Source organism: Triturus cristatus, chromosome 2_1 (genome assembly GCF_964204655.1).
Source record: "Triturus cristatus chromosome 2_1, aTriCri1.1, whole genome shotgun sequence".
Taxonomy (NCBI): domain Eukaryota; kingdom Metazoa; phylum Chordata; class Amphibia; order Caudata; family Salamandridae; genus Triturus; species Triturus cristatus.
In genome coordinates this window covers 25,175,526-25,463,883 of record NC_140581.1, presented here as the reverse complement: position 1 = coordinate 25,463,883, position 288,358 = coordinate 25,175,526, and the positions used below count along the sequence as shown (strand labels likewise).

Genomic DNA, 288,358 nt, shown 5'->3' with positions numbered 1-288,358 from the left:
ACGCTATTAATAAATTGCATAAAATCGCAGCTGTGATTCATACAGAAAATGGCACCTGGACCTTTTCTGGATGGTTTTGGGCATTGATTACTACATGGGGATGGAAAGTTTTAACTGGTCTCTGTATTATTGTAGCAGTTCTGTTTTCCTGTTGCATCTGTGTTCAGTGTGGTCCTTTAATCTGTTCTTTATGTGTGTCATTCTGTATTCCTGATAAGAAAGCTATTGAAAGCTATCAGAAACATTTAAACAAAGAGGTGGAAGAGATGATGAAAATTGACATATATGATGATTATCCTAACAAGCCGAATGTCTTCAGTAAATGCTGAAAGGGTCGTCTGTTGAAAATTAAAACAGCGATATGATTAAGCATTCACTAAAGACATAGATTCTCTTCAGTTAAAATGTGTTCCTTGTCTTATGTTAACTAATGTCCGGACTCCATTTTGTATTGTCATGTCTCCACGTGCTTTGTACGAGAAGAGTCCTACCTTCTCGCTAGTTGCTCTTGTAATCTGCCTAGTAACAGTCTATAAATAGCTCCTTTGTCCGTCTGGCGCATGTCCAGACTTGACCACATCTGTTATCAGTTAGTTCTTGTTTGACCACGTTTTCGCGGGCTCAGGAAATTGTTAACTCCGCCCACATATTGATCCTGTATCGAAAATGTCCATAAATGGTAATGAATTTTGCTCTATGTTGTATCCACCCACTTATGAGCCCCTCTGTTGTGTATAAAAGGGGACCACGTACGCAAGTTCTGTGTGCTACTCTATGCAATACTGAAGAGTGTTGTGTAGGTTGTAGGACCACCCTTAAGGGTTATTAAACTCTGTCTTTGTATTTGCAGTTTCCGTGCCAACTTCCTTCTAACATTTGTTACAGGAGAGCGAACCCTTGTATTCTGCGGGCCTAGCTGGGGACTGTACTCATCAACCCCAAATAATTTTGCCATACCTCTACTGACGAGGGATAACAATCCTGAAACACGTGTATAGAGATGGCCGATACAACTATGTATTTAATCAAGACTATCCTGCAAGCATCTTCGCTTGATGAACTGCATTGCCCATGATGCACAGGGGCGACCCGCTGAAAAGTGTTAGAAGTGTGATCCCTCTTTGGTTTCCCTTAAGAGGCTCCCTCGAGCCGTTCGAACTGACGAGTTCATGGAGAAGCAGCAGCGCGCCTGGAGTGGTACCGTTACCTGATAATATTTTGGCAACCTTCTCAGCAACCCCAAATAATTTTGCCTAAGCTCTACTGACGAGGGATAAAAATCCCAAAACACGTGTATAGAGTTGGCCGATACAACTATGTATTTAATAAAGACTATCCTGCAAGCATCTTCGCTTGCTGAACTGCATTGCCCATGATGCACAGGGCCGTCCCGCTGAAAAGTGTTAGAAGTGTGATCCCTCTTTGGTTTCCCTTAAGAGGCTCCCTCGAGCCGTTCGAACTGACGAGTTCATGGAGAAGCAGCAGCGCGCCTGGAGTGGTACCGTTACCTGATAATATTTTGGCAACCTTCTCAGCAACCCCAAATAATTTTGCCTAAGCTCTACTGACGAGGGATAACAATCCTGAAACACGTGTATAGAGATGGCCGATACAACTATGTATTTAATCAAGACTATCCTGCAAGCATCTTCGCTTGATTAACTGCATTGCCCATGATGCACAGGGGCGACCCACTGAAAAGTGTTAGCAGCGTGATCCCACTTTGGTTTCCCTTAAGAGGCTCCCTCGAGCCGTTCGAACTGACGAGTTCATGGAGAAGCACCTGCGCGCCTGGAGTGGTACCATTACCTGATAATATTTTGGCAACCTTCTCAGCAACCCCAAATAATTTTGCCTAAGCTCTACTGACAAGGGATAACAATCCCGAAACACGTGTATAGAGATGGCCGACACAACTATGTATTTAATCAAGACTATCCTGCAAGCAGCTTCGCTTGATGAACTGCATTGCCCATGATGCACAGGGGGGACCCGCTGAAAAGTGTTAGCAGTGTGATCCCACTTTGGTTTCCCTAAAGAGGCTCCCTCGAGCCGTTCGAACTGACGAGTTCATGGAGAAGCACCTGCGCGCCTGGAGTGGTACCGTTACCTGATAATATTTTGGCAACCTTCTCAGCAACCCCAAATAATTTTGCCTAAGCTCTACTGACGAGGGATAACAATCCCGAAACACGTGTATAGAGATGGCCGATACAACTATGTATTTAATCAAGACTATCCTGCAAGCATCTTCGCTTGATGAACTGCATTGCCCATGATGCATAGGGGCGACCCGCTGAAAAGTGTTAGCAGTGTGATCCCACTTTGGTTTCCCTTAAGAGGCTCCCTCGAGCCGTTCGAACTGACGAGTTCATGGAGAAGCACCTGCGCGCCTGGAGTGGTACCGTTACCTGATAATATTTTGGCAACCTTCTCAGCAACCTCAAATAATTTTGCCTAAGCTCTACTGACGAGGGATAACAATCCCGAAACACGTGTATAGAGATGGCCGATACAACAATGTATTTAATCAAGACTATCCTGCAAGCATCTTCGCTTGATGAACTGCATTGCCCATGATGCATAGGGGCGACCCGCTGAAAAGTGTTAGCAGTGTGATCCCACTTTGGTTTCCCTTAAGAGGCTCCCTCAAGCCGTTCAAACTGACGAGTTCATGGAGAAGCACCTGCGCGCCTGGAGTGGTATCGTTACCTGATAATATTTTGGCAACCTTCTCAGCAACCCCAAATGATTTTGCCTAAGCTCTACTGACGAGGGATAACAATCCTGAAACACGTGTATAGAGATGGCCGATACAACTAGGTATTTAATCAAGACTATCCTGCAAGCATCTTCGCTTGACGAACTGCATTGCCCATGATGCACAGGGGCAACCCGCTGAAAAGTGTTAGCAGTGTGATCCCACTTTGGTTTCCCTTAAGAGGCCCTCTCGAGCCATTCGAACTGACGAGTTCATGGAGAAGCACCTGCGCGCCTGGAGTGGTACCGTTACCTGATAATATTTTGGCAACCTTCTCAGCAACCCCAAATAATTTTTCCTAAGCTCTACTGACTAGGGATAACAATCCCGAAACACGTGTATAGAGATGGCGGATACAACTATGTATTTGATAAAGACTTTCCTGCAAGCATCTTCGCTTGATGAACTGCATTGCCCATGATGCACAGGGGCGACCCGCTGAAAAGTGTTAGCAGTGTGATCCCACTTTGGTTTCCCTTAAGAGGCCCCCTCGAGCCGTTCGAACTGACGAGATCATGGAGAAGCACCTGCGCGCCTGGAGTGGTACCGTTACCTGATAATATTTTGGCAACCTTCTCAGCAACCTCAAATAATTTTGCCTAAGCTCTACTGACGAGGGATAACAATCCCGAAACACGTGTATAGAGATGGCCGATACAACAATGTATTTAATCAAGACTATCCTGCAAGCATCTTCGCTTGATGAACTGCATTGCCCATGATGCATAGGGGCGACCCGCTGAAAAGTGTTAGCAGTGTGATCCCACTTTGGTTTCCCTTAAGAGGCTCCCTCAAGCCGTTCAAACTGACGAGTTCATGGAGAAGCACCTGCGCGCCTGGAGTGGTATCGTTACCTGATAATATTTTGGCAACCTTCTCAGCAACCCCAAATGATTTTGCCTAAGCTCTACTGACGAGGGATAACAATCCTGAAACACGTGTATAGAGATGGCCGATACAACTAGGTATTTAATCAAGACTATCCTGCAAGCATCTTCGCTTGACGAACTGCATTGCCCATGATGCACAGGGGCAACCCGCTGAAAAGTGTTAGCAGTGTGATCCCACTTTGGTTTCCCTTAAGAGGCCCTCTCGAGCCATTCGAACTGACGAGTTCATGGAGAAGCACCTGCGCGCCTGGAGTGGTACTGTTACCTGATAATATTTTGGCAACCTTCTCAGCAACCCCAAATAATTTTGCCTAAGCTCTACTGACGAGAGATAACAATCCCGAAACACGTGTATAGAGATGGCTGATACAACTATGTATTTAATCAAGACTATCCTGCAAGCATATTCCCTTGATGAACTGCATTGTCTATGATGCACAGGGGCGACCCGCTAAAAAGTGTTAGCAGTGTGATCCCACTTTGGTTTCCCTTAAGAGGCTCCCTCGAGGCGTTCGAACTGACGAGTTCATGGAGAAGCACCTGCGCACCTGGAGTGGTACCGTTACCTGATAATATTTTGGAAACTTTCTCAGCAACCTCAAATAATTTTGCCTAAGCTCTACTGACGAGGGATAACAATCCCGAAACACGTGTATAGAGATGGCCGATACAACTATGTATTTAATCAAGACTATCCTGCAAGCATCTTCGCTTGATGAACTGCATTGCCCATGATGCACAGGGGCGACCCGCTGAAAAGTGTTAGCAGTGTGATCCCACTTTGGTTTCCCTTAAGAGGCTCCCTCAAGCCATTCAAACTGACGAGTTCATGGAGAAGCACCTGCGCGCCTGGAGTGGCATCGTTACCTGATAATATTTTGGCAACCTTCTCAGCAACCCCAAATAATTTTGCCTAAGCTCTACTGACGAGGGATAACAATCCCGAAACACGTGTATAGAGATGGCCGATACAACGATGTATTTAATCAAGACTATCCTGCAAGCATCTTCGCTTGATGAACTGCATTGCCCATGATGCACAGGGGCGACCCACTGAAAGGTGTTAGCAGTGTGATCCCACTTTGGTTTCCCTTAAGAGGCTCCCTCAAGCCGTTCGAACTGACGAGTTCATGGAGAAGCACCTGCGCGCCTGGAGTGGTATCATTACCTGATAATATTTTGGCAACCTTCTCAGCAACCCCAAATAATTTTGCCTAAGCTCTACTGACGAGGGATAACAATCCTGAAACACGTGTATAGAGATAGCCGATACAACTAGGTATTTAATCAAGACTATCCTGCAAGCATCTTCGCTTGACGAACTGCATTGCCCATGATGCACAGGGGGAACCCGCTGAAAAGTGTTAGCAGTGTGATCCTACTTTGGTTTCCCTTAAGAGGCCCCCTCGAGCCACTCGAACTGACGAGTTCATGGAGAAGCACCTGCGCGCCTGGAGTGGTACCGTTACCTGATAATATTTTGGCAACCTTCTCAGCAACCCCAAATAATTTTGCCTAAGCTCTACTGACTAGGGATAACAATTCCGAAACACGTGTATAGAGATGGCCGATACAACTATGTATTTAATCAAGACTATCCTGCAAGCATCTTCGCTTGATTAACTGCATTGCCCATGATGCACAGGGGCGACCCACTGAAAAGTGTTAGCAGCGTGATCCCACTTTGGTTTCCCTTAAGAGGCTCCCTCGAGCCGTTCGAACTGACGAGTTCATGGAGAAGCACCTGCGCGCCTGGAGTGGTACCATTACCTGATAATATTTTGGCAACCTTATCAGCAACCCCAAATAATTTTGCCTAAGCTCTACTGACAAGGGATAACAATCCCGAAACACGTGTATAGAGATGGCCGACACAACTATGTATTTAATCAAGACTATCCTGCAAGCAACTTCGCTTGATGAACTGCATTGCCCATGATGCACAGGGGGGACCCGCTGAAAAGTGTTAGCAGTGTGATCCCACTTTGGTTTCCCTAAAGAGGCTCCCTCGAGCCGTTCGAACTGACGAGTTCATGGAGAAGCACCTGCGCGCCTGGAGTGGTACCGTTACCTGATAATATTTTGGCAACCTTCTCAGCAACCCCAAATAATTTTGCCTAAGCTCTACTGACGAGGGATAACAATCCCGAAACACGTGTATAGAGATGGCCGATACAACTATGTATTTATTCAAGACTATCCTGCAAGCATCTTCGCTTGATGAACTGCATTGCCCATGATGCATAGGGGCGACCCGCTGAAAAGTGTTAGCAGTGTGATCCCACTTTGGTTTCCCTTAAGAGGCTCCCTCGAGCCGTTCGAACTGAGGAGTTCATGGAGAAGCACCTGCGCGCCTGGAGTGGTACCGTTACCTGATAATATTTTGGCAACCTTCTCAGCAACCTCAAATAATTTTGCCTAAGCTCTACTGACGAGGGATAACAATCCCGAAACACGTGTATAGAGATGGCCGACACAACTATGTATTTAATCAAGACTATCCTGCAAGCATCTTCGCTTGATGAACTGCATTGCCCATGATGCACAGGGGCGACCCGCTGAAAAGTGTTAGCTGTGTGATCCCACTTTGGTTTCCCTTAAGAGGCTCCCTCGAGCCGTTCGAACTGACGAGTTCATGGAGAAGCACCTGCGCGCCTGGAGTGGTACCGTTACCTGATAATATTTTGGCAACCTTCTCAGCAACCTCAAATAATTTTGCCTAAGCTCTACTGACGAGGGATAACAATCCCGAAACACGTGTATAGAGATGGCCGACACAACTATGTATTTAATCAAGACTATCCTGCAAGCATCTTCGCTTGATGAACTGCATTACCCATGATGCACAGGGACGACCCGCTGAAAAGTGTTAGCAGTGTGATCCCACTTTGGTTTCCCTTAAGAGGCTCCCTCGAGCCGTTCGAACTGACGAGTTCATGGAGAAGCACCTGCGCGCCTGGAGTGGTACCGTTACCTGATAATATTTTGGCAACCTTCTCAGCAACCCCAAATAATTTTGCCTAAGCTCTACTGACGAGGGATAACAATCCCGAAACACGTGTATAGAGATGGCCGATACAACTATGTATTTAATCAAGACTATCCTGCAAGCATCTTCGCTTGATGAACTGCATTGCCCATGATGCATAGGGGCGACCCGCTGAAAAGTGTTAGCAGTGTGATCCCACTTTGGTTTCCCTTAAGAGGCTTCCTCGAGCCGTTCGAACGGACGAGTTCATGGAGAAGCACCTGCGTGCCTGGAGTGGTACCGTTACCTGATAATATTTTGGCAACCTTCTCAGCAACCCCAAATAATTTTGCCTAAGCTCTACTGACGAGGGATAACAATCCCGAAACACGTGTATAGAGATGGCCGATACAACAATGTATTTAATCAAGACTATCCTGCAAGCATCTTCGCTTGATGAACTGCATTGCCCATGATGCATAGGGGCGACCCGCTGAAAAGTGTTAGCAGTGTGATCCCACTTTGGTTTCCCTTAAGAGGCTCCCTCAAGCCGTTCGAACTGACGAGTTCATGGAGAAGCACCTGCGCGCCTGGAGTGGTACCGTTACCTGATAATATTTTGACAACCTTCTCAGCAACCTCAAATAATTTTGCCTAAGCTCTACTGACGAGGGATAACAATCCCGAAACACGTGTATAGAGATGGCCGACACAACTATGTATTTAATCAAGACTATCCTGCAAGCATCTTCGCTTGATGAACTGCATTGCCCATGATGCACAGGGGCGACCCGCTGAAAAGTGTTAGCAGTGTGGTCCCACTTTGGTTTCCCTTAAGAGGCTCCCTCGAGCCGTTCGAACTGATGAGTTCATGGAGAAGCACCTGCGCGCCTGGAGTGGTACCGTTACCTGATAATATTTTGGCAACCTTCTCAGCAACCTCAAATAATTTTGCCTAAGCTCTACTGACGAGGGATAACAATCCCGAAACACGTGTATAGAGATGGCCGATACAACTATGTATTTAATCAAGACTATCCTGCAAGCATATTCGCTTGATGAACTGCATTGTCCATGATGCACAGGGGCGACCCGCTAAAAAGTGTTAGCAGTGTGATCCCACTTTGGTTTCCCTTAAGAGGCTCCCTCGAGGCGTTCGAACTGACGAGTTCATGGAGAAGCACCTGCGCACCTGGAGTGGTACCGTTACCTGATAATATTTTGGAAACTTTCTCAGCAACCTCAAATAATTTTGCCTAAGCTCTACTGACGAGGGATAACAATCCCGAAACACGTGTATAGAGATGGCCGATACAACTATGTATTTAATCAAGACTATCCTGCAAGCATCTTCGCTTGATGAACTGCATTGCCCATGATGCACAGGGGCGACCCGCTGAAAAGTGTTAGCAGTGTGATCCCACTTTGGTTTCCCTTAAGAGGCTCCCTCAAGCCGTTCAAACTGACGAGTTCATGGAGAAGCACCTGCGCGCCTGGAGTGGCATCGTTACCTGATAATATTTTGGCAACCTTCTCAGCAACCCCAAATAATTTTGCCTAAGCTCTACTGACGAGGGATAACAATCCCGAAACACGTGTATAGAGATGGCCGATACAACGATGTATTTAATCAAGACTATCCTGCAAGCATCTTCGCTTGATGAACTGCATTGCCCATGATGCACAGGGGCGACCCACTGAAAAGTGTTAGCAGTGTGATCCCACTTTGGTTTCCCTTAAGAGGCTCCCTCAAGCCGTTCGAACTGACGAATTCATGGAGAAGCACCTGCGCGCCTGGAGTGGTATCACTACCTGATAATATTTTGGCAACCTTCTCAGCAACCCCAAATAATTTTGCCTAAGCTCTACTGACGAGGGATAACAATCCTGAAACACGTGTATAGAGATGGCCGATACAACTAGGTATTTAATCAAGACTATCCTGCAAGCATCTTCGCTTGACGAACTGCATTGCCCATGATGCACAGGGGCAACCCGCTGAAAAGTGTTAGCAGTGTGATCCCACTTTGGTTTCCCTTAAGAGGCCCCCTCGAGCCACTCGAACTGACGAGTTCATGGAGAAGCACCTGCGCGCCTGGAGTGGTACCGTTACCTGATAATATTTTGGCAACCTTCTCAGCAACCCCAAATAATTTTGCCTAAGCTCTACTGACGAGGGATAACAATCCCGAAACACGTGTATAGAGATGGCCGACACAACTATGTATTTAATCAAGACTATCCTGCAAGCATCTAAGCTTGATGAACTGCATTGCCCATGATGCACAGGGGCGACCCGCTGAAAAGTGTTAGCAGTGTGGTCCCACTTTGGTTTCCCTTAAGAGGCTCCCTCGAGCCGTTCGAACTGATGAGTTCATGGAGAAGCACCTGCGCGCCTGGAGTGGTACCGTTACCTGATAATATTTTGGCAACCTTCTCAGCAACCTCAAATAATTTTGCCTAAGCTCTACTGATGAGGGATAACAATCCCGAAACACGTGTATAGAGATGGCCGATACAACTATGTATTTAATCAAGACTATCCTGCAAGCATCTTCGCTTGATGAACTGCATTGCCCATGATGCACAGGGGCGACCCGCTGAAAAGTGTTAGCAGTGTGATCCCACTTTGGTTTCCCTAAAGAGGCTCCCTCGAGCCGTTCGAACTGACGAGTTCATGGAGAAGCACCTGCGCGCCTGGAGTGGTACCGTTACCTGATAATATTTTGGCAACCTTCTCAGCAACCCCAAATAATTTTGCCTAAGCTCTACTGACGAGGGATAACAATCCCGAAACACGTGTATAGAGATGGCCGATACAACTATGTATTTAATCAAGACTATCCTGCAAGCATCTTCGCTTGATGAACTGCATTGCCCATGATGCATAGGGGCGACCCGCTGAAAAGTGTTAGCAGTGTGATCCCACTTTGGTTTTCCTTAAGAGGCTCCCTCGAGCCGTTCGAACTGACGAGTTCATGGAGAAGCACCTGCGCGCCTGGAGTGGTACCGTTACCTGATAATATTTTGGCAACCTTCTCAGCAACCTCAAATAATTTTGCCTAAGCTCTACTGACGAGGGATAACAATCCCGAAACACGTGTATAGAGATGGCCGACACAACTATGTATTTAATCAAGACTATCCTGCAAGCATCTTCGCTTGATGAACTGCATTGCCCATGATGCACAGGGGCGACCCGCTGAAAAGTGTTAGCTGTGTGATCCCACTTTGGTTTCCCTTAAGAGGCTCCCTCGAGCCGTTCGAACTGACGAGTTCATGGAAAAGCACCTGCGCGCCTGGAGTGGTACCGTTATCTGATAATATTTTGGCAACCTTCTCAGCAACCCCAAATAATTTTGCCTAAGCTCTACTGACGAGGGATAACAATCCCGAAACACGTGTATAGAGATGGCCGATACAACAATGTATTTAATCAAGACTATCCTGCAAGCATCTTCGCTTGATGAACTGCATTGCCCATGATGCATAGGGGCGACCCGCTGAAAAGTGTTAGCAGTGTGATCCCACTTTGGTTTCCCTTAAGAGGCTCCCTCAAGCCGTTCGAACTGACGAGTTCATGGAGAAGCACCTGCGCGCCTGGAGTGGTACCGTTACCTGATAATATTTTGGCAACCTTCTCAGCAACCTCAAATAATTTTGCCTAAGCTCTACTGACGAGGGATAACAATCCCGAAACACGTGTATAGAGATGGCCGACAAAACTATGTATTTAATCAAGACTATCCTGCAAGCATCTTCGCTTGATGAACTGCATTGCCCATGATGCACAGGCGCGACCCGCTGAAAAGTGTTAGCAGTGTGGTCCCACTTTGGTTTCCCTTAAGAGGCTCCCTCGAGCCGTTCGAACTGATGAGTTCATGGAGAAGCACCTGCGCGCCTGGAGTGGTACCGTTACCTGATAATATTTTGGCAACCTTCTCAGCAACCTCAAATAATTTTGCCTAAGCTCTACTGATGAGGGATAACAATCCCGAAACACGTGTATAGAGATGGCCGATACAACTATGTATTTAATCAAGACTATCCTGCAAGCATCTTCGCTTGATGAACTGCATTGCCCATGATGCACAGGGGCGACCCGCTGAAAAGTGTTAGCAGTGTGATCCCACTTTGGTTTCCCTTAAGAGGCTCCCTCAAGCCGTTCAAACTGACGAGTTCATGGAGAAGCACCTGCGCGCCTGGAGTGGCATCGTTACCTGATAATATTTTGGCAACCTTCTCAGCAACCCCAAATAATTTTGCCTAAGCTCTACTGACGAGGGATAACAATCCCGAAACACGTGTATAGAGATGGCCGATACAACGATGTATTTAATCAAGACTATCCTGCAAGCATCTTCGCTTGATGAACTGCATTGCCCATGATGCACAGGGGCGACCCACTGAAAAGTGTTAGCAGTGTGATCCCACTTTGGTTTCCCTTAAGAGGCCCCCTCGAGCCACTCGAACTGACGAGTTCATGGAGAAGCACCTGCGCGCCTGGAGTGGTACCGTTACCTGATAATATTTTGGCAACCTTCTCAGCAACCCCAAATAATTTTGCCTAAGCTCTATTGACTAGGGATAACAATCCCGAAACACGTGTATAGAGATGGCCGATACAACTATGTATTTAATCAAGACTATCCTGCAAGCATCTTCGCTTGATTAACTGCATTGCCCATGATGCACAGGGGCGACCCACTGAAAATTGATAGCAGCGTGATCCCACTTTGGTTTCCCTTAAGAGGCTCCCTCGAGCCGTTCCAACTGACGAGTTCATGGAGAAGCACCTGCGCGCCTGGAGTGGTACCATTACCTGATAATATTTTGGCAACCTTCTCAGCAACCCCAAATAATTTTGCCTAAGCTCTACTGACAAGGGATAACAATCCCGAAACACGTGTATAGAGATGGCCGACACAACTATGAATTTAATCAAGACTATCCTGCAAGCAACTTCGCTTGATGAACTGCATTGCCCATGATGGACAGGGGGGACCCGCTGAAAAGTGTTAGCAGTGTGATCCCACTTTGGTTTCCCTAAAGAGGCTCCCTCGAGCCGTTCGAACTGACGAGTTCATGGAGAAGCACCTGCGCGCCTGGAGTGGTACCGTTACCTGATAATATTTTGGCAACCTTCTCAGCAACCCCAAATAATTTTGCCTAAGCTCTACTGACGAGGGATAACAATCCCGAAACACGTGTATAGAGATGGCCGATACAACTATGTATTTAATCAAGACTATCCTGCAAGCATCTTCGCTTGATGAACTGCATTGCCCATGATGCATAGGGGCGACCTGCTGAAAAGTGTTAGCAGTGTGATCCCACTTTGGTTTCCCTTAAGAGGCTCCCTCGAGCCGTTCGAACTGACGAGTTCATGGAGAAGCACCTGCGCGCCTGGAGTGGTACCGTTACCTGATAATATTTTGGCAACCTTCTCAGCAACCTCAAATAATTTTGCCTAAGCTCTACTGACGAGGGATAACAATCCCGAAACACGTGTATAGAGATGGCCGACACAACTATGTATTTAATCAAGACTATCCTGCAAGCATCTTCGCTTGATGAACTGCATTGCCCATGATGCACAGGGGCGACCCGCTGAAAAGTGTTAGCTGTGTGATCCCACTTTGGTTTCCCTTAAGAGGCTCCCTCGAGCCGTTCGAACTGACGAGTTCATGGAGAAGCACCTGCGCGCCTGGAGTGGTACCGTTACCTGATAATATTTTGGCAACCTTCTCAGCAACCTCAAATAATTTTGCCTAAGCTCTACTGACGAGGGATAACAATCCCGAAACACGTGTATAGAGATGGCCGACACAACTATGTATTTAATCAAGACTATCCTGCAAGCATCTTCGCTTGATGAACTGCATTACCCATGATGCACAGGGACGACCCGCTGAAAAGTGTTAGCAGTGTGATCCCACTTTGGTTTCCCTTAAGAGGCTCCCTCGAGCCGTTCGAACTGACGAGTTCATGGAGAAGCACCTGCGCGCCTGGAGTGGTACCGTTACCTGATAATATTTTGGCAACCTTCTCAGCAACCCCAAATAATTTTGCCTAAGCTCTACTGACGAGGGATAACAATCCCGAAACACGTGTATAGAGATGGCCGATACAACTATGTATTTAATCAAGACTATCCTGCAAGCATCTTCGCTTGATGAACTGCATTGCCCATGATGCATAGGGGCGACCCGCTGAAAAGTGTTAGCAGTGTGATCCCACTTTGGTTTCCCTTAAGAGGCTTCCTCGAGCCGTTCGAACTGACGAGTTCATGGAGAAGCACCTGCGCGCCTGGAGTGGTACCGTTACCTGATAATATTTTGGCAACCTTCTCAGCAACCTCAAATAATTTTGCCTAAGCTCTACTGACGAGGGATAACAATCCCGAAACACGTGTATAGAGATGGCCGACACAACTATGTATTTAATCAAGACTATCCTGCAAGCATCTTCGCTTGATGAACTGCATTGCCCATGATGCACAGGGGCGACCCGCTGAAAAGTGTTAGCAGTGTGGTCCCACTTTGGTTTCCCTTAAGAGGCTCCCTCGAGCCGTTCGAACTGATGAGTTCATGGAGAAGCACCTGCGCGCCTGGAGTGGTACCGTTACCTGATAATATTTTGGCAACCTTCTCAGCAACCTCAAATAATTTTGCCTAAGCTCTACTGACGAGGGATAACAATCCCGAAACACGTGTATAGAGATGGCCGATACAACTATGTATTTAATCAAGACTATCCTGCAAGCATCTTCGCTTGATGAACTGCATTGCCCATGATGCACAGGGGCGACCCGCTGAAAAGTGTTAGCAGTGTGATCCCACTTTGGTTTCCCTTAAGAGGCTCCCTCAAGCCGTTCAAACTGACGAGTTCATGGAGAAGCACCTGCGCGCCTGGAGTGGCATCGTTACCTGATAATATTTTGGCAACCTTCTCAGCAACCCCAAATAATTTTGCCTAAGCTCTACTGACGAGGGATAACAATCCCGAAACACGTGTATAGAGATGGCCGATACAACGATGTATTTAATCAAGACTATCCTGCAAGCATCTTCGCTTGATGAACTGCATTGCCCATGATGCACAGGGGCGACCCACTGAAAAGTGTTAGCAGTGTGATCCCACTTTGGTTTCCCTTAAGAGGCTCCCTCAAGCCGTTCGAACTGACGAGTTCATGGAGAAGCACCTGCGCGCCTGGAGTGGTATCACTACCTGATAATATTTTGGCAACCTTCTCAGCAACCCCAAATAATTTTGCCTAAGCTCTACTGACGAGGGATAACAATCCTGAAACACGTGTATAGAGATGGCCGATACAACTAGGTATTTAATCAAGACTATCCTGCAAGCATCTTCGCTTGACGAACTGCATTGCCCATGATGCACAGGGGCAACCCGCTGAAAAGTGTTAGCAGTGTGATCCCACTTTGGTTTCCCTTAAGAGGCCCCCTCGAGCCACTCGAACTGACGAGTTCATGGAGACGCACCTGCGCGCCTGGTTTGGTACCGTTACCTGATAATATTTTGGCAACCTTCTCAGCAACCCCAAATAATTTTGCCTAAGCTCTACTGACGAGGGATAACAATCCCGAAACACCTGTATAGAGATGGCCGACACAACTATGTATTTAATCAAGACTATCCTGCAAGCATCTTCGCTTGATGAACTGCATTGCCCATGATGCACAGGGGCGACCCGCTGAAAAGTGTTAGCAGTGTGGTCCCACTTTGGTTTCCCTTAAGAGGCTCCCTCGAGCCGTTCGAACTGATGAGTTCATGGAGAAGCACCTGCGCGCCTGGAGTGGTACCGTTACCTGATAATATTTTGGCAACCTTCTCAGCAACCTCAAATAATTTTGCCTAAGCTCTACTGACGAGGGATAACAATCCCGAAACACGTGTATAGAGATGGCCGATACAACTATGTATTTAATCAAGACTATCCTGCAAGCATCTTCGCTTGATGAACTGCATTGCCCATGATGCACAGGGGCGACCCGCTGAAAAGTGTTAGCAGTGTGATCCCACTTTGGTTTCCCTTAAGAGGCTCCCTCAAGCCGTTCAAACTGACGAGTTCATGGAGAAGCACCTGCGCGCCTGGAGTGGCATCGTTACCTGATAATATTTTGGCAACCTTCTCAGCAACCCCAAATAATTTTGCCTAAGCTCTACTGACGAGGGATAACAATCCCGAAACACGTGTATAGAGATGGCCGATACAACGATGTATTTAATCAAGACTATCCTGCAAGCATCTTCGCTTGATGAACTGCATTGCCCATGTTGCACAGGGGCGACCCACTGAAAAGTGTTAGCAGTGTGATCCCACTTTGGTTTCCCTTAAGAGGCTCCCTCAAGCCGTTCGAACTGACGAGTTCATGGAGAAGCACCTGCGCGCCTGGAGTGGTATCATTACCTGATAATATTTTGGCAACCTTCTCAGCAACCCCAAATAATTTTGCCTAAGCTCTACTGACGAGGGATAACAATCCTGAAACACGTGTATAGAGATAGCCGATACAACTAGGTATTTAATCAAGACTATCCTGCAAGCATCTTCGCTTGACGAACTGCATTGCCCATGATGCACAGGGGCAACCCGCTGAAAAGTGTTAGCAGTGTGATCCCACTTTGGTTTCCCTTAAGAGGCCCCCTCGAGCCACTCGAACTGATGAGTTCATGGAGAAGCACCTGCGCGCCTGGAGTGGTACCGTTACCTGATAATATTTTGGCAACCTTCTCAGCAACCCCAAATAATTTTGCCTAAGCTCTACTGACTAGGGATAACAATCCCGAAACACGTGTATAGAGATGGCCGATACAACTATGTATTTAATCAAGACTATCCTGCAAGCATCTTCGCTTGATTAACTGCATTGCCCATGATGCACAGGGGCGACCCACTGAAAAGTGTTAGCAGCGTGATCCCACTTTGGTTTCCCTTAAGAGGCTCCCTCGAGCCGTTCGAACTGACGAGTTCATGGAGAAGCACCTGCGCGCCTGGAGTGGTACCATTACCTGATAATATTTTGGCAACCTTCTCAGCAACCCCAAATAATTTTGCCTAAGCTCTACTGACAAGGGATAACAATCCCGAAACACGTGTATAGAGATGGCCGACACAACTATGTATTTAATCAAGACTATCCTGCAAGCAACTTCGCTTGATGAACTGCATTGCCCATGATGCACAGGGGGGACCCGCTGAAAAGTGTTAGCAGTGTGATCCCACTTTGGTTTCCCTAAAGAGGCTCCCTCGAGCCGTTCGAACTGACGAGTTCATGGAGAAGCACCTGCGCGCCTGGAGTGGTACCGTTACCTGATAATATTTTGGCAACCTTCTCAGCAACCCCAAATAATTTTGCCTAAGCTCTACTGACGAGGGATAACAATCCCGAAACACGTGTATAGAGATGGCCGATACAACTATGTATTTAATCAAGACTATCCTGCAAGCATCTTCGCTTGATGAACTGCATTGCCCATGATGCATAGGGGCGACCCGCTGAAAAGTGTTAGCAGTGTGATCCCACTTTGGTTTCCCTTAAGAGGCTCCCTCGAGCCGTTCGAACTGACGATTTCATGGAGAAGCACCTGCGCGCCTGGAGTGGTACCGTTACCTGATAATATTTTGGCAACCTTCTCAGCAACCTCAAATAATTTTGCCTAAGCTCTACTGACGAGGGATAACAATCCCGAAACACGTGTATAGAGATGGCCGACACAACTATGTATTTAATCAAGACTATCCTGCAAGCATCTTCGCTTGATGAACTGCATTGCCCATGATGCACAGGGGCGACCCGCTGAAAAGTGTTAGCTGTGTGATCCCACTTTGGTTTCCCTTAAGAGGCTCCCTCGAGCCGTTCGAACTGACGAGTTCATGGAAAAGCACCTGCGCGCCTGGAGTGGTACCGTTATCTGATAATATTTTGGCAACCTTCTCAGCAACCCCAAATAATTTTGCCTAAGCTCTACTGACGAGGGATAACAATCCCGAAACACGTGTATAGAGATGGCCGATACAACAATGTATTTAATCAAGACTATCCTGCAAGCATCTTCGCTTGATGAACTGCATTGCCCATGATGCATAGGGGCGACCCGCTGAAAAGTGTTAGCAGTGTGATCCCACTTTGGTTTCCCTTAAGAGGCTCCCTCAAGCCGTTCGAACTGACGAGTTCATGGAGAAGCACCTGCGCGCCTGGAGTGGTATCGTTACCTGATAATATTTTGGCAACCTTCTCAGCAACCCCAAATAATTTTGCCTAAGCTCTACTGACGAGGGATAACAATCCTGAAACACGTGTATAGAGATGGCCGATACAACTAGGAATTTAATCAAGACTATCCTGCAAGCATCTTCGCTTGACGAACTGCATTGCCCATGATGCACAGGGGCAACCCGCTGAAAAGTGTTAGCAGTGTGATCCCACTTTGGTTTCCCTTAAGAGGCCCCCTCGAGCCATTCGAACTGACGAGTTCATGGAGAAGCACCTGCGCGCCTGGAGTGGTACTGTTACCTGACAATATTTTGGCAACCTTCTCAGCAACCCCAAATAATTTTGCCTAAGCTCTACTGACTAGGGATAACAATCCCGAAACACGTGTATAGAGATGGCGGATACAACTATGTATTTGATCAAGACTTTCCTGCAAGCATCTTCGCTTGATGAACTGCATTGCCCATGATGCACAGGGGCGACCCGCTGAAAAGTGTTAGCAGTGTGATCCCACTTTGGTTTCCCTTAAGAGGCTCCCTCGAGCCGTTCGAACTGACGAGTTCATGGAGAAGCAACTGCGCGCCTGGAGTGGTACTGTTACCTGATAATATTTTGGCAACCTTCTCAGCAACCCCAAATAATTTTGCCTAAGCTCTACTGACGAGAGATAACAATCCCGAAACACGTGTATAGAGATGGCCGATACAAGTATGTATTTAATCAAGACTATCCTGCAAGCATCTTCGCTTGATGAACTGCATTACCCATGATGCACAGGGGCGACCCGCTGAAAACTGTTAGCAGTGTGATCCCACTTTGGTTTCCCTTAAGAGGCTCCCTCGAGCCGTTCGAACTGACGAGTTCATGGAGAAGCACCTGCGCGCCTGGAGTGGTACCGTTACCTGATAATATTTTGGCAACCTTCTCAGCAACCCCAAATAATTTTGCCTAAGCTCTACTGACGAGGGATAACAATCCCGAAACACGTGTATAGAGATGGCCGATACAACTAGGTATTTAATCAAGACTATCCTGCAAGCATCTTCGCTTGACGAACTGCATTGCCCATGATGCACAGTGGCAACCCGCTGAAAAGTGTTAGCAGTGTGATCCCACTTTGGTTTCCCTTAAAAGGCCCCCTGGAGCCGTTCGAACTGACGAGATCATGGAGAAGCACCTGCGCGCCTGGAGTGGTACCGTTACCTGATAATATTTTGGCAACCTTCTCAGCAACCCCAAATAATTTTGCCTAAGCTCTACTGACTAGGGATAACAATCCTGAAACACGTGTATAGAGATGGCGGATACAACTATGTATTTGATCAAGACTTTCCTGCAAGCATCTTCGCTTGATGAACTGCATTGCCCATGATGCACAGGGGCGACCCGCTGAAAAGTGTTAGCAGTGTGATCCCACTTTGGTTTCCCTTAAGAGGCTCCCTTGAGCCGTTCGAACTGACGAGTTCATGGAGAAGCACCTGCGCGCCTGGAGTGGTACTGTTACCTGATAATATTTTGGCAACCTTCTCAGCAACCCCAAATAATTTTGCCTAAGCTCTACTGACGAGAGATAACAATCCCGAAACACGTGTATAGAGATGGCTGATACAACTATGTATTTAATCAAGACTATCCTGCAAGCATATTCGCTTGATGAACTGCATTGTCCATGATGCACAGGGGCGACCCGCTAAAAAGTGTTAGCAGTGTGATCCCACTTTGGTTTCCCTTAAGAGGCTCCCTCGAGGCGTTCGAACTGACGAGTTCATGGAGAAGCACCTGCGCACCTGGAGTGGTACCGTTACCTGATAATATTTTGGAAACTTTCTCAGCAACCCCAAATAATTTTGCCTAAGCTCTACTGACGAGGTATAACAATCCCGAAACACGTGTATAGAGATGGCCGATACAACTATGTATTTAATCAAGACTATCCTGCAAGCATCTTCGCTTGATGAACTGCATTACCCATGATGCACAGGGACGACCCGCTGAAAAGTGTTAGCAGTGTGATCCCACTTTGGTTTCCCTTAAGAGGCTCCCTCGAGCCGTTCGAACTGACGAGTTCATGGAGAAGCACCTGCGCGCCTGGAGTGGTACCGTTACCTGATAATATTTTGGCAACCTTCTCAGCAACCCCAAATAATTTTGCCTAAGCTCTACTGACGAGGGATAACAATCCCGAAACACGTGTATAGAGATGGCCGATACAACTATGTATTTAATCAAGACTATCCTGCAAGCATCTTCGCTTGATGAACTGCATTGCCCATGATGCATAGGGGCGACCCGCTGAAAAGTGTTAGCAGTGTGATCCCACTTTGGTTTCCCTTAAGAGGCTTCCTCGAGCCGTTCTAACTGACGAGTTCATGGAGAAGCACCTGCGCGCCTGGAGTGGTACCGTTACCTGATAATATTTTGGCAACCTTCTCAGCAACCTCAAATAATTTTGCCTAAGCTCTACTGACGAGGGATAACAATCCCGAAACACGTGTATAGAGATAGCCGACACAACTATGTATTTAATCAAGACTATCCTGCAAGCATCTTCGCTTGATGAACTGCATTGCCCATGATGCACAGGGGCTACCCGCTGAAAAGTGTTAGCAGTGTGGTCCCACTTTGGTTTCCCTTAAGAGGCTCCCTCAAGCCGTTCGAACTGATGAGTTCATGGAGAAGCACCTGCGCGCTTGGAGTGGTACCGTTACCTGATAATATTTTGGCAACCTTCTCTGCAACCTCAAATAATTTTGCCTAAGCTCTACTGACGAGGGATAACAATCCCGAAACACGTGTATAGAGATGGCCGATACAACTATGTATTTAATCAAGACTATCCTGCAAGCATCTTCGCTTGATGAACTGCATTGCCCATGATGCACAGGGGCGACCCGCTGAAAAGTGTTAGCAGTGTGATCCCACTTTGGTTTCCCTTAAGAGGCTCCCTCAAGCCGTTCAAACTGACGAGTTCATGGAGAAGCACCTGCGCGCCTGGAGTGGCATCGTTACCTGATAATATTTTGGCAACCTTCTCAGCAACCCCAAATAATTTTGCCTAAGCTCTACTGACGAGGGATAACAATCCCGAAACACGTGTATAGAGATGGCCGATACAACGATGTATTTAATCAAGACTATCCTGCAAGCATCTTCGCTTGATGAACTGCATTGCCCATGTTGCACAGGGGCGACCCACTGAAAAGTGTTAGCAGTGTGATCCCACTTTGGTTTCCCTTAAGAGGCTCCCTCAAGCCGTTCGAACTGACGAGTTCATGGAGAAGCACCTGCGCGCCTGGAGTGGTATCATTACCTGATAATATTTTGGCAACCTTCTCAGCAACCCCAAATAATTTTGCCTAAGCTCTACTGACGAGGGATAACAATCCTGAAACACGTGTATAGAGATAGCCGATACAACTAGGTATTTAATCAAGACTATCCTGCAAGCATCTTCGCTTGACGAACTGCATTGCCCATGATGCACAGGGGCAACCCGCTGAAAAGTGTTAGCAGTGTGATCCCACTTTGGTTTCCCTTAAGAGGCCCCCTCGAGCCACTCGAACTGATGAGTTCATGGAGAAGCACCTGCGCGCCTGGAGTGGTACCGTTACCTGATAATATTTTGGCAACCTTCTCAGCAACCCCAAATAATTTTGCCTAAGCTCTACTGACTAGGGATAACAATCCCGAAACACGTGTATAGAGATGGCCGATACAACTATGTATTTAATCAAGACTATCCTGCAAGCATCTTCGCTTGATTAACTGCATTGCCCATGATGCACAGGGGCGACCCACTGAAAAGTGTTAGCAGCGTGATCCCACTTTGGTTTCCCTTAAGAGGCTCCCTCGAGCCGTTCGAACTGACGAGTTCATGGAGAAGCACCTGCGCGCCTGGAGTGGTACCATTACCTGATAATATTTTGGCAACCTTCTCAGCAACCCCAAATAATTTTGCCTAAGCTCTACTGACAAGGGATAACAATCCCGAAACACGTGTATAGAGATGGCCGACACAACTATGTATTTAATCAAGACTATCCTGCAAGCAACTTCGCTTGATGAACTGCATTGCCCATGATGCACAGGGGGGACCCGCTGAAAAGTGTTAGCAGTGTGATCCCACTTTGGTTTCCCTAAAGAGGCTCCCTCGAGCCGTTCGAACTGACGAGTTCATGGAGAAGCACCTGCGCGCCTGGAGTGGTACCGTTACCTGATAATATTTTGGCAACCTTCTCAGCAACCCCAAATAATTTTGCCTAAGCTCTACTGACGAGGGATAACAATCCCGAAACACGTGTATAGAGATGGCCGATACAACTATGTATTTAATCAAGACTATCCTGCAAGCATCTTCGCTTGATGAACTGCATTGCCCATGATGCATAGGGGCGACCCGCTGAAAAGTGTTAGCAGTGTGATCCCACTTTGGTTTCCCTTAAGAGGCTCCCTCGAGCCGTTCGAACTGACGATTTCATGGAGAAGCACCTGCGCGCCTGGAGTGGTACCGTTACCTGATAATATTTTGGCAACCTTCTCAGCAACCTCAAATAATTTTGCCTAAGCTCTACTGACGAGGGATAACAATCCCGAAACACGTGTATAGAGATGGCCGACACAACTATGTATTTAATCAAGACTATCCTGCAAGCATCTTCGCTTGATGAACTGCATTGCCCATGATGCACAGGGGCGACCCGCTGAAAAGTGTTAGCTGTGTGATCCCACTTTGGTTTCCCTTAAGAGGCTCCCTCGAGCCGTTCGAACTGACGAGTTCATGGAAAAGCACCTGCGCGCCTGGAGTGGTACCGTTATCTGATAATATTTTGGCAACCTTCTCAGCAACCCCAAATAATTTTGCCTAAGCTCTACTGACGAGGGATAACAATCCCGAAACACGTGTATAGAGATGGCCGATACAACAATGTATTTAATCAAGACTATCCTGCAAGCATCTTCGCTTGATGAACTGCATTGCCCATGATGCATAGGGGCGACCCGCTGAAAAGTGTTAGCAGTGTGATCCCACTTTGGTTTCCCTTAAGAGGCTCCCTCAAGCCGTTCGAACTGACGAGTTCATGGAGAAGCACCTGCGCGCCTGGAGTGGTATCGTTACCTGATAATATTTTGGCAACCTTCTCAGCAACCCCAAATAATTTTGCCTAAGCTCTACTGACGAGGGATAACAATCCTGAAACACGTGTATAGAGATGGCCGATACAACTAGGAATTTAATCAAGACTATCCTGCAAGCATCTTCGCTTGACGAACTGCATTGCCCATGATGCACAGGGGCAACCCGCTGAAAAGTGTTAGCAGTGTGATCCCACTTTGGTTTCCCTTAAGAGGCCCCCTCGAGCCATTCGAACTGACGAGTTCATGGAGAAGCACCTGCGCGCCTGGAGTGGTACTGTTACCTGACAATATTTTGGCAACCTTCTCAGCAACCCCAAATAATTTTGCCTAAGCTCTACTGACTAGGGATAACAATCCCGAAACACGTGTATAGAGATGGCGGATACAACTATGTATTTGATCAAGACTTTCCTGCAAGCATCTTCGCTTGATGAACTGCATTGCCCATGATGCACAGGGGCGACCCGCTGAAAAGTGTTAGCAGTGTGATCCCACTTTGGTTTCCCTTAAGAGGCTCCCTCGAGCCGTTCGAACTGACGAGTTCATGGAGAAGCAACTGCGCGCCTGGAGTGGTACTGTTACCTGATAATATTTTGGCAACCTTCTCAGCAACCCCAAATAATTTTGCCTAAGCTCTACTGACGAGAGATAACAATCCCGAAACACGTGTATAGAGATGGCCGATACAAGTATGTATTTAATCAAGACTATCCTGCAAGCATCTTCGCTTGATGAACTGCATTACCCATGATGCACAGGGGCGACCCGCTGAAAACTGTTAGCAGTGTGATCCCACTTTGGTTTCCCTTAAGAGGCTCCCTCGAGCCGTTCGAACTGACGAGTTCATGGAGAAGCACCTGCGCGCCTGGAGTGGTACCGTTACCTGATAATATTTTGGCAACCTTCTCAGCAACCCCAAATAATTTTGCCTAAGCTCTACTGACGAGGGATAACAATCCCGAAACACGTGTATAGAGATGGCCGATACAACTAGGTATTTAATCAAGACTATCCTGCAAGCATCTTCGCTTGACGAACTGCATTGCCCATGATGCACAGTGGCAACCCGCTGAAAAGTGTTAGCAGTGTGATCCCACTTTGGTTTCCCTTAAAAGGCCCCCTGGAGCCGTTCGAACTGACGAGATCATGGAGAAGCACCTGCGCGCCTGGAGTGGTACCGTTACCTGATAATATTTTGGCAACCTTCTCAGCAACCCCAAATAATTTTGCCTAAGCTCTACTGACTAGGGATAACAATCCTGAAACACGTGTATAGAGATGGCGGATACAACTATGTATTTGATCAAGACTTTCCTGCAAGCATCTTCGCTTGATGAACTGCATTGCCCATGATGCACAGGGGCGACCCGCTGAAAAGTGTTAGCAGTGTGATCCCACTTTGGTTTCCCTTAAGAGGCTCCCTTGAGCCGTTCGAACTGACGAGTTCATGGAGAAGCACCTGCGCGCCTGGAGTGGTACTGTTACCTGATAATATTTTGGCAACCTTCTCAGCAACCCCAAATAATTTTGCCTAAGCTCTACTGACGAGAGATAACAATCCCGAAACACGTGTATAGAGATGGCTGATACAACTATGTATTTAATCAAGACTATCCTGCAAGCATATTCGCTTGATGAACTGCATTGTCCATGATGCACAGGGGCGACCCGCTAAAAAGTGTTAGCAGTGTGATCCCACTTTGGTTTCCCTTAAGAGGCTCCCTCGAGGCGTTCGAACTGACGAGTTCATGGAGAAGCACCTGCGCACCTGGAGTGGTACCGTTACCTGATAATATTTTGGAAACTTTCTCAGCAACCCCAAATAATTTTGCCTAAGCTCTACTGACGAGGTATAACAATCCCGAAACACGTGTATAGAGATGGCCGATACAACTATGTATTTAATCAAGACTATCCTGCAAGCATCTTCGCTTGATGAACTGCATTACCCATGATGCACAGGGACGACCCGCTGAAAAGTGTTAGCAGTGTGATCCCACTTTGGTTTCCCTTAAGAGGCTCCCTCGAGCCGTTCGAACTGACGAGTTCATGGAGAAGCACCTGCGCGCCTGGAGTGGTACCGTTACCTGATAATATTTTGGCAACCTTCTCAGCAACCCCAAATAATTTTGCCTAAGCTCTACTGACGAGGGATAACAATCCCGAAACACGTGTATAGAGATGGCCGATACAACTATGTATTTAATCAAGACTATCCTGCAAGCATCTTCGCTTGATGAACTGCATTGCCCATGATGCATAGGGGCGACCCGCTGAAAAGTGTTAGCAGTGTGATCCCACTTTGGTTTCCCTTAAGAGGCTTCCTCGAGCCGTTCTAACTGACGAGTTCATGGAGAAGCACCTGCGCGCCTGGAGTGGTACCGTTACCTGATAATATTTTGGCAACCTTCTCAGCAACCTCAAATAATTTTGCCTAAGCTCTACTGACGAGGGATAACAATCCCGAAACACGTGTATAGAGATAGCCGACACAACTATGTATTTAATCAAGACTATCCTGCAAGCATCTTCGCTTGATGAACTGCATTGCCCATGATGCACAGGGGCTACCCGCTGAAAAGTGTTAGCAGTGTGGTCCCACTTTGGTTTCCCTTAAGAGGCTCCCTCAAGCCGTTCGAACTGATGAGTTCATGGAGAAGCACCTGCGCGCTTGGAGTGGTACCGTTACCTGATAATATTTTGGCAACCTTCTCTGCAACCTCAAATAATTTTGCCTAAGCTCTACTGACGAGGGATAACAATCCCGAAACACGTGTATAGAGATGGCCGATACAACTATGTATTTAATCAAGACTATCCTGCAAGCATCTTCGCTTGATGAACTGCATTGCCCATGATGCACAGGGGCGACCCGCTGAAAAGTGTTAGCAGTGTGATCCCACTTTGGTTTCCCTTAAGAGGCTCCCTCAAGCCGTTCAAACTGACGAGTTCATGGAGAAGCACCTGCGCGCCTGGAGCGGTATCATTACCTGATAATATTTTGGCAACCTTCTCAGCAACCCCAAATAATTTTGCCTAAGCTCTACTGACGAGGGATAACAATCCTGAAACACGTGTATAGAGATGGCCGATACAACTAGGTATTTAATCAAGACTATCCTGCAAGCATCTTCGCTTGACGAACTGCATTGCCCATGATGCACAGGGGCAACCCGCTGAAAAGTGTTAGCAGTGTGATCCCACTTTGGTTTCCCTTAAGAGGCCCCCTCGAGCCACTCGAACTGACGAGTTCATGGAGAAGCACCTGCGCGCCTGGAGTGGTACCGTTACCTGATAATATTTTGGCAACCTTCTCAGCAACCCCAAATAATTTTGCCTAAGCTCTACTGACTAGGGATAACAATCCCGAAACACGTGTATAGAGATGGCGGATACAACTATGTATTTGATCAAGACTTTCCTGCAAGCATCTTCGCTCGATGAACTGCATTGCCCATGATGCACAGGGGCGACCCGCTGAAAAGTGTTAGCAGTGTGATCCCACTTTGGTTTCCCTTAAGAGGCTCCCTCGAGCCGTTCGAACTGACGAGTTCATGGAGAAGCACCTGCGCGCCTGGAGTGGTACTGTTACCTGATAATATTTTGGCAACCTTCTCAGCAACCCCAAATAATTTTGCCTAAGCTCTACTGACGAGAGATAACAATCCCGAAACACGTGTATAGAGATGGCTGATACAACTATGTATTTAATCAAGACTATCCTGCAAGCATATTCGCTTGATGAACTGCATTGTCCATGATGCACAGGGGCGACCCGCTAAAAAGTGTTAGCAGTGTGATCCCACTTTGGTTTCCCTTAAGAGGCTCCCTCGAGGCGTTTGAACTGACGAGTTCATGGAGAAGCACCTGCGCACCTGGAGTGGTACCGTTACCTGATAATATTTTGGAAACTTTCTCAGCAACCCCAAATAATTTTGCCTAAGCTCTACTGACGAGGGATAACAATCCCGAAACACGTGTATAGAGATGGCCGATACAACTATGTATTTAATCAAGACTATCCTGCAAGCATCTTCGCTTGATGAACTGCATTACCCATGATGCACAGGGGCGACCCGCTGAAAAGTGTTAGCAGTGTGATCCCACTTTGGTTTCCCTTAAGAGGCTCCCTCGAGCCGTTCGAACTGACGAGTTCATGGAGAAGCACCTGCGCACCGGGAGTGGTGCCGTTACCTGATAATATTTTGGAAACTTTCTCAGCAACCCCAAATAATTTTGCCTAAGCTCTACTGACGAGGTATAACAATCCCGAAACACGTGTATAGAGATGGCCGATACAACTATGTATTTAATCAAGACTATCCTGCAAGCATCTTCGCTTGATGAACTGCATTACCCATGATGCACAGGGACGACCCGCTGACAAGTGTTAGCAGTGTGATCCCACTTTGGTTTCCCTTAAGGGGCTCCCTCGAGCCGTTCGAACTGACGAGTTCATGGAGAAGCACCTGCGCGCCTGGAGTGGTACCGTTACCTGATAATATTTTGGCAACCTTCTCAGCAACCCCAAATAATTTTGCCTAAGCTCTACTGACGAGGGATAACAATCCCGAAACACGTGTATAGAGATGGCCGATACAACTATGTATTTAATCAAGACTATCCTGCAAGCATCTTCGCTTGATGAACTGCATTGCCCATGATGCATAGGGGCGACCCGCTGAAAAGTGTTAGCAGTGTGATCCCACTTTGGTTTCCCTTAAGAGGCTCCCTCGAGCCGTTCGAACTGACGAGTTCATGGAGAAGCACCTGCGCGCCTGGAGTGGTACCGTTACCTGATAATATTTTGGCAACCTTCTCAGCAACCTCAAATAATTTTGCCTAAGCTCTACTGACGAGGGATAACAATCCCGAAACACGTGTATAGAGATGGCTGACACAACTATGTATTTAATCAAGACTATCCTGCAAGCATCTTCGCTTGATGAACTGCATTGCCCATGATGCACAGGGGCGACCCGCTGAAAAGTGTTAGCAGTGTGGTCCCACTTTGGTTTCCCTTAAGAGGCTCCCTCGAGCCGTTCGAACTGATGAGTTCATGGAGAAGCACCTGCGCGCCTGGAGTGGTACCGTTACCTGATAATATTTTGGCAACCTTCTCAGCAACCTCAAATAATTTTGCCTAAGCTCTACTGACGAGGGATAACAATCCCGAAACACGTGTATAGAGATGGCCGATACAACTATGTATTTAATCAAGACTATCCTGCAAGCATCTTCGCTTGATGAACTGCATTGCCCATGATGCACAGGGGCGACCCGCTGAAAAGTGTTAGCAGTGTGATCCCACTTTGGTTTCCCTTAAGAGGCTCCCTCGAGCCGTTCGAACTGACGAGTTCATGGAAAAGCACCTGCGCGCCTGGAGTGGTACCGTTATCTGATAATATTTTGGCAACCTTCTCAGCAACCCCAAATAATTTTGCCTAAGCTCTACTGACGAGGGATAACAATCCCGAAACACGTGTATAGAGATGGCCGATACAACGATGTATTTAATCAAGACTATCCTGCAAGCATCTTCGCTTGATGAACTGCATTGCTCATGATGCACAGGGGCGACCCGCTGAAAAGTGATAGCAGTGTGATCCCACTTTGGTTTCCCTTAAGAGGCTCCCTCAAGCCGTTCCAACTGACGAGTTCATGGAGAAGCACCTGCGCGCCTGGAGTGGTACCGTTACCTGATAATATTTTGGCAACCTTCTCAGCAACCTCAAATAATTTTGCCTAAGCTCTACTGACGAGGGATAACAATCCCGAAACACGTGTATAGAGATGGCCGACACAACTATGTATTTAATCAAGACTATCCTGTAAGCATCTTCGCTTGATGAACTGCATTGCCCATGATGCACAGGGGCGACCCGCTGAAAAGTGTTAGCAGTGTGGTCCCACTTTGGTTTCCCTTAAGAGGCTCCCTCGAGCCGTTCAAACTGATGAGTTCATGGAGAAGCACCTGCGCGCCTGGAGTTGTACCGTTACCTGATAATATTTTGGCAACCTTCTCAGCAACCTCAAATAATTTTGCCTAAGCTCTACTGACGAGGGATAACAATCCCGAAACACGTGTATAGAGATGGCCGATACAACTATGTATTTAATCAAGACTATCCTGCAAGCATCTTCGCTTGATGAACTGCATTGCCCATGATGCACAGGGGCGACCCGCTGAAAAGTGTTAGCAGTGTGATCCCACTTTGGTTTCCCTTAAGAGGCTCCCTCAAGCCGTTCAAACTGACGAGTTCATGGAGAAGCACCTGCGCGCCTGGAGTGGCATCGTTACCTGATAATATTTTGGCAACCTTCTCAGCAACCCCAAATAATTTTGCCTAAGCTCTACTGACGAGGGATAACAATCCCGAAACACGTGTATAGAGATGGCCGATACAACGATGTATTTAATCAAGACTATCCTGCAAGCATCTTCGCTTGATGAACTGCATTGCCCATGATGCACAGGGGCGACCCACTGAAAAGTGTTAGCAGTGTGATCCCACTTTGGTTTCCCTTAAGAGGCTCCCTCAAGCCGTTCGAACTGACGAGTTCATGGAGAAGCACCTGCGCGCCTGGAGTGGTATCATTACCTGATAATATTTTGGCAACCTTCTCAGCAACCCCAAATAATTTTGCCTAAGCTCTACTGACGAGGGATAACAATCCTGAAACACGTGTATAGAGATAGCCGATACAACTAGGTATTTAATCAAGACTATCCTGCAAGCATCTTCGCTTGACGAACTGCATTGCCCATGATGCACAGGGGCAACCCGCTGAAAAGTGTTAGCAGTGTGATCCCACTTTGGTTTCCCTTAAGAGGCCCCCTCGAGCCACTCGAACTGACGAGTTCATGGAGAAGCACCTGCGCGCCTGGAGTGGTACCGTTACCTGATAATATTTTGGCAACCTTCTCAGCAACCCCAAATAATTTTGCCTAAGCTCTACTGACTAGGGATAACAATCCCGAAACACGTGCATAGAGATGGCCGATACAACTATGTATTTAATCAAGACTATCCTGCAAGCATCTTCGCTTGATTAACTGCATTGCCCATGATGCACAGGGGCGACCCACTGAAAAGTGTTAGCAGCGTGATCCCACTTTGGTTTCCCTTAAGAGGCTCCCTCGAGCCGTTCGAACTGACGAGTTCATGGAGAAGCACCTGCGCGCCTGGAGTGGTACCATTACCTGATAATATTTTGGCAACCTTCTCAGCAACCCCAAATAATTTTGCCTAAGCTCTACTGACAAGGGATAACAATCCCGAAACACGTGTATAGAGATGGCCGACACAACTATGTATTTAATCAAGACTATCCTGCAAGCAACTTCGCTTGATGAACTGCATTGCCCATGATGCACAGGGGGGACCCGCTGAAAAGTGTTAGCAGTGTGATCCCACTTTGGTTTCCCTAAAGAGGCTCCCTCGAGCCGTTCGAACTGACGAGTTCATGGAGAAGCACCTGCGCGCCTGGAGTGGTACCGTTACCTGATAATATTTTGGCAACCTTCTCAGCAACCCCAAATAATTTTGCCTAAGCTCTACTGACGAGGGATAACAATCCCGAAACACGTGTATAGAGATGGCCGATACAACTATGTATTTAATCAAGACTATCCTGCAAGCATCTTCGCTTGATGAACTGCATTGCCCATGATGCATAGGGGCGACCCGCTGAAAAGTGTTAGCAGTGTGATCCCACTTTGGTTTCCCTTAAGAGGCTCCCTCGAGCCGTTCGAACTGACGAGTTCATGGAGAAGCACCTGCGCGCCTGGAGTGGTACCGTTACCTGATAATATTTTGGCAACCTTCTCAGCAACCTCAAATAATTTTGCCTAAGCTCTACTGACGAGGGATAACAATCCCGAAACACGTGTATAGAGATGGCCGACACAACTATGTATTTAATCAAGACTATCCTGCAAGCATCTTCGCTTGATGAACTGCATTGCCCATGATGCACAGGGGCGACCCGCTGAAAAGTGTTAGCTGTGTGATCCCACTTTGGTTTCCCTTAAGAGGCTCCCTCGAGCCGTTCGAACTGACGAGTTCATGGAAAAGCACCTGCGCGCCTGGAGTGGTACCGTTATCTGATAATATTTTGGCAACCTTCTCAGCAACCCCAAATAATTTTGCCTAAGCTCTACTGACGAGGGATAACAATCCCGAAACACGTGTATAGAGATGGCTGATACAACAATGTATTTAATCAAGACTATCCTGCAAGCATCTTCGCTTGATGAACTGCATTGCCCATGATGCATAGGGGCGACCCGCTGAAAAGTGTTAGCAGTGTGATCCCACTTTGGTTTCCCTTAAGAGGCTCCCTCAAGCCGTTCGATCTGACGAGTTCATGGAGAAGCACCTGCGCGCCTGGAGTGGTATCGTTACCTGATAATATTTTGGCAACCTTCTCAGCAACCCCAAATAATTTTGCCTAAGCTCTACTGACGAGGGATAACAATCCTGAAACACGTGTATAGAGATGGCCGATACAACTAGGTATTTAATCAAGACTATCCTGCAAGCATTTTCGCTTGACGAACTGCATTGCCCATGATGCACAGGGGCAACCCGCTGAAAAGTGTTAGCAGTGTGATCCCACTTTGGTTTCCCTTAAGAGGCCCCCTCGAGCCATTCGAACTGACGAGTTCATGGAGAAGCACCTGCGCGCCTGGAGTGGTACTGTTACCTGACAATATTTTGGCAACCTTCTCAGCAACCCCAAATAATTTTGCCTAAGCTCTACTGACTAGGGATAACAATCCCGAAACACGTGTATAGAGATGGCGGATACAACTATGTATTTGATGAAGACTTTCCTGCAAGCATCTTCGCTTGATGAACTGCATTGCCCATGATGCACAGGGGCGACCCGCTGAAAAGTGTTAGCAGTGTGATCCCACTTTGGTTTCCCTTAAGAGGCTCCCTCGAGCCGTTCGAACTGACGAGTTCATGGAGAAGCAACTGCGCGCCTGGAGTGGTACTGTTACCTGATAATATTTTGGCAACCTTCTCAGCAACCCCAAATAATTTTGCCTAAGCTCTACTGACGAGAGATAACAATCCCGAAACACGTGTATAGAGATGGCTGATACAACTATGTATTTAATCAAGACTATCCTGCAAGCATATTCGCTTGATGAACTGCATTGTCCATGATGCACAGGGGCGACCCGCTACAAAGTGTTAGCAGTGTGATCCCACTTTGGTTTCCCTTAAGAGGCTCCCTCGAGGCGTTCGAACTGACGAGTTCATGGAGAAGCACCTGCGCACCTGGAGTGGTACCGTTACCTGATAATATTTTGGAAACTTTCTCAGCAACCCCAAATAATTTTGCCTAAGCTCTACTGACGAGGTATAACAATCCCGAAACACGTGTATAGAGATGGCCGATACAACTATGTATTTAATCAAGACTATCCTGCAAGCATCTTCGCTTGATGAACTGCATTACCCATGATGCACAGGGACGACCCGCTGAAAAGTGTTAGCAGTGTGATCCCACTTTGGTTTCCCTTAAGAGGCTCCCTCGAGCCGTTCGAACTGACGAGTTCATGGAGAAGCACCTGCGCGCCTGGAGTGGTACCGTTACATGATAATATTTTGGCAACCTTCTCAGCAACCCCAAATAATTTTGCCTAAGCTCTACTGACGAGGGATAACAATCCCGAAACACGTGTATAGAGATGGCCGATACAACTATGTATTTAATCAAGACTATCCTGCAAGCATCTTCGCTTGATGAACTGCATTGCCCATGATGCATAGGGGCGACCCGCTGAAAAGTGTTAGCAGTGTGATCCCACTTTGGTTTCCCTTAAGAGGCTTCCTCGAGCCGTTCTAACTGACGAGTTCATGGAGAAGCACCTGCGCGCCTGGAGTGGTACCGTTACCTGATAATATTTTGGCAACCTTCTCAGCAACCTCAAATAATTTTGCCTAAGCTCTACTGACGAGGGATAACAATCCCGAAACACGTGTATAGAGATGGCCGACACAACTATGTATTTAATCAAGACTATCCTGCAAGCATCTTCGCTTGATGAACTGCATTGCCCATGATGCACAGGGGCTACCCGCTGAAAAGTGTTAGCAGTGTGGTCCCACTTTGGTTTCCCTTAAGAGGCTCCCTCGAGCCGTTCGAACTGATGAGTTCATGGAGAAGCACCTGCGCGCTTGGAGTGGTACCGTTACCTGATAATATTTTGGCAACCTTCTCAGCAACCTCAAATAATTTTGCCTAAGCTCTACTGACGAGGGATAACAATCCCGAAACACGTTTATAGAGATGGCCGATACAACTATGTATTTAATCAAGACTATCCTGCAAGCATCTTCGCTTGATGAACTGCATTGCCCATGATGCACAGGGGCGACCCGCTGAAAAGTGTTAGCAGTGTGATCCCACTTTGGTTTCCCTTAAGAGGCTCCCTCAAGCCGTTCAAACTGACGAGTTCATGGAGAAGCACCTGCGCGCCTGGAGCGGTATCATTACCTGATAATATTTTGGCAACCTTCTCAGCAACCCCAAATAATTTTGCCTAAGCTCTACTGACGAGGGATAACAATCCTGAAACACGTGTATAGAGATGGCCGATACAACTAGGTATTTAATCAAGACTATCCTGCAAGCATCTTCGCTTGACGAACTGCATTGCCCATGATGCACAGGGGCAACCCGCTGAAAAGTGTTAGCAGTGTGATCCCACTTTGGTTTCCCTTAAGAGGCCCCCTCGAGCCACTCGAACTGACGAGTTCATGGAGAAGCACCTGCGCGCCTGGAGTGGTACCGTTACCTGATAATATTTTGGCAACCTTCTCAGCAACCCCAAATAATTTTGCCTAAGCTCTACTGACTAGGGATAACAATCCCGAAACACGTGTATAGAGATGGCGGATACAACTATGTATTTGATCAAGACTTTCCTGCAAGCATCTTCGCTTGATGAACTGCATTGCCCATGATGCACAGGGGCGACCCGCTGAAAAGTGTTAGCAGTGTGATCCCACTTTGGTTTCCATTAAGAGGCTCCCTCGAGCCGTTCGAACTGACGAGTTCATGGAGAAGCACCTGCGCGCCTGGAGTGGTACTGTTACCTGATAATATTTTGGCAACCTTCTCAGCAACCCCAAATAATTTTGCCTAAGCTCTACTGACGAGAGATAACAATCCCGAAACACGTGTATAGAGATGGCTGATACAACTATGTATTTAATCAAGACTATCCTGCAAGCATATTCGCTTGATGAACTGCATTGTCCATGATGCACAGGGGCGACCCGCTAAAAAGTGTTAGCAGTGTGATCCCACTTTGGTTTCCCTTAAGAGGCTCCCTCGAGGCGTTTGAACTGACGAGTTCATGGAGAAGCACCTGCGCACCTGGAGTGGTACCGTTACCTGATAATATTTTGGAAACTTTCTCAGCAACCCCAAATAATTTTGCCTAAGCTCTACTGACGAGGGATAACAATCCCGAAACACGTGTATAGAGATGGCCGATACAACTATGTATTTAATCAAGACTATCCTGCAAGCATCTTCGCTTGATGAACTGCATTACCCATGATGCACAGGGGCGACCCGCTGAAAAGTGTTAGCAGTGTGATCCCACTTTGGTTTCCCTTAAGAGGCTCCCTCGAGCCGTTCGAACTGACGAGTTCATGGAGAAGCACCTGCGCACCTGGAGTGGTACCGTTACCTGATAATATTTTGGAAACTTTCTCAGCAACCCCAAATAATTTTGCCTAAGCTCTACTGACGAGGGATAACAATCCCGAAACACGTGTATAGAGATGGCCGATACAACTATGTATTTAATCAAGACTATCCTGCAAGCATCTTCGCTTGATGAACTGCATTACCCATGATGCACAGGGGCGACCCGCTGAAAAGTGTTAGCAGTGTGATCCCACTTTGGTTTCCCTTAAGAGGCTCCCTCGAGCCGTTCGAACTGACGAGTTCATGGAGAAGCACCTGCGCACCTGGAGTGGTACCGTTACCTGATAATATTTTGGAAACTTTCTCAGCAACCCCAAATAATTTTGCCTAAGCTCTACTGACGAGGTATAACAATCCCGAAACACGTGTATAGAGATGGCCGATACAACTATGTATTTAATCAAGACTATCCTGCAAGCATCTTCGCTTGATGAACTGCATTACCCATGATGCACAGGGACGACCCGCTGAAAAGTGTTAGCAGTGTGATCCCACTTTGGTTTCCCTTAAGAGGCTCCCTCGAGCCGTTCGAACTGACGAGTTCATGGAGAAGCACCTGCGCGCCTGGAGTGGTACCGTTACCTGATAATATTTTGGCAACCTTCTCAGCAACCCCAAATAATTTTGCCTAAGCTCTACTGACGAGGGATAACAATCCCGAAACACGTGTATAGAGATGGCCGATACAACTATGTATTTAATCAAGACTATCCTGCAAGCATCTTCGCTTGATGAACTGCATTGCCCATGATGCATAGGGGCGACCCGCTGAAAAGTGTTAGCAGTGTGATCCCACTTTGGTTTCCCTTAAGAGGCTCCCTCGAGCCGTTCAAACTGACGAGTTCATGGAGAAGCACCTGCGCGCCTGGAGTGGTACCGTTACCTGATAATATTTTGGCAACCTTCTCAGCAACCTCAAATAATTTTGCCTAAGCTCTACTGACGAGGGATAACAATCCCGAAACACGTGTATAGAGATGGCCGACACAACTATGTATTTAATCAAGACTATCCTGCAAGCATCTTCGCTTGATGAACTGCATTGCCCATGATGCACAGGGGCGACCCGCTGAAAAGTGTTAGCAGTGTGGTCCCACTTTGGTTTCCCTTAAGAGGCTCCCTCGAGCCGTTCGAACTGATGAGTTCATGGAGAAGCACCTGCGCGCCTGGAGTGGTACCGTTACCTGATAATATTTTGGCAACCTTCTCAGCAACCTCAAATAATTTTGCCTAAGCTCTACTGACGAGGGATAACAATCCCGAAACACGTGTATAGAGATGGCCGATACAACTATGTATTTAATCAAGACTATCCTGCAAGCATCTTCGCTTGATGAACTGCATTGCCCATGATGCACAGGGGCGACCCGCTGAAAAGTGTTAGCAGTGTGATCCCACTTTGGTTTCCCTTAAGAGGCTCCCTCGAGCCGTTCGAACTGACGAGTTCATGGAAAAGCACCTGCGCGCCTGGAGTGGTACCGTTATCTGATAATATTTTGGCAACCTTCTCAGCAACCCCAAATAATTTTGCCTAAGCTCTACTGACGAGGGATAACAATCCCGAAACACGTGTATAGAGATGGCCGATACAACGATGTATTTAATCAAGACTATCCTGCAAGCATCTTCGCTTGATGAACTGCATTGCCCATGATGCACAGGGGCGACCCGCTGAAAAGTGATAGCAGTGTGATCCCACTTTGGTTTCCCTTAAGAGGCTCCCTCAAGCCGTTCAAACTGACGAGTTCATGGAGAAGCACCTGCGCGCCTGGAGTGGTACCGTTACCTGATAATATTTTGGCAACCTTCTCAGCAACCTCAAATAATTTTGCCTAAGCTCTACTGACGAGGGATAACAATCCCGAAACACGTGTATAGAGATGGCCGACACAACTATGTATTTAATCAAGACTATCCTGCAAGCATCTTCGCTTGATGAACTGCATTGCCCATGATGCACAGGGGCGACCCGCTGAAAAGTGTTAGCAGTGTGGTCCCACTTTGGTTTCCCTTAAGAGGCTCCCTCGAGCCGTTCGAACTGATGAGTTCATGGAGAAGCACCTGCGCGCCTGGAGTTGTACCGTTACCTGATAATATTTTGGCAACCTTCTCAGCAACCTCAAATAATTTTGCCTAAGCTCTGCTGACGAGGGATAACAATCCCGAAACACGTGTATAGAGATGGCCGATACAACTATGTATTTAATCAAGACTATCCTGCAAGCATCTTCGCTTGATGAACTGCATTGCCCATGATGCACAGGGGCGACCCGCTGAAAAGTGTTAGCAGTGTGATCCCACTTTGGTTTCCCTTAAGAGGCTCCCTCGAGCCGTTCGAACTGACGAGTTCATGGAAAAGCACCTGCGCGCCTGGAGTGGTACCGTTATCTGATAATATTTTGGCAACCTTCTCAGCAACCCCAAATAATTTTGCCTAAGCTCTACTGACGAGGGATAACAATCCCGAAACACGTGTATAGAGATGGCCGATACAACGATGTATTTAATCAAGACTATCCTGCAAGCATCTTCGCTTGATGAACTGCATTGCCCATGATGCACAGGGGTGACCCGCTGAAAATTGATAGCAGTGTGATCCCACTTTGGTTTCCCTTAAGAGGCTCCCTCAAGCCGTTCAAACTGACGAGTTCATGGAGAAGCACCTGCGCGCCTGGAGTGGCATCGTTACCTGATAATATTTTGGCAACCTTCTCAGCAACCCCAAATAATTTTGCCTAAGCTCTACTGACGAGGGATAACAATCCCGAAACACGTGTATAGAGATGGCCGATACAACTAGGTATTTAATCAAGACTATCCTGCAAGCATCTTCGCTTGACGAACTGCATTGCCCATGATGCACAGGGGCAACCCGCTGAAAAGTGTTAGCAGTGTGATCCCACTTTGGTTTCCCTTAAGAGGCCCCCTCGAGCCGTTCGAACTGACGAGTTCATGGAGAAGCACCTGCGCGCCTGGAGTGGTACCGTTACCTGATAATATTTTGGCAACCTTCTCAGCAACCCCAAATAATTTTGCCTAAGCTCTACTGACTAGGGATAACAATCCCGAAACACGTGTATAGAGATGGCGGATACAACTATGTATTTGATCAAGACTTTCCTGCAAGCATCTTCGCTTGATGAACTGCATTGCCCATGATGCACAGGGGCGACCCGCTGAAAAGTGTTAGCAGTGTGATCCCACTTTGGTTTCCCTTAAGAGGCTCCCTCGAGGCGTTCGAACTGACGAGTTCATGGAGAAGCACCTGCGCACCTGGAGTGGTACCGTTACCTGATAATATTTTGGAAACTTTCTCAGCAACCCCAAATAATTTTCCCTAAGCTCTACTGACGAGGGATAACCATCCCGAAACACGTGTATAGAGATGGCCGATACAACTATGTATTTAATCAAGACTATCCTGCAAGCATCTTCGCTTGATGAACTGCATTACCCATGATGCACAGGGGCGACCCGCTGAAAAGTGTTAGCAGTGTGATCCCACTTTGGTTTCCCTTAAGAGGCTCCCTCGAGCCGTTCGAACTGACGAGTTCATGGAGAAGCACCTGCGCGCCTGGAGTGGTACCGTTACCTGATAATATTTTGGCAACATTCTCAGCAACCCCAAATAATTTTGCCTAAGCTCTACTGACGAGGGATAACAATCCCGAAACACGTGTATAGAGATGGCCGATACAACGATGTATTTAATCAAGACTATCCTGCAAGCATCTTCGCTTGATGAACTGCATTGCCCATGATGCACAGGGGCGACCCGCTGAAAATTGATAGCAGTGTGATCCCACTTTGGTTTCCCTTAAGAGGCTCCCTCAAGCCGTTCAAACTGACGAGTTCATGGAGAAGCACCTGCGCGCCTGGAGTGGCATCGTTACCTGATAATATTTTGGCAACCTTCTCAGCAACCCCAAATAATTTTGCCTAAGCTCTACTGACGAGGGATAACAATCCCGAAACACGTGTATAGAGATGGCCGATACAACTAGGTATTTAATCAAGACTATCGTGCAAGCATCTTCGCTTGACGAACTGCATTGTCCATGATGCACAGGGGCGACCCGCTAAAAAGTGTTAGCAGTGTGATCCCACTTTGGTTTCCCTTAAGAGGCTCCCTCGAGGCGTTCGAACTGACGAGTTCATGGAGAAGCACCTGCGCACCTGGAGTGGTACCGTTACCTGATAATATTTTGGAAACTTTCTCAGCAACCCCAAATAATTTTGCCTTAGCTCTACTGACGAGGGATAACCATCCCGAAACACGTGTATAGAGATGGCCGATACAACTATGTATTTAATCAAGACTATCCTGCAAGCATCTTCGCTTGATGAACTGCATTACCCATGATGCACAGGGGCGACCCGCTGAAAAGTGTTAGCAGTGTGATCCCACTTTGGTTTCCCTTAAGAGGCTCCCTCGAGCCGTTCGAACTGACGAGTTCATGGAGAAGCACCTGCGCGCCTGGAGTGGTACCGTTACCTGATAATATTTTGGCAACCTTCTCAGCAACCCCAAATAATTTTGCCTAAGCTCTACTGACGAGGGATAACAATCCCGAAACACGTGTATAGAGATGGCCGATACAACTATGTATTTAATCAAGACTATCCTGCAAGCATCTTCGCTTGATGAACTGCATTGCCCATGATGCATAGGGGCGACCCGCTGAAAAGTGTTAGCAGTGTGATCCCACTTTGGTTTCCCTTAAGAGGCTTCCTCGAGCCGTTCTAACTGACGAGTTCATGGAGAAGCACCTGCGCGCCTGGAGTGGTACCGTTACCTGATAATATTTTGGCAACCTTCTCAGCAACCTCAAATAATTTTGCCTAAGCTCTACTGACGAGGGATAACAATCCCGAAACACGTGTATAGAGATGGCCGACACAACTATGTATTTAATCAAGACTATCCTGCAAGCATCTTCGCTTGATGAACTGCATTGCCCATGATGCACAGGGGCTACCCGCTGAAAAGTGTTAGCAGTGTGGTCCCACTTTGGTTTCCCTTAAGAGGCTCCCTCGAGCCGTTTGAACTGATGAGTTCATGGAGAAGCACCTGCGCGCTTGGGGTGGTACCGTTACCTGATAATATTTTGGCAACCTTCTCAGCAACCTCAAATAATTTTGCCTAAGCTCTACTGACGAGGGATAACAATCCCGAAACAAGTGTATAGAGATGGCCGATACAACTATGTATTTAATCAAGACTATCCTGCAAGCATCTTCGCTTGATGAACTGCATTGCCCATGATGCACAGGGGCGACCCGCTGAAAAGTGTTAGCAGTGTGATCCCACTTTGGTTTCCCTTAAGAGGCTCCCTCAAGCCGTTCAAACTGACGAGTTCATGGAGAAGCACCTGCGCGCCTGGAGCGGTATCATTACCTGATAATATTTTGGCAACCTTCTCAGCAACCCCAAATAATTTTGCCTAAGCTCTACTGACGAGGGATAACAATCCTGAAACACGTGTATAGAGATGGCCGATACAACTAGGTATTTAATCAAGACTATCCTGCAAGCATCTTCGCTTGACGAACTGCATTGCCCATGATGCACAGGGGCAACCCGCTGAAAAGTGTTAGCAGTGTGATCCCACTTTGGTTTCCCTTAAGAGGCCCCCTCGAGCCACTCGAACTGACGAGTTCATGGAGAAGCACCTGCGCGCCTGGAGTGGTACCGTTACCTGATAATATTTTGGCAACCTTCTCAGCAACCCCAAATAATTTTGCCTAAGCTCTACTGACTAGGGATAACAATCCCGAAACACGTGTATAGAGATGGCGGATACAACTATGTATTTGATCAAGACTTTCCTGCAAGCATCTTCGCTTGATGAACTGCATTGCCCATGATGCACAGGGGCGACCCGCTGAAAAGTGTTAGCAGTGTGATCCCACTTTGGTTTCCCTTAAGAGGCTCCCTCGAGCCGTTCGAACTGACGAGTTCATGGAGAAGCACCTGCGCGCCTGGAGTGGTACTGTTACCTGATAATATTTTGGCAACCTTCTCAGCAACCCCAAATAATTTTGCCTAAGCTCTACTGACGAGAGAAAACAATCCCGAAACACGTGTATAGAGATGGCTGATACAACTATGTATTTAATCAAGACTATCCTGCAAGCATATTCGCTTGATGAACTGCATTGTCCATGATGCACAGGGGCGACCCGCTAAAAAGTGTTAGCAGTGTGATCCCACTTTGGTTTCCCTTAAGAGGCTCCCTCGAGGCGTTTGAACTGACGAGTTCATGGAGAAGCACCTGCGCACCTGGAGTGGTACCGTTACCTGATAATATTTTGGAAACTTTCTCAGCAACCCCAAATAATTTTGCCTAAGCTCTACTGACGAGGGATAACAATCCCGAAACACGTGTATAGAGATGGCCGATACAACTATGTATTTAATCAAGACTATCCTGCAAGCATCTTCGCTTGATGAACTGCATTACCCATGATGCACAGGGGCGACCCGCTGAAAAGTGTTAGCAGTGTGATCCCACTTTGGTTTCCCTTAAGAGGCTCCCTCGAGCCGTTCGAACTGACGAGTTCATGGAGAAGCACCTGCGCACCTGGAGTGGTACCGTTACCTGATAATATTTTGGAAACTTTCTCAGCAACCCCAAATAATTTTGCCTAAGCTCTACTGACGAGGTATAACAATCCCGAAACACGTGTATAGAGATGGCCGATACAACTATGTATTTAATCAAGACTATCCTGCAAGCATCTTCGCTTGATGAACTGCATTACCCATGATGCACAGGGACGACCCGCTGAAAAGTGTTAGCAGTGTGATCCCACTTTGGTTTCCCTTAAGAGGCTCCCTCGAGCCGTTCGAACTGACGAGTTCATGGAGAAGCACCTGCGCGCCTGGAGTGGTACCGTTACCTGATAATATTTTGGCAACTTTCTCAGCAACCCCAAATAATTTTGCCTTAGCTCTACTGACGAGGGATAACCATCCCGAAACACGTGTATAGAGATGGCCGATACAACTATGTATTTAATCAAGACTATCCTGCAAGCATCTTCGCTTGATGAACTGCATTACCCATGATGCACAGGGGCGACCCGCTGAAAAGTGTTAGCAGTGTGATCCCACTTTGGTTTCCCTTAAGAGGCTCCCTCGAGCCGTTCGAACTGACGAGTTCATGGAGAAGCACCTGCGCGCCTGGAGTGGTACCGTTACCTGATAATATTTTGGCAACCTTCTCAGCAACCCCAAATAATTTTGCCTAAGCTCTACTGACGAGGGATAACAATCCCGAAACACGTGTATAGAGATGGCCGATACAACTATGTATTTAATCAAGACTATCCTGCAAGCATCTTCGCTTGATGAACTGCATTGCCCATGATGCATAGGGGCGACCCGCTGAAAAGTGTTAGCAGTGTGATCCCACTTTGGTTTCCCTTAAGAGGCTTCCTCGAGCCGTTCTAACTGACGAGTTCATGGAGAAGCACCTGCGCGCCTGGAGTGGTACCGTTACCTGATAATATTTTGGCAACCTTCTCAGCAACCTCAAATAATTTTGCCTAAGCTCTACTGACGAGGGATAACAATCCCGAAACACGTGTATAGAGATGGCCGACACAACTATGTATTTAATCAAGACTATCCTGCAAGCATCTTCGCTTGATGAACTGCATTGCCCATGATGCACAGGGGCTACCCGCTGAAAAGTGTTAGCAGTGTGGTCCCACTTTGGTTTCCCTTAAGAGGCTCCCTCGAGCCGTTCGAACTGATGAGTTCATGGAGAAGCGCCTGGAGCGGTATCATTACCTGATAATATTTTGGCAACCTTCTCAGCAACCCCAAATAATTTTGCCTAAGCTCTACTGACGAGGGATAACAATCCTGAAACACGTGTATAGAGATGGCCGATACAACTAGGTATTTAATCAAGACTATCCTGCAAGCATCTTCGCTTGACGAACTGCATTGCCCATGATGCACAGGGGCAACCCGCTGAAAAGTGTTAGCAGTGTGATCCCACTTTGGTTTCCCTTAAGAGGCCCCCTCGAGCCACTCGAACTGACGAGTTCATGGAGAAGCACCTGCGCGCCTGGAGTGGTACCGTTACCTGATAATATTTTGGCAACCTTCTCAGCAACCCCAAATAATTTTGCCTAAGCTCTACTGACTAGGGATAACAATCCCGAAACACGTGTATAGAGATGGCGGATACAACTATGTATTTGATCAAGACTTTCCTGCAAGCATCTTCGCTTGATGAACTGCATTGCCCATGATGCACAGGGGCGACCCGCTGAAAAGTGTTAGCAGTGTGATCCCACTTTGGTTTCCCTTAAGAGGCTCCCTCGAGCCGTTCGAACTGACGAGTTCATGGAGAAGCACCTGCGCGCCTGGAGTGGTACTGTTACCTGATAATATTTTGGCAACCTTCTCAGCAACCCCAAATAATTTTGCCTAAGCTCTACTGACGAGAGATAACAATCCCGAAACACGTGTATAGAGATGGCTGATACAACTATGTATTTAATCAAGACGATCCTGCAAGCATATTCGCTTGATGAACTGCATTGTCCATGATGCACAGGGGCGACCCGCTAAAAAGTGTTAGCAGTGTGATCCCACTTTGGTTTCCCTTAAGAGGCTCCCTCGAGGCGTTTGAACTGACGAGTTCATGGAGAAGCACCTGCGCACCTGGAGTGGTACCGTTACCTGATAATATTTTGGAAACTTTCTCAGCAACCCCAAATAATTTTGCCTAAGCTCTACTGACGAGGGATAACAATCCCGAAACACGTGTATAGAGATGGCCGATACAACTATGTATTTAATCAAGACTATCCTGCAAGCATCTTCGCTTGATGAACTGCATTACCCATGATGCACAGGGGCGACCCGCTGAAAAGTGTTAGCAGTGTGATCCCACTTTGGTTTCCCTTAAGAGGCTCCCTCGAGCCGTTCGAACTGACGAGTTCATGGAGAAGCACCTGCGCACCTGGAGTGGTACCGTTACCTGATAATATTTTGGAAACTTTCTCAGCAACCCCAAATAATTTTGCCTAAGCTCTACTGACGAGGTATAACAATCCCGAAACACGTGTATAGAGATGGCCGATACAACTATGTATTTAATCAAGACTATCCTGCAAGCATCTTCGCTTGATGAACTGCATTACCCATGATGCACAGGGACGACCCGCTGAAAAGTGTTAGCAGTGTGATCCCACTTTGGTTTCCCTTAAGAGGCTCCCTCGAGCCGTTCGAACTGACGAGTTCATGGAGAAGCACCTGCGCGCCTGGAGTGGTACCGTTACCTGATAATATTTTGGCAACCTTCTCAGCAACCCCAAATAATTTTGCCTAAGCTCTACTGACGAGGGATAACAATCCCGAAACACGTGTATAGAGATGGCCGATACAACTATGTATTTAATCAAGACTATCCTGCAAGCATCTTCGCTTGATGAACTGCATTGCCCATGATGCATAGGGGCGACCCGCTGAAAAGTGTTAGCAGTGTGATCCCACTTTGGTTTCCCTTAAGAGGCTCCCTCGAGCCGTTCGAACTGACGAGTTCATGGAGAAGCACCTGCGCGCCTGGAGTGGTACCGTTACCTGATAATATTTTGGCAACCTTCTCAGCAACCTCAAATAATTTTGCCTAAGCTCTACTGACGAGGGATAACAATCCCGAAACACGTGTATAGAGATGGCCGACACAACTATGTATTTAATCAAGACTATCCTGCAAGCATCTTCGCTTGATGAACTGCATTGCCCATGATGCACAGGGGCGACCCGCTGAAAAGTGTTAGCAGTGTGGTCCCACTTTGGTTTCCCTTAAGAGGCTCCCTCGAGCCGTTCGAACTGATGAGTTCATGGAAAAGCACCTGCGCGCCTGGAGTGGTACCGTTACCTGATAATATTTTGGCAACCTTCTCAGCAACCTCAAATAATTTTGCCTAAGCTCTACTGACGAGGGATAACAATCCCGAAACACGTGTATAGAGATGGCCGATACAACTATGTATTTAATCAAGACTATCCTGCAAGCATCTTCGCTTGATGAACTGCATTGCCCATGATGCACAGGGGCGACCCGCTGAAAAGTGTTAGCAGTGTGATCCCACTTTGGTTTCCCTTAAGAGGCTCCCTCGAGCCGTTCGAACTGACGAGTTCATGGAAAAGCACCTGCGCGCCTGGAGTGGTACCGTTATCTGATAATATTTTGGCAACCTTCTCAGCAACCCCAAATAATTTTGCCTAAGCTCTACTGACGAGGGATAACAATCCCGAAACACGTGTATAGAGATGGCTGATACAACGATGTATTTAATCAAGACTATCCTGCAAGCATCTTCGCTTGATGAACTGCATTGCCCATGATGCACAGGGGCGACCCGCTGAAAAGTGATAGCAGTGTGATCCCACTTTGGTTTCCCTTAAGAGGCTCCCTCAAGCCGTTCAAACTGACGAGTTCATGGAGAAGCACCTGCGCGCCTGGAGTGGTACCGTTACCTGATAATATTTTGGCAACCTTCTCAGCAACCTCAAATAATTTTGCCTAAGCTCTACTGACGAGGGATAACAATCCCGAAACACGTGTATAGAGATGGCCGACACAACTATGTATTTAATCAAGACTATCCTGCAAGCATCTTCGCTTGATGAACTGCATTGCCCATGATGCACAGGGGCGACCCGCTGAAAAGTGTTAGCAGTGTGGTCCCACTTTGGTTTCCCTTAAGAGGCTCCCTCGAGCCGTTCGAACTGATGAGTTCATGGAGAAGCACCTGCGCGCCTGGAGTTGTAGAGTTACCTGATAATATTTTGGCAACCTTCTCAGCAACCTCAAATAATTTTGCCTAAGCTCTACTGACGAGGGATAACAATCCCGAAACACGTGTATAGAGATGGCCGATACAACTATGTATTTAATCAAGACTATCCTGCAAGCATCTTCGCTTGATGAACTGCATTGCCCATGATGCACAGGGGCGACCCACTGAAAAGTGTTAGCAGTGTGATCCCACTTTGGTTTCCCTTAAGAGGCTCCCTCGAGCCGTTCGAACTGACGAGTTCATGGAAAAGCACCTGCGCGCCTGGAGTGGTACCGTTATCTGATAATATTTTGGCAACCTTCTCAGCAACCCCAAATAATTTTGCCTAAGCTCTACTGACGAGGGATAACAATCCCGAAACACGTGTATAGAGATGGCCGATACAACGATGTATTTAATCAAGACTATCCTGCAAGCATCTTCGCTTGATGAACTGCATTGCCCATGATGCACAGGGGTGACCCGCTGAAAATTGATAGCAGTGTGATCCCACTTTGGTTTCCCTTAAGAGGCTCCCTCAAGCCGTTCAAACTGACGAGTTCATGGAGAAGCACCTGCGCGCCTGGAGTGGCATCGTTACCTGATAATATTTTGGCAACCTTCTCAGCAACCCCAAATAATTTTGCCTAAGCTCTACTGACGAGGGATAACAATCCCGAAACACGTGTATAGAGATGGCCGATACAACTAGGTATTTAATCAAGACTATCCTGCAAGCATCTTCGCTTGACGAACTGCATTGCCCATGATGCACAGGGGCAACCCGCTGAAAAGTGTTAGCAGTGTGATCCCACTTTGGTTTCCCTTAAGAGGCCCCCTCGAGCCGTTCGAACTGACGAGTTCATGGAGAAGCACCTGCGCGCCTGGAGTGGTACCGTTACCTGATAATATTTTGGCAACCTTCTCAGCAACCCCAAATAATTTTGCCTAAGCTCTACTGACTAGGGATAACAATCCCGAAACACGTGTATAGAGATGGCGGATACAACTATGTATTTGATCAAGACTTTCCTGCAAGCATCTTCGCTTGATGAACTGCATTGCCCATGATGCACAGGGGCGACCCGCTGAAAAGTGTTAGCAGTGTGATCCCACTTTGGTTTCCCTTAAGAGGCTCCCTCGAGCCGTTCGAACTGACGAGTTCATGGAGAAGCACCTGCGCGCCTGGAGTGGTACTGTTACCTGATAATATTTTGGCAACCTTTTCAGCAACCCCAAATAATTTTGCCTAAGCTCTACTGACGAGAGATAACAATCCCGAAACACGTGTATAGAGATGGCTGATACAACGATGTATTTAATCAAGACTATCCTGCAAGCATATTCGCTTGATGAACTGCATTGTCCATGATGCACAGGGGCGACCCGCTAAAAAGTGTTAGCAGTGTGATCCCACTTTGGTTTCCCTTAAGAGGCTCCCTCAAGGCGTTCGAACTGACGAGTTCATGGAGAAGCACCTGCGCACCTGGAGTGGTACCGTTACCTGATAATATTTTGGAAACTTTCTCAGCAACCCCAAATAATTTTCCCTAAGCTCTACTGACGAGGGATAACCATCCCGAAACACGTGTATAGAGATGGCCGATACAACTATGTATTTAATCAAGACTATCCTGCAAGCATCTTCGCTTGATGAACTGCATTACCCATGATGCACAGGGGCGACCCGCTGAAAAGTGTTAGCAGTGTGATCCCACTTTGGTTTCCCTTAAGAGGCTCCCTCGAGCCGTTCGAACTGACGAGTTCATGGAGAAGCACCTGCGCGCCTGGAGTGGTACCGTTACCTGATAATATTTTGGCAACATTCTCAGCAACCCCAAATAATTTTGCCTAAGCTCTACTGACGAGGGATAACAATCCCGAAACACGTGTATAGAGATGGCCGATACAACGATGTATTTAATCAAGACTATCCTGCAAGCATCTTCGCTTGATGAACTGCATTGCCCATGATGCACAGGGGCGACCCGCTGAAAATTGATAGCAGTGTGATCCCACTTTGGTTTCCCTTAAGAGGCTCCCTCAAGCCGTTCAAACTGACGAGTTCATGGAGAAGCACCTGCGCGCCTGGAGTGGCATCGTTACCTGATAATATTTTGGCAACCTTCTCAGCAACCCCAAATAATTTTGCCTAAGCTCTACTGACGAGGGATAACAATCCCGAAACACGTGTATAGAGATGGCCGATACAACTAGGTATTTAATCAAGACTATCGTGCAAGCATCTTCGCTTGACGAACTGCATTGCCCATGATGCACAGGGGCAACCCGCTGAAAAGTGTTAGCAGTGTGATCCCACTTTGGTTTCCCTTAAGAGGCCCCCTCGAGCCGTTCGAACTGACGAGTTCATGGAGAAGCACCTGCGCGCCTGGAGTGGTACCGTTACCTGATAATATTTTGGCAACCTTCTCAGCAACCCCAAATAATTTTGCCTAAGCTTTACTGACTAGGGATAACAATCCCGAAACACGTGTATAGAGATGGCGGATACAACTATGTATTTGATCAAGACTTTCCTGCAAGCATCTTCGCTTGATGAACTGCATTGCCCATGATGCACAGGGGCGACCCGCTGAAAAGTGTTAGCAGTGTGATCCCACTTTGGTTTCCCTTAAGAGGCTCCCTCGAGCCGTTCGAACTGACGAGTTCATGGAGAAGCACCTGCGCGCCTGGAGTGGTACTGTTACCTGATAATATTTTGGCAACCTTCTCAGCAACCCCAAATAATTTTGCCTAAGCTCTACTGACGAGAGATAACAATCCCGAAACACGTGTATAGAGATGGCTGATACAACTATGTATTTAATCAAGACTATCCTGCAAGCATATTCGCTTGATGAACTGCATTGTCCATGATGCACAGGGGCGACCCGCTAAAAAGTGTTAGCAGTGTGATCCCACTTTGGTTTCCCTTAAGAGGCTCCCTCGAGGCGTTCGAACTGACGAGTTCATGGAGAAGCACCTGCGCACCTGGAGTGGTACCGTTACCTGATAATATTTTGGAAACTTTCTCAGCAACCCCAAATAATTTTGCCTTAGCTCTACTGACGAGGGATAACCATCCCGAAACACGTGTATAGAGATGGCCGATACAACTATGTATTTAATCAAGACTATCCTGCAAGCATCTTCGCTTGATGAACTGCATTACCCATGATGCACAGGGGCGACCCGCTGAAAAGTGTTAGCAGTGTGATCCCACTTTGGTTTCCCTTAAGAGGCTCCCTCGAGCCGTTCGAACTGACGAGTTCATGGAGAAGCACCTGCGCGCCTGGAGTGGTACCGTTACCTGATAATATTTTGGCAACCTTCTCAGCAACCCCAAATAATTTTGCCTAAGCTCTACTGACGAGGGATAACAATCCCGAAACACGTGTATAGAGATGGCCGATACAACTATGTATTTAATCAAGACTATCCTGCAAGCATCTTCGCTTGATGAACTGCATTGCCCATGATGCACAGGGGCGACCCGCTGAAAAGTGTTAGCAGTGTGATCCCACTTTGGTAACACTAAGAAGTACAGGCAGTGGGTGACCATCAATGGCCATAAAGTGGAGGCTCTGAGAGAAACAGGAGCCAGTGTGACAGCTGTCAAGTGTCACCTGGTGTCTGAAGAGCAGGTGGTTCCCAATGCATTTGTCGCGCCTTCCAAATCCGAGTCCTCAGGGCTTTGTCGATGCTCTATGGGGGCCCACCTCTGAATCGACCCAAGTCTGGCGCATGTAGAAATACACATACTCTTGGGGCAATTGAGCGGGGGAAGGAAAGGATGGGGACTGTGGGGAGGGAGACCTGTGTGGAGAAACAAAGACACAATATAAATACCTGACTGTGGTATCTCTCTTCTTACTCCCCACTCCCTTTTCCCCTACACCTAACCCCTCTATTTCTCCTATCCTACCTGTAAAGAAAAAGAAGGTTGGCTCTGAGTATATTCCGTGAGAAACCAATGGGGTATTGAAGGAGGCAAGCCATGAGTGATCCGGACCGGAAATCGGGGTCACCACTACGCTTCCTCCTCCGGGATGCTTAGGTGTTGGTTCCTGAGGATATACAAAGAGAACGAAAACAAAACTACCGTACAACAAAGCGCTCTACTGTAGCACTTATATCTGGGAACTTTCGTTTTGCCTATAAGGCCACACCTGACGCTTAGTATATAAGGGAGCTTTGAGTTCCAAGCCCCAAGTCACTATTGATGCGTGTTATCCAGCACACACACCTTCTGTCAACTGAACAAAGGTGAAAGTACAGAAACGATAGCCCCTTTACTCATAATTCAATCCATAGATCTGGGGGGGTGTTTTTCCATTGCTCGAAAGTCACATCAAACTCCCACTCTCACTGATGAAGACGTCACTCTGAATACATGTCTTTTCCTCGGTTCGGTAGGCACCGCACACTTCCACGCACACTGATTTATTGCGCAAATGTGAATGCGTATCTTTCCCAAAAGTACGAATAGCGCAGCACACACACCCACGCTCACTGGTTAAGGGCGTATATCCGGATGTGCGTCAATCGCGGGCACTATACCCTCCCTGCATAAATGACCACGTCTGGCCGTTTTCCAACAGGGAGAATGTTGCCCAAGCGCCTCTACGGGCGACAACTCTCCTCTGCATGTAACGGCTTAGTTAAGAAATCGTGTTACCGCCAACAGAGGAGATAGCGTGACCGGAGATGTCCATCACCGGACTTAAGCAAGGATCTGATGGTTCCAGGAGTCTGCACTCCAGAACCGTCTTACCGCGTTTAGTGGAGGAGCCGGAGTTCCAATCTGCGCGGGAACAGGTTACGGGTAGGAATAATCGGCAACGCCGCCCGGGGCTTCAGCCGCTTTGTTCCTGTTTTCGGCTCCGCCCCTGCGTTACGCATGCCACATCCCGCTGAGGAGTCTGGGGAATGAAGTTCCTGGCCGGAAATACGCTTCTACAGCTACCGTTATAACCGGCCAGGGAATCGTGACAGGACGTTCCCCTTTCCAAGGACGCTAGCTGTCATGTGGGGCCTTCGGATGGAGCCTATGAAACCGGGTTATCAACTTGGGTGCATGAACTGCATCCTTGGGTTCCCAAGAGTTCTCTTCCGGGCCATACCCTTTCCATGCGATTAAGTACCATAGCTTGCCTCGCACCCTCTTAGCGTCTCATATGCCTTGTACTACATATTCTGGTTCCCCCTTCACTAGCACCGGACCTGGTCTCTTCTGTATCTTGCCCTGCACAGGTTTCAGGAGGGAGACGTGAAACACGGGATGCAAGCGCATATGCAATGGGAGCTTGAGTTTTACTGCCACAGGGTTTATGTGTTTTATGACCTGATACGGGCCTATGTACTTGGGATGAAACATGCTGTGTTTTTTAAACCTTATGTGTTTTGTGGCCAGCCACACCCACTCCCCACTCTTGTACATTTGATTAGCCCTTCTGTGTTTATCTGCTTGTGTCTTATATCTCTCTTTAGCTTTAATCAAGTTTTCTTGTGTGGCTATGAGCGTCTTACGCATGTGCAACAGTTTAGCACGCACGTTGGGAAAGCAGACCTGGGTGCTAGGAAGGATCAAGGGAGAGAACTGGGGGTGAAACCCGTAGGTGCTATAGAATGGAGAGTGTTTTGTGGAGGAATGTATGGCCCTATTGTATGCTATTTCAGCAATCCATAGCCAATCGACCCATTCGTCGGTGTTTTCCGCAACATAACATCTGAGGTATTGTTTAAGTGTTTAGTTCAGACGTTCCGTTTGGCTGTCCGTCTGTGGATGAAAGCTGGTGGACAGGAAAGAGGATACCCTTAGCTCCGCACACCATGTCTTCCAGAAACCTGCGGTGAATTGGGCTCCTCGGTCCAACACAATGTCCTTGGGCAGGCCGTGTAGCCTTACGACGTTAATCAACAACAGCTTGGCCAATTGGCTGGCGGTGGGCGCTTGTCTGCAGGCGATGAAGTGACCCATCTTAGTCAGGAATTCAACCACTACTATTATGGCCGTGTGGCCCTGATCTACTGGCAATCCCACCACAAAATCCACCGAAATTCCTTCCCACAGGATTGTGGGTGTGGGCATGATTTGCAGCTGTCCTTGCGTTCTCCGATGGTCTGCCTTCATCTGGGCACATTTTGGACATTCACGTACCCAAGCTAGCACGTCGGGGCGCACCAACGGCCACCAGAACTGATGCAGAATCTTCTCCAAGGTTTTCGTGCCTCCTTGATGTCCTGCCCAGGGAAGATCATGACACCATGTGAATGCGGTTTTGCGAACCCTTGTGTAGGAAGCAGTATTTGTCGGGTCTTTATGGGGAGCCCTTGCCTCATTCGCCATTCCGGATGGCCCTTGAGCCAGGTTTTCCACTTAAAGGAACTTACGCCTCGCCGTACCTCTTGCAAAAAATGATCAGTGTGTACAGTACACACCACCCGCCTGGGTTCGATTATGGATTTCTTGCTAGGACATGTATCTGGAAGTGTGGTGTCTTGCCTTGTCAAAGCATCCGCTTTTTTATTCTGGATCCCCTGTCGAAAAGTTACCATGAAATGATACTCAGCAAAAAAGAGCATCCACCGGAGCTGAAGGGGGGTTAGATGTCGAGCCGCCCGCATAAATTGTAAGCTTCGGTGATCCGTGTACACCGTAACTTGATGAATCGCCCCCATCAGCCAATGTCTCCATTCAAGAAACGCATCCTTGATCGCCAAGAGTTCTTTCTCCGCTATGGTGTAGTTCCGCTCCGCGGAATTGAATTTCCGTGATATGAATGCGATAGGATGTAGACAACCTGTCTCTTCGTGTCTTTGTGAGAGTACCGCGCCCACTGCCACTTCCGAGGCGTCGGCTTCCACTATAAACGGCAAAGATGGGTTGGCATGCCTGAGGACTAGAGCTGTAGTGAATGCGGTTTTGAGTCTGTCAAACTCCTCCTGGGTGTCCTCGGTCCACACAAAGGGCACCTGTTTTCTGGTCAGCCGGGTCAGGGGCGGTTACAAGTCAGAAAACTGATGAATAAATCGACGGTAGAAATTGGCAAACCCTAAGAGGCTCTGGATTTCTTTCACTGTGCGAGGGCGGGGCCAATCCGTAATGGCTTTCACCTTTCTTTCCGCCATGAGTTGGCCCGAGAGGGTGAGCATGACCCCTAGGAACTCCACAGTGGTGACATGGAACTCACATTTCGTGATTTTGCAATACAAGGAATGTGCTCAAAGGGATTGTAACACCATGCAAACGTGTTCCGCGTGTTCTTCTTTAGTGTTGGAATATATCAGGATGTCGTCGATATAAACCACGCCAAAACGGTCCAGATACTCCCGCAAGACCTCGTTGAGAAAGAACTGGAACGCAGCGGGGGCGTTACATAACCCGAAGGGCATTACTAGATATTCGTAAAGCCCATACCGAGTCTTAAACGCTGTTTTCCATTCATCCCCTTTCTTTATCCGAACCAAATGGTACGCACCACTGAGATCCAATTTGGTGTTTATGCCTGCCGTCCGTACTTGTTCTAGGAGCACCGGTATCAGGGGGAGAGGATACTGATTTTTCACCGTAATCTCGTTTAGTGCCCTGTAATCGATGCAACAGCGTAAATCTCCGTTAGCCTTCAGAATAAAAAATAAGGGGGATGCTGCAGGGGAACGGGAGGGTCTGATGAAGCCCAGGGCTACGTGTTTGTCCAAATAGGTCCGAAGATATGTAGTTTCGGGTACCGTAAGAGCATAAACCCTTCCGCAGGGAACGACCGTACCGGGTATCAGGTCTATCCGGCAATCGTACTACCTGTGGGGAGGTAACTCTTCTGCCTTGGTATCGCTGAACACATCAACATACTCTGCGTAGCAGGTTGGCAGCTCTACCTCCTTTTCCGCAGCTGTTGCGACGTGATGAATAGCAGACAGGATTTGAGCAGGCTGAGGACTATTCGGGATACAATGGGCTTGACAGTATTCTGAGTCGAATTTCAGCGTCTTGGTGGTCCATTGGATATTCGGATCATGTTGTTGTAGCCATGGTAGCCCTAATATGATCCCATAGTGTGGTGCGTGTATTACTCCAAACGACACTGTTTCTCTGTGTTGTCCTTCGTATACTAATTCGCAATCTGGTGTGTTATGGGTGATGGGGCCAGAGTCTAGTTCTTTGCCTTCCACGGCATACACTGTTTCTGGTTTTGCTTTGTGTACCAAGTGAATTCCTATTCTTTGAGCCTCTCCTTTGTCCATGAAGCAGCCCGTGGCTCCTGAGTCGATCATGGCCATCACAGGAGTGCTTGTGTGGTTTATTTCCAAAATCATCGGGATGAAGAAATGGTCCGTTTTGGTAAAGACTAGGGTGTCCACAGAAGGGATGGACCGACCGCTTGAGACTCTCCCTTCGTGCACCCTCAAGCTTTGAAGTTTCCCTCCTCCTTGTCAGTGGAAAGGGCTACCACCTGTCCTTGTCGGGCTCTACTGGTCTTGGGTTTAACGGGACACTCCCTCAAGAAATGGCCCTTCTTCCCACAGTAGAGACATAGACCTTGCTTCCTGCGATAGTCTCTCTCACTGACGGTCAATGAAGCCCTTACGGTCCCTATTTCCATTGGTTCTGACGTTGTGACCGTCTTCTCCAGGGGGAAGACACGGTCGCCATTGGGATGGTGGCGGTATTTTTTCTTATGGTCTCCTCGTCGTTCTCGCAACCTATGATCCAACCTGAGGGTGAGGTCTATGAGTGCAGAACATGTCCTAGGTTGGGGGTCTATTTGGGCTAACACATCTTTTAGATCGTCAGAGAGACCTTGATAAAATACCGCCGACTGCTTTGCTTCTGGCCAGTCGGTTTCCGCGACCAGTCGTCGAAAGTTGTTCAAATAACTGATCAGCTGGGAGGACCCCTGTCTTAGTCCCAACAAATCTCTATCCGCCGAAAACGTTTCTGCTCTTCTGTCAAATGTTTTTTTAAAACACTTGCGGAATTTGTCCCAATCATACAGCTTCGGGTCGTCTCTTCTTACTATGGGGACCGCCCACTGAGCTGCCTCGCCACCCAGATACGAAATTAGAAACGCCACCGAGCTTGGTTTGTGATAAACATTTTAGGTTTGCAGGAGAAATGCAGGAGCACCTGTGTGAGAAACACTTGGACCTTTTTGATATCCCCGTAGAACCTCTCAGGGGGGACTAATGGGATGTGTGCTGGCATTTCTACTACCACTGATGGTGGGTGCGGGGTACTCCCTATGTCAAAGGGGTTTCTTTGTAACCTGTCTATTTGGGCATGCAGCGTCGCGGTTTCTTGCCGCGAGGTGACCAGTTCCGCTTGGACCAGTGCTAAGGCGGCCACTACGTCTTCTAGAGTGGCCATCCTGACTGTCAACACAACCAGGAGGAGACTAATTCGTGGGCCGATTATTCTGTCGCGCCTTCCAAATCCGAGTCCTCAGGGCTGTGTCGATGCTCTATGGGGGCCCACCTCTGAATCGACCCAAGTCTGGCGCATGTAGAAATACACAGACTCTTGGGGCAATTGAGTGGGGGAAGGAAAGGATGGGGACTGTGGGGAGGGAGACCTGTGTGGAGAAACAAAGACACAATATAAATACCTGACTGTGGTATCTCTCTTCTTACTCCCCACTCCCTTTTCCCCTACACCTAACCCCTCTATTTCTCCTATCCTACCTGTAAAGAAAAAGAAGGGAAAAAGAAGGTTGGCTCTGAGCATATTCCGTGAGAAACCAATGGGATATTGAAGGAGGCAAGCCATGAGTGATCCGGACCGGAAATCGGGGTCACCACTACGCTTCCTACTCCGGGATGCTTAGGTGTTGGTTCCTGAGGATATACAAAGAGAACGAAAACAAAACTACCGTACAACAAAGCTCTCTACTGTAGCACTTATATCTGGGAACTCTCGTTTTGCTTATAAGGCCACACCTGGCGCTTAGTATCTAAGGGAGCTTTGAGTTCCAAGCCCCAAGTCACTATTGATGCGTGTTATCCAGCACACACACCTTCTGTCAACTGAACAAAGATGAAAGTACAGAAACGATAGCCCCTTTACTCATAATTCAATCCATAGATCTGGGGGTGTGTTTTTCCATTGCTCGAAAGTCACATCACACTCCCACTCTCACTGATAAAGACGTCACTCTGAATACATGTCTTTTCCTCGGTTCGGTAGGCACCGCACACTTCCACGCACACTGATTTATTGCGCAAATGTGAATGCGTATCTTTCCCAAAAGTACGAATAGCACAGCACACACACCCACGCTCACTGGCTAAGGGCGTATATCTGGATGTGCGTCAATCGCGGGCACTATACCCTCCCTGCATAAATGACCACGTCTGGCCGTTTTCCAACAGGGAGAATGTTGCCCAAGCGCCTCTACGGGCGACAACTCTCCTCTGCATGTAACGGCTTAGGAAAGTGCGTTACCGCCAACAGAGGAGATAGCGTGACCGGAGATGTCCGTCACCGGACTGAAGCAAGGATCTGGTGGTTTCAGGAGTCTGCACTCCAGAACCGTCTTACCGTGTTTAGTGGAGAAGCCGGAGTTCCAATCTGCGCGGGAACAGGTTACGGGTTGGAATAATCAGCAACGCCACCCGGGGCTTCAGCCGTTTTGTTCCTGTTTTCGGCTCCGCCCCAGCGTTACGCATGCCACGTCCCGCTGAGGAGTCTGGGGATTGAAGTTCCTGGCCGGAAATACGCTTCTACAGCTAGCGTTATAACCGGCCAGGGAATCGTGACAGCATTTTACCCAATTGTTGCCGCTGACAGCACAGAGGGCCACTGCAAGGTGGCTCAGGTTCCCTTTGAGTGGGGGGTCTCTGGTACTCTTTAAGTAGCTGGGAGGCCAGCCATGGCTGTTGACTGTTTGTTAGGGAAGGATTTGGAGAGCTCCCCTTGTGCTAAGGTGGAGCGAAGTGCTCATCTGGAGATGTTGGGTCTGCCTGAGTGTGTGTGTGTGACTACATGGTCCATGGCAACCATTAAGGGTGTTCAAGAGGACCTGGAGCCTAAGACGGAGGCCCAGGTGCCTGCCTTAAAGAGAAGAGGCAGGGGGCACAGGAAACCGGCCCCTGAAGTTCCCATGATCCAGGAGGAGGCAGACCCTGAGGGGGATGCCCTGGAACCTACAGGGGAACAGGTAGCTGAACTGGGGGACCTGCCTGAGCTGACCCATTGGCAGCAGGAGGGAGGACCCTCCAGGGAAGAGTTTTGAGAGGAGCAGAAGAAGCGCCCTTCTCTTGTGGGTCTGCGCCGCTGCAGCAGGCTGCAAACCAGGCAGCAGGTGATCAGTTTGGATCACATTGGATCTACTGGGAGAATGGTCTCCTGTATAGTGAGCCTAAGGTTGCTGAGCCTGGGTCAGCCCATGTGCTGGTGGTACCCCAGCGCTTCAGAGCCTTCCTACTTGGGCTGGTTCATGATGTGCCTTTAGCAGGACATTTGGGGCAGGACAAGACCTTTGAGAGGTTTGTCAACCACTTTTATTGGCCCCAAATGCGCAAGAGTTCAGACATTCATTGCAGCACATGTCAGACTTGCCAGGCAAGTGAAAAGAGTGAGAGGAAGCAAAAGGCTCCTCTCCAGCCATTCCCTGTGGTCAGCAACCCCTTTGAACGGGTGGGTATTGACATTGTGGGGCCACTGGACCCCATGAATGCCATGGGCAACAGGTTCATCCTGGTCTTGGTGGACCATGGCACCCGGTAACCGGAAGCCATACCTGTCAGGACAGTGATGCCCCCGTGGTGGGACGGGGACTGATGGGAATTTCCTCCCGTGTGGGGTTCCCTGGAGAGGTGGTGTCTGACTGAGGTACGAACTTCATTTCCAAGTATATGAAGTCCCTGTGGCAGGAGTGTGGGGTAACTTACAAGTTCACCACTATTTACCACCCCCAAGGAAATGGGTTGGTTGAGAGATTCAACTGGACCCTAAAAGGCATGATTATGGGTCTTAAGGAACCTATGAGGTGTAAGTGGGACGTCCTCTTACCATGCCTGCTCTTTGCATACCGTGAGGTGCCACAGAAATCTCTCGGGTTCAGCCCCTTTGAGCTTCCCTATGGTCACCCAGTGAGAGGACCTCTGAGTCTGGTCAAGGAAGGCTGGGAGCAATCTCCCAGGATACCTCCCCAGGATGTACATAGCTACATGCTGGCCTTCAGGAACCAGACTAGGCGTTTCAGGCAACTCGCTGAGGTGAATCTGGAAGCCAGCCAGGAGGAGATGAAGCGGTGGTACGACCAGAATGCCACTCTGGTTGAGCTTCAGCCTGGTCAGAAAGTATGGGTCATGGCCCCAGTGGAGCCCTGCGCGCTCCGGGATAAGTGGACCGGACCATTTGAGGTGGTGGAGCGCAAAAGTCCTGTTACCTACTTGGTGGACTTGCGGTCTCCCAGGAACCCCACATCCTGCATGTCAACCGCCTGAAGCCCCACTTGGAGAGGTCCGAAGTGGGCGTGCTCTTAGCGTTAGATGCTGGAATGGAGGAGGAGACTGAGCCTCTTCCTGACCTCCTGTCGGCGACAGAGCGAGATGGGTCAGTGGATGGTGTGAACCTCTCTTCCACCCTGAATCCTGAGCAACAGAATTACTGTCGCCAGTTGCTAGGAGAGTTTCTGATCTGTTCTCCCTGGTTCCCAGTATCATTGATTGGTGCATCCATGATGTGGACACTGGAGATAGTCCGCCTGTGAAGCACAAAACTTACAGGGTGACTGACAGGGTGAGAGCTTGCATCAAGGAGGAGGTCTCCAAGATGCTTGTGTTAGGGGTCCTCTAACAGTCCTTGGGCCAGCCCAATGGTCTTGGTCCCAAAGGCTGTCGCACCGGGTGCCACCCCAGAACTCCGGTTCTGTGTGGACTAACGAGGGCCCAATTCAGTCACGAGGTCTGACGCACACCCTATCCTCAGAGCTTATGAGCTCATCGATCGGTTAGGGGCTGCCCGGTACGTCAGCACGTTTGATCCAACATCTGGGTACTGGCAGATCACCTTGACTGATGGGGCAAGAGAGATCTCCGCTTTCTCCACACCAGATGGGCACTACCAGTTCCGGGTTATGCCCTTTGGGATGAAGAAGGCCCCTGCCACCTTTCAGAGGTGTTGGTTGGACTGGAAGAGTTCAACGCCGCCTACCTGGATGACATTGCAGTGTTCAGCACCAGTTGGGAAGAACGTCTGCGCCACCTCTGGGAAGTGTTGATGACGCTGCGGAGGGCAGGCATCACGATCAAGGCAAGTAAGTGCCCGATCGGGCAGGGTTCTGTGGTCTACTTGAGACCCCAGGTTGGGAGCGGCCAGGTGGCACCCCTGCAGCCCAAGATTGAGACCATCCTGGCTTGGGAGCCCCCCAAGACCCAGACAGAGGTGAGAGCCTTTTTAGGACTCACTGGGTATTACAGGAGGTTTGTCAAGGGGTATGGCAGCATTGTTGCGCCCTTGACAGAACTGACTTCCAGGAAGCAGCCCAAAAGAGTGATTTGGACTGACATCTGTCAGAAAGCTTTTGAGGCCCTGAAAACTGCCATGTGCACAGCGCCCGTGCTCCTGGCATCCAACTTCTCCAAAGAGTTTATCGTTCAGATAGACGCTTCAGAGCATGGTGTGGGGGCTGTTTTGTCACAGATAAATGAGGAGGGTCTAGAGCAACCTGTAGCCTTCATCAGTAGAAGGTTACTTCTACGGGAACAGAGGTGGGGTGCGATTGAGTGTGAGGCATTTGCTGTGGCCTGGGTGCTGAAGAAGCTGAAGAACTTGTTTGGGACTCACTTCCCAGTTCAGACGGACCACAGGCCCCTCAGATAGTTGATGCAGATGAGGGGTGAGAATCAAAAGCTGTTGAGGTGGTCCATTTCCCTATAGGGGATGGATTTCACGGTGGAACACTGTCCTGGTACAGAGCATGCCAACTCTGATGGTCTGTCCAGATTTCTCCACCTTAGTGATGAGAACTCCCAGGAGGTAGGGTAGTTCTCTCCACTCTTCAGCTGGAGGGGACACGTGTTAGACCTGGCACCATTGGCATGGGTCTCACTTCCATTTATTGCCGTTGCCTCATGTGTTTTTGCTGGTTATAGATGCTTTGGAAACTGTGCCCCTGCTATCCAGTGCCACAGTGCAAGTGCTCCCTATGGTAAAATTGATGTATGGATTATGGCTGATTTGGTTTACTGATCAGACCTTAGTACAGTGCACTGAGGGTGCCAAGGGCATGTAAATCAAATGCTGCTGGTGGGCTTGCAGCACTGGTTGTGCCACCTGCCAGAGCAGCTTGTAAAGTGTGTCTAAAGCCTGCATTTGCAGAACCTGTGTGCATTCTGGTGCTGCCATGTTGACTGGCAAGTACACCCACTTGCCAGCCCCTAAACCTTCCCTTTTCTTCATATCAGACACCCCTATGGTAGGCCCAAGGGCAGGGTGCTTTGTAAGTATATGGTAGGACATGTCCTGGTGTGTGTGGCATGTCCTGATAGTGAATTACAGCCATTTTCGTTTTTCACTATTGCAAGGCCTACTGTTCCCCATGGGCCAGAATGGGCAGTTTGATTATTACATTTTATAATCCTAACTGACCCAGGGAACATGGTAGAAATTTGAGTTTAGCATGCCTGAACTCAGAATGATAAAATGCATCTTTTAATGAAGTTGGTTTTAACATTCTGTGTTTGAAAATACCACTTTTAGAAAGTAGGTATTTTCTTGCCTAACTATCCAAGCCTTCCTCTACTAGGTTGTGTATTTCTTGTCTGGAGTTTGAGTGACAGGGGCTTGGGGGATTCCAGGAGACAGGGTGAGTCAGCACAGGTGTGAATAGAGAGATCTACATGGAGAGTGAGGGGAGGAGTTGCACCTGGGTCTGAATAGGGCTGTGCCTTCCCTCCACAATTCTGGGTCCACCTCCTGTGGTGTGTCTGATGTCCCTGGCCTACACTGTCAAAGGAAAGAAGGGGTCATGTAAACAAAGTGCTCCAGGTCTGACCAGAACTGGTCTGGACTAGGCAAAGGCCTCTCTGCCTTCAGAGAACAAAGAGAATATGAGTATAAAAAGGGGGACCCAGACCTCAGAACTTTAGATCACTTTTGGGAAACCTTTGCTGAGGAAAGGAACCAGAGAAACTGAAGAGGAGACTATCCCTAAGCTGAGTGCTGTTTGGGGGATTGTCCTGCAGTGGTTGCCTGACTGCCAAAGAAAGGAGAAAGGAACTTTGTGCTACTTTCATCAACTTGTAAAGGCTCTCCAAGGGCTTGAAGATAGAGCTTGCCTCCTGCTGAAGTCTCAGGGACAACAGACTTCACCAGCCAGCTCCCCTGCATTCCCTGGCTGGAAATTTGAAGTGCCTGCTGTTGTGCTGGGCTTTCTGGTAGACTGCTTGTCGCAGGGAGCTGGAAGCGGGACTCACGGAGGAGAAGAGTGTTGCTGCCGCAGCCGCTGTCGTCGCATCACTGAAGAAAGGTGTCGCCGCTGCCCCTGTAGCCTCGCAAACGCCGAAGCACCTCGCATCGCCGGAGGAGAGTGTCGCCATCGCAGCAGACGCCATCGCATCACCGGAGGAGTGTGTCGCCGCCGCAGCCGCCGTCGTCACATCACTGAAGAAGGGTGTCGCCGCTTCTGCTGTCGCATGGCATCACCAAAGCGCCCCCCATCATCAGAGAAGAGTGTTGCCGTCGCAGCAGACGCCATCGCATCACCGAAGAAGAGTGTCACAGTGCCTGTCGCGGCTGAAGAAGATTAGCAGAGACGCCGCACGGCCGTTGGGCGTGCACGCATCACCTCGTAGTCAAGGAGAAGACGCGATTTTTGTTGCATTGCACCGGATTTTCATGCATCACGGCGCTGCTGGTAGCATCGCCAAGGAAGCGCAGTAACAAATCGATGCATCACCTCCCCACGCCGAGAAGAACCGAAGTATCACATTCCCTGCAACACTTTCGTTGTATAGTGTTACACATCCAAAGGTACATTGAGCAATAAGTGTTACATTTACCCTGTAAAGAGAGCTAAGCTATTTCTACCATTTTTGTCATTTGTGGTCTTGTGTTAAGTCTATATAGAAATACTTATTTTTGATATACAGCCTGTGTGGTGTCCATCTGTAGTGTTGTCACTGGATTACTGTATGTGTTCACAAATGCATTACATACTGCCCCTGAGATAAGCCTGCCTGCTCGTGCCAAGGGGGTGAGCAGGGGTATTTTAGGAGTGTACCCCCTTACCCTGACTAGACACAAGGGTCCCTATTTGGTCAAAGGTACCTCTGCCAACTAAAGACCCCCAAATCTAACAATGGTGCTTACCCTGGTCAAGTGCCTCTCTAAGTTGTCGTCTGTTAGATAAATATCATCCACGTAGGACAACGCTTCTTCTTCAAATTTTTAAAGTAAGTCTGTTACCCTTGATGAAAATACCCCGGGGCTGTTCTTATACCCTTGGGGGAGTCCACAAAATTGTCGCTGGGACCCTAACGCTGAGAATCAGGTCAGATACCTGCTTTCAGGTGCTATATTTTGGCAAAAAAATCCATTTGAGATATCAAGTGTTGTTTTGTATTTTTTCCGCACAATGTTATTCATTAATGCGGCACTATGTGCATTTTGGACATCAAATGTCTTTGTGCATGAGTTTAAATGTCTGTAATCTAAAACTAGACAATATGTATTGTCGGGTTTAGAGACGGGAAACAAAGGATTGTTCATTGGAGAGGTACATTTTTGAATGACCCCTTGGTATTCAAGTTGATCTAAGATCTCCCTGACCTGTTTTTTAGCTTCTTGCTTTATTGGGTATTGCCTCTGAACATTATGTGAAACTTTTACCGGGATCACGTGGTAGGTTGAGTTCTCATCCCACCCAGCCTGATTTTTGTACAATGCTGGAGCTTGGGCTACTGTCCACTCCTGTGCATGTGTATGTTTAAGGTGAACAGAAAAATGGTTGGAAAATGCAGGAAAAATTATACTTTCTCCCTTGGGGCACTCCATTACAAATGTTTGCAGCCAATCTTGTTGACTGACAGGATGTCATAACCAGATGATAAGTTCTTCCAAAAGAGACCTTTAACTTTCCTGGGCTTGTCCCCCTCCATCCGGAGTATTATTTCATGTAACTTATGTGGGACGCTCACCCTTTTATCTGGTGTTTCCACCGTGATGTAATCATTCAAGTCCGCTGTCACCAGAAATTCCTTCAGGTTCAGGCGAGGTATTGTTACTGCTGCGGCACTGTCTGCATCGTCAGAGCCCATTCCCCATTCAGAAGTTGTGTCCTCAGAATTCTGGGCATGTCTGATTTTCAGACCAGCAACTTTCTTTTTCTTAAATTGTGGTTTTGATTTCTGCTTATCTTCTTTTTTGGAAGTAAAGCCTTGAGCACGCTGCTTATCTCTGGACTGTCTGTGCTCTTCTCTGTGTTCTGACCGTCCTTCTCTCTTTGAGTTTTTCTTTGAGTCCTGAAAGGAACGAGAGGAACGTGTATCAGTATCCTGATACCTGTCAAGTTTCCTAATATTATCCCTATTCCTAAGGTTATATCTCTTTTCAGATGGCCCATGTGGAGGAGACCTACCTTGGGACTGAGATCTCTTGTCTTTAGAGTTTTCTTTTTTATTATCCCACTTCCTCTTCGATGAATTTGGTGTTTTCTTAAAAGTGTCCTCTTCGGGACTGCCCTGTAGTTGAGGTTTTAAAGCTTATCCCCCCAAACTATCCCTGCCTAATTCTGCATACGCAGTTTCAATTGATTTGGTTGATCTAAAGGATCGAACTCCCATAGGCATTGGTGGATTGCCACTGATGCTGCTTCTCCTTTGATGATAGCTAGTATTATAGGTGATACCTGGTCGTAGTTATTTAATAACTTCATCCCTAAGTTTCGGGCAGGCTCTGCTCCGTCCTCATTTTGTATTTGTCTTAATACATCTCGTCTCACTGCCAATGAAGGAATACCATGAGTTCTGGTATATATGGCAGCAAGGGGGGCATTTTGCGCACATAACCATCACGACAGCCGGAGAGTCAACACGTACCTGGGGTTCCGCCTGCTGTACCTGGGCCACCAACGCTTTGTGTCTCCCTGCCGCCGTTCTGACATCTTCGGCCGCAGTGAAGAGACTACAGCTCCCAGGCTGCAGAGCGCTACTAGGACACTTCCGCCCGCCATCGCGCCCAGAGGCGCTGAAAAACGAGAGGCTCCCTCCGCGTCGCGGGAGAAACCCGGGACAAGGGCGGGGCCGTCTTAGGCCGTCAGGGGCCGGAAGAGGTCGGGCCGGGCCCCCTCTCTTCCATTCATCCAATTTGAAGGTAATCAGTGTGAAAGTCTACATTTGGGGTGCGACATGGCGAAAGGGAAAGGCCCCAAAGTTAAAACACCAATTGGAGCCGGTGCTTCTCTGGATTCATTTCTGATCAGGGCCACGAACTTACTAGCCCACGAAATTGAATTAACAGAAAGGAGTCTTTCTTTGGAACCAGGTTGTGCTCCATTGAGATGTCAAGGTTTCCCTGCCCCCTTAACTCCCCAAATAACTAACCATGTCTCCCCAGGTATTCCACGAGACCTACTTGAAATTGAAGGTTCACCAATACCATTGATTCCAAGTATTGGAGAAGTTAATTTAGCAACCGGCACCCAATCAAGCCCATCACCTATCATTGAGGACATAATATCACCACCCAAGGCTAGAGAGACTAGAGCCAGGAATATGCCGGCTATATATAAACCTACGGCTGCTAAAACGGCTTGTGCCACGAAAAAGGAAGCACCTTTAAAAAAACCTACTAAAAAACTTGTACAGCCCAAAGCAACCCTTGCAACATCTAACCTTGCTGTCCCTCATGTTATTGACCAGGCTTCGATATGGGACAATTTATTAAAGAAACTGGATTCTATTATGGACCCGATAATCGATAAACTGGCCACTATCGAACTAAGGATCACCAAGCTGGAGACTCAATTTGACAATCTTTCTGCCCAGGTCCAGGGCTACCATATATCCGATGGACTTTTACGCTGCTCTCAGCCAACTTTAATCAGAAATTCTCCTATATTAAGGGAACTGGCAGCCCAACCCCTGGCTACAATAGCTCCACCTATAGAGCACTCGGAAACTATGAGGAGACTAGAGCAGTCCAAAGCTTCCTCACATAGAGTAGATGGCCCTTGTGCGCCCGATCAATTGAAGGCACCAAAAATGGTACCTACTACTAACAATCTAGCACAAACGCAATCAAAGTTTCACTTACCTCCTGCAGCGGCTCCCTTGGTGTTGGTTTTGGCACATGTACCTCCGTTAGAAGCTAACCAAAGAGAGCCCACTATCCATCTAATGGACAAATGTGCACCTTGGATCGCTTCGAATGTTAATGCTCCTGACTGGGTATGCGACTCGCTTGTGAATGAGATCATTATGGCCAGAAGAGTTCATTGGGTGGGTACCCAGGAAAAGAAGTTAAAGGGGGACTGTGTGATTGTACACTTTTCTAGTAGTAAAGTTCTGCCTGTTCTCCTTCAAAACTTTTTTCCCCCACAGAGGAGATCTTATGAAATAGTGCCTCTATCACTTGATTATTTTTATAATAATCGTTATTTTAAAAAGACAAGACCAGCTAGGGTAAACAGCACTATAGTACAATCTAGCGCTTTAATAACGGCTAATCCATCCTGTGGTAATCCAATACCGCTCTCCAATAGATTTGAAGTATTTTCAAACCTAGAAGAGTGCGATTGACTAGGGAGACATTTTTTACCTACAAAACAATTCCCTATCCAACAGGAGAAAGAAAATGTTAATGCTAGCGGGTCTTGTTTTAATATAGTTAGCTTAAACCATTTGTCAACTAATCTCGCATTATCCAGCTTGAAAGAACCAGTTCCAAGGGATGAAATTCTAAACGCACCCAATGTAGAGAATCCTCGTATTAAACTCCAAATTATCACTGCCCCTTGCTCAGACCTTAAAATTAGGATCCTATCTTGGAATATTGCTGGTATAAAAACTAAGCTATATAATCCAGAGTGGACAACGTTTATATCAGAGTGCGATGTTGTAATGTTCCAGGAGACTTGGTCAGTCGAGCCCATATTGTCTTTAGGGTTTTCGATTTACAATGTAGCAGCAACCAAGGTAAAGAGGGGCAGACCTTATGGAGGGCTCTCTCTATGGGTTGCGACTTATTTAGAATGCACAATTTCTGAATTAGATTTTTCTTTCTTGGATCGTCAAGGTCTGGTTCTTTCTTGTAAATCTAATTTTAAATTAATTCTTGTCAATGTTTATTCACGCCCAATGAGTCTTTCTCAGGAATCCCCGATCTTTGATTTATTATCTACCTGTATCGAAGATTTACCCAAATATGATAGACTAATAATTGCGGGCGATTTTAACTGTCAATATGAACCGCTTGTTGATTTCCCATATATACTACCTAATGAGGAGGACATTTGTAGTTTAATGCCAGATCCCCAGATTCAGAAGGTAAGGGCCTGGACTCCATTGGTCATGCAAATTAATGCATTTGTTCTCATGCATTCGTTGAGGGCCTGTAATGGCCGTTTAAAATCAGACCAGCCAGGGAAACCCACTTTTAATAGGATTGATTATTCTTCCCTAATAGACTATATTTTGGTGGAAGTATCCTCTTGGCACTACATCGTTGATTTTTCTGTCATTTCTAGATCTGACAGTGATCATGATGCATTGCTTCTCGAAGTTTTAATTCCTGTCCTTCAAGTATCTCCCACTTCAGGCCCAATGGTTGATCAGAACCTCCTATTGGACAATAACAAAAGAAGAATAAGATGGGACACAGTAAAACGTACTCCGGAAAAAATGCTAGAACTTTATGGGTTGATTCTTCCCGCACTTCTAGAAATAGAAAGTCTATTTACCCCACTGTCGAGTGTCTGGGATCTACAAGCGGTAGAATCTATTTATTTCCATCTTACCTTGGCTCTCAAAATCGTTTTTAATCCTGCCTCAAGTAAACTTAAGCCAAAATATTCCTCTAATATGTGGTATACCAAATCATGCAGACAGGCTAAATCTGCTCTTATTGACGCAATTAAAACAAAAAACAGGGCAACATTGAAGTACTCCAGGAGGACCTACAATGATACTATCAAAAAGGCAAAAAAAGCATGGGAAGTAGAAAAATGGGAGGCCCTTAAAATAGCTCTTTCCAATAAGGATATGAGGGGCTTCTGGAAACTTGTTTCTAATACAGGCAACAAGGATGAACGATCCCCGGTTCTCCCAAATATTGCAGCATCTGTCTGGGAAGCCCACTTTAAAACTTTGTACTCTATCGAAGTTGATTCATTAGTTGTGGAGGTTCCCCTCCTATTAGAGCAATCTGTATCCATTGAGGAAATAACAGCTTCAGAAATAGAGGGTGCCATCAAAACTCTTTCTATGTCTAAAGCACCTGGGCTCGACAAGATCCCTGGGGATCTATACAAAGAAGAACCTTCTATATGGGTACCATATCTATGGACCCTATTTAATGCCATTACGAAAGGTATGAGTATCCCAGATACGTGGCTGGGAGCTGAAATATTTCCTATATTTAAAAAAGGATCACCGTTGCTCTCTGTAAATTATAGGCCAATTAGCCTAATAGATGTTGCCCAAAAGTTGTTTGCAAGAATATTACTTAGCCGTTTGCATCTATGGATGGAAAAGATGAATGTCCTGAGTGATCTTCAGGCAGGATTTAGGAAAAGGGTGTCATCTGTGGACCAACTTCTAAGGCTGCAACTATTATTTTGGAAGACAGTCTCAGTGGAGGGTGGCAGTCTCTATCTGATATTTGTCGACCTGAAATCAGCATTTGATATGGTCCCGAGAGCTAAACTTTGGGCTGTACTACACGAGATGGGAGTCCCCATAGAGTTTCTAGCTATGATTATTAGATTGCACACTGGTAACTATGCACAGGTCAGATATGGGAAGACAGGCCATTTAACTGCGCGCTTTCCAGTTGACAGAGAGGTGTCAGACAGGACTGTGTACTAGCTCCTACCCTGTTCTGCCTATATGTTAACGCACTGGTATTCCACATCAACCAGACGGAAAGTGGCGACTCCCCAAAACTCAATGGCAGAAAGGTACCAGTTATGCTCTTTGCAGATGACACTTTATTGCTATCTAAATCCCCGATGGGCATCCAACGTGCTTTAGATAGCTTTTTCGTATTTTGTATAGATCATGGGCTGGAAATAAACATCTCTAAAACCAAATATATGGTTTTTAATCCAGTTAACACAACCCGTCCTAATCCTACACTTAACGGAATAACTCTAGAAAAGGTGTCATTGTTTGAATACCTGGGAATTACACTATCCGAGTCTTTTTCCTGGGCTCCACAACTAGATAAAGCAGCTATGCGGCTTGCCCAACTATCTGGAGCGATTTTAAGAACTTCCAAGTACACTACATATAAGGCTCCTGGCCCTGCTGCAGAAATTTATAAAGTGCAAGTGAGAAACGCAGCTTTGTATGGGGCAGAACTGTGGGGCCACTGCCAGATGAAAAGACTTTCCCTAATTGAGAATATGTTTATTAGACTTCTATTGGGATTATCGCAAAGTACCCCTTTAATCCCATTACGTCTTGACCTGGCAATCCGACCAATAGAAGAAGAAGCTGGCTTACGTCCTTTAACGTATTGGCGAAGAATGTGGCTCACAGAGGAGCTAAGATCTTATTGTCGTGACCTCAGCTCACTACTAGCACTATGCACTTTTAAGAAGTTTCCATGGCTCGTTTATATTGAGGAAATGTGTTTTAAGATTGGCTTGCCTGATCTTTGGACCAGCCCCGAGGCATTCTTCCCCGTGCAAAACTGGTACAGGCATATAGACAGCACAGGCTAAGTGTACTACAAGAAACTAAAACTCTTGGCAGTCTTTCAAGACAATTTTTATTAATTAAAGATCAGTACATCATTGAGCCCTTCCTGAATGAATTGTGCCCACCACTGGTGAGGAAATTGTATATTCAATTTAGGCTGGGCACTTTACCACTCAGGGACTTCACTAAGAACTGGTCAAAACATACGGAAACAACTTGCCCAGCTTGTGGAAGGTCGATTGAGTCAATAATCCATGTTTTGTTCCTTTGTGTTGCATATAGAGCCCCAAGGAAATATTGGCTCATTCCTCTATGTAAAAATTTTGGGTTCACTAGATGTACTGAAGCCTATCGTATTTTAGTTAGCGATACAAGAACTGTCGTAGTCTTTGCTGTCTCACGTTTTTTACATGCAATGTGGATCAAGTGCCTTAGTTTTAAATAATGTTTTGCTGCTATATATACTTCTGTCTTGGCCTTTTTAATATCATCGATTTTAATGTATTGTTTTTTTTTTTTAATGTTTTTAATGTTTTTAACCTATAGTTGTTTAAATGTATTTTTATGCGACTTTTATGATCTTCTTGATAATAAAGTTTACAAATGGAAAAAAAATGGCAGCAAAGACTGTACCCCTAGAGGTACAATCCTCTAACTGTGGTGTAATCCCCATGGGCAAGCAGATTGTTAACATTCTGTGTTTTTCAAATGGTGTTGTATTTGGGAATACTGTTTCTAACCGGGTTATTTTCTGAGCTACCCAGAGAGGAATTTGTTCACGTTTTGTGGGCAATTTACCCATTACCGCACGTAAGGTTTGTGGAGTAATTTTAGTAGCTGTGCTCTGTGTAAGAGCTGCAGTAGGTGTAATTACTGTTGGTTGGACCGCAAGTGTCCTCATGACAAATTGTGTCATGTTTCTGTAAAGTTTTATCAACTCTTTGTGATGAAAAAGCAATTCATTATTTGGCATTGTGTCAATGTCAGGATGTGGTGTATAGGTCGCTAATATCGGCCATGTTGCTCCTGGTCTTCCTAAAGGACAGAGTCTTGCACTTCTTCTTGTGTGGGGTAGGTCTCCATTAAACCAGAAAATATGTTCCTGGTAGGTAAGCGGAATTTCAATCTCCTCAAACGGAGTGTAGACCGCTGGGACTTCTTCATGTGTACAATAATGACAAGTTTTTCTTATAGCATTTGCTGCTGGGAATGTAACCCATGAATAGAACATCTCTGTTTGAAAATCTTTGTGTGCCTCTATCACGAATATTACTATACCTCCTCTGGCTAGTAACCCATGTTTGACGAGTTTAAGTGTGAGTGTGTGTCTTATACCAGCTGCAATATGTATTGCATTGGCATCTTCCTGCTCTGACTGATGTACTTGTGTCAGTGGGTCTAATTCTCCGTTTTCGGTAGTCATTGTGTTAAGAGCACGGAAGAACTGTCCAAGGAAATTAAAATTAGGTGTTTTGCACAATTTTGGGAAAAATGTCCTTCAAGCTTGATTAACCAATAGCCAATAAATAGGATATATCGCCTACTCAGCTGTGGCGGAGTTTTTGTGCCCACCCACTCCAGACGTCTCTGTTTTTTGTGAGTAGGGGTCTCTGAGAATAAGCATGACTGAACTACTCAGACTCCACTGCTAAATAAGTACCAAACCAACGTTGGTGGTGCCATGTAGTGTAGTTCCTATAGTACCCCTGCAGGACCTGCGCTTTTGGATAACATACACTGTGGGCCTGGTGGAAGACTGATTCGGAGCACCCCCACCGTGTATGTTAGCCTGTTTGCATTAGCTAGCTCACAGTGCCACTAGAATCTCCTTGTTATCAGAGAGATTCGTTTTTGGCAACCTCAGAACACAACAACCCTGATTCCTCAGACTCGTAGAAACAATGTACTACTTTTCGCCCAGTCACTCGTGCTTGCTCATTTGGTTTCAGATAGTTACACAGAAGAAACAGTTGAGCGTGTTTACAATAAGAATTTATTGCACAGTTGTTCTTCTAGTGTAAAATATATGTACTGCGACAACTGTTAAACAGTAGCAAAGATATATGATCCGCAGTACAGTGAATAAAAAGTAATAGTACAGTTCTAACATTTTGCAATAGCCATGAACATATACATGAATATAAAATGCATTTATAAAATAAAGTGCATACTCCTACGATGCCTGTCTAGATGTACCTAAGTGTACCAAGCATGTGAGTAGGTGTGAAAGAGCCAAGAATCCAACTAGGATTTAGTCAAACCCCATTACCTGAATAATGAGAGCGTGGGACCTCATCCTGTTCTCGAGTTGGACACCCCGCAAGGGATGGTTAGACCACTGTCAGCTGGAGCGACTGCATGCAGGAGCCTCAGCATCTCTGATCAGTGTGTCGGCCTTGAAGTCTTGGTTCTCTCTAACTACTGATAGCAAGAGGTGCTGTATTTATACAGAAAAGTATAGTGTCCTTTTGTCCCTTGTGTTTTGCGTTAGCCATTGTTGGGTACGAAGATGACGTATGGGATGAACCGTTTACGTAGATGTTTATGCAGGTGGATTCTAGCCCAAGCCTGGTTTCCTAGAACTCTTATGAATATTTAATCATACTGGATGAGCACATCGAAGATGGTATAGTAGGCCATTGTTCGGGAAAAACCCTCCTTCTGTACCCAAACCACAGTCTAGATAAGGTTCAGCCCTCAGCGTCCGTTATTGTGGAGAATAGGGAACTAATGTAGGTGAAAGATTATGCCTCTACTAGGGCATCTCAAACCATGCCCATATTAGGGCATCTATATGAAACATAACAGGAGGTTCCTGAGGGTAGGTGGAGCTTAAGGCAGTGGTTCATGTAGGAGGATCCTTAGTCGTGGAGGGCTTTGTAGGTGTGGCTCAGGAGCTTGAATTGTTAAAGTTAATGTTACTGTGATTTATAAAGCGCACGTATACCCCGAGGTGTCTTGGTGCTGAATTGACATCTTTTCAGGATGTATTTGGCGCTGAATTGACATCTTTTCAGGATTGGGAGCCATTTAAAGTTTTTCAGGTGCTGGGTGTTGTGGGTCCTCTCTGGCAGGTTGAGGCTCAGTCTGGCTGCAGCCTTCTGGATCGTCTGGAGGCTTCTAATGAGTGCGGTGGGGATACCTGCATATAGTGTGTTGCCTTAGTACAGCCGGCTGGTGATGAGGGCCCGCATCACAGATTTCCTGGTGCTGGTGGGGAGCCACTTCAAAACTTTCTGGAACATCTAGAAGCAGGCTGAGGAAACAGCGTGGACCTGACATTTCATAGAGAGTTCACTGTCCAGGATGAAGCCAAGGTTGCGGGTGTGGTATTTTGGAATGTGTGGGTCCGAGTTCCGATTGCCACAAGGAGTCGTTTCAGAGGGAGGTGCAACTGCCGAAGATCAGTACTTCAGGTTTGGCCATGTTGAGCTGCAGGCAGTTGTTCTTCATCCAGGCTGAGACGTTCTTCATACAGTTGTGGGACATTGTTTTTGTCATGGTGGGGTCTGCTGAGAGCGAGAGGATGAACTGGGTGTCGCCGCAAGTGGTGTCATGTAGCTGTTGAAGAGGGTTTGACTGAGGGATGAGTCTTAAAGGACTCCACAGATGATGCGCTTGGGTTGAGAGGTGAAGGGAGGGAGACAGATTCTCTGGGTGCACCCGTGAGAAACGATGCCATCCATTTGAGCGCATTGTCTGTGATTCCGATTTGTCACAGCTGATCAATAAGTGTGTGGTGGGAGACGGTGTCAAAGGCTGCAGAGAGGTTGAGCAGGATCAGGAAGGCTGATTCTCCTCTGTCGATTAAGGTGTCGTCTGTTGAAGTGATTTGTGTTATCTTGTCGCTGTGATTGGCTCTGAATCATGATTGGGAAGAGTCCAGCAGGTGTTCGGTGAGTTGAAGGTTGATGGCCTTCTCAAGGACTTTGGCAGGGAATGGGAGCAGTGAGATGGAACAGTAGTTCTGGAGCTCACTGGGTTCTGCAGAGGATTTCTTCAGGAGGGGACTGACCTCTGCGTGTTTCCAGGTATCGGGAAAGGTGGTTGTGGTGTTGGAGGTGTTGAGGATGGTGTTGAGCTGGTGGCTGATCTTGTCTCTTCCGGGGTTAAAAAGGTCGGTGGGGGCATGGGTTGGTGGGTGATCCCAAGTGGATGGAGTTTATTGGCGTATGTGTGTTTAGTGCACTAAGCTGTTCCCAGGTGGTGAGCGGGTGGTCGGCGGCAGTAGTCAATAGGATGTTGAAGAGGTCAGTGGGTTGGGGATTGAAGTTTCTCTAGACGGTTGCTATCTTGTGAAAGTGGTCGGCAAGGGAGTTGCAAAGTTCTGGTGAGGAGGGGATCAAGTTTTCAGTGGCTGACGGGCAGGTGAACTCTCTGATGATGGTGAGGTGTTCCTTGGTTTGGTTGGTGCTGGTCTTGATCTGGTGGTTTAGGGCTTCCTTTTTCACAGGATTGAGCTGGCGATGGTAGTTGTTGAGGGTCGACTTGAAGGTAGCTCATTTCCTGCTGGTTCACCTTTTTCTTTCCAGTTGTTTGCATCTGCGTTTTCATGTGATGAGCTCCGGGGTGTACCAACTGGCTCATTTGGTGGCTCTTTGCTTTCCGGGCGGTTTGGTGGGAGCGACTTGGTTGGCAGTGCTGCTGATCCAGGCATTAAAGTTCTCTACTTCCTTGTTCAGGTTTGTGGTGGCGTTGGGCTGGGTACTGCTGAGGGTGTCAGTCCATTGGTGCTAAGTGACCTTGGTCCTGCTGTGGAAGGAGGTGCTGTGGTGGTTGGTGGTGGTGTGTAGAGGTACAGCGATGGTGAAGTGTACGATGGAGTGGTCCGACCAGGTAAATTCCATGGTGTGGTTATACCTGATTCTGTTACTGGACATGACGATGGGTTTCAGCATGTGTCCTGCTTTGTGCTTGGGGTCTGTGTTGTCCAGTTGTTCCAGGAGGTCAATGGAGTTGGTGTCTGAGGGGTTGTCCAGGTGGAAGCTGAGGTCTTCCAGGAATACGAAGCATCCTTCCTGAGGGGAGAAGAGACCAAAATAGACCATAGCCTCTAGGGCAGGCCGAAAAGCCATGTCTTTAATGCTCTCCTGAACATGGTTTCCGCATCGATTTTCCTCCGATGGTTAGGCATAGAATTCCATAAGGTAGCAGTTTTCACCGAGAAAGCACGGCCACGATCCTTGCCTTCGCAAAACGAGGAATGACCAAAAGATTCCCACTATTAGATCTGAGTGCCCTGGCTTGGCTATATTTCTGAAGTCTCCGCTTCAGATATTGAGGGCCGATCCCTCTAATTGCTCTATGTACGAGGACCACAGCTTTAAACTCCACTCTTCTCTTAACTGGGAGCCAATATAGGCTATGCAGGTGGGGGGTAATATGATGTCGTAGTGGCACATTCCTGATCAACCTGGCTGCTGCGTTTTGTATAAGCTGTAGTCTCTTAATCAAGTACACCGGAAGACCAAGGTAAAGGCTATTGGCATAGTCAAGTTGTGAAGTGACTAATGCATGCACTATTGACTTCCTGCAATCCATAGGCAGGACGTGGAGAAATCTACGCAAAGCCTTCAGTTTCCAGAAGCACCGAGAAGAGACATGAGCAATTTGTGCCTTGCCAGTAAGTTGGGAGTCAAACTTGAAACCCAAATTCCTGGCAGAGGGAACTGGCAGCGGAGGCGGATTTAACTCAGTTGGCCACCACAACGAAGAGCAGGATGGAGTAGGTTGATTAAAAAATAAGACCTCTGTCTTATCAGTGTTTAATTTTAGGCAGCTGTCCATCATCCATGATGAGATGTTTAAAAGACACTGTCTAAAATTGGCGAAAGGTGACTCGTTGTGTTCTCTAAAAGAGAACACCAATTTGTATCATCTGCATACGAGACAACTTTCACCCCACATTGCTCAACAATTGCCGTGAGGGGAGTCAGGTAAACATTAAAAAGTGTGGGGCTCAAAGCAGAGCCCTGAGGAACACCACATAACATGGGGCAAGAACTGGAAACATGGGGGTGAAAAATCACTTGTTGAGAATGACCCTCAAGAAATGAACGAAACCATACCAAGACAGTTCCTGTTACTCCTAAATAGTGGAGTCTATGCAAGAGGATCCTGTGGGAAACCATGTCAAAGGCTGCGGACAAATCCAACAGCATCAGCATTGCACAGCTTCCCTGGCCTAAGGTTTCACGTATCGACTCGGCCACTTCGAGTAAGGCTGTCTCCGTACTGTTACCTGACCTAAATCCAGACTGAGAATCATGAAGATGGTTATTTGATTCTAGGAAATCTGAGAGTTGTCTCTGGACTTCTTTTTACAGAATTTTGGCCGGGGCTGGGAGAAGAGAAATAGGCCTAACATTTTTTAGCTCTGCTGGGTCAGCATCCTCTTTCTTGAGGATAGGCTGGACATAAAATTTTCCAGCTAGTTGGATAGACCCCAGTCTCAAGTTAGGACTTCCAGATAGGATTCAATATATCATTAAGCCAAGGGGCTAATAGCTTAAAAAATCTGGCCGTGCAGGGGTCCAGTGGTGAATCTGATTTTATTTTATTTAGTTCCCCCAGTGACACCTCCATCTCAAACGGGCAGAAAGCCGACCATATATCTAATGGGGAATGAGTTGCCATATCGGATAATCCCGATAATGGAAAAGAGAATAAATAGTTAAAATTTTATTCTGGAAGAAAGTGGCTAGTTCTTCACAGAGAGCCAGAGATGGGGAGATAGTGCTCTTCAGGGCCTGTGGTTTCATAAAGCCTTGGACTATCTTAAAGACTTCTTTTGTGGAGTTGTCCGAGGCCTTAATCTGCTTTGCAACGTAATCCCTGATGAGTTTAAGCTTCAGACTATGAAATTTCCTCCGTGCTGCCTTATATTCTCATTTAGCTGAAGGGTCATAATTTGTTCGCCAGACACGCTCCAGCCTCTTGCATAGGCTGTTTTCCATACGAAGCTCCATGGTGAACCAGGGAGCCGAAGGTTTATTCCTGGCCAATTGGCATGATGCAATGCAATGGCATTGCTGAGGCCGTTTCGTGGTCTTGGCGGTCCGTAGGCGTGGGTACTTTTGATGGAGGTTTTGTTATCAGTGCGGAGTTGGAAGTTCATGTGTTCCATGATCTGCGTGGTCTCGTCATCGGTGGTGGTGCAGATGATCGATTTTTTGTATACGATGGCAATGCCGCCACTGTGTCTTTTGGCTTGGTCACAGTGTTTCATCTTGTAGCCGATGGGTGCTGTAGTGGCATTGTCTGGGCCAGATGCAGGGGTAGGCCAGGTCTCTGTGATGAAGGTCACATCGGGGGCGAGGGTGGAGATGCTGTTCAAGACTTTGGTGGTGTGCTTACAGAGCGACCTGGAGTTGATCAGGACACAGTTGAGTTGTTCGGGGGGTGGGTCGTCCAGCTGACTGTGATTTTTCTAAAGTTGGATTTAATGTGACAGGCACCCAAGTGGCTACCTTAGAGGTTGCTCAACTGTTTGGTTTGCTCCAGCCTTTCCTGTGCCCTGGTTGACAGACTGCACTTGCTGCTGCCAAGACAGGAATATAACCCGCTGCCAGGAACTGTGAACTATCTCAGAAGGCAGAAACAAAAGGCTGCCTAGGTGAGAGGTGTCATCTCCCTGCCTGACAGGATGGCTAGTGAAGTGGCCCATCAAAGCGGTGAGTTTCAAATCCTTCACCACCTCTGATATGCAACCAGGCTTCCTCTCAGAGAAAAATGCCAAACCCCTGCCCCAGGCACATTTACAACCCGGGCATGCGGAAACATTAGTTAGTTGGTAGGCATACACCCCAGAAGGCTAGACACACCCCTAAGTTGGGCTACCTGATCTGTACATTTTTAAAAGTGGCAGGATGGAGCTTTCTGAGTAGAAAAGGTGCCACACTACACATGAAGCGGTCAATTTAGGGGCAGATTAGATGCTGGGGCTAGTAACCCATTGGCATTAGCTCCCAGACCCCTAACACCTCTCCTAGCACCAGAATCTCAGATCTGCTTGAATTGCACCCAAGTACAAAGAAGAGACTCATGACTGTGACTTCAGGACCTGCACATAGGAAAGGCGCGACTGTCTGCACCTGTGGCAACCTCCCTGCAGCTGCACGATCACGACTCGTCCCTGGCCAGATATTGGCTCCAAAGAAAAAAGAAACCTCTCTGCAAGCCAAAGGCAATTCCAAAACTTACCTGGACTAGAGGTTCTAGTCCCCTACAGCCCTCAAGCAAATTGCACTCCCGAACCAAAGGATCACTGGCCATCTGGTCTGCCGGGGGATCGCCCAATGGTAAATGGTCTAGTGCATCATGGGAAATGTAGTCCTGACCTCCAGCAAGTTTCAGGCAGCTACTGTTTTTCCCCAGAAGCCAAGCGCCGAAGTAACCGAAAGCTGTGTTTGGTACTACCAAGGCTTGCTGGTGGCCAGTCAGGCTACCACCACCTTTGTTCGATGCCGTGCCTCAGGGATTCCCGCAGCATCTTCAACCCGCCATCTCAGTGGCCCCGTTGATGAGATCTTGCACCCCTTTCCTCGCCAGCACCGTCCAAGCAGCAAAACCACCCCTACTCTCCACCCGAACCCCACGAGCCAGGTAAAATGCAGCTGACTGTCAGAGCCTGTTCTGGGACCCTCATCACTTTACCCCCCCAGTGGTCAGTTGTGTGTTCCTCCCCATTGACCACAACATTAGCGTTTTGCAAGAGTTAAATGTACTGATTTGTTTTCCCTTTAAAAATTCTTAACTCTGGTTATACTCATCCAATTGCCTTCGTTTTGGTGTCTAAATATAAATAAACATCTGCTTTATGTTTATAAATTGGTGTTGGATTACTTTTGAGTAGTGTCAACTACTTATCGTTCATGTTGATACTTGCACTACTGTTACCTGCACTGAAAAGCCTCTTCAAGTGATGATTCTGACAGTGGCCCATGTGGCCCTGTCATGTGTAAATAATCCCCTGTAAATATTGCCCAGTGCCAGTTGGCACAGTGTATATTGTGTGATTACCATCTAATGTGTTTTATGATAATACAAAGACTATTTTTATATATAACCTTGTGTGGAGTTCTTTTGTGGTGTGCCTAGTATGCTGTTGCTGTGTGTGTTGAGCAAATGCTTTACACATCGCCACCGGGATAAGCCTGACTGCTCGTGCCAAGCTACCAAGGGGGTGAGCAGGGGCTATCTTTGGCATGTAACTCCCAAGCCCTTACTAGAGTGGTGGTCTCTGCCTGGCTTCAGCGCAAGCCTTAGCCAACCAGAGATCCCATTTCTAACAAGCTTAGATATGCATAATCAGACATGGGTACTTGGCTATCCTAATAGCGACCGCTGATATCTCAGGTTTTTTTTCTCACTGTAGGAGACGGCTATCACCTGCACTAGTTATAGCTAAGATATGTGTTGGAGCCGGCCTCGTGGCGTGGTCCTGTTCCCCCTCGCTAAGCCGCACGAGGTCCCATGCACCTCGGGGCTCCTCCATTTTGGATTATACGTCACTCCACGTGACCACCGACGTGACCCCGCTCCACCCGGCCTCGGTCCCAGCGAAGCCCGACATCGAGGCGCCAACCCCTGGCCCGGGGGATACCACGTGAACCCTTCCCACTCCCGGCGGAGGGCAGTATCGATGGGACCCCCAACCGTCCTTCCACACCTAGGTGCGAGCGCCCCACAGCACTCTGGGGCCTGGCGCCTCTCCTGCTGGGCGTCTGGCCGCTCCCTACCCGGCCTCTCCGCCCCACCCCCCCGGGCGCAAGGGTCCGGACATCAAAGGGCTCCAGTCCTATATCTGGGGCGACCCGGCAACAAGACAAGTTGTATCCCGGAGTCAAGAGCCCTGCTGATCGGATCGCGGCTGACCCTACGGAGACAGACTTATCCTGAACCTACACCCTGAGCCCTGCTGACGACGTCGCGGCTCCACCGTGCTTGAAGACCTTCACGAACCTTTGGGGCCCTGCTGACGCTGTCGCGGCCCGGCCTTGTTGAACTAGCCATCAGAGCCCAGCTGACCTCGTCGCGGCTCGACCAAAGCGGACCTACCACCGGAGCCCTGCTGACTGTGTCGCGGCTCGACCCAAGCGGAACTACCACCCGAGCCCTGCAGACTCCGTCGCGGCTCTCCCCGTCCGAGCTACTTCGAGACCAGCACGCAAGACCTGGCGCAGAGCCTCCCCGTACCTGGCTGGTTCTGAGACTGACCCGCTGCCCTATCCCCCTAAAGACATTGAGACTCTTTTTGGATCACTCGATCCCACTGTAAATATTGAATGTGCTACCTTTGATAAAGAACCAAGATAAGCAACTGATACAGAGTCCGGTGTGGTGGTGTTACTGGGCCTTGTACAATCTCAGGAGAAGGACCTCTCCTAGGAGGCTTCTCAGCGGCGCTCGGCTATAACTTTGCGGAAGGGAGGTGGCTGGAGCAGTCCCCCCGACTCCCCGGTGGTCCTCCCTCCAACATTTGGTGGCCAGCGACGGGATCCGAGCCAGACGCAATCGTACAAGCAAGTAACGCAACCACTACCTAACCAGACGGAAAGAAGGGAACCATGAACGACCAAGAAGCAACCATCGCCGCAACCTTTCAACTGGAAAAGCTGGAAGAGTACACCCACAAAGAACTGAAACAATTCTGCAAGGACAAAGGGATCCCAACCACAGGATTGGGCACCAAGGAAGAAATGCAGAAAGCCCTGAAAACCTGGGCAGAATCCGAGACCACTCCCCCCCGAGCCGAGGGAACCGCGGCCCGGGGCGGAAACCTGCCACCGACCATAACCCCGACAGATGGGGGACGAAGCATCCTGGAAGCCGGCCTGTCCCACGAGGAGATGCAAGAACGGGAGAGGGTCCGGACACACGAAATGGACCTCGCCCGACTCCGGCTGGACGGTGAACTCCTGCTGGCAGAGAAGAAACTAGCCTTGGAGCAACTCCGGCTGCAGGAGGAAATCGAAGAAAAGGAACGGCAGCGAGAACTAGAAGAGAAACGGCTAACCCTCGAACATGAGAGGGGCCTCAAGGCACTCGAACTGAAATCCAAAACGGGGGAGACCGGCACCCCCGGGGCCCGGGACGCTCTGCCACTAACCGAGCCGAAGGTTCATATCCCCAAGGATGTCGACAAGGAATACTACAAAAACGACGACATCCAGCAGTGGTTCCGAGCCTACGAGGTAGCCATGACCTCCCATCGGGTACCCCGGAAGGATTGGGGTGCCGGCCTATGGGGGAGGTTCCTCAGCGAGGGCCGGGATACCCTGCTGCAACTCCCCGACGCGGTGATGACCTCATACGACCACATGAAAGAAGCCCTACTCACACGCTACGGACTATCAGCCGAGATGTACCGGCAGCGCTTCCGGCACTGTAAGAAGCTCCCCGGCATCACATGGGTCGAATACGTGGACTTCTTCAGCCGGGCCTTTGAAGGGTGGATAAAAGGGAGCAAGGTCAAGGTCACCTCGTACAACGAACTGTTCGACCTCATTGTCTGGGAGCACCTCGCCAACAACTGCTTTGTGGAACTAACGCAACACCTCCTGGACAGTAAGCTGACCGAGCCCCGGAAGCTCGCCGCCGAAGCCGACCGATGGGTCAACACCCGGGTCCCCCGGAACCCCATGGGGGACTACCAACGGAGTACCACGGGACCTCCTAGCCAGCGGGGAAGAGGAGGGGGGTCCCACCACAGTCGAGACTTCCCGACCGGGCCACCCAGAAGCCCGCCATGAGGCCAAGCCGCCAACCACACGTCCCCGACAACTGATATCTCAGGCATTTCTTCTCAGTGTAGGAGATAGTTATCACCTGGTCTACTTAGAGCTAAGATGTGCATACTCCAACATTGGCACTTAGCTGTCCTGCCAACGACAACTGATATCTCAGGTATTTCTTCTCACTGTAGGAGATGGCTATCACCTGCACTAGTAATAGCTAAGATGTGCATACTCAGACATTGGTACTTGGCTAACCTGCCAACGAGTAAAGAATGGATGACTGAAATAAATAAAATAGACTCATATGAACAAACTATTTATAGGTTACAAAACAAAATGCCTGTGTTCCTTGACATTTAGTGTCCCTTCCTGCACAAAAACAACCGTGCATGTAACACAGGCAACCTTGCAGCATGGCACAAGGGTGCCTGCATTGGCGCTATGCAGCAGATTGTGGGCTAACGCAGGCAGAGAACAGGAACGGCCATGCATTCATAGATATGGTGCATTCCTGCCCTCTCCGTCACGCTGCGCAGCAGGTTGTCTCACTGCGTTGCGTGGAAGTATGAAACATCTGGCCCTTGATCTCCATTTATAGATACAGGGATGAGAGATTGACACGAATGAGGGAGAGTCATTCTAACTATTGCAATGATTTCTGACAGCCGCCTCGTTCATTTAACACCTCAGCGCTTCCTACACATACACATACAGCAGTGTGACCCGACAGAAACAACCACCCATATCCCAAAGGAAGTATGGGCAGACCACCAATACCAGAGTATAACATGTAGGATTCCAGCTGTTACTAAAGCATAACAGAAAAGCAGACAGGACATTAGGAAATTGTAGCATTGATAATGGTGTCAGAGGTTGATAGTGCACGGTTTGTGCCGCCGGGTTCCATGTTATATAAACGGACACCTGCATAAACTACTCAGAATGTTTAAACGGTATCTCTAATCGATTACCTCTAACCAAAAATGTAAGTGTCACCTCTGCTATTTCATATACCCACCTTTATGCAAATAACACAAATAATATGATTTCTTTTATTTTTCTTTATTGTCTACTATTGATGATATTGTATGCTACAAACATGTTATATAATAGGGTTGTAATACATTGTAAGAAATTGTTTTGACTCACCATATACAGTTCATTCTGGTCTCAAAATATCAAGTCCAGTAAAGGATTATTACAGCAAAAACTAATTGGATCAATACAATGAATGAATTCATTAACACATACTCTGCTCTTAAACATATGCAGTGGAAATAAACTGTGCTGTTTTACAACAATCAGCCACATGTAAACATATGACTGCATCCCAGGACACAGAACCATATTACAGGATGAATAACCCTTCCAAGATTGTCTTCCCTGCAGTTAACCACATACAGATGCTGCTCTTTGCACATAAATCCTTGTGAATTTACTTGAAGCAATACAAGGGTGAAGCTGCATTTACAAACTCAGGGGCATATCATCGACAACCGGCGATAATTATCGCTAAGCGCACTTAGCGCTAGGATAATTATTGCCGACTATCACTTGTTTTTATCGCGGAGATACCGGGCTATCAGCGACGCTTATCTCCAGAGCGATAAAAATACCCGAGTTAGCTGCCAAATGTGCAATTATCGCTGGGATTCCAGCGATAATCGCACAACGTTTTGCGCTACGTTGTTGATAGGGCACGGCATACTTAACCATGATATCCACCTTCCATTGGATATCATGGCTAAGTCAAACTAAAAGCAGGCGTAAGGAAAGTAGCGATAAACGTGGTTAGCGCTACTTTTCTTATCGCTATGCTTGTTAGCGTGCTGATTGATAATTGGAGAAATGTCGGTTAGCGACATTTCTCTAGTTATTTTCAGAAGGAATGTGCACTTTGCATCTCATTAGCGATGCAAAGATGGGCGTTGTTGTAACAGGCGCTAAGTCAGCAAAACACGCAATAGCGTATCTTTGCTGATAAGGCGATGACATTTTTGCTGCTTTTTGCCCGAAAAAGGATGCAAAAGTGGCAATAATTTCATAGCGCCGCATTGATGATGTGCCCCTCATTGCCTCAAAAGCAACTCCTGGAAATACCCAGGACACCTCACACTGGCTACTCAAGAACAGAACAGGTACGTTTATAGAGTCTAGATGAGGCTCTGCAAGACTGGGCTTTCCAGAGTGAGAAACTACAACTAGACTCAAACAACAATTAAACAAACAAAATCACAGCTTGAGCTGCTCAGTTCTGATCCAGTCCTCAATTCTTATTCAACCAATTAAAAATTCCTACTCATTGATCTGTATCAGCAGAGACTCAAAACCATCTTTATTAGCTGCCCTAAAAAAAAACTTTTACTATAAAAATGTGTAATGCTTTCCTGCAGAGAGCCCAATGGCTGTACAAAAGGATGGTACAATTATTTGACTCAATGTTCTGTCCCCCCAGAACCCCCTCCAAGTAAATGCAATATTTTAATATTTAATTATGAGTGAGTTTCAAATTTCTGGTGTGAAACTACAAATGGCCACATAAAGTTAAACGTTCTTTGGTGTTAATATTTGGCCTAAACAGTATAATGTAACATTTGGGAATGAATATACATCCCAGCAGTCCAGCGCTAGAAGTCAAGATGGCGAAGACCTCCACGGCAACCATGTACCTGCCCTTCGTGCTGACATAAGCCGGGATGAAGGAGACCCAGACGCTGCAGAACACCAGCATGCTGAATGTGATGAACTTGGCTTCGTTGAATTTATCTGGGAGGTTCCGGGCTAGGAAAGCCACAGTGAAGCTGGCAAAGGCCAAGAGGGCCATGTAACCAATCACAGTGTAGAAGGCAGTGACAGAGCCCATGTCACACAGCAGGACCTTCTTCCCAGTCTCAGAGTGCATGTCAGTGCCAGGGTGAGGTGGAGAGGTGAGCAGCCAAGAGACACAGATTGCCACTTCTCCCATTGTGCACAAGAAGACAATAGAGCCAGACATCCGGGATCCCAGCCATCGACTCAATTTGCTGCCAGGCCTGGTGGCATTAAAGGCAATCACTACAGTGATGGTTTTTGATAAAATACAAGACACAGCCACAGTAAATATAATCCCAAATGCAGCCTGTTGGGCCAGACAGGTGAAGGGTGCAGGCTGCCCAATAAATAAGAGAGAGCAGAGAAAGGCCAACATTAGCGAGACGAGGAGTGTGTAGCTGAGATCCTGGTTATTGGCCTTCACTATTGGGGTGTCCCGGTGTCTGATAAAGACTCCCAGGGCTCCAGCAGTGACCACGGAGAAGATAATGGCCACAGTGGCCAATGTCACACCTAGGCTATCGCTGTATGAGAGGAAGTCAATGACCTTCAGGAGGCATCCATCCTTTTTGTCATTCGGCCACTGGTCCTCGGGGCACTGCATGCAGCTCTCCATGTCTGCAAGAAAGTAAAAAGGATAACAGCCATTTCCACTCTTTAAACTGATACAAATAGTAATTTGATAATGTAATAAAACATATTCCCACATTATTTTGAGAATGTTTCATTAGGAAAGATAAAATGATTGTTTTTGACATCTTTAGATAGAAGGAGCAGTGGCTGATTTAGGCTCGTGCTGTTCTTATGCAATCATGATCACACCTCCCACCCTGCAAACCCAGACAGGAAACTGTCAGTAACACTGCACCTGGTAGAACTGATACCAGGGATTGGCTGAAGATTGTTGGAGAACTGCTAAAGGAGCAGAAAGACATTTATTTTAAATTTGCCTGGTGAATTTGTGCATTTAATAGAAAAAAACAACTTGACTCATTATTATCCCATTCTGGGTAAACGCTTTCTCTCTCCAATCACCATAAAAATAGATATGGGTGGAGGAAGCTTCGCTATCCACCATTTGAGACCCTCTCTCGTGTTAATGCAGGATCTTAATTCAAATGGTTCCAAGATTCCTTTCCAAACAGTAGAAGCCCAGAATCAGGGAGCTGGTTAATGTGGCACATTGGATTCTGGGTCATTTTATCAGGGATGGCAATCAGTGTCATTAGGGAGTGGAAATGAGAACCCTCAATTAAAGTTCCAGTTAATGAAGTATGCATCCCTCCAAGACCAACTTGGACCTGTCTCTTGCAGGAGGATAACATCCCTCAGCCTGAGATAACTGATTCACCCATTCATCACATGATGCTCTCTCTACAATCAGTGGTAAATCCATTAACAAAACAGCAGGTTGTCTGAGGACACACAATAGACAATAGTACCTGTACTTTGAGATGGACAAATACGAATAAAGGGGGAAGAATCATAGTCTCCAATCGCTGGTAACCAGTCTGATCCATCACAGACTCAGCTAATCTGGGTTAAATGTAGAAGACAAGTAGGACAGAAAGTGAAGACTGACTTAAAAGTACCTACAGCATTCCCAGATGGCCGGTTACCACTGCATCCCCTTGAGGTGACAGATCCTGCAGTATTCACTTCAAACATTATTGCTTCTGACATAGTTTGAAGCCCTAAGATGGTCTCATTTTATACCCAGCCTAGTAATAATATTGAAGGTTTAAGTGATATCACTAATCAGGTGGCTGATGATGGGTTTGTTAGAATGCCTGAAGTTTGTCTTCATGGTCAGGCCCACTAGAGAACTGAGGTGCCCTCTAACCAGTGTCTCCAAGCAGCCTGCAGTTGGCCAAGCCCCAACAATGAGACTGGAGAACAAGAGCAATTGAAAAATTGTATTCAAGATGGCCTCCGGACGAGAGCTCCTCCACTGAGCTCTAGGGTTAGGGATCACCAAATCGGTGTATATCCCTGTTCTACCCAGCCACCCATCGTCCGGCTGCCCCCCGACATCATCTCACAGCATTGTGGACCCTCCGCCTCGACTTTCAGTCACGGACCCCTCTCACATCACTTGGGGCCATTGGTCAGCTGTGCGGGCCGATGGACGACTACGCCGGATGCCTTAATTCTGTCTGAATCCTGGCGGATGCCTCTTTTCCTTCGGCTGAGCGCTGCACCGTAATTATGGCGGACATCAGTGGGAGGCTTGGAGTTCATCTCTGTTGCGGGATCTGAATCGCGGCCCACGGGCGATCGTCCAGAAATTGGAAGTGGTGGTGAGTCCCCCTCCCCCATGCGGCAGTCCGCTCGCCATCCTGGGTTTCCGTGCCTACTGCCTGTAATGATCTGGCATGTTGGTGTGGTGCCCATGCTAAGATTTTCGATAGCGGTTGCGGCACCCAGCGGTTGACGTATCCCGGTGTAGCTGCTGCCACTCCAGGCTCACACTGGGGACGATCGATATCACCCCTCCCACCACGGCCAATCGTGGAACTATAAGGCGGCAATCAGCAGGGTTGGTCAGGGGGTGCCGATGTGAGGCCTTCCACACTGGGAGTGACCGTTCGAGTTCCCTGCCTATCTGCGGTGCCACCCTGGATGTCCAATGGCGGGTTACCATGGCAACATGAGTGAGAGCATCACAATGTGGGTTTCAGCCCGGCTGAGGGAAGTTGGACCAGACGGGGCTTGTGGCGAGCAGAAATAAAAAATGTTGACTGTAAATTGAAGAGTCAATTTGTATAATTTTACAGTTGCGGTCTGTGTGCACAACGGTACAGCAATTTCATTGCTCGGCCATTTTGAACAACAGGGCTGTTCCTCTTTACAGCCTCGTTTCTACTCGCCACAAAAAGGGCAGCAACGGGCAAGGGCAATTGAAAGAGGACTGCACTTTATAACTAACAAGGGACTACAGCTGCAGTCTGAGACTGGTTCAACAAGGTGGCAGCCATGTTGGAACGGCTTGGTTCATCTATAGTTTCTCTCAATGAAAGCCGGGTTGTTTTTTGCAATTGGTTCAAGGATTTCCTATCTTCCTTTTTGCCTAACCATTTCATATCATCTAGTTTCATCCAAGCTGCTCATGGTCATAAGGTAACAGAGGTTAGTAAAGGCTCCAGCACAGTCTACAGTAATACTCTTGCCTGCTGTAAACGGCTGGCATCGGCAACAAATGAATGGGAAACTCACTTAACACCATCCATGCCCTACGGATATCCTACCTTCCTGGTCAAGGAGCTTTCTCTCCTCTTAACACCATCCTTGTCCTACAGAGAAGTTACTACCATCGGGCAAAGGCCACACTCTCAAAATGGATTTAAGTCCTGACCCTTCAGGAATTAACACCTTCATCATCAACTACCCACCTAACTTTTCAAAAAAGGCCGCCAAAAATCATAAGCATCACTTACTAAGGTCTAGGCCTGAAACTTTAATCTTGGACATCTATTATTGTGCAAACAAAGGAACTAGAGTTAATGACCTTATTTTCTACACCAGAAAAAGAGCATGCTGGCGAAAAGTCCTTAACTCTATGCTCCAAAAATCATGTACCAGAAAAACACCTCATGGTATCAAACTGACTAATATGCCCTTGCCCACGCTCAACGCCAATGTCACCATCACCCTCTATAACAACGGGATCATCCTTATACAAGCTTCCAATGCCAATCTGATTAACATAACTACTATCTTCCTGTCACTCAAGATCGTGGTTTTAGCGAAGCCCAATGATACCCACCCTCATCCTTCCAGCAATCGGGTCAGCATCAGTCCTCCCCCCACATCTCAGCGCAGACCCTCGCTCCCTCTGAATCATTCCTCGCTGCTAGATGATCACAGAGCGGCTCAGTCCCGGATGAAGGTGCCCAAACCTTCTAGTCCCTCGACCCAGCAGGTGATAAATATCTCGGGCCATCAAGGTGCACAACCTGCTAGTCCGGTTATTTCTGTTCCTCGCATGGAGAGCCCACCCTGTTCCCTATCTTCATTGCCCCAGCAAGTGAGCCAGCTAGCCCAATTCCTTCTGCTCCGCGCGTGGAGAGGTCCCCATTTGACCTTGTATCTTTGCCCTCAACGATTGAACACTCTACCCTCATCCCTCTTCCTGCACCACATACCACACGGGGGAATGGACAAATGCCCTACTCCGATCATGATTTGTCATACCTCCTTTCCACTTAGGATGGGATTCTCTGGACTGGTGTTACAATGGTTCGCATCCTTCCTCCACCACAGAACACAAAGAGTTAATGCAAACCACTCCCTCTCCCAGCCCTCTCCAGTACACATGGGTGTCCCCCAAGGGTCCGCCCTCTCTCCTATCCTTTTCAACCTTTTTTTGGAACCTCTTGCTAATTCTCTAAATGACATGAACATTCCCTTCCATATGTACACAGACGACACACAACTTTACCTGAAAATCTCATCCCTGGATAACATCATCTCACTCAAATCTACCCTAACGTCTACTCAAAATTGGTTAACAGAGAACCACCTCCTGCTCAATACCTCCAAAACCGAATTTCTCCTCATCTCTCCTCATCTCTCCTCCGAACCACCCCCTCAAAATTGACCTTTGGTTGACTCACCTCACTGCTTTCAATTGCACCCCTCTCATCATTGATTCGGCCAAATCCCTCAGAATCACCTTGAACAAGCACCTGAATATTAAAAATCATATCAGCAATGTATGTAAGGGAACTAATCACTTGCTGAGGAAATATCAAGCCCTGCCTTCCTCAAAATGACTTCAAACAGGCGTTCCAAGCACTGATCCTGCCAAGGCTAGAATATGGCAGCGCTACGCTCTGTGGCCTTCCCAAATACACCCTGGCTCCACTAAGGTCTGCACTGAACGTTGCGGCCAGACTAGCTACTGGTACCAAATGTAATGAGCACATTTCCCCAGTCTTAAAATCTCTTAAATGGTTGCCCTACGAAGCTCAAATTCAGTTAAAGATTATCGTCCTAGTGCACAAAGCCCTGCATGCCAACAACCCCAGGTACCTAGAGTAGAATCTTGAATTATCATGTGGCGATCGAGCTTCAAGAAGCGCTAACAATTTCCGCCTGAAACCACGTATCATGAACAAAAAGAGAACTTGTCGTCAAGCCTTCGCAGGTGCTGCCCCAAAGATCTGGAACTCTCTTCCTCCTGAATTGCGCAGAATCTCATCAATAACTGCTTTCAAACTTGAAGCCAAAAGATTCCTAATGAACAAATTCTTACCTTAATTTGGGCTATGTGCATTTTCTCGTAACCACTGATCCTTCAAATAATGCACCAACATGATTTGCATTCACCCTACAATGTTTTTCTTTTTTTACCAACTTGTGCTTCTGCTCTCTGCTCCTTTCGGCTGTATGTTGTGCCCCCCGAGGCAGCCTGTTATTTACCTGTTAATTTTATTACTTGCTGTGTACCATTTGTTTGTCAATATTTGGGACTGTTACTTGATATCGTTACTGGAGTCTTATTACCCCTTTCATCCCTCTGTTAAGCGCTCTGCTATCCCTCGGGCTCTTGTTCGTGCTATATAAAACTATAAAATAAAAATAAAATAAAAAATTGGTACTGGGGTGACCCTAAATTTAAGCAGGATGTACTATCGCATGAGTCCTGGTGAATGCCCTTGATGCCTATCTTTTACATAAGGGAGCTGAAACTCGTTGACTTGACATGAGGGTTTAATGATTTATTCTGGTATTTTTACCTTGTAGACCTAAATAATGTAGTATCTTCATCTTTCCAAACAAAATGTTATCCTGTTCTGGTGATGCTTATGGATTTAAGAAGATGTTTTCTGTCGAGAGAGCTTGTACCATTGAGATGTATGAATGTAAGGGTGGGGCTGTCCTCCTAGTAAACTGATGAAGAGACAGGCGCACTGCGTAGTTGATGCCTTCCTTCAGGAATAGAGGCTTGCTTGCAAGCCACATTATGCATTTCTTAGCATATGAAAGAGAAACTAGAAGCCACATACTAGGCTGTTCTCACAACAGTAGGGTGTGGTCTGCTCTTTAGCTTTTGTACTGTCCTTTATCCATCTTTTATTTTTATCCTTGTATATATGAGTTGACTCTTATAGTGCCCTAAGGATAGGAGCAATCACTTCAACTGAACTACTGTCACATTACCAGTGGAGGAGCATACAGCAGAGGATCTCGGACTCTATTACACTAGAGATGGTCAAACCAAGTAGGCAAATCATATTTTACTTGCAGCAAGTAAGAGGTAGGTTTACCGTCTAGCCACAAGTATGACTGACTTGCATAATGAAGTGGTGTGGCACCTTATGTGAAACTTGTGTTCTTGTGACCCGTATTAACTATAAGAGCTAACCAGACTTCCATTACCAGGTGGTAACATCATATTAAGGGGTCAGCCAACAATTACTCTTATTCTGTGTGAATATGTTATAGAAAATGTAAAAATTTCCTTTCTAACAGGTTATTTCCTATTCAAAGACATTCTGGTAGAGTTATATTTGACCATATGTCCATAAAATCCATCATATTAATTAGTCAGGTATGTATAACACTGTACGACACTGCAAAAAAGACAATTGAGTTCATACAAAAAGACAGACACATTTCAGGTATTATTACTCACCCTTTTATAGTCCCGACAGGAGTGTGCATTATGACAAGTCAGGTGATGACAGGCCAAATTATATCCTTTTCAGGATACATAGGCCCTCACCCACCTAGGTGACATGCTTCACCATTAGGTCATGCCCCATGTTTGATCTGATGTGCAATCCCCAACTGGCTGCATGGTGAATCACTTTTTGAAGATCTTTTTTTGGAGATCACAGGACACCAATTTGAGGTTCCTTTTTATGCTCTGGCTTGACATCACAGCTGTGAGAATCAACAGGAGAGGGGCTTTGGCTTCCCTCACATGTTGGGTAACAGGAGTACATATTCTAATTGGGCAGATGTTGTGTGCTTCTTCAAAATAAGTGCCAGCCATCCATGCAATTGTGATAATTTCCTTTATTTAGACAGCTGCCTGAGCTTGAACTTTCAGGGGTACACACATGACAATGTAATACTCTTAAAGCATCTTAGATAACTAGATAATTTACAGTATTTTTCTTTGAAAGTGGCACAGATGGGAGTGGGGCAGTTGTTAACCTACATGGACTTTTAGGTCTGGCTTGATAGTGCAAATCAAAAAGTTCTCAGGAAAAAATAATTATCAGAGTCCTACTGAGAGAGGCTTAGAGCACAATTCACAAAGTTAAAGTTGAACCAAAGTTTAAGTTGGAACAAGAGTCTAACTTTGCAAAGGTAAGCTACTACTAGTAACTTTAATACTATTAATCCTACCAGTCCAAACTTTACTACTAGTATGTTTACTAATAGTAAATGTCCTGGTAGTAACTAACCTTTATGAATACTGAAAAGTAATAAAATTAGACTTTTGGTCTAACTTTTCGGTATTCACAAAGGTAAGCTCCTACTAGTACCTTAACTACAAGTCATTTTACCAGTTGACTTTACTACTTGTTACTTTACTATTATGTTTACTAATACTAAAGGTGTTAGTAGTAACTAACCTTTATGAATACCGAAAAGTAGTAAAGTTAGACTTTTGCTCTAAATTAGACTTTTAGTCTAAATTTACCTCTGGACTTTGGGCCCTCAGACTTTAGGTCTAAAGTTAGAGTCCAGGAGAGAAGTTACACTTTAGATCTAAACGTAGGGGCTTATTTATGAGCCCCTTCAGATACTTCTGCACCGCTGTTGCATGACTTTTCGTGGCGGCATAAATATTGCGCCATGTTGCACCTTATTTACAAAGTGAGGCATCTAGGCAGATGTGTCACTTTATAAACCAATGCACTGCATTATATCTGCGTCAGGTATAATGTATACAGGGTGGGCGTTCCCCCGCATCGAACCCTCGTAGAAGAGGGACAGTGAAATCTATCAGAATTCACTGCGCCACTTCTAGGACGCCACTGCATCAAAACCTTACGCTTGGCTCACAGCAGTTGTAAGGGTGACGAAGACCCTTGTGAAAGGACACATTGCTGGAGTTCTGTCTGTTTTCGTATACACCCCACTAATGCGTCACTTTTGCACCTACAGATACATCAGGATTCCTGCTGTGTCTGTAAATCCTTGCGACATGAGGACCGGACAGTAAATACAGAGCATCAATGGTGTCGCAAGGAGGGCGCACTGAAAAGTGTTGCATCACTGGTTTATCCCAGCGATGCAACACTTTTCATAAATGAGGGCCTACGACTGTTAATCTAAAGTTAGACTTCAGGTCTATATATACCTTTGTGAATCGGGCCCTGAAGCTTCACTCACATGTCGGGCCCCCAAGTGCAGGATTCGATTGGGCTTAGTTTATGCGCTTTCACTAAAAATAACTTCTATGACTGTATTTCAGATGGTTGCCTTGTAGGAAGCTCACACTCAATACAATGGGCTTAAGTTGGTTATGCCTCATTGTTTATTATTTAAAATTACGACAAAGGCAACAGGTCTGACATATTGATATTGAAAAGCATATTTTAAAGTCAATAGGCATTAAAGGATGGATTAATATCATTCTGAATTAAGGCAAGGGATTTTGTGTTGGTTTCCCCCTCTGACAAGCCATGAGTACAGAAGATTTGCCCTTTGACATTTCTTGTTAAGCTCTTTTGGAACAGATACTGTTGTGCTTTGCCAACTGTAATTTTGTGTATGTTTGCAGATTTTATGACTCTATGCCAGATGGTTGCCTTGTGGGGAAGCTTATGCTCAGCACAGTTGTCCTTAGTTAATTAGAGTGATAAACCATTGATAACAGCTAAAGACCTGATTGGTTCACTAAGAAAATATATTTCTGCTGCCTTAGGTCTGATCTGTTTACTATGAAAGTTATGATAAACCCATCAGGGTTGATTGTGAAAAGCATATGTTAAAATCAGCTCTAGTTTAAGGGTGGGTTTTTATCCCTTATTATTGAAGCCTACAGGTAGGTATTTTGTTACACAAAATGGTAAATGACCTTTTGTAGGGAATGATTTTACTGTTGGGTACAGCCTCTGACAAATCCTAGAGGGAGAAATGCACTGTAATATTTCTTGATAGAATCACTTAGCTATCTGTCAGGACCTTGTAATAAGAAACCTTAATTATTACATCCCTCCATACATACAAATCTACATCCACACAGATACATTGAGAGCCTGTGGCTCCACTCTGTTCTACCATTGGTCTATCTGAGTATCATAACACTCTGCTTCCATCCATGACAAGGACCTGCGTGGGGTAAAGGTTCAGTCTGTATCTCCTCCCTCTCTTTCCCCTCCCTGTGCCACTGCTGCTTCCGAGAGTAGCAGCCACTGGTGGCTCCACTCTGTTCTACCATTGGTCTGTCTGAGTTTCAATATACTCTGCTTCCATCCATGACAGGGACCTGCTTGGGGTAAGCGTTCAGTCAAAGTGTTGTTTCCTAAGTGCACTCAATTTCAAAATTAATACCAAGTTTTTTACACTTGTGAATGTGCTACCCCATCTGTTACACTGTGTCTAGCAGTGCCTTACAAACATGAACAGCTTTGTGGGGCTCGCGAACCTACGCACACTTTCCAAATGACACTAAATATTATTTTAGACCATGCTCTTGAAATGAAATGGCTCAACGAAAAAACATACAAATATTTGGATACCAAATATCCTCGACGGCCACAATTTTATATGCTCCCTAAAGTGCATAAAAACGCAAAGCCACAATTTTATATGCTCCCTAAAGTGCATAAAAACGCAAAGAAACCACAATTTAGGCCCATAGTTTCAGCTTGTGGTTCTATATCTGAACCTATTGGAAAATATTTAGATTGGTTCCTACAACCTTTGGTACAAAAATGGGAAACATATATTAAGGACACTCCAGCATTCCTCAATATGTTAAAAAACGTGGAAACAGAGAACACAGAAGATTGGTGGTTGTGTACAGTAGATGTCACCGCTCTGCACACCTCGATTCCTCATAACGAAGGTTTGGAAGCTTTGGAATGGTTCTTGTTAAGAAATGACATTGAAGAAGTCAACAAGGTTTTTTTACTAGAACTGATGCATTTTGCATTATATCATAGCTACTTTCAATGGCAAAAAATATTTTGTGGACAATGTAATGGAACATTCATGGGATTCGCAGGGGCACCATTGTATGCGAACATTTTCATGTCTAGATTTGAGTCTGATCATATTCTACAAAATCCAGAATGGAGTGAGGACTGATATTATTCAAAAGATATATCGATGATATATTCATCATTTGGAAAGGAGATCAGCAGGTACTACAGAATAATATCATGCGCCTCAACACATGTCATGAATAAATTAAGTTTACCCATCAAATGGATAAACGACAAATAGCATTTCTAGATGTTCTAGTTTCAATTGAGAACAATACCATAAAAACCAATGTATATATCAAAGCAACGGATTGCAACAGTTGTCTGCACTTCAAAAGCTTTCACCAAGAATCCCTCAAAAAGCACCTGTCATTATCACAGTTTAATATATTAAAACGCATCACTTCCAAGGCCACAGATGTAGCAACAATAATTAATCATCAAGCTATGAGGTATACTAAGAGGGGGTACCCAAGGAGCATAATTGAGGAATCCATCACAAAAGTGGGAAATTTAGACAGAGAAACTTTATTAACAGCCAAAGTACCCACTGAAAAGACACCAACAATTTGTGTTCTAAAATATTCCACCCAAGCCAACAAAATTAGGAATATCATTAAGAAACAGTGGGCATTGATTCAACTGGAATCGGATTTGAAACCTTTGTTTGATGAAAAAATCACATTTCCCTTTCAAAGATCGCAGAACATTAACCCCTTGCATGCCCGCCCCTTTCCCCGCCCAGTGCCGCGCCTTGCATTAGCGGGCGGAGTTCATGACGAGCTGGACTCGTCATGGGCACAGCGCCACCGCAGCCCATGACGAGTCCAGCTCGTCATGGGCACTGAAGGGGTTAAAGAATATTTATGCAATAAAAAAAGAGAGAGAAACTCAAAGGCATGCGGAAATGTGAGAACTGTATCCACTGCAACAACGTAATGACAGGCAACGACATTTGAGCATCCCACAAAAGGCACTAAGATTCCTTTATTACATTCGAGCACATGTGACACCAGGAATGTCATATACGCCATTAAATGCCCATGTGGTAAACGTAAGGTGAAAATCAGAATGACAGAACATAAAAGTAATATTAGAATGAGGAATGTAAAGTCAACAGTTGAAATGCACTGGCATGAAGCCGGCCACAAAATTGCCCAAGTCAGATTCACTATTCTGGAAGCCATTGAACTATGTTGCGATATGGATCCACATAAACAATTATTAAGAGCTGAATTTTTCTGGATTAAGAAGTTAAATTCCATGCAACCGCATGGCATGAATGATCGTGTAGAGCTGGCATGTTTTCTATAATTGAAGACATTTTCTCCGCAATTTTTGTGTGCTCTGTTGAGAACTGCATAACGTATGGATTTTGATGCACCATACTGTATAAATTTTATCGTGAATTATGCAAATGCATAATAACATAAACAGTTGAAGAATTCCATTGTTTGGTGCTGCCCGATATAGTATAGAATACAACAATAGGTTTGCATTGCTTATTTTGCTGCATATTACATTTTAGTGACATCATGAAATGAACTTGGTGGGATACGCGAGATTTGTTTGCAAACATAACTATGTTGCTTAGTTACTGTTTGTGACGGTTGCGCGTCACATGCAGAGGGAACCTACGCTTTTATCACAATGATTGGTTGAGTTGTTCACGTGAGATGGGTATACCGCTCCCTCATATCTCGTGTAGAGGGAACACAAGATGGAGAGTAATGATTGGCTCACCAAGAGCTTTGAAATCAGGTTCACGGAAGTAAGATTTTATTCAACAGAATGCCAGACGTGTCCGGCTCTGAACATTATGCTTTTTTGAAGTAAGTAATAAGGGTAGTTAGGGTAGAATGATTAACAACGCAGCAATTTACCGTTATGTTTAAAAGTTTGGTTCAGCGTAGGATGTAACTTACGAACATGTGTTTTTTGATGTCACGCCGTAAATAGGTTAGGCGATTCAAGGCAGTGAATATATTTATTTAGAGTATCTACTTTTCAGGAACATTTCTGTTTGCACGCATCTAAGACAGAGCTGCGAGTTGCACATTGCGGTTTTGGGGTATTGCTAAACAAATTTTTTAACAAATGCGGATGCATGATTCTGTTGATTGCGTCATAAGTAATGATTTATTTGACATGTTTTTTTTGCATTTTTCTTGTAGACCACTGAGGAAGGGTCTGTCTATGACCCGAAATGCATTGGGTATTACAAAAAGCAATTCTTTTGATGTCATAAAATGAATAACTCATGTATATAATGAACTTCTTTTGGAAAATGAATGAATACATTCATGGAGTGATCCAAATCCTATAAGTATTTGAACTGTTTGTTTGAGAAGAGTGAAACGAAGATAAAAAAACGTACTGTTTTTACGAAAGGTGCACACATTGTAAGGGTTCAGTCTGCATCTTCTCCCTCTCTTTCCCCTCCCTGCCACACTGCTGCTTCCGAGAGCAGCCGCCACTGGTGGCTCCACTCTGTTCTAGCATTGGTCTGTCAGAGTATCATTACACTTTGCTTCAATCCGTGACAAAGACCTGCGTTGGATAAGGGTTCAGTCTGCATCTGATCATTTTTTTAACAATTCTGATTGGGTCTTTTTCATTGAGAAATCACCACTTTGGACTTCCACTGATGAAAGCATTGAGAACCATATTATTAATGGAATGAGGTGAGGTGGATGGAATTTATGTGAATCCTCTTTGAATGCCAGCATACCAAATGTTCTCTTCTGTGAGGGTGGTATGAACAGTGGCCAGGTGTCTACTGTGAGGAAGCTTCAGTGCCCTCTGTTCAGAGAACTAACAGGATGCTCTCCCTAGATACATCTGGCCCCCTTGATAGGATCATTTACATTATTTTGGCTACAGTACGTGCACAAGGTATTGTCCTATGACTGGGTTCAGATCAGCAGATTTAGTGTTATCTTCCAGGTTAGGAGGGATCTCATAATGAAGTGAAATAGCTCTTCTCACACTAATTTAGGCCATGTCACAAGAGAGTAGCACAAGCTTCTATCACACTTTCCATAAGACATTAAAGGTAGGTCCTTGAGTGCAGGATTATCCCTTCATCCTGTTAGTCCAGACATACCCTCAGGTCAAACACACCGCATCAACTACCCTGATACATCACACTCCCCCCATCAGAAGGGAGCAGAGAGATGAAGCATGTCACAGATTGTGGGTGAAAGGTCAATGTCCTTTGAACATCCTATTGCTGATTGGTCTATTAAACAATCATCATAAAACTGTGTATATTTGTGGTCTGTGTCTTGCATGGTGGTGAAGTTGTAATATTTCTAAGTGTGATTCTGTGGATTTGTAAAGATCTCTGATATCTTTATTCTGCTACTATGAAAGATGTAATTTGGTATTGTACATGTTGATGAAAGAATGGTGTTGGTGGGAGTAGCTGATCACATACCACATAAACACACTTATTTCCTCTCCTAGCAAGTGTTATTTTGCAGGCACTACTCACCTTCTGATCCTGAAATATGAGTTCCGCCTAGTATTTGACATGCATTTAAGGCTTTGGAGCATGAATGTTTCACTCACCAGTCCTATTTGAAAACTCTCCTTCTGCACACAGTGCACAGAAATAGCAGCAAATGGGCTTTTCTTTTATTGCCACTTTGCGGTACCCAGGAAGGCAGGTATCACTGCACACAGAGCGGGGAGTCTGTGGGGATCAAGAGAACAAAGAAGAAGCATTACATATGCAATACTTAATTTGCGCAGTGGCTGCTGGAAGCCAGTCTGAAAGTTATCTTTCACCACTGGCCCTTATTTCAATTTGAGCTCATCTTTTCAGTCAAGAATGTATGGAGTACCATGGCCTACCATGTGGTGGTGCTATGCTAGTTGTCTGCCACCATATAGCCAGACTTCTTTTTTTCGGTGTTATAATATATATTAGTGTTTTGAGAAGACAATTGCTCTTATGTGGCCAAAATGGTCGTAGAAAAAGATGCAGGAATTTTGCGCCTAATATGAAAACAGTCGATCTGATTTTTGGGATAGGAATTTAATGCTGGAGGGGGCAATAGCTGTGAACAAAAGCAACATTGGAATGTTGCTCTGCGGGCCCTTACCAGCCCGTAAAAGCAAGGAGCACTTCATTGTATTCAATGGAGTTCGCCACATTCCAATTTTTTAATATATATTATGTATTATGGTAAACAAGGGTACCCCAATAATCGAACCTCGGGTGATCCAGTGTTTTGAGAAGACAATGGTTCTTATGATGCCAAAATGGTCCTAGAAAAAGACTCAGGAATTTTGCGCCAAAAATGAGAAGAGTCAATCTGATTTTTGGGATATTCAATTAATGCTGGAGGGAGCAATGAGGTGTATACGCAGGGACACGATTGAATTTAAAAAAACGATGTGATTTATTTTCCACAAAAATAGTTCAGGTACTCACATAAAAAAGTGACAACAAGCGTGACGTTATAAGTGAGTTTGACTTTAAAATATATACATTACATTGACAACATGTGGGGAACTCCTCAGAAACAATTTATATAAAATACAAGGAGATCTTGTTGTAGGGGGTCAACTGCGTTTCGATCTCAGTGACTGGAGGAAAAAGGGGTAGTAGGTGCCCGCCTCACTGTGCATGCATGGAAAGGGGGGACCCATGGGTACTCCCCCTGTGTCTGATTCAGAGGGCCCTGGGGAAAGGGGGGTCTGCTAAGGGCCCCCAAAGTCCAATTCCCACAGCTGAAAGTGTTTAATACTCTATAAACAGTCAATTTGATTTTAAATACAAAACAAAATAGCACTAGCCTATGTCCCTGCAACAGAGGTGACTAACCACTATAATTTACTTATAGAAAAAACATTCTGTCAATAAAAAGAAGACAAACTAAGCCCGTAATTGACTATTTCGAAGACACTTGGTTTGGAAAACCACATTGCCCTTTACACAAACGCCAACTAAAATTCTTAATACTATGGTAAAATGCCCGTAACATCACCCTGGCTCAGGAAACAAAAACAAAGAACTAAATCCAACTACAATCCACACTAGGCAGAACCTAACCTACAGGATATAAATTTATAAAAGATTTATAAAAAAGAACATGTATATTAAACAATTTAAATAATGTTAACAAAGTGTTGAACATTTTAAAGCAGGTGTAAAATGTCCTCCATATAATAGTATAAAATATCATTTAATTGCTTGATTTAATAATAACAAAATTAAAACCTAAAGAAAATGTATAAAATTAGCTACATGTTGGTATTCTATAAAAACAAAATTAAGGAATAATATTACTACTTACAAATATATAACTAACACATGTTTCTAAACACTACAAATGAAATAACACATACTCAATCAATCAATCAGGGATTTGTGAAGCACACTACTCACCCACGAGGGTCTTAAGGTGCAAACTATTTCTTCTACATACAAATGCAATTACAATAAAAAGAAAATGATTTCAGATAAAAATTATTAAATTAAATAATCAAACTCCAAAATAAATTATTTTAAAGAAAGTGTTGGACACTAAAGGGGTGATAGTTACTATTCCCATTCTAACCTATATCAGTTTAGTAAAGGTGATGGACACTGAAAGAGTGCCATTTACTATTCCCACTCTAACTATACCAATTTGGGGAAGGTGTTGGACACCAAAAGGGTAACATTTACTATTCTCTCTTCAATCTAAACCACTTTGGAGAAGGTGCTGGACACTAAAAGTGTACCATTTACCACTCTCACTCTAACATATACCAATTTGGGGAAGGTGTTAGATCCTAAGGGGTCAAATCCGATCTCGGAAGGAAAGCCTTCCGAGAGCCCTCTGGAGCTGGAACCTCCGACTGACTCGTACTGAAAGCCCCGCCTTCCAAACGACGAAGTACGATGCTCAAAATCCCTTACTTACAAAATGACTCAGTCACTTCAAATCCATCTCCATGTTCCCAATGAGAAGCCTCCGTAAACATCGAATGGAGTCATACAGTGGCATATTCCCTGCCCGATTCTGAACAGCCAAATTACGATGTGCACTTTCCATGCACTGAATCCGTCACCACTACCCAGAGGTTAGAGTATTCAGAAGACCACTATTTCAGCTCCGATTCATGCCACAACATGATCCCTGCGAACGAAACTGTGCAGCCATGTATCCTATTGCTCACGTCATACCCATTCCCAAATCCTAATATGCTCTACAGTTAATACCTTACTAAAGCTAAGCCACTGTCAAACCTGGATGATGGGTGGGACCTTCAAAATGTGTCCCAAACCATTCACTCAGATATACACCATGCATGGAGAATATCAAAACATAAATATCTCTTTTATATATGCCCTACTACCCAATATGACAAGCAACTCTGACTACAACCACTTAAAACACATTAACTATAAAACAAATTACTACTACCCCTAAAATGTAATCATAAACTTTGAAAAAGCCATGATTCAAACCATTTTAAAAACGTACTCCCACACAGCCATAAAAGGCTGTTATTATCATTACAATCAAAGCATATAAAGACATCTCCAACAATCTGCACTAAGGGACTGCTTATGATGGCGTTAGGAGAGCTTTCCCGACAAGTCGGTTCCGTAAAGCTTTCCTTACGAATCACACTCCGGGGGTCCAACTGACGAAGTTGGGCAAAAACACTCCCAGCATTCTCTACCCTATAGGGTGGTGGATGGCTAACACAACCAGCAATATAATGCCCATAGGGGGGTGGATGGCTAACACTACAAGCAATCTAATGCCCATAGGGGGTGGGGGGCTAACACTCCCAGCAATATAATGCCTATGGGGGGGTGGATGGGTAACACTCCCAGCATTGTCTACCCTATAGAGGGGGTAGATGGCTAACATTCCCAGCAATGTAATGCCTGTAGGGGGTAGATGGCTAACACTCCCAGCATTGTCTACCCTATAGGGGGGGTAGATGGCTAACACTCCCAGCAATCTAATGCTCATGGGGGGTGGATGGCTAACACTCCCAGCAATATAATGCCTATAGGGGGTGGATGGCTAACACTCAAAGCATTGTCTACTCTATAGGTGGGTGGATGGCTAACTCTCCCAGCAATCTAATGCCTTTAGGGGGTAGATGGCTAACTCTACCAGCATTGTCTACCCTATAGCGGGATGGATGGCTAACACTCCCAGCATTCTCTACCCTATAGGGGGTGCATGGCTAACACTCCCAGCATTCTCTACTCTATAGGGGGTGGACAGCTAACACTACCAGAAATCTAATCCCTATAGCGGGATGGATGGCTAACACTACCAGCAATCTAATGCCCATAAGGGGGTGGATGGCTAACACTCCCAGCAATATAATGCCTATAGGGGGTGGATGGCTAACACTCAAAGCATTGTCTACTCTATAGGGGGGTGGATGGCTAACATTCCCAGCAATCTAATGCCTGTAGGGGTTAGATGGCTAACACTACCAGCATTGTCTACCCTATAGCGGGATGGATGGCTAAAACTGCCAGCAATCTAATGCCATTGGGGGGTGGATGGCTAACACTAACTGCAATATAATGGCTATAGAGGGTGGATGGCTAACACGCAAAGCATTGTCTACTCTATAGGTGGGTGTATGGCTAACACTCCCAGCATTCTCTACTCTATTGGGGTGGATGGCTAACACTTACAGCAATCTAATGCCCGTAGAGGGTAGATGGCTAACACTCCCAGCATTCTCCACCCTATAGGGGTGGATGGTTAACACTGCCAGCAATCTAATGCCCATTGGGGGTGGATGGCTAACACTTAAAGCAATCTAATGCACGTAGAGGGTAGATGGCTATAGCTCCCAGCATTCTCCACCCTATAGGGGTGGATGGCTAACACTGGGGTACCCCCCAGCAATCTGGAGACAAGATAAGGCTTGGGGGTAACCTCCACAGCAATTTTGAGACAAGATGTGGTTTAGGGGTTAACCCTGTGCAATATATAGCCAAATCTGGTGATTTCGTGAGTCAAATGCCCGGTACATGGCATAATAAGAAGGGTTGGGGGGGCAAACCCACACACGCAAGTTAGATATTAGTTGTGTGTTGTTGTGGCCCAATACCCACAGCAACGTACAGTCAAGCATTGTGAGGGGGTACATATACATAGATATGTTAAATCAATCTATCTGGTTTCTGGGGGTTGACACTCCCAGAAATGTGTAATTTGATAATGTATTATTTTACACTACAAAATACATCCATATGCACAATTGGAGTTCAAGCTGCTGCTGCTGCAAAAAAGAAATCTAGGCCAATTCTCTCTTATAATGAAACGCAGTCCCACACTGTGGTAGTAATTTTACTGGCAAACTTAAAGAATGTCCAGAGTGGAGATGTTGGAGGCCCTGGGCCAGGAAAAAAAAAGAACAAAGAGCAATTTCCTCTCAATGCCACTTAAATGCAGCTGAAATACACGGGTGCTGATGCGCAAAGGCAACAGGCCAGCCACACACATCAGATCAGTTTCAACGTGTGTGTGTGTGTGTGTGTAAGCTGTGTCAGGCTGACATGACACACATGGAGGGGGTGCTGAACTCCACTGAGACATATGTGTGTTGAGTCCAATCCAGAAGCCTGGCTAGGCCTTGGATTTGTAATCTGGACAATCAGGCATTTGTCGATGAGCGGTTGTACTAGGGTCACCTGCATCCCAAACGGTGGGTGGCCTCCAACAACCACAAAAAGAGACTGAATCACTTCCCAAGTCCCCACCAGGCCACAGCACTGTGGTGACAGTATCTGATTTGCTGTGCTGCTGTGCTGTAAATTGATGATGTGGGCCACACTTCAGAGCAGACACTCTGTTGTGCCCTGTATCACTTGCCTTGCAAGTAGCAGTGTCTGCTCACACACCCAAACATGACTTTCAGGGCATGGCAGGTGCATGGAGACTGTATTGGAGGTAGGGGCCTTGCAGGGAGCAAACTCATTATTGGACAGTCTAGCCCCCACCATCCTTGCTCAGCAGCATTGTGCCTCATTGAAAAAAACATCGACAGGCGACATCGCAGAGGCCACCATGACAGTGAAGATCAGAGAATGTATGGCAAGAACTACATGAGTGCCTAGGCATCATTGTGATTCAAATCTGAACATGGGTCCATAGCATGTGCTGCACACAAGTGTCATTTAGAACATGTACACTGTCAACTTTGTTGCATGTCATTCACAGCAAATCTGCACAAAACTACAAAAGCTGAAGTATGTGCAGCTAATGACTAATGCCTTTCCGATAATGCAGATGGTGCACTGCAGAAAACTTGGCTGACTAATGAGTCACCGGACAGAGGATACACCAACAGGCTTTGGTGGCTCCAATGCACAGCCAAATGTATAATAGAGTATGATAGCACTGGTGACTATGCTTGGGTAGGGTGAGAGATCTCTGTGTGTCACATACACAATCCACATAACTATCCACAAGACAGCGTAAATTTGCTACATCTTGTGAGGATGGTGGACGTGTGCACAATGAAATCTGTCTTGCCCACAATATGTTCTTCATCACTGTATCAATATCCATTAATCCGTAAAGGATACCCACGACAAAGAAATATGTACCTCAATCTCCAGTGCAGGGAACAAAGTTCTGATTGTGAGCCCTCATGAACACCTACAAGTCCCACCCTTGCCATACCAGATGATCGGTATCAAGAAATGGACAATACCAACTCCTATGAAAATGTATGAACTGTACCACTGTCACTTGTGAGTTTGCGCACAGTGCAGACTGTTGTCCTCAGCACAACTGTAGATATCATCACAATGAGTCCACTTCCCTGGTCACCAAACTTCTTGGCTATTCAAAGTCAGAATGCCAGCCAGGAATATCCATGTGTGTGTGGTATAGTGGCAAGTGTGGGGATGCGTGTCTGGACTAGTCTGAACACCGGTGGCATAACTACACACATCCCTGCACATTCACTTGAGGTGACAATAACACCCAAAGCAATAGAACGATAGCCAATGTTCCTGCATCACGAATAAACATCAGAAGCAAGCACCACTTCCATCCCAGGGCATCACACAAGGGCATTGTTGACCAATCAGTGACCACTACTGACTATAAAGGGTAACTTGCCACTCATGCCCACACATGACTCACACAAGCCAAGGCTAGGTAGAGGCTACTACTCATGTGATGCCAAACTTTCTACCACACACCAGTGTCCTCAAAGAGACCATCACAACAATCAACTATGTACATACATTGGCAAATAGCAAGCTTCAGCAAACACATAACACATCTACAGATTCACTCTGGCTACTGTATCTGCACACTCACATACACATAATCAACACATATCCACATGTCAACTGCAACACAAGTCCTGCAGCTACCCAAAATATGCAGGTATCACACCTCCAACATCCAGGTCACAGTACATGCTCAACTCTCATTACTACCAGACACACACGCACGTCATGAGTATCCTCTGTTTAATCTAAATGTGAACCATTACAATAGAAGTCATCCTCACTCACAATTGCACTCACCTCATATCATTCACACACACACTGGCAGCACCACTCTCCATCAGCACGGGCACAACTCTCACATGCATGACATCCACACAATGTACAGTACACATCCCCTCACAGCAGATGTCAAAAGTAACATGCCAGATGGACAAATCCCATCAGCAGTAGCGCACTCAGTGATGCCTTAGACTACACTCATGCCACAACGGCCAGCATCACTGTACACCCTGACATGCATACACAACACATCACCACATCTCACAACAAGACACATACATAACTCAGCGGATGTGTACTCAGTCAATTGCATATCACAACACACACACATCTATCTGCAGCCTCAGATAGACCCACAACCCTGCACACACCGTAGGACACATACTGGACCCAATTTTCACTTCCAGCAATGGTGTCAAATCCATGTCACAGTACTCACACGGACCAATCCCTCCATCGTCCACTTCAACATTTCCAGCTCATGCACGACCACCCTCAATATGTCCTACACCCTCCACCGGAGGTAGAATAAAATCTCAGAGAGCAGCAGCGTGAACACCCTCAACTCCTCCAACCCTGATAACGCCATCAACTGTGATCAGGGAGTGATAATCGTCAATGCCTGGATCACCAATTGTGCAAACAGCATTGTCTTTATCAAGAGCAACATCCAGAAAAAATCCTCCAAAAAGGCCAGCTGGCACACCCAAGAACTCAGAACAGCAAAACGAGACAGCAAAACAGTTGGAGAGGAGATGGTGCACCAGCAAGGACACATCTGACAGGGTGCCTTCAAGAGCTCCCTCAACCTCTACCACTGGCTGCTGAGAGTAATTAAGAAGAGAGCCCTTTCAGCATGCATCAAAACCAGTGCCAACATCACCAAGGAACTTTTTAACATTGTTAAGGAATTCTTCAAACTGACAAGATCAAACCATATATAGAAACTTTGATCCGAAATCCACACCTCTGGACTTCATCAATAGATACACCATCACCGGAGCTGAGGCAAAGCACACACTGACCATCTGAACAAAAACAAAAGAGGGACCCTGAGAACACATGTTCTGGGGGGGAAATCCAATCCAGGGAAGATAATGTAGGGAACATGAGAAAAATCCCCCACTCAAAATGTATATAAATAGGTAATATCGCCAAATATAAATATGTCACCCACAGAAGAACCCACTTTTCAATTATTTATTCATCACAATATGGAAATTCATTTTTTTTGTATATATATTTTAGTAAGTTGATATAAACAAACAATAAAATACAACAGACTCATTTATGCATATAATAAATAGTCACAGAACAATATATACAATTGAACAAAAAAGCAAGAGAGCCCTGAGTAGAGTGAAACAGAACAAGGACTATAAAACTGTACAAATGACCACCTCATAAACACATGAAAAAAGACAATATGAAAATCAACACACCCAAAGGAGAACAAAATACAAAAGACACAACTTCATTGAACAAAAAATACATTAAATGTGCACCACATATAACAAACAAAAAGATGAAAGTGAAAGCGCTGACACGCGTTTCGGAAATGCCAATGTTTATGACTTCCTTCATCAGGGCGCAGACTTCCTCAATCTAAGTGGTGGGCATACTTGGCCATCAAAATTCATAATACATATTTCATAATGAAGAAACAGGGCTCTGAAAAAACATCTGTGGGGACAAACAAACAATGAATCAAAATGATAACTAAGATACGCTAAAATAGACAACTGGAGCAAAAATCTCAGATCCGATAGTGTTGTTAAAGAGAAACTCAAAAAAGACCACAACCACCAGATATGTGAAATACACCCGAAAACAGTGTGCAAAAATAGTCAAGTATGAAGATCTAACATAGCATAGTAGCAGAGCACCAATAGAACCAGAAAATATAAAAGCAAGAAATGGATGTAAGTATTTACATGATAATCAGACTGGTAGTGCATCAGGATAGACCTAGGCATAGGTGGTGAACAGGGAACGTAGAACGGGTGGAGCATGAACTCAAGAAAGGTATAGGAGTTTCAGCGCAGGGCAACCAAAGTACCTAAAAGATATAAAAAACTGGGCATCTATCCTAGCAAAAACTAATATCCAAACAATATCTAAATAAACTCTGTTAGGAAGATACATATGTCTGGACCAGGATAATCCAGGTGCCTGATATCAGGACCCCATTTTAAGCACGTTAGAAAGGTAGAAAGTGGGTCCAGTCAAACACACGTGGCTTTGAACGAAAAATAACAAGTGAATATATAGATACTATCCACAAAGTATATGAAAGAAAGTGAAGAACAGACAAGACTCGCTGTCAATGAAATTAAGATAGTGATCTCAGTAAGATCCTGTCTTTGCTGGATTTAATGAACATAAAATGTCACCCACTTGAACATGTGGACAGGAGATCTAAAGGCAAAAAATGAAGAGAATGTGATATCAGTACAGAGTGGACAGTCTCAGGAGAAGGGAAACTATATGACCGACTTATTTAACTATACCTACAACAGTGTTGACGATAAGGTCCTTCCCAAACTCCCACTTCCGAGGTATGTCAGGTAAAGACAAAAATAAGATCCCGTAGGCTGAAGGAAAAAGACAAGGTGGAGAGGGGTGTTGGAAAAACCTGAAGTCTAGACGAATATAAAACAGGGTACTTACATTTGGTGCCCTACGTACGGTCCGTATAGCTGCTCCTCCACGAATCTTGCCTACTATAGAAAGTGCCGGGACTGGTCTATATATATGGTAGTTCCTGGGTAGAGAACAAGGTAATAATCAACACTTGGTAAAGCCGGGAAGAGCTGAAATGCTACCAATGTGTTTCAGCTGAGAAAAAGTGTTGGCCATGTTGGGTTTCATGCCGGTATACAAATTGCGGATAAAAATGCTCAGACAGTTGGAACAAATCCAACGGTCAAGAAACCCGTCATGTGAGCTACTGAACATGAACGTCCCCTATCCATATTTAGATAAATATAAATAAGGAAGTACACCCGGATGAAACAAAACAAACAAAGGATTTTTTTTTTCACATTCAACCCGGTGGTAACCATGACGGAACTGGAAAAGCTGGAATAGTATTCTAGCAGGAAGAGGTGTCGGCCATGATGGAATACTCGCAGAGTCGGGAAATACATGTAAAAAAATGTTGGACGTGTAGAAATGATTCCCAAGTTCATGGGAACCATCATGCGGGCTATAGAACACAACCCGAATGGTGGTAAAAGGGAAATAGAATCCCCTACCCTTATTCAAATGCTAGTTAGATCCAAACTCAACGCTTACCAGTAAACGATGTGCGCCCAGATTCAGAAACAGGGAATACGCAAATTGAGTGTATGTACAATGAACCTAGGGTACAATCAAAAATGGTAGGTGAAAAGGAGGAAAGAGGGTATGGCGACCTATTAGGTCTATATTACTACATGAAAAGATTCAAAGTGTGTAATGCAGCAAATGAAAAAAGAGGGGAGGTACAATGAGAGACCAATGATCACTCATCTGGGTCCCTCGTACAAGTTGAATGAGAGCATTTTCCCAAGAGAGGGATTCATTAAGTTCTGTAATTGCGGTCTGTAAAGTAAAAATACAGAAAACTTCTCTCTTGAGTCTCTGGGCATCCAAGTTGCCATCTTGAGGGTTGTGACCACGTTCCAAGATGAGCCATTTAAGTTCTTGGAAAGTGTGTAGTTTCTCCAGCCAGTGTGCAACCAGAGGGGCACCCTGACGTTTATTGCGAATAGAGGATTTATGTTTGCTGAACCTCACTCTAGATCTCTGCTTATTTCGCAACAACAAAGCCTGTATGGCAGGGGCATAGCATGAGATATATCACATTAGTAGTGCAACAATTCGTCATCTCCGTTAGAAAAAAATAATTCTTGCCCCATTCCAGTTCAGAGGTAACCAGGGCAGAGTCACATGTGTGACAATTGCCACATCTGTGAGTACCACAGATCGGATTAGACCCTTCTATGGATTTTTGTACCAAGCTACTGCCTATAATTTTTGTTCCGTCGTAATGTGAAAAGTGTTTTTTGGCGGGCCTGAGTGGATTTATCTGAATTAAGGATATGCCATTGAGAATTGAGAATTTGGCGTCATTTGTCATTGCAGTTGGAGTGGGTGGTCACAACTACCAAATTGGTGTCATCATTCTTCTTGTTAGATCCGAAAAGGGCCTTGGCCCTTTTATAGGATTCTTATATCAATCTGTGCGGATATCCTCTGTTCATAAACTTAGTTTTGAGTTGAAGGGCATGAGATTTAAAGTCATTGATATGGGGACAATTTGAAAATAATTTCCATATTGTGATGAATAAATAATTGAAAAATTAGTTCTTCTGTGGGTGACATATTTATATTTGGAGTTATAGCCTATTTATATAAATTTTGAGTGGGGGAGTTTCCCACACTGACCATCTAAAACATACTCCCCACCCAGAACACTACCTCCACCATGAAATCCATCCACTGTGGAGGTCCCACAGACCCATGCCCATACCACATCTTCAAACTCAGAAATCAAAGGATCGGCCAGGAACTCACCACCCTACTCAACACCTCTATCATCAGTGCAAAATTTCCCAGTACTTGGAAACACATCAAAGTCTGACTAATACTCGAAAAGCCCTCAGCTGACCCCAACATACTCAAAAACTACCGGCCAATCTCCCTGCTCCCATTCCCATTGAAGGTACTGGATAATATCAACAACAATCACCTTATGACACACCTGGAGCAGACCCAGCTACTTTATGCCTCTCAATCCTGCTTCCACAGCAATTACAGCACCAAAACTACCCTTATTGCAACTACCAACAACATCCTAACCCATCCAGACTTAGGAGAAACAGCAGCTTTGATCGACCTCAGCCTCTCACAAGCCTTCAACACCATATCCCAAAACACACTGATCGAAAGACTCCACCACATCAGCATCCGAAGGGGACATACTCAGATGGATCACCTCCTTCCTCACTGCAGGAACCCAGAGGATCCACCTCCCATCTTTCAACTCTGAACCAAAGGAGATCACCTGCGGTGTCCCCCAGGGCTCATCTACCAACCCCACACTCTTCAACACATATATGACCCCGCTTATTAACATCATGAGATCACACGGTCTCACCTTAATTTCCTATGCAGATGACACCCAACTCATTCTCTCATTCACTGATGACCCCACCATCACTAATATCAACTTTCACAAACGTATGACAAACATCACCAACTGCTGGCTGTCAGACCTAGCACCCGCAACCACTCCCTCCTACCACTCCAGAATCCTCAGAATATTTATTGACAACAAGTTCACCATGAAATCCCAGATCAGCACCATCTCATCTGCGTGCTTCATAAATCTGCACATTCTACATAAAGTCTTCATGTGTCTATCCCTACTCACACAGTCTGACACAAGTCCTCATCCCCTGCTGACTGGAATACAGCAATGCCCTCTATGTAGGAATCACTACACACCTCCCGCAGAGACTTCAAACCATACAGAACGCCACAGCCAGACTCATTCTCAGCCTTCACTGATGAACCCACCTGACACCTCACCTCAGGAAACTCCAATGGCTCCCCATACAGAACAGATGATAATTCAAGCTGCGGACCCACTCACACAAGGCTCTATATAATCAAGAACCCGCCTACATTAACCATCACCTGAACTTCTTCTAACTATCGAGAAGACTACGCTCTACCTCCCTTCCACTTGCACAAACTCCCCGCATCTTCTGAAGCAAAAATGGAGGATGCTCCTTCTCCCACATCACATCAAAGAAGTAGAACAGCCCATACTTCCCGCATCTACCGAAGCAGAAGTGGAGGATGCTCCTTCTCCCACATCACAGCACAGACCTGGAACTGCCCATACTCCCCGCATCTACTGAAGCAGAAGTGGAGGGTGCTCCTTCTCCCACATAACAGCAAGGATGTGGAACAGCCCATACACCCTCATCTACTGAAGCATAAGTGGAGGATGCTCCTTCTCCCACATCACAGTAAAGATGTGGAATAGCCCATACTCCCAGCATCTACTGAAACAGCAGTAGAGGATGCTCCTTCTCCCACATCAGAGCAAAGATGTGGAACAGCCCATACTCCCCGCATCTACTGAAGCAGAAGTGGAGGATGTTCCTTCTCCCACATCACAGCAAAGAACGGGTACTGCCCATACTCCCTGCATCTACTGAAGCAGAAGTGGAGGATGCTCCTTCTCCCACATCATAGCAAAGATCGGGAACTGCCCATACTCCCTGCATCTACTGAAGAAGAAGTGGAGGATGCTCCTTCTCCCACATCACAGCAAAGACCAGGAACTGCCCATACTCCCTGCATCTACCGAAGCAGAAGTGGAGGATGCTCCTTCTCCCATATCACTGCAAAGATTTTGAACAGCCCATACTCCCCTCATCTACTGAAGCAGAAGTGGAGGATGCTCCTTCTCCCACATCACAGCAAAGATGTGGAACAGCCTCCCACGCAGCTCTGGACCATCATCTAATTTCTGGAATTCCGAATGGCCCTCAAGATCTGGTTGTTTGAATAAACCTCCGGAGCCTGCAAGCACCTGCATACCCTTTCGGGTATTTAGCCATGATTAATAAATCCTGATTGATTGGCTCCAATGGCTACTTTGCTTTCTACATATCTGTGTCATAATGTTGTCATCTAGAAATGTAAATAAATACACTAGGGGTAGGCAGCAAACTCCACTCCACTGGCAGAGTTTATGGAATTTTGCTACTCCACGCACTATCAGTGGAGTAGAATTTACCAGCACTCACACACTTTAACTTGCTCTGCTACCTGCCAGGTGATTCCCTCAGTCGCTTAATATGCTGAACTCATTTCCTTTTCACTGTCTATTTTGGTTAGGGTGAAGAAAAAGGGGTTGGCTGACAGGAATACTGGATCACACTGCCCACACATCCTGGCAGCCACAAGAAGTCCTCCTTTGATTGTGAGCCTTGGTGAGGTTCCTGGAGAGCTCAGAAGGGAATTTTCCTATCTAGCGAGCCTGCCTCCCTTCCCCTGCAGCCTGCATGGCTGTTGCTCAACTTTGAGCGGAGCTGGAGGAGGGAGAACGAAGGGGATGACAGTAACCGGCTGCAGGGGCAAACCAGCATGGTGTGCACTGTGTAGCTGTACTAGGGGACCACCGCTTCCTTACCATGCTCCCTCTCTCCTGTCAGTGTCAGGTTGGGATTGTAGGGCAGGAAAGCATAGGCTGGTGAAGTTTAGGAGAAGGGGGTGTATGACATGTTCTAGGGGGGTAAAAATGGGAGTATCAGTGTTTCTTTGAATTATTTCATGAGTGATGTTGATGCAGCGCGGAATCCAAAATCCTCCCTTTAACACAAACCAAAGATCACATTTCCACATTCACTCAATACATTCATTGGTGGGGCCCATAACACCAACATTCATACCACCTTAGTCTGTTTCTCTTGGGAGATGATTGTTCCAAGCGCTTGACATGAAAGAGATACCTTTTACTTTTGGGAAATCACAAATTTATACCATAGTATCTTACCTTATCCTAAATATCCCTCTCATGTTTTGGGATGGATCAGCTAGTTGCAGTTTGGCATCAATAACCTTATTTCTTTACTCTTCAAACATTTCTCATGAATAAAATAACGCAACTCATAAATGATTAATAACAATGAATCTTTATCTAGCGTAATATGAACTGGAAAAATGGTTATGCAAATCACAATTGACCATATTTACCTATTTTGGCTAAAGTCGTCTTCAAAGTCAATCAGGTTGCCTTACTGTACGCTTCAGTCCCAACGATGGGGATAGGGACCATAGGAACGTACCCGTCAATCTATGCCCATTTAATTAGTTCAGTTCGTCAGGATATTGGGCATCTGATCAGTCCGTCAAAGAGTCAGAGAAACAGCTGTCCTGCAGTGTCACCCGTCCTCTCCGTCAGCATAACATCAGGAAATCGAGAAGGCGATCAAAAAGCGATGGCAATAGGAAAAAAAAAACAGCAAAAGCCCTCTCTATTCTATCGTTTTTATAGTAAAAATCATTGCAACATGTATCAAATGTATGGGTCACAGTTCTCCTGATTGGTTGAACAGGGGTCGTCCTTCCTGGTTCCCATAAGGTTTGAACCGTGGTGTCATCATACTTGTCAGTTCTGGTTTTTAAGGAAGTCTTTTGTCTGTAAGGTTGGCACTTTTCCCAGTGCGACCTTGATGGGTACAGCTTGCCTGGGGTCAGGACGAGGCCATTGTTGCTCATCTTAGCGCAGGTGCACTTCACCCAGAATCTCATGGAGTGTTGTCAAATGCGTCGATTAAGAAGTCAGCCATCTTTTAGAAGGCCCGCATGGTCAACTTAAGCAAAGAAACACAAAAAAGTAATTAATACATAGAAATGATTAATAAAATGTTATTCCCTCGCTAAAACCCATATGTGTGTGTATTTATCTAGCAAAAGCAACACCCAATGCGGATTATACTCACTTTATTTAGCACAAATCACAAATACATCACCAAGCAACATATAACATGTAATATTCTAATTGTTTATCATTAGGATGCGTACATATTTTAGTTTACGTATTAATTAGGACATGCAAATGCAAATCCCATGTATATTTCATTATTAATAAGGTTGATTAATATCCACAGCACACCAATTAGTACAATTACTATTAATTGATTATTCTTATTAATCTAAACATGCAGAATGGAGAGGGCATACAAAAATTTTCGTTTTACCCGCTCCAGCAATCCCCCCTTTGGTGATTTTATCACCACAATTTAACAACATTTTTGTTATTTTCCATCTGGAAATGTGTTCTTGCTCTTATTCATAATTCAGTTTCCTCAAATTCTTCTCTTTTTGCCTTTTTATACATACTCTCTTTCCACTCTTCTAATGATATCTCTTCCAAATCTCTATCTTGATCTATTCCTTTTCTTTTTGATTTTTCTCTTTTTATTCTATTTTTAGTTTTCTTGTTTTTACAACATAAACAACCTAAGCTAATCACCAATAATATCGAAATCACACATGTTAGTGGAAACAATATTTTACCTATAACTGTACTACCTATCTTAACTAGGAAGTCTTTAATAGCTGATATCTTCTTCCCAATTCTCTCCCAAACACTTTCAACCTCCAGTGGTACTATTTCATCATGCAATTCAGTAATATTTTTAATATAAACTTTCAGATCTTTACTTTCATCTGGAATGTAAGTGCAACAATGTTGAACTTTCAGCATTCCAGAGACTCCACCCTCTTTTGCTAAAAGTATATCAAGGGCAAGTCGATTTTGCATCACCATAGCACGCATGGCAACCATTTCAGTATTCACCAATAAGAATCCTCCAGCGGTGCTTGTTGACAAGCAATCCACTACAGTTGATAATTTTCTGATTTTATTTGCATTCAGAGATATTCCCACTGCTGGTATCAATGCTCCAAATATATCTCCAATAATTTCTGTCCAAGATTCTCTTTTTCTACGTACTATATGATTACCTACAATATGTTCACCATTTTCTCCTCTATCCATATGAAAGATTTTTGGAAATACCAGACCTACATAACATGTGCCGTACCAATGGTCTGGCAAACGATAATATGCCCTGTTCCCACAGATAAAATATAGTCCAGGGAATACAGGATCTCTTCCTCCTTTGAATCCCCAACCACCCATGATTCGGTATGTATCATGGCACTCACTATTACCTAAAAAATAATTATCATATGCAGTTTGATTCCTCCTTATGCAAAGTTTCCCTTTTTGAGGCCGATCTAGAGCTATTGTTGGGGTAGACTCTCCCTTCATTAAATGTTTTTCCATTTCTATGTCCCATGCTGTTTTCTTAACTCTTCCTTCTAAAGCCTTTCTATGCATTTTATGTCTTCTTTCTTCAACCATATGTAAAAATGTCTTTTCTTCTTTCTGCAAACTGCAAGTTAAATTATTCTTGAATACAGCTTCTGGTGTTAACTCATTAGTCTCTAAGAAAAATTCACCTAATACTTTAGCAGGTTTCACCCTATTTAATTTATTATTAGCAGGTACAAGCGAAAAGATGTTATCTATATCTGAATAATAATATTCTAGTTTCCCAGTCTGATAAAACAAACTAGCTATTACACTACAGGTTATTCCAACGTTGCTGGAAGGTGATGATAAGTCACTCCCTCTGCAACAGAAGCTGGTAACTGCATGCAGACGTAGCAGTCCCTTACATCCATTGTTTTTACATATTCATACAATAATTTTGAAAACACATTGTTAGAAAAATCATTTATAGACCTACCTTTATGCAAATAATTTTTGTTAATTACTGTCGGTACTACTTTTGGAATTTTCCTTACATTAGTTTTATTTCCACTATGTCCTTCTAATGTATCTATAGTAACTTTGAAAGAGATCACAAGAGCAAGTATGCTCCATAGAAGCATTAGTAATCCTGTACAACAACAACACACCTTACACCATCTTCTCATGAAGGTACATCTACCTTTGATACTTTCTATGTTAGCCATCTTTGCTAAAATGGACCGTGTCTTTTAACTTAGCCTCTTCTACTTCACAACTAGTTTTTCTAACCCAAGGTTCTAAACCTCCTAGGTTCTACCAGTTGTAACTTCTTTGTTTTCTTTATTATTTCTTCATCAGCAGTTTTCTGGATTTCAATCAATTAGGCATTTCATCATCCTTTGCCTTTTCTTCATAATCAGGATACAGAATTTCCTGAACTTCCGCTTCTTCTTCTCCAATGTCGGATAAGAGAACTCTCAGGAATTCTGATTCTTCTTCTTCTTTAACCACTCTCAGTACAGTCTCCTCTGGATTTCCTTGACTATCTGCCTCTTGTTTATTTTCAGGCAGAGCCACATACGTCCATTCCGGCCACTTATACTTCTGATTAGGTTTCTTTGTTCTTCTGCTTTCTCTGGTTACATTTGTTTCTTCTTCTTTTGATTTTTCCTGACTCGTTACCTCATTCACCTGTTCAGCTCTTGGTGAATTTACTCGAGTTAGCCGATATCTCAGTCTCTTTATTTTATTTGGCCATACATCATCTTTTGCAGTTCTTTTCACTTTACTTCCTTTGTCATTCTTCTCATTCTCCAAGCTCTTTTCCTTAAAACTCGGCCTTCTGGTATTTCGTTCTCGCTTTCTTCAGATTTCGTCTCAACTTGCTTTTTCTTTTCTACGATCTCCTTTTCCACCACTTGTTTTGATTTCCCTACTTCTGTCCCTCCTCGGGTCTCCGGCACGCAATCTTCCTGCTGACTACTTGTCCCTTCACCTAACTGGATGTTGCAGTTCCCTACATCCTCGGGGGTCTTCCGCAGAACTCTGTCCCTCTCTCTCTGTACCTGTCCCTTGTTCATCTAATTTAGATGTTTCAGGTGGAATTTCTCTTAGTCTTTCATCTGGAACTTCCTTCTCACTTATTCTTTTTATCGTTTCCTCTTTGTCTTTTTCTCTGACCTTTTTCTGTTCTTTTCTAGAACTTTTCTTTCTTTGTTCGTTTTCAGAATCCGAGCTAGTATCAGAGATCTGCAATCTCCTTCTCAGAGAGATGCTTCTGGGGACCAGTGATAGATTTGGTTCTGTTTCCCCCCTTTCAGAGTTTTCTCCTGTTTTTAACTCTCCGTCATCTGACTCAGTACTTGATTCCGATTCATCAAAATACTCTTTTCCTGTGCTCTCCACTGGATCAGGAACTCTCAGAGTATGACTTGCATGAATCCAGTTTTTCAGTCCGGCACACTTCACTGCTGTGGTCGCTGTCAAGATGACTTGTCTCGGTTTTCCCCACCTTGGAACCAAACAATTTCTTCTTCGGTGGACTTTTATCCTTACCCAGTCCCCTGGGCTCAGATCATGAGCTGGCTTCTTTTCAATGGTAGTGGCATCCGCTCCAACCTGATGAAACACAGAACGGACTGCGTCAGCCAGGCCTTTACAGTATTCCAACACCATGTCATCAGTTATAGTCATCAACTTGTTGACTGGTATGAACACATGTCTCGTTGCGCGTCCCATGATAATTTCGTGAGGACTCAACCCTGTAGTTCTGTCTGGGATAGATCTTATTGTCATCAGTACTAGAGGCAAGACATCAGGCCATTTCATACCTGTGGCTAAACACATTTTCCCTATTCTATTTTTGATAGTACCATTCATTTGTTCAACCACACCTGAAGCTTCTGGTCGATAGGCACAATGTAGTTTTTGCTGTACATTCAATGCTTCACTAATCAACTTTACGATCCCATTATGGAAGTGTCCTCCACGGTCTGATTCAATTGTTACTGGGAACCCAAACCTAGGAATGAATTCTCTCAAAAGTAGTTTTGCCACAGTCATCCCATCATTTCTTCTTGTTAGGAATGCTTCCACCCACCTGGAGAATAAGTAAACCATGACTAACACATACCTCAATCTGTTACAGGGAGGCATTTCAATGAAATCTACTTGCATTCTGGTAAAAGGCCCTCCTTCTCGGCCTATTTTTCCTAGGCTTACTACTGTTTTTCTCCCAGGATTGTATTGCTGACATATTAGACATCTTTGACAAAGACTCTCTGCCACCAGTCTGAACTTTGGATTGTACCAGGTCTGCTTAAATGACCTGATCATGGCGTCTCTGCTTATGTGTCCCTGGCCATTATACATCCGTGCCATGGTAGACATCATGCTATCAGGCATAACTGGTCTTCCATCTCTGTAAACCCACACCTGATCTTCTTCCCTTGGGGCACATCCCGCTTTTATCCACTGTCTCATTTCCTCGTCTCCTGCTTCTTCCTGCAATTGTCTCACTTGCTCCCATGTTCCCACAATGTTAGTGAACATTAAAGAGCAAGAAAATGTTTCCTTTTCCTTAGCCCGATTGATCGAATTCTGGTTTTGTGCGCAATACTGTGCAATGTCATTTGCGTATCGATTTCCTGTAGAAATATAGTCACTACCATGTCCATGAGCTGCACATTTTACAACAGCCAATTGTCTAGGCAGCTGTATCGCCTCAATCAACTTCCCAACCACTTCAGCATTCTTAATTGGAGTTCCACTTGAGGTTAGGAAACCTCTCTGCAGCCATAATTGGCCAAAGTCGTGGACCACTGCGAAGCCATACTGGCTGTCAGTGATCACAGTCACTCTCACACTTTTCCCAATTTTACATGCTGTGGTCAGGGCCACTAATTCTGCCACTTGAGCTGATCTTACTCCTTTCAGGTAAGATGCTTCCAGAACTGCTGCAACTGTGCATACTGCATATGCTGCATTCAGCACTCCTTCTTCTGTTCTCAAACATGACCCATCAACAAACATCACAAAATCACTTTCTGATAAAGGTACATCTTTTATATCAGGTCGAGGTTTTGTGCAAAAATCAAGTACATCCAAACAATCATGATCTACTTCATCTCTGACTTCCACGTTCTCAGCATCAGGTAACAATGTTGCAGGATTCACATTTAAGCATCTCACAAGACTCACATTAGTTGCACCTAATATGACCTTTTCATACTTAGTCAGCCGACTATGTGTCATGTACTGAGTACGACTCCTTGTTAAAAGGATCGCCACATCATGAGGTACATACACTTTCAATGGGTATCCCATTACAATTCCTTCACTCTGTTCCAAACTTCGACATGTAGCAGGTACTGCTTTCAAACACCCAGGTAAAGCTACGGCTACTGGGTCGAGCATGGATGAAAAATATGCAATTGGTCTCCTCAGTTTCCCATGTTTCTGTATGAACACAGAGAGTGCACATCCATTTCTATCACTGCAGTACAATTCAAATTCTTTCTCATAGTCAGGCATGCCTAATGCAGGTGCTTCACACAATCCATCTCTCAATCGTTTGAATGCTGCTAATTCTTCCTTGTTCAAATCAATGGGATCTTTTACGTCACTTCTCGTTAATCGCACCAAAGGTTTTGCAATCAAAGAGAAGTTACTGATCCACTGGCGACAGTACCCTACCATTCCCAGAAACATTCTCACCTCTCTTTGGGTCATGGGGGCTCTCATTCCTTTTATTATTCTGATTCTGTCAATTGTTATCTTCCTCAATCCTTTCTCAATGTTATGTCCCAAATTCTGTACTTCCTTTTTACAGGATTGCAACTTTGATGGTGATACTTTCAGTCCTCCATCTGCCAAATGATTCAACAATGCTATAGTGTCTACTTCACAAGCTTCACGTGTTTTCGATGCCACAAGGAGGTCGTCGATGTACTGGACTAGTACAGAATTTTCGGGCATTTCTAAACTTTCCAGAGACTTCTTTAATAACTGGTTAAATATTGAGGGGCTTTCTGTATACCCCTGTGGAATTCGGCACCATGCCAAGATACGCTCACCAAAACGAAATGCAAAAATTTGCTGACTATCGTGGTGCAATGGAATAAAAAAGAAGGCATGGCATAAATCAATCACTGTGTACCATTCCGCATCATGAGGAATCTGATACAAAATCACAGATGGATTTGGTACAATTGGGAAACATGGCACAACAATTTTGTTTACTTTTCTCAGATCTTGTACTATTCTGAATTTCCCATTGGGCTTTTTCAGTCCCATTATGGGTGAATTACATGGACTGCTCATTATTTCTCTCAAAATTCCTTGCTTAATCATCTTTTCTATTATTGGAGTTACTCCTTCAATTATTTCAGGTGTTAATCTATATTTAGGGACATTCGGATAGCTTATTCCTTCCTTCACTGTTATCTTTATTGGATCCACATTTCTCATTAGTCCTACATCTTCTCCAGGAAAATCCCAAACTTCTGCTTTCACAGAATTTTTCAGTTCTTTGGGCAATTCATCAGGGATCAATACAGCATAGGTTTTAACCGTATCATTTTCCCTATTAGCTAATGTCATTTTATACAGTACATCATCATCTGGTGTTTCAAATGCTATTCCATCGGGAGTACAAAATATAGTGCAGTTATTTTGCACAACAAGTCTCTTCCCAATAAATTCACTGGACTGGTGTCGCACAAGACAAAGCGGTGCATTTCTGAGAATTTTCCTATACTCACTTTTACTGGTTCTGTAAGATAAGTTTTAATCTGTCTGTTGGACACACCACCTACTTGGATTGTTTCATCCGAGAGAGGAAGATTCTTAACATCAGCTGATCTAACAGTTGATCGAGTAGCACCAGTGTCAACTAGGAAAGTAATATTTTCATCATTAACCTTCCCATCCACAAATGGTCCTGTCTGGTCTACTTCTAGAGTTGAGCCAAGTACACACTCTTCTTCCCCCCTTCGGCACCGCCAAATGCTTTTTTCTGTGTCGCTTTCATCGCGTTGCAGCCAATACTGCGAAACAGCGCGTGCGCGTGGCGGCTTATTTACCTGTTCTTCATCGTAGAATCCCGTTTCATTACTATACTTCTGTGTGTTCCTGCTCTGTGGAAAAGGCGGCTTTGGCACCTGATTCTGTGGTGTAACAACCTGCTGCTGTTGCTGCAGTTGACCACTCACCTCACTCTGCACCTGTGGATTCAATGAGGAATTTCCATTATTAGCATTTGGGGGGTATTTACACTTGGTTATCCAATGCCCTAGCCTACCGCAATTATGACATGGGAACTTCTTTTTAGCTTCTTCTATATTAAAATTCCCTTTTCCCTTTCCAGAACTGAATTTTGGTTTCGTTCCTGGGTTATTTGCTTGTTCTACTAACTGAGCTTCTTGCCTCTCTGCTACTTTTACTTGTGCCCACATAGCCTTCTCCTTCAATTTCCGCTGTTTGGCTTCAATTTCATCGCTAAAATACTTAGCATGTCTCAACACTTCATCTATTTTCTTATTTTGCCTATCAACTGTATGTTGTTTTATCATTTCACTGATGTCTGGACATAACCCATATACAAATCTATATACAAAATGGCTCAGATCCGTTTCACTCAGATTCTCATCTCCGCTAAATTGTTTAAAAGCCAGTATTAATCTTTCATAATAAGCATGTACTGACTCCTTACTTTCTTGATGTGTCCGGTCAATTTTTACCCAGTCTGTCTCTTTAGGTGGTACCTTATTTTTCAGGAATGCAATGACCTGTTCATATTTCTTCATTACTTCAGGATCTGGAGCTACTGTTTTTGGATCCCTAGGGTATTCCTGAGTTGGCCAATTAATCATTAACTTACACTCGGTCCATAAGTCTGCTGGTATTATTATGTCAAACAGACTATTCAGATCAATCCATAATACTGTAGACAGTTTCACAAATCTATCCACCTGCCTATACCACTCGACAGGCTTTTCACGCAGTCGAGGGAAATCATTTGTAAAAGACAAAATGTCTTGTCTCGTCCATGGGACATGTATGTATCCTCCTCCTGGGATCTCTCTCATTGGGTATGCTGATACTGTCCTTTCTCTCTCTCTTACAGGGAATGTTGTAACTGTCTTATCTGAAGCCTCATCAAGTTTCCGGTACCATCTGCTCTTCCATTTTTCCACATCTCCCCATTTTCTTAACAAGACAATTATATCCTTAATCTGACTTATCCGTCCTGTGGTATTCAAACTTTCAATATCTTTTTCAGTGAAATCAATTCGATAGGGTTTTTGTAAAGCTTTTACCTTTTCAATGTCTATTCCCATTTCATTGGCCACTTCTCCTAACCTCTCATGTAGGTTTTTCGCTCTCCATGTTACACATTTGCACAAAAATAATAATTCCTCATCTTGGTAAGTTTTTAGTTTTTCTGTAGGGATAGTTCCTACTATTAATTCTTCTACTACCATTCGTAATTTTGCCACATCTATTGATTGTGACTCTTTGTCTTACTTCTGTAAGCTTCTTAGCCATTCACTTAACTCTTCCGCGGATGGTCCTACTGGGTTTTCTATACTACTATGCTCAAAATTCCTTTGGGGTTCTAATAATGAGTCTATTATAGTTCCACTTCTTTCGGGATAATTCTGGCTTATGAACGGATTATTTGAAACCTGTGGTTCAATAATATTCATTGTCTGTCTCCATGGATTCTCTTTCTGTCTTGGTTATGGCTGTTCAGTCTGTGTATGATTCTTATAAGGAACTGTCAGGCAATGTTCACTATCTTTTTGTTTATCAAATATGGGCACTACTGGACCTATTGTTACCGTTATAGTTACTGCTTCTAGATTTTTAGTCAGTTCTCTTATTTTCTCTGTTAACTCTTAGGTTGTTTTTGCTAGTTCTGCGGAATTTTCACCATTTGTTCTAATTTCTTGCGTTTTTCCAGCTTCTCTAATGGAACTACTCTTCTCTAAATCTGGTGACATGGTTTCTGTCTTAATAATTCGTAAAGTTTCTCTCATTGGGGCACAACATTTCTGGTTCTGGTCGATACGGTGGTGGATTTTTATAAAACACATCATCTAGAACATCATCTTCCAATTCATTCGCTCCATATTCTCTGTTTTCCACATTATGTCTCTTTTCAGTACACTTTTGTCCTTCATTCTCTCCTGTAGTTCTTACGGGAAATAATCCTTCAGTCATATTAGCATTACGCCACCTTTTCATTCGATCATCATGCGTCTCATGTCCGTATGGTCTACCAAACATGTATCTATATCCTCTACCATGTCTCTGTCTTTCTCGTTCATGCATTTCATCTTCCCATTCTGTCAATGCCTCAAATTGCGTCGGTCTAGGTCTTGGTTCCAAAGTCATCATCTTATCTCTTAGGTTTCTCAGAACTGGCAAACTAAATGAACCATGTTCTGGGAAAGCCAAGATTCCGTCGTCCTTCGTACACCTAACCCAGCTGTCCAACCAGATACAAGTATGATATCCATATTTAGCAGCCATAAAGGATGCAGGGGTTTTCGGTGGAGGAAGTAACTGTCCCTCCCTAGTCATAATCGGTTTGTCTTTTCTAAACCACTTTTTGATTTTGCTGAACCACGATTTCTTCTCTTTTTCTGGTTGTCCGTAATACATTTTCCTATCTTCCGTGTTTCGCTAGTTTCTTCTTACAACAACTATACGCTGTGTAGTCCAATCACAGCGCCACTCACACTAACACACCAATCAGGAGCGTCTACGTCACCCTGTATTTCTCCAATCCTAGCGCGACGTACACTAACGCACCAATCAGGAACGCCTACGCCTCCAGACCACTAGCCAATCTCAGCGCGGTCTTTCTGACATCAACAGCCGCTGTTCCTGCTCCTGCTTCTACTGACCCCTCCTTTACAAAATGTTCTCGGTAAGTTTCTTAAACTTCCCAAATTTACAATTCTGTTAGTAACTACATAAAAACATCTCCATTGTCCGCTTCGCTAACCAAGGAACACTAAAAAGACCTTTTTCACAAAAGAATTCAGTCTTTCACGAGAGCAGCGCTTACCTCTGCCCTACTACGTAATTGTTACTTCTGTTGATAAAGTAGCACATCCCTCTACCTTACCCTTCTAACAAGCATTAGCTAACCGCTTCTCTAGAATTAAGACACCTAGTTGGAGACCCAATGCTCCTGAGAAATAAAACCAGAGTTTCGCAATTAACCGGAATGCCTTTTCATTCACACACTTTATTTCCTTTTTTTTTTTTTTTCTTTTCCAAAACCTTTATTCAGCATGACCAGGGAATACACAGCCCCATGCCTACAACCAACCTGTGGCCGGCGGCTTGGTGCGAGAATGAAAGTGAACGTTGAACACAGCTGCCTGCCTACAACCCTCCAGGGGCCGGCTGCGGCACAGGAAATAATGATAGTTAGCATGCCATCACGAATGACCATATCCCATCAAACACTGAATACTTTGCTTTTAACGATCTTCCCACAGTAATATGCACCAGTTGTGGCGAGGCCAACTTCAGTCGCGTGTAGTGGCCGTCCCATCTTGCATCCCAGTATATAGCCTGGCAGAGGAACAAGAGGAGATCCACCCTTGGCGAAGCACCTACAAAAGTAAGGGAGGACACCAATCTCAACCCCCGACGACCCACCTCCATTCCCGCCCCGTCAGTTGGATCGCTGCCGTAGAAGTAGTGTCTTGGAAGACTAAGGGTTAAGCGAGCAGACAAGTTCGTTACGTCTGTGGGTGCGATAACAGGTATGTCTGAAGGGGACCCCAGATGTCAGTTGGCCTAGATGCGGAAGGCAGGAGTTCTGCATATCGAAGTAAAGTATCTTGACAGTGTACCATGTCTCTGATCCAATCCTTAAATTTGGGAGCTCTGCCCCGCCCCCATCTACAGGCTATCAGTCTCTTTGCCATGAGAAGGGCGATTGTGGTAAATCTGCGGACCGTTTTTTTTATAGTTTTTGTGTAGCCCAGGAGTGCCTGCGTCGGAGAGGGTGACAATGGAACATCTGTCATTTCCGAAATGCCGGAATACACTTGTTGCCAATAGTTGGCTATTTCCCGGCACCCCCACGCTATGTGAAGGAAGTCCGCCGCCGGAGCGCGGCAGCGCCAGCAGAGATCCTCCTCCCGGAGGCCCACCCTATGCATGTGCGCTGGAGTACAATAGAGCCGATGTAAGAACCTATAATGAATTACCCTGAACCTGCTGCTGGAGGAGATTTGTTCGGTTTGTAAGCAACAATAGCTCCAGAGTTCGTCATCTATGGGCAGACCTAGTTCTTCCTCCCATTTGGTACGTGCCCTGCAAGGCAAGGAATCTGGTGTAGTGCGTAGAGAGTGGTATAGGGTAGAAACTGCGTGTGCCGGAGTGGTAGCCTTGAGTAACTGATGCAGGGGCTCCAGCGTGGGTGGCTCACCAGGAAACTCCCCCGTCAATGCTTGAATACCACTACGAAGCCTGATATAGAGGAATGTGTCCATGGGAGTAGGAGCAAGGCTAGCGAACATGTGCGACTGGGAGCGGAAGTGTCCGTCATGATAGAGGTCCCCACACGTTTTAATGCGGAATTTGGCCATAAAGTTCTTAAACAATTGTTCCTGTAAAAGGGGCAGCAGGGGATGGTATGCCAGGGGAAGCAGTAGAGAATAAAGCAGCGTCGCGCGGGCTATCTTCGCAATGTATCGCCACGCCAGAATGGAACTCGAAATCGTGGTGCGGTATGCCGTTCGCGTCTCTGGTGTACTAAATATTGCTCCCTCCAGTGGGATAGGATCAACCAGCCAATGTTCCACAGCCGTCTGTGGTAGGAAGGGAGTGGGGCAAATCCAATGATGAATGTAGTGGGCCTGCGCACTATAATAGTACATCTCAAAATCCGGCAAGTCGAGCCCTCCCTGCGCGAACGGACGAGTCAACACCTCCCAACGAAGACGCGGCTTCTTCCCTCCCCAGACCAGACGAATAAGCTCAGACCTCAGAAGTTGAAAGAAGGACTTGCCTGGGTAATATGGGATATTCAGTAACAGATAAAGGATCTTCGGAAGACCCACCATCTTGATGAGGGAGGAGCGGCCTGCAAAAGAGAGGGGTAGCGTGATCCATCTGGACACGCAGGCCTGGACATGGTCAAACGTGCGGCCATAGTTCATCCGCATTAGCTCTTCTCGGTCACGAGAAAGAAGTATGCCCAGATATCGAACCTCATCCATTTCCCACCGTAGGGGGTAGTCCAGATGGAACGGTTGAGCAGCCGCAGTCAGCGGAAATATAGTGGATTTCCCCCAGTTGATATGGATACCAGACATACCCGCAAAGCGAATAAACTAGGATGGGGTTGAGGTTAGCAGCAGGATCACGAATGTATAGCGTGATGTCATCCGCATATAGGGAGATGAGCACCTCTCGCTGAAGACAACGCAGAGCCTTATCTCGGTGGTGTTGCCGGAGCCGGGCAGCCAGTGGTTCCATCGCCACCGCGAACAGCAGCAGAGATAGGGGGCACCCCTGACGGGTACCCCGCGACACCACAAGGCTTCCGAAATCCGCCCATTCAACCCCACCCTAGCGATCGGCCGGTCATAGAGGATATCAATCCAGCGCGTGAAACCCAGAGGCATTCCCATGTTACGCAGAATACAGTGAAGATAGACCCATTCCAGGGAGTCAAAGGCCTTGGTGGCGTTTAAAAAGACCGCCACCAATGGCAAATCCGGGTCTACATTGTGCATAATGGAGAATAGCGTCCGGAGATTATTGGAAGTAGCCCTGCCTGGGACGAAGCCCGCTTGGTCCGACAACACCAGGCCTCCCAATAACAACTGTAAACGATTGGCTAGTATTTTAGTCAAGATTTTGGCGTCACAGTTAATTAAAGAGAGCGGGCGGTAAGAGTCACAAAATTGAGGTGGTTTCCCAGGTTTTAATAAGGAGGTAATCAGTGCCTCTTGCATAGATGGAGGGAGCGTGCCCGACTCATGTGCCTCCAGAAAAATCTCTTGGAGTACCGGAGCCAGGATATCTATATACGCCTTGTAGAAATCCATGGGCAACCCGTCCAGACCCGGGGCCTTCCCCGGTGCCATCTGATTAATCGCATCTCTAACCTCATCCAGGCCTATCGGCTCCGCCAGAAACTCCCGCTGACGGTCTGAGAGCAAGACTAGTGTGAGCTCCTTCAGGTAGTCATCCATGTCCAGTGCGCCAACTCTAGTAGTAGAGTATAGTGTGGAATAGTGTGTAGTGAAGGCCGCCAAAAGCGAGTGTGTGTCCTGTATAGGAGTCCCATCCTCCCCATCCAGTTCCAACACGAAATTAGAGCCTCGCAGTGGGCGGACCGTTCCCGCCAAAGACCTACCGGGTCGTTCCCCTTCCCCGTACGCACGAGCCTTGAAGTACTTGCCCCGGAAGTTTACCTCTCTTTCGGCGGTGGACATGTAGTCCGACAGCGCCTCGTGGTACTTTGCCTGTGCATCTGTATTGTCGGCATAGTCTGGGCTAGTTTCCAGGGTGTGGAGTGTGGACTCTAATTTATGTAGTGTATCGCGTAAGACTCTCAGTACCCCGGAGCTCTTAGAGATGCAGAACCCCCGTATAGTGACCTTTAGCGCTTCCCATAAGGTGGCCACCCGGTCTACTGACCCCTTGTTTCGGGACAGGAAGTCTTCTAATTCTTGACACAGTTCGGCTTGAAACAGTTCATCGAGTAAGATGTTGGGTTGGAGTCGCCACGTCGGGGGTCTACCCATTATGTCCGGTAAGCGGAACTTGGCTAGTACCGGAGAATGGTCAGAGAACGTGCGGCCTACATGTTGCACATCCACCAGGGAGGGGGCTAAGGCCCTATTCACCATAATGTAATCCAGTCTGGCCCATGTCGCATATGCATTATTCCAGTGCGTGCCTTCCAGGGAGGTCGGGTGTAAGTGACGCCAGGTATCCACGACGTCCTGAGTGTCGCAGATGTCCCTCAGGTATCTGTGTGTGTTAGTATAGTGGTGTATAGATGGGTTGGACCTACCCAAAGCGGGGTCTAAAACAGCGTTGAAATTTCCCCCCAGATGAGATGTGTGGAGCCCACTTCTCGGATCTTGTTCCAGAGAGCAATGAAGCTGCTCGGGTTATCGCAGTTGGGACCATAAGAGCAGGCCAAGGTAATAGTCTCGATACCCATCCTGCCCCACGCTATACAATATCGACCCTCTCGATCTGTGGCAGTACCCAGGGGAACATAGGGAACGCCTCTTTTTAATAGAATAGTAGTGCCTCTTGCATAGGACGAGTAGGGCGCATGAATCGAGTGTGCAGCCCATCTGGCAGCGAAGGCGCCCCTGCGGAGGGGGTCCATATGAGTCTCCTGCAGGAATACAACCTGGACATTCAACCTGTCTAATGCACCCAGGATTCATCGTCGCTTTCTCGGGTCCCCCAGTCCCCTGACATTCCAGGTAATAGCAGTGAGCAGCCCCCCCCTCCCCGTTCAGTGTGCATGGCGTGGGTCAAGTTTGCTGATAGTGGGATTACAGGTTGAGAGGCTCATCAGGCAGCAATTCCACCGGTGCATTTGTCTACCAAAGGTGGCATACTGTGCTACTTCAACAAGTATATGCGCAAAGTTCATGCTGAAAAAAAACAAACCCAGAACATCCCCTCGAGAACCCACCCACCCACCCACTCCGACATCCCAATCATGTCGGGCATCTCCCCCACCCCTTACAATCCTACAATGTCCTGTCATTTACTTATTGGGGAACACCCAAGAGGGGGACACCAGGGGTCCAGACCCACCATCCCACTCCCCCGATATTGCACCCGCTATCCCCTGGAGCCAAGATCCAGCGGAAAACGCGGGAGGGGGAGGTTGGTGCCAGGGCACAATCAAACGTAAACATCATCTAGGAACCATCGAAACCAGCAAGGCCTAACAAGTGGTAGCTCAACAATAAAGGGCCAAGGCACATAGATAGTTGTGTAACCATCACTAAAACTTAACAGCTTAACAGAAAGGCATAGGAAGAGCAAGGCCAACCCATGAGAGTATCAATAATGGAACATGGTAACAGCTGGAAATCCCAAATCAGTCAAGGGCAGAAGTGGGGGATCGTGACCTCGCCCTCTCCTGAGGGGATTGGGCTGGGTCGGCAGACTTTTTGCAGTCCTTCAGAAAGCGTTCAACCTGGGACGGATCCTGAAATACATGGGGCTTACCATGATGGACCACCCGTAGCCGGGCCGGGTATAGCATGGAATATTGAAGTCCACTTTGAAGCAGTCGTTTCTTGACCGGTCCGAATTTACGACGTGCCTCTTGCACTGACTGTGTAAAATCCGGAAAGAAGGATAGCGTGGTATTTTCAAAAAGGACAGGTTGCTTTTCCCTGGCTAGCCGGAGTAGAGTGTCCCGATCTCTGTAATTTAAGAAGCGGATGACCACAGGCCGCGGGGGCGCCCCGGGCACGGGGCGGGGGCCCAAAGTGCGATGAGCCCGCTCCACCACCAGCTGTGAAGAGAAGGCATCTGCGCCAAAGAGGTCAGACAGGAGTTTTTCAATGAAAAGTTCAATTTTCCCTACGGAGGTAGTCTCCGCCAGACCAATAAGGCGCACGTTGTTGCGGCGCGATCTCGCTTCCAAGTCCTCGTTCTTGTCGGCGATAACTTTCAACAATCTCTCCATTTGCGAAACCTTGGACGTGGTGGCCAATGCCCCATCCTCTAGCTCCAAAATCCGCTGTTCCGCCTCCTTAGCCCGCTCTTCCTGCTGGTCTAGTCTGTGCACTACGGAGTCCAGACGACGAGACATGCCGTCAATCTTAGAATCAATGGACGTGAGGCTGGTCTGCATGTTCAAAAGGAGTGCCTTCCAATCCACCTCTTCGGCGTCGCCCCCATCGGAATCACCATCTCCCGGCGGTGGGGCCCGGGGTTTCTTCTTTTGGGACTCAAATGGGAGCCGGGATTGTTTAGCGTCTGCCTTCCCCATTATGTCAGTTGACGGCCAAGTCCCCAAGTTTGATAGCCAACACGGAGCAGTCTCAATATGACAGTCAATGCCTGGGCGCGTGTGGCAATATGGGAATTAGGCAGCACGTCGGACACTCCTCACCAGGAATCACTCTCAATGGCAGCTAAGCGGAGGGCCCATAGGTATGCAGACAGGTGGGAGTCCTCCAGCACAAGGCGCCAGAAGCAGGGGCCCCCGCCAGAAGAGAGGCCACGGCCCTCGGCGATAGCACCAGCCGGGCACCACCCGCAAAGTCAGCCGACCACCAGCTCCAACAGCCCCTTCGGTGCAAACGGCGACCCCCCTCCCGGTCAACACCGCGACTCACAATCCACCAGGGCCGCAGGGGTAGGGAGGGCCGCACGCGGGGGGTCGATAGCGCTGCCTCCTAGCGAGGCGCCAGATGCCGCTCGCGACCTCCGCCGGGTCACCTCCACCCGCAACTCCCGTCCGGGTCGACAATATCCAAGATATATGGCAGGTAGGTCCTCGCAGCTAGCTCGGAGGGGGGGGCAGCAGCAACCAAGACTCCACTACATCTACCGCTGTCAGATCCACGCCGAGCCTCACAGATCCTTTCTCCGTCGGCCCCACCAGCCGAGTACAGTCTCTAGATGGCAGCCTCGTGATCTAAAGCCTCCCGCACGGCCACAGCTCGCCCCCGCCTTACCGGCACGACGGATGGTCCGTGATGATCAGCAGGGGTCCCGTATGTGCGCCAGACACCGGTCTCCTCCTCCGTGAGCGGCCGCGTTCCGCGGCCTAGCGCGCACGCCGGATCCCCGTCGCAGCGTGTGCACGGCAGCCGGCCCCCGCGCTCCAGACGAACAGCAACAGCGGCCGCAGGAAGTTTCGGCGGTCGTTTCTGCCGAACCGCCGATCAGAATGATTCACAATTCAGTGTAGGTAGTCTCCGGCCTTAGCCCAACCAGTCGAGCTGGTCAGATCTGCGGTCCCCAGATGCAGGATGGACTAGTGAAGCATTGAAGCGCCCGGCTGGCGAGAGCCTCACTGATGTGCGGCCATGTCGGTCTGGCGCCCTCTAGCGCCCCTACCTTCAGTCACACACTTTCACACGGGAAAATGTAGTACAGTCACATAGAATTCTGTCTTTCCCGAGAACAGCAAACAACCTGTTCTGCTACAGAATTATAACATTTGTTAACAAAGCAGCGTTTCCCTCTACTTTGTCCTTCGAACAAGCTCAGAGAACACCTGCTACCTTTTCAGTGATAAGCGTTATCAGAGTACCTTCTGGCCTCCTGGTACCTAAGACCAAAATTTCACAGGTAAGCTTCACTATCGTACACACTTCTCTCACACAAAAAATATCTCTAATGGTAACATACGGCGATGCTACCGAATCGAACCCAGACAATGCGTCGTGCAACTTCACTTGTCACGCGTTTCTCCCGCGTACCTACGGGCAACAACAATTCCGTCTTTCCCGAGAGCAGCGCTTACCTCTGCTCTACTATGGAACGGCTACAAACTTCCGACTTCCTACATCCCAGAAGCCGTGCAAACAACATAAAACTCGACGTAACTCAACATAGAGTGTTAGTACATAAACCAATCAATGACCCATAAGCAATGTACAAGCAATAATCACCAAACTTAAACAATAGCAAACCATAACTCTGCTACCAGAAAAACTGATGCAGCGCGGAATTCAAAATCCTCCCTTTAACACAGACCAAAGATCACATTACCACATTCACTCAATACATTCATTGGTGGGGCCCATAACACCAACATTCATACCACCTTAGTCTGTTTCTCTTGGGAGATGATTGTTCCAAGCGCTTGACATAAAAGAGATACCTTTTACTTTTGGGAAATCACAAATTTATACCATAGTATCTTACCTTATCCTAAATATCCCTCTCATGTTTTGGGATGGATCAGCTAGTTGCAGTTTGGCATCAATAACCTTATTTCTTTACACTTCAAACATTTCTCATGAATAAAATAACGCAACTCATATATGATTAATAACAATGAATCTTTATCTAGCGTAATATGAACTGGAAAAATGGTTATGCAAATCACAATTGACCATATTTACCTATTTTGGCTAAAGTCGTCTTCTAAGTCAATCAGGTTGCCTTACTGTACGCTTCAGTCCCAACGATGGGGATAGGGACCATAGGAACGTACCCGTCAATCTATGCCCATTTAATTAGTTCAGTTCGTCAGGATATTGGGCATCTGATCAGTCCGTCAAAGAGTCAGAGAAACAGCTGTCCTGCAGTGTCACCCGTCCTCTCCGTCAGCATAACGTCAGGAAATCGAGAAGGCGATCAAAAAGCGATGGCGATGGCAATAGGAAAAAAAAAACAGCAAAAGCCCTCTCTATTCTATCGTTTTTATAGTAAAAATCATTGCATCATGTATCAAATGTATGGGTCACAGTTCTCCTGATTGGTTGAACAGGGGTCGTCCTTCCTGGTTCCCATGGTGTCATCATACTTGTCAGTTCTGGTTTTTAAGGAAGTCTTTTGTCTGTAAGGTTGGCACTTTTCCCAGTGCGACCTTGATGGGTACAGCTTGCCTGGGGTCAGGACGAGGCCACTGTTGCTCATCTTAGCGCAGGCGCACTTCACCCAGAATCTCATGGAGAGTTGTCAAATGCGTCGATTAAGAAGTCAGCCATCTTTTAGAAGGCCTGAATGGTCAACTTAAGCAAAGAAACACAAAAACGTAATTAATACATAGAAATGATTAATAAAATGTTATTCCCTCGCTAAAACCCATATGTGTGTGTATTTATCTAGCAAAAGCAACACTCAATGCGGATTATACTCACTTTATATAGCACAAATCACAAATACATCACCAAAGCAACATATAACATGTAATATTCTAATTGTTCATCATTAGTATGCGTACATATTTTAGTTTACGTATTAATTAGGCCATGCAAATGCAAATCCCACGTATATTTCATTATTAATAAGGTTGATTAATATCCACAGCACACCAATTAGTACAATTACTATTAATTGATTATTCTTATTAATGTAAACATGCAGAATGGAGAGAGCATACAAAATTTTCGTTTTACCCGCTCCAGCAATGTCATTTCAGATCCTATGAGTGATGTAATTTCAGATGTCATCAGTGATGCCATCAGTGTTGTCACTGACCATGTCATGAGTGATGTAATTTGTGAAGTCATAAGCAGGGCATTGCTCGTGGCATAAGTTATAGTTATCTCAGCTATAACCTCTGAATTTCTCTGGTTTTGTACGAGTGAAATGTCAGCCTAACTTTAACATCCCTGTATCATTTGATTTTTTCAGTAAATTTCTAAGTGTTTTTTAAATGCTAATTCCTAGGTATAACGTGCCTGTATTATTTGTTTTTTTCAGAGAATTACTAACGTTTTTTAAAATTCTATCTCATAAGTATAACTTCCCTGTATGTTTTGTGGTGAAAATTCAGGGCATGTTAATAATGTTTAGTTTTTAAATATAAATCATCTGATCAACTTTTAATTATAATCTGTGATGAAATCACCTGCCCTGTTATTTTGCTAAGCGGCCATTCTTGTGCTTATACAGAGCGCTGCACCTCAGCATGCACGCAGAGGATACCACATGCCAAACGCCTCGAACAGCTGATGAAAGCCTGACGTGTTGGCTCCCTCACCTTCTGTCTGACATATATCAGCATCTCCGGCCATGCATGTTGGCGGCCAGGAAGTTCCTGCAGTCATTGCATTGGCTAAGGTAGGACACAGACATAGCTTGTGGCTTGCAACTTTTGAGTGCTTTTCAATAAATTTGCAGAACTTTGCAAGCCTTTCCTTTCCAGTCACTATAATACCAAAGTTTTTTGAAATTGTAGATTTCAACCGATTGGTGGTTTCCTTAACCAGATATTGAATATCTTATTTAAAATACAAATTTGTCTCTTCACATCTTCTGAAAGGTAAGATACATACCAGTATAGCGTGTATATCGTCCTTGACAAAAAGCGGTGATACAATTTTCCGAACAACGTTTCTGTGTTTTCTTAATTATAGACTCCAACCGGATGTTGGATTCTTACTAATCTATGCCTCTCTTGCTATAAACTACACGCTTAAGGTAGGCCTTGCGCCTCATTGCCCGTATTACATTAATGCTCCATTATATAGTCTAATCAATTGCTTGACTCACCTTAAATCCCAGGTGGACACCAAATCAATATGCCAGTCTTCATGACCGCATTATTCGAAGGAAACAGTTTATGACGCCATCTTAGTATCGGAAACTCTGCTGTTCGATACTCACTACAGTAATTTCTTGGTCAGTCCTTTACCAATTGAGGCACTCAGTGGTTGAGGTTTCTCGCATCAGAACACACCTGACTCATGTTTACTTACATTAAACTTTATAGGCTGTCCACATCTGCATCCTTAGTCCTGAAGAAGACCTGCTGTGACGCTTGTTGAACTGCGCATACCTCTGGGTCGAAACGGCAACGCATCTTCTGTTCATGTCCAGCAGTTTCCTTGACCCAATTCTATAGAAATCGCTTAGGGCTATAGGAACGCATGGGATACAAATATATGAAAGGACAGAGCCATTTTTCCCAATAGGAATTATTGATGTTATTTGTCTGTGTTATGTATATATCTCACTCATTACTTCACTGTGTCACTTTATAGCACATGATTCACACGAGTCACCTTTTCCATTTTTCTGATGAAATAAAAAAAAAATGTTCTTGTGACAGCCATATACAATTCGTCTTGAAAAAAGGGTAAAATACTGCTGCTGAACTAATGTTATAGTGGTTTTGCTGTGTTCCATTGTTTTTGCCTAAAACGTATTAGCTCCTCAAAAAATAGTAGTATTGTTGAATTTGACATTGGTAAAATTATCCTTGTTGTGTTGTATTGATTGCTAAATGCTAAGCAATTGGGCCACCCAACAGAAGCAACTGTAGATTATATTATCAACACTCAGGATCTGAGAGGCACAGGGTTACCCCATTATTTTAAATGGTTTGTCCCAAGAGGAGCCTAGGGAGTCGGGTTATTCCTATTCCTACCCTGCCCTCTCCTCTTTTTTTATGATATTTTTGTTGAACTCAGCTTTAAGCTGTGTCCCAAGATGTCTGCCAACATTTCCTGGTTGAAGTGTTGGCAGCCAATCAGATCTCAGCACAAGATCGAGAGGGGTCAAGGAGCCTTCATGGCTCAAGATAAATAAATTTGGATTTTCTTTATTACTTCCAAAGTTGTACATATAGGGATGATGACCCTCGCTGATCCAGCAGTCCCCATGTTCAAGTCTAATTGGCTGCCAACACTTCAACTAGGAGGTGATGGCAGCCATCTTGGGACGTGACTTGAGCTGTGTCCTGCAGAAAATGTGGAAAAAAAAGAAAGGGGGCAGGGTATAAATACTCTTTTCCCTAGGACTGGTAGATGGGTCCCACAGGGACCCCGCTGGGGATTAAAACATGTTTGGTGGGATTAATTTGCCATGAAGTAGCGGATAAATCAGCGGATTTGTGACAAAATTGAAAATAAAGAAGCTCAGGCTCCCGTTCTTTTTTTCAAGAAATCCCTTAGTTGGGCCCAATCCTGGGGGCACTGCTTTTTAATTATGCGGGCTATGCCTACATGGCACCACCACCTCCTCAGGGCAAGCATTGGTAATTTCATGCGGGTGTGCCTAAGGCCCCCCTGCAGTCACTGGCACCACCACTTCCCTGGGGCTTTGATTTCATTTAATGTGGGAGGGTACATAGACCCCCCTGCTTCAGCCCCAGGGACACCACCTCCCCGTGGATTTATTTGAAAACAATGCAAGAGGTGCATAGTCCCCCCTGAAAATCAGGGAGCCTCCACCTTCCCAGGGGTTTCATTTTATTGAATGTTGGGGGTGCGTAGAGCCCCACAGCCTCCTGGACTGCCACCTTTTCAGGGCTTTTCTTAATTTGATTTTGGGGGAGCCACGTGGACCCACCCACCGCACCAGGGACTCCTATCTCTCTGGGGTACTTAGTACTTCAAAATATGGATGTGGGCGGGCCGGCTTGAACCACCCATGCCCAGGGACCGCCACCTCCCCAGGGTAAAATCTAGGAAATCCTAGAAAGGAGGGGTGCAGCAAAGTCCTCCTCCTAGAGCCACACATGCTATATATTGGGATGCTCTAACCTCTTCCGTCAAGCCACAGCAAACACTCTGCTTTCAGTAAACGAGAGCAGTGAAAATGCTCTTGCTTGCTGAAAGTGAGCAGAGAAACAGACAAATTGCTTACACTCACAGGGAGTGGCATCTTTAGCAGCTCCCTGTGTGTGAACGCAATGCGGGCTCCCGGAGGAGGCAGGAGCCGACAGGGACTCTGGAGTCCTTGAGCCTTCTCCCACAAACCCAGAAACATATGGCTGGACCCTGGGGGATGGAGTTACCGTGGATGAAACCTGCCTGGGGAAGGTGAGTTAGGCTGACCCCTCCTCCATTAAGCCTGATCCCAGAGGATGGTTTCCCCAGGGCCGAAACCAGCCTGGGGAGGAGGGCTGCACAACATCCCTTAACAAATTTCAAAATAAAATAGGCTGAGCCCCGGGAGATGGGGTACCCAGGGCCAAAATCAACCCGGGGAGGGGGCAGCCTTTCCCCTATCCCCCATTAAAGTGAGGCTTGGTCCAGAGGATGGGGTGCCCTGGGCCAAAATCAGCCCGAGGAGGAGAGCCCCCTTACCCATTTAAAAAATATATATATTATTAGACTTGGGAGATTGAGTCTCTGGGGCTGGAAACATGGAAATTCAAAGAAAAAAACAAAGGTTACAGTGACGTAATAGTTAGGAAATTGATTTGTTTTTAAAACCTTAGAAATTCACTGAAAAAAACAAAGGTTACAGGGACATTATAGTTAGGCTCAGATCTCACTCGTACAAAACCAGAGAAATTCAGCAGTTATAGTTAACTGAGCTAACTATAACTTGCATCCCGTGGGGGGCGCTAGAGAGCCCGGTGCAAGATGGACGCACTTTAGTGTAGCTCAGCCGGTCGAGATCATTATCCGCCCAGTATCCTGCTTGATAGCTGCCATCAAAGGCTCTATTGCTTATATTTAACTCCCCTGCCTCTCCTGGAACGCTTTGAAGCTGCTCAGCTACTGTTTGCGGGCTGGTAATCATGCGCTGTCGCTCCACTCGGCCCTGGTGTGAGATGGCGGCCTAGGAGTAAGATCATCTACTCACCCCCCTGAGTCAGCTTTGCGGGACATCGCAGAGCGGCCTGGGAGCAGAGGAGTCGACTACTGCGGCGTTTAGGCGGCTGGACGCCACCGACCCTGGCCGCCGTTTCTGCTGCCTGGGCTTGCTGCATGGGGGCGGGTGAATGACTGCAGTAACCCGCCTCCCTTCAACTTTAGGAGCAACGCGCTGTCGTCTTCAATCCTGCCGTCTTCGTGGCTTGCCTGTGCTGCCCTGGAGCCTGGGCTGACGCTGTGTGAGGTGAGACTCTAGACCCTCTTCACGCGCTGGGCTCTCCTCTGATGTTGCGGGCCTGCGGGGGTGAGTCATCCTCACGGGGCCTCTCTGCGCGGCCCGCCGCTGGGTGACGGAGCGGTTTGGAGGTGGAGGAGCTGACTGCTATGACGTCGGTCGGCTAGACGGCCCGCTCTCAGTGTCTCTGCGGCATTTGGATGCCTGCTTTCGTCCACCCTGGCTGTCTTTCCCGCTGCCAGGACCTGCCACATGGAGACGGGGATGCGATTGAGGTAACCCGCCTTCCATCACTGTTATGTGCCACGCGCTGCGGTCCTTGCCTCCTCCGTGACTGCCTGTGATGCCCTGGAGCTTTGTCCGGCGCTGCTTGTGGTGAGACCCCCTGCTTTGCATCTCTCTGCCCTCCTGAGTATATGTGGCTGGCTTCCTGATATGGGGGCCCCTGTTACATAGGGCTGCCCTGCCTGGCTGGAATACCATTGTCTGTACTGTAGTGGACATTCCCTGGTGGTGCTTCACGCGAGTCCCGATATAGCTGGGGGTGCTGCGCCGTTCGCTGCACGTAAACCTCAAATCTGCCCTGTCTGCGCTGTAGTGGAGGACAGCGGTGCATGTAGATCCTGTGTGGCGTGGGCACCCTGCACAATCTTTTTAGGTGCGTTGCCTGCGCCCCGCAAACGCAGTCCTCCACCTGTGTGCATACAAATACACCCACAGTACTGTGACGTAGTGGTTGTCGCTGGGGCTCTTCTTCGGTTGTACAGCGTGCTGGCTTGTGCAGTTGGCGCCAGCCTACTATCTGTTCGGAAGCTGTTGTGCAGCTCAGGTGCCCTTCGTGCCAAGTAGACGTGCCACACATCTTCTGCTGCTTCCTCTCCCACGTGTGGCTGACGATTGTTGGGTGCCGTGTTTCTGGACGCTTCCTCTGGTCCCGGCTCACAGCCACGCTCCCACTGTGGATTTCCGCTCCACGGCCTGTTTCATCATGGGGCGAACGGATAAACAGCAGGGCAAATTGAACTTTGAACCCAAAAAGAACGCTAAATCTCAAACCCCAAATGGCTCCAACACTGAGCTGGACTCTGAAGCCGGATCAAGCTATAAGCTGGAACTGATGTTGACCATGCAACAGAGTCTTCACACTATAGATGCAAAAATAGACAATTTGAACCTGCGGATGGACAATATGGCAGCACAGCTGGAAAAGCAGGGCACCCGGCTCACGGAGGCTGAGCAGCGCATCTCTACCACTGAGGATCAGGTTTGTAGTAAGGACTCCCTTAATACGTACATACATTGTTAAGTTAGAATAACCACGTCAGAAGTTGGAAAGCCATCTTGCTGCTTTTGCACACGACACTGCGTTCACATGTTATTGCTTAAACGAACTGCTGACTCGAGTTTTGCCTCACACGAGAGCAATCTGTTGTTACCATCCCGAGCTCTGCGAAGCGACCTTGGTCTGCACACGATGTGACAAACAGTCTGAGTTGTTAGACAATGCATGTTTTCCACTCTAGGTTGATCGACCCACTATTTAGTCATAACACACGAGCAGCTGCACATACCTGAAAGTTGGTGCTTTTAATATCACGGACATCATGTTTATTATTCAGACCGAAGACGAGCCTTCCTGCGAGAAGACTCCTGATGCTCCTGTGATGTGATTTCACTAAGCTGATCTTTGAGGTATGGGGTCCCCTATTCAAGGCTAAGAGACCTTCTGTTAGACTAATAATAATATTAGCTTCTTAGTAAAGGGAAAGTGGTAGTATCCACTGTCATTATAACATGATCACCCCTTTTATATTCTATGGAATTGTAACTATGTTGATGGTTTTGATTTTAATCATTTGTCTGCTTGTATTAGCCAAAGTACTGCATATTAGGACACGTGGTCTATAAAAATAAACTCTTTATTTTCACCGTGTCTCTGTTGATTCTTGTTGTGGACTTATGTGAGAATAATATACGAACAGGTATTTCCGATTCCCACCATTCCTGAGTATGTACTGAGTCGCGTGTTCTGGGTTGTCTTTTCATTGGGACCGCCGAGCTAAATCTCGGATAACGAATGGGACACTTATGCTAGCCGGATACTGGGTTCTGGGTTCTGAGGTGAGTTTCTGGTACATCACAACTCCCTGAGGTCCTGGGGTTCTACGCATAGTTCTGTGTATAAGCAGAATCCCTGCAACATGGCGCACCTAACGTTTGGTCTATGAGTTGAAACGCCTTAGTAGTGCTCGCGTTTGTCCACAACACCCTCATTCTTGTTTCCGGATAACAAGTCTGACGGATTTAAACCTACCTAGGTCTATTGATATAGGTTCTTTCAAGCTTGATAATTAAAAAGGTTAGTGAACCCTTGTGCTACTGATAGTTTCACGTGTGTTGTCCTAATGTCGGTGGATATTGCGGCGCATAGCCGTGCGGCTCTGAAACGTCATTTGACGCAGTATGGGTTACCGGACACTGGTATGAACGTCATCTTTGTGGTGGGAGCCGATGCGGCTCACCCCTATGAGTTGTTCTACTCTTGGGTGACGATTCCAGCGGTGGGGGATGATGACACCTTTCATTCTTACACTGCCGCTGCAGTGCCGGCGAACTATACGCCGTATAGGACACAGGAAATACCAATATCTGCTTGGCAGCATCTTATTTGGTTTAATGGCGCCCTTCCCCATGTGGTTATACCGCCGAGAATGGGCCCTTTATCAATTGCAGGGGCCACTTGGCCGGTACTAGCCGGATTTACGCCTCATCCCCGTTACCTCACGGTGACGGTGGCTGAGTTGCGTGTACTACACACTGCCCTCATTACGGTATATAGGGCGTTAGTGCAGTATGTGTCGCGCAATATGCAGGCGGGGGCACCTGTTGTTGCGGGACAGCCTACTGATCATCACGCGGTGGTCATTAGTCCTGTTATGGTCAATTCTGTTATGGGCAAGCGCCCCCAAACTAGGGATGATTTCCCCTTTTGGCTTGCTGAAAAATTTGACCAAATAGAAGCGGTTTACCCGAATACTACTCCTGTGGAGAAACACAGGATCCTCACCATTAGTTTGCCTAAGGACTTGGTCCCCCACATTGATGATTGTGCAAATTGGGGCAAGGTCTTTGCAGCGACGTACGCGCAGTGCTATGGCACTCCGTCTATGTTGCAGCTGCCCTCCGTAATCAAAAGAGTTCAAGAGAACCATGGTGCGGAGTCTGCGATAGAGTTAGGGATGCGGCTCCTCGGGCAATTTGACCTGGTGGCTACCATGATAATTGGTAACCTGAAGGGTGATGCTTTGCATTTCCAGGTTCGTAATGAACTGAAACGAGTTCCTGAGGAGGACAAACCGCAGGAATTTGCGAAAATAATCGCAGAGGCATATCGGGATTTGGGTCGTAGCTCTTTAGGGGTTAAGCCTGTAATAAAGAATCCCGATCTAAAACAGCAGGGTAAGGCAGAAACGTCAGGTAAGGACGACCGGCCCTTTTTTCCTAAACAAAAATGGCAGGTTAAACAACAGGGAAAGCAGCAGCAACAGAAACAGGGCTCTCGGCCTGCCTCTCCCGTACAGTCAAGTAGTGAACGCACTTATGATCTGCGCGATCGTGCTGCTATAAAGTCTCCTGATAGATTTCAGGTTTCTGAACAGCGCTATCCTCGTTCTTCACAGGAAACATCGGCTACACAGTCCGGTGGCGGAGGCGGTGGCAAAGGTCGGGGTGCTCCACAACAGCGTGACCAGCCCCGACAGACTGAGGGTAAAGGCAAGCAGGACGAATTTGCAAGACAAAGACCCCCGTTTCAGAAGAAGAAAGTGGCGGCTCTGACGGCAAGGTATGGCTCAGATAGTGCGGACACAGCTTCGGAACCGGACATGGGCGCTGACGCTCCTGGACAGCGCAGCGGAAATTACCATAGTCCGTCAAGCTCTGCGTCCATTTCTCGCGGTGACAGCAACTGATATATCGGTTACTGTTGAAACAGCTGACACCAGAGTGGCTCCCCCTGATAGACTTTATGAAATAGTCTTATTAATTGAGGGTGACATACAACGTACAATAAAAGGGATTTTTTGGGATAATCTGACCACCACCTATGATATCCTCCTAGCGGAGGCAGATTGGCCCCCAGCTTTCATTTTAGAGGCTCCTAGAGGGGAGGAAGTAATCCTCCCATCCTTTGCGCACACAGTGCCTAAGGACCAAGCTGAAGTGTATGCTGAGGAGTGGGCGCTTGCGCTTGCGCTGGCGGTGTATCGTACTCAGGTGGGATGGGACAGATTGTCCCCCTGCCATGAGATTCCATTGCGGTCTATGCCCCAGCCTCAACCTCAATATCCTATGCGTCGTGAAGCGAGACCTCACGTCGCGGCAATCCTTGAACAATTGGAATATCAGGGTGTTATTGAAACATGTGTGTCCCCTATGAATAACCCTTTATTCACTGTAACGAAGCCTGACGGCTCGTACCGTTTAGTTTTGGATTACCGGCACCTAAACTCCCACTGCCGGACCTGCGCGGTACAAAATACACATAGCTCGGCTTTGGTCGACAGTCTTGTGCGTAAAAGATTTAAAACGACACTTGACATTTCCAATGGCTTTTTTAGCCACAACCTGTCCACACTGAGTAGCCAGTGGACAGCGTTTACTTCGGGCGGAAAACAAAAACAGTTTACAAGATTGGCCATGGGTTACAAAAATAGCCCTGGCGTCTTTTCTGCTCGCGTGGTTTCTCTTTTAGAAAGAATAGACCCCGAAGCATACTCATATGTTGACGATATCTATCTTACGGATGATGAGCTGATGCCGCATCTGTCTCGAGTTGACAATATTATCGTGAGTTTTGCAGACTATGGCTACAAATTCAATTTTGCGAAGTCACACATCGCAGAATATACGGTGTTGTTTTTGGGCTACGAGCTCAACAATGAAGGTAAGGGGTTAGCCCCCCACTTTCTGGAAAAGTGTGCACGCTTAAGTGCTCCTACGACACTGAAGAAATTACAATCTCTGCTGGGATTTCTGAATTTCGGCCGTACGTACATTCCTGATTATGCCCAGCGTATCAAGCCGCTTTACGCCTTGGTACAGCCTTCGTTTTCGAAATCTAGCTGGCAGCTAGAACACTCTGCTATTTTACAGTCTTTACAGGCTGACCTTCTTGCTTCACAATACTTGCTGACACGTGATAACCGCACTAACCTGGTAATAAGAATAGTACCAGGCGCTGTGGGGTTCACGTATTTGACGTTTAATGAGGGCGACACAGTCCCCATTGCGTACAAATCCCACTTGTACACCTCTGCTGAATTACGTTTTTCCACGGTCGAAAAAGTTCTGACTGCTGTGCAGATGGCGATCCTCATGGAACGCGCACTGTCGCATGGGAAACAGATTCTGGTTGTAACTCCATATCCTGCTTTAGAGGCAGTGACTAAAGCAAGTGTACCCAATTCTAAAGCTTTGCATCCACGGTGGATACAATGGGCTACAACACTGACGTCGCCAGACGTCACTTACATCTTTGATGCCTCATTACAGACTCAAGAGTACTTGCAGTATGAATTCGTTCATCCGGCACCTCTGTCTTTGCGCCCGCTCGAAGAATACCATTGTGTCATATACACTGACGGGTCTGCGCAACCCGCAATTGGATCGAAGCACGCTTATTCTGCGGCTTGCGCAATTGTCGTAGGTACATTCGTAAATGGTGAGTTCCTATCTGATGCAGTGCATACGCAGTCATTGGGTGATTGTACCGCGCAATTGGCGGAGCTCCGGGCTCTGGTGCTTGCACTGGAGTTTGCTGATCCCCGAGTCACTACTCTTATAGTGAGTGACTCCTTCTACTGTGTCCAGTCTTACAATGACAATTTACACTTCTGGTCTCAGAATGATTACCGCGACACTAAAGGTAGCACAATTAAGCATAAAACGCTTTGGGTTCGAGTGGCGGACTTTAAAGAACGTCTCCCTCTCGTGTTATACACACTCTTGGCCACCAGCGGCTTGGTGTCCATGCTGTCGGCAACAGCTTAGCTGACGAGGCAGCGAAAACAGCAGTGGCTACATACTTAGTGGCAGCAGTTACAAGATCCAAAAGTAAGATTGATGATGACATCTTGGCAGCTATTGCTGCTACAGAGAAGGGAGGAGATTACCCGAAGGGTTTTCCCTCTCGGTATATTTATCATTTAAGTCCTGATAACGTCCCGTTAGTGAGGATTAACGACGTTGGTGATAGAATAATTCCCAACGCGGACTGCAGACCAGCACTGATCTTGGCTGCGCACGAGGGGTTGGCGTCAGCCCATGCCGGTGTGTCAGCTACAATATCTCTGCTACAACAACGTTACTGGTGGTTTGGTTTATATCAACAAGCGCGCGCTTATGTTCTTGATTGTGACATTTGCCAACAGATTAAACCTTCTACTGTTGCGCGCCCACCACAGACACAGCTGTACATCTCTAATAAGCCATTTGGTTGTGTTTATTTAGATCACTGCGGTCCTTTTTCTTCTGATACTGCGTACAAGTACATCTTGGTTGCAGTTGATTCGTGCACACGTTTTCTATGGGTATGGCCACAAAGGAGTGCTGACTCGCGGACTGTCATCAGGGATTTGCGTGTCTTTGTGGGAACTTTTGCGTGTGGTACCTTCCATTCTGATCAGGGCCCTGCGTTCGCCTCTAAGGCTTACAAGGAGGCTATCAAAAATTTGGGGGTCCTTGTCAAATTTTCGTCTCCCTACCGACCTGAGGGTAATAGTGTGGTGGAGCGAATGAACCGTGACTTAAAGCAATCATTGACAGCACGTGTTTTAGGCACAGGCCGGAACTGGCTAGCCCATTTGTATAACGTCCAACGTGCACTAAATAATCTCCCTAGAAGGTCTCTGGGTGGGCGGACCCCGTACATGATGCTCTTCGGAATCAGAATGTTTGTTCCAGACCTTGATGGTCTAGACATTGCGGCGTCGACCGCACCCTTTGACGTAGATGATCACTGTGCTGTTTTGCAGACTCTACAAGAAGCCAGAGACTCTCTTTCGAAAGAACATTTGCCCTCCACGTCTGAAGCTGAGGTTCGGATTCCGGTAGTCGGCTGGCTACCCCGAGTTGGTGATCTGGTCCGTGAGAAGGTGGAGAACAAGAAGGAGTTCGGCCCCTCTTATCGTGCACCAGTTCCAGTGCTTGGAGTGCAGGGTACAAGAATAGTCATTTTACCTCCACTTCCTGGTCGCAAAGAAAACAGGTACATCTCTATTGACAATGTCAAACTTCAGCGAGTGGCCGATACTTCTTAGTATGACTCCGGCAGTTTCATGCCAGACAATGCAAAGAAATTCAATGATGGTTCCTGCTTCTACCACCTTGTCTGATGTTGCAATCGAGATGCATTCAGTTACTGATCCCTTGCTGATACCACCGGCTGGTGGTTTGTCCAATGAGACTGAGTATGCTTATCCTACACGTGGACCTTCGCCTGTTTTACAATCTACAGCACTTGGCCAGTCCCGTTTTTCCTTTGACACTAACTCTTTGCCCTCAACTCACCCATCAAACATTGCTGTTTTTGTGAGCTGGTTTAAGAAACATTTTTTGATAGCTCCTTGGACATACATCTGGTTGATGCTTTTTGGTATTTTTTTGTTTATGTCCATTGGATTTGTTGTAGTTTTCTTCCGTTTGGTGGATGGCCATTATCTCAAAGAGAGGTCGACAATTAGACTTATCAATGGAACTTTGGCCCCCCACTCCTCATCCCACATCATGAAAAGGGACCAGACTTTTGTGAATATTACTGCCTGGCCCGTCATGGATGGAATCGCATGGGATGCAGTTAAATTTCAAATTCATGGGCCTACAGAGGTCATTAATGTGCCTAATGTATTTCGTGTTTCTATGGGTGATGTAGTTAAACAGAACATACGTTCTGATGATTGGGATGTACACGCCATTGAAGCACTGTTTTCAGATTTGAAATATTATGCCGCCTTTGATGCTGAGGATTTGTATGACAATGCGGCTAACTATGCGGAACAGTATTGTTTTCAACATTATGGCAATCACTTCTTGCATAAATCAAATTCGTTTAGAAATTTTGCAAATTTTACCCAGTGGGAACATTGTCCCACCCCCTCGTTTGGCAGTTCACACACATTAGTTGATAAGTTTACTTATTTTACTGATTTCAGTGTTTCAGCCCCGGGATCCTTTTATTTTAAAGTTAAGCCTGAGTCTGCCTCCAAGGTTAGACTGACACACACCAAATTGCTATATTCTAAGTCCTTTATGGATGAGTTGTCAATCAAAGGTTATGATCTATGGAAGGCTACTATTGATCTTAAGTCGGTTTGGGGTTCCAAACCGTGGCAGGTTCAGGGAACTGAAGCTTTACACCGTGCCTGTCTAGTACCAAATCATATGTTGTTTTTAAATGCAACCATCTTCCAAACCACCTGTTTCGGATTGGCCACTTCTAAAAAACTAAATTCGCCTTCTGTGCCGGATCTGGGTGCTTACCCAAACTGGAATAATCACACAGATCTGTCCCTTCCTGCTTTGCAGTTATTGGTTTCCAATTCGTCTTTCAATATTTCGAAATTTAATAGTGAGGGATGGTTAATTTGGCAAAGCAGTTCTGATACCTGTCAACGTCGTTTTCTAGGACTGAAACCGGGGTATACTCAAGATCGAGTGGACCCCCGTTTTGAGTCGTCACATACAGTAACTACATACTCTGTGGGGAAATTATGTCAGTCCTGGCTGCGACATTCCACCTTGGCATCTGTCAAAGTTCATTTATCAAAGTTACATGACAAAATAGATTTGAATGATTTTGTTAAAGGTCCTGTAGGTGGCAGATCCAAGAGATGGGCGTATGCTATTTACAACGAAGTATGGAAACTGTCGCAAATTGAGGCAGCTTCAAGATTGAGAGCTATTGATCAGGCTAATATGGAAAAAGTATTAGCAGTTATTGATAACAGCATTAACACTCTTTCTTCTCGCATTTATACATTAGATAATATTGTATCTTCAATTGTTGATATTGTGCAGGATGATATGTCTGTGTTGTATCATGGTCAAAACCAGTTGCGTTCTGTTATGCAGTTTGCATGGACATTACAAACATTGAAGGCAGGGAAGGTCCCTTGGGACTATCTGAATACAACATCGTTATTTCTTCCCTTTAACCTTACTGACAAACAGCAGTTCATGTCCATGAAGGATGCTACATATTCCCTGCTCCATATTGAGAAATTGGAGCCGTTACCTTTTTCTGTTGCGGAAGTCGATTCCGCTGTGTGGCTCTTACACGGATTGATAAGTCTACCGTTTGCGCTTTTTAAGTTTACCTCTTGTATGAAACACTATGCTCTGGGTAGATATGAACAGCTGGGTACCGCTTTCATACATGAAGTCTGGTCCCTTCCCTTTACGTATAGATGTACAAGGGACGGTACTGAGGTTGATCTGAAGGGTGAAGAATGTACAACGTCACCTGATCATTCTGTTGTATGTAGGCACATTCAATTGCACGGTGCTTGTAATGTACACGCTCCGAATTTGGCCTGCGTCCTCAAAGGTATCCCGGTACCAGTGATTACGCCATCTTTCACGCTGCTTGCAAACGGTAGTTATTTAATTTTAAACAATGAAGCTTGCTGCGGGATGTTAGTAGGGATCCCGTATATAGTAACTGTAACACAGAGGGTTGTCTGCTGCAATAACGTCCTGTTTCCACCCCCGCATGGGAGGCTGGATGCTTCTATCTGGCCTTCAATTCCAACCTTGAAAGCAGAGTTCGACAAAATGAGCAGAATAAGAGCGCTATTGTCCCAAAAGGAGGTGCCATTGACTTCCTCCCGGGAAACATTTGTCCTTCACGTAGCAAATACGCGCACCGAGGTACAGGCGCTTTTGAATACTGACCTCCCCCTGCATTTTGGTGCTTTGATCCAAACAATTTTCAATGCCTCGTCCACGAATGGCCTGGCTCATTTTTTTAAACTTGTGGGCTCGGGCCTCGTGACCTCTTTTCAAACTATTTTTGGTGTGATTCCGGCATTTTTTCATTCTATTTTCTCCAGCGTCTTTGGAGGTGTCCCGTTAATTCTGGCTCTAGTGGCAGGTGTGCTACTTTTACTTTTCATCTTGCGGAATGGCTGCTCTTTCTGTGCCACACGTCAGCCTGTCCCGTCTGCAGCTTCTTCGTGACAGGATGCTTGATTACTATGGTGTCCTGCCGTTGGCGACTTTGAGCCTGGCATATGGATTATCCTTCCGGTATTCCTACTTCACCTGCGGTCAACCTGTCTTCCACTGCCTAGATTGTCCCTTTGAATGGCCTATGGATTTGTGCTTAACCAACATGGTGTCTCCGGACCCGGATTTTGATCGACTGATGAGGCCCTTAGTGTCTCACGAGTCTGCCTGTTCTGGTGTTCGGATTATGGCCTGCGGTGCGGCGCATGGTATCCTGGGTAATTGGGACATCGTGAGAGCGGCATATGACTTCTTGAATATGAGTTACTTGGAAGTACACGCTGGTTGCCCTCTGATGGTGCTAGAGGCTCCGCTGATAGAAGAACACGTATGTTCCTTTTCTTTACTTAACTGGATGACTGAAACCTTCAGTGGCCGTGCCAATGATTTTCTGCTGGAAGCTGTGGCCACATATGCTGCATATACTTTCATGGATTGAGTGAACTTTCGTCCACTGTGTTTTCCTCACGTGTCTTGAACTGTCCCTGTGCGTCTGCACTTCTGCCCGGTGAGGCGTTTTTTCATTTTTCACCACCCACGGAACGTTTGAGGTTTTTTGTTTTTTCTATCGCTTTTTGGTTTTTTTCCTCTTCGAACTTTGCCTGAACTGACCAGTTCCTTTTTAAATTGGATACGCCTTGTTCTGCTCTGTCGCGCTTGAACTCTGCGTTCTCTCTTTTCTTGCATACTAAGTAGTGCTTCGATCAAGGGGGCATGTAGTAAGGACTCCCTTAATACGTACATACATTGTTAAGTTAGCATAACCACGTCAGAAGTTGGAAAGCCATCTTGCTGCTTTTGCACACGACACTGCGTTCACATGTTATTGCTTAAACGAACTGCTGACTCGAGTTTTGCCTCACACGAGAGCAATCTGTTGTTACCATCCCGAGCTCTGCGAAGTGACCTTGGTCTGCACACGATGTGACAAACAGTCTGAGTTGTTAGACAATGCATGTTTTCCACTCTAGGTTGATCGACCCACTATTTAGTCATAACACACGAGCAGCTGCACATACCTGAAAGTTGGTGCTTTTAATATCACGGACATCATGTTTATTATTCAGACCGGAGACGAGCCTTCCTGCGAGAAGACTCCTGATGCTCCTGTGATGTGATTTCACTAAGCTGATCTTTGAGGTATGGGGTCCCCTATTCAAGCCTAAGAGACCTTCTGTTAGACTAATAATAATATTAGCTTCTTAGTAAAGGGAAAGTGGTAGTATCCACTGTCATTATAACATGATCACCCCTTTTATATTCTATGGAATTGTAACTATGTTGATGGTTTTGATTTTAATCATTTGTCTGCTTGTATTAGCCAAAGTACTGCATATTAGGACACGTGGTCTATAAAAATAAACTCTTTTTATTTTCACCGTGTCTCTGTTGATTCTTGTTGTGGACTGATGTGAGAATAATATACGAACAGGTATTTCCGATTCCCACCATTCCTGAGTATGTACTGAGTCGCGTGTTCTGGGTTGTCTTTTCATTGGGACCGCCGAGCTAAATCTCGGATAACGAATGGGACACTTATGCTAGCCGGATACTGGGTTCTGGGTTCTGAGGTGAGTTTCTGGTACACCACAACTCACTGAGGTCCTGGGGTTCTACGCATAGTTCTGTGTATAAGCAGAATCCCTGCAACAGGTTGAGGTGATCAGTTCCTCTTGTGTCAGCATGGAGAAGCTGTTAGAAGTGATAAGAGCTATGAACGAGGATATTGCGGCCCGTTCTCGCAGAAACAATTTGCGCATTACTGGCGTTTCGGAAACGACCAACACTGGGCCCATGGAAGCCTACGTTGAGATGCTGTACCTCCCTTTTTGGTGTGGAGCATTTTTCGAAGGTGTTAATTGTTGAGAGAGCACACCGTTCAGTAGCTGCCCGACCTGTACCAGGAGCACCGCCCCGTCCCATTATAGCCAGGCTGCTGAACTATCGGGATCGGGACACTGCACTTCATCTGGCTAGAGAGAAAAGCAGCCTGACTTATCAAGGAATGAATTACAGTGGCGGTGCAACAGGCACGCAGGGAATTTCATTCTGTTAAGAAAAAGTTACAATCTCTGCACGTCCAATATGCAATGCTGTACCCAGCCCGTCTGTGGATTCAGCATGACGGGAAAGCTCGCATTTTCGCGACACCTAAGGAAGCGCTGCTACACATCCGCCAGATGGAGCGGCAGGAGCCGCGACGGGTGGGAGGAAGGGCCTCTGATTCAGATGGTTGATGTGCAAGATGGGCGCTCTTATGCGTTCATTACTGTTGTATTACTTACTGTTGACAGCTCTGTTCTTAATGCCCTCTATTTGGTTTTTACTTGACTTCTTGAGCTAGGCTATTCCTGCATCATAGTAAATTCCAATGCAAATCTCTTACATGTTCTGTGTGTTCCATACACCCCTTCACTGTCTGCTGCTGGGTCATCTCAGATAACTCATTGTTCAGAGCCACAGTATTGTATCTTTGCTTAATACGGCTTGGTCCAGTAATTGGTATCTCGACCCGCCCTGTTTTTTACAGGGTGCCGTCGGCTACTAGCGCCTCACGGTATGGGAAGTCCCCACAAAGTTTTTGACATTGTTAGTGCACTGTTGCAGATCTTGGTTACACGGGTGTCTATTTTTCACATTTGTATGCATGCTTGTTCAGCCATGCTTTGGACATACTGTTTTTTTGTTCTGTCGGGGGGGTGTCACAGCGGGTTTCCACTGCTGGAGTGGGTGGGTGGGGTTGTTGGGGAACAATGTTTTATGACTAGTGCATTGTCGGTTTGGCACTGGTTGTGCATGGTTACTACTGAGACATTGTTTAGGTGTCATCACCGGCATATACCATTGAAGACCAGATATGACTGAATCCAACATCTCTACAATTTCATGGATTAGTTGGAATTTTAGGGGGCTCAATAATCCTAGGAAGGTACGTCAGGTGCTGTCCTATCTGGACCGTCATCACGTCCAGATAGCCCTTTTACAAGAAACTCACCTCACTAAGCGGGCAGTCTCCGCCGTCGCCACTAGGTGGGTGGGGGTGTGGCTTGCCGCATCATACTCCTCCTATGTGCGGGGAGTAATGATTCTAGTTAAGAAAGGAATCCCCTTTGTACCGATATCTGTGGAGGAGGATGAGGGGGCGATAGCTGATTCTTGGAGGAATCATGTTTTGCTGACTGAACGCCGATAGCTGTTTACTAGATATTTGATTCTACCTTGACTATCTGCATTCCCCACTCCTAATACGTTGGGAAGCAGATTGCTGATATAACTGCCTATAATTGCGTGTCTATGTATTCATAGGAGGTTTATGTATTCTTTTTTAATATTGTGTTTTTAAAAGTGTGTTCTTACCTCGTTGCTCCTCCTCATACCTGCACATAAAATTTGGCTTCATCCTCGCTGCTTAGCGAGCACTTCCGGGGTTTCCTCAAGGCTGGGACATTATTGGGCGCCATCTTTGTGAGCGCTCTAGTGCTCACATCACGGGGGCTTTAAGAACGGTCCCATGCTAGCGCGCAGCCCGATAGCTGATTCTTGGAGGAATCATGTTTTGCTGACTGAACGCCGATAGCTGTTTACTAGATATTTGATTCTACCTTGACTATCTGCATTCCCCACTCCTAATACGTTGGGAAGCAGATTGCTGATATAACTGCCTATAATTGCGTGTCTATGTATTCATAGGAGGTTTATGTATTCTTTTTTTAATATTGTGTTTTTAAAAGTGTGTTCTTACCTCGTTGCTCCTCCTCATACCTGCACATAAAATTTGGCTTCATCCTCGCTGCTTAGCGAGCACTTCCGGGGTTTCCTCAAGGCTGGGACATTATTGGGCGCCATCTTTGTGAGCGCTCTAGTGCTCACATCACGGGGGCTTTAAGAACGGTCCCATGCTAGCGCGCAGCGCGATAGCTGATTCTTGGAGGAATCATGTTTTGCTGACTGAACGCCGATAGCTGTTTACTAGATATTTGATTCTACCTTGACTATCTGCATTCCCCACTCCTAATACGTTGGGAAGCAGATTGCTGATATAACTGCCTATAATTGCGTGTCTATGTATTCATAGGAGGTTTATGTATTCTTTTTTTAATATTGTGTTTTTAAAAGTGTGTTCTTACCTCGTTGCTCCTCCTCATACCTGCACATAAAATTTGGCTTCATCCTCGCTGCTTAGCGAGCACTTCCGGGGTTTCCTCAAGGCTGGGACATTATTGGGCGCCATCTTTGTGAGCGCTCTAGTGCTCACATCACGGGGGCTTTAAGAACGGTCCCATGCTAGCGCGCAGCGCACGCGCGCAGCGGGCGAGCCGATGGCGCGCCGGAGGCGCGCCAGAGGCAAGCCCGTCTGCGCCCGTCCGCGCCAGGTCGCCGCCAGCCGCCACACACCTTGCTAATTTGCTGATAGGATCAGGATCCGCGATTAATCCAGCTTTGCACTATTCACGTGAGCAGTTGTTTTCGTTAAATAAGAAGTGCTGTACAACTGTGTGCAATGGCCCTTTTGAAGGTCCCTTTTCATGCCCGGGCTGCAAATACCAAAGTTTACATTGTTACAGTCCCACAGTACTCTCTACTCTATCACCTGACTGCTTATGCCCACCTGATTCCCCTCAGTTGGCCCATCACAGGTATTCTCTTCCTATTGTACAGCACCAGGTATGGAACTGTATTTTAGCCAATGTTAGATCTTTGGTCAAACATTCTGCAGATATATGGGATGCTTTAACTGACTTGAAGCCAGATTTGGGTTTCATTACTGAGACCTGGCTTAAACCCTCCTCCACTCCGGCTATCGCTCTTGCTATACCTGAGGGCTATCGGATTCTTAGGCGGGATAGAATAAATAAAACGGGCGGGGGCATAGCCTTAATTTATAAAGAGGAACTGACTGCCACTATTCTCGATCAGATTGGGACGGAAGCTTTTGAATGTATTGTTTTTAGATTGGACCTATCTGTAGGTTGCACTTGGAAAGGTGCTTTAGTTTATAGACCGCCGGGATCAACATCTAACTTCACTGGCCAACTGCTTGAATTTATATCCCCCTATTTAATCACCACGCGTAAATTCCTCCTAATTGGGGATTTTAACATCCACAGTGAAGATGCTTCCAATCAAGATGCCAGACTGTGCTTACAAGATCTAGCTGTAGGGGGACTAAAGATTATTAATACGGCTCCCACCCACATTGCTGGTCACACATTGGATCTCATTTTTTCCAATTCTCCGGACATTAAATGTGGCGAAACTTTGCCACTTACTTGGTCTGATCATTTTATGATTAATTTCCAACTGTTGGGTCCAATTGGACATCTCCCGGCAACTATTAACAACTCTGGAACTCGCCAATACAGACTTTGGCACAAATTAACGGCCAACCATCTTTCTTCTTTGTTTGAGGGGTGGGACTGGAGCAGTATGCAGGGGGATGTGGACCAGCAGCTGGAATTATTCGATTCTACAGTTATTAACTTTCTCAACAGAGTAATTCCTCTTAAGCCTCTTAGATTTTCACCTAAAAGGTCTGCCACAGGCTGGTTCACGCCTAGTTTACGGGCGGAGAAAAGTGCCTGCAAAAAATTGGAACGAATTTGGCGACGCTCACATAATGAGCAAGCTAAAATTTCTTATAAAGCAGCCATGGCAATTTATCATAAAAATGTTAAATTGGCCTGTAAAATCCACATTGCTGAAACTCTACAACAGGCTGGTAATAATGCTAGGATGCTTTTTCAAATAGTACAGGATTTTACCAACCCTAAATCCTGTCAGACTACGGTTAGATTTTCTCAGACACTATGCGATGACATCTCCTCCTTTTTTGTACAAAAAATTGAGAAAATCTATCAAAATATCATCCTCTCTAATACTCCTACCTCTATTCCCGCGGAGACTACTCTTCACCCCAATAGGGATGGACCTTATTTGACTTCATTTCCTGCTGTTACCATCTCAGAAGTGCAAACTCTATTGGAATCCACCAAATCCGGATCCCCTCTGGATGCCATTCCCGCTAAAATCTCCTCCAGATTTGCTGCTCAGTTGGCGCCCCCATTTTGCTCCATAATTAACACTTCTTTAAGAACTGCCTGTCTCCCCCAAACATGGAAACACGCACAAATTTTGCCTATTCGCAAAAATGCTAACATCTCTCCCGGGGAAGTGTCAAATTATCGCCCGATCTCATTGCTTCCTCTACAGAGCAAGATTGCGGAGAAGCACATCAACAAACACTTATCTGCTTTCCTTGAGTCTTCTGGTGCTTTGGACATTTCGCAGTCCGGCTTTCGAGCAAAACATAGCTCAGAGACTGCCTTGGTGGAGGTGACGGATAATATCAGAATGGCCCTGGATCAAGGTCAAGCGGCACTCCTGGTGCTGCTTGACCTTTCAGCGGCATTCGATACCATCTCTCACCAGGTTCTCTTGCATAGACTATTAGAGTGTGGCATTTGCGGATCCGCACTAAGCTGGCTGTCAGACTTCTTGTCCAAACGCACTCAGGCAGTGTCAATGGGTCCTTTCACATCTGCCCGCTCACAGGTTACCAGGGGCGTCCCGCAGGACTCTTGTTTGAGCCCTACGCTTTTTAATATCTATGTGACACCCCTGGCAATACTGATGAGGGACTTGGGATTTAATCCCATCTCTTACGCAGATGACACTCAGCTCCTCCTCACCTTCGACAAAGGGAGGTCAGACACACAAACCATCTTTTCTCAGGGTATGATGGCTATTGCCTCCTGGATGATAGCCAACTATCTCCAGTTAAACTCTGAGAAATCTGAGATTCTGTTGTTCGGAGGGGCGAACATTTGCTGGTCACCTAGCTGGTGGCCGGAGGAGCTGGGTAAAGCCCCTGCACCTAAAGAGGTGGCTAAAAATCTGGGCATTAAGCTTGATAATAAACTCACATTGCAGACCCATGTTAACACGGTGGCTGGGTCTTGCTACCACACTCTAAGTCTCCTTAGAAGAGTTTTTCCGTTGCTTCCATTATCCACCAGGAAGACTCTAATTCAGGCCTTGCTCATGAGCAAAATTGATTATTGCAATGCCCTTCTTCTCTCTGCTCATGCTGCCTCTCTGGATAAATTGCAGATTATTCAAAACACAGCTGCGCGACTGGTTACGGATTCTCCGGCCAGAACCCCTTCTCTGCCTCTGTTGCATGAATTACACTGGTTGCCTATTAGGAAAAGAGTGCAATTTAAAACAGGTTGTTTGATTTTTAAGGCTCTAAATGAGCTGAGTCCCCGTTATCTAACTACGAAACTAAAAGCCTACAATCCTATATCTTCACTTAGATCAGGATCAAAAGCTCTGCTTGCTGTTCCTAGAATATATAAGGCCCGTTCTGGTGGCAGAGCTTTTTCGTACCTTGCCCCTTTGTTTTGGAACAGACTTCCCCAATATTTTCGTACGGATATGTCCCTTCTTTGTTTTAGAAAGCTGATGAAAACATACCTCTTCTAGCCCAAGATAGTCAGCTGTCGCAAGCGCAGAGATACCCTTCTGGGTGATTCAGCGCTATATAAAACTATAAAATAAATAAATAAATAAATAAATAAATATGTCATAGTGCAGGGTACGTTATATGGTATGTTGATGGTGATCGTAAATGTATACGGACCTAATGTTGATGATCCTGCCTTCTACGATGCATTATGGGGTAAGCTTTACAATCTGCCCGCCTCCACTATTATTTTTGGGGGGGATTTCAATGTAGCTCTGGACCCTGGCATGGACAGGATGTCTCTGGCGGAGTCTGCTCCTAAAAGGGCTGCTGCTTCGATATGTGATGGTATGACAAATCTAGGGCTTCAGGATGTCTGGCGGTTACGTCACCCTCTTGCTAAAGAAGGCACATGTCACTCCTATGCACGGCAGGTCTGGTCCCGTATAGATTATTGGTTAGTCACGCAAGACGCAAATGCTTGGATTGTCCACATAAAGCATCTGCCTAGGACGCTGTCTGACCACTCTCCCGTATATCTCAGCATGACGTTACCGTCTTACACTCCCTCTCAATTTCAGTGGCGATTACAGTCCTCTTCTCTATTGGATGTAGTGTTCTGTGAGGGAATCCGCGAGGCCATCACTGACTATTTCTTACATAACACGGGTTTGGTACAATCAGTGGGAACGGTTTGGGAGGCCTTTAAAGTGACCATACGCGGGGCCTGTATAAGTTTACAGGCTGGTGTATTGAAGGCCTTGCGCCGCACCGTGTCTGCACTTGAACATGAACTTACAGCGCTAGAAAGACGATATGCACTCATGGCAGATCCTCCCACATTGGCGCTTATAAAAGAAAAAATTACAGAATATAACAACGTTGCGGACCAGGAGATACAACATATGTCCCGTAGGAGCAAGGCTAGATATTACGGAGAGGGGGGTAGACCTGGCAAAGCGCTTGCCTCCCCTATAACGGAACCCCGGGACAAAGCAAATATTGTAAACGCAGTCCTTGAGGAGGATGTACTGCATTGTGACACACCCAATATACTAAGCACTTTTGCAAAGTACTATACTGAAATGGATGCTTATCGACCCACTGCAGATGAGACTGAGCTCCAACAGTATCTAGACGATATAGCACAGGTGTGGCTCTCTAAATGGCATCAGGAGTTTGCAATGCATCCTCTTACTATAGATGAAATACGGGATGCGATTAATACATTTCCTAATGGTAAGTCGACTGGCACCGATGGTCTGCCGGCAGAATTCTATAAGGCGTATATAGACATCCTCGCCCCCTGTCTTTGCCAGGTTTATGAAGAAGCGTATGAGACGCAGTGATAACCTCCGACACTGCGGGAGGCCCTTGTGGTCACACTGCTCAAGCCTGACAAACCATCAGACAGGTGTGATTCCTATCGACCTCTCTCCTTGATTAATACTGATGTAAAGATATTAGCAAAAGTACTAGCGACTAGACTGAAGCTTCTCCTTCCTGTAATGGTACTGCCAGATCAATCTGGCTTTGTCCCCACTCGCTCAACCTCCCATATTCTGAGGACACTCTTTGCAGTGATGCATGTCCTTGAGCCTACCCTGCCGGCAGTGGCGGTGCTCCTTGATGCCGCTAAGGCATTTGACTCTATCTCCTGGTCATATATGTTTGCAATTATGCATAGCATGGGGGTGCCCTTTATTTTCACCAATTGGATAAAATTGCTTTATACACGCCCTACTGCATGGGTGAGGGTGAATGGATGCCAGTCAGAGGTGTTTGATATTCACCGCGGCAAGTGACAGGGCTGTCCTCTGTCTCCCTTACTATTTACACTCATCCTTGAACCGTTGGCCTGTATACTACGACAGCGCTATGCACATGCAGCTTTGTGCTTTCACCAGTGTCCTCTGGCAGTCTCCATGTATGCAGACGATATGGTGCTGTATGTTCGAGAGACCGCTCTGCACCTGGCGGCCCTCATTCGGGAGTACATCCGGTTCGAGTGGTTCTCAGGCCTTGGTATAAACTGGACCAAATCGGTGATCCTGCCCCTCACGGACTGCATATCCCCACTTGAGCTGGACTATCCCTTGGTATGGTGTACTGATACGGTTAAGTATTTGGGTATATGGTTCCATAGAGATCCGCAAGTGGTGGTACAATCCAATTACGGCACTGCTATCACTCGACTGGAAGGGCAAATAGCCCGCTGGATCAAATTACCCCTGTCCTTTGCGGATCGTATAGCTTTAATGAAAATGGTGATACTTCCGCGATTTCTATATCTTTTTTTAAACATTCCTGTCCCACTGAAGCATCATTTTTTTAACACACTCCGCTCTCTTCTGGTGACGTTGGCATGGGGGAGTAAGAAGCCTCGCCTCAAATAGGAAATGATCACGCTTCCTCACGATCAGGGAGGCTTTATGGCACCTGATTTCCATCTATATTATCTATGTGCACAGGCTCACTACGCCTACTACTGGCAGCATGATCCAGCTTACATCCCCCATGTTGCGGTGGAGGTCAGGCCGTTCACCCGATACCACTCAAAGCCATGGTTGTGAATACACGCACAGTTTTTGAGAAAGGGGAGTTTGACACAGTGCAAACCACGGCTAAGGCGTGGCAGGACATAGGGAAGCGTGCGCGGAAACTACCACTCTATGCACCCAATATGCCACTCCTATACCACACACAGCTTTCTGTTACTGCTGAGCCTGGTGCCCTAAGGACCCTTAAAGATATGAATATGGTGAAAATGGAGGATGTATTTCCTGGTGGCCAATTTATTGCCTCAGCATCAGTGTCTGCGGGCAGTGGATTCACTGCAATGCACCTCTTTATCTATACTAGATTGCGCTCAGCTCTGCGTGCTCTCTATCCACAATTTCCTGCGGAACCGCCGACGCTCGATGCACTGTAACGTTTATATACAGTCCCTTCGTGTGCGAAGTTGGTCACTAGATTATATCAGGTATCACAGAGGGAGGTGGTTGCGCTTGGTACATCGGCTTTCAATAAATGGAACTCATGCCTGCCGACTCCCATATCTGAGGACGATTGGTCTGAATGCTGCCGCCTGACGGGACGCTTATCAGCGAATGGTAACTTGAGGTTGGTCCACTTTAAGTATCTACACCAACTATACTATACACCTGCACAGCTGTGTGCTTACGGTTTGCAGGAATTGGATGGCTGTAAGCGGTGTGGAGCGCCTAAGGCAGATTTTTATCACTTACCCTGGGGATGCCCAAGGGTGTATTCATATTGGGAGTCTGTCGTACGGATTATACATTTGATGACTGGTCTGCCTTTATCCTGCGACCCCCAACTATGTCTTTTGGGCCTGGTTGCCAGTATAAAGGCCTCACATAGGAGGTTTGTGGCTATAGCATTACTAATGGCCAAGCGTAGAGTCTCTATGTGCTGGGAGGGTAGACCCGCACCGACCGTAAAACTATGGTTGCAGGACCTGACTTACTGTCGTGATCAGCTCACATGTTATGCAGAGGAACTGCCTATGACGTCAAGACCGCAGGACATTTGGGCTCCCCTCACATCTTATTTGCTGTCTGCAGACACTATTTGATGTACTGTACTTACGTGTGGGGGTAACTCGCACAGGGGAGGGCAAAAAATATAAGTTGGCTCCCTGATGTTCTCTTCTTTTGTGTATAATGTCCTGTGATGCCTTTTTCTTTTAGGTACACTATCCTTACTATGCTTTTAGGTGATGCCTTGCCGGGTCTTTCCTGACCTGTTAGCCCATTTGTATTTTGTCAGTGCCAGATAGCTGCCATGTACTGTATGCATTTATGCTGTGTTTTGTTACTTTATGAAAATGAATAAATAAAATAAAAAAATAAAAAAACTATAACTTGCATCCCCAGAATGCACTGCTTATGAGTTAATCTATCACATCACTCATAACATGGTCAGTGACATCACTGATGATATCACTCATAACATCTCAAATGACATCATTGTTTACCATAGGAAATGCATTTATTGTGTCGTTAATAACTTTGGTATCGTTTGACCAATCTCAATGAACCGTTTTGTGTTTTGGTGTAAATATGTTCATAGTTTTTGAGCAATTAGTGCTTATAAACTTGATATATCTGGGGATGTGCAGGCAACATTGATACAGATAGATCTCAAACTGAGATCTGATTGGCTGCCACCACCTCAACCAGGAAGTGGTGGTAGTACTTTTAGGACTCGGTCCCAAGAACAAATTCAATGAAAAAAAGACAGAGGGCAGGGTAGGAATACCCCAACCACCTAGGCCTGGTGATGGGGTCTCCCAAGGGACCCCGCTCCTGGCTGCAAAAACATGTTTTTATTTTTTATTTTACCACAACTTTACAGAGGATCTGCTAATCCACGGCACACCAGTCTCCTTCACTAGTTTTTTTAAGCCCACTGGGTGGGCCAGGTCCAGGGGAGAACATATATTTACAGCCCTGAAGACGTTCATTTAATTAATGAAACTTGTTGCCTAGAGAATGTTTTATGGAAATGGAATAAAGAAAGAAAAATAAAGAAGATTCTTGGACATTTTTGACTGTTCATCTTTGGATGCACTTTCCACATTGTTTTCCTTACATTTATATGCTCAGCTATAGTACCACTCAATGGCTGGTACATGGGTACGTACAAGAAAAAAACATGGGTGGCACATCCTTCTCTGTTCAAGCAGCCAAACTATGGAACTCTTTTTCCCCAAATAAGAACCACAGATAACCACCTTATCTTCAGAAAAATACTCAAGAGTTGGCTCTTCCCCACATAACCACCATACGCAAACAGAAATATACAGCATATCCCTCTTTATATAAGCATTTATTTGGACTATAGATATGTACCTATATATGTGTATTGCTATGTATCAAGTAAACATAAGGAGATGATGGACAGTGCGCTGAAACTTTTCAGACACTCACCTCGAGTCACAGATCTGGGTTGAGTCCATCATTGTTCTTTAGCTAACTTCGCCACCCCAGTTCAGAAACAGCCATATGCAAATCAGACTTGACCCTGTGCCTCATGGGAACAGTCCAGCCTGAACTGCCAAACTATGTCTTTCCTGGACCAGAAACAAGCATCCTGGAATCGGTTTCGGGGTAACACCCTTCCTCAGCCAGGCTAGCTTGAATCCAGTGTCAAAGTGAACAAGGGCCCCACGTCTGGGCATACCCTGCCAAATTAAGCCAAACAAAGCAAACACAAGGTCCAGGGAAGTGTCTGAAAAGTTTCAGCCCTCCGTCCTTCATCTCCAAATCGAAGTAAAAATTAAGAAAAAATCACTGTTGTGCAATGCTGAGGCTACTAATTTGGTGCTGTCTATATGACAATTGACAAAGAAAATGTACTATGTAATGCATATTAAACAACAACAAAGTGTATCTCATATTTGACAACACGTGACCTTTAGATGAACATATGCCATCACGTGTCTAAAGTGACTACAAATATGTCTCTCTTTATATTGCTGTACACCTTTTCATGGTAGTGCAAAATTGTACAATTACATACATCTGAAGCAACGCATTTGGCCAAACACTATTTCAACAACTACATTTATCAACGAAATCATCAAGAGTGATGTGTTACCGTAGTCCTACCTAAGCTTTTTAAACACATCTTGATCTTCTGATGAAGCAACGTGTGAATGTTTTGAGCAATCAGTGTGTGTAGGTTGGGGTATCGGTGTCTGATGCCACAGAATGAGTCAGTAATCTAGCTTCTTGGGCTGCAGCAATTCTATTAAGTGCAGAAGCCGTGTCCAGCTGAATTTCTACCATCTTTACATTTAAACCTAGGATTGTTTTCACATCTTCTCTCAGGCCATTCACTGTATCCACAAGTTTAGATATCATGTGGTGGGATTGTGAAGTCAGCTTAAATACATCACGGCTACTTGAGGGAGATAAATTGGATCTTGCATTAATTTTTGATTGTTAACATCCATATTTTTATTAATTGAAAGTAGATCTTCATTTATATCCAAAAGGGATTTGTCCATACCACGAAAGAAGGAATGCAGACCTTTTATTTTGTCAGGCACTGACTTGCTTGGAATTATGCATTCTATCCTGTCCTCGAAACCATCATGCAAGTTTGAGAATCCTTCTCACACTGCTTCATGTGCAGGATCCTGTGATCTGTGTATTAATTCTTCAGATTCATCCACTTCTAATGTTTCTGTCTACACGTCATTCTTTACTTTGAGAACTGGGCTTTGTTTCACCCTGTGGGATTCCAGAGTCACTTTGGCCAACAGTCTGCAATGATGGTGTTTATAAATCATTTAATATGGTGAACAAGGTGTCGACATCTAGGGAAGCCGCGTCGGCCCATGAATCCTCATTCGCATGCTCAACATTAGATGGTTGGTCAGGCACAGTAGGAATTGCTACACAAAGAAGGACATGAAACGTTATTATGTTCTTCCATCTGTACATCTCCGTCTTGTCCGAGTTCAGTTTCAGGTGACGGTTCTTCATCCATTCGGCGTGTGAGCCAAGGCGTGCGAGCTGACGACATCCGCGATGTTTCAAATATCCAGGGTACATTTGCAGTGCAAGGTCACAGCAGAGTGAGCATTTATGGGGCAGCACCGTGCTCATCTTTACCTTACTATGTAACATAGTTTGACTATATGTTGCACAGGGTCTGTCTCTAATATTTGCTACTAACAATGTGGTGACTGTGTGAGTAAAACAGTTGCTGGTTGACTGGGATGTGAGCCCTGGTCCAGCAGCACCAACAATAATCGTAAGGGTGAGGCGCAGGCCAACCCTCGATGTACCTGCCCTCAACCCTCCGGATGATTGGCACAGAGCATTCAGGCTTGACTTACAGGCAAAGTGTAAAGTATTTATGCAACATTTCAGACATTGATAAGGTTAAAGACATGTTTGTGCATATCAAAATGTTTTATTTGCAAGCTTGGACTGGCATTTTGGAACTCCACAAACATGCTGCAATGACGTGCCTGAGACATGGTTGATGTGCTACTTATGTGGGTAGCACACTTCGTGCAGCTGGCCCACTAGGTAAAATTGATTTACCGGGGCCGGGCATTGGTTGTGCTACTTTACTAGGCACTGAGTAAAGGCAAATACTGCCATGTTTTGGGGGAGGAAACAAACCATTTTAGCACTGGTTGGCAATAGGTATTTTGATTAGCCCTAAGAGCAGATACAAACACAGGAGGCCTGGAGGCTGGAAGTCATGGGGAGATCCACACCAAGTATACCAGGGCTAACAAATCCCACAGGAATTAAGTAATAGTTTTGGATGAATGCATGTGATGGTCACTTTGTTCCATAACTGTGTTTACTACTGGGGTCTCTAAGCACGCTATACAAAGATGGCTCAAAGGCCTGGTACGCTGAGCAGACAGTATACATTTATGTATAGATCTATGTTAATTTAGTCTTTATGCTGTTTGAATATATGTACAAATTCATGATCTGCAAGTACAGGACACAAAAAGTTAATATTTGATATTGTAGACATATATTATGTGTAAGTGAAGGTTAGTACCTTCACATGTTTAGGGTCACCCATATCACATTCTCTCTCATAGATAATGAATGTAGATTTTTAGTTCACCAAGTACTAAGCTCACTTTATATTGTATCCCAACATGGCGCATTGCATAGGTTATACAAATATGGACATTGTTTGGGGTTTGTTATTTCAGCTTTTGTTGAAGTTCAGGCGGATCCAAGATGGCGGAGTGAGGACTGTGCCGAGTAGCTCACCCGGAGGCTCCTCTCTTTCCCTCCTCTGGCGAAATGTTTGTGATGGAGAGGCTGTAATTGGATGTAACGCTTAAACCCAGGAAGACAGCGGGGCTTTCCGAGGGGCAAAAAGAAATCAAACGGGTTTTGGAGCTCTTCTGAACCTAGGAGTGGCAGCAGCGGCGGTTGGCAGCTCTTACTGATGCTAAGACTCCCGGACACTGTTTGGCTTTTCTGGCGGACGATTCGAGGTCTGCTTGGGAGCTCGGGGCTCGGCTGGCTTAGCCTTAATCTCCGTGCTGTCTCTCATACTTGGTGGCTAAAGAGAATGTCTCCAAAAACTCCGCCACGAACAACGCGGAATAGCAAGCAAACAACAGGAGCAGCGGCCCCTCCAGCTGTAACTGTTCGAGCAGCAGCGGCGGCTGTGCTTCCCCCAATCGTTCTGGTCACTGGAGCTGTTGGAACTCCCGCGCTAATGAACGACGGACGCCTTGCTATGGAAGAGGAGCGGACGGATATTGAAACACTGTCATTACCATTACCGTCAGCTGGGCCATTGCAGCAGGAGAGAGGAAATACCGGCAAACAGGTATTGAGACCACCTATTTTACTAGCGGGCTCGCATATAAAGAACTCTGGTAGAAATGTAACCAAGACGGCGGTTAAACCTCCGGCAAGAAGGGGGGGGGCTGGCTGGGGGTGAAGCAGATTGTATTTCTTATGCCTCAGAAGCTATTCCCCTAAAAACTATCCCCGCTTCTAAGGAGGTACTCTTGGGTAATGCAAAAATATGCGACTTACAGGGGCTCAAACAATCAAACTCACCTACCTGTAACACTCCTGCGGAGCCTGAAGGGATACTTACCGGCCCCTCAACGGAACAGACACGGGTCAAAGAGCCAATCACCACTACAACGGCTGAAGCTGCTGCTGAAACTCCGTGTTTCGGCTCAAACACGGTTGTACAGATTTTGGCTGGAGGGGTGAGCACCGCCATTTCGGATTCAATATCTGTTGCTGAACCTGTTAGAGGCTCTCAATATATGTTGCAAGATATTCGGACATGTGAAGCAGCGGCGCATATCTCCGGGAAAGGAGAGCTAGCAGTGGGATATTTGGCGCTCACTGAGCCCACCGAACATACGGAGCACACTGAGCTTACTGAACCTATCGAGCAAGATTACTTCGAGGACTATGATGCAGAGACCGGGACAGAGGATGAGGTGGGGGAGAGGGGAGAGAAGTACTATCACACAGATAGCAAGGCAAAATCTCGTGCAGGAAGAGGACGTAAACTCAAAAGCAAGTCCAGGGCCAAAAGAGGAGGCAAGGCTGTTGCTATATCAAATCGGCCTATCATAACCAATAACCAAAATTCAAAGAAGATTTATCTGGACAAAAGTTCTTTAAGAAAATGGATTGAAGCAAAAGGTTTGGTTAAAAATATGACGCTGAGATTATCAGGGGCAAGCCCTATAGAATCTATAGAACCTACAGAACTTCTGCCTACTATAGAAATGCTTCACCCTGCCGGCAGTCCTATCATACTGGAAAATAGTGCCCTAACTGCCCCATTTAACCTGTCACCGGACGGGCCAATTGATCAAGAACAGCTCCTGACTCAAGAATATGTGGGCGATCCCCTAGTACGGGTAGGTGAAAATTTACAACCTAATGTAATCGCAGCTTCTTCATCGACGAGCAATGCCTCCCTCCCCTCCACTGGGAGCCCTTCTTTTGCAACGATATTTCCTCCGGCCAATCCAGCGATGGGTAAACATCTACGTACTGTTAAAAATGGACCAGGGCAAGAAGTGACTGAGCTCTCTTCATTAGACACAATCCTCCAGATTTTGAGTGACCAACGGGTCGAAGCTCAGGAGCACCATCTTCAACTGAGGGAGGACAATAGCAAAGTACAATTTTCTCTGTAAGAGCTTACTACTAAACTGGGGGGATCTCGCAGGATATCGTCGGACTTCAACAACGGGTGGTCGAGATCGAGGAAACAAGCACAAAAACGATGGCTGCAGTCAACAAACATGATACCCAGCTGTCAGTGCTCCAACTAAAGGTTGAAGATTTGGAAAACCGACAGAGACGATCCAACTTGAGACTCTTTGGGATACCAGAAGGGTCCGAGGGCTCTGATTTGAGGGCTTACTTAGTGGGGCTGCTTCAGAAAGCTTTCCCAGACCTTGCAGACTGGGACTGGGATTCACAAATCCAGCGTGCTCATCGCCTACCCTTGGTTCTGAGAAATAGGGAAAATAAGTTTCCACGTCCCTTTCTAATTTTTTTGGGTAACTTTTTACTGCGCCAAGCAGTCTGGCAGAGAGCATGCCCTAACGCCCCTATAGTTATAGGCGAGTTTTCAATTTTTGCTCGCTCTGATTTAAGCAAGGAAACAATGGATAGACGCTGGATGCTCCGCAAACTGATTGATCCTATTAAATCCAGCGGAGGTCAGGCGTTTCTTCAGGAACCCGCCCGTCTCAAGGTCATCAAATACGGACGCACCCATTTCTTTAATGATGCAAAAGAAGTTGAAGCGTATATTTCTAGTATCAATGCGGGCAAGAGCCAGACTCAAAATTAACCTGAAGATTTAGTTCTAATAAAAATGTGTAAATATAATTCATAATTGGCAGGTACGGCACTCAGAAAACACTGGTTGTAGGGGGGGTATCAATGAGAATATGAAATGTGCTTGCCGGACCTTCCACCTAGAAACACTGGTTGATTATGGGGGCCTTCTCGGTTATTATTGTTACGAAAAGTGCCTATTAAGTTTTTGTCTTATTTTTTTCATAAGAGGAGGGAGGAATGGTGCCTCTTAAGGTGACTTGCTACACGCGCTGCCCTTCCAGCGGCAGCCGTTAATGAATGGTGGCTCTTCCCCGGCTGGGGTGAGAGCCAGGGGGGAGAAGGGAGGGGGGGTTGGTGGGGGAGAAAAATGTATTAAAAATTGTTTTCAGGCTGATGGGGATGAATGTGGTGAGGACATATTAGTTTTATTTGTTTGGTTTATATGCATAAGAAATAGGAAACATATCAGGACATCTGGAGATGGGCTTAAGGTTTTTATCATTTACAAATGTATGAAATAAAGTGCCTAGCTTGGAATGTAGCGGGGCTAAATAGCAAAAACAAGAGATCTCTGATTACAGAAGAACTAAAACTACACAACCCTCATATCGCTCTTCTCTCTGAGACACATATCGCTGGGAAGGATAAGAAGCTACTTAATCAACTGGGATACTCTGACACTGTACGCACCTTTCCCTCCTGAGGCGGAAGCCGGGAGGTCTCCTGTCTTTTCTTGTTTAGAATACGTGTTTTTTAACAGTTTGGCATTTTGTTCGTGAATTTCACACCTTGTTTTTATTTGGTGTGCTGTGACCCCCCAGCGCTTAGTAGCGCCTAGAATTCACTCCTACCCCTTCCCTGCAGCTCCAGTCCCGCTCTCGGCTGAGTATTGACGCCGAGAGCGCTGGGCGCCGGGTTTGGCGGCCATCTTGGGTCGGGCTGGGTGTGTGAGGCCATCGTCAGCGCTATAAAAGGCGCCAGGTGTTGGTAACGAGTAACTCTGACACTGTACGCACCTTTCCCTCCTGAGGCGGAAGCCGGGAGGTCTCCTGTCTTTTCTTGTTTAGAATACGTGTTTTTTAACAGTTTGGCATTTTGTTCGTGAATTTCACACCTTGTTTTTATTTGGTGTGCTGTGACCCCCCAGCGCTTAGTAGCGCCTAGAATTCACTCCTACCCCTTCCCTGCAGCTCCAGTCCCGCTCTCGGTTGAGTATTGACGCCGAGAGCGCTGGGCGCCGGGTTTGGCGGCCATCTTGGGTCGGGCTGGGTGAGTGAGGCCATCGTCAGCGCTATAAAAACGGACAGTGATGGCTCCGCGCAGCGGACGCGACCAGCGGACGCGCCAGACCTGCGCCGGAGTCGTGCCAGAGTCCTGCCCGTCTGCGCCAGAGTCCTGCCCGTCTGCGCCCGTCCGCGCACGATCGGGCGCAGGGCTCGGGGACTCTGGCACACGCACCTGCTATACCTCAGCGGATCTCCTAGGACTGAATTCTGACAGGTACACCTTATCCCCGATTGTATGTGCTACACTTAAGGAACACAACATCTTGCACTGTAAGAACTTAAGCCGCTCAACCCCTTTGAAGCTGGCTACCCTTAACACCAGGTCACTGCAGAAACACCACTTAGAGATCTTCACCCTTCTACAGGAGGAGACCATTGATATCCTGACACTCACCGAAACCTGGTTGAGTGATGCCTCTTCCCCGGATATCATCGCCGCCCTTCCCAGTGGGTATGATATGGTCTGGCATAATCGACCAGAGGGGGCTCGTGGTGGGGGTGTAGCAACGATCTTCAAAAGGCAATATATGGTAACAAAGATCTTATCTGAGACCATAAATACTGTTGACTTACTGGGGATAAAAATTACCATGAACAATTCCTGTCTCATTATTCTAACAGTATATTGCCCACCCCAAAGTACTCCCATGTTCAATGATCTCTTTTATCCAATTATATCAGACCTATGCACACGTTATAAAAATATCCTGGTAACTGGCGATTTTAATGTCCACTGGGATAAAAGCAATCAAGATCCGTCAGTCCAGAAATTACAGACCATCATGACCGCCCTCGGACTGACACAACTTGTGGAAGTTCCAACCCACATAAAAGGCCATATTTTAGATCTTATTTGGTCTTCGACACCAAAAGCGGCCATCACAAGTATCTCACCTTGTTTTTGGTCAGACCATCATCTTATCTCATATGACTTATCGCAAGATATCTGCCAGGTCAAACTACCGTTAAAAACTAAAAAAGTGCGCCAATGGAAAAAAGTGAATTCTGAGACCCTAGCTAAAACCATGCCCAAGTACATACAGAATTTTATAAACCCCTCTGATAGTACTGATCTAGACTCTAAGTACAATAGGATAACAACCATCATTAGGCAATCAATCGATGAGTTAGCTCCTGAAAAGACACAAAAAATAAAAGGTGTAGAGAAAGGAGCCCCCTGGTTCACCGAAGGTCTACGCGAACAAAAAAGAAAGCTTCGCTATCTCGAAAGATGCTGGAGGAAATCTAAAAAGGAGACCGATAGGGAATCATATCGAACATCGTTTCAAGTATATAAGAAGCTTATTACATCAGCCAAGAAAGATTACTATGAGATGCGTATTAACAACGCTACCAATATTCAGAGAGAGACTTTCCAAATTCTGAAAGAGCTGAGTAAGAAGGAGGAAAAGGCAGATATCCTGATTGATTGCGATACCTTTCAAGGATACTTCCTTGGAAAAGTAGCGACCATCTTGTCTGATATCAAGAAGGATAATCCAGTCCCTTACATCGAACAACTGCCCCTCCCAGACTCTCTAACTCCAATTTTTACCAGCTTTCCCTACATTGACTCTACTACTCTGAGAAAACTCGTAGCATCCATCAAATCTGGTTCCCCCGCTGACCCCTGCCCGCCTGACATCCTTCGGATGGCAATACCGCTTCTAGAAGACCAGATCCTAGACCTTTTAAACACCTCACTAGCCACTGGATCATTACCATCTACCTTTAAAGAGGCATGCGTCAGACCCTTGATAAAAAAGCCTGGAGCTGATCCAACTAGCCTGAAGAACTACAGGCCAATCTCCCAGCTGCCACTACTGTCAAAAGTACTAGAACAGCATGTACTAAAATCTTTGTCAGCCCTCCTGGAATCTCACCATCTTGTCCAGGAGCGGCAAGCTGGTTTTCGTGCCCACCACAGCACAGAACTAGTAATGCTGTCGGTACTGGACGAGCTAAGATGCATGGCTGACAGTAAAAAGCCAAGCGCCCTGATATTATTAGATCTCTCAGCGGCGTTTGATACTGTCAGCCATGCACTGCTCTTGGACAGATTAGCTAGGTTTGGGATAGGAGAGCAAGCTCTTAAATGGCTAACAGCCTTCTTAACAAGAAGGACGCAGAAGATCCAGTTGGCAGACCAGGTCTCAGATGTGGGCATGTTAGTCTGTGGGGTCCCGCAGGGGTCAGCGCTCTCGCCGCTCCTATTTAATCTTTATCTACAACCATTGATAGAGTCCCTGGCAAACATGAAGTGTAAAGTTTTCAACTATGCCGACGACACTCAGCTGTTGCTGAGTATCGATAATACATCATCGGCACAATCAATGGCCCAAGACATCCTACGATTTACAGTGAATTGGATGTCATCCAATTTGCTGAAAATCAATCCAGACAAAACGGAAGTCCTCGTCATTTCAACCTCTGCTTCCCCCTGGAGCGACTTGTTCTGGCCACAAGAACTAGGACCTACTCCAAAACCATGCCCCAATGTCAAGAGTCTTGGGATGAAAATTGATCAGGAACTCTCGATGGCTAACCAAGTATCCGCTGTAGTTGGCTCCTGTACCAATCTGATCAGGCAACTACGTAAACTCGCCCCCTTGCTCTCGAGGAATATGCTGCGAACCATTGTTTCAGCCACAATAGTGTCTAGAATAGACTATGGCAATGCGCTATATCTCGGCCTTCCAAAGAACTCCATCAACCGTCTTCAGGTTATTCTGAATGACGCAGCACGTCTGATTTTTGGAGTGCCGAGGAGGACCCATGCTTCCCCTCTGCTCCGCGGGCTACATTGGTTGCCCGTGGTGCAGAGAGTGGAGTTTAAAAGTATGTGTATCTGCCACAAAGCAATCCACGGACAGGCGCCAGCTTATATAAAGGAAAGGCTCGAAATACACGAACCTAAACGCGCCTTGCGATCGTCCGGATCTTTTTTGCTGTCTCGACCACGTTTCAAGTTAACAACAAAAGGAGGCAGATCTTTTTCAGTGCAGGCTCCTATCATTTGGAATAAGCTACCGGAGGTGCTTCGTAGAGAGCCCAACCTTCTCCACTTTAGGAAGTCCTTGAAGACCTTACTCTTTAAAAACGCATTCCCGCTTTAATAGTCGGTGGCTAGACCTGATACCCACATATTCTTATTCCATCTTTGTTCTGTACTTGGTCAGTAGCGCTTTGAGACCTGTCGGTGAGTTGGCGCGATACAAAACCCAGTTACAATTACAATTACAATATGATATTATGCTTTGTTCTACCCTCGGGTACTCTATTAGAGGGGTGGCCATCCTCAAGGATAAACGATTTAGGACCGAAATATTACAGACCTCTTGTGATAAGGATGGCAGATGGGCGGTTGCTCAGATTAGCCTTGAGAACCATAAATATGTTTTATGCGTGGTGTACGGTTCTAATACAGATGAACCGCTGCTCTTTGATCAGCTGAATATTAAACTCTTGGATTGGGAGGGAGAACTTATCATCATGGGGGATTTCAATTGTATTATGGACTATAAAATAGACACAACTAGGACCGGCAGCTACCAAAGGATGCGCAAAACCAGGTCGTCTATCCTTGACCTATGCCGTATCCACAATATCAAAGACGCATGGCGGCATTTATATCCAAAAATACCAGGATACACATATTATTCGGCACCTCATAAACTCTGTTCAAGACTGGATATGGCATTAGTAAGCGACAACCTACTAAAGGTCAGTTCCATGGTTTTATGTCCCCAAATTTCTTCGGCTCATAACGCAATAATGCTGATATTTACTATAGCACACACCAGGACCTCTCCTAGACCATTCTCCTTCCCCAGACATTTAGTTTCAGATTCACACTATATGATGCAGCTTAAATCGCACCTCATAGAATTGATAGATATCAACACGGATTCAGCTGCATGCTTCACGGTATGGGATGCTTGCAAAGCAAGTATTAGGGGTGTTACTCAGGCCTATGTGATTAGACAAAATTTGGAATGTAGAAAGCGCAACGCCCTGCTGATTTCAAAAATAACTACTCAAGAAGAAATACTGGCCTCAGCACTCCGATTAAATTCATTAACGACTACAGAAATTGGCCTTAAACTTGGCCTATTAAAAAATGAAGCAAAGGCTAAGTTTATTCAGAAGAGTAGCACTAGCATTCATAAATTTAAAATAGCACAATATGAGGGGGGGGGATAAAATTGGTAAAATCTTGGCCTATAAAGTTGCTGAGGACAGAGCACGTACTTTGATTACAAGTATCCGGGGGGACGGCAATAAAATTTATAATCAGCCAGCAGACATACTAGAACAATTTGCTGATTTCTATAGAACATTATATACCCCAGAAAGCGTACCTAATTTAGATACAATTCGGGATTATGTTGACGAGCATTTAATAAACTTACAGAATATCTCAGGAATGGACTCACTGTCTGACAATATAACCATGGCAGAATTACATCAGGCCATAGCCTTACTACCCGCAGGGAAAGCGGCGGGGGAGGACACAATACCTCTGGAGATATATAAAGCGTGTTTAGCGGAATTGGAATCTCTGCTATTGAAGGTAATGCAATCTGTTGGGCTAAACGGAAAAGCTCCTAAATCATGGAATAGGGCGAAAATAATTTTTTTTCTGAAGAAAGACAAGCCGAAGGAGGAGAGAGGGTCATATCGACCCATATCTTTGATAAATACTGACGCAAAAATATCCGCAAAAATGTTAGCATTAAGATTGTCCCCTATCCTGCCTCAAATTATTAACCAACAGCAACACGGGTTTATAACTGGGAGAGACACTACAACGCATGTAAACATGGCCATTACGGCATTTGATGTAGCAGAGATAGAGTCCACCCCACTCGGCATGATCTTATTAGATGCCGAGAAGGCTTTTGACCGAGTGGGGTGGGACTATCTCTGGTGTGTCTTGTCTAAAATGGGGTTCGGGGGGCAATTTTTGCGGGGCATACAGGCTTTGTACGGTAATCCAATGGCCTGTACCAGCTATGGGGGCCTGACCTCTCCAGATTTTTTAATCTTACGCGGCACCCGTCAGGGATGCCCCCTATCACCCCTCTTATTTGCCCTTTCATTGGAACCTTTTTTGTTTGCTCTTCAGTCCCAAACCCAGATTGCACCTTTTATGTCCGGTTCACAGGTGCTAAAAATAACAGCATATGCTGACGACATCACGGTCTATTCACAAGATATTGTGGAGGCACTACAAGGTATTGTCTTAGAGGCAGGCAAATTCGGGAATGTGTCTGGGTATAAACTTAATCCACAAAAGACGCAAATTATAGCTAATTATACCCCAGCCGTGGCGGTTCCCGAGATCTGTAAAGTTGCTACATATCTAGGGGTCAAATTAACGGCCAAACTACAGGAAATTAATAATATAAATTACAACGAATTAACTAAATCTACTATTTTACTATTAAAAAAGTGGCATAAACTACCCTTGAACCTAATCGGCAGAATTAATCTAATCAAGATGAAGGTACTGCCTAAATTTGTGTACCTATTGCGATCTATCCCACTGGCTCTAAACAATATGTTTTTTAAGCAACTAGATGGAGCACTCAGCAGATTTATCTGGGGCTACAAAAAAGCGAGAAGGTCGATGAATCTTTTGAAAAACAAACGAATGTGGGAGGGCTTAATTTTCCTGATTTTAAGCTGTACTTTTGGTCTGCTTTTGTTATGCGCTTCCGCTCTTTACTTAACAGAGGAGGGGCACTTTTATTTCATTCTTTCATGCTAAAGCATGATTCAAATATGTTTTTGTTACGAGCAAATGACCCTAACTACTTTAAAAGAGTCAAATTTAAGACCGCAAGAGACCTTCTAAAGATCTGGGGCAATATATTAACTTTCTACAAAACTACTTTCTTTCATTCAAAGCTACAGCTGTGGGGAAATCCGGGCCTCCCGGGAATTTTCAATGATAACAATGCTCATAGTTGGTCTAGGTTAGGTATCAGTGTCTTAGGGGATCTATATGGTACACAAGGATTTTTAGATTTTAACACTCTTAAATTGTTATATGATCTACCCAAAACTATGAGGTACAAACACCTACAGATGCACGACTATCTGATCAACAAAAAACAGGTTCTGGAGGTTTCAGATAGCGACATATGGACCTGTCTATACTCTTTAAAAAACAAATCAGTAATAAGTGATACTTACAGTCTCTTAATCGGTCTTAAATCAAACGATTGCCTCAAATTAGCTGATAAGTGGGGTAGGCTACTAGGCCTAAATATAAAATCAAGAGAGATAGAGTGTTCCCTGTCAAATATCAACAAGCGTGTACGATCATCCAGTTTAAGGCTCCAACAATTTAGAACGAGCTGCATGCTATACTACACGCCCGAAAGAATCTCTAAATGGTCCTCTAACAATTCCTACAGCGATCGCACGAAATTCCCCAAATGCTCCGCCGAGGCAGCTGACCTGGCACATATGCTGTTCTCTTGCCCTACTCTTAAGGCCTTTTGGGGGGACATTCAGAAGGTTCTGAAAATCAAGCTGATTCAGCTACCCACATTTACTGCTGCTTCGGTTTTGTTAGATATCTATCCTATCTCTTTCCCACAAGCCGCCCTGGCCACTATACTTATGTCTTGTGCCCAATTAACTCTGGCCAGAGCCTGGACCTGCTCCGAACCACCTACGGTCTGGGATTGGTGGGCACTGGTAATTGAGATTCACTCGATGGAGCTAGCATTAGCGAACCTTAGGGGAATACGCTCCTTGAGCAAATATGAAAATAATTGGGGAACCTTTGTGGAATAATGGGGCTCTCTCCATCTGTTTAGTACAGTCAAATATCGAGCTCTAATGCGCTTAATAACGAGCTTCTTTCTTTTTTTTCTTTTTTTTTTTCTTTATAAACTCGTATCCAGAGTTATTTATTTTAGCCTTTTGTTGAAAGAATGTTTTAATTTATCAGAGAATCTATACCTTGTCTTCCTATTTTTTTTTTATTTCTGTTTTCTTGATTATATATATATGTCCGTCAATAAATGTATTAATGTATGTTTCACTTGACAGCCTGTCAACAAATAAATGTTTATTTATTTTTTTTAAATGAAGTTCATACGGATCTATGTGTATATGTGACCTTATGCATCAGTGTAACATTGACACTGGAGTTCAAGTCTGAAATTAATGTTGTTATTACAAAGTAATTTGTGACGTTTTCATTGATTTACTAAGATATGACAACATATATATGGTGTAGATACACTTTCAGTAAGTTGAATTACCCCCAATCATAGCTGTATCTGGCCCTTCAAGTCCTTTCTCCAGTTCCGGTTCAATTACTGATGTGACTTGCTTCTCCATTGCTGTTAGTGAGACATGACAATCTGGCCACCCCACTGTTGCACAAAGACGGTTGTGTACCAATTTTTCTTTTGTACCCCTCTTGAAGTTGTGCCACCTTTTTTCGACCTCTTCAACTGTTCTTACTGGAATACCTCCTGGGTGCAAAGTAAGGGGACACAGCAATTTGCACTGCACTGCCTTACTCATGATTTATGAGGTCCCTCAAAGCTACGCAGGGTAGCTTTGTGTGGCTTCGTAACTCGGAATACCTCCTGGGCACAGAGTAAGGGGACAAAGCGATTTGCACAGCGCCGCCTTACTCATGGTCTTGCATGAACTGTGCATGTGCAGTTCATGCAAGAAGTAAAACATAGGGTGTTGCGACCGGCAAAGCGAGGAGGAGGACGACAGCAAGGAGGAGACACCGCGGCCAGGAGGAGGGCAGCCTGCAGTCAACAGAAGAGAAGGTAAGTGGTTTTAAAACATTTTTTCTTTACCCTTTTTTGGGCCGGGGCTGAGGGGTGTTAGGCCTGGGCGGTAAATTTCGTTTCGCTCGTGGAATTGGCAATATTTTGACATTTTTGCATTCCGCGGAGAGCGCGAAAATGTCAAAACTTTAGCAATCTGCCATGAAACTGAAGTATTTTTCTCGTTCGTGCTTTCCGTTCTCCCGGGCGCGGTCGCGCCTTACCTGCGTTCGCCGACGAGTTTTCCTATCCATTCGCGCGTGCCACGAGATGTTGGATTGTTGGTAGCCGGTCGCGCTATCCCGCGAGAGTTTGCGATCGCGAACACGTCATTGCGATCGCGAACACGTCATTCGACCCGGAACAGGAAATAAGCATCGCGGGCAAGATGGCCGCACCCATTAGTGACCGCATGGCAAGTTGGAGATATATTTCCCCACGAGCACGCAAAAACACATCGCAAACGGGCGGGAAAAGCAATCTCCGCATCTTCGCGAAAGTTCCGCATGCTAGCGGAGATTTTGCTCAATTTTGCGATAATTTGCGAAAGTCCGCCCACCCTTAAGGGGCGTACTCCGCTCCGCCATGGAATCGTAGTTTTACTAAACCTCAAGTTCCCAGCGGAGCGCAGAGTTGGTAAAACTCTGCAAACCCTGCTGGCGGAGCGGAGTACGCCGCCCGGGCTTAACATAATCATTACTTTTTAAATCTGAGCAGCCCACCAAAGTGTTTCTTGTCCCTGTGGTTAAGCATGGGTCCTTCTTGTCCAATGTCATGTACCTTTCTGTTGATTTTCATATCTGTACAGACAAGTCTGTGATCAATTTTCCGTATTTACCTCCATATTCTCTACATTTACATTAGTTATTAGGTAGGCATGTTGAGATGAGATTGCTGCACAATCATCCTGGGAGTGGGATCGTCATGTGACCTGGTTGATCACTGGGACATCTTATATCTATTACAGCTTCCATTTAATTCTGTACCAATCTTACTCTGCTCTGCTTTGTTCAGGAGTTGAGCTGGAATTCCCATTGCTTCCTGGTAGGTTTCACATAGGGGGTCTTAGTCGTTCTCTGCAGACATCCTTTAATTTGGGTCACCGAGCAGCACAATCAGAAGATTGTGACAGTTCTTCTCGGTTTCCTCAGTTGGCGTCACAAGGCACAGCAGGTAAATCGCATATTGAGTGAAATATATGAAAGCAAAATAAATTTGAAAAATAATTATACTATATGTTCTATTTATGTAGAGGGCTGGTGCAAGTAGAATGTGGCAATGAAACTGCAATGCTGTCCTTAGTAGGAGGCCTGCTGGTGCAGATGTATGTGACTGGGTCATGAGCCTATGGATAGCATTGTGGTGCACCAGTCCAGTCCAGACCGCTTTGTGGAGGGTTTGTGATCGGGGTAAATGAACAAGCATTAAAAAAGGATCAAGTGTCAAGCTTGAGAAGGTTGTGTCCTTTGTCCAAAAGCAATGACTGTTCGTACCGCTCATCTATTGACAACGGTGATAAAGGTACCAAGTCATGCCTACATAGAAGATGACAAAAGTTGTCCAGAAATGCTGTTTTGATTGGCACAACAGGGACTGTTGTATAGATACAAACCAATGCCATTGAGTATGAGATGAATTGATTGCTCTCAATATGGTGTAAAGTACACTCCCAAAGAATGGCCACAATTGTTATGTTATCTTACGTTATGTTAAAAGGTTTATAAAGCGCCTGGTTGCTCCATTCGGAGTGTCCCCGCACTAAGAATCCAGAACCAAGATGGGCTAATACACATAACTAAGGTATGTTTTAACTTTGTCTAAAAAGCTAGGTCTTAAACTTTTTACAAAAGATCACTTCTGAGAGTTCAAGTCTCAGATCTGCTTAAAGGGCGTTCCACTGTTTAGCGACCAAAAAACTGAAGGCGCAACCTCCCATTTGAGCTCTTTCCACCCTAGGAGTCACAGTGAGTGATGCTCCAGAAGACCTGAGACTTTTACTAGGATGATATGGCCTTATCAGGGAATTGAGATATCGGGGTCCTTTCAGGTTTTTAGATCTTCTGACAGAAACATAGAGCTTTGAAAGATACTTGTTTGCTGCCAGGAAGCCAATGAAGTTTGGCAAGGGCAGAGCCCCTCGAATACTATCTAGAAATATTCAGCAACATCCATGCGGCAGCATTCTGTACTCTTTGAAGCTTTCTCAACGTGCCTTGGGTGGCCCGAGATAAAGCACATTACAATAGTCCAATGAAGAAATTAGTAAGGCCTTGACTACTGTCTTCCCGGCTGCATCAAGGAGAAAACCCAGGATCTTGCGCAGCATGTGGAAAAGGCCAAAGCAGACCCCAGCAAGACAGGCTATCTGGCTGTCAAAGGAAGAGTATTGTCGAACCAGGTACCAAGATTCTTAGCTTTCGATTTAGGTGTTGGAATCAGCCATAAAACATCTGGCCACCAAGCAGTGTACCAGATAGAGGGTTGCTTTCCCAGAACCAGGACTTCAGTCTTACAGCGTTCAATTTAAGACAACTGTGGTCCATACATTCTGCTAGCCCAAGCTGTCATAATCTAAAACTGGCTCCAGCAAAACCTTCATCCTGTCAAGTTGATGATTAGCTGAGCATTATCAGTGTATGGCACCATTTTAATGCCATAGCACTCAATTACATCAGTGAGGGGATGCAAATAAAAGCTAAATACGGGTGGGTAAGGGTAGAGCCATGCAGCACTCCCTGCTGCAGTGGAAAAACATCAGAAACACATGGTCTTTGTAACAACTGAACAGTGCAATTCTGGAGGAAACACACCAACCATCCTAACGCTAAGACCCTTAAACCGTACCCTCAGGCCATTCAAGTAGAAGCCCATGGGACACAGAGCCGAAAGCCGCGATCAGGTCCAGCATTATCAGCGTGGCCACCTTCCCCCATCAGCCATGAGTCTCCGCGACTCTGATGCGAGCAGTCGCGCAGATTCGGTTGGATCTCGTGCAATTTCTCTCTATTTTCAAAATACCTCATCAGCTGTTGGTTAACGCATTCTACCTCTACTTTGGCAACAAGCAGAAGCAATCAATCAATCAATCATGTATAAAGCGCACTACTCACCTGTGAGGGTCTCAAGGTGTTGGGGGGGGCTGATAGGAGAAGGATCTGCTGCCGGTGGTCGTTCGGTGGATGCGTGAAATGGTGGCGAGGTCAGCGGAGCGAAGATGGTGGTTGGGGGTGTAGAAGGTGAGTCGCTTGTTGAGGTATGCTGGTCCGACGTCGTGGAGTGCTTTGTGAGCATGGGTGAGGAGCTTGAAGGTGATCCTCTTGCCGGGGAGCCAGTGCAGGTCCCTCAGGTGGGCAGTGATGTGACTGTGGCGGAGGATGCAAGGGTGAGGCGTTCTGTATGCATTGGAGTCTCTTCTGAAGTTTGCCCGTGGTTCCCATGTAGAGGGCGTTGCCGTAATCCAGCCTGCTGGTGACAAGTGCCTGGGTGACCGTCCTTCTGGTTCCGGTGGGGATCCATCTGTAGGTCTTGCGAAGCATGCAGAGGGTTTTGAAGCAGGAGGAGGAGACGGCGTTGACTTGGTGGGTCATTGATAGTGATGAGTTCAAGATGAACCCCAGGTTGCGTGCGTGGTCAATGGGTGTTGGTGCAGCTCCCAGCGAGGCCGGCCACCAGGAGTCATCCCAGGCGGAGGGGATGGAGCCGAGGATGAGGATCTCCATCTTGTCCGAGTTCAGTTTCAGGCGACGGTTCTTTATCCATTCGGCGTGTGAGCCAAGGCGTGCGAGCTGACGACATCTGCGATGGAGACGCTGGACTGTGGTTGGGGTCCGGGGGTGTCGGTACACGAGGGTTCCTCTGAGGGTGGTGTTGGGATTGGTGTGGATCTGGAAGTGCAGGTGTTCGGCAGCGCTGGGGGTGTCTTCGGTGCTGGTCGAAATTCTGAGGGTATTCCTGTGGATGATGGCGATTCCTCCTCCTGCACCGTTATTGTGGTCCCTGCAGGTGATCTTGTAGCCATCTGGGATGGCTATGGCAACATCGGGTAAGGATGAGGTGTTCATGCAGGTCTCCGTCAGGTAAGCAACGTCCGGGGAGGATGAGTCGAGCAGGTCCCAGAGTTCGACGCCATGCCTGTGGACAGAGCAGGTGTTGAGCAGTATACATCTGAGATGGTTGTGGCCTGCCTTGGTGGGGAGGGCAGGACATGCTGGTGTACGCTGGCTGGTGAAGTTGCAGTTTCGGCAGGTGAAGGGTCCGTGGATGCGCTTCAGGGTGGCCTGGAAGCAGGTGGTAGATTGACCAGTATTGAGTGTGTGGAGGAGGTTGAAGTCCTAGCGGCGTCTGGTGTTGTGGCACTCATGGGGGCCAGAGGGTCTGGCGGTGGGCACAGTCCAGGTGCGAAGGGGCACAGACGGGCTTGACTTAGGCACATCTTCAGCGTGCCAGCGGCACGCCCACTGCTCAGCCAAGCAGAGGCCACCATTAAGAAGGGGAGGTGGGAGGGAGGGGCAGCTGGGAGGCTGGTGGGATGGCGAATGGGCAAGCGAGGGAGGCGGGGCCGCAGGGGACACAGCGGCAGGAAAATTGGAACCAGGGGGCTACGGGAAGAGAGGGGAACAAAATGCAAAATGGAAGAATGCGAAATGCAAGCCAAAAGTAAGGCAGCACAGAAGCCCAGAAGAGCGGGCAAATTACAGTGAATAAAAACAAAAGCAAACAAGAGCGGCCACAGGAGGCTAGAACTCGCGGCAGTAGCGGTGGAGAGGCACGTCACAGACAGGTGGAGCAAGCTGTGTGGCGTGGGGAGCAACCTGCCTAAACACAGGGTCAAGGGTCGCTCCAGCATTGCAGGCGGGGCAGGATCCAATAGAGAACAGCCTCCACACCTCGCTCCAGCATGGCAGGCGGGGCAGGATCCAATGGTGAACCAGATTTCACCTTAAATAACAGAGCACCTAGCTCTTCCAGTGACAAAGTATTTAGAGTAAGGAGACCACCCGTCGAAGCAGATGGAACAATCCATGTGTTACAAATCAGAACCTCTCTAGCTTCTTTGCGGAAGGAAGCTTAAATCTTGGCAGCCTTCTCTGAGAAAAATTGCACAATTTATTGGCCATTATCTGCTGGAGGAGTAATAGAGGCAGAAACATGCTCAAAAGAAGATAGGGTAAAAGCTCTTGTCAGGAAATTTTGAGCACGCGCAATCTTCTGAGCGTGGTACTAATTACATGTATGCCTAATTACTCTATAATACTATTTTAGGGACTTAAGATATATTTAGCTTTGTCAAGTGTTCCATAGGTATTCAAGGTGTTTACAGGACTTCTTTATAGCCAACAGTTCATCACTGAACCATTCTTCTGAAGGGTTAGAGTAGTCAGCACTTCAATTTTTTATGGGCGCGTTGCAATCCAGAGCCTCAATAATCCAGGTTTCAACCTGCGAGTTGGCTAAATTAGCACAATCTCCAGGACCAGGGCGATTAGCGCTCAGAGCCGCCGTGAATGCGGCAGGAGAGACCATAGACCATTTCAGGGTTTTATGGCACAAGTCACCAGATGCAGTAAGAGCCAAAACAGACATGGAAATCTGTATGGGAAGGGTGTAATGGTCTGACCATGCCACCGGCTTAGGAGGGGCCACACTTACACTAGTGGGATTAGCGAAAATGGGATCTAAAATATGGATGTGTTTATGAGTGGGGGCTTCGACCAACTGAGTAAATGCTACATGTCAAGGTCTTCAATAGGAAACACAGCTAAATGCCGTGCAGCATCCTCAAGTTGCACATTGAGGAGGTCACCTAAACTTTAACAATTAGATTAGGGCGGTGCAAAGGCCGGTAAAATATCCGCTAATGCAGTTGAGAATTGTGAGGCTGAGCCCGGCGGGTGTTGAATCAAAAATCCTTCTAAAGTACACTTGCTAGATAAAGATAATGAGAAGAAAGACGCCTCACAGTCCACAATCTCTACTTCTGAAAACATCCCCAGGATGTGCCGTTTAAAGATTACTGCTATCCTCCCTGCCCTTTGAGTAGGTCTGTCCCGCCTCAGAATTGCAAAATCCTATGGAAAGGACTCAAATATGTCAGGGGCCGGCAATGCAATAGGCTGGTTTCAACAAGGACAAGCATTGGCAATGCAATAGGTCTCGCATTTACACGAGTTTGAGCATTTGGCATTGTAAATGACAATGCCTTTTATTTATGTCTTGGTTTTTAAAACAAAAAAAAAAGCCAAAGTCATTTACAATGCCAATAGCTTAAACTCTCGCAAATGTGAGACCTATTACATTCCAAATGCATGTTTAAAAGTGTGTGTATGGGGGTGGAGTTGCAAACAGGAGGTAGAAGAAGGAACACAGATGGGGCGGGTGTGGGGAAGCAAAACTGAGGGTGTGGGTGTGCAGAAGGAAAAATGATGGGGCAGAGGGGAAGGGGCACGGAGGGCATAGGGAAGTAAATTATAGGTAGCGCAATGTGGCAGGCAGGGAGAGAATGCAAATGAGCGAAAGTAACATTCAGCTGGGGGTGAAAGCACACCCTTTACAGGTAGTCTTAGCCGAGGAGCATAGCGTAGCAAGCTGCCTCTTTGGAACTGGAGAACCGCTCAGTAAATCACTCCAATACCTTCTGGTCGGGTTTGCGCTTGCGGTTGCGGGAGAGTGTGTCCAAAGAGACATTTGTAGCCAAAGAGTTTCTTTCTTTTTTGGATACATTTCACAGAGGAACAAATCAAGAGAAGAGGGTAAGGGCCCTTTGTTGAAGCCATGGGGGCAGATGTACAAGCCCCCAGCGCCACCAGTATGTCGCTTTTCATGACGTACATGTCGTGGGGTGTCATTGTATTACTGTATGTGTTCACAAATGCTTAACCTATGACGCCCTGAGAATAGTCTTGACTGCTTGCGCCACACTACCTAAAGGGTGAGCAGGGGTTATTTGAAAGGGTGATCCTCTTATCCTGACTTAGAAGTAAGAGTCCCTGCTTTTCACAAGTACATACCTGTGCCAACCAGAGATTCCCAATTCTAACAGAAATGCACTGTTAATAATTGAAAGAGCGAGAAACTGAACCATTGACTCACAGCTCGTGAGCTGTAAAGCCACGACAAGGCACCAACCTCTTTACAGGCCATTCATACACCTTATACGTGTGAGACATACAAAACCATTCACACCGCCAGCCGCGGGCCCATCACATAACAAAACTCACACCAGCACACAGCGCCATTCAAGGGCCCATCACTTTCACACGCCCACATTCCTGACACAGCAACTACACAAGCTGATGGATTGCGTGGAGTGGCACTCAGCTAGCAGTGTGTGTAGTGACCAGCAGCAAGTCACTACTCACACACAGCCAGCCGAGCGCCAGTCCACGCACACCGCTAGCCGAGCGCCAGTCCACGCACACCGCTAGCTAAACACCAGTCCACGCACACCGCAAGCCAAGCGCCAGTCCAGGCACAGCGCCAGCCAATCGCCAGTCCAGGCACACCGGCAGCCAAGTACCAGTCCACGCACACCGCCAGCCAAGCACCAGTCCAAGCACACCGCCAGCCAAGCACCATTCCACGCACACCGCCAACCAAGTGCCAGTCCACACACACCACCAACACATTTAGGATTTTTTTAGACAAAAAATAAAAACACAAACAAATCGCAAATAGATACAAATCTACAAACACAAAATCAGAAACTAAACACATTGCACTAACGCCAACCTTGAAACAGAATCAAATTTTTCAAAGAATACAGACCAGGCAGTTCACTTTACCACTCATGAATGCTCCCAAAAAATAAAGGTAACTTGTCAAACAAGTCAACAACAACAAACACTTTGTAAAATAAGTAATAAACAAAAAGCACCTTTATCAAAAACTCATATATACTCCAAAACAATACCACTCACTTGCCAGAGGCAGCTAAACTACTCACCACCACCTACTCTGTACAGACACAGTATGGATCAACAATATCCCACTAAAAAAGAAAGAGAAAAGCAATTACACATAAGACTATGCAAAACACATCGCAAAGAATTTCATGCTCAAACCACTAACTAAATATGCCGCCATTATGACATCACTTACAGAAAAATTCATTCAGACATTACAATATTACTCATTTGGAGTAAATACAACAAAAAAAAATTCTTACCAAAACAATGCAACTACACAAAACTGCAGAACAACCACCGTCGAAACCGGAAACAGGAATCAAAAGCTTTAGACTAGAATAAAAAGGAGAAAAAAACTTTATTGTCACATATGCCTATAATGCTCTAGACCATCACGTACTGCGCAAAATGTATTACTTGAACCTCCCACTTTCAAGAAGGAAAGATCGATGGCCCAATCCTTTACAAGTCCTTCAAAACTGACCTCAAAGTTCTCCTCCTGCAAAGACACTTCCAAACTTAATTCACACCCTCTCTATTGTCTGAAGGAAGTCTTTACATTATAGGAAATTCTGTTCTCCATGCCCGTAGAAGTGCCTTCCCAGTGTGTTCCTGTGTTTTGAGTGTCTGCCATTTATTGCACTTTTATACCTCTACTTGTACTTTGTTCTCTTTTGTAACTTGCACACATGTCACTTTTCCTCTTGTAACGTATTGTTTGCTACCTCTTGTATTTTGTTTGCTTTTGATACATGCACAATTACCACCATTGCCTCATGTAACATAACGTTTGCTCTTGTTTTGAGAGTGTCTGCCATTCATTGCAGTATTTTACCTCATGTGACATCCATCAGAGTGCTGCGTGAATAATTACCTGGTAATCCCCTCAGCACAATGCAAACACCCACCCGAAATAGGTACCCAGTGAGGTCACACCGTTCGCATCGCCCTAACCTGCTCAAGGTTCATGTGACCTCAGTGACAGTCACAGCGACTGGATCACTGTTGCTCTAGGGTGTGCTGCTTCGTAGGCCTGCCCGCAACACTGGAGATGAACTTCAGTATGGATTGTGGTGGACAGGCCTTCAAGGTTAACCCACAATTGACACCACTACAGTACACCTGCTTGTGCTAAGACATCAAGCCTTCTAAGGTCTAGTGGGGCCTTCTACGGTCTAGCATGGGAATGTGCTCCCTCAGTACAGTGGTGTGGTGGACTGGTCATGAATGCTGAACCCGGTTCCCCAGTTCCAAATTCGACAGCTCTGGCCATAGTGCCACATCCCCACTGAACGCCATACTTGCCCACTGAGAGAAACTCGCACTGCCTTCAGCTATAACCTAATTGTGCCCGCTATAAACACTTGGATGTGGCTCAATTCAAATTATGGACTTGATAAGAGTAATACGCTGCCAAAAAAAAAAAGCAACCACTCATAGGGAATGCAAAGCATGTGCAATGTAAGCAGAAACAACATGGTTACCTAAACGATCTCTCACTAACTATTCAGAAATCAGCGAGTGGTTTCACCTGAAAAGTTATGGACAGGACTAGAGGGCCCTGAAGGGAACCGTTTCACTGTCCATTGCTTACATCCTTACAAAACATAAGCAGTATGGTATAAAAAGACCACAACCATAAACCCAGAGCCATGGTGCACATTGTGTTTTCCAATTCACCCATCAACCAGGTATTGCAGTACCTCCAGGAATGGTACACTCTCCCAACCTGGAAACAACAATGCTGTTCAAAGAAAGACGAGAAAACGAAAGTAGCACTTCACTGGCAAACTCTGTAAAGTGATGCTGGTGTTTTTGGATATAAAAAAAACAATCTGGCCACTTTGCAACCCATCTGTCTTGCTTTATTTACAATGCCAATAGCTTAAACTCTCGCAAATGTGAGACCTATTACATTCCAAATGCATGTTTAAAAGTGTGTGTATGGGGGTGGAGTTGCAAACAGGAGGTAGAAGAAGGAACACAGATGGGGCGGGTGTGGGGAAGCAAAACTGAGGGTGTGGGTGTGCAGAAGGAAAAATGATGGGGCAGTGGGGAAGGGGCACGGAGGGCATAGGGAAGTAAATTATAGGTAGCGCAATGTGGCAGGCAGGGAGAGAATGCAAATGAGCGAAAGTAACATTCAGCTGGGGGTGAAAGCACACCCTTTACAGGTAGTCTTAGCCGAGGAGCATAGCGTAGCAAGCTGCCTCTTTGGAACTGGAGAACCGCTCAGTAAATCACTCCAATACCTTCTGGTCGGGTTTGCGCTTGCGGTTGCGGGAGAGTGTGTCCAAAGAGACATTTGTAGCCAAAGAGTTTCTTTCTTTTTTGGATACATTTCACAGAGGAACAAATCAAGAGAAGAGGGTAAGGGCCCTTTGTTGAAGCCATGGGGGCAGATGTACAAGCCCCCAGCGCCACCAGTATGTCGCTTTTCATGACGTACTGGTAGCGTATTTCACTGCTCCATATTTACAAGCCAGGGAAAGCCACCCTGCGTGGCTTTTCCTGTCCTTTATACGCAGCACTTTGCATGAAAGGGGCGTTCTGTGGATGCTGCTGTGGGTGTTCCCACGCAACACCCATGGAGTGAGACACATTTCCAGATTTACGAGGAATTGTAAATCTAGAAATGCGTCAGTATGCTATGCCACCCTAGGGGTGGTGTAACGAGGCACACCAAGGAGAAATGTTTTCATTTCTCCTCGTTGTTTACTCTTTCAATGCGTGCTGCATTCTACAGCAACCATTAACCGCTTCGCTGCTAGGCCTTTTCCCCCTCCTGTGCCAAGCCTTTTTTTGGCTATTTGGGGTAGTGCGCGATGAGGCCCCTGTAACTTTTTGACCACATAAAGTATCCACGCCAAATTTGTGTCCTTTTCTTCAAACATCATGGGGATTCTAAAGGTACTCAGGGTTTGTGGATTCTCCTAGAGGGGTCACAGAAATGAGCCAAAATACAGCAACATTTTGGGTTTTTTCGGAAAAATGGGAAAAACGGGCTGCAAATGAAAGCATCTGGGTTTTTCCCTGCAAATGTTATCAAAAAAGGGTTTGTGGGGTTGAAATCACCATTTTCCCAGCTTTTCGGGGATACTATACTTTTGTCAGAAACCCAACATTTTTTACACAGTTTTGGCAGTTTTTCTGGGACATAGCCCATTTTTGCTATTTTTTGTGCTTTTGACCTCCTTCCAGTTAATGGCAGAAATGGGTACAAAAGCAATAATAGATCCTGGAAATCTATACATTTTCGAGAAGAAGACAAAATTCTGAATTCAGCAAGGGGTCATTTGTGTAGATCCATCAAGGTTCTTTTATAGAAACAAACAGTTAAATATAGGAAAAATTTTAAATTAGTTGAAAAAAACAGCCTTTTTTGTCAACGTTTTCACCTGTAACTTCTTCTAATTATGACAGCTCTTTGAAAGCAACATACGGTTGCATCCCCTGGACATTACTGGTTGTGGGAATATATAAGACTTGTAGGTTCACCAAGAACCCGACGAACCCAGAGCCAAAAACTGAGCAGTAACTTGCAATGGTTTTTTATTATGTACCGGGTATATAGTAATTATTCTGTAAAAATGTGTACATGGAAAATCGGTATGAAAGACACCTATGTATTTCTGAAATGGGAACAAAATATAGAGTTTAGAAACAGTAGATATTTGCACATTTCTGAAATTGGGAATACTCATACCAGCATGAGAATTATCAGTAATGTTTTAGAATGACTTCTTTTTTACACAATATCTTTCATTTGGAAGGCAGAAATGCATCAAAAGTCAATAGGTAATAACAGTTCCTTTACAAATCTGAATTACCCTAAGTCTCCCGATAAAAATGGTACCTCACTTGTGTGGGTAGGCATAGTGCCCACAACAGGAAACGGCGCAAAACGCAACGTGGTCACAACTCAATATCGTAGTGAAAATTTACCCTTTTTTAGCAAAGTGCCTAGCTCTAGTTTTTGAACCCTAGCTCTGCGGGCACCTTGGGAAACCTAGCAAACCTATACATTTTTGAAAACTAGACACGCAGGGGAATCCAGGATGGGGTGTCTTGACTGCCTCCCACCAGGGTGTGTTACCCAGAATCCCTTGCAAACCTAAAAAATTGTCAAAAAAAACACATTTCCCCCACATTCATGTCGTGGAAAGTTCTGAAATCTGCGTGGATCCACAAATTTCCACTCACACCGCATTCTCCAAAGTCCTACGAGAAAAAAGGTACCTCACTTGTGTGGGTCGGCCTAGTGCCCGCGACAGGAAATGGCGCAAAACGCAACGTGGTCACACCTCAATTTCGCAGTGAAAAATGACCCTTTTTTGGCTAAATGTCTAGCTGTAGTTTTTGAACCCTAGCTCTGCCGGCACCTTGGGAAACCTAGCAAACCTATACATTTTTGAAAACTAGACACTCAGGGGAATCCAGGATGGGGTGACTTGACTGCCTCCCACCAGGGTCTGTTACCCAGAATCCCTTGCAAACCAAAAAAAAATTGTCAAAAAACCACATTTTCCCACATTTCTGTCGTGGAAAGTTCCGGAATCTGCGTGGATCCACAAATTTCCACCAACCCTGCGTTCCCCAAAGTCTTACGAGAAAAACGGTACCTCACTTGTGTGGGTCGGCCTAGTGCCCGCGACAGGAAACGGCGCAAAACGCAACGTGGTCACACCTCAATTTCGCAGTGAAAAATGACCCTTTTTTGGCAAAATGACTAGCTGTAGTTTTTGAACCCTAGCTCTGCGGGCACCTTGGGAAACCTAGCAAACCTATACATTTTTTAAAACTAGACACCCAGGGGAATCCAGGATGGGGTGACTTGACTGCCTCCCACCAGGGTCTGTTACCCAGAATCCCTTGCAAACCTAAAAAATTGTCAAAAAAACACATTTCCCCACATTTCTGTCGTGGAAAGTTCTGGAATCTGCGTGGATCCACAAATTTCCACCCACCCCGCGTTCCCCAAAGTCTTACGAGAAAAATGGTACCTCACTTGTGTGGGTCGGCCTAGTGCCCGCGACAGGAAACGGCGCAAAACGCAACGTGGTCACACCTCAATTTCGCAGTGAAAAATGACCCTTTTTTGGCAAAATGACTAGCTGTAGTTTTTTAACCCTAGCTCTGCGGGACCCTTGGGAAACCTAGCAAACCTATACATTTTTGAAAACTAGACACCCAGGGGAATCCAGGATGGGGTGACTTGACTGGCCTCCCACCAGGGTCTGTTACCCAGAATCCCTTGCAAACCTAAAGAATTGTCAAAAAAAACACATTTTCCCCACATTTCTGTCGTGGAAAGTTCCGGAATCTGTGTGGATCCACAAATTTCCACCCACCCCACATTCCCCAAAGTCTTACGAGAAAAACGGTACCTCACTTGTGTGGGTCTGCCTAGTGCCCGCGACAGGAAACGGCGCAAAACGTAGTGAGGTAACATCAAAATTGCCTATCTCAAAACCACCTGGTTTTGCAAGGGGGGGAAACCTACCAAACCCATACATTTCTGGAAACTAGACACCCGGGGGCTTCCAGGGAGGTATGGCTTGTGTAGATCCCCCAACGTTTCCTTACCCAGAATCCCCTGCAAACCTCAATTTTAGCTGAAAAAATCACTTTTTTCACACATTTTGGTGTGGGAAAGTTGTGGCATCACCGGGCTCACACAAATTTACCACCACCCAGCGTTCTCCCAGGTCTCCTGGTAAAAATGATGCCTCACTTGTGTGGAAGGCCCAAATACCCGCGGCAGGCAAGGGCCCAAAGCGTAGTGCCGAACGCCACAGACTCTGCAAGCCGATCCGGACCATCCGCAACGTATCCCTGAAGGTCCCGTACCAACGCCGCATCCCGACGCCGCGACCCGACTAGACCGAATACGCTGCCGAACTACGATCCGGACCCATCGACTTGTCCCGCACTGTCCGTCCCGGACCCTACAAAATCAAGGTACTTTGTTCTGTTCGCATCGCAGCGTGCCTGTCACGGACCCCGGAGTCCGCAATGTACTTTCTTTGTTTTTAAACGCCAGCGAACCGCACGTCCAGGTACGAACCGTACAGAGCCTTGAACGAAGCGTACTTATGTGAAAGAAGCGTATTTTTGTGTTTTAAGCCTTTCCACAAGAACATTGAACTTTAAAATAATACTGTGGTCATTTTATTCGTTATTCTGGTCTTGTGCTAAGCCTTATATAAAGAAACCTATTTTTCTACAACCTTGACTGGTGTCCATTTGTGGGGTGTCATTGTATTACTGTATGTGTTCACAAATGCTTAACCTATGACGCCCTGAGAATAGTCTTGACTGCTTGCGCCACACTACCTAAAGGGTGAGCAGGGGTTATTTGAAAGGGTGATCCTCTTATCCTGACTTAGAAGTAAGAGTCCCTGCTTTTCACAAGTACATACCTGTGCCAACCAGAGATTCCCAATTCTAACAGAAATGCACTGTTAATAATTGAAAGAGCGAGAAACTGAACCATTGACTCACAGCTCGTGAGCTGTAAAGCCACGACAAGGCACCAACCTCTTTACAGGCCATTCATACACCTTATACGTGTGAGACATACAAAACCATTCACACCGCCAGCCGCGGGCCCATCACATAACAAAACTCACACCAGCACACAGCGCCATTCAAGGGCCCATCACTTTCACACGCCCACATTCCTGACACAGCAACTACACAAGCTGATGGATTGCGTGGAGTGGCACTCAGCTAGCAGTGTGTGTAGTGACCAGCAGCAAGTCACTACTCACACACAGCCAGCCGAGCGCCAGTCCACGCACACCGCTAGCCGAGCGCCAGTCCACGCACACCGCTAGCTAAACACCAGTCCACGCACACCGCAAGCCAAGCGCCAGTCCAGGCACAGCGCCAGCCAATCGCCAGTCCAGGCACACCGGCAGCCAAGTACCAGTCCACGCACACCGCCAGCCAAGCACCAGTCCAAGCACACCGCCAGCCAAGCACCATTCCACGCACACCGCCAACCAAGTGCCAGTCCACACACACCACCAACACATTTAGGATTTTTTTAGACAAAAAATAAAAACACAAACAAATCGCAAATAGATACAAATCTACAAACACAAAATCAGAAACTAAACACATTGCACTAACGCCAACCTTGAAACAGAATCAAATTTTTCAAAGAATACAGACCAGGCAGTTCACTTTACCACTCATGAATGCTCCCAAAAATTAAAGGTAACTTGTCAAACAAGTCAACAACAACAAACACTTTGTAAAATAAGTAATAAACAAAAAGCACCTTTATCAAAAACTCATATATACTCCAAAACAATACCACTCACTTGCCAGAGGCAGCTAAACTACTCACCACCACCTACTCTGTACAGACACAGTATGGATCAACAATATCCCACTAAAAAAGAAAGAGAAAAGCAATTACACATAAGACTATGCAAAACACATCGCAAAGAATTTCATGCTCAAACCACTAACTAAATATGCCGCCATTATGACATCACTTACAGAAAAATTCATTCAGACATTACAATATTACTCATTTGGAGTAAATACAACAAAAAAAAATTCTTACCAAAACAATGCAACTACACAAAACTGCAGAACAACCACCGTCGAAACCGGAAACAGGAATCAAAAGCTTTAGACTAGAATAAAAAGGAGAAAAAAACTTTATTGTCACATATGCCTATAATGCTCTAGACCATCACGTACTGCGCAAAATGTATTACTTGAACCTCCCACTTTCAAGAAGGAAAGATCGATGGCCCAATCCTTTACAAGTCCTTCAAAACTGACCTCAAAGTTCTCCTCCTGCAAAGACACTTCCAAACTTAATTCACACCCTCTCTATTGTCTGAAGGAAGTCTTTACATTATAGGAAATTCTGTTCTCCATGCCCGTAGAAGTGCCTTCCCAGTGTGTTCCTGTGTTTTGAGTGTCTGCCATTTATTGCACTTTTATACCTCTACTTGTACGTTGTTCTCTTTTGTAACTTGCACACATGTCACTTTTCCTCTTGTAACGTATTGTTTGCTACCTCTTGTATTTTGTTTGCTTTTGATACATGCACAATTACCACCATTGCCTCATGTAACATAACGTTTGCTCTTGTTTTGAGAGTGTCTGCCATTCATTGCAGTATTTTACCTCATGTGACATCCATCAGAGTGCTGCGTGAATAATTACATGGTAATCCCCTCAGCACAATGCAAACACCCACCCGAAATAGGTACCCAATGAGGTCACACCGTTCGCATCGCCCTAACCTGCTCAAGGTTCATGTGACCTCAGTGACAGTCACAGCGACTGGATCACTGTTGCTCTAGGGTGTGCTGCTTCGTAGGCCTGCCCGCAACACTGGAGATGAACTTCAGTATGGATTGTGGTGGACAGGCCTTCAAGGTTAACCCACAATTGACACCACTACAGTACACCTGCTTGTGCTAAGACATCAAGCCTTCTAAGGTCTAGTGGGGCCTTCTACGGTCTAGCATGGGAATGTGCTCCCTCAGTACAGTGGTGTGGTGGACTGGTCATGAATGCTGAACCCGGTTCCCCAGTTCCAAATTCGACAGCTCTGGCCATAGTGCCACATCCCCACTGAACGCCATACTTGCCCACTGAGAGAAACTCGCACTGCCTTCAGCTATAACCTAATTGTGCCCGCTATAAACACTTGGATGTGGCTCAATTCAAATTATGGACTTGATAAGAGTAATACGCTGCCAAAAAAAAAAAGCAACCACTCATAGGGAATGCAAAGCATGTGCAATGTAAGCAGAAACAACATGGTTACCTAAACGATCTCTCACTAACTATTCAGAAATCAGCGAGTGGTTTCACCTGAAAAGTTATGGACATGACTAGAGGGCCCTGAAGGGAACCGTTTCACTGTCCATTGCTTACATCCTTACAAAACATAAGCAGTATGGTATAAAAAGACCACAACCATAAACCCAGAGCCATGGTGCACATTGTGTTTTCCAATTCACCCATCAACCAGGTATTGCAGTACCTCCAGGAATGGTACACTCTCCCAACCTGGAAACAACAATGCTGTTCAAAGAAAGACGAGAAAACGAAAGTAGCACTTCACTGGCAAACTCTGTAAAGTGATGCTGGTGTATGTGGATGTAAAAAAAAAACAATCTGGCCACTTTGCAACCCCTCTGTCTTGCTTTATTTAGTTGTGTATTTATTTCCCATATAATATCTTCTAACTCTCTCCATCCTGCTGCACTTTGTAATAGTAAAGATCAGAAGAAGGGCATTACTCGGCAGAGCGTTTTTTCTTTTTTGGATCCATTTCACATGGAAGCAACAGACAAAAAACACGAAGGAAGCCGAGCCTTGCAGCATGGCTTCGACCTCCCACTACATAGTGCCCCCACCCTGAAAATAAACAACGAGATATTGCAGTGCCTCCAGCAATGGTACACTCTCCCAACCTGGAAACAACAATGCTGTTCAAAGAAAGACGAGAAAACGAAAGTAGCACTTCACTGGCAAACTCTGTAAAGTGATGCTGGTGTATTTGGATGTAAAAAACCAATCTGGCCACTTTGCAACCCCTCTGTCTTGCTTTATTTAGTTGTGTATTTATTTCCCGTATAATATCTTCTAACTCTCTCCATCCTGCTGCACTTTGTAACAGGAAAGATCAGAAGAAGGGCATTACTCGGCAGAGCACAATGCTGTTCAAAGAAAGACGAGAAAACGAAAGTAGCACTTCACTGGCACACTCTGTAAAGTGATGCTGGTGTTTTTGGATATAAAAAAAACAATCTGGCCACTTTGCAACCCATCTGTCTTGCTTTATTTAGTTGTGTATTTATTTCCCATATAATATCTTCTAACTCTCTCCATCCTGCTGCACTTTGTAATAGTAAAGATCAGAAGAAGGGCATTACTCGGCAGAGCGTTTTTTCTTTTTTGGATCCATTTCACATGTAAGCAACAGACAAACACGAACGAAGCCGAGCCTTGCAGCATGGCTTCGACCTCCACCTACATAGTGCCCCCACCCTGCAAAAAAAAAACAATCACAACAAAATCCCCCCTCCCCAGCCCCAAAACTCACCTTCAGTCTACGAAGCGCAGGAAGCAAATGGCTTCCTGCGCCTCGGAGAACCAAGGGGAACCCTCTGATGACGTCAGCGCGGCTCGCGCCACTGACGTCATTGATGACGTGGGGGTGGGGGGCGGGGGAGGCAGGGTAAGGTCTTCCCCTGCCTTCCCAATAAAAAAAAAAGATCGACCACTCACGGGGGAGCTCCAGCGCTTCCCCCGTGGGTGGGTGTCATGACGAGCTGGACTCGTCATGGGCACAGCGCGACTGTGCTCCATGACGAGTCCAGCTCGTCATAGGCACAGAAGGGGTTAAAAGAGGAAAATGCCTGTAGTGATTGTTTTCATGCAGGTAGGTGCCCCTTCTTGCACAAAAACACTCTCCCCATGACGCAGACATCCTTGCACCATGGTGCAAGGGTGCCTGCGCCGGCGCATGGCAGCTGTTTGTGCGCCAGTGCAGGGGAGAGCACAGGAATGCGACATATAATTGTAAATATTTTGCATTCCTGTGCTCTGAAAGTGACTCAGTGTGGCGCAGCCAAATGGCTTGCGGAATGCACTGAGTCACTTTCTCGTAAATCTGCCCCATGGTTTTTAGCAAGTGAGCGGAGGAGCAAACCTAAAGCATATTCATTTTCAACATAGATGTTCGTTCAGAAAATGAACACACCAGATCTATCGGAATTTACATCACAAATCTTTGACCCCCCCTAAGGCATCTCTGAGTTGCCCCCTTCTGTCTCCCATGGCCTCTGAAGAGCTCCCCGTTTGCCACGAGTTAAGCAAGCTGGTGATCACATCTGCTCATGAGAGACACTCCTGCCCTCCTGCAGTGAGAAAAACTCATTAAAGAAAATAGTGCCTACAGACTAAACAACACAGTCCTTGTAACAACCGAAGTAAAAGGGCCAGTCCTCACTGGAGGTTACAAATCAAGACAAGGCGGTACTAAGAAGGGACCAACAAGCCTAATAACGAATCAGAAGCCAGCATTTAGGAAGAACAATGGAAAAAGCCAATGACAAATATGGGCGGAGAATCGACGTGGCTTCAAGTATATACTGCAATACAACATGGCTCGTAGAGTAGTGCATGCTCGACCTAAAAAGTGGGTTTGGCTGATAATCTGTCAGGAAATCATACATTTCTGACTTATGCTTCGGTGAAAAGTGGCAATTCAGTGAATAACAACGTGCTACGTGTAAGGGGTGTCCTGCTCTACTTTCCTCAGGTCCCTCCGAAATCAAACTTGAGAAGACAAACCCACACTTACCGCAATCGGTTGCACTCATGGAATTATCTATAGAGTATTTACATCTTTCAGCAATAGCAACAGCAAGTTGGAAAATCTAATTGCTGTATATCGCAAGACCACTGACTCTGATCCAACAGGGTCGTGTACAGGAAAACAAGGGCCACCCGACTCACATGGAACCAGGGTATCTATTATAAAAGGAGGAACAGCGGTCCCTGTAGACAATGTGTGTAATATATGGTAGCAGTTAGCTCAATGTCAGTATTCATGGGTAGAGAGATGTCAGAGAGAGAAGAAAAAAACATATAACAACAAGACACTTGCGAATATGAGCTGTTTATATAAATGGCATGGTGTCCCAAGTGAACATAGAACCTACATATCAAGTTAGTGAGAATTTGTGACATAAAAATAGGTTTCTAGAATCCAAAAACGACCATAACATAAATATTCAATAGTTAGTCACAGCCATCTAGTACAATGGTAGGGGCTGGGGAATGGTTCGCTTTAATATTTTGTTGAAGGAGTTTCGACCCCGCCATGATTAGGAGGTCTCTTCAGGACCTAACATGGAGGGACACCTGAAACTGTGAATCCACTGTCAGAGTATAAAGTGAACATCACAAGGAAGTGTAATCTGAGAGAGGCACGCACATGGGGCCCAGCCGGGCACCCCGTGAGGGGAAGGGGCTGACAGTTCTGTTGGTGTAATGAGTATTATTAACGTCCTTAACGTAGAGAAAACATGACAATCCATGTTAAGAATGTTTATCCATTTAAGCAGAGCTAGGGATTTCTCCTGTTTGTGTTGTACGTGAGGCCGCCGCAGTGAGCCCCACAGTAAATCCAAAGTCATGGAGTACAATAAAGGAGGACCGCCGTAGTCAGCCTCCGTCCGTAGAGTAATATGGGGTCCTGATCACTGCGTGGTCCAGGCAAGGACTCGTGCAGACGGGTGCAGACAGGCACGGATGGGACCGGATAGGACCGGACAGGCGCAAACGGCAAGGAGGCCCAGATGGGCGCAAACGGCACGGATGGGTGCAGATTGGCTTGTCTTAGGTGCAACTTTGACACACCAGCAGCGTGGCCTCAGGTGCTTCTGCTACACATTTGCGCAGCTGTCATGATTAAGTATCCCACCTACAGGAGGGTGAGACTAAGGTGTGGCTAAGTGCCAAGAACATGGAGGACAAATAAATGCAAACTGCAGCCCCAGAGCTACACCCCTACCTGGCAGGCTACCCTTACAGGTGGAAGTACAGGGAAACAAAATGTTGCACCTAAAAGAAAAAATGACAAAGAAATAGTGAAGAAGAAAAAACATAAACAAATTAAAACCGGCGTGGCCAACCTAAGATGGCTGCCGACTGGGACAAGGAATAATGTAAAACTTGTAATGTCGGTCGCACTCCTTATTAATCCTTGTAATTAGACTAATGGCCTTTAAAACACTTCGGGAGCTGTGGGATCCTATCTCCTGATCAAAGAGATGTCCATGTATATAGAAAGATGATCCTTCACCACTGGAAGGTATATCCCATATAGCACTCCACTCGGCTTTCGTTTCCTTCAATAAACGTAGTCAAATTTCAGTATTCAAGCGTTGTTATTTAATCATACGATATGCAATTTCATGAACAAATTCATTGAAACAAAATCTTCTGTATTCACACTTCGTGATTGAACCCATTAGTGGTTCGTGGTACTGGGGTCACAGGGTTATTAATCCCCAATGCATTTTGGGGCGTGCCCTTCTTCAGGGGATTCTCCCTGTAAACAGAAATGCGGGCTCTTACTATCATCAGAGCTAGAATGCGTAAACAGAAAAAAATAAACGGGTCTGTAATGTATTAGACATTCAGTAAGTGAATTAGTGCGTATTGTATACGTGTTGTTATCACATCAAATTCGCTTGTTAAGTGAAATGCGTAAAGTAGCTAAATACGCAGCTACTCTGTCATCAACGTGAAACTTCGCTCAGTTGTTTACACCGAAGTAAAATAAACCGGTGGTTTGTGCTACTTTCCCCAATTGCGTTTACGTGCTCAAATGACCAAAAATAACATACAAGAAACCCAAATGTAAAACTACGGTGCCAAATAATCAAACGTCCGTAAATAGTTGATGTGCAATTCTTAAAGTATTCCCCAGTGCGTATTATTATGATAAAGTGAGAACGACTCAGTTTTCATCCGTAAGGGAAAGTCGGTTTAAACACATAAGCCCGAGCATATTGTGCAACAATCGTTCGCGGTAGTAATTTAAACATGCTCCATTTCGGCTACAAATAGCGGTTACAATGGTCTAAGCAATCTAACCTGATTACACCCGCCAAATGGCAATCTTTCTCCCGCGTATCATGTTCAGTGTTCGGAAGTGAAGACTATCTAACCCGGAAGTGCAAGAAATAGCGCTCGTGTGCCCAAATCATAGGCATTGAAGAAAGACCCTAAAATTCAGTGCTTGGTTTCTACCTACGAAGTCAATATGACTAAAGAACTGTCACCGATGGTTAACACGTTACATTAATGCAAATCACTGATGTGGGTAAAAGACCTGTAAATAAAGTCTCATATGTTACATAAATTAAGTGATTTGTTATAAGCATAATAGTAAACATAATACTTACTAACAGTAACTACATGTCAACACTTATCTCATGGTATACATGCTAGCACAGAGGTACGAAATGGGGTAACTGCGAGAACCATATACTTAATTAAAGGTAGCAGTTAAATTCCACACTGTCATTCAGACCTTTTGGGTGTAATGAGTCCAATTTATAAATCCAAAATAGTTCTCTTTGTAGAAGGAATTTCCGGTTGTCTCCTCCTTCTTGAAATTGGACTTGTTCCAAAATTAAGAACCGGAGCGGACTGATATTGTGTTTCAGTTTATTGAAATGTGTTGCGATGACCGATTTGGGATTATTTAGTCTTATGTTGCTTTTGTGTTCTGTCATACGAGTCTTCATTTTTCGTTCAGTTTTTCCCACATAAGTAGTCCACAAGGGCATTTTAGTAGGTACACCAAAAAGTTGGTGTCACAGGTCGCTGTAACATATAAATTGATAGGAATACCCTGTGTCGGATGTCTCAAGGTGGAACCTTTTATGATATTGTTGCAACTTCCTCAATTCAAATATGGATAGTGCCCTTGTATTCATCTTTCAAAACTTTCTTTTTTTGCTTTAACAATTGTTTCAGGTTCGTAGTACGTTGGTATGCAAATATTGGGCTTTTATCAAAGATGCCATTAAAATCTGTTTCAGCTTGTAGCATTGGCCAATATTTTTTGATAATATGTTTGACTTTTAGTTGAATATTTTGATACGAATACATTTCGTTCTTGTTGTACATCTGGGTTTTTTCCTTTTAACAATTCATGTCTGCTTTTTTTGGTTGCTCTTTCACTAGATTGATGTAAAATAGCATCTGGATATGCTCGTTGTCTAAATTTCGTCATCACTTTATCTTTGTTTTCCTGGTACAATTCTTCAGTAGATGATATTCTCCTGATTCTGAGTAGTTGTGAGTATGGTAGATGTTGCTTCAAGCTCATTTGATGGAAACTTGAAAAGTGAAGCAGATTATTTCTAGCTGTGCTTTTAGTGTAAACTTAGGTAACCAGCTTTTGGTCTGCAATTATCACTTCAACATCTAGGAAAGTGATCTTTTGGGTATCCATTGTATGTGTAAATTGGATGCGGTCATCAATGTTATTCAACATCTGGATTGCTTCCAGTAGTTCCTTTTGTAAACCTTTCCAAATTAGGAATATGTCGTCTATATATCGTAAGAATGTGATAGTGTTATCTATCCAATTTCTCTGAGAAAGGATGTGTATTAATTCAAAGTGATGCATGAACAAATTTGCATACGCAGGAGCTGCGCAATTGCCCATTGAAGTGCCGTTCAATTGGGTAAAGAATTGGTTATTCCAATGCCTGAAGGCCCAAATTATGTGGAATTGAGGTGTATAATGACTTCACATCTATTGTACATAGGGTATATTCCATGTTTTCTTCCAATTTGATTTTCTCTAGCTTTATTAAGAAATCGGTTGTGTCATGTAGATATGTGGTCATTTGTCGCACAATTGGTTGTAAATGGCGATCGATGTATTTTCCTATTGGTTCATGTATAGAATTTCGAGTACTCACAATTGGTCTGAATGGTGGGTTATGTAAGTTTTTGTGAATCTGTGGTATCATGTACAGGTAGGGTACATTAGGATTTTGCTTGATAAGAAATCTTTTATCTCTTTCATTAATTGTTCCAGATTGTAGAGCTTTTCCGATTATGGAATCTAAAACTTCTTTAAAAGCTGTGGTGGGATTAGAAAGTGGTTGCATGCGTATTTTTTCATCTGAAACATGCGAGAGGACATTATCCAGGTAAAATGAGGTATCTAGAATTAAAAGCGCAGCTCCTTTGTCTGCCTTACAGCATGTAATGTTTTTGTTATTAGCAAGATTAGAAATTGCGATGCGTTCTTTAGTGTTCAGGTTGCTGGTATTCGATGTCTTGAGTTTGAATACATTATGTAGTTCTTTTTGTACGATTGTCTCAAATGTGTCTAATATTTTGTGGCTCACAGGTGCTTGAAATGTACTATCTGGTTTCAGGTCCATCAGTGTACCTTGGTTTGCCGGTTCTGTAAATGTACTAACATTCCTCAAAAAAATGTTTTAGGCGTAAGGTCCTCATGAACTTGAACAAACAAACTTGTGTTTCTAATTCATTACTCTGGTAAGTGGTTACATATGACAAGCCCTTCTGAAGTGTCTGAATTTGAAAGTTGGATAACTCTGTTTTAGAGATATTTATTACCAAGTTTTCTGACTCCTGGTTGATTTTGCGATCGGTATTGTGGGGTTGGTTATATTTTGACCGCCTGAATCGCCGGGTGGGCCTTGGCTTCTTCCTAAAAAAGAACCTGTGGCAGAAGATGTTGTGCTCCCATTTTTAGACGTTGTGGGGCGATTGTCTTGTTCGGTATTGGGATTTCTAGATGTTGAGCCTTTGGGTTGTAAATTAGATTGTGGTCTCTACTGAGAGTCCTCTGACGATGATGTATCGTCGGCGAATCGCTTGCCAAATTGTCGTCGTTGTTTGCGTGATGCGTATTCCTCTGCCCAGCTGTAGACTTCACCTAGTTTATAATCTACGGTGTCCCGTTTGAATTTACGTAATTTTCTCTCATTTATTTCAGTTGTATGTTTCTCCAACTGGATATTGAAGTCCTCTAATATCTTTTGCCACTCATCTGCTGGCATTTTGTCACTGATCTCTTGTTTTAATTGTGCCACTTCTTTCTCAAGTTCTTCCAATGCTTTTGAGAGCTCTTCAATAATCAATAAAATTAGGTCGAGAGAGCATTTGTTAAGAATCCCATACCATCGTTCAGTAAAACGCACGTTGTTCTTGCATAATGTCGATTTCAGTGGTATTCTGAGGCCTCTCGATATTCTTTGAACTTTATGGTAACGTATAAGTGTGCTAGCATGCAACCGCTGATTTATTTCTCTTTTTGCTACAAATAATAATTGCTTAATATTTGATTGTATGGATCCTGTACTTGGAGAGACGCATTCTGGCTCCTGGATTAAAGAATATATTCGATTTGTGTCTTCATTGGTGAAACCAAATGTATCGGCTTTGTTGCGGGTGATGTCCTCATACGACATTTTTTGGGTTGGGTGCGTGTCCGATGTGATCAAACCAGGAATAATGTAAAACTTGTAATGTCGGTCGCACTCCTTATTGTTGATAGTAAGAGCCCGCATTTCTGTTTACAGGGAGATTCCCCTGAAGAAGGGCACACCCCGAAATGCATTGGGGATTAATATCCCTGTGACCCCAGTACCACGAACCACTAATGGGTTCAATCACAAAGTGTGAATACAGAAGATTTTGTTTCAATGAATCTGTTCATGAAATTGCATATCGTATGATTAAATAACAACTCTTGAATACTGAAATTTGACTATGTTTATTGAAGGAAACGAAAGCCGAGTGGAGTGCTATATGGGCTATACCTTCCAGTGGTGAAGGATCATCTTTCTATAGACTGGGACAAGGAGCCAGGCAACTCCTGCAGCTAGTGTGCTACAAGGAAAAAAATGCAGGGATGCAGATCAGCACAAAGTGAGGGTGTGTCAGTTCACCGTATGGTGAGAAATCCCGCCATTCATCTGTCCTCTCATACTTCCCCTTACTGAGCATTTCTATTCTGTACCACCCCATAATACTCACAGCATTCTGTGATGTCATTTAAATATGATATCAAAAATACAATGGTTCTGTTGGGTGAAACAATATCTTGCTAAATACGCAGCATAAGTCATACGTTATTCAAGAAACCTTACAGTGAGTCACAGGTAACACATGAAACAAAAAACCAAATCTCCAGTAATTTCAGTTTTTATACAAATTAAATCATTCATATATATCCAACAATTATTTGGAAAGGCCATCACAATACATAGTAATAACAATTGGTGACAAAGTGACTATTAGTGCTCAGTGAAAAAAGTGCATAGCATGTACAGTGTAATTTAAAAGATCAAAATTGGCATTGGCAGAGGAGGCCCCTTTAACTCTTATTCCAGACCGTCCATCTAAGCAAGACAGAGTCACGGATGTGTTGAAGGGTACCAAACCGTTTCCTCTTTTCGACAAAAAAAATCCAGTGCTTTCTTTAGATACTGTATTCCAAACTTCCTCTTCTCATTCCTCAGATTCGTCGAATAAGCCCAATCCTTCAGTACTCTCAACATTTTCATCACCCTTATCAAAAGAGAAAGAGAACTCTTTGACGCACCCTCATAAAGATAGTCTGAAAGAGGCTTTCTCTTTGGAAAGTACGGCTACAGCTCCATTATTGACCGACAAACTGCTAGACACTCCTGCTGATTTCGTCTCTAATGTGAGCCCTCCTTATTCTTTAAGTCCCTTGCTAGATCTCGACACCAAGACTGTAGGGGAGATCCAGATGTCAGTTAAAGACATGCTAAATTTAATTCTTGATGAAGTTCGAGAATTAAAGAGGGCTCAAAGGGCAGAGCTTGCTTCAATTAATCAACGATTGGAGAAAATGGAGGCTCTCTTCTCTACATTTCCGGTTCGTCTCCAAGAGGCTGAAACCCGTATTTCAAGTTTGGAGGATCAGATGACGGAGGTCAAAAAAGATGTAAAACATCTTTCTGTGTGTACACGTTCGTTTGAAAATAAATTGGACGATTTGGAAAACTATAATCGCAGATCGAACCTTCGCATAGTTGGGGTTCCAGAAGGCCTTGAAGGCTCTAATACGGTGCAATGGGCAACATCCTTCTTAAAATCTAAAGTGATCCCCAACTATAAAGGCGATTTAACTATTACACGTTCTCACCGCGTTCCTGCTCAGCCCTTTCCAAATTCCTCTCTTCCTCGAACAATGTTACTTAACTTTTCGGATATCCGGGTCAAAGAGACTATTCTTTCAACGGCAATTCAGAAAAGACAATTTTTTGTTACTGAGACTGTCAAATGTCGTATTTTTTCAGATATGTCTGCCTCCGCTGCTCGGAGAAGAAAAGAATTTGTTCAAATGTTGGGGCTGTTTAAAGCTAAAGGGGCACAAGCCACGATAGCACAGCAGTCCAAGCTTAAAGTGTTAGTCAAAGGCAAATTCTTCATGATTTCCGATATATCAGCGGCACAGGATCTGCTTAAGGAGATTTCAACCTCCTAAATTAAGCCTTTTCTTTTTTTTTTTTTTAGGGGGGGTTTATTTGCGCTTCTAATGCTATTAGTCCTATCCTAGAAGTGGGTCCGGGGGTAGGGGGGGGTCAGTTAAGCCTGTGGGAGTCCGCAACTCAGGCAGCCTAAGGGGTGTTAACAGGTCGCCCCAATAGAGTGGGTTAGGATCCTATGATCAGCGTGGAGGGAGGTAGTTGGGCCATTGGAGGGTGGGGTTCGGGGGGGCGGGGGGGGTGGTGCTGGGGTTGATTGGGTTGTTGGTGGTGGTGGGTGGGTTGAAACAAAAAGGAAATTGATGGTGTCTGATTATTTTTTACTTATTATTCTATTTGTCAGTATGTATTCAATGTATTCATTGTATTCATGGGGTACGGAGTGGTTTGGTTTGGTGATAACTTTCTTTAGTCAATTTAATTCAGATCTCGATGTCTAATAAGGAGAGTTTGAAGTTGCTTTCTCTTAATGTCAATGGCTTAAACAATATTAAGAAAAAGCGTGCTATGGAAGTTTGGTTAAAGGCTGAGAATCCCTCTGTTATTTTGTTACAGGAGACTCATATTCCCTCTTCCAAGCTAGATGGGTTTTCAATGCTTAAATCTTGGGCTTCGTTTCGGTGTTTCGCTTCATGCGATGCATCTCAGCGAGGGGTGGCAATATTCTTGAATAAGAACTTATGTGCTGATATTATTCAATCAGAACAGGGAGGCTCAGGACGTTAGTGCTGGGTCTCATGTAGAGTTAAAACTAGGCAGAGACCTTTTATTTTTGTATGTTGTTATGGGCCTCTAACAGACGATGCTAGTTTGTATGAAGACTTGTTTCAATCTCTATTAATGGTGTCAGGAGATATTGTGATGGGTGGGGATTTTAATGTGCTGATGGATCCGCACTTGGATTCATCATCTCAATCATCAAAACAACTTAAACCGAAAGTTTTTCAAACCATATCACATTATATCAAACTATTTGATCTTTCTGATCATTGGCGGGTAGATAACCCCTCTAAAAGAGATTACACTTGCTGGTCGGGTAGATTCAAATCCTCATCCCGCATTGATTTTATTTTAGCTTCACGCAACCTTAACCTCGGCTTTTTCAATACGGTGTTCAACGTATTCTCAGACCATGCTATGATTATTAGGGAATTCATTTTCGGGGAGACCAAAAGATCCCCCAAGAGATGGGTCCTCAATAAAGCTCATCTTAATGACGATAAATGGGTCTCTGAATTAAAAAACAAGATCAAATACTTTATAACTCTTAATATGGGCACTGCCCCCTTAAGTATTATTTGGGATGCTTTAAAGGCTTTTATTCGCGGAATTATCATAGGGAAAGATACGGCCATTTTAATTGCATCTAGGGCTGAAATTAAACTATTGGAATTCCGTATACATACACTTAGCGTTCAAAGGCAACTAAATCCCTCACGATTGGTTCAAGAACAATTAAATGAAGCTAAACAAAAATACACCACTTTTTTATATGAGCAGGGCGAGGCATTTTTTCGTATTCAATATCAGAAAATATATGAAGAAAGTCATTTCACTGGGAGATTCTTGGCCTGGCAGGCCAAGGAACAAGCAGCATCTAATTTAATTCGGGAGTTACAATGTCCGGTCTCGCATCAATCTACAACTGACCCAGATAAGATAGGTGCGATAATGCATTGTCATTATCAAAATATATATTCTCATCAGCTTAAAATTAACCAGTCTGAATTAAATTCCTTTTTGCGGCAGGCTGGGATCCCTTCTCTTTCCCACTCCGAAGAATTAACCATGGCAGATGGATTTTCTTTGGAAGAGATAGAGGCGGTGGTAAAAGATCTTCCATCAGGGAAAGCCGCTGGTCCGGATGGGCTACCCGCAGAGCTTTTTAAGGTTTTTTTTCCCTCTTTTTCAAATTTGTTTCTACTATTGCTTAACTCTATGTTGGCTGGAGCCTCAATTCCCGACTCTTTCCGCGAGGGCACTGTGGTCAGCTTTTTGAAGAAGGGGAAAGATGCTACCGATCCTAATTCATATCGTCCCATTACTCTCTTAAATTTGGATTACAAGATCGTCACTAAATTATTGGCTATTCGATTTAATCGAATTTCTTCGGATCTGATTCATAAAGACCAAAACGGTTTTATTACCGGTAGACAGCTCATGACTAACACTCATTATCTGGCAGAAGCTTTGGACTACTTTGAGACACGGAGGATCCCTGCAATTATTTTGTTATTTGATGCGGAAAAAGCTTTTGATTTGGTGGTTTGGGAGACACTTTTTATTATTTTGCAGCACTTCCATATTCCTTCCAACGTTATTAACTTTATCCATAATCTTTATTTGGGTGCTAAAGCTAATATTATTATTAATTCACATTCGGTTGGATCAGTCTCAGTCAATCGCGGAACCCGTCAGGGTTGTCCCTTATCACCGATTCTTTTTGCTTTTTTTATTGAACCCCTCGCAATAGCTATTCGGAAGTCCGAAGAGATCTCACCCCCAATTCCATTTATGTCGAAGATAAAACTTTATGCAGACGATATTATGTTACTCATTAAATCCGATTTGCAGTCTCAAGCTCAGGCATTTCAGATCTTCGAGCAATATGAGACTTTTGGGGGTTACCGGATCAATAAAAAAAAGACCGAAATACTGATTTGTGGCAATCACATTCCCGAACTATATCCGGATTTACGTGGCTGTATTAATAATAAACCTAAAAGATATTTGGGGGTGTTTTTTTCCTCTTCAGTTAAAGATCTTTTCGGTTTGAATTTTGTTCCCCTTCTTCAAAGGGTTCGCTCGATGCTAACTCGCTGGAATAAATTACCTTTATCTGAAAGAAACACGTTAGTTAGATTCCTCACCTTAGAATATCCCCAGGCGTCAGACTGGATCCGGAAGATTTTTCGGCAGCAATACCCCTTGCGCGTCGCTAGGCGTCGTCTGCGGCTCCGCGTCCGTCGTCGGCGTCGTGCGCCGGGATGACGTCGTCGGAGTACTTAGACGCCGCCCTCGCGCGCTGATGTCAGTTCTTCTTTTTTCCGCGCCAGTAAGCGCAGATCCGGGAGAGCTACCCCTTTAGTCAATTTTTGACTAACTTTTTTGATCCTTTTTAGGTCTCGCAAGCCAAAGGCTCGAAGAGACATTTTATATGTGGGATTTTCAAAGTGCTACCCACACTTTTGGCTGGCCTAAACCTTGAGTGCACGAGATCACATGCACGTGCACAGCTGCTCCTCTGCTAATTGCATTCCCCCCTCCCTTCTCACCCAGTCCTTTGATGCTCTGCTCGATTACTTTCACTTTCGCTGCTTTGACCCCTGCATTCCCCCCTCCCTTCTCACCCAGCCCTTTGATGCTCTGCTCGCATCTCCCTCCTCCCTGGGCGTGAAGGGAGACAGAGACATCCTCCTTAATTGCTGTTTCCCCTCTGAGCCGAGAACACATCGGGTCCTGTGGACACGTTATTGATCAGCTCCAAACTCCGATACATTGCTCTCAAGTGACCATCTGTCAGAGGAAACAAGCAGCAGGCACTTAAATGACCTCTATACATAATTATGCTTTATTATATGCCACATAATTTTACACCACTCAATGCAACACAATTCCACTCCATGCTACACAATTCTATGTCACATAATTCTACTCCACATCACATAATGCCACTCCACATCATGCCACATAATTTGACAGAACACCACATAATTCAACAAAGTGTAACATAATTCCACTCCTCCCTACATGACTCCACTCCACACAATGGCATTCCACATCACACAATTGCACTCCAAGTTACACATCTGCCCTTCATGCCACACAATTGCTCTCCATGCTGCACAATTCCATGTCTCACAATTCGACTCCACACCACAGAATCCCACGCAACCAAGTTCCACGCAACGTAATTCAACTCCACACCACATAATTTCATGCCATATATTACCCCTCCTAGTCACATAATTCCACTCCACCTATTTTCAATCCACTCCATACCACATCATTTCACCCCATGCCACATAATTCCACACCACTCAAGGCCTCGCAGTTCCATGCAACACAATTCCACATCTCATAATTCCACTCATGCCACAAATTTCCACTCACACAATTCCATGCCACATAATTCTACTCCATACCACATAATTCCACTTCAGTGCACAACATATAATTCCACATCATGCCACATACTATGCCACATAATTTCACTCCCTACAACATAATTCCACTCTGTGTCACATAATGCCTCTTCCCTTTCGTGCCACATAAATCAGATCAACATATTTCCACTCAACTCAATTCCTTGCCATGCGACACAATTGCACATCACATAAATCCATGCCACATAATTCTACTATATGCCACACACTTTCACTCCACACCACATAATTCCACACCACGTCACGTAATTCCACTCCACATCACTTAATCCCACTCCACACAATTGCACTCCATGTCACACCGTGGCACTCCTCACAATTCCATGTCTCAAAATTTCACTCCATGGCACACAATTGCACGCCATACAATTTCACACCACACAATTCCATGCCAAAAAATTCTGCGCCACTTAAAGCCAATCCATGGCATGTAATGCCATGCCACACAATTCAAATCAACATAATTCGGCTCCATGCCACATAATTCCACGGCACGTAATTCCACTCAACACCACACAATTCATTACCATGTCACATAATTCCACTCCATGCTATATGATTTCCACTCCACTCAGTGACACTCCATGTCACCCAATTGCACTCCACATCACTCAATTGCATTTCACGCCACACAATTCCACGTTGCACAATTCCACTCCAGTCAACACAATTACACTCCATGCAACACAATTCTGAACCACACAATTCAACTCCATGCCACCTAAGTGCACTCCACCCTCATATTTCCAATCCAAGCCACATAATTCCACTCCATGTCGCATAATTCCAATCCTCTCAATGCCGCACAATACCATGCCAAACAATTCCATGCAACACAATTCTTCTCCACATAATTTCACGCCACCTAATTCTACTCTACACCACATAATTCCACTAGTCAACACCCCACAATTCCATGCCACACAATTCAACTCCATTCCACATAATTTCACTCCATGCAACATCACGACTCCACATCATGCTACATAATTCCACTCCATGAGACATAATTCCACTCCATACCACATAATTCCACATTGTACCACACTGTACCACCTAAATTTAATCTCCCCAAACCAACATAATTTCACACCACACAATTCCACACCAGACAATTCCATGCCAGACCATTCCATGTCACATCTCATAATTCTACTCCACGGAGCATAATTCCACTCCACGGAGCATAATTCCACTCCTTGCCACCTAATCCTATGCCACACCACTTGATTTCACACCATGTCACATAATTCCACTTCACGGCACTGAATTCCTCTCCACACAATTGCACACCACGTCACATAATTGTAGTTCACGCCACACAGTAACATGTCTATCTCAGTGAATGCAAAATAATTCCACTCCACATAATTCCATGCCACATAAAGTGCTCTCCACTTCTCATAAATCCATACCACATAATTCCATTCCATGGCACACAATTGCATGCCACATAATTCCATACCACACCCCATAATTCCACACCACATCACATAATTCCACTCCACCCCCATACTTCCTCTCCGCAGAATTGCACTCCATGTCACACAATTGCATACCACGCCACACAATTCCATGTCTCACAATTTTCCTCAACACCCCACAATTCTAGGCCACACCACACAAATCCACACCAATTAATTCCATGCCATACCACATAATTACACTCCATGGAACGTAATTCCATGCCACATAATTACACTCCACTATTAATGAATCCACTCAATAACATAATTCCACTTAGCGGCACATAATTCAAGTCCACCACATAATTTCATTCCATGCCACATATTTCCACTCCATTCCATGACACATACTTCCATTCCTCTCAACACAATTCCATGCCACACAATTCCATGCCACACAATTCCACTCCACACAATTCCACACCACACCATATAATCCTACTCCACGCCATGCCAACTAATTCCACACCACATCCCTTAATTCCACACCATGCCACATAATTTAACTCCAGGTAACATAATTCATTTCCATACAATTGCAGTCTATGCCACACCACGCCAAAGAATTCCACATCTCACAATTCAGCTCCATGCCACACAGTTCCAAGCCACTCAACATACTTTCATGCCACATAATTTCACCCCACACATCATAATTTCACTCTGCATATTTCCACTCTACTTGACAACACGTAATTCTACGCCCCTCTACATTTGCAGAACAAGCATTTGAAATGCAATAGGTCTCGCATTTACGCAAGTTTGAGCTACTCACATTACAAATAACAATGCCTTTTATTTTTGTTTTCTTTTTTTAAACTTAAATAAAAGGCAGTGTCATTTACAATGCCAATAGCTTAAACTCGCGTGAATGCGAGACCTATTGCATTGCAAATGCTTGTTGATCGTGTCTCGACACCAGTGCCGGTAGGATGCCTGGGTTTAAAGCCTGTACGGACTGTAACCGATTGATGTCGGTTACCGACCATCACCGCCGGTGTCTTTACTGCTTGGGCCTCGATCACGACGCGGCGTCGTGTTCGGACTGCAAGGCCCTGACCTCGAAGGCTAGACGGGAGCGGTCCCGTAAGCTTCTCGAGATTCGCCATTCGGCTCCGCGCGCCTCTCGATCCCGGTCCAGGAGGAGGTCCAAGGATCGGTCGCGGAGCCGCAGCCGACGTCACCATCGGTCGTCGTGATCCAAGTCTTCGGGTAAGTCGAAGCATTCCAAGAAGTCCAAGAGGCGACATCGCTCTTCGGACTCCCCTCGCCGGTCGCGCGACTCGGCCGAGGGTCAGGGTGGTTCCACCCCCGCGGCTCCGGCGGAGCCGCAGGCGCCGCGCACGTCCCCATACCCTCCGGTCCCTGGGACTGACGCGACGCCGGCGGAGGTCAGTGCCTTCCTCTCGGCCATGAGGAACCTGGCTCCGCCGTCGGCGCCCGCTGGTGCGCCTTCGGGCCCCGCGGACCCGACTGGGCTGCCTTGCCTGCCGGTGGCTCCGGCCCTGGCGCCGTTGACGGCTCCGGCCTCGACGCCGCAAGCGCCCGAGGGACCCGTTCTCGAGTCCCCGTCGACGCCGGTCGACCTCGTCACGCCTCCTCCGCCGGCGTCGACACTGGTTCCACCCCCGACGCCGCCGTCGACTCCGCTCGACGTCGTGCCCCAGTTTAGTCCCGCTCCGGGCCCGGCGCCGGTCCGGCGTCGATGGACGCCGAGATCAACGCCACTAGAGACACATTATGTCTACCGCCCGGCTCCGTTACTTTCTCCTCTATACCAGGAGTCGGATGATGGGGACAACTGGGAGGGATCTGAGGATCCTATGGCCGCTCAGGCCCAACTGTCCCAGGACTGGGCAGATGAACTGGGGGAGGCCAGTGGTCTGGATACCTCGCCAGACACTGGATTCATCTCTCCTCCGACTGTGGCTTCGGAGGAGGGTGCTGCTTTCTCCGTGGTGCTGCGCAAGGCGGCCGCAGCCCTTGGGCTCGAGCTACCTGCCGTGGCTGTGACGACGAACGTCCTCACTGAGGTGCTTCAGTCTGCAGCAAGCTCCACTGAACCTCTGCTGCCATTCAATGAGGCCCTCACTGACGTTCTACAGGGCACCTGGTCCAAGCCCTCCACAGTTCCTCCAGTGGACAGGAACGTCGCCAGGCGCAACCGCCCTGCTCCGGGCGACCCCAGTTTTCTGTCCCAACACCCTACCCCTGAGAGCCTGGTTATCCAGGCTTCCACCTCCCAATCCTCTTTCCCGACCGCCCCGCCGGACCGGGATTCCAAGAGACTAGAGCAGTTTGGCAAGAAGCTGTTCTCCTCCCTTAGTTTGGGCCTGCGGTCTTTGAACACCGCTTGTCTCTTGGACCGTTATTCCCACTCTCTGTGGGATGCGGTGGAGGACGCGCTGCCCCTGTGTCCGGAGGAGGTCCGGACACGACTTACCCAGGCTCTGGCCGATGGGAGGGATGCCGCGCGACATGCTATAAGATGTGGGCTTGACACCACGGACTCGCTGGGTAGGGCGATTTCTACCTCAGTGGCGCTTAGACGTCACGCCTGGCTGCGGTCCACGTCATTTTCGGGTGATGTCCAGAGCTCTCTCATGGACATGCCCTTTGATGGCACTCACCTTTTTGGCGAAAAAGCGGACAGTGCACTGAATCGCTTTAAGGACTCCCGGGCTACGGCCAAGTCCTTGGGCCTCTCGGCCCCGCGGTCGCAAACTTCCGCCTTTCGCCCCTTTCGTGGCCAAGGAAGGGGTGCCTCCTCACGTGCGCCTAGCCACCAGCCGCAGAACCAACCTGCGCGCGGACGTGGTTTCCGCCGAGGCGGTTCTGGAGGACGACGAGGTCAGCCCACATCCACCCCGGCAGCATCCGCCTCCAAGCCTTCCTAGTCCGAGCTTTCAGGCCCATTCCACGCCAGTGGGCGGCAGAGTTCGCCATCACCTGCTCCACTGGCGGTCCATCACATCGGACAGGTGGGTGCTGCAAATCGTCCGAAGGGGCTACTCCCTCCCCTTCGAGACGACCCCTCCAGCCATGCCACCGCAGCACCACCGTATCTCGGGGGATCATTTGAATCTTCTCCACGAGGAAGTTTCCGCCCTCTTGGCCAAGGGGGCCGTCGAGCGCGTTCCGAGTCCAGAAGTAGGTCGTGGTTGTTATTCCCACTACTTTCTGGTTCCCAAGAAGGGCAAAGGGGGCCTACGCCCTATCTTGGACCTCCGGAACGTCAATGCCTTCCTCCGGAAGGAAAGGTTCAAGATGTTGACCTTGTCTCAGGTTCTAGCTGCCCTAGACCCCGGAGACTGGATGGTAGCGTTGGACTTGCAGGACGCATATTTCCACATCCCCGTCCTGCCGGCCCACTGGCGTTACCTGCGGTTCACGGTGGGCCCAGAGCACTTTCAGTTTACCGTGCTCCCCTTCGGTCTCACCAGTGCCCCTCGGGTGTTCACGAAGGTGATGGCGGTGGTCGCAGCTCATCTGCGCAGATCAGGGGTTCCAGTCTTCCCCTATCTCGACGACTGGTTGTTGAAGGCGGGCTCGCCCCAGGCAGTCGTCTCCCACCTCCAGACTACGGCGGATCTCCTGCATTTGCTGGGGTTTTCCATCAACGTGCCGAAGTCACACCTGAGTCCCTCTCAGAAGCTCCTTTTCATCGGAGCGGTTCTCGATTCGGCGCAGTTCCGGGTCTATCCACCGGAACAGCGGGTCCAGGATATTCAGGCCCTGATTCCCATCTTTCGGCCTCTATCCTGGGTTTCGGTCAGGCTAGTGTTGTGGCTTCTGGGGCTGATGGCCTCCTGCATCCTACTAGTGCATCACGCCAGGCGGCGCATACGGGCTCTGCAGTGGGACCTGAAGTTTCAGTGGGCCCAGCATCACGGCAACCTGTCCGACCATGTCTTGATCTCGGAGGGCACTGCACAGCAGTTGCAGTGGTGGCTCACGGACCGCGATTGGGTCATGGGCAGAAGCCTCTCCCTTCCCCAACCGGAGCATGTCGTAGTGACGGATGCGTCCCTCCTGGGATGGGGTGGCCATATGGGAGAGGCAGAGATCAGAGGCCTCTGGTCTCCGGCGGAGTCTCGTCTCCACATCAACCTGTTGGAGTTGAGAGCGATCCGGCTTGCACTGAAAGCCTTCCTTCCCTCTGTCAGGGGAAGTGTCATGCAGGTGTTCACGGACAACACCACCGCCATGTGGTATTGCAACTAACAGGGCGGGGTGGGGTCGTGGACCCTTTGTCAGGAGGCTCTGCGCCTCTGGACGTGGCTGGAACACCAGGGCGTCACCCTAGTGGTTCAACATCTGGCGGGCTCTCTGAACGCCAGAGCAGACGAACTCAGCCGCCGGTGCATGATGGATCACGAATGGCGTCTGAACTCCAAAGTGGCGCAAGGTCTCTTTCAGCAGTGGGGAGAGCCTTGGTTAGATCTATTCGCCACCGAAGAGAACGCGCAATGTCAGCAGTTCTGCGCGTTGGAATTTCCAAGGCGGCACTCGCTCGGCGACGCTTTTCGTCACGAGTGGAGTTGCGGTCTGTTGTACGCCTTTCCGCCTATACCACTTCTGCCCAGAGTGCTGAAGAAGATCAGGCGCGACCGGGCCCAAGTCATCTTGGTGGCTCCGGACTGGGCACGAAGGTACTGGTATCCCGAGCTACTCAGTATGTTGACCGATCCTCCGATACGTCTGCCCCTTTGGGAGGATCTTCTGTCGCAGCAGCAGGGGACGGTCCTCCACCCGAACCTGTCCAGCCTCCACCTCCATGCGTGGAGATTGAGCGGCGGCAGTTGATGCCATTTGACTTGCCTCCTGAAGTCTGTGATATCATTCTGGCAGCCAGGCGTCCCTCCACAAAGACGGTATACGCCTGCCGGTGGAACAAATTTGTGGCATGGTGCACAGCAAAGGCTGTGGATCCCCTTTCCGCCCTTCTTTCTGAGGTTCTCCTCTTTCTTCTTTCTTTGGCCCGGCAGGGCTCTGCCCTGGGCACACTGAAAGGTTATCTTGCTGCCATCTCTGCCTTCTTGCGGCTTCCTGATCAACCTTCTCTTTTCAAGTCCCCTGTAGTTACACGCTTTCTAAAGGGCATTACTCACACGTTCCCTCCTGTTCCGTTTGTAATGCCTCAGTGGGACTTGAATCTTGTCTTGACATTCCTGATGTGCGATACCCTTCGAGCCTCTTCACAATTGTCCCCTTCGTCTTCTGACTCTTAAGACTGCTTTTCTGGTAGCCATCACCTCGGCTAGACGGGTGAGTGAGCTCCAGGCTTTATCTTCAAAGCCTCCTTTTCTGTCTGTTCATCCAGACAAGGTTGTCCTTCGGCCTCGTCCCTCCTTTCTTCCAAAAGTGGTGACTCCATTTCATCTTGGGCAGTCTGTCACCTTGCCCACCTTCTTTCCGCCTCCGCATCCTTCCAAAGAGGAAGAGAGGCTCCACCGTCTGGACCCAAAACGTGCGCTCTCCTATTATTTGGACCGCACAAAGCAGTTCCGGGTGCACGACCAACTTTTCGTTGGATACGTGGGTGCTAAGAAGGGGAAAGCTGTGCACAAACGGACCATCTCTCGGTGGGTCGTTTTGTGCATCAAAATTTGTTATTCCTTGGCAAAAAAGGACCCTCCTGCTGGGCTGCGTGCCCATTCTACTCGGGCCACTGCGGCTACTACTGCTTTGGGACGGGGTCTCCCTTTGCAGGACATCTGTCAGGCGGCGACGTGGGCTTCGCTACACACGTTTTGCCAGGCATTATTGCCTTGACAGCCAAGTCCGGAGGGATGGCTTCTTTGGCCGTTCTGTCCTCCAGGACTTTCTGGTGTGATCTTGGTTCGCAGACCCACCACCGGGGATGGTATTGCTTGGGTATCTATTCTAAGGTGAGGAATCTAACTAACGTGTTTCTTTCAGATGAACAAGTTACTTACCTTCGGTAACGATGTATCTGTAAGAAACATTAGTTAGTTAGATTCCTCACCGACCCACCCATCCTCCCCGTTCTGCGAACTGACATCTAGGGTTAAGGTTATCCTTTTCAGGCCCCTAGATTTTGTTTTTGGCACCAGTGTCGGTCTTTGCATGGCTCTGCGTTCCTGGCGCGGAAGGCTATGTACAAGAACTGATGTCAGCGCGCGAGGGCGGCGTCTAAGTACTCCGACGACGTCATCCCGGCGCACGACGCCGACGACGGACGCGGAGCCGCAGACGACGCCTAGCGACGCGCAAGGGGTATTGCTGACGAAAAATCTTCCGGATCCAGTCTGACGCCTGGGGATATTCTAAGGTGAGGAATCTAACTAACTAATGTTTCTTACAGATACATCGTTACCGAAGGTAAGTAACTTGTTCATCAATACTGGGTAGAGTCGCCCTGATCAAAATGGCCATTTTACCATTATTTAATTTTCTGTTTTCAACAACCCCGTGTTTTCTTTCAGGTTCATTTTTCTCGAAAATAGAATCCTCATTCTCAAGCTTTCTGTGGTCACATAAAAAGCCCCGGATCGCGATGACTACTCTTTATGATGGTTTAGATAACGGTGGCCTTGCTCTTCCAAACATTAGAGATTATTATAATGCTTATTTTGCTCAGTACCTGACTCGATTCAAGGTCCCTACTCCGAACCCAAATGATTATATTAGTTTTTTCTTCGATTTAATTTTTTCAGAGAGTCAAATACCCTCCCCTCTGCAAATACCTAAATCCCCAAAATTGGTCAGGTATAAAATAATAGCTTGGTTTTTTCAGAAGCGTTCGGCCATGATTAGTAGATACTCTCTCTCTCTTTTTAATACCTCCTCCTTGCTGACTAACTTACTCTCATCAAGAGGGCAGGGGGTAAGCTCGCATTTAATGTGCTATTGGATTAAGGCCGGCTTTAGTAAAGTGGGCGATTTTTTACATTATTCCAGGTGGTTAACTCCGCCCGAGATGCGTTTACTACTTTCAGGAAATTTTTTGTTAGCCGGGTCTTATAATATAATTTATAAACTTTTGCAGCAGTATGCTCCCACCTCCTTTACTCAGACTTCCTCTTTAAACAACGATCTTTTCTTCAACAGTACTTTAATAAGGAAACCTGGTGAGTGGAAACGTCATCTCGCCCAGTCTAAACAAGACGATCTAGGATCCAAAGCAGTCAAAAAATGGTGGGAACACGAAAAACATGTTTTATCATTAACGACGTGGCGGACTATTAATAAATTTAATTTTTCCACATTAAGGGGAGCCAATTGGCGCAGAATGCTATTTTTTGGTAAATGGCTCCTGTATTATACCCCGGCGGCAATTGCTAAAATGTTTAGTAATTATATACCGATCTGCTTTCGTTGTCAAAGTTTCGCCCCAGCTAATTGGACACACGTCATAGTTGAATGTAGTATGGTCAAAGAGTTCTGGGTAGACATTTTTGCCTTTTTATGTTTTATCTTTCATATCCAGATATCTATAAATCCTAAACTGATGCTTTATGGCTTTGATCAGAATCTTAATCTTTCTGTCTCACTCGCTAAACTTCTATTCATCTGCATGGCAGTGGCCAGATCATTGTTACTTCAGAATTGGCGATCTACTCAGATACCATCCTTCCATGAATGGCTACGTAAAATGCGAAGAGTTAAGATTAGTGAGCGTAACTACGCAGCGAGGATTGGAGGGGGGAGAAAATTGGAAAAAATTTGGGGAAACTTTTTCTGACTCTCTTTTCATTAATGCTATTTTAAAATTATTTTTGTTATTTTAGATGGATCTTGGTTCATTGTATAAGAGATGTTTTGGTTTTGGTAATTTTATATTTTCCGTATTGAACTTCAATGTTGTATGACACCTTTCAGTTTCAATAAAAAAAAAAAATAATAAAAAAAAGAAATTGGCATTGACCAGAGAACAAGGGTTTATAGTAGACCTGCGAACTACAATAATTCAATTTTACGCAGACTCTAATTGCTGGTCCAGGGGGTAATGTCGACGTTTCAACCCTTTTACTGCACTACTATCAAGTCAGTGCGGGTCTTCACTGTAAGCTTTCTTGAATATCGTATGACTTATGCTGCGTATTTAGCAAGATATTGTTTCACCCAACAGAACCATTGTATTTTTGATATAAGATTGCCCAGGTTCTGAGGGACACTGGGTTACCCCATTGGTTGCGAAAATAGTCATTTAAATATGAATCAGCCCTTTGATCACTACAGCTTCATCGATTTAAACAGCATCCATAAGACCTGTGCAGAATATACTTAGATGTGTGCGACCTGTGGCTGCTCACTTGTTTCAAAGTCACTTGAAACACCTGTGTGTGCTCCTTATCTTCTTATTCATTAAACAGCATCCTTGGTGCCTACTGAGACTTTACTTGGATTTTGTGCTAACCAGCTTCTCACTTAGCATCTGCAGAAATGTGTCTAGAAGTATACAGATGTTCACACCCTCACTTACAAAACACTTTGCACCTGTGCAGAATATGCTTAGAAGAAAGTGCTCCACAGCTAATTGCGCACTTTACAAGTTTAAAAGTTCACAGTGTTACTCGTGGTGCTCTGGTAAATATGGCACTAAACCAGTTCATATAAAGATCCCACTGAAAGCCACAAAATGAAGATCTCTATCATTTTACACTGACCTGGTTCACATAGTTTCCGTCGAAATGCCACCGGATGGCGCTCTGGTTGATGAGAAGTTGTTGCCCTGATGGAGCAGAGAGATCTAAATGTCCAATTTCATAGGGCTCCAGAAAACTTTTTTTGTGATGGCTAATCCAGTTTATAATATCATACTTTGCTGGTATCTCCCCTTTGTCATCAAAATAGATTTCATCTCCAGCAGCAGTCTTAAAATGTACCTTCTGGAGGAAACTGTTCATCTAAAACAATAAAAAGTACAAAGTCAGTAGATCAAGTTTAAGCACAGAAGTGTGGGTGAATACTCAGCCATGCCCGTGGAGGACTAGGCATGCGGCATCCAGTGAGTTTATAACTGTGACCAGAATGAAGGGTTTGGCCAGTATTCAGGAGTAAATGACTGCCTAGGTATTAACAGAGATGGTTGGGAACGGCCCTCTCAAAGATCTTTAGCAGACTTGTGGGCAGGTCTGTGGACAACTCTGAGCATTAAAAACAAATCACCCCCTGGGCTTTGGCTACTTAGGATCCTCTCTCAGAGTATTTGCAACCTCATGTCCGGGCATCAAACAGCCTGCCAGATGAAAGCATGATTCTCATTCCAAAAACAGAGATCTATTCAGTCTAACCCTTATTGACAGGCTTAAACTTTGTGAACTGAGTGCAGATCTACTCTTACATTTATGGTCCAGTTGGCCATTCAGCAAACATAAGTTAAAGTACAACTTAAAATCAGCAGCAAAAGATCAGATGCAAACAGTAGGAAGTGAAACCCTGGAAGTAGCAATGCATGGACCTTGGAGCAGTCTGAGGGTCTGATTTATATTGTCATAGGTGATCCGCTGTGTGCGAGGGTCGCAGAGGGCATTACATCTGCCATCCTTATGGACTAGAGTGATCTCTGTCTCTCCAGAAGAACAGCTGTAACTCTGAAGGCATTACAAATATGTGTCCAGCTGCCATCACAAATGGGAGTTTGTTACTGAAAAACTAAAAACTAATGACCAGCAGGATCTGGGCACCATGATATCTTTTCTGGCTGTGACCACCAGACACCAAAGACATCAGGTTGTTTATACTAAATAGGGCAGGTGGCCTGAGTTCCCTACCCAATTACTCCTGCATCATTGGGCTGTTGGAGTAAGCTGTGCTGTGGTGGAGCCATGATGGCCCACCTGACTCTAAAAAGAGGGCAGTCTAATGTTCATGGAATAACTTGTCCGTCAAACTCTAAATAAAACTCTAAGGGCCTCAGTTACTAATGTTTGACGTAGGGCAGTGCCGCAAGCCTTCTTGCTGCGCTACCCTACATCAAAATAAAAGGGCAGGAATGAGCCGTTTCTATGAGATACGGTGCATTCCTTTCCTCTTCCACTGTGCTGGTGCACAAAATGGTGCCTAGCACCCACATAAGCACCCTTACACCATGGCACACAGGCGCCTGCATTGAAATCAAGTTGTTTTTCTGGGGGAAGGGACACCTTCCTTCACAAAAACAACCCTTACACCACACAGGGATATGATGCAGTCCCAGGTTTACAGAATGTTGTAAACCTGTGAATGTGTCAAATGCCAAGGGTGTTACATGAGAACACCCACCGCAACACCCGTGGCACCCCTCCCCATCGCAGCATGAGGCAACGTTACAATGTGCGCTGCGTTGAATCACTCCATCTACAAGGCCATGAAAAGCCACGCAAGGGGACTTTACGTGGCCTTGTAGGTATGGTCCTGCAATGTGCACCGCCGCAGCGTCATTAAAAGTCACATTCCGGTGGTGCACGGGGCTTGTAAATGAAGCCCTGAGTTCCTATAAGCTCAACACTTTGAAGGTATCAGAAACCCACACTGCATTCCAGAGCTCCGACCGCATCCATATTGCTAAGAACCGGATCACGATAATTCTGTCCACATAGGTAAAGGTGTCTTAGTACTTTGCAATGAGAGCGTCTATTCTTAGCTCTGTATTTATTCATTCATTCTTCTATGCCTTATATAGGAGCATAGCCCTTCAGTAACACAGTGAAATAAGCATTTGGAATAAAATAGGTCTCGCATTTAGTAGAGTTCGAGCTATTGGCATTGTAAATGAAAATGTCTTTTGCCCATGTGTTTTGGCTTGGAGTGGAATTATGTGGTTTGAGTCTGAATTGTTGATTTTGGAATTGTGTGGAATGGAATTGTGTGGTGCGTAGTGGAATTATGTGGCATGGTGAATAGATAGTGCTGAGAGCTGTACAAAATCAATAAAAAGGGAGATGGACAGGGATAGGTACTTTGTGCATGATGTGGTGAAATAATTCAGTATAGAGGAGCAGACAGAGTGTGTGAGAAAGAGAGAAAGAAGGGGAGTGCAGGCCACAGCTGCATAAATAGGGTGCGCCTGTGTACGCAGAAGAATCCCCCAAAAAAAGGAGGACAGCATGGTTTTGAGGGACGGAAATCTTGAAAAGGCACAGGAAAGAAACTGCTTTCAGAGCTGAAGTGAACCAATGTGAGAGGGAGGAAGAGTGCATGAGAGGTGAGAGAGATTACGAGAGTGAGAGACGGAAGCGTGGGTGGAGGCACCCAGAGGGGGAGGCGAGAGGTGGACCAGTGCACAGCATGAGGCGCTACAAGAAGGTAGCATCTGTCTACGTAAAAGCAAGCCTCTCCGTGGGGGTATTGCACATTTATAAGTGCTGCTGAATCAGAGGGCTGAGGAATGTCTGCATTTTCCAGCCCCTTTAGTCTCGGGGTAGGAGTGCTCATTTGACTGTAGGAACCAAAAAACAACAAGCATTTGCAATGCAATAGGTCTCACATTTTAAAAACTTTGACCTATTGGTATTGTTAATGCCTTTTTTTATTTGAGGCTTTTTAAACACATATATAAAAGGCATTGTCATTTATAATGCCAATAGCTCGAAATCTCGCAAATGCAAGACCTATTGCATTGTAAATGCTTGTTTGTTATATCATCTAACTTGCATACAATTGGCCCTTGCATAACGGTGTACGTGGAAATTGGCACCAGTTGCATTTCACCAATTAAAGGAGAGGAACAAAGGTAATAGTTTTATGAGGCTTACACTCTAGGGTATGAAAGGATTTTCAAAATGTATGTTGTCAGTTGAGTGGAATTGTTAATATGTCATTTGCTCGCGTGTTCATTGGAATGTAGAATTCTCTGTTGCTGGAGATTCATTGTATGCTGTGCTCACTGGTGCTGGAGCTTCCTTGTTCTCCTCACTGGTGGGTTTTTCAGATGTTTATTTCTCAATAAACATTTCCCCTGATTCTTCGTTGTGCACTCACCTTTACACTAACCTCAACTTTGTATCTCAGGGCTTCCTGCGGCATTTCCTTTATACATTCCAGCCTACAAACATGAGCCTACAGAACAATGAAACAAGCATTTACAATGCAATGGTCTCGGCAATATTATAGGTAGAGCTATTGGTATTGCTCATTATTTTTTTATCATTTTTGTACCCCTAAATAAATGGCATTGTCATTTCTATTGGCATTAGTTTTTTTTTTTGCATATGTGATACCTATTGCATTAGCAGAGAGAGAGTGAGGTAGTGAGATAGAGAGAGCGTGAGGTATTGAGAGAGAGAGTGAGGTAGTGAGAGAGTGAGGTAGTGAGATAGAGAGAGCGTGAGGTATTGAGAGAGAGAGTGAGGTAGTGAGAGAGTGAGGTAGATAGAGAGTGAGGTAGTGAAAGAGTGAGTTAGTGAGCGAGGTATTTTCTGACGTAGTGAGATAGAAACAGTGAGTGATGTGAGATGGCGAAAGATTGAGGTAGTGAAAGAGAGAGTGAGGTAGTGAGGGATGTTGTGAGGTATTAAGATAGAAACAGAGTGATGTAGTGAAGTAGTGAGATAGAGTGATGTAGTGAAAGAGTGAGTGTAAGTGACTTTGTATTTGAGAGAGAGAGTGAGGTAGTGAGATAGAGTGAATTAGTGAGTTAGAAAGAGAGAGTGAATTTGCGAGGTAGTGAGAGAGTGATGTAGTGAAGTCTTGAGAGAGTGTGTTGTGATATAGTGAGGTTGTGAGGTAGTGAGAGTGAGATAGAAATAGATCATAATAGATGTTCTTATTACCTAAGAGCCATTTTATTGACATGGCTGGGATTCGAACCACTACCCCTAATAGGAGCTCCACTCTGTGACCTATGTTAGAGGTTTAAGAAAATACCTGATCATTTTCAACAGATTTAGGTCCGTTCCAGGCCTATTTTCACAGACCTGGTGACGAGAGGCACATTTGGCAGGCCCCGGCTGGAGGTGTGAAGCCCTTCTGCGTGCTGGGAAAGTGACACCTCCGCGGGGAGAGGAGGCCTGCCGTTCCTGCATGTGCCCCCGACGTGTGACCGACGCCCCGGCTCACTTGTGCTACCCGTGTGAAGAGCATTTGTAAGAGACACACTTTTTCACGCCTGGCCAGATGGGCAGCTTCTGCCAGCCGTGGTTCCCAGGCCTGAGGGGAGGGGGAGGTGCGGTTTCATCCAGCAGCGATCGCGCTCTTCAGCGTGCTCCATTGTGGGGGCACGTGGACCGCACCTCTGTAGGACTCCAGACCCACGCTTGGATATTAGGAAAACATCTGCACTGCAACCTCGACATATGCACACAACCGAAGTCGTGCTGACAACACCGACCCAGAAGCCCGGGTGGAAATCATCAACAAAAAGTGATTTCCGGAAACACGTCACAATTTCCAAACGCCAGCACCAACTATGTTGGTCCCACAGGGAGGGGTGGGGGTGATAGAGGTCTCAACAGCCGTCCCTGCCACGATTGGACGTACCAAGGGTTACAGATATGAATAGTGCAGCAAACGCAGTAGCACCAGGACCCCCAGGTCAAACCGGTTGGCCCGGCTGCGAAAGAGAGAGCAAACCCAACGGTTCTCGCCGTGTAGATTCTATCTCCTCTTTCCTAGACCCGCGGCGGGGATTTCAATTACAGGCTGAAGTTTTACGCTGTTCAGGGCGGGAAACGAGCAGGGAGCCCACAACCTCCTGAAAGCATGAATGCAGGAGGGAGGTGCAGGAACTCTGTAGGCCTCCCTGCTACCCTGCGGGGTCTGAAGGAAGATGGCACTTGGCACTGTTTTCGCTCTCCGGGAGACGCGCACTGAAGCCCTCGGGCGCCCCCGAGATGATCTATACACGCTGGGAACGCTGGACACGCTGGGACCGCAGGAATAAGGCAGAGCAAAAGGCAAGCACACCACTGCCTTTCTCCGATGCAAAGCTGAAATGCCTCGGAGAAACGCAGTGAGGGTTTCAGATTCGGGGGCGTGTTTCTTTTTCTCTCCTCTTGCCATTGGCAGGAGGAGAGAAAAACACGCCTAAAAAGGGCGTTGCTAAAAAGTGGAAAGAACACCAAAAAACACGCCCCCGAATCTGAAAAAGACGGAGCCTATTTGGAGGGACGGCTCTCTCCTCCAATAGCTGGCCTCCGTTTAGGAAGCCAGCCAATGGAGGAGAAGCTAAAAGAGAGGCGGGCTAAATCGCCACTCTAGAAAACATTAAATCTTCCGACTTCCGGTTCTGCCTTCGGCAGACCGGTAGTCCTCGACCTAAAAAGGTTGAGACTTATTGCGCTTGGCTCATCCATCCTACTGATGCAACCATTTGCTACATATCTGAATGTGACATTCAGCCAGATGCTGAACTTTATTTTTAGGTCTGGAGTTAGCCAAGACCTTTTTATTTCACTAAACTTATAAGTACCACATACTTATAGGAGCTTTCAGCTAGTACTCTTTACCCACTGGTCTGTTATTGTGTCATTCAAATTTTTCTCCCGCCCTCTGCAGCATATAGAATGGTGCAAAGGAGCGGCCCGCTTTAGCAATTGGCTAACTTCACTACAAGTGATGAAATTTTGCCCTTTCATAAGTAGGCTATCCGCACACAAAATAGTTCCATTCAATGCTAGGGCCTACTATGGTAATGTGTGCGTTCTAAGACCATAAAATGGTTTTGCTTTTAGCCAATGTTTTTCTTTTGCTTGACTGACGAAGGCTCAGCAATTTCTCCAACAATCAGGTTTTGAAAAAACATGAAAAATAAAACAGGCATTTACAAGCCAAATGAATGGCAGCCGATGCCCAACCTATTGGCTCTAACAATAGCTTGATCCTTATATAGGTCTGCAAGGACAGTGGTTGTTACTTTAGGTTCATGGATTCCAAACTAAGATTAGAACTTAGCTGCCCTTATTGGGTCTGGGCTGTAGCTCCTACTTTCCATAAAGTGTGGGGTTTCCTGTTCTGTTGTCTGGAAGCACTTTTAGGTGAAGGGGGTTGGTTTGTTCATTGTATGCATTTCGTCACTCCAGGGTTTTTTCTAGAATTAGGTTTTTAAAACAATCATGGATCTTTTGAAAACAATCCAAAAAGATTTTTTAAACAAGTGTGATCATGCACAGCTGGCTGTTGGCCAAGGTTGAAAAAAAGTGGTGAACCTTATACAGAATAATTTTGCTGTGCCTGGGGACATGTTTATGTACTTCAGGTACAGGGATTCTGATAGAAGACTAAGAGCCTGGTCTTGAAGAGACAGGAGCAATTATTAGGTAAAAGATCACCTATTCAGAATCGTTATAGTCGTGTGGATGGGACAAATGTATGTAAGAGGGGTATACATGACAGGAATATCCTAAAACACATGACAAATGGTAACAGCTATGGGCTTAATTAGTGTGCAGGGAAATGGTATGCCAGGTGTCATAGGTTTGGCATGTTAATTATGGAAAGTCATTACAAAGGCAGTAGGCCTACCTTGTTTACTGTGAAAATCATATGTTAAAGTCAATAAGCACCTATGGGTAGGTTGTTATTACTCTCTAATAAAGCCTAGAGGGAAGTATTTTGTTACATGAAATGTCACACATAACCTTTGTAGAGGAATATTTTGGTGTAGCTACTGTGTTATAAATGGTGTTAAAGGTTGACTGGAGTTTGAACCTTAGTCAAGCAGGAACCACCATCCTAGTGAATTTAGGGCACCAGCAGGCCACAAGTTAACCTGGGCTGACCCCCTGGTAGCTTGGCATTGAGCAAGCAGGCTTAACTTGGAGGCAACGTGTAAATTATTTGTGCAACACTTTAAAAACTAAAACAGTGACACACACACACACACACACACAGAGCACTCACTAGATTTAGAGAAAATAGAGCTTAATTTAATAAGTAAAACAAGATCAAAACAACAAAAATCCAATTAGTGAATTTGGAGATATTAAATTTTAAGGATTTTAGAACAAACAGCCCCAAAAGGTGTAAAGCGCCAACTAGTGACATCTGGTTGTGCTGGACCGAGACAAAGCCACAAGTTCAGGCTGACTGCGTTGGAGCACGTGACTGCTACAGGGATCTGGTATAGCCAGCCAAACAGAGTACCTTAAATCCTGGGTTGCAGAGCGCTGAATGGATCCATGTCAAAGATGCGTCGTGCAGCCGAGGCAATGCATCAGTTCTGACATGTGGTGACGCTGCGGTGTGAGGTCCTGTTGTGTATCTCACCAACGGGGCTTGAAATGCTAAGTCTGGAGTCAGGGATGGGTCATGCAATCGGGCGATGAGTTGCGAGGGCCTGCGCCGAGGATGAGTCACGCAGCTGCTGTTCCGAAGGCGATGTGGGTTGCGGCAGTGATGAGAGTTCTTTAGACAGTCCAATACATGCAGCAGAAGCGATGCAGTGGTTCTGCCCAGGTTTCCGCCGTGCAGCAGAAGAGATTAAATTGGTTCCGCTGGACCCACAGAGGCTGGCACAGTTGGCCTCAAGTTTTTTATCATTAAAGTGTACCAGTGTGTAACCGTCTAGTAATCTATTTCCTGAACTTTCTCAACCCCCATTGTTTAGCTCTGTTTGAAAATAGCTGTCTGTGATGCAGCAAATTGAGACCAGCTACTTGCCTGTGTGAAGACAGTCGATCTCCCCATCGCAACAGTAAAGAGCTGTTTTTACATTGTCCAAGAAGAGTGTATCTTTTCTTCAAATTTAAGTTACCCTGCAATAAAGGTTTGAGTGACTTCCTATGACAATTTCCCTGTGTGAGCTGCTTTGCCTTGGAAAGTGCCCAGGGCCAGAATCTCTGCAATTTATGTCGCCTGAAGTTCCTTGGCTCTTATAATCCTGACCCCTTTCTTGTCAATAACCTATATTACTTCAACAAATAACGGATATATGCTTTCTCATATTTCACAGTTCCCAGTTTATATCCCCACATACTGATACCGTTGTTGGTATTTCTGGGGAACTGTGCTTAGGACTTTCGTGGCCTGCACCTTCCAAGCTTGTAAAAGAAACGCACAAACCTATTATTTTTTTTTTTTTTTTTTTTTTTTTTTGAAAACCTTTATTTCGAAATTCAGGACACAGCTATTCAGCCGACAGCCCAAAGGTTCGGCAGCATTGCAAGTTAGATACAGTAATGCGTCCCGGATACAGTACGAAGAGTAATGCAAAGGTCCAGTTTTAAATAAACACAAAAAACACACAACAAACCCCAGCAAGGCAGAACATTGAAATCCCATGGCGAAAGCCCCCCGGGGAGGCAGGACCCCACTCATCTACTAAGTATAAGACTGTGTGCGGAGGAAGAAGGGGAACAGCAGAGGCCCAGAACAAGTACCAAAACCAAACTGTGCTGGAAGGTAGGTCAGGGGGAAAGCTGTTCCTCGGGAGGTTCCAGATCCGGGGCAAGACATATTCCCCCCCTGTATTGGTTCCACCGCCCCCAGATGGCATGCCACTTCCGGGGGCGACCTCTAGAGCAGTAGACCGTCTTCTCCCTAAACATGCTCCAATCCATGTTCTCCTTCCACGCGGTCAGTGTAGGGGGACCCGAGGAGCCCCATACTCGCGCAATATCCCTTTTAGCTACCATGTTACCCAGAGTCACCCATTGGGTCTGTGCCTCATCGAGATCAGTGGGCCCCCAAACGTTCAGGAGGCAACACCGCGCCTCCGGCTGTACCACAATGCCCGTCACCTCCCCCATAACTGCATGGACTCTCCTCCAGAACTCCACAATGACACCACATTCCCAAATGATGTGCAGGAAAGTACCCACCATACCACATCCCCTTCTGCACAGGCCGTCCTCCGAGAATCCCATGTGGACCAGCCTTGGCCCCGTAACATACACCCGGTGCAGTATTTTAAGCTGCACCAGCCTCAAACGCGACGGGATCGCAACCTCCTTAGGCGAAGAAACCGCTGACTGCCAGTCCTCATTATCCAACTCGAGGCCATCCCTGGTCCACTGTTCTCTCAGCCCCAATAGCAAATCTGCCCGGACGTTTATCAACTTCTTATATATGAGCGAAATCGTGCTCTCAGGCATATGACCATCAAGGACTCGGTCCTCAAGGGGAGAGGACTCCGGCACCTTCTCACCCTCCACTAGGACTGATCGGAGGGCGTGACGCAGCTGGATATATCTAAAATACTCTGAAGGCCCTAGCTCAAACTCAGTCTGCAACTCCTCGAAAGACTTCACCCTCCCCTTATGCAGCACATCCCCCACCCTGGATATACCTATCAGATCCCACTTATCAAAGCCCTTCGTATGCCAGAGTCTTCCCAGCCTTTCCGATTCAAACAATGGGGTAGCGAGGGTTAGCCTGTCCTTCCAGCCCAGCGAGTCGGTCGCCATCTTCCATACGCGCACCGCCACACCTGTGGGACCCGTGAGGGACGAGTCTAGGGACCGCGAATACAACGCCCTGTAGTAGTTGCCGCCGCGCAGCAGCCACCTATCCATGGCATACCCAGGGCTGAGGGCAGGGCCGTAAAACCCATGGTTGATCGCGCTCAACTGCGTGGCCCAGTAGTACCGTCGGATGTCTGGGAGCGCAATGCCCCCATCGTACCATGGGAGCGTCAACTTTGAAATAGCTATTCGCGGCCGCCCGTCCCACAGCAACGTCCTTTGGAGGCCTTCGACCTCCCGAAAGTATTTAGCCGGTACCCAGTCCAAGGTGTTCTGGAGGGCGTAGAGGAAGCGGGGAATAGACATCATTTTGAACAGGGCCGCACGCCCAACAAGGGAGAGCGGCAGCCTCCGCCAACCTTCAACATCTCGCCTCAAGCGTGCCAAGGGGGGGAGCAGGTTCCTCTCATAGCGCACCACAGGATCCACGGATATAAAGATCCCCAAATACACAAAACCTTGCTGAGCAACCTGTATCGAACATGTTCTAGGGATCGGTGGGACCTCGCCACTAAGAACGTACAAGTACGATTTGCCCCAATTAATCACAAGCCCCGAGTTCCTACCGAACGATGCGAGTACGTCACAGACCACTATAAGTGACTTCTTTGGTGAGGCAAGATACAGCAGGATATCGTCGGCATAAAGCGAAATACGGTCCTCGTGATCAGGCGACCACCGAAGGCCCCGTATATCCGGGTGCCAACGTATCCACGCAGCCAACGGTTCAAGGGCGAGGGCGAACAACAGAGGCGACAGGGGGCAGCCCTGCCGAGTACCCCTTCCAAGCTGAAACGGAGCAGATGCCCGACCATTCACCACAACATTCGCTAGCGGCCCCTCGTACAGCAACCGGACCCAACTCACAAACCCGCGACCGAAACCAAACTTGGCCAGCACGGCCCATAAATATGCCCACTCCACCGTGTCAAAGGCCATCGTGGCATCGAGAGATGCCACAACAGCCGGTTCATGCAGCGTGCCCGCCCTGGCGATGACGCCATGAAGACGCCTAAGGTTCAATGCTGTGTTTCGGTGCGGGATGAAGCCAGATTGATCCGGGTGGACCAGGTCGCCAAGTACCCTAATCAGACGGGTAGCCAGGAGTTTGGCCAGAATTTTCGGCTCAGCGTTGAGGAGTGAAATGGGCCGATAGGAGGCGCATCTATCTCGGGGTTTACCCTCTTTGTGTATGACCACGATCGACGCCAGCCGCTGATCCAACGGAAGGATCCCATCTCCCCGCGCCTCCAAAAACATGGCGCGCAGGTGAGGGGCGACCCTATCCGGGAACAGTTTGTACAGATCGATCGGCAGTCCGTTCAGTCCAGAGGCCTTACCCGAATTCAACGCGCGAATCGCCCCCGCCACCTCGTCAACCGTGATGTCGCCATCCAAATCGTCCCTATCTATGTCAGAGAGGCAGGACAACTCGATATCACGGAGGAGATCAGACGAGTCTTCGGGCGGCCTGTCCGACACAGAGGAATAAACCCTATGAAAATATTCCGCAAAACACTCCACAATCCCTTCAGGTTCCACAATCGCCTCTCCCCCCTCTCCAATCAACTCTGGCACCACTCTATTGACCCGTTCCTTCCTGTCCAGCCACGCCAGGAGTTTCCCTGCCTTATCTCCAACATCATACAGACGGCCCTGTTGTTCCCTGCTGAGGGTCTTGGCGGCGTCCGTCACCAGGTCCCTATACTCCGCCTGCTTCAAGCAAAGCTCATGCAATGAGGACTCTGAGACCTCCTCCTCCATATCCCCTTCAAGGGCCGCAATCTCCTCCTCCACTTGCCGCACTTCGCGATCCCTCCGATTCTTGGCAGTCACCACCAGGGAGAGGGCTTCCCCCCGAAGCACGGTCTTAAAAGCTTCCCACAGCGAGATCGCCGAGTCCACGGATCCCAGATTGTCATTAAAGTAATTATCTACCTTCTTTACCAGGGCGCTGCGCATCTTGGGGTCTCGGAAGTACCAAGGGTTAATGGGGGCCACCCTCCCTCCTCCCTCCCGCCCGAGATCCAGCCGGATCCACACTGGCGAGTGATCAGAGATACCACGTGCCATGTGCCTCGCCTCGGATATCAACGAGGCATGTGCGGCCAGAGTGAGCAGGTAGTCAATCCTGGAGAGGCTACCATGCGCCCCGGAGTGAAACGTGTATTGACTCTGTGTGGGGTGCCGGAGCCTCCAGCAGTCTATCAGGCCAAACGTGTCTAGGAGGTCTGGAAGCCATTTCTGAGCCCCCCCTGTGTCCCTGGGCGGGTATCTATCCAGCAGTCCGGAACCCACAGCGTTGAAATCCCCTCCCACTACCAGCATGCCCCCCGGGAGAGTCAGCAAAGCCCTGCCCAATTCAGCAAATGTGGCGGCCTGCAGGGCCGGCGGGACATAAACCGAAACCAAAACCAAAGTCCTTCCTTCCCACCGCCCCGCCACCGCCACAAACCTCCCCCTATCGTCAACAATGGTGGAGTCCACCTCAAAAGGCAGCGATGCTCTAACGAGGATGCCCACACCCCTGGACCCAGAAGAGAATCCCGAGTGTGCAATGAATTTATACCCCTTCCTATTCAGGGCATAGCACGTATTGCCTATGAGGTGCGTCTCCTGCAGCAGTACAACGTCTGGCATTGAGCGTTTCAGAAATTGCAAAACAATCCCCCTCTTAATGCGATCCCCCAAACCATTAACATTCCAGCTTATAACACTTAGGCCTCTACCCCCCATCCTCAAACGGAAAGAGGCCCACCCCACACCCGAGGCGCCACCATGGAACAGCCCTGAGGATAATCATCATGCCTTGCAGAAATAAACCCCCCAACAACAAACTCAAACTCCCCATAACTCCCCCCACCCTGCACCCCTGCTGCAGCTTAAAAAGCCCCCCCAACTTGCAGTGTGCCTGTCGCCCTACAAAAACAAAAATCTACAAAAAGTACCCTAGGGGAGGAAAAGAGCACCCCTCGTCCTCCCGCAACCCTCCACAGTTACTGCACTCTGTTCAGATCTTAAAATATGGTCAAATCAAGTCAGGCCGGCTTTGAGTTATCAGCCCTGTCCATCCCGGCCACTGTCTCCATGCTCAGCTGTGTCGTCCCCGGTCCGTCGCCGGGGCAAAGCGTCCAGCCATTCGTCGGCCATAACAGGAGAGTCAAAAAAGAATGTCCGATCTTCATACACCACCCGTAGTCTGGCGGGGAAAAGCATGGCATACTTTAGGTCCCGCTCCCGAAGCCTTCGCTTCACCCCCAGGAAGCTCTGTCGCTGCCTCTGCACCTGCTGGGTAAAGTCCGGGTAAAAATTCACCGACGCATTCTGGAAGGGGACTGGGCCCGTCACCCTCGAAGCTTGCAGGATAGCGTCCCGATCTCGAAAATGAAAGAGCCGGGCGACAATCGGCCGCGGCGGGGCACCCGCCTTGGGCCGTCCGCCCGGCACCCTATGGGCCCTTTCCACCGCAAAAAACTTTCCAAGGCCCTTAGGCTTCAAATGATTGAGGACCAAATCTTCCACAAGCAGGTCCACCGAAGCCTCATCCGAGGACTCCGGGACCCCGATTACGCGCACGTTGTTGCGCCTGGACCGGCTCTCGAAGTCCTCCAGCCGGCGGGCGGCGAGGTCACTCTCGGCCCTCAGCTTCCGGACCTCGTTCTGCAGGTCCGCAACCTCATCAGTGAGGCCCGTGGTCTTGTGGTCCAGGTCCTTAACGCGCTCGTTAGTCTTGCCCAGGTCCGAGCGGATCAAGTTGACATCCACCAGGATGGCGTCCACCTTATGCGCCAGGGCCTCGAATTGCCTCCCCATCGAGGTCTGCATCCCATCAAGCGCGCCCATGACATCCTGCAGGGAGAGCTCCGGGGTCCCAGGCGAGTCCTCCTTCTGGGCATCCGGCGCCTGGCTCGATCCACTCGGCGATGTCTTCAGGAGGGCGTAGCGGTCCATACTGTTGACTTGGGAATACGTTCCCCGCCTGGTGGACTTAGTCTTCTGCCGATCTCCTTCTGCCTTGCCCGACATAATGGACTCCAGGCAGTCCAATGCAGTGAGGACCGTCCTCTCTCAGAGAGAGGTATAAAGAGTGAGCAGGTCCGCCTTGTTCTGCCAAAATAGCCCACCGAGCGTCCCTGGGGTTATAGAGCCACCCAGAGCACTACAGTGTCCGGGTAGACAAAGGGAACGAAACCGAAAGTGAAAGAGCGAGGGCCTCTGTCCGGCAGTTCACACCTCACCAGGCCGTTGTTGATCAACTAGGAGTCGGGCATCCTGCCAACTCTAGCCCCTGGCATCTCCGGGAGTTAGGCCGCAATCTTTCGCCAGTCATAAGTCCGGTTCCCGATGGGCGATCCGACCGCGGGTAGCATCAGTCGCCTCCCTGACAACTCAGCAACACGGTGCCATGCATACCATCAGGATTAGAGTCAGGATAGTCGACGGAGGGCGCGAGGGTCTCGGGAGCTCTAAGCTCACGCGGCCATCTTGGTCAAGCGCTAGGCTCCTCCCTCCACAAACCTATTATTGAGGGTCTGGGGATTTACCGAGACTGTGACTTCAGCACTTTTAAATTCAGCAATGAGTAATTTACTTTACTCCCTTAGTGTTAAATGACTACCGCATTGACAAAGGGGTAGGACACCAAGCATGATACTGCCATACAATCAGGAATAAACGTTGTGCAATGCACATCATATTTCCTCGCTACCTCTATTATACAATGCATGTAAACTATCAGCATCAACTTTGCTGCGACACAAACAGATCAGATGTTAGTCCCGTGTGTACCTCTAGCCACTCTTTCCACATAGGCAATATTACAAACACACATCTCTCCAAACAACTACCTGTAATCGTTCTGAACAGTTGGCACTATGATACCACCATTGGTAGATGCACACTACACAAATGCTAGGTTACATAACATAACTTGACAAGCGTCACTTGTGAGTCCTACACATTGAAAACGATAGAACAAAAAACATAATTTTTATGTCAAGACAAAGTTGGGGAAAATCTAAGAACAAAGCGCTATAAAATGTTCTTCTGCAAAAAAAAGTGCGCCAAACAACATCAGCTCGGTCTAATTTCACTTTAAACAATTGTACGTGAAAACATAAGAATTGTACGGCCACTTACTTTGAAAAGGCTCTGGAGCAAAGACAGACAATGTCACTGTCCTCACCGGGCTCATCTAAATGCAACACGATCTCTGCCACCATGCTCCACCTTTCGCACAACATGATGGTTCCCGCGGAGAACAGCAACCAAATATGCCTTCTCTGTACGCGGGGGTGCCACACAAATGCCCCAGTGCCTCTTGGCGACAAGCATCGAACGTGTGAGTCGTGCCAAGATTGCACTTTATCACCGGTAAACACGGTAATCACTGCGCACGAGGACCGAAACAGCGGCTCCAAGTAAACACACTCAATCAGGTAAAAGAAAACATATTCTATTTAGATAGGGCAGTACTGTGACAATCAGGGATTGGTTTGTTGAACTTTTGTCATGTGACTGGCTGGGATGCTATTGCCAACTGTTCATTGGCCAATAGTGCTCTGAAACTACACGGCTGTGGATTGGCTGAGAGACGTCTGCCAATTTATTACTGGATGAGTGATCCCGGAAGACTGCACTCAGCCCTACGATTGGATGACGGCATGCCTGTTTTCTTATGCGCGGGCAGTGTGTTTTGTTTGCAGCCCACCCGGCCTGTACTGTCGTCATAGGCGTGTCATCTTCTCCTTCTTTTCCTACGGCAGCACCGGCCTCTGTAAGAGCACCTTTCGTAATTTACGCCACCGCACCCGCTCTGTCTGTTGCGCCCCCGCAGCTTTTCACTTGGATTATTTTCTGCAGGCGGTTCAGGTGAGGCTGCTGCAATGTGTAGTATCACCTGACATCGGACCAGTTTTGGTACCGAATGGGGCTAGGTTGCTTATGATTTAATCCCACTTAGGTGCCAGTGCAGAGCTGGCTATGCGAAATTGCCCAGATGCTGTCTTCCAAGCCCCTGTACGAACCAATAGAAACACCCCCCCAACCTATTTAAACAAGAACACCCTTGGAGAGGTGAGGAGACCAGAGCAGCAACCGGACGAAGGGGGAGCGGACGAGCACACGACTGCCTTTCTCCGTGGCAGAGCAGAAATGCCTCGGAGAAAGGCACCGCCCTTTTCGGATTCGGGGGCGTGTTTTGCTGTTGTCTCCTCCCTGAGACTTTTCGCAAAAAACACGCCCTCCGATCCGAAAAGGACGGGGCATGATTTGAGTGACGGGACCTCTTCTCCAATGGCTGGCCAGCATTTACTAGGCCAGCCAATGGAGAACAGGGAAGAAGAGGGGCGGGTTCAAGCCCCTCTTCTCCCAAGTCATTATGTCTCGCGAGCGAGACTGCGCAAGCGCAGCCATCGCTAGCCGAGACCTAAAAAAAAAACAACACAAGGAGGAATGTTGTGAAGCAGAGCAGGGACAGAGGGTGGGGATGGAAAGCAAGCAGAAGCAGCTCTGATGAGGGCGGTGGGGGCAGGTGGAGCAAACCAACATAAGAGATGGAGCTTGGTTGCTGATAAAGTAAACCAGGCCAGAGGGGCTGAAAGGGAGGGGCAAGGAGTGGGTGAAAAACAAGCTGCAAGCGGGTGTGTCTTAAGGCGATCCTCGTAAGTTTGAAGCAACTAACGAGGATCAGCTGACAACACAAGCGCTAATTAAACCCACACGCAAACAGAAGTGACGTATCGGGAGCACCGGCCAATAATGAGCCAGGAAACAAACACACAAGAATTTTCAACCAAATGGCAAGCAGCAGCCGATTTTACACTCGGTAGAGTGATAGGAGGTCTTGCAGACAGCGCATGCGCGGATTCTCGCCTGAAAAGCAGTGGCTGCTCGCGATCGGGAGCGCAAACCAGGATAAGCACAGCGGGGCAGATCTATATCGGAGATGCGCCACTTTTACGCCGCCGTTGCGTCACTTTTGTGACGCAGCGGCGGTGTAAACCCTGCGCCACGTTGCGCCATATTTACATCGTGACGCATCTATGGAGATGCGTCACGATGTAAAGCCCTGCGCCACGTAAAACCTGCGTCAGGTTTCACGTGGGCGTGTCGACAGAGGGGGGGGCGTTCCGTCGCAGGAACGCCCCTGAAAAGTGACTCAGTCAAATCTATAAGATTTGACTGAGTCACTTTCCCAACGCTGATGCGCCAAAACCCTGCGCCTGCTTGAAGCAGGCGTAAGGCTTGACGCACCATGTTAGGGATAGGGTAGGTTGGAACAGTGCTGGAGTTGCGTCGCGCTTGCGACGCAACTGAAGCACTGCGCCAACCTTACGCCATTGGATGCGTCACGCATCTGTTTATTCCTGCGCCATGATGCGCGGCATTGTAAATGCGGCGCATCATGTGTGGCGCAAGGGTAAACTTGCGTGACGCATCATTCCTGGCGCATCCTTGCTGATTTGCAGGGATGCGCCAGGCAACATAAATCTGCCCCAGCATATGGATCTGGAAAATTATACACAATTCCTTCTGATTGGTTTGGTTCTAAGGTGATAGATGCATCTATCTGCACCGCAATCTCTTTAGCGTCTAAGAGCCTGATGAGCTCAAGCATTTTCAGGTGGAAACTTGCGACTGCAAAATAACATTATAGTATTTGCTAAACACCTTTTGTGATGCGGAGGAAGCTTTCCAAATCACAAAGGGTGTTTCAGGACTCATTCTGGATTGCGATTAGGAAGGGGTGTGAAAGGGGCGTCCTCTCCTAATTGTAATTCAGTGTGTGGTATTTCAAACTTTTGCTAGCACAAGCCATGGAAATGTTCCTGAGGTGGTACTAGATTTATCAAATATGTCCCCTTTGAGGATCCTGTGTAGTGGCCTCCCCTAAAAGTTTCAAATTTCCTAAAGCATCACTGCTTCATTTGAAGAACATGCGACGGGTCAAACAAGCATTTGCAAAGCAATAGGTCTCGCAATTGCGAGATTTTGAGCTATTATCATTGTAACTGACAATGCCTTTTATTTGGGTTTAAAAAAACTTGCAATAATAAAAGGCATTGTCATTTACAATACCAATAGGTCAAAGTTTCTAAAATGCGAGACCTATTGCATTGCAAATACCTGTTGGATTACAAGCGCCCCATGCTGCGCTTTCACTAGTGGCCACACACCTTTCTTTAGACAAGCCGTGTCTAAAGAAAGGTCCGGGCCACTATTAAACTGAAAGCGTGATAGGGGGCGCTTTTACCAAAAAAAGTATTTGTTTGTCAAGTTGACAAACAAATGCTTTTTTTGTAAAAGCGCCCGTGAAAGCACACATGACATGCTAAATGTTGTAGGAAAGCATGTAGTGCCTGCAGTAAGAGAAACCATTAAAGAAAATAGTGCATACAGAGTAAATAAGATGTACCGTGTAACAACTGAAGTAAAAAGGTCAGTTCTCATAGGAGGTTACAAATTAACCTGTACCACTGTGTGCGTGGCCCAGGTGGACCTACGCAAGGGTTCAGAGGGCCCTTGGGAGGTATGGAGAGATGCGTCCTCCCTTTGTATACTAGGTATCACAAAAGAATATCCCTCCTGGGACCAGGGTGGTCCCTGGTGAAAAAGTGGAGTGGGGAAAGGAACAGCAGGTGAAGAACAGGGAATGTTGTGTGTTAGAAAACTCCCAAACCAGTCTGTAAGTCCCTAGGTCTATTAGCCCCCCTTAGTTCAAGAGTGGAAAGGGAAAGAGACCCTTTTCTTTTTATAGCCCTCACTCACTCTAACAGTGACACGCTTCAACTCCTAAAGGTCAGGGTTGGCGCAACCGTGTTTTAGGGAGCACTTAGATAAATTGTGTTTGGGGGCGTGATGTTAAAGATAAAATTCCTCTCTTGCTCCTAAAGTGTCCTTTATGAGTGGAGTGAGAGGGAAGGTTAAAAACTGACTATGTTAGGGTGGGAGGATACGATGGTCCTATGACCCTACACTTCACACCCACATGTTTCAGTCCTTACTACTGGCCTATGTATTGGTCCTGGGCTTTCATCAGGGTGGGATGCAAAAAAGAAACTTCCCCAGAGACGTGAATGTGAGAGCTCATGCAATTAACAAGTGTCACATTAGGACAGGAGGGTAAGTTTAATACCTGCTGTTGTTTTCTGTGAGGAATTTCCTGCAAAAGAAAGCGACAAAACACAGATACACATAAGATAGCAGATTCTGTTCCATGTGTGCTGTGAGGCCGGAATGTGACAAAAGGTGGCAAAAATGAATCACTGTTATCGTTCCCTGTGATCAACGAGCCGCGAACGTGTCTGGTACACTGTGGGGAGCACCAGGGCGTAAGTCTGGTGTTCCATATTGTTTATATCAGTGAGCACATTCATGGTTGGTCGCTCATCCATAAATTATATGGGTGGGTAATGCAATCAAAATTTAATTTCATTCATGCCATTTGTAATATTATTGCTGCTCAGTGTCACACACACATGCAGGGGAGTGGAGGGGAGAATTTGTAATAGGCGGTATAAAAAGGCACTCACCCCTTGATAATAAGGGTGCTAGCTCCCTACGAGGAGCTTCGAGGGGGAGGCCTTATAACCACACTCTAAAGGTTGGGTAGACACAAAAACAAAACAAAGCGCAGAAAAGCCGGCGTTAGTGTTAAAAATAGAGCCAGACAGGAGACTGCCAGTTAAGTCCCCTTCGGACGAGCGAAGGATCTAAGATTGGAGTTCTGTTTCTCAAATAAAAAAAAAAACAAGTACAATCCAGTAAAACAACTTATCCAGTAATGCTTTTATATGTCAGGCAAAATCTAAAGCTAACTTGCTCCATGCTTTTGCAAAAGGAACCAGTGGCAAAGACCTAATTTAAGTTTCCAGGGTTTGTTTGATAACAGATATTTTTCACGTTGCTAATGTTATCAACATCTTGTTCCATGTACGGCCACCAAAAAGAATACTTTAGGGTTTGTTTTTAGTGGCAGTGGATACTAAGTGACCAGAATGTGAACACAACATTATTTTTGACCGTCCCCCGATTGGTGGAAAAAATTTGCCCACCCTTAACAATACACCGGATTCAACAGGCATTGTCGTTTGATGCAGCCTGTCAGTCCCGCCGAGTCCGGCAGAAACTCGGACCTTGGAAGCCCCGCTCAGCGCCTCATTTTTGCAGAGGAGAGGAACCCTGGCAAGGGGGGAAGATAAGCAGGGGGTGCGGTAGCGGGCACAGCAGGCTAGGACCCATTGTGTTCGGTAGAGACCCGGGTCTCCGAAGCAGCCTGACCAGGATCGGTGGCGGCTCGGGCTCCCCCACCCACCCCCCCCTCCATATATATAGATAACCAGCGCATCAACCATCTAGAGATCTTGGCTAGCACATAATTCGATATTGATCTTTTGTGGTTGGAAAAGTAACGTCTGCGCCTCTACTTTTCTTAGTCACTTGGGGGCATATCAACAAGGGTTTTATCTCTGCTTTTTTGGCTTTAAAAGCCAAAAAAGCAGAGATAAAACTAGCGCCCTATCAACAACAGGGTGCTAACATGCAAATTGGCATGTTAGCACCCTTTTACTCTACGCTTCCCCTTGCATCTCTAATGAGATGCAAAGGGGGCGTTCCAGAGTAAAATAATAGGAGAAATGTCGCTAAGCGACATTTCTCCTATTATCAAGAATGTCGCTAACCCTGTTAGAGACAAAAAAAGCAGCGCTAACCGCGGTTAACGCTGCTTTTTTACGTCTGCTAATTTTCACACTTAGCCATGATATCCTATGGAAGGAGGATATCATGGCTAAGTTTGCCTGTCCCTATCAACAAGGTAACGTGTGATTATCGCTGGGTTTCCAGCGATAATCTTACGTTAGCCTGTTAGCGTGTAGATTTTTATCGCAATTGAGATAAGCGTTGCTAATAGCATGCTATCTCAGCGATAAAAATTCACGCTAGCCGGCGATAATTAACCTCACGCTAAGAGCGCTGAGCGATAATTATCGCCGGTTGTTGTTGATATGCCCCTAGTAGATTGTTTTTCCAGCCTATACTTTGTTTTTCATTTGTAAAGGAAAACGGTATATTTATGCTGCCATCTGCAAAGTCTATATTCTGAACTTACTGGAGAAGGTAAGGAATATCCTTTAAAATTAAACCTCTTATTTAGGTGTTTTTGTTCACTGGGGTTCTAGTCCAGTAAATACGTTTGCTGACAATGACACAGCCTTCGATTGTATGTCTTTAAATGATAGTAACGAATATAAACTGTGAGGTGTAATTGATTATGACAAAAACATTACATTTTATTCAAGTGAAGGAGTGTGTCGGGAGAATAATCCAGGGTCTTGATTATTTAACCTTCTCTTTCCTAAAGGGAGCGATCACGCATTCTCAGTCCTGCACGTGTCTTTGACCACAGAATGGGTCTCCCTTTTCAGTGTGAACTGGTTAGTGCTGCACGAACATCGCCGCTGAATAGTGGCAGCATTACATATTGATATGTGTTCTAATTCTATGTTAATGTCCAACTGCAAAACTAACATGCTGTGACTGGGTGGGGAGGAGGGATGGACACGGGGAAGGGTACTTTTACTTCAAATAATTATCACACCTGGGGGCCATCACTTGCCTGTGTGAACAGGACTTTGCCTCAGAGTCCGTAAATCTTTTACGAGTGGACACTGCACCCTACAAATGGGTGAAAAGATGTCTTCCTGTTTTGTGCCATACAAATGAGTGTTTATGGTGAATGCACTCTAGTAGTATGTCTTGGGGTTTAGTGATAGTGCTTTATGACATGTTGAGGCTAGCTGTTATTTATTATAGCGCACGTTTTAACTTATAATTGCTTGGAGGAGCTGTTTGTATTTTTCATTTGTATGTGTTTTTCTGCAAAACAAAAATATACATCGTCTTAAGTGTTTAAGGTCCCCAGGCTGGTGCGGACATAGCAAACCCATGCCCCAACACAAACTCCACAATGCACACAAACATACTTGTATTTGCAGCTTCCACCCACATTGATAACTAGGTCGGTTGTTGTTACGGTATAAAGGTGTAGTGGAAAGAGAACGTTTAATCGGTTTCTTAATTTAAAAAAAGACGAATAAATATCTCCGGAGAGATGAAATTTAAACAAAGAATCTTGAAAGATCTTTTTGCTTGAGCTGCCTTTTACGCACACTTGGGGGCATATCAACAACAACCGGCGATAATTATCGCTCAGCGCTCTTAGCGTGAGGATAATTATCGCCGGCTAGCGTGAATTTTTATCGCTGAGATAGCGTGCTATTAGCAACGCTTATCTCAATTGCGATAAAAATCTACACGCTAACAGGCTAACGTGAGATTATCGCTGGAAACCCAGCGATAATCACACGTTACCTTGTTGATAGGGACAGGCAAACTTAGCCATGATATCCTCCTTCTATAGGATATCATGGCTAAGTGTGAAAATTAGCAGACGTAAAAAAGCAGCGTTAACCGCGGTTAGCGCTGCTTTTTTTGTCTCTAACAGGGTTAGCGACATTCTTGATAATAGGAGAAATGTCGCTTAGCGACATTTCTCCTATTATTTTACTCTGGAACGCCCCCTTTGCATCTCATTAGAGATGCAAGGGGAAGCGTAGAGTAAAAGGGTGCTAACATGCAAATTTGCGTGTTAGCACCCTGTTGTTGATAGGGCGCTAGTTTTATCTCTGCTTTTTTGGCTTTTAAAGCCAAAAAAGCAGAGATAAAACCCTTGTTGATATGCCCCTTGGTTTGTTGCTAGATGGAGGGCGGGGGGGCAAGGATGACAAAAAAATAACGTGAAACCAAGGAGCCCTGGTGGGCACATAGTCACGTAACACACTTGCCATGAGGTAAAAACGGAAGAGATCCAAGAGGGCCGGGCGAGAAGGGAGGGGGGAATGCCAGCAACAGAGGAGCCCGCGAAAGTGAAAGTGATCGTGATTACGATCGCTACGGAGGAAAGACACATGGCGCTGCGCGCGTGCACGTTCACGTGCACTGTAGCTTTAGGCCACGGCAGCACTTTGAAAAGCCCAGATATAAAATGTCTCTTTCGAGCCTTTGGCTCGCGAGACCTAAAAAAAGTGATCTATTTGGGAATGCAAACACAAGGATGATGGCATCGTCCACTGTTCTGTGCACACCACCATCTCTGTTTGTGTAGCCCATCACAGGGCGTCACAACTAGCACCATGCCTAATTCATATTCAATGCGCAGGTAATTCCGGGCCCCCCTGCTACTAGTCGTTTAACATTGAAACCTATTAGTACATAGGTTGCAAAATCAGAGACAGTTTCCAAAATGTTGATTCACAATTTGGAGCCACTCTTGTGCTCTGCCTCCTAGTGCGCTCAGCTCTATGTTCATTGGTGTATTATCCCCATGCTTCACTGTTCCTCAATTCAGCATCTCTGACAGTCCCAGTTTCACTCATGAAGACCTTGACAAGAGCTCAACATACATTAGCATAACTAGCACGGTGGGCATCCACGGGACAGGAGCCAATGATCATGGGTGACTGCCATCTCATGTCTTGTCCGCAACACATCTAACAGTTGGTGGCAAATGACTGGCACGTGTCAGTGCAGGGTTTCTGTCTGTCCCTGAGGCTGGGGGTGCTGCATACCATCCCTCCCTGGAAGGTCTCTGTAGTCTAATAGGAGTGGGGCCATGTGCTTTCAACAGAGAGAGGGAGAGAGAGGGAGACAGGGAAAAAGAGAGTGTGTGAGCGAGTGTGTAATACATGCGGGTTTGTGATACCTCAAGCTGCGAGGCTCCAATTGTATGGGTTTCTGTGAGACCGCGGGGTGTCATTTTATACAGTATCACCGTATAAGAGAAACAACACCTTCCAAGGGGCAGAAAAGGACTCACTGTGTTCACATCACTAGATTAAGCCACTTTGGAAATTAACCTGTAGGCAAAAAGAACCAACGCTCTATCACAGACTGTGGCTAATGCTGTTACCTCTCCCAAAAAATACATTTGCAGCCCGCCGTACCCCGTATTCTGTGCTTCGCTTTGGCAGCTTTTATGAGCTGAAGGACTGCCTGATAGAGATGAAGAATTTCTGCTAGTATTATGGGATGCCTATCACAGTCCTGCCAAGTACCACGCACCAGGCATTAGACTAACCCTTTTTAGTGTGGTGGTCCACATCACTGCACTAAAATGCATGAGTCATGCATTTTTAGTGCGTTACTTTTGACACCACCGGCGCACTATGAGGGAGACGATATCAGTGATCGTGGGTGTCAGAGAGGCGCTGTATTAACAGCAGCAAATGGAAGGTGAGTGTGGTGCAGACTGTGCTGATGATGTGTGTGATCGCGGGTTTCAGAGAGGTGCTGTATTAACAGCAGCAAATGGAAGGTGAGTGTGGTGCAGACTGTGCTGATGATGTGAGTGATCGCGAGTGTCAGAGAGGCGCTGTATTAACAGCAGCAAATGGAAGGTGAGTGTGGTGGACACTGCTGATGATGTGAGTGATCGCGAGTGTCAGAGAGGCGCTGTATTAACAGCAGCAAATGGAAGGGGAATGTGGTGCAGACTGTGCTGATGATATGAGTGATCGCGGGTGTCAGAGAGAAGCTGAATTAACAGCAGCACACAGCCAGCAAGTGCGGTGCAGACTGTGATGCAAGAATCGTTCTGGCCTCATTCAGTCAGGTCTGTGTGTAAAAAGTAACTTTGAACATTAGCAGCCTGCTCTCACCTCGGGCCCAGACTACCGCGACGGGCTGGGCTCAGCGGACTGCGATGACGTAAACAGCTGAGACCCACGGAGCTGCCTCATTGGTGGTTCAGTGTCACATGGCCTGCAGTTTCATCCTGCTCGTAGCAGTGACTGTAAAGACAGCCAAGTGAATCTGAGACTGGCGCCTTCCCTGTGTTCCTGTTTTCAGAAACAGGCACCTGTAACCCCCCCACCCCCTGCCTTAGTGCCGCTGACACCTTTTGGTGGCCGCAGAGGATCACAACGGGCATGGACTGCTCTTTCTATCTTGCACAGGCCCAATCCGCCAGAGGGGGGTCAATGGCGCCTCTTAGGTCAGTGCTCGTGAACAGACTCTGGCCAAGGTTCACAAAGGTTTCGCTTCGGGTTAGTGTTTCTTTTTTAACACTAAACTGATGCTAAATCTTTTTGGGGATTGTTGGACTTGGCCCTTCTCGCAAGTTCACCCCCAGAACTTTTTGCATTTATCCTAGCCTTTTTCCTATGTTGCATTAGTGGTTTTAGGCCTCTAGGCGCTTTTACACTGAGTTCCAGTGGAAAGTGCGTGCGCTCTGTGTTACATTGAATGAGACTGACCTGCCCTCCCATAGGAATGCATGAGGGATCTGAGTGACCGTGTTAAGTCCTGATGTGAGAGGAGTGCAGGGTCGAGTTTGGTATGTGCGAACTCGGGAGATTGAATGCTGCGCGATGATGTGTGCGGCGTTACTGTGTCTAGTGTGGAAGTGCCACTTCTAGAAGCTGGCATGTCTGTGTAATAAATGTGCAGTGACTGTCTGGCTTGTGATTGGCTGGTGTGTCTGGCTCCAGGAGTCAGGATGGGTCTGCCCCGGTGGTGAATGGAGAGATCTGCTTGTTGATGGCAGGGAGGAGTACACCTGGGACCTGAATGGGCCGGGCTTTCACTACACAATGCTGGCTCCACCCCCTGTGGTGCGTCTGATGTCCCTGGCCTGTCCTGTGAATAGGGAGAGGGGCTGAGCAAAACAAAGTGCTCAGGAACCAGTTGCATCTGGTCCGCCCCTTCCCTGCACCTTTGGAGACAAAGGATTCTGTGTATAAAAGAGGGGCTGTGACCCCAAGAAAATGTTCTTGTTCTTGGACTCGAATCTGCCAGGGGCGTGTTGCTGCTGGGGCCCAGGGGAAGGCTTGCCTCCCTGGGTCCTGCCCAGCCCCTGGATGCCTGATGGACTTCAATGACTTTACTTCTAGCGCCTGGTGAGCGCTTTATTGCTTCTTCTTGCTTGGATCCTGACAGAGGGGGGCTTGCTGCTGGTGGGGCCCTGGAGGGACCACCATGGGGGCTGCCTCCCTGCTGGAGGGCCCTGTGTGCTGGCCTCTGGGCCCTACCTTGCCCCCTGGATGCCTTCAGGACCTTTTGGTTCTGTTCTCTGATCCTAACTAGAGGGGGGGCCTGCCGCTGCCGCTGGGCGCCAGGAGGTCCGCCACTGGGGATTGCCTCCCTGCCTGGAGGGCCCTGTGAGCTGGCTCCTGGTCCCAGCCCTTGCCCCCTGCCTCCTAAAAGATTTTCCCTGGACTTTAGGGGACTAATCCTAGCGCCTTGATAGCGCTTCATTTTTGGTGCAGAGTGCTTTTTCTTCTCCAAGGAGCTCGTGGGCTCTGCAGCGCTGAGCTGCCTCATCTACCGAGGGAGTCCCGCCGTAGGGATTCCCCCGCAATTGCCATTTATCAGGCGGGTGCCCACCCCGCAAGTGATTGCAACTCAGCGGGAGCCTACCCCGCTTTTTACTTCTGCCGAAGCGGGTGCCCACCCCGCATTCTTTGGGAGCCTAAGCGGGTGCCCACCCCGCTGTACCTTTCGTATTACGGAGGGAGCCTACCCCTCATTGCCCCCGAGAGCCGAGATCGCCGCTGCCACCCGCGGCCCGCCTGGTTGGGGGCTGGGCCGCCGGACGGAAGCGGAAGTGCCGGCGTACGTGTTGACACAGGGCTCCCATGCTCGAGGGAGAGCCCCACGGTGATGGCCGAGTAGAGAAAAAGCCCCGGGTCCCAGGAGGGGGCCCGGGTGAAGAAGCCAATGGATTCAGGCAGGAGCCCACCCCGCGCTGGACTTTGAGGAGTGGTGCCGCAGCTTGTTCCCACGGAGGGGGCGCGAAGCACATTATCGGTGCCTGCCCCCGCCGCATCCAGGAGAGGAGTCCCCTGCGCCGGAGCCCGGTGAGTAAGGGCTGGGCAGGGGACAGGGCTGCATATCGCTTTCGCTCCACATAGGGAGCAGGTTTTGCGTTCGGTGCGAGGCACCGAGTCAGAGCGGCACCGTCTGTCAGCGGGCCGCTCCACTGAAGGGGGCATTCTTATTCTAGAGCCCAGAGAGGCTCCAACGCTCTGCATAGTTGTTCTAAAGGCACAGTGGTGCCAGGCCTTATCTGATTCACAGCTGCCCAGCACTTAGTGGGCAGCTGCAACATTTAGGTTGTGCCACTGTGCACTGTTGCTTACGCTGCTTTGGCAGCCCAGCCCTGACATTGTGGACAAAGGGCGTTTGAGCCCCTGAGAGGCCAAGTTGGCCTGGGGACAGTTTTTCTGTGTTGTGCCCTCACCTAGGGTACATGGTCATTTCTACATGTGTACTGTTGCGTAATGCGCATTGCCTTTATGCTCATTTCTATTTCTAAATGTGTCTATGCTTAGGAGATTGTTTTCCTAGTACAGGTTGTGCTAGTGAGTTCATGGTCCCCTGCGTGGGATATGCCTAGAGTGTTTAGGATTGCGTAGGGTGTACTTACCTTTTACCAGTAGTTACTGGTTGTGCTCTACAGTTGCAATTTGTGTCAACAGTTGGTATATGTTCCACATTTACTATTGGTGATTTGTGCTAACTCTGACAGCAGTCCATGTGGCCCTGTCTGGTGTAAATAGTCCCCTGTAAAATCCTGCCCAGTGCCAATTGGCACAGTGTAAATTATGTGATTATCATCTAATGTGTTTTGGTATAATACAAAGGCTATTTTTATATATAACCTTGTGTGGAGTTTCTACTGTGGTGGGCCTAGGTTGTTGTTGCTGTGTGTGCGCGCAAACGCTTTACACATTGCCTCCGGGATAAGCCTGACAGCTCGTGCCAAGCTACCAAGGGGGTGAGCAGGGGTTATCTTTGGCGTGTACCTCCCCAGCCCTGACTTAGAGTGGTGGTCTCTGCCTGGCTTTGGTGCACGCCTTAGCCAACCAGAGATCCCATTTCTAACAGGGATTAACCGGCCAACACAAATTGGTATTTGCCTTGGTGTGTATGGAAACGCTGCTTCCCATCTCTTTGTGTAAAGAGGGCGTTACATGGGTTCCCATGCTTTTTGACGCTAAACCCTATCTACTAACATTAGCAGGCTGGCTTTAGCACCAAAGAATGCCACTGAAAAAGCAGGTGTTAAAAGGAGAAATGTTTTCATGTCTCCATGCTTTTCTGACTTTGCATATGTGCTGCACTATGCACCACACATACAAATCAACACAATACAAAGTAGGAAAAGGTTTTAAACTTGTCTAACCATTGTATTTTGTACAGGAAGGGTACCCTTCTTGTGCAAAACCTACGATAGACTCAGGCACGCACCCTAGCACTAGAGCGGTTCTGTGTATTCAGAAATACAACCACCTGCTGCCAAATTCCTATTCCTGTGTGTCCAGGAGTTTTCAGGCAACAAGGAAAATGTCAAGATAACTCTTGTGAACAATTTTCCTGCTGGAGCAAGAGCAGCGTTTTGTCTAGTCAGTGGCAGCTTTCACTCATCATAAGGTAGCGCAGAGGGTTACAGCGCCTGCTGCAAAGCATGTGTACCAGAAAGATCAATAAACTGCATTTTATGTGGCTAGCTCAGTGGGTTTCTGCTTTTGTCAGAGAGATCCTTTTGTTGCTTGCAGTTGATAAGTTACAATCCTAATGCACATATGAACTGCCTTGAGGAGCTGAATTGAAAGTGCACGGAATATATTAGAACCTTATTCCCCCCCCCCTCCCAGTCTTTCATGATCCTAATGTTGCTAAAAGGGTTTGTTTGGGTAAAAAATACTTTCTTTTTTAGTCAAACAAACCACTGTGGTATGTTTTCAATCCTGAGTTTGTGCCCCTTCAGACCATGCGATTCCTACAACTTGTCATCTTCACTCTCTTATGTGACATTTCCTATAGACTCGTATGATTTGTTGTCTCCGTATATTGTGTGTATGATGTAAAGTGCTCTGACACCCTACACTGATAGAAGGAGCGCTATAAAACAAATGAAACACATGAAAGAGAGATTAGTGCCTTCCGTTTCAGGTGCTTTTGCAGCAGGTTCACGATCTTCTTACAGTTTCTCAAGTGCTCATATGAGTGTAACTTCTGGTATTTATCTGTTCCATGGACTTCATTGCTTTATTTTACTCACGGGAAAGTGTCCATCGTAAGTGCTGTAGGAAGATGACTCTTTTTATACTATACCAAAGAGAGGTATGCTGTGTAAAGAGTTGAGGTATCCCTTATAAGTGGACCGAGGGTTGCTTTAACAGTCCGAAGTAGCTCTATTTGTGATAGTCTGGTCGAGCCTTAAGCTTATCTGAGGGGAGTGTTGGACATTTGTTGCATGCACAGAGTCAATAAATGATACACGCACTCAAGAAGGAAAGCCATAGCAATGTAGAAAAATTACACATATTTATTATCTACTGGCGGTCGCCAGTAGATAGTTATAGTTAGGACCGAGTTCCCATAGGAAATCTGAAAATTCTATTTTGAATAACTTTGGGGCCGGTTGACTTATCTTCGTGAAATTTTCAAAACTAATGGGTCGCTCCGCTCAGCTCCTACCCCGAAAGTCTCGGGGTGATTCGTCAAGCGGGGGCTGAGAAAAAAGGGGGGGCCCAAAACGCGTTTTCCCCATGCATTTTCCCATAGGACCTTTAGTCGAAGGTACAGCCCGAACGGCTGAACAGAATTACTTGAAATTTGGCAAAGAGGTAGTCCTCAGGTCAGGCATGTGCCTTTTGCATATATGGTGTCAATCTGTTCAGTAGTTCCTGAGAAAATTGCAGTTAAAAGTACATATATATCTATATGCGCGCACGGTGCTCGCACGGTGCGCGCACCAAATGTCCGCGAGCGCAATTCTGATTGGTGGTTAGATGTCAGTCAACATTCCAATCGGTCGAATTCAGGAAGTGTCGGATGCCATTTTGTGTATGACAGTGAAAAAAAAAGGTGGAGAACGTGAAAAGGGGGCAGGGTAGAGAGATCCTGACCCCCTAGCCTTTGTCAGGGGGTCCCTGAAGGACCCCGAAGGGTGAAAAAAACATTTTATTTTTTTCAAAAAATCGCGGGGTGCGCGCACCCTCCAGCCGCCATTTTGAGTTTTAGAGGCAGAAGAGAGCTAAAAACACAAGTGGAGAACGTGAAAAGGGGGCAGGGTAGAGAGTCCCTGACCCCCTAGGCCATCTCAGGGGGACCATGAAAGACCCCCTAAGTTCCCCAAAAAAAAAATTTTTTTTATAAATATTGTGCGGTGCGCGCACGGTGCACGCACGGTGCTCGCACGGTGCGCGCACGGCGGCAAAAAATTCATTAAAAAAATAGAAATAAAAATCAAGTTTAAGTGTTTAGATGTTGGTTGGCTCTAAAAAGAGCCGTTGTGTTCATTGAGTGTTTTTTTGTACCTACAAGTAAGTACCGATGCAGAGTCTAAAGTTCAAGAGGAAGACTCTGTTCCATTCATCTGTGAAATGTACACCGTCTCCTCTATAATTGCCTTGCATGTTGTAACGCAAGTTGTTGTTGTATATAGAACCCATACCATAGTCTTTGAGGAAAGCAGAAACAGACTTATTGACGTGCTTTTTTGCTTTCTCAATCTGCGGACAATATTGGTTGGACCAGTTCCACTTTTGCCTTTGGCATATATTAGAATATACAAAGGTAGTTTGTGGAAAAAGTGACATCAATTGCACAAAGGTGTCCTTAACAAGCATTTCCAGACCTACCCCAGTTAAAGTGCCTAGGTAATTTCCACCACAGTGCACAATTATAAGGTCAGGCTGTGGGAGATGTAGAAAGGATTTCACCAAAGGCATTAATTGGTGCCACTTTAACCCTCTCTGACCGATCCATTTAATGTCTACATTTGGCAAAGCAAGGTCTTTCACAATACCTCTTTTTTCCGCATACTTTTCACTCCAGTAGACATAGCTATGACCTACAATCCACACTGTGAACATCTTTCAAGGAGATCTGGATGCACTCAGAATGTGTCTTTCAGTAGAATGGCAATATGAAAAGAAAGATAGTTGTAAAATGGAGGCTTACATACTTTTTCTTTTAATAAAAAGAACTCATTGGCTGTTTCAGACCATTCAACACTAAAAACTAGGCTGTATGTTTACATTTTTAAAAGCATGTTTTGTATTGGTTCAGAAAAATGTGTTCCCTCAGAAGATTACTTTGGATATGCTGTTAGGTTTGAAAAGTCAAGCACTCTTGCTCTTTGGATTAGAAACAATGTGTGCTGAACTTCTGACCTCACTGCTCACACCAGTGTTCCATGATCTGTTGCTATGGTAGCAGGCAGAAGTCATGTTGGGGGTAGGAATCATTTGGAAAGGGTTGAAATTTGCAACCAATAGAAATGTGTGTTTCCATTTAAAAAAATGTGGGAAGTAATGTGATTTGAAGTTAACGGGGAACAACCTTTACAACGCAACTTTTACAACGCACTACACTTACAACGCATTTTTTACAACGCACAATCCATTACAACGCATGACATTACAACGCATGACACTACAACGCATTTTTAAAAACTACCTTTACAACGCATTCCATTACAACGCATACTACCATTAAAACGCATAACATTACAACGCATAATATTACACTACACTATCCAACACTTACCCTACTGTTGCACCCCCTGGAGTTAGAATAGTAATTTTTACCCCTATACTATCCAACACTTACCCTACTGTTGCACCCCCTGGAGTTAGAATAGTAATTTTTACCCCTATACTATCCAACACTTACCCTACTGTTGCACCCCCTGGAGTTAGAATAGTAATTTTTACCCCTATACTATCCAACACTTACCCTACTGTTGCACCCCCTGGAGTTAGAATAGTAATTTTTACCCCTATACTATCCAACACTTACCCTACTGTTGCACCCCCTGGAGTTAGAATAGTAATTTTAACCCCTATACTATCCAACACTTTCCCTACTGTTGCACCCCCTGGAGTTAGAATAGTAATTTTTACCCCTATACTATCTAATACTTACCTTAAATGCAATTTAATATAATGCGTTGTAATGGTATGCGTTGTAATGGTAGTATGCGTTGTAATGGAATGCGTTGTAAAGGTAGTTTTTAAAAATGCGTTGTAGTGTCATGCGTTGTAATGTCATGCGTTGTAATGGATTGTGCGTTGTAAAAAATGCGTTGTAAGTGCATGCGTTGTAAAAGTGTGCGTTGTAACGACATACATCCGAAGTTAACATGTATATGTGTGAAAAAAGAGAGGGGAAGTTTGCCATTTAGTGGTTCTGGTGAGAGTAGTACAGCTCAGAGATTCTGGCTCTGATAATCTGCTGTGTGAGTGGCACATTTCTTTCTCAACTAACTACTTTTAAAGGTGAGTTATGAATTTGAGAGGGGATGTATGTGGTGTATTTTGATATAAATAATAGAAATTTGTTTCTTCTTTTAAAGTTGTGTTTTACATTTTATGTTTTGGAAGATATTTAACTGCCTTGAACTTGTAAGATATTATGCAGTATGTCTTCACCATAAGTTAAGGTGTACTGGTATCACCCAGGAATACTGTTTTGTGCCTAGAATCACATCTGATTGTTGTCAGAGATTTAATTTGTGTTGCTCTTGTTCTGTAAGACTTGCACTCGTAGGAAAGGGGCAGCTTGTTTTCTTGAACTGTGATGGTTAGCATTCAGCACAAATCACTATCTCACAGATGAGAGGCAAATGCTAACACATTTGAAAACAACAGGGTAGATTTTCCTTCCACTCCTGCAATGGGTGAGGTAGTTCCTACATGTTCAAAACTCCAATTAACCCTTACCACAGGTGATCTTACATACATCTCTGCAGTCTTCATGCAGTTGTGCAAGCGTCCATGCAGATCTCTCTTGCACCTGACAATACACAGTCTCCAGAAACACACTCTTAGCACACAGGCAGCTGCTTCTGCTGCACTCCCATGCTTACTATTCAGCACTGTGTGGTATTTCAGATAGCAGTGTGTAACGCTAACATATTCAACATCACCAAGGCTCATTTCCTTTGCTCTAGTCTAATCACTCACCCAGGTTCCACATGCTCATGGTCTCAAGTAGCTGTTAGAACATGTGCTCTTTTCTGCCTCTCTAAACTATAAGGAAAATGTGTCAGGCTGTTGCAGTAATTATCACTTGCTCTACCACAGTAGTAAATGTGCTTTGAAATTGCCAATCAAATATCGTTTTCTGCCTAGAATCACACCATGAGTCTGTGTGCACACAGGAATTGTTGTCAGAGATTTAATTTGTGTTGCTCTTGTTCTGTAAGACTTGCACTCGTAGGAAAGGGGCAGCTCATATGATAGGATTTGAAAAGCTCAAAAAAAATATAGTAATATATTTAAATTACATAAAGGTATTTTTTTTTTAGTTTCCTTTAGGTATTGCTGAACAACACTGAAATAAATTAAACATGCCTATAAAACCAAGAAAGAGAAAAGAACAGCAAAAACATCTATATTTGAAGACAACTGGACAACAAAAATTAGTTGAAGAACCTCATGTTGGAAAAAAGAAAAAGTCTTCCGGTAAGCAGACTAAGGATTGTTTTTTAAAATATCCTCAAACATAGAAAAAATGTACAAAGTATATCCACTGCAAATAGTGTTTCAAGAAGAAAACAACAAGACAATAGAAAGAAAATACTAAATGCTAATGTACAATCAGAAGCAAGAAAGAATGACTTTGAATGAGGTTATGGGGAAACGTCCTAAAGCCCCAGTGTACACTTGGAATTGTAGTAGTATTTGTACTGTACAACAAGAATCTATTGATAAATTACGTGACTTTCTAAGAGAATATAGTGAAAAAAGTGTTAAACAGAAGATTAAGGTGCTTCAAAGACTAGGTCCATGCAGAGTGTGAAAGAATACTGGTTTGCAAGGACATTCTCTGGCTTGTCTTTCTAGGAAAGTTTGTCAAAGTGTTTTTCACCATTTCAGGATGCTGGCAGTACATCATACTGAAATGAGAAAGTTTGTGAGAAGATTGTATTTTGCTAAAAGTCCAGCACTAAAGTTAAATGAGTTGAATAGTGCTCTGTTGCGTGGATCTGTATCATATGTAGAGAAGGTTACTGATGATATTCATTTTTGTTACTTTGGTCCAGAAAAAGAAAGTGCGGGAAATGACGCAGTTATTGAAGAAAATGTGGAAGAGAATGTAGAACCCACTGTTAGTAAAAATTTTGAAGATCAAAGGACAAAATTTACTATCATCTCTAATGAAAGACCAAATATTACTTGTATTTGTTGCCGCAGAAGCCATCATAAAACTCAAACAAGGAATGTTGATCTCTATAAAAAAAAAGTGAAAAAGAAAATAATTATGAGTGGAAGGATTTTGCTACATATTTGTTTCTGGAAAACTGTTTTGATTTGGGTGAAGATCAGCGTATTTGTAAATACTGTTATAACAAGTTAGAAGAAAATAAAATGCCAGCTAGAGCTGTACATAATAATTTAGAATTGGTTGATATTCCTGCAGAACTTAGTGATTTAAATACGTATGAGTCTATACTCATTCAATGTGTCCATCCGTTTCAGACTATAGTTCGTATGGAGCCCAAAACAGGTAAATTACCTCCTTCAGATTTACAAAGAGGTTTAAAAGGAAGAGTTGTCTATTTGCCATTAGATTTGAAAAACAATATTGAAACAATTGATGCAGATTGTTTGGAAACTGAACCATTAGTTATTCTGGTTAATGGTGTACCTACAAAGACTAAGAAAATTTGGCAGGAGCTGGTAGATGTACGAAAAGTACAAAGAGCAAATTTATATTTGAAAAGAAATAATAAGTACTATGAATCAATTTATATGGATGAAGATAAAGAAGTTTTACTAGCAGACACTGGAATACCAACTGGGCAAATTGAAAAAGTGGATAAGTCAAAAGAAGAAGAAATTTATGAACATTTCAGCATACATCCTCTTCATTCTAAAGAAGTTATGGGAAACACTATTGATCTGTTTCAGATGAAAAAAGCAAAAGGAACTCCCGTGAGTGTATGGGAGGAGAGCTTGGAAGCTCGTTGTTTTCCCCAGCTGTTTCCTACAGGAAAAGGTGGACGATATGATGAACGTCCAGTACAGATTCCTGCTTCTGAGTATCGGACTATAAGATTATATGCAGAAGATCCAAGATTTCGTCAAAGTATTCCTTATTTGTTCCATCTTTTATTTGAAAGTGACTTGTCTGCACTATCTTATGCAGTAAATCACATTTTAAAAACTGGAGTACATCTACATGATGTGTCTGCAAAGGATTTTATGAACAAAGTGCAACAGCGAGATGATCATTTGGAATCTCAATTGATTAATCTGATGGTTTGTCAGCGTGGAACTAATGAATATTGGTACCGACGCCATGGAGAATTGAAATGTATGTTACGGAATTTAGGAACTCCTACATGGTTCCTTACCCTAAGCTGTGCTGAGTACGCTTGGGATGATTTACTGGATTTTCTTCGAGAGGCAAATTCAAATATTGAAAACATCCAATACAAGACAGCAGGAGAATTGTGCTCATTGGATCCGGTTAATGTGTGCAGATATTTCAATCATAGATTTGAGGCTATGATGTCCTTCATCTGCAATAAAAAAAAAATCCACCTTTTGAAGAAATTGTGGATTTCTTTTGGAGAAAAGAGTACCAAGCAAGAGGTGCTCCTCATATTCATTTGCTGTTGTGGATCAAGGATGCCCCAAAATTTGGAACAGATTCTTATGATGCAGTTTTATATTTCATTGAAGAATATGCAACATGTGCTATACCTAAAAGCACAGAAGAAAAAAACTTAAAAGAGCAAGTTTTAAGTTTCCAAAGTCATCGGTGTGGAAAATACTATTGACGAAAGTACAAGAGTAAAGATAAATTCTACACAAAATGTCGATTTGGATTTCCACGACCTGTTCTTTCAAAAGGAAGAGTAAACAGTTTTATGTCAGCTGTGCGACATACCATTACAAGAAAATCTCCGAAAAATACCTACAACCTAAGAAGAAAAGAAGAGTCAAAATATATAAATGACTACAACCCAGTCATTTTATCCATGTGGAATGCTAACATGGATATTCAGTATGTAGCTGACAATTCTATTGCTGTTCCTCGGTATGTCACATCTTACATTACTAAATCTGAGAAAACGGAATTGAAAGAAATGTGGGAAGAGATTTCTCACGAGAAGACTGTCAGTAAAAAGCTATACAGTTTCAGTTTAAAGATGTTATCGCATCGAGAAATTGGGTCATACGAATGCTCAGATAGGTTATCATCTGCAAGTCTGTACTCCAAATCCAGAAGAATAATTTGGGTAGGTTAAGGCCTTGCAGGAATGCGAAATCGGGTACTGAAATCTATTCGAGAAATTGAATATTTAGCAGAGAACGAACCAGAAAGTACAGACATTTTGAAAACAAATATGTTGGACACATATTACCCAAACAGAAGTCATCATCTTGAGAACATGTGTCTCTATGAAGTGCTGCAGAACTACATTTTTACACGGAATGCCACAGAAGACATCAACAATGGAAAATATAAAGTCATTGGTGAGGAAGGATGTTTGGTGAAACAAACAAAAGGAAGTTTGATTAATCACAGGAAGCTGAGTTGCGACACTACTGACAAAAAGGAATTTTACTACTTAGCACTTTTACAGCTGTTTAAACCATGGCGTTCAGAGGATGAATTACTTGGAGATTTTCAGAGCTATGAAGATTCCTTTAATGCATGTAAAGATAACATAGAATGCAGTACTTTCACAAATTATGTACAAATGTTAAATGAAGAAATTGAACAAGAAGCTACAATTGCAGCTGAAGTAGCTAGAGACAGTTCTCAAGAAGGTCAAAGTTCTGGTACGCTCAGTCAAGATCCCCTAGGACAACCAATCGTAGAAAATGAAGCTGCAATAGCCATGACTGAAGTGGAAACAGCTATGAATCAAGCTCAGGAAGATTTAATAGACTTACCAAATTTGGAACAACAACTGATTGATGAACAACAACAAATTTATGAAGAAGTTACAAAACAAATTGATCATGGTTTACTACATGAAAATAAAGAGTGCTTATGCACATCATTTGAACTAATCAGAATGTATGTGAGTGGACAAGCTGGAACTGGAAAAAGTTTCTTAATTAAAGTAATTAGAAGCTACCTACAATAAAAAACTGATTCAACTTTGTCTTGTGTTGTTACTGCTCCAACTGGGTTAGCAGCATATAACATAAAAGGAATTACCTTACATCGTTTGCTAATGTTACCAGTAGAGCATGAGAACAAAATAGAATACCACAAGCTAACAGGAGAAGCATGTTTTGAAGTTTCAAGAGTGTTGAAGAAAATGAAAGTTCTCATTATTGATGAGGTAAGCATGGTATCAAACTTAATGCTTGCCTTTGTGCTTTGTGGAGAAGTGTGGCTCCATGATTAGAGTGGCAGACCCTGATGCAGAGATCTAGCCCGGGACCAGGGTTCAATTCCCCGCCTCGGCGGGTCTTGGGCTCAAAAATTCCACGGACCTGATAATTCTCGCCTCGGTGCCATTCCAATCATGGAGTCCCACTCTGCAACTCTGGGCAATAGCTTGCTTAATCTCCACAATGGCCCCCACAACGCTAAGGATGCCTGGCCTCCACCTTGGGGGTGCCCAGGAGTGGACGCCTCACAGGGAAAGCCAGGATGGGTTCCACAGCGGTATTCGTACAAGCGCCTTGAGACCCTTGCGGGTGAGTAGTGCGCTATACAAGTATCAATTTACATTTAAGAATGCAGCAAATTCTAAAGACAGACTATGACGTGTTATTTGGAGGAAAACATGTTATAGTTTTTGGGGATCTACTGCAGCTTACTCCAGTTAAAGGACAACCAGTATTTAATACTCTTGCACATGAAGACACGAAAAAGTCATTATGAAGAATAGGTAATGTGAATATTTGGTCATCCTTTGAGTACAAAGAACTCATTACCAATATGCGGCAAGCAAATGATGATGATTATGCAAGTATTCTCAAAGATATCAGAATTGGACTACTCACAGAACATGGCAGAAAAGCTTTACAGAGTGGATTGCTATGTAATTTGTTTCCAACAGAACAAATAGTTTCAGAGAAAATATACTAGAAAATTGCAGAAACAAATACTGTAATCTACTTAATGCCAACACTACATGAATGCTCTATATTCAATGAAGAACTTTTGAAATTGGAAAATGAAGAGATTATAAAAATGGAAGCCGTGGATAAAATACAGCATGAAGGAATAACTATTATATTGACAGGCAAATTGAAAACTAAATTGGATTCTCTAGAGAAAAACATATCGAAAACAGCTGGTTTAGAAAAGAATCTTTATGTATGTATGAACTGTCGAGTAATTTTAAGACGTAATTTTAATGTAGAAAAAGGTTTAGTGAATGGAGCTATGGGTAAAGTTGTGGGTTTTGTTAATTACCAGAAAAAAGATGGAATTGAATTTTTAAAAATAAAATCTGATCAGATTGAAGAGGTTAAAGACCTTAGACATTGTTCAGTTCGTTTTTTGCTTGTGAAAGACTTATATGTACGTAGGAAGCAGTTTCCGTTTTCTCTAGCATATGCTGTAACTATTTACAAATCTCAAGGATTAACTGTAGATAGTGCTTTTGTAAACATTGGATCTAGTGTGTTTAAAGAAGGTATGGCATATGTTGCTTTGTCACGAGTGAAAAAATTATCTGGTTTATTCATGATAGACTTTGATGACTCAAAAGTTAGTGCTGATGCAAATTGTGTAAAGGAGTATAATAGATTAAGAAGAAGCTATGCTCCTCATTTAGGTCAGTATCCTGTGTTTGAAAAACGTGTTGTTTGTCGGAAAAGGAGAATTGAGAATATCTGTAATGAGGATGTACAGAAGAGAAAACAAAAAGAGAGTGATGTGATTGCAAGCAAAAAGAAAAAGGACAATGTAGAAGAGGTTGTTGGTTGTCATTTTGAAAATAGCTCTGGTGTCAACTGCTACGCTAATGTAGTGCTGAATGTTGTATTTTATCTTGAAAGTTTGCAAGAGCAGATAATACTAAATCATGAAAAAAGATTTTGTTCTCTGCTGAGTTTCCTTTATGAGAAGTTGAGTAATGATAAAACTAAAATAGAATGTGCTTCTGATGTTAGAAATCTTTTAGATGTATGTTCTGGATGTACACAGTTTACACAAAATGTCCAGCAAGACGCACAGGAATTCTTAATGTTTATGCTTATGGTACTGGAAGATGAAGGGGTAGAAATAGAAAATATGTTTGGTCTCTCTTATAAATGGGAACATTGTTGTGAAAACTGTATGAACACATGCAGCACTAATGTTGATTCTGAAAGGTTCATACATTTAACATTACCAGAGAATAAATCAGTGACTTTTAGTAAATTAGTTAAAGATGCAAATCACAACATGGAATGTTCTCAATGTAAATCAGAAATGTTATCAACGTTATTTTTAAAGAAATATGGAGAGTATATAATTTTAATGATGCAACATTGTAGAGCTGATGGAACAACATTGGACACTTTAATAAAGAAGTTTGTAGGAAATCAATTATCAATATCAGGAAAGACTTTTGTTGCAGTTGCAATAATTTTCCATGATGGACCTTCCATAACTTCTGGTCATTACACAGTTTATCTAAAATGTGAAAAAGGTCTGGACACTGTGTAATGATTCTCAATTGATTTTCAAGCAACGTTTGCCTGCAGAATTACCAAATTCCTACTTAATTTTTCTAAAACGAAAATTTTAGATAGAAATTGCAGCATCTGAAGAAACCATTATTTCGATTTTATAGGATTGCCATTGGATATTTCACCTAAAAAGGATTTAAATATTACCATTTGGCCTCATGGAAAGGTATATGTTTCTATTGTGGACTTCTTTGACAGATATTATTTTGGTGTATGTGCTTAAGCAACAAGATTTACAGACGTTATTGATTGCAAATAGTTATTGTTCTTAGAAGATATTTTTAATATATATGTTACATTTCTATCAAGGTATGTTTACTGAGGATAGATTCAGGGCTTTTTTAAACAATCTTTCAGATTGTTTATTTTTTTGCCCGCTGTTAAGTGATGAATACAATTGATATCACTTTTTTCAGTGAAATTCAATATATTCTGAAAACAGCAAAAAAAGGGCAAAAAATTACTTTGTTAAATATGAAAATATGTGTACTGTTTTCTAAAATGTATTGTTAAATATTACTACTTTTTTTCTTTTTCTTCAGATCTAGAAAGAGAATTTTGGAAATTGAATCCATTTTTCTTGTAATTAAAAAAAAACATTTATTTCTAATTAAGTTATTTTGTTGGTCAGGTAAGTTTAAAATATCTGTATTTCTCACCCCTTCACTTTCATGCTCCCTTTTCTTCACTTTTCCTCACTCTGCTTTTCTCATTCCCCTTCCCTCTCTCTTCTTCCTTTACTGCTCTTTCGTAACTCCCTCACTCCTTCTCTACTACTCCCCTAGGTTTACTGCCTCCATCACTATTTTTTCAACCATGTTTCTCTCCCTGTCTCCATATGTCTCAGTTATTCTAACTGCCTTACTCCTTCTCAGTTCCTTGCTCTCTGTCTCTGTCTCTCTCCCTTTGTCTGTCTTACCCTTATTTTCCTTAACATCTCTGTTTCTACCACTCCTCCTCTCTCCATCACTCATTTCCCATCTATGTTAATTTTTTAACCTTCTCCGTCATTCTCCTTCCCTCACCTTCCCTAACTGTCACTATCCTTTACTCATAGTCACTCCTATTCTCCTACTTCACTTCCTCCTGTCTGTATCTCACACCCCTCACAGATCTCAGTGCACCCTGCACTTGATCATTCGGTCTACATATCAGGTGTTCATGAGCTGCCATCATGACCATCACATCTATCCAGTCAATGTGCGTAGAAGGGAAAGGAGGTTTCCATGGCTGAATGAAGCAGAGTTTCGCTGTTGCCATGGCTGGGTCCATCCAATGCGCCTTGTGGTTGATTACGCCAGGGATAATGCCTGTATCGTGCAGAATTGGCAGTGCTTGTGAGGGGTAAAGTATGCTTGTGGTTTGATGGTGCATCACCAATATGGCTGGATGAAGAGGCAAGACCATAAGATAAGTTGGGATAGATTGACTAAACTGTCACCCAACGCAGCGTAGCCAGCAAAAATGTGCTGCATTCGGTGACAAGGAGATATGGCACTCTCCTTCCCTCTCCTAAGCGTTAGTAGAGAATTTTGGTGCCGTGAACCATGCTCACACCTTAGCACCATAGTGCAAGAGAGTGTGCAAGAGTCTAGCATAAGTTTTGTACTGGAAGGGTTCCCTTCCAGTGCAAAATGCTATGCCTAGACAACTTCTAAAACGTTTTCTACATTGTATGTGTGCTGTAAAGTGCAGCACACATGCACAGTCGAAAAAGAAAGGAGAAATGAAAACATGTCTCTTTTCAGCGCCTGCTTTCAAAAGATGTTTTTTTAAAATGCAAAACCCGGTCACATATTCTTGGTAGATAGTGTTTTGCATCAAAAAGGGTGGGTGATTGCATGGGATTGCCCATGTAACACCCCCTTGTTGCTAAGTAATGCAAAGCAGTGCTTTGCTCTACTTTGTGTTCCGTTTAGTCTATTTCCAGAGCAAAACTAGATGCGCGCTAGAAAGTAGATAATAAACACAATATTTTGTGCTGGTTTGCATCACTTTTATGATGCAAACCCAGGTCAAAATGTTAGTAAATGACCCCCATAATATGTTACTGCAATGCGTCTGGTGGGGCCACCACTCGTTAGTAGCAGACATATGAACCCGATGAAGCTTGGCATCTGTTAGAAGCCGGAGATCCCGTGTGCACGGTTGTTGCCAAGTGCTCGACCCGGACCCACCGCTTTCCACATTAGGCCAAGAAAGGACACCGTCCGAGACAGCCCTGCTCACCCGCTTAGTATCTTGACACGAGCAGCCAGGCTTATCTCCAAGGCACGAGTGTTCAGTATGTGCAACCATGCCCACAGCAATCCCAATGATGTCCCCACAAATGGACTCCACACGAGTTTGTATAAAACAAGTATAGTTTATATAGAAAGGTACACAAAATGATCACACAATACAAATCCAACATATATACAGTGGGTATTATTGTTTCCGATGGGTTGGGCGGTCCTAATCCCCAACCACCGTTTCTAACCAACAGTTACGCTGACTTTTAACCATTCTCAACAGGTTAGGTACGTCGTATCACTAGAATCACACACGTTGCAAAATAAAAGTAATACTGCACTACTTAACGATGGGTTACTGTACAATGCCACAGTGAAACAATGCAATGCGTAGCGTCACGATCATGTACTGAGCCAACACAAGATAATGCAACTCGGATTGCTACCAGCATGCCCTGTTCAAGGAAGAAGTAAAGCAATGCGTCACGCTGCAATTACGTGCAGTGCGATAGGAAGACAATACAATGCGTATCACCACCAGCATGCCCTGTGCAAGGAAGAAATAATGCAAAAACAACAGTTGATGGACAGAATGCAGAACAATGTCATACATTCACCCCAGTACAGAGATCTGGGCATAAATCCATCATTTCTCACCATGCCATTCCAGTTTGAACCCAGCCATATGCAAATCAGTCTTGACCCTGTGCCTCATGGGAACAGTCCAGCCCGAACTGCCAAGCCAGGTCCTCCCTGTACTGGAAACAAGCATCCTAGGACCGGTTTCGGGGTTTCACCCCTCGTCAGCCAGGATAGCTTGACTCCAGTGCCATGGAGAGCACGGGACTCACGTCTGAGCATACCCGTCCCACTCCGGGTGACAAATGCAAAAACAACAGTTGATGGACAGAATGCAGAACAATGTCATACATTCACCCCGGTACAGAGATCTGGGCCTAAATCCATCGTTTTTTTGCTCACCATGCCATTCCAGTTTGAACCCAGCCATATGCAAATCAGTCTTGACCCTGTGCCTCATGGGAACAGTCCAACCCGAACTGCCAAGGAAGAAATAAGGCAATGCGTCACAGTGAAGCCTGAGAAGAATGAGAAGTCTTTGGGGTATATAGTGTGAGGAGGATGTCGCTGGCATAGAGCAGTATCTTGGATTCCTCAGCCATGCTGAGTGTCTCAGAAATAGCTGGCGTAGAGCCTTTGGCGATGGCTAGAGGTTCTAGGGCAAGCACGAAGAGTAGAGGAGAGAGGGAGCACCCTTGTCTTGTACCTCTGGTGATCATTATGATATCTGAGACCGAGCCATTGCAGATAATCTGCACAGAAGGTTTTGATTCCAGCCACTGGACAATCTTGAGGAAGGTCCCACTGAATCCGGAGCATTCCATGGTGTGGAAGAGAAATGGCTATTCGACTCGACTGAATGCTTTTTCTACATCCAAGGAATGTCGGAGTTTCTCACCCTCATAACGCTTCTCTAACCAGAGGAGGTCCATTAGAAAGGACAAATGGTTTCTGGAGGAGTGGTGCAGAACAAATTTAATGTGATTGCTGTGATCTAGAAAACGAAAGTTCCCGCCCGAGCCTGGACGCCAGAACTTTGACAAGAATTTTCATGTCACAGTTAAGGTTGGTCTACAGCTGACAGAGGAGAGAGGATCTTTCCCAGGTTTAGTAATTATGGATATGTGTTTCCTGTTATAATTGGTGCACAGAGGGTTGTGGTCTGGCCATGTACAGAGATGGCCACTTTAAGCCTGAGCTCTGTGCCAAGACGGGCCCCGAACGGCATCCGCGGTATCTTTGGCTTTGCAGGGGTCTCATACACAGCCCTCCTGTGTCGCAATCAAGCCGCGGTCGCAAATGCTGGTGTTCTGGACTTGACGGAAGGCTCCTTCCTGGCCCGCACAGCAGATCGCAGGAAGGGCCTGCAGCGGGATCAGCAGCCATGGCCCATAGTGAGTGGAGATGCCCACCCTGATCGACTAGCAGTGGGGCGCTCCACAGTGATAAACTCCTCACCTCTCGCAACTTCACTGGCAGTCCTGGGGGGACTCTGAGCTTGGCCCCCTATCAGCTAAGAATTCCATCCATGATGCAGAAACCCACAAGCCCTCCGTGAGCCGACATCCTAGGAGGTAGCGCCATCACCCAGCACATCCGCACACTGCACACCACGACGGCTGCACGGCCTGATACCAGGAGGGCCTAATACAACAGACGCACCTGGCAAGACAGGTTGACCGGTTGTCTCTACTTACAGTGGGGCTGTGTATCAATCACAGGTGGATCTGAGTGAAAAAAGGAAGCCACAGACCACCTGCAACAGGGTGATAAGCCCTAAGGTCTTCCTTCCCCGGACCTCTACACCCAGGGGTGGCATGGGGCTCTGAACTTTATTGCCCCCACCACACCTACATGGCAGTAGTCACAGGACCCTGACATGGACCCCACCAGCCATAACTCGGTATGCTTAAAGCTGAAGGCCTGCGATCCCAATAAGGCCTAGTCTTGTGCAGTGAACAGGATCCCTGTGACCCCATGTGGGTTGCTCTAGACTGATTATAGTCATACCATCTGCCTGCGGCCTTCCCAACAATATAGAAAACTATATAGAAAACCGGCTGAACCGGAGCCTCTCATATTACCTGTGCTTACCTGTTATAGGCCCACTCCTTTTCACAGTCTGGACTGCAATGGGCACACCTGGCACCTAAAGTTTGTGTGAATCCTGTGAGCCCACTCACATATTTCTCTCCAGGTCGCACTCCTGACTTAAGGACCCTGCGTGTGGTCTGGGTATGTCTCCCAGCAAGACTACGGGAAAGCCTGTGCAAAAGCACTTAATCAGGGTCGCTCCATAAACAGCACCAAGAACGCTATCTCATCAGAGCCAGGCAATTCTCCTTCCACTATGGCTGCCACACCGGATGCCACCATGAAGCAAATACTGCAGGAAATCTCAGCCGCAGGCTGTGGGCCTTGGGCTGTGGGCTGGAGGTCTTGGAGACAACCATATCTGCCCTGGCCACTGAGACCAAGTACATCCATATGGATATAGTCAGTTTCCAGAACCGCATGGACTACCTGACCCAGCATGTTTCTGTGCTGGAGGAGCACCTCAACATCGTACCGGAACGAGACCAGGAACTCCTATTCCTATGCAGTAAAGTCATTAGGGCCTGATTCACAAAGGTAAACTGAGACGAAAGTCTAACTTTGTGAATCAGTCCAATAGACTTGGAAGACAGAAGCCGCCAAGGCAACGTCCGCTTTTCAATCAATCAATCAATTTCAGCTTTATTTCGACTTATTTGTCATAAAAGCGACATACATAATTTAAAAAACATATATAATACACAGTCCAAAATTTCCAGGCAATATAAATGGGGGTGAGTCACATTCAATTCTATTACAGCTATGCTAAAAACATATAAATTAGTTAAGAAGCCAGATAATGTATAAAAGATTATTAAAATACATTTTTAAAAAGGAGGAAGTATAAAATTCTTAATGTCGAACCAAGCAAGAGCGTTATCTAACCAGCCTTTAAGTGCTATAGCTTGCAACCTTTCTTATTCCTTATGAGATATACATTGAATAGGAATCTACTTAGACCAAAAACTATTAATTGGGAGGTATTTGCTTTGAATGTGCGTTCTGCCTCTTTAAAAAACCTAAACCCCAAATTTATGCACAGGGGTTTAATCCATCGAACTCTTGGCTTTTTATAAGCTGGGCAGAAAAACAGTACATGAGCATCATTTTCTTTTGCTTTTTGTGCGCAAAGGGTACACAATCCACTATCATCTTCATTGCCCCTCCAACTACTGGTATTTGCAGCAATCTGTAAAACTCCATACCTATATTGTAGGTACAGTGTTTTAGCTAGTGGTGGTCTTATCTCATCCATGAATTGTTCGAATATAGGGGTATCCTTAACAGACAAAAATTTCTGTGACAATATACCCAGTGTAGTGTTAGTGGATACTTCATTGTTTACGTATACCCAAAAAGCGGATTTCAAAAGGTTTTTTGAGATTGGTAACATGTTCTGAGGGTTTTCCCAAAAATGGGAAAGCCCAAGCTTTTTGAACCACTGGGAGATATGTTTTAACCAAGGGATACTTTTATATTCGTCAATCCTGATTATTTCTAACAGTCCATTCTTATAGTCGCTCAGCTCAGGGATTGTCCATAATCTAATCCAATAGAGTAATGGCCTTAATGTAGCTTGATGATCAGTTCTTTTAAGATTAATATCCAGAAAGACTGGAGTTATCGGTGTTCTTACTGGTATTTTAAGTAACCTGCGTATGAAGGTGTTCTCTTCCTTCCTGAAAGTGTTGTTGCAGGAGTAACCCCAGACCTCAGCGCCATAAAGTGCTGCTGATTGGGCCTTTGCTTTGAATAATTCAAGTGCCGGCGTGATTGATTTAGATTGGCTACTGCCGTGCACCTTTAGGATGGGCATTGAATTTTGTTTTAAAATTAAGTTACTTTTTTCCAATTGCCCTTTCCAATTGGGCATACTATCCAGCATAATACCCAGGTAATTAAAACTCTCGACATGTTCCAACTTCTGGTTGTTTAAGGCCAAGTTCTTTCTAAAGGATTTCTGAGGGTTTATGGACATGTACTTTGTTTTGGATGAGTTAATTTCTAATCCCTTTTCCGCACAGTAATTATTAAAAGTGTTTACTAGGTTTTGTAAGCCTTGCGGGGTTTGCGAGATGAGAATTGTGTCATCGGCAAAAAGCAATGCGGTGACTACCTCGTCTACTAATTTCGGGGAGTCATGTTTACAATCTTTTAGATAATTAGGTATATTGTTAACATATAGAGAGAAGAGTGTGGGCGCCAGCACACACCCTTGGCGAACGCCCCGATCCACAGGGATCTCCTTTGAGATTTCTCCTCCCTTACCCCATCTAACTCTAGCATAATTTCCTGTGTGGAGTCTAATTATTTCCTTGAGTAGCTCACTGGGGACTGCCATATCATTGAGAGTAGACCAAAGTAGTTTACGGGGTACAAGGTCGAAAGCAGCCCTTAGATCAATGAATGCTACGTACAAGCTTCCCTTTCTTATGTTAATATATCTCCAGCAAATACACATAAATCTAAATACTTGATCTACTGTGCTGGTTTTTAACCTAAATCCTGCTTGGTATTTAGTTAAAATCTGTTCCTCCTTTATCCACGATAGAAGTCTATTTAAAATATGTCTGGCGAAGGTTTTTTGTAAAAGATCAATTAAACTTATAGGGCGGTAATTTGCTGGGTCATAACGGTCCCCTTTCTTAAAAATTGTAACAATTTCAGCCCCTTTCCATGATTCGGGAATTGGTGTCCCAGCCACTATAGAATTAAATAAAAAATTAATGTAGGGTCCCCAAATTCCTACATCATGCTTTAGCAAGTCACCGGGGATTTTATCGGGGCCTGGTGCTTTACCCGTTTTAATAGCCTGTAGTGCCTCTACAGTCTCCTCAAGACTAAAATGTAGACGGGTATTTTTATCAAGTAATCTATTTATCTCATAGTCATCCGTGGCCATCTCCTCATTTATATTACAATATAATTTAGAGAAGTGAATGCACCAGGTTTCTTCATCAAGGTATATATCCCTAGATGATCTGCCTTTTTTATTCCCTTTGGAGATTAGATTCCAAAATGTGGCCTGTTCTTTCTGGTGGGCTGCAATTAAAAGGTCATCCCAGAGGGCATCATCCCAGGCTTTTTTTGCTTGGGACAATGTCTTTTTATATGCTAATCTACTGTCTTTGATTCCCTGGACGTCCTTTACTTTTACAGCCTGAATCAGGTCAATTTTCGCTTTACGACAATCTTTATTGTACCATTGGTTTGATGTCGCTAAATGATTATCTTTCTGACTCAAATCCTTTTTATAGATTTTACTTAACTGGGGAATCAGTGCATCTACAAGTTTATAATGTAAGTTAAGGACATCCTGGGTACCTAAAACAAGCATATGACTTCTCTCCAATATGTCAGCGAAAGAGTTATATATGTTAATCATCGTTTCATCCTTGGCCAGAATATAGGGCCACTTAATGGCACGTCTATTATTGGAGACCTGCTGTTCTCCTACAGGGCTATTTAACGTGGCTATCATGTTTGTTTTTTGTACGAAGGGTTCTGAGTGTAACCATAATTGGAGGGGGAAGTGGTCGCTCTCTGTTCTATGGTCTATTTTGAAATCTATTATTAAATGCCATAGGCTCATGGAGGCCATTAAAAAGTCTATATGAGACCTATAATTTCCCCTACCAAAAGTTGGAGCCGCTGGTCTATCAGACTGGAAGCAGCCATTACACGCCCTTAATTCATGGTTTACTGTGAGTTGTAAAATCTGTATAGCTGCTCTTGAATTTTTTACCATATTATTGGACTCTAAAGGAAGGATATTATTAGCTGTATCCTGTTCTTCAAATAAAGTATCCAAGCCCAATATCGGCTCATATTGACAATTTAAATCTCCTCCAACAATTACCTGCTTACTTGGACTTAAAGTATTTAGAAAAGAATCAAGGAGGACTATCACCTGTGAATCTTTACTATGGGGATACGGTCTGTTATAGACATTTATTAAATATATTGTTTCTTTCTCCGTGGTTACGATTCTTAATCCCATTATATCAGGGGAATCAATCGGCAGTAATGTGATTTTCGCCTCCACAGTAACCCTTATCCAAATCACCAAACCCCCAGATGCTCTTCCTCTCGCAGATGGCACTGCGCCGCGACTAAAAGTTCTATAACCCAGTCTATGAGGTATGTCTATAGCCCAGGTCTCCTGCAGAAGAATGATGTCAAAGTTTTCAATATAAGAGCACCAACCCTCATCCTGCATATTCCTGGATACCCCTGCTATGTTCCATGATATTAATCTAGTAGGTGGGAATTCAGCTGCACCGTCCGCAACGATATGTGGAGCATTATTTCCATGAGACGGTGGATTTACGGTGGTTTGCCCCCCAATCATAGTGTGCTTGGTACCACATTGCCTAATCTCACCCAAGCTAGCAGTAGTTACCCTTGGAATTGTATAAAACTCCATAGTTTTCCTAGGATGGGCTGTCTGGGTTTCATGTACAATTACAGGGGCCTCCAACCTTATTTGGGCAATTTCAACATTGGGTTCCGCTGTGGTCAGAGTCATGTTTCCACCTTGGGTTGCTAGCTTAGTCTCCACTTCTGACACAGAAGGTGGTATTAGTCAGTCATTCATATCCAAGGTGCTTAATGCCAAGTACCTGTTATTTGTGTTGATCTGGAAAGGTAAACCTTGGGTATCGTTTTGGGGTATGTTTGGAGCGTTGATCTGCTTGCCCCTAGCTAGATGCTGATAGAAGTAGCCTAAAGGATGTACACCCACACTATTCTCTCTCAGTGCCAATGATGCTGCTCTAAGTAGTACGGTCGCCACGTGTTGAGGGTATTTGAAATTGACAATTATGCAATCTCCTTTACAAGATTTCCTGGCACTCCCAATCCAGGGGACCCGTCTAGTTGATAGAATCTGATCTGAATAATTGACAGGGAACCCACAGTTATGGTTTAGCCAGGAAACTGTTTTCCGTTTAAGGGAATCGTGTGATTCGTTTTGTACCTTAGACTGCATAATGTTTAGAGGTGGCACATTTGTAAGTACTACAACATATGGTTCACATTGTGGGGGTAAATTAGTAGAGCGAGTTTTCTTGGCTTGGACCATTGACCAACTTATAGAAGGTAGATCTGCATCCGGGGCATTGATTTTATCCAACGTCTGGTTGTTTAGTGTGGAACTAGATGGAAGGATATTCTCCTTATTCGGGACTTGTACATTTCTTCCCTCTTGCTCATTTGTCCCACCCTGTGATTTAATCTGGGAGTCAATTAGTGAGGAAAGGGAGCCACCTAATCTAAGCACTTCTGCTGATAATATATCTATTTTTTCAGTTAGTGGTTTTACCACTGCCTCTAATTTGTCCTCGAAGGCCTTAATAATACAGGATATAGTATTTGATGTTGAAAATATATCATTGCCACAATTTTCTGTCATAGTCCCCTTTTGGCAGAATGAATTTTTGGAAGTGGCTTCACGATTCGATTTATGCTGTGCCCCACCTCTATTTGGTTTCATTTTTCTACACTCCCTTACAGCCCTTTTTTTTGGGGAGCATTCTAAATGATGGTCAATTCTGGTTTCGTCCAACAGATTCAGGGGTATGGTGTTGGTGTCTACAGGCGTAAGTAGAGGGCACTCTGAGACTACAGGAGACTCAGGAAGCGCCGTAAACTCTGTTAACAAACACTCTGTCACTAGGACATTAGGAGCCACAGTATTTGTATTGGTATTACCACCATTACTCAAAGAGCCTAAATCAATAGGAGTAGTATTTTCGCGGCCCAATGACTTCCTTCTGTCTTTATTAATTTGACTTACTACTTTCACGAGGTAGTTATCCATAGTGGAATAGTTCTTTGCCATAGATTGACAATATGGGCACAGTTAAGTTCAAAGCCCGATTACTTAACTGTCTGTGGTCACCCTAGTTGCCCTGGACTTTAGAGAAATATTACTTAAGATGTTTCAGGCACCACATTTGTAAATACAATAAATAGTGAATTATAAGTAGGGTCACACACAAAAAAGGGCCTGACGACTATCCTCTTGTTTAGTTATAAATTATGTATATTAGGCCAGAGTGGTAACTGGGAGCACTAGCTAGATCTATTTGCTATTAGTGAGTCAAAGCGTATCCAAAAGCCTCTGCCAGCAAGGATGATGAGAACACAAAGTAAGCCAGCAACCAATTAGTCACAGTTTGGTATATGTCCATTAATGGGGGTGAAAGTCTTTCTAACGGGCTTGTAGCCAGCCAACTCTCAAGATAGTACAAGACACACACTTACATGCGTGTGTAACTAAAGTACAGCAAGTGATATGCTACGAGATATATCCAAGCTTGAAGTGAACACTTGCCTTAGAGGGGTGGCCCAGCCCGGCCTCCTTTGGCCCCTGACGGCCACAGACGGCCCGCCCTCTGCCCGGGCTCAGCCCGGCGTCGCCCGCGCGCGTCCCGCGACGCGGAGGGAGCCCCAGTATTTGTAGCGCCTCCGGGCGTGGAACAAGCCGGAAGGAAGTCCTGGCCGGCGCTGTGTCTGCCGGGAGCTGCAGTCCCCCCCCACTGCGGCCAACGATCACGGGTGGCGGCGAGGGGAACCAACAGCGTGTGCGTCCCGTCCCTGGTGGTCCAGCGGCGAACCTGCGGTGATCCTGCGGCGTCAGCAAGGCAAGGTGAGTCCCCCGCTTTTCAGATTTCCAGAAAACCTTGGAAGGCCCTGATATCAAATTTTTCCTTGGGGCCACACTCTAGAAACTCACAGGGCTAAACTTTGACCACCCCTTGGAGATGCAGAGGGCCCACCATCCTGGACCTCCCTGACTGGGAGCGTCTGCGTGCCCATGACCACATATAGCCTACTTTCTACACCACAAACAGGCCCAGAAACTGATAACCTCAGCCCGCACCCACGGCCAGTACACATTTGAGGGGCATGAGATCCGAATAGCAGTAGACGTCTCCAAGGCAACCAACAAGCATTTCAAGGCCTTCCTCTCTGTTAGGCCCCTCCTCCTGCAATTGGACATTAAATATGGCCTCTTCGAACCCTCAAGCCTCCAGATCACCAGGGACGGTGTCTCAAAGGAATTTTTCAACCCAGAGAATCTCCGTCAATTCCTGGAAGGTCTCATCCCTCAGGATATGGACACTGTCATCTCTGCTTCTGGAGACAGCTCCACCCTGCCATCACCCTCCTTCCTGACCCCCTCCAGTGGACTCTGGCGGAACTTGGGAGGCTCCCAATACAGAGACAGGGCCCCTATAGAGTCGCTCACTCCCTGGGTGACAGGCCCAGGCTCTTCAAGCGGTGGTCGCACTCACACAGGAGCACAACAGGGACAAGCCACACTCCCCCCTGACGCCCATCTCTGTCGAGGAGAGTGCATCCAAAGACCTGATGAACTACAACTGCCCTGACATGCCAGACGCTGAGTACCAGCTTACTTTATTCAAAGACTGTTTCTTTGCATACTTTAACATTTATCTTCTCAATGTTTGATTGCCATATGCATGCATCTTATCTGCTATATGTCTCACGTGCTATGGGTTGACTGATCCTGGGAGTCCCCTCCACCCCAAGTGATGCTCCATCTGACTGCCAGACACGTGTGCGCAATATCAAGGGCCTACCGTGATATCCCTGCCTTATCCCTCTGCACATCACTGTCCCTCATCCCCCCAGTACCGGCAGTGGCTACTACCTTGTGCAAAACTGCTGACACGCTCTCTGGATTTAGTGGAACTGGATGGTGCATCTCTTTTTCCTCCTGCCTGACACTATTCATGACCACCCAGGGTGTCGCCACATCCCCTATCCCCCTTCTCGAATCCAAGTCTTGGGCCCACCCTCGCTCACTGACACACCCATTGTTGGAAGGCGGACCCCGAGGAGTCGGTGAGACCACCCAGGGGGGGGGCCCTCTCACTGCACGAAGTAGCCGAGCGCTGCCGAGAAGTCTCCTGAGAGATCCTTCTCCTATCCCGTACTAGCACAGTAACACCACCACACCGGACTCAAGGAGGTTGTCTCAAGACAAGCAATTCTTTATCATCAATAAAAGGTTACGAGCTCAATATTTACACGAAGGGATCGAGGGATCCACCAAAAGTCTCAATGTCTCTTTGGAAGGGTAGGGGTAGCGGGACAGTCTTTGGCAGGAATGTGGTACGAGGGTACCTGGGGCCCAGTTCTTATCCTCACGCTGGAGGACCTCCGATCTCGGAGGGGTCGAGCCGCGACGGCGTCAGCAGGGCTCTGGCGTACAGTTCGTGGAGAGCCGCGATTCAATCAGCAGGGCTCTCAAGATGGTTTCTGCTCAGCTCGAGCCGCGACGTCGTCAGCAGGGCTCCGAGGAAGGTTTCAGCGAGGTTGGGCCGCGACAGCGTCAGCAGGGCTCCGATGTTCCAGGTGGTTCAGAAAGGGTTCACAAGAAGGAGCCGCGACGCAGTCAGCAGGGCTCGTGATGGTTCCGACAAGAGTTCTTCTCCGTAGGGTCAGCCGCGATTCAATCAGCAGGGCTCTCGACTCCGGGATACAACTGCCGAGCTGTGGTGGGGTCGCCCCAGATATAGGTCTGGAGCCCTTTGATGTCCGGACCTATGCGCCCGAGGGGGCGGAGTGGCCGGGTGGAGGTGGCCAGACGCCCAGCAGGAGAGGCGCCAGGCCCATGGGAGTTGGCAGGGTGATCACACCTCGAGAGGGGAGGACGGTTGGGGGTCCCATCGATACTGTCCTCCGCCAGGGCGATGAATGGTTCCTGCGGCACCCCCTGGCCAGTTCGTGGCGCCTCGATGTCGGGGCTTCGCTGGGGTCGAGGCTGGGTTGAGCGGGGTCGCGCCGGCTGGGGCACGGTGTGACGTGGATGCCAACAAGATGGCGGAGCCACGAGGAGCATGCGACCACGTGCAGCTCCGGGTGAAGGGCCTTGGTGCAGTCCAGACGGGTGGCCCGTGACGGCCGGGGCGGGGAACGGCCACAATCCAGGGGGTTAAGGACCACGCCACGAGGCCAGGTCCAACAGGCGTGCCCCCCAGCCGAAGGCATGGAGAGTCACCCATCTCCTTGGGGATTCTCCTCGTCAAGGCGGAAGAAGCGGGACAGGCCGTCGGCGTTGGCGTGGTCATTGCCGGGCCGGTGTTCGACGTCAAAGTCCATCCCTTGTAGCGAGATGGACCATCGCAGCAGCTTGGGGTTCTCGCCCCGCATTCGCATTAACCATTGCAAGGGCCGGTGGTCGGTCTGGACCCGGAAGTGGGCGCCAAAGAGGTAGGGCCGGAGCTTCTTGAGGGCCCACACCACAGCGAAGGCCTCGCGCTCAATAGTGCTCCAGCGTTGCTCCCGGGGCAGTAGTCGCCGGCTGATGAAGGCCACTGGTCTGTCGAGCCCCCTTTCGTCAGTTTGGGAGAGGACGGCCCCGATCCCATACTCGGAGGCGTCCGTCTGTGCCACGAACTCCTTCTGGTAGTCCGGGGCTTGCAGCACCGGAGCAGTACACATGGCCGTTTTGAGGGTGTCGAAGGCTGTTTGGCAGCGGGGTGTCCAGTGTACCTTCTTGGGCTGTCTTTTGGACGTTAACTCTGTGAGGGGGCCAACAATGCTCCCATAGTCCCGGATAAACCGCCGGTAGTATCCGGTGAGGCCCAGGAAGGCCCGGACAGCGGTCTGGGTAGTGGGGGGTTCCCAGGTCTGGATGGCATCTATCTTCGCTTGGAGGGGGGCCACCCGCCCGCTCCCCACTTGATGGCCCAGGTAGGTCACGGATCCGTGGCCGATTTGGCATTTGCTGGCCTTGATTGTGAGCCCGGCCCGCTGGAGGGCGGCCAGGACGGCCTCCAGGTGGAGGAGGTGCTCGGCCCAGTGGTTGCTGTACACGGCAATGTCATCTAAGTAGGCCGCGCTGAAGGCCTCAAGCCCGGCCAAAACCCTGTTCACCAGTCTTTGGAAGGTGGCCGGGGCGTTCTTCATCCCGAAGGGCATCACCCGAAAGTGGTAATGCCCATCCGGAGTCGAAAAGGCGGATCTTTCTTGGGCGCCGGGGGTGAGCTGGATTTGCCAGTACCCGGCGGTGAGGTCCAGCGTGCTCAAGTAGCGAGCGGCCCCTAGGCGGTCGATCAGTTCGTCGGCCCGGGGTATCGGGTGTGCGTCCGTCTTGGTTACTACATTCAGGGCTCGGTAGTCCACGCAGAATCGCAACTCCGGGGGGTGACCGGGAGCTGCGGCCTTGGGCACCAGGACGACAGGGCTGGCCCACGGGCTGTCGGAAGGCTCGATGACCCCCAGGGCCAGCATCTTCGCTACTTCGGCCTGGATGCAGGCCCGCACTCGGTCAGGCACCCGGTAGGCTCTGTGTCGTATGGGGGGGTTCTCCCCGGTGTCGACGTCGTGGACGCACCAGTGGGTCACCCCCGGGGTGAGAGAGAAGAGGGCTGCGTAGTCCCGCAGTAATCGCTGGCAGTCGTTGCGCTGCTCCGGGGTCAGGGACGAGGCGAGTTGGACCCCTTCGATCGATCCATCGTGACTGTCGGATTGCAAGAGGTCGGGCAAGGGCTCGGAGTCGTCCTCGCCCCCCTCGTCGGTCGCCAGCAGCAGGCTCAGTTCGGTCCGGGCGAAGTGGGGTTTTAGCCGGTTAGCATGTAGGACCCGGAGGGGGTTCCGGGGGGACTCCAGATCGACCAGGTAGGTGACGGGACTTTTCTTCTCCACCACCTTGAAGGGCCCGGTCCACTTGTCCTGGAGGGCGCCGGGTTCGACCGGGGCCATGACCCATACTTTCTGACCTGGCTCGAATTCTACCGTAGAAGTGTTGCGATCGTACCACCGCTTCATGTCCTCCTGGCTGGCCTCGAGGTTGGCTTCGGCCATGGCTCGGAACTTGCGGGTCTGGTTTCGGAGGGTCAGGAGGTATCGGTAGACGTCAGGAGGGGCGCCTCGGGGCTTCATCTCCCAGCCCTCCTTGACCAGGCTGAGTGGTCCGCGGACCGGGTGTCCATACAATAGTTCAAACGGGCTGAACCCCAGGGACTTCTGCGGGACCTCCCGATAGGCAAACAGGAGGCAGGGCAGCAGGACATCCCATTTCTGCCTGAGGGGTTCTTCCAGGCCCTGGATCATCCCTTTCAATGTTCGGTTGAACCGCTCAACCAGTCCGTTCCCCTGAGGGTGATATGGTGTCGTGAACTTGTATGTGACCCCGCATTGTTGCCACAGGGACCGCATGTACCTGGAGATAAAGTTCGTGCCACGGTCGCTCACCACTTCGCTGGGGAATCCCACTCGGGAAAAGATCCCCATCAAGGCCCGGCCTACCACAGGGGCCGTTATAGTTCTGAGCGGGACCGCCTCCGGGTACCTGGTGGCGTGGTCCACGAGGACCAGGATGAAGCGGTGGCCCAGGGCGGTTTGGGGGTCCAGGGGTCCCACAATGTCGATTCCGACTCGTTCAAACGGGGTGCTGACGGCGGGAAAGGGCTGGAGGGGGGCCTTGACCCGACCCCCCGTCTTTCCGCTGGCTTGGCAGGTCTGGCAGGACCGGCAGTGGTTGTCCACATCTCTCCGCATCCGGGGCCAGTAGAAGTGGGTCACCAGACGACTGTACGTTTTGTCTTGCCCCAAGTGTCCGGCGAGGGGCACATCATGGGCCAGGTTGAGAAGGAACTCCCGGAAGCGGAGGGGGACCACCAACACGCGGCCGGCCCCGAGTTCTGCCACTTTCTGTTCACTGTACAACAGGCCCTCGGCCCAGTAGATCCAGTGGGTGCCGGTCTGGTCACCGTTGGCTTGCGCGGTCGCCTGCTGTCGGACCCCTTCGAGAGAGGGACAGGACTGTTGCTCTTGCTGGAACTGCTCTCGGGTGGGGCCCCCTTCATGTTGCCATTGCGTCAGTTCTGGTAGGGCGCTCGGAGAAGCCATCTCTTCGGGGGAGGATTCGCTGGGCCCGGGGTCGGCGTCTGCCTCCTCCTCGCTGCTGGCGGGAGGGGGTGTGAGCCCCTCGGGTCGGGCAGTCCCGGAGGTCGAGGATGAGCGGGGGGCCTGGGCGGTCATGGACCGGGTGATGGCGCAGGCCCAATCAGCCAGTCCCAACATTCGGAGGTGCTCTCGTCGTTCTACTTGAGCCCAGGGGGAACTCTCCAAGTCGTTCCCCAGGAGGCAGTCGACCGGGGCGTCGTCGCGCACTGTCACCTTCAGCAGGCCCGTCACCCCTCCCCACTCGAAGGGGACCAGGGCCATCTGGCATAGGCTTTCACTGTTGTCGGCCGTCCGCACAGGGCACATCACATTCGGTAGAATCTGTTCAGGGGTCACCAGGTGGCAGCGGACAGCGGTGATACTGGCGCCGGTGTCGCGGAGGGCTTCGGCCCGTTGTCCGTTGACCGTGACCTGCTGCCGGTACTTCTGGGTGTTGGTTGGGATGGGGGTGCAGGGTACCATCTCTCGGCTACCCAGGCAGACCAGGGACATGGCTGCCGGCTCCCACTCAGTGTTTTCTCGGTCGAGGGCCTCTTCTTCCTCCTCTCCCCCCAAGGCGGCGGCTGTCAGCTGCCGGGGCGGGGGCCCGCCGGCCCCGTTTCTTCGGTTCAGGGGGCAGGCCGGGTCGCTGGCAAAGTGTCCGGTTTGTTGGCAGCCATAGCAGGTCACTGGTGGCCGTGGTCCGGGTCGGGCCGGGCCCACCCTTCGCGCTAGGCTCGGGGAGAGATGTGGCTGCGGTGGCCCTCGAGGGGGGCTCCTGGGGGCCCCAGCGGGAGGGTCTCGGTTCCTGTTCGGCCCTCCCCCCCCACCGCGCTGGCGTGGGGGTCCGTTGGGGTTCCTCTGGTACTCCCCCATTGAGCTCCGGGGGACCCGGGAGTTGACCCATCGATCGGCCTCGACGGCAAGTTTTCGCGGGTCGGTCATTTTGCTGTCGAGGAGGTGCTGTCTCAGTTCCACGAAGCAATTGTTGGAAAGATGTTCCCAGACGATGAGGTCGACCAGTTGCCCGTAGGTGGTTACCTTGCTGCCTTTGATCCACCCTTCTAGGGCCCGACTGAAAAAGTCCACATATTCCACCCATGTGGTACCCGGGATTTTCTTGCAGTCTCGGAACCGCTGGCGGTACATCTCCGCTGTTAGCCCGTAGCGGGTGAGCAGGGCCTCCTTCATGTGATCGTAGGAGGTCATCACCTCCTCCGGTAGCTGGAGCAGCGTGTCCCGCCCTTCACTCAGGAATCGCCCCCACAGGCCTGCGCCCCAGTCTTTTCGGGGCACTCGATGGGAGGTCATGGCCACCTCGTAGGCCTTGAACCATTGTTGGATATCGTCATTCTTGTAATACTCCTTGACGACCTCCTTCGGGATATGCACCTTGGCCTCGGGGGGCGGTAGAGTGTCTTTAGTACTGGGGGTGTTGGTCCCTCCGTTCTTGGCCTTGATCTCGAGCTCCTTGAGACTGCGCTCGTGCTCCAGAGTTAGTTTCTTTTCCTCCAACTCCCGGTGTCGTCTCTTCTCTTCTATTTCTTCTTGAAGGCGTAGCTGCTCGAGGGCCAGTTTCTTTTCTGCCAGCTGGAGTTCGCCGTCCAGTCGCAGTCGGGCGAGCTCTAGTTCGTGGCTCCAGACCTTTTCCCGCTCTCGTATTTCTTCCTCGGAGAGGCCGGTTTCTAGGCTCTTTCTTCCTCCGGTTGCCGGGGTCAGTGCGGTTGCTGTGGTTTCCGTCAGGGGCAAGGGCCCTTCTTCCTGGGGGGGGCCTGCCCCAGCCTCCAACCATGCCCTCAGAGCTTTCTGCATCTCTTCCTTGGTACCGAGGCTGGTGGTTGCAATGCCTTTGTCTCTGCAGAACTGTTTTAATTCTTTGTGCGTATATTCTTCCAGCCGTTCGGGCTGGAACTCCATTGTCGCGTTGTTTTCCTGGCTGCTCATGATGCTATTCGTTTGGATGGGTAGCTAGTGGGTACTGGCTGGTACGTACGCGTTCGGCTCGGATCCCGTCGCTGGCCACCAAATGTTGGAAGGCGGACCCCGAGGAGTCGGTGAGACCACCCGGGGGGGGGCCCTCTCACTGCACGAAGTAGCCGAGCGCTGCCGAGAAGTCTCCTGAGAGATCCTTCTCCTATCCCGTACTAGCACAGTAACACCACCACACCGGACTCAAGGAGGTTGTCTCAAGACAAGCAATTCTTTATCATCAATAAAAGGTTACGAGTTCAATATTTACACGAAGGGATCGAGGGATCCACCAAAAGTCTCAATGTCTCTTTGGAAGGGTAGGGGTAGCGGGACAGTCTTTGGCAGGAATGTGGTACGAGGGTACCTGGGGCCCAGTTCTTATCCTCACGCTGGAGGACCTCCGATCTCGGAGGGGTCGAGCCGCGACGGCGTCAGCAGGGCTCTGGCGTACAGTTCGTGGAGAGCCGCGATTCAATCAGCAGGGCTCTCAAGATGGTTTCTGCTCAGCTCGAGCCGCGACGTCGTCAGCAGGGCTCCGAGGAAGGTTTCAGCGAGGTTGGGCCGCGACAGCGTCAGCAGGGCTCCGATGTTCCAGGTGGTTCAGAAAGGGTTCACAAGAAGGAGCCGCGACGCAGTCAGCAGGGCTCGTGATGGTTCCGACAAGAGTTCTTCTCCGTAGGGTCAGCCGCGATTCAATCAGCAGGGCTCTCGACTCCGGGATACAACTGCCGAGCTGTGGTGGGGTCGCCCCAGATATAGGTCTGGAGCCCTTTGATGTCCGGACCTATGCGCCCGAGGGGGCGGAGTGGCCGGGTGGAGGTGGCCAGACGCCCAGCAGGAGAGGCGCCAGGCCCATGGGAGTTGGCAGGGTGATCACACCTCGAGAGGGGAGGACGGTTGGGGGTCCCATCGATACTGTCCTCCGCCAGGGCGATGAATGGTTCCTGCGGCACCCCCTGGCCAGTTCGTGGCGCCTCGATGTCGGGGCTTCGCTGGGGTCGAGGCTGGGTTGAGCGGGGTCGCGCCGGCTGGGGCACGGTGTGACGTGGATGCCAACAAGATGGCGGAGCCACGAGGAGCATGCGACCACGTGCAGCTCCGGGTGAAGGGCCTTGGTGCAGTCCAGACGGGTGGCCCGTGACGGCCGGGGCGGGGAACGGCCACAATCCAGGGGGTTAAGGACCACGCCACGAGGCCAGGTCCAACACCCATATACATGCCCAGTCCCATACTGGAGGGTCTACCAGGACCCAGCTGTGTGCTGCTTACCACCCCACCTCCTGCCATGTGCGAGGCTCCGGCTATACTTTTCCTCATTCCCACTCTGACCCCCTTCACCAGCTGCATCACATGGCTTGGGCACGGGCTACCCACAAATGGGTGCATCTGGACCCCAGCCCCATGGATGACACCCCGGATTAATGGCCATCCACCTGACAGGTCTCTTCTCCCCCTCCCCTCCCTCTTTGTAGCACAGCTGGTTGTGTCCCACCAACATACCTCTTCCCTCCACAGGTCCCTAGAGCTTGCCTTTCTCCCCCACACAAATGTGACACCAGCCCTGGCCACAAATGCGCCTGCTCACTTGAACACCTCTTAGCCAGCCCTGCTGCCCGAAGGAGTCCACCCAGCACGTTTCAGCCCACAAGCTTAGACCCGCAGCATACAGCCCAGTGTCTCTAGAGCTGCGTCCCTTTCACATACCTTACCCCCTCTCTCCCTGCTATCTTCTCTCCTCCTTTCAGATCCCCACCCAACGCATCCTTTAGTGACTCCTGGTCACTCATCCTCAGCACTGCCTGGTGCACACCGGTAGATCAGTCAAGTTATAAGGGACCACAAGGCTATCTGCATTACGCTCACTCTCAAACCCCCGACCAATGGTCAAAGTGGCATTTTGCACACTTGAAGCATAAAACAAAAAAAATTAACATGCCTTGATGGAAAGCCATGAGATGCTGCAGAGACGTTGGATGTACCTCAAAGAGTTGAAAGAATGGGCGCTGATGCATCGCCATGTTTTAAATTACTTGAGGTTTCAGTTCTCCAGGTAGCCTGCCGACTGCTGCTCATCTGGACCTAAGCCTAGGGAGAGGCATGAAGATGTTACACTAGGGGGACTTCATTCATATTCAACCATGGTTCACCCTGTCACATCCAGTGATGCGATCTGTGGAATGGGCAACGTGCTCTCTGCATGTGATGGACTTCCAGGCAAACATCAGAATGCAAGGACCTGGTAGTGGACACTTAAGCTCAGGCAGAAGCCCATCTGCGCCTGCACAATAATCTGCCTTGGATTTACCAAGTACGAATGGCCTACTCCAGCAAGACTCTACCACACACTTTTGCACAAAAAAGTAAAATGTTATTAATCAAGAGGAGGGGACTCCTTGGACCATTCTTAAATTGCCTTGACAGTCAATTCTGTCCAAGAGGTGATGTGTTATATGAACAATGGAGGACATAACCTAGCCCACCACTACAGTAATTTTTTTAGAAGAACTCAGGCTCTGCAGGCGTATTTACTTTAGCAGACAGTCGGTCACCTCAAAAGATGCTGCTAATTAAGTGAGATCATAATTGTGTGTACAACTGGAAATATTTGTTACAGGAAATCTGGAGGGAAGCAAGATGGCGGCACGCTAGGCTGTCGTTCGCAGCACGACTGGCATGATCCAGTGAGCCCCTTCCAGGAATATCCCTCCTCGGCGATTTAAAGAGTATGAGTCTGTCCTTGCTGAATTTCCTGCTTGAGGTACTGGAAGAGAGGACAAATAACTGAGCCTTCACACCAGAAAAAGTAGATATACAGCAGGAGTTGGCTCTTACCTGCTGGCGGATTTACCAATCTCTGTACTTTGGCTGCTGTCAGTCAGGATCATCAAGAGAGCAGCCCGGTGCAAATTGGAAGATAATGAGGCCGAAGGGACCTCTGACGATGTGGGCCAAGACCGGGAAGAACTTGACCTCGGAGAGTCTGATGCTTGGGGCTGCAACAGGAGCACCGGTGATATCCCGTACGCTGGAACCAAGCATGGCTGGGGGAGGAGCGAGAGTAGGAATGACTCGACTGCCGGGGCTACATGGGCAGAATTTGACCCGGAAGGACTCTCCTGGAGAGGAGGCGGCCCAGCAGTGTTCGTCCGGCCCATCAATTGCGGAGCTATTTGCCGGATCTAAGAGGCTGGAGAAGCACGCAGGGCAAGCAACATCTAACTCTAGATCTGAAGCGCTGGTTCTGGTGTTGGAGAAGGAGAAGGGGCTAGTCGCAATAGACTCTGATCTAAACAAACAGAACTCTGGAACCAAAGTAACCCTGCAGGTAAATGAGAAGGAGGGGGGAGATGCCCCGATAGTGTCCGCTATGCCCAATGTACTTACTGTATCCGATTTAAAGGATGTCGCTAATCTAGCCCAGATGGATACCTCAGAGACTTGGGGTGATCGGATGGAAAAAAACATGGCAGGGGATACGAACACAGCTTCCACGGCTGCTTGTGGGGAGGTGCAGGTTGAAGGAGACAGGGCACAGCAGGTTGGGGGTATGAATGCCCAGTATGCAGATACTATAGATCCTACAACTACGGTAGAGACTAAACGGATCAGCCAATCAGAACCACTACTAAATTAAGTCACCAATGCAGGAAAAGCCCCTGAAAGTTCTATACAAAGGAAAAAAAACATTGGTAACAGCCACAAAGTCTGGAGGCTAACTCATGCAAGATTTAAACATGTTGCACAAAAGATCCAACGTGGCAAAGAAACTGACATAGAATCTACTGATTATTTTTATTCATTGTCGGATGACACAGAATCGGCAGACGACTCCCTATCCCTGACAAGACTTAGCGAAGCAGAGAGTGAAAGTCTACAAGACACTAGCGGAAGAGACTCAGCTGCGACGCTACGGTTATCTAAAAGGGCAGCTGCTCTTTCAGCACAAGTAAGCACAGGAGGGCAGGATTTAAATTGGGACTACTCACCAACAAATCAGTTAATGGGGGATAAAAGCAAACCACCTCATGACATGAAAACAGTCCCCACTACAACTTTGAATGCAATTTTACAGTCAGTCATGGCTCATGGGAAGAGTCCAGACAGGATAACAGGCGATCTCAAGCGGCTATCCGGAAAGTCCAGGGCTCAGTTCGGAAAATAGCCAAAGTATGTAGCGAGATCTCGGATCGCTTAACTGAGCTTGAGACAAGAACCAGGAATATCGAGTCTGATATGGTGTCATCTCACCAACAAACAGCATCACACGAGGCTTGGCTCATAGACGTGCAGTGGAAGCTGGAAGATCAGGAGAATCGTCAACAGAGAAACAATCTGCGATTCCTGGGCATTCCGGAGGATAAAGGTGGCACGGATATTCGTCTCTACATGGTTGACCTTTTAGCTAAGGCATTTCCCGAGGTAGAAGGCTGTAATTGGGCACAGAAAGTCCAACGAGCACACCGGGTTCCCCTTACTATAAAATATCAGATGGGTGCAGATGCCAGACCCTGAGCTGTGCTTGTTTATTTTGGGAACTTTATTCTTCGACAAACCATCTTTGAAAAGGCCAGACCAGATCATAAATGCAAGCTAGGCAATATAGAGTTTTTTACACAACCAGATTTCTGTCATATAAATGTCGAACAGCGTTGGAGGCTACGACAGATGATAAATCTTTTTCAAGCAAAAGGAGCACAGGCATATCCCTTGAACCCTGCAAAATTGAAATGTGTAATTGGTGACAATGTTCGCTACTTTGTATCAGAAATCAAAGCTAAAGAATTTTTGTAGGAGTTAAAAAGAAAGAGCTAGTGAGGTTTAGCTTTTGGAGGGTGAAGGAATTGATGGTTCTTTAGATACTGGCAAAGGGCAGAAAAAGAGAGCCGAGGCGGAGGGAGGGGTAATAGAGCTGGTCTTCTTTTTATTGTCTGTCTGTGTATTTCCTCTAAGTGTCTGTAACTCCACCATCTATGTTTGGGCTCTCAGCTTTACCTCTTTTGAGTGGTATTGGGGGTTGGTAGGGTGGTTGCTAAGTGTTTCCTTTTCTTTTTGGCACCAGGGTGGGGGCTGAACTACAAATGGCTTAAGAGAGCTTAAGGTGCTAGGAAGTATTGATGTATTGATGGAAAAGGGGGGGGCTCACGGATCATGGTGCATTGCTGCTCCATCTCCTAGACAATTGGTCTAGCAGCTTCCATGAGAAGGGTGTGGGGTGGGGGAGGAACGAGTTTGGGGGTAGAAGGGGGAAAGGAGGGGGGATGGGAATTAAGGGGAGAAAAAGCCAGGCAAGGTACATTAAAAGAGTAAGAACAGAGGCAATAGAAGAAATAGCTATGAAATGGAGCCGTAGGCAAGTTAGACGGTTATCTCAAGGAGTAGGGCATGACTAAACTATGGATTTGTTCAGTCAAAGTGGCAGGGCTAAACAATAGAGCAAAAAGAGCTAAAATATATTAGATCTTGCGCTATATCAATCCCGAAGCTATATGTATACAGGAGACTCATATCCCATGGAGCAATAGGGGTGTTCTCCAAATAAAGGGGTATGAGATGGTAGCTTGCTCCTCACAGACCTCTATGATAAGGGGAGTAGCGATATTTATTAAACACCAAGCTGGTATTAGTAAGCATACCTTGGTGGACAAATGGGGTCGATGGGCAATTGTTACATTAAGCACGGGGCTGACAATGGGGACGATTTATGCCTCAAATCAGGATGACCCAGAAATTTGGAAAGAACTTGAAGTGGAACTCGCCTCATGGCCAACCCCATTAATACTATGTGGAGATTTTAATATCCATCTTGGGATCTCACACGAAGCTGAGCTGAAATACAACGGGAGGAAACTGCAGGTTAATCGAGCACTGAATACCCTTAAAGTTAGTCATGGACTGGTAGACGTTTGGGCAGCTTAAAACAACAGAGATCCAGGCTATACATATTTTTCATGCGCCCACCAAAAATATGTTTGCTTGGACTATTTTCTGGTTTCAGCCAGGATCCTTGGGGAGGTGGAGATAACTAAATTTCCTCAAATATTCTCAGACCATAACCCACTTCAACGGGGTAATAACTAGCCACGTTATGGAAGGGAAAACGCGCTCTTGGTCTTTTGATAGGCAATTGTTAGCGGATGAGGATTTTATAAAATATATCAAAAGATGGTCTAGAGATTTTTTCAACATAAATCAGTATAGTGCTTCCCGTACGATTGTGTGGGATACATTTAAAGCTAGTCTAAGGGGGAAAGTAGTAAGCTATGTTGGCCAGCAACGGAAGGTACGTAGAAATCAGATTGCCTCCCTTATATCGGTTGGCACAATTGGAGACAGAACATACTGATTTGCTATGCCAGGGGGGAACCGGAGAGATTAAGTGAGGTAAAGAACAAAATAATTATTGTTAAGACAGAACTCAATAGTTTTTTTCAGATATAAGTTGCCCAGGCATATCAGACACATCATAGAGAGATGTATGAGTATGGAGAGATGGCTAGTAGACTTTTGGCCCTCAGGATTAGACAAAAGGCTTCCCGGAATAACATAACTGAACGAAAGAACCCCGAAGGGCAGCTCGAAACTACCTCTGCAAAGATTATTGGTGTCTTTGAACAGTTTTATAAAAAACTGTATCAACCAGATCATATTGATTCTACACAACCAGCTATTGTAAGGAATTACCCACAGCTCAGTGAACTCGATGCAGAGGTATGTTCAGAGTTGGAAGGAGAGATCACATTGGAAGAAACAGGGATAGCTCTAAATTCCTTATCTTCTGGGAAAGCATCTGGCAGGAAACAGATATAGTGATATTCCATAAGAAGGGGAAACCACCTGAGCTGCCTGGCTCATACCGTCCCATCTCACTGATAAATTCTGATGTGAAAATGTATTCTAAAATCTTGGCCAATCGTCTTCAGAGGGTCATAGCCAAACTTACGCAGACTATATTGCCATTGTTACATCTAAGACAGAAACGGCAATGATTGAGATTGAAAGTATGGCGGAGGAATTTGGGAGGAGGTCAGGTTATTGACTTAATAAGGGAAAGACGCAGATAATCTGCATAAGACAATGCATCCTACAAGATCAGCGACAGATTGAATCTGCTATGTATTTGGGGGTAAGGATAGGATCTGATCTGGAGGTATTATGGGAAAACAACCTTGATCCAGTATTGGAGGATATTAGAATCGAACTTCGGTGGCTGGATAAACTGCATCTAACTATAGTAGGTAGGATCAATGTCCTGAAAATGAAAATCTTTCCTAGAATATTATATTTATTTTGTTCCATCCCCCCTAGAAGTACCCCCTAATGCATTTCAGAAAATGAATACAATCTTTTCGAACTTCATATGGAATTATCAAAAAAACAGACTGGCTTTGAGAACATTAACCCTCCTGCGAGAGAGAGGCTGATGGGCTGCCCCGAATCTAATTGTTTATTACTGGGCAGTTTTTTTGCAACAAATGGGGGCCCTGCTGGTAGCGGATAGCTCTGCTAGGGATGACGGCTTACCATCTATATACCATTTAGCCATCGGGGAGAAAACAACAGGGCTCTTTCTCAGACAGCTGAAGCCCAGCTATTATAAAGAAAATCTGTTTTAAGTGTATAAAAGCAGCTAGAATGGGATGGATTAAAGCTAGTAAAACACTCAAAATTCCCAAATTTAACAGAGATACCCCTTTATGGGGATCCTCACTCTTCCCAGCTGAGGTAATCAATGGCATGGCTAGAGGCTGGTATTCAACGGGTGGCGAGTTTATACAATGAGAAATTAGAGCTACTACCCTTCTCGGAATTAGGTCAGATATTTGGGATCGACAGCCGGTCATATTTTAAATATATTCAAATAAAGGGATGTCTAAAAATTTGCTATGTTGGATCTGGTCATTTTGGGCCAATACCCCTATTAGACAAGATATATCAGGGAATGGCCAGCTCGGGGACTTTTATAATATACTGATGGAGACTATACCAGATGACCTAGGAAAAACAGAAGTGAGATGGGCGGATAAAATGGGCGATGATGAAATTGATCTTGACATATCATTGGAATTGGTGAAAAATATTCTTTTAGCGGTGAATCTCAAAGCACAACACTAGAGGGTAACCTATGTGTGTCACCAGTGGACCCAGTCGATTGCGAGTGCATACTCTGTGGGCGCCCCATTTGTGTCCTTTAGCTCAGTTAAAAGGGTAGCCCATGACTCAAGATCGTTCTGTAACTTCTCACACCTGTTGGCCTACATATGCACCTCTGCTGCTAGCGCCCACTCTGTCATGTCTTTGTACCACAGTGCAACCAAGGGGGACCGGTACCGCCTCAATGGCGACGCGTGTTACTGTATGCCATGGCTGAACCACCACCGTCCAAAATGCGTGTAGTGAAGGACAGACACAAGCCAAATGTAAGAAGGAACTGTCATTCATCCCACACCTCGGACAAGCCACGCTCTTGTCCCTGCACGTCTTACAGAGCTTAACAGGGGTTAAGTACATGCAATGGACATAATTGAAGCGTGTCCGTTTGAACCTGGCATTGCATGGGACCTGTTTTACGAGCATACAAGCCATTTACCACTCCCTATTGAATAAGGGAGCTTCAATATCTTCTTTCCATGTCCTTTGAGCCTAGAGGTCACTACTGACTCTGTCGCTATTGAGGGCCTTATAGAGGAGTGACACCAGGTGTCAGGCCGTCCCAGCCGGCAGTATGACCTGCAATATTTCTGTCTGCTGTGGTGTGTTAGGGAAGTCCGTCCAAATTTTCCTCGCAGTTTTGGCTTTCTTAGCCTACTAGAGGAATTTGCCACCCCCCATAGCAAAGGCCTCTCGGGCTTCAGTAAAGGTGAATGTAAGTCTCCCAATGTTTCACATCCTCCCTTCCTCCACTGCACAACCGACATGTCCGCACGAATACAATTAAACTGCAGGAGTGTCCACATAACTAGTTCTCCGGCGAAGGGGAGTTTCTTCAGCACTCTTCTGATCACCCGCTCCCACAGCTCCGCGATCTGAAACCATATATGGAACGTGCCTTGCTACTCTCGATCCTCTCATAAATAATTCCATCAGCGAAAGGTCACCATAGGTACCGGGTAGTAGTCGTTTCTCCCAAATTGTCTTCATCTCCCGCCCAGTGATCCGCGTGTTGTAGCTTGGTGGCATAGTAATCGAGCTCGAGGTCAGATACTCCCATGCCGACCTCCTGTATGTTGAATTAAAATAGCGGTAGTGCCACCCTACTTCCATTCCCAACCAATGAATCATAAGACTGTCTAGAATACACATAATGAAAATACCTATAAATGAACTGTACACCTAATTCCGAGTGTATCATTAGTAAGGAAAGCAAAAATGAAGCACATTTTTTGTAACTCCGAAGTGCGATGAAAACAAAGATTTTAATAGGATCAAAACAAATAAGACACTTTTACCTGGCAATGGGCAAATGATATTTACTGAAACCCAATTTCCACACATTATCATAATTCAATCATTTTGAAATGCAACTGAACCCTGAGGACATCATCATCAAACTGCACACCTAACACTGAGACAGAGGAAACACTCACTACGGAAGACACCACCTTAATCATGGACTGTCTACTCTGTTGCCCCCACAGACCCATGTCCACACCATATCTACAACCTCGGAGGATCTGTGATAAGCAGATTTCTCACCCAGATCATCAACTCCTCCATCGAGTCTGCAACTTTCCCAGAGGAGTGGAAGCATGCTGCAGTCACAGCCCTCCTTAAAAACCCATTGGCTGACCCCAATGTACTACGCAACTTCCAACCCTTCTGTCTGCCACCTTACCCAGCAGAGGTGAGAGTGAAAGCAATCAATCAGTAACTCACAAACAACCTGGAACTCAACAATCTTCCCGATCACTCTTAATCCAGCTTTTGTAGCAACCACAGTATGGAGACAGCACTTATGGCCACCATAGATGAGATTCTCACCCTTCTAAACCGAGGAGAAACCACCGCACTCAAACTGCTGGGACTCTCAGCAGCATTCAACACCCTGTCACACCAGCAGCCTCATCAAAATATTGCAGGGTCCAGGCACCCAGCCCTCTAATGGATATGCTCCTTCCTCACAAGGAGAACACAGCGAGTCAAGGCTACCCCCTACCCATCGAAGCCCAAGGACCAGATCTGTGGAGTTCATCGAGGATCATCCTTCAGCCCCACCCTGTTCAACATTTACATGCCACCACTGTCTGACGTCATCAGATCCCACGGAATTCCCATAGTCTCCTACGCCAATGACATTCTCTCTTTGTCAGATAAGTCCATCCTGACTAGATACAACTTCACCAAATGCATGATCCACATAACAGAATGGACGAGAACCAACTGCCTGAAGCTCACCAAGGACTGACAGAAGTGCTGATCTTCAGGAGCAAGAACTCCCTCTAAAACTCCACATGGTGGCAATCAGAGCTCCGTCCAACTCCATCACCCACCAACCACGTACGTAACTAGAGTATCATATGAGATGACAAACTCAACATGGCTGCACAGGTGAATGCAGTTAGCTAATCCAGATTCCACATGTTACGCATCCTCAAAACAAATATTCAGATGCATTCCCAAGAGCTCCGACCTACCATCACTCAAGCCCTAATCACCAACACACTTGACTATAACAAAGAACTCTATGCTGTAATCCCCAACCACCTCCTCCACCATCTCAAGCCATCCAGACTTGTCATGGATTGTCCTCATTAGACCCACATCACGCCTCACCTCAGGGATCTCCTCTGGAGGCCGGTACACAAATGCTGCCAATTCAAACACCTCATGAACACATACAAGGCACTGCACAACACTGGTCCAGCATCCCCCAACTGCCCCCTCAACTTCCACCATCCCACCAGTCACCTATGCTCTGCCTCTCTATCTCACAGATACTCCACACCTGCAATAGCAGAACAGGAGGCCAAATTTTCTCAAACCTCGCATCCAAAACATGGAAAGACCTCCCTCTCCACTTAAGGGCCTCCTCCTTGCTTCTGGAATTCCGCAAGAAGCTGAAGACATGGCTTTTCAACTAACACCCTTCGAATGATCTGCACCAGTACCTGAATACCCCTTGGGCCATAAGTTGCGCTTTATAAATCCTGATAACATTTGTGCGCTATGTATTTTTTATCAGTAAAACTGTATGTTTGTGCAAGAATCCACTTTATCAAAAATAGCATGTGTGTAAGAGGCAGAGAACATATATCGAGAGACTAAGCTGTCCAAACAAAGTGGATTGAGATGTAAAAGAATGAGCAGATGGAGAGCGCTCTCTTGCATTTCTTACCAAGGGGTACAACGTTTCAATAAAGCCTCCGACTCATTCAAAAACTCTATCACCAAGAACCATCTGAAGACCCCAAGTCTTAAATTCAAATGAACCCGGCTACTACCAGCCTATTCATGGGATACCAATTTGTAGTAAAATTCTGGAAGTGATGTGTAACCTGCTTCAATCCCCCTTGAGTCAGCACAATCTGCTGCATCACCATCAATCCGAGTTCAGGCGATGAGAGGACACATACAGCATCCTGGTAGAATAAAAGTGTATCAGGTCTTTGACAAGTGTATCAGGTCTTTGACAAGAAACATATTACCATGGTAGTGTTACTGGCCCTAACTTCTCTCTTTGACAAGGTGAATCATCAGATGATAGACGAGAGGCTAGCCTCAGTAGGCAGGGTTAGAGTTCTTGCTTTGATCTTTTCTCTAAGACCACAGCACTATATTGATGTTGTGTCCCCACTACTCTAAACCTTCCATCTTAAACTATGTATCTCTTCTCTAAGGACTCACCAATTTCAGACCCACATGCTCATTAGGCAGAGATGGCATTTGGTACACAAACTACGCTCATGTTACTCAACTAATTGTTGACCCTGATGGTATGCTATCCAGGATATATAATAATAATAATAATAATACAGAAGCTTATAAAGCGCGACAGCTGCCCCAGGCAGGGGCGTCCCGGCGCTAAGCATCAGGCACTGCAGCAATCAAAGAGGGAAGAGAGCTACCTCAAGTGTGTTAATCTGACTTGAACAGCCAGGTTTTCAGGGCCTTCCGGAAGCCAAGTTCTGTGTTAGCCTGACGAAGGTAGCCTGGCAAGGAGTTCCACAGTGTGGCTGCTCTAACCGTGAAGGTTCTACCGCCCAAGCGAGATTTCCTAAAGTGGAAGGATTGTAGCAGGTTTTGGGAGTTTGAACGCAGCGCGCGGGTCTGTTTGTAGGGGCGCAATCTTTCTTTCAGATAGCTCGGGCATTTTCCGCTTAGAGCCCTGTAAGCCAAGGTCATGGCCTTAAATACGATTCTCTTCTCTACTGGAAGCCAGTGGAGTATCAGAAGGTGCGGAGAGACATGGTCTCGAAAAGGCAGACGGCAGACCAGTCTCGCAGCCGCATTCTGTACCATCTGGAGTCGATGAATCGCATATTTAGGAAGACCAAGGTACAGGCCATTAGCATAGTCCAGCCTCGAGGTGACTGTTGCATGGACTACTGTTTTACGGCAGTCTTCTGGTAAGCAGTGCAGAATTTTCCGTAAGTTTTTTAATTTGCTGAAACAAGTTGCTGAGACTTGCTGTATTTGAGCTAAGAAGGAGAGATCTGTCTCCCATCTCACCCCTAGGTTCCGGATGCATTTGGCGGGGGAGGGAGGTGGACCCATTTCTACCGGCCACCACAACTCTGCATCAGGGACACAGCCCTGACCGAAGAACAATACTTCGGTCTTCCCCGCGTTCAATTTTAATTTGTTTGAATTCAACCATACCGCAATATCCCGTAAGCAGCCTTTGAAATTCTTAAAAGCCTCTACCGTCTGCTCTTTAAAAGAGAAAAACAACTGGGTGTCGTCAGCATAGGAAATCGCTTTAACACCCCAGTTGGCGATCAAAGAAAAGAGCGGAGCAAGGTATAGATTGAAGAGTAGGGGGCTCAGGGCAGAGCCCTGTGGCACACCACACCAAAGCTGTTTCGGATCGGACTCATATGGCTTAAGGGCGACCCTCTGAGTACTGCCCCTCAGATAGGATGTCAGCCAGGACAAAACCTTACCCCCAAAGCCCACGGCGTGTAATCTCTGGATCAATATGGAATGGTCCACGGTATCAAACGCCGCAGACAGATCCAGAAGCACCAGCATTGCCGAGGCTCCAGAGTCCAGAGCCCATCTAACTGACTCTGCGACCTCAAGGAGCGCGGTCTCTGTACTGAAACCGGCCCTGAAGCCTGATTGTGTGTCATGCAGGGCCTCTCTAAGCTCGATGAAGGAGGTCAATTGATGCTGCACCAATTTCTCCAGCATTTTGCCTGGGGCGGAGAGTAGGGAAATGGGTCTGAGATTGCTGAGGTTGTTCCGGGTCACCATTTGGTTTCTTTCGTAATGGCAAAAGAGTTGCATGTTTCCAAGAATCCGGGAAGATGCCCGTGTCCAGCGAGGAGTTCCATAGCTGGAGTAGTGTATCCGCCATGGGGGCAGATATTATTTTCCATAGTTTGCGTGGGCAAGGATCATCAGGAGCGTCTGAGCGGCATCTCTGGATTACGGCTAGAGCTTCCAGTGATTGTATTGGCGTGAAATTGATATATCACACGGGGGGCTGCTTAATGGACACAAGTGAATGGGTGCTCAGGAACCGCCGCTGGGTAAATGAGGGAATGAGCTTTTTGATTTCGGGGGCGAAGACCTTTCTCAAGCTACAACCATAATTTCTGTCCGGGTGAAACACAAAGGTCACAAAACCGTCTGGTAGCTTGGCACAAAAGCAGTCAGGTGCAATTAGAATAAATGAGTTAAGTATTCATGCGGCACACAAACAATAAAAAGTGAAAATGCAACACCGGGAAAATCCCACACCAATAATAGGGGGGCTGCGTTTTTCCGCAGCTGCCTCTCTTGTGCAAAATAAGACTATAGCTTTCAAAAGCACCATATATTACCTTTCAGGTACCTTTTACATAATCAGTGGCCTCAACCCACACTTATAAGGGTGCACACCTACCTGCTAACAATGTGTGACAATCGGAAGATTTAGCAAGTTTCAAAAACCACCAGGAAGCAGCTACTACCCTCTTCCACATAGTTTTGTATATTTTACTAGTTTTACCCTTTTAGCAAGCTGAGGAATATAGTTGGAAATACCTGGTTACCCGGGTTTGCGTGAGGTAAAATGCTTTACTTGCATTTAGCCAACATTCCTAGCAAGAACAAAACGCTCGCTAGAGAACGTATATAAATGCCGCAATAACTCAGAGCCCGCTTTGATGTGCTGCTGATCCACGTCTGTCTTCTATGCACCCAGTTGTTAACCATCCAATGCTTCTCTGGGCATTTAAAACATTGTGTGTCAAGCACTGCGAGAATATCAAGGTTGTCAGCACTTTTGTTACGAAGCAGCAAGGCAAGCACACCCCAACTTCAAAAGGATAGCACACATTGCTATTATGCATGTATATGCTGTATGACTAATATGTGCGTTTACAAAGGGCTGTGACAGGGATAACGACAAATTATCATAATATGAACAAATAATAACAGCGACACAGTTCAGTAATACCCTTGCCACTGGCCGGTTAATAATGTGATTATTAATAATAATGACTCACCTCAGGCATGCCCAGACTCTCTCCTTACCACTGTGCCTGTCGCCTGTAGCTCTGCTGTTACATTGAGCGCACAGACAGGGCACGGGTGGGACACACGCTTCCGGCGTCCGAACACCAATCTCCTAGCAACTTCTCGACCTTCGAAGAATGTCTTGTCGGGTATTGTAGTTCATTTGTTTCCAGTTTACTGTAATGGGGAACGCGCACACTGCTTACTGAAAGACTACAATACCCAGATTCCCTCAATGCATCTAGATGTCGACGCACTCAGAAACATTCTCCCACATAAGCCTGGGTGGGACGTTATTTATTTATGCATTTTTATATAGCGCAAACTATACCAAACAAGCATTTGCAGTGCAAGAGAACTCGCATTTATGCGAGACCTCTTGAATTGCAAACGGGAGTGCGGGTGGACGGGCGGGTGTGATTAAGGCACGAACAACGGGAGTGGGAGGGGCGGGAGAGAAGGCACGGACAGCGGGAGGGGTGGCACCAACACAAAGTAGTGCTCAGGAAATATGCAGTAAAGGGGCCAATAGCCATGGAAGGAGACATGGCTGTCATAAGGAGGGACTAGCAGCCTCCAAACCAATCAGAAGGCAGCATTTAGAAAGGCCAAAGCCACAAGCCAATGAAAAAGTGGGCGAGGGAGGGGGCGGGGCTTCCCTCACCTATAGTGTATACTGCATGCCTCGCAAAGTGAGCGTACTGGTAGAAGGATGCCTTCAAGGGATTTTTTTAGAATACTCTGTTGTATACCTGTTCAATATAGGATAAATATATACCTATAGATCAAATCTCACATGGAGTTCAAGTATTGTAGGCTGTACACTATGCTTTTGTCATATATATGTGTATCACCTCAAAGTAGTCAAATCAAATAATCAAATAGTCAAATAATCATAAGAAGCAAAAGGTGTGTAGAAAAAGTCAAATTTATATCAATAAATGTTATTTAGGGTACCTAAAATGTGGACAGCTATACATAAATTCGGAAGGAAAGGAGTACATTCAATAGTTCCTTCACTAAAGATAGATCAAACACTTTTTCTCAACAATATTCAAAAATTATTTAGAAAACAGTGTGAAAAGTCGACGTTTCGGTCTTTTAAATTTCAATGCGTAAGACCATCTTCAGGACAAAGTGGATTTAAAAGTTGACCCCTAGAAATAAAGATATAGATTTAGATATACATAACTCACACCTTTGCAAAAAGAAAACATAGACTAATGGTTACATTATTCAGCTTCAACATCTATGGCTGCGACATCTATATAAGTAAATGTCAAAAAACACAACTAAATTTAATTCAATTTGGATGGTATAATCATTTGCTGTAAATGTTCGAGACATATTCTGTTATTGCTCTAAACACATCGGTAAGAACCTCAGACCATATTAATATTGATCTAGAGACGATAGACCCAACCATACATTGTCTATCTTAATATTTGTTTAGAAAAATAGGTATGAATGAGATAGCGATCTATTAATCAGTTGTAGTTTCCGCTTTGGCAATAGTCTTCAAAGTTTAAATTGTATAGGAGCAGATTTGAAAAACTATTAGTGTTAACTGAAAGTATACTCTTGTATAAATCAAGAGTAGATGTTTACAATCTCCGCTTTCAACAGTCAATAGTAGAGTGATATCTTCTTGTAGTCAATCTAATATAAACAAAGTATGTTTTTTTTAAAAAAACGGTTTGAAAAAATTACAGATCTAATCACTAAGGTAACAACGATTGATTAAGTGTGTATTACCTTGTTGAAACACAGCAGACAAACGCGTGTCTTTATGATTAACAGGATGCTAGTCGTTTGTTAATCAGCCTTCAAAGCGCACAAATTTAGTTTGAAGTATTACTGTGAAAAAGAACATTTAAACGGTTTTAGTTGTACGAGCAAATCGAGTTGTGCAGTTAAGTCAAGGCTTATAGGTTTCATATTACCTTGTTGTGCACGGACATTTCGACTACTTTACTAGTCGGGAGGCTTAAGGTTCGAAGCGAGGTTCCGAACAGATCGCTTCGTAGAGTATAGATCTCTTCCTTCGAATGTTACTGTAAGGAAGATTGATGGAACACTTAAAGTATCTGTATGAATAGTATTCTAGAGTCAGGATTGAAGTCTATAGATCACAGAGACATACCTGACAGTAGTTCGGCAGTAGTTCGAGCGGCATGAAGTCGAATGACACAAAGTATCACACTAGCAGTTTGACACTATTTAAGCTTTTTGCCGCCAGACGCGTCGGAAGCAGGTTGACCAATCGAAAGAATTCTTAGCGCGTTTTACTTGGCAGCCATGTTTGAATGGCTTAAGTTATTTCGTGCAGCATGTTAAATGTACGTATTAAAGTAATCCATTCTTTGGGGTAGCTTATAGCGAGTCAAAAGGTGAAGTTCTACTAAATTATTAAAAAACTAGTGACCCGTAGAAATAATGAGTATATTCATCGTTATCGTTTAACACTATTTAAGCTTATTAACGCCGAACGTCGCAAAGTGTGCAGCGCATGCGCTGCACCGCTAGGCGAGACCTAACAATG

At 46.2% G+C, this 288,358-nt stretch overlaps 1 protein-coding gene across 3 annotated transcripts; it reads right to left on the bottom strand.

Annotated features, from left to right (window-relative positions):
• Positions 1-80,277: 80,277 nt before the first annotated feature.
• Positions 80,278-285,935, bottom strand: LOC146863638 (vomeronasal type-2 receptor 116-like). Of its 3 annotated transcripts, XM_085627715.1 has the most exons (4): positions 285,807-285,935; positions 212,913-213,152; positions 95,708-95,831; positions 80,278-82,577 (listed from the first exon to the last, which is right to left on the bottom strand). In XM_085627715.1, the coding sequence occupies exons 1-4, from the start codon at positions 285,813-285,815 to the stop codon at positions 81,673-81,675; spliced, it is 1,278 nt and encodes a 425-aa protein (XP_085483841.1). In that variant the 5' UTR covers positions 285,816-285,935; the 3' UTR covers positions 80,278-81,672. The 3 variants fall into 3 exon arrangements, with proteins under 3 accessions (XP_085483841.1, XP_085483844.1, XP_085483843.1); XM_085627718.1 differs by lacking the exons at positions 212,913-213,152; positions 285,807-285,935 and adding an exon at positions 118,056-118,131; XM_085627717.1 differs by lacking the exons at positions 212,913-213,152; positions 285,807-285,935 and adding an exon at positions 105,315-105,404.
• Between the last annotated feature and the right edge of the window lie 2,423 nt (positions 285,936-288,358).

What these genes read in the sequence shown, in the direction of transcription:
- LOC146863638 (XM_085627715.1), bottom strand. An exon ending in ACGGAAACTATGTGAACCAG is followed by an intron (nt 95,832 to 212,912) that starts GTCAGTGTAAAA and finishes TGATCCCCACAG; the next exon opens with ACTCCCCGCTCTGTGTGCAG. An exon ending in AGAGTTTTCAAATAGGACTG is followed by an intron (nt 82,578 to 95,707) that starts GTGAGTGAAACA and finishes ACTTTCTTGCAG; the next exon opens with ACATGGAGAGCTGCATGCAG.